The following is a 276,000-nucleotide window of genomic DNA, read 5'->3' on the forward strand; positions in this document are numbered from 1 at the left end:
CAGCGACTCAAACGCTTCTCCCTCCAAAAGGAAAAGGGAGAAATTCTAAGAGGTTGTTGATATTGTCTTTCTTTGAATTAATAAATTTTTAAATCAGAGGAATCTTTATCATTCTTTGAGCTGGAAAATAGGGTACATTCTGAACAAGTAGAATCTTCACGTTTTAGAATCAGAAAGCACCACAGATATCATCTAGTTCAACTTCCTTACTTCACAGAAGAGGAAACAGGTCTTGAAAGTGGCAGCGACTTGTCAAGGTCCCTGAAGACCGCACCACAGTCTAGTCTTGTCTTTCCATTACCATCAGGAAACTTAATTAGCTAGCCGCTAGCCAGTGTTATTCAATTTTACCCTTACTGATTGTACAGTACTTTCCCAGGCATGATGTCAATTGGTTCTCTTAACCCTGTGAAATAGGAAGGCCATATGTTAGGCCGAAGGATGAAGGATAGTGTTTTCAGAAGTAGTACCCAGAAAGGAATGGAGGGAAGAAGACTGCAAATCTGCAAAACATGTGACATTAAGGACCAGAATTAAAGTAGAGCTCAAATGCCACATAGAAACAAATGGGCATCTGTTACATACTATAAAGGGTAATTGAATTTGTGAAAGTTGGATATTAATTGGCAGGGTAAAACGTGGGTACTTTTAGTTGGGCAGATTGTACTTCAAAGGCAAGTTGACTCATTCCTCTAAGCCTTAGTTTCTTGATGAGTAAATACAATAGAACTCTTATGAAGATTAAATGAAATCACATCTATAAAGCATCTAGCACTATGTGTAGAACAGGAAAGGGTGCAAGGAGGTTTTTGAGCCTGGTCTACAAAAAAATGTTATCATTGCTAGAAATGTAAAAAAAAAAAAAATCAAGCAATTATATAGGCTATGTGAGATAGTGCTGTATTTGAGATGAATGCAGAATAGCTTTACTTATCACCACTAAGCAAATGACCTCCAAATTAGAGCTCAAGGTTAATTTCTCAGCATGTCTAGACATTTCCATTTGGCCCAGAGAATGGATGAAAGCTTCAAGGGCAGTGAATGGGGTAAGCCTGAGCACCAAGGATTGGACCTTAACAAATGTGCAAGTGTGCTGGGCAGCAGAAGGAAGAGGAGCCAGGAAAGAATGATCTTTGAAGCAAGCCAGCCATAACTGAGTGTGGGTATTATCAACCATAAAACTACTAACCTTTATGGACTCTCACACTGTGCTGAGTGATTTGCTTGCCGTCCACACAATTCAATGAGGCAGGTGGCAGCATCACTTTCCTTACTTCACAGGTGAGAACACGGAGCGCTGCAGCATGATCAGAGCTGGTGCTCTGAACTGAGGGGAGCAGAGGATCTCAAGGAGTAAGGGGCGATGAACAGGGCCACATGCTGCAGAGATGGCCAGAACAAACTCTGAAGGAGGGTAATTTGATTTTTACAATTTATAAGCCACTGGTCATGGAGAGTGGGTTTTCAGAAGAGGACTGGGCACGTAAACCAGGTTGCAGGGAATTGAAGAGATAGTGTTGGGAAAGGAATGGGAGCCCAATTGTGGGCCAGTTACCCCAAAGGAAGGCATGAAGTAGGTTGGTAATCAAGGGATCATCAGAAACTAGTGGCTTCTTCCTCCAGTTATGGAAGCAGAGGGAAAGACCTGGTAGACAAAGAAAGATGGAGGACTGTGGAATATGGAAACAGACAATGAAGAGAGTAAGATCCTGGAGTCAGGACAGGATAGGATCAAGAATACACGCATGAGTATTCATTTTCAGAAGGAAGAAGACCAAACTTGAGTCATGTTCTATTACCTTGTAACTCTTTCTTAGCGCACTTTTGCATTCAAAGAAATATCCGTTCAGCATCCAAACTTTAGATAGCAATTTAAAACTTTGCTATGTGTCACAAAGATATCAAAGGAATTGTTTTCTCAGTGTTAATTTTTGTTTCTTGTAAATGGCAGTTACTCCAAGGTTTTTGTTGTGTTCCTCTTCTACGCCAAATCCCTTCTGTTTATTCTGTAAATCTATATAGCTTCCTAGACTCTTTCCGATGACTGCTTCTCACATTATTCAGATTCCCTATAAGGAAAGAGAGAGCAGGAATTGACCTATCAAGCAAGAAGTCTCTCACTACCTCCTGCTACCTCTTCAAGTCCAAGAAGAGAGTGGAAGACTGAGAACATTTATGAACGTATATCCTTGTCACAAGCAATTCCTCTGAGGCAGAAGGAAAGGATGAAAAAAATATATATACTGAGTCAAAGATATGTGATAGCCATCCCAAAGTGAAATTCTTTTATTTGAAGTCCCATCAGATAGAGGTGCTTCTGGGAGACAAGAGCTGTCTCACCAAATATGAAAATTCAACAATCTGTCTTCAAACAAGCAGCAATTATTGACCCCAGAGTGTTGAATTTTAGGTCTCAAGCTGGGATTTTTATGGAGTAAAGATTTGGGTGGGTGAACCTTTATGCAGCATTTTCCTCTGTGCTTGGATCGTTAGAACCATGACATGAGCCATGTCTGCAGAAAGTGAGGCTGTTTACTGCAACAGTTAAAAGAATGGGCTTTGGATTCAGACAGACCCGGTTTGAATCTTAGTTCTGCCACTGTGCAGCTTTGAGCCAGTAAATTCACTTCTCTGAATTTTAGTTTCCTCATCTATAAAACAGGGATAATAATACTATTTCAAAGGGAGTTTGTAAATATTCCCTGAGCTGACATACTAAAGTGCTTAGCACAGTGTTCAGCACCCTGTGGGCACTCAATAAACAGTTATCATTACTGTAAATAGGAAAAGAGAATTCTCGATTAGCAGGTCAGTCAGGTGGAGAGACATCCCTGAACTATCCTGCAAATTCATTAGCCACCCAGTAATAAGAAGCTATGTGCCTGTGTGGTGGGGCAGGGGTTGTGGAGACAGAGTCTGTCTATGTACTTGCAAGCCATTTAGCATGCAAATATCCAAGCTCATTTTTCTGGAAAGCAGTGTACTCTACTTGTAAGCCTTTGCTTACTCTTTCAGATGATGGCCGAGCCAAAAAGAGATATTTGCAATGCAGGCTAGACTGAGACAAATGCATCTGTCAGCAGATGTTTCATCAAGATCTGATTTAGCCTCATTAAAATCTGTATTGACTTAGCCTAAGGAAGCTGATACAATAGAAATAACGTGCTCTAGCATTATGTCGGTGCCTGGAGAGTGGTTTGAATTCTGGAAGCTCTTGGATGATGGGAGATAGATTTATACGTGATCTTTAGCTGCTGCTTTTTAAACATTTTTCTAATTGTATTATTTTTCCGATCTTTCTGCAAAGAACATCTATTACTTTTCTAATAGTAAAAATTTTAAAGTTATAAAAGAAATACATCTCCCCTCTTGCTAACACACCGGTGTAAGAGGATAGGTTGAAAGGAGAATCAGGCCACTGTATTCAAGATGATTTGGAGAGGAGACGACCTGGGGGCAAGCATCTGTGTGTAAGATGGTAAAACTTTGGGTCTCTCTCAAATGTGTTCTTTTTTATCTTCGTCTTCCTGCTCACGGCAAAAAAAAACAAAAAACAAAATCTATCATTGAAGGATAGAGATATCTGATGCTGTGGAGAAGATGGACGGTGGGGGCTGGGTTAAAGCTGTTGCTTTAGGAGACAGACCTGATTTTATAACAGCTAAGGACCTCCAGTGAGTCTTTTGATGAGGGGACCTGGGATAAGCCCTTGAGGCCTGCCTTAAACTAAGAACCCCCAGTGAGTGTTTTGCCGAGTAGATCTAGGAGAAGCCCCTGAGGTTTTGTCTAAAAACAGTTGGTATCCACATCTGCTGTGCACTCCACCCTCTTTATAATGATACAAATATTCCTCCCCTTTCACCCTAGGCTTTGTAGGATACATTTGTGATGGTTAATTCTATGTGTCAACTTGACTGGGCTGTGGGATGCCCAGATAGCTGGTAAAGCGTTCTTTCTGGATGTGTCTGCAAGGTGTTTCTGGAAGAGGTCAGTATTTGAATCAGAGACAGAGTAAAGAAGATCATCCTCACCAATTTAAATGGGCATCATCCAACCTGTTGAGGGCCTGAATAGAACAAAAAGAAGGAGGAAAGACAAATTTATTTGCCTTCTCTGTTTCAGCTAGGGCATCCATCTTCTGCCCTCAGACATCGATATTTCTGGTTCTCAGGCCTTTGGGTTTAGACTGGAACTACACCATCAGCATTCCTGGGCCTCTAGCTCACAGATGGCAGATCACAGGACTTCTCAGCCTTCATAATCACGTGAGCCAATATCTCATAATAATCTCTCTCCCTATGTATATATATACATACATACATATAACTATATTCATCCTATTGGTTCTGTTTCTCTGGAGAACCTTGACTAATACACTATTTAACCATTACTCAACAAGTCTTTTGAGGTAAACAGCCAACTATTTGCTTCTTCTTATAAAACTAGAATATTTCTAAAATAGAGATCTCAAAAGAGGAAAATAAAAATCATCTCTGGTATTCGTATGGTGACTGACAAATAATAATGTACAATTGAAATTTCACAGTGTTGTAAACTAATATGACCTCAGTAAGAAATAAAAATCATCTACGATCCTACTACCCAGAAAGCACCAACATATTGGCATATTTATTCTTAGATTCTTCTATATATTCAAACACACAGACACTCCATATATCACTCTATATATTTATTTTGCCAAATTACTCTTAGAATGTACGTGCTCTTAGATCAACTTCTTTTTACTCTTAATGTATAGTGAAAATTTTCTCACATCTTTAAATATATTCCTACAATATAATTTTTACATCCAACCATGTGGGCTCGATAGATTGTCACTGGATGACTTCTAAATGCCTAGCACTGAGGGAGATGGTACAAGAGTCCTGGTTCTGTCACTTACAAGCTCTTTACTCTTAGCTAAGTTACTGAACCTCTCTAAGCCTCAATTTCTAGATCTCTAAAATAGTAATGATAATAATTTCTACTTTAATACTTATGTGATGATTAAATAAGACATACATTTAAGGTATGGTTCCTGGCATATAGTAAACATTCAGTCAATAATAAATATCATTGTTATCATTATTAATAATGTTGCCAAGCTTGTCTTGACCACACTTTCCAATGACATCTGTTGTCCTGACCCTGCGTGGCTGTTCCATTTCCCAGCAGGAATTCCCATATTCTTTTCTCTTCTCAGGGGTCATATAGTTCCGGGGCAAGTTAGTGACCATGTTGGTCTAGAAAGAACCAGCCTGGTCTTCACTTACATCAGTTAGGACACATAAATGTAGCTTTACATTTGATCATAGCCACATACACTCTATTCCCTACCATCTCATCCAAACCTAAGGAAACCCTTCAATCCAAAATAACTTTCAGGGAGAGACTATTTTAACAACAGGCTATGTATATGAAAATGAAAAATAATTTTGAAAACAGCTTATTGTTTGAAAATTGCTTCATAAAACTGTTAACTTTCCTCACCATTTGGGGAAAGAGAAAGGATATCTTTAGAAGCACTGGCACTTTAAGGAAAAAATAATCTTCAGTTAAGTGGAAAAATAATCAAGATGTAAATGAAATACACATTTTAAACTGAAGTATGTGAAAATATGCACACAGCTGAGAAATAGAGTAGAAAAACTGCACATAGAGATTGATAATGTATTCTCTCTGGATGACTTTTTAAAAACAGATCTGTTTTCCAATTTTTAAAAAAATAAGCAAGTATTACTTTATTGCTTCAAATGAAATGTAACACATTTTTTTCAGCAATACATTTTATTGTTTTATCACTCATTATGGCCCTATAATAGTAAGATTATATTTTTTTTAATTGAGGTCATAATAGTTTACAACATTGTGAAATTTCAGTTGTACATTATTATTTAATAAATATGTTTTAAAAAGAAACAGAATAAGTATTGGAATTTAGAGCATGTGGAATTTCTCTCTTCTTTTAAAATTGCACAGTAAACCAGATGATGACCTCTAAGGTCCCTTCCCACTCTAGCAGTCTAAATTAAAAGGGCATGTGAGGGCTGGTCCCATGGCTTAGTGGTTAAGTTCAGTGTGCTCTGCTTTGGCGGCTGGGGATTGGTTCCTAGGTGCAGACCTACACCACTCGTCAGCAGCCATGCTATGACGGCAACTCACACAAAATAGAAGAAGATTGGCAATCTTCCATGGCTAATCTTCCTCAAGCAAAAAAAAAAGGGAGAGTATGATTTGATAATTAATTAACTTGAAATGTAGAGTTGGAATATAATCAAAGTAGCCAGTCTTAGAGGGAAGATGATACAATATGTACAATCTATCTTGGAAAAATGTTATAAAAGTATTTTTTACTATCAGGAGAATGTAAAAAATACGCATAGCATTTTTACATAAAAAAGTCAACATTAAATTGTGAACTATTTGAGAGAAAATTCTTCAAGCATAACATCTTTTTTGTATGATTCTCAGCAATAAAAATGTATGCTAACCAAGAAATACTAAAACTCATGTCATTATCCAACAATCAGTGAACTAAAATGCATCTTGCAAGAACTGTAAAACATTATCCTAGGAAGCATTACTGTGGAGAAAGTGATCAACTTGCAGCTAGGGATCCAACATCCTCAGAAACTGCATTATCTGGGGATTTTACCTCAGATCCAGGATCTCTGGGTGATACAGATCCCACTTGTTTTTCTTTAAGACTGGACCCAGAAGAGATCTTACACATGGCTTCAGTGGATGAGAAAGCAGAAGATTTACTTAGCATCTAAAAGATTAAATGAATCACCAAAAATAAAGGATAAGAAATGGATATGTACAAGCATTATCAGGTGATAAGTCATCACTTCTTTAGTGTCTCAGTCAGGACTGATAGGTGTGAGTGAAAGAAACAAAGTAGAAAATATTGGTCAAAGCTCACTAACTCTGCATGGGTCCAAGAATCAGCTTTGGAGACAATGCAGGGCTGATGCTGCAAATAATACTGCAGAACTGATCTGTTGAAGACACCACTGGCACCATTGTTAGGTTGAATCATTGTAATTAACACCTCCAATTTCATCAACACTAGCCACTGTGTTAGGAGACAGTTCTCCTTTGGTGTCTTTCATTTCTGCATGTCTTGCAAGCAGAGGCACTGATTGCCTTTGTTCCAGATGATCTTTCAAGGATGTTTGCATAGCAGAAGTCTTGAAAGGGAGAGACAGTGTTCCCTCCAGAGCAAAGGGCAGGCACGCTTACTGCCCATTATAAAAGATCCAGATTCCTCTCCTGTAACACAACCACTGAGTGTTCAGGAATCTATCCAGGTCCATCTGCATTGCTCCCATGAGAATTAGGATCAAGGAAACTAGCATACATGCTGATATTCATGCAGCTTGATGTGCTGTGAGTAATAGAGTCCTTTGTCTTTCACCGAAGGGTTTAGTTTCTTCTACCAGCATCCATGAAACAATGGCAGGTGAACTTGTTAGCTTGCAAGTAGGGCAAAATCTTAGAACCTCACAGTTTTGCAACTTGCTGCTAGAATTGCTCCCGTTGATGTCTTTGGAAACTGGAGGTAGTCATTAGAACGGACATGGCAGTTTCAGCTTTTTCTCTTCTGAGCATCCAATTCTAAACTCAGGTGGCAAGTGCTTCTAATTGGTGGACCCTAAGTCATGTGCCCATGTCTGAGGTGAAAAGGAGCCTGGGAAATTCAATATTTGTTTTTCTACAGTTTCCATAGTAGGAAAGTCTCCAAACATAGCTTATTCAGGACCACAGCCAAAAGCATAGACAAATGTCTATACATCAGTAGTCATTCTATATTTTTCAAGTTGACACCTTATAGGAATTTTTAGGACTCTCTCAAAGGTTAGATTCAAACAAAGAAGTTTATAATATCCCCCAGGGAAAGACTTTAAATTCTATGGCTCTTAGCAGAGATGTTTGTGGCACTTGGCAAAAAATACAGCAGATGGCACTCTAAGTGGTAATTATGCTTCTGCTTTCTTTGAACTGCATTGGATGAGTTTTGTTTTGTTTTGTTTTGTTTTGTTTTTGTGGTCTATTGATAGGACTGCAAGTCAGGGCACGCCAGAATCCTTCCAGGAAAAGAGGGATATGGCTGGATTCAAGCTTTCCTATCATATTTCTCAAGTAAGATGATTTCCTATGGGCCATGGATGATTCAGAGCTGAGATGTTCACGTGCTACAAGTTTCCAAGGCCTGCTGTAACCATGGATGGGACTCAGCCACCACCACCTGGGATAACAAGGAAAAGGGCAAGACCGAAGACAGGATGATTCTCTAAAAGGATGATGAGTTGGCGGGAGAGGAAAGCAGCACTGTGGGGAGAGCGTTCTAAAAAATCATATTTGTTGGGGAACTAATTGCAAGCTTAAGTCCATTCATCCCACAGAAGACTTAACCTCTGTGTGTGTGTCTTTTATTTTTAATTTAAAGGTAGCATACATATGGGAATGTGTGCTGATCGTAAGCTCAATTAATTATCCTAAAGTTAATAAACCTGTGAAATCATAACCTGGATCATGAAATAGAACATTGCCAATACCCCAGAAACTCTCTCAAGTGTCCTCCCAATTTCTATGTCCTTCTCTTCCCCAAACGTAACCACTACTCTGATTCTAACATCATATATAATTTGCTCTTTTGAACTTTATAAAAATGGAATTATAAGAATATATTCTTTTGTATCTGACTTTGCTCAACATTATGTTTATGCGATTTATCCATATTTTTGCATGTAATATTCAATTTTATTGCTATGTAGTATTCCATTATATTACTATACCAAATTTTATTTTTCTATTCCACAGTTGATAGAATCTGAGTCGAGTCCAACTTTTATCTATTGCCAATAATGCTGCTTGAACATTTTTGTATGTCTTTGGTATGTACATTTTGGTTAAGTATATAGTTAAGAACAGAATTTCTTGATCATAGGATATTCATGTGTAGAATTTCAGTAGAGAATTCCAGACAATTTTCCAGAGTGATTGTAGCCGTTTACACTCCAACATGCACTGGGGTTAAATTTTGAGGGACATGAAGCCTCTGAAGATGTATAGAATCTTCCATCTTAGATCATCAAACTTCTTTGTGTGGTTAACTGAGTTTGTAGGATGAATGTGTGTATAGGAAGTTCTCATATTTCTTAGCACCAGCAAAGTCACTGCCTTCTTTATCAGATAGTTCTTTCCTTCTCCCAGGATTGATTTCTTCCTGAGTCATTGCCAAGTGAGTCCCCTAAGGGTCAGAACTATAAACCAAGAATTAATATTTGATTCAAACAAGGTTCAAAAGCTCACGGAGAACTCAACTCACTTACTTGGCCATGCCATAAATTTCCCTAGAGAATGGTTTTTCATATTTCTCTCTTTTTTAGTTTCTGAGACACCCATTGAAATATGGGTGATGACAGTTGGAAAATAGCATTTTTTATTATCTTCTTGGACATACAAAATAGCGACAGGTACATATGGAAATTTTTGCTACTGTTTCTTTTGTTCTATTTAATATTTTAAACGTAACATATGAAAAACATTGAATTTTATATGTTTAATATTTTTTGTGTTGAAATGGTTACTTTAAAATTTTTCTTTATAAAATACATCCAAATAAAATAAGACAAGCAAAGTAAATTAAAAATTCCTTTGGTACATTTCAAAGTAGACTAAACTGGAATAATACAACGGAATAATATTATCCATAATAGTTAATATTTGTTGAGTTCTTATACTGTGTTGCTGTTTATATACATAATGTTTTATTTAACCCCATAACAACCCTCTGAGATGTGAACTATTAAGGTTTCCATTTTATAGGTGAGGAAATAGAGGCCTAGTATATAAATTCCATGAGGCCAGAGATGTTGTCAGTCTTGTTTGCTACTGTATTCTGAGCATTTAAAATAGTGCCTTGCCCATAGTAGGTTCTCAGTACATATTTCTTGACTGAATTAATAAGTGAAAGTAAATTTCAAAGGTTTTACAGCAGGTAGATCCATGTCTGAGTCTAGAGCATGTGCTCTTTTGCACTACTAAAAAGAGAGACGTTCTGTTCAGTCCTTACACTAACTATGTCATTGATGAAGCTCCACAAACAGTAAGATACAAAAAGTGCTGTTGAAACCGGAGATGAATGGAGATCGGAAGGAGATGAGAGTCATCAAAAGAAGAGTCCAAATGTGTTCCTGGATCTCTCAATAGCTGGTGCTTTGATGCAAATTGTTATCACCAGTAACTCAAACAAGCATATCTGACCCAGCATTTAATATCTTGGCTACACTATATAAATAACCCAGCTCTTGGCCTAAAGAATCAGAGAAGCAGGAGCTGGAAGGAACATTCAGGGTCAGTGAGTTACCCTATCCAAAGCTGGTGTCTTCTACATCAAGCCAGGCATAGCCTCCTCTGGAGTTCGGAGAGCTCATATTAAATGCATTTTGTCATCTTGGCTTCTCCCTCTTTTTTGAGGGAAAATAGCATCTGTGAAGAAACTATGAGTATATATACCACAGTCATATCCCTATGTTACATAGTTTGATTATGGGGGGGAAAGAGAGGACAGGGAAAAGTAGTCAGGGGAAGCAATCAGCTTGAAAAATGTGAATTTCCGGTGAAAACATAAAGAGATCAAGAGCTAGTAGCAAGGAATTGGAAATCAAACTGTATTAACTAGTATTCATATCAGTTACTAATTGTTGAGTGCTCGTTGTTTCCGTTGCCTATTGCAATATAACAAACCACTCCAAAATGTATTTAGTGGATTAAAAACACTTATCTCACGATTCTGAGGATTCCCTAGCTCTGCTGGGACGTGCTTTTGTCTCACATTGTGTTTGCTGGGATTACTCACGGGGCTGCCTTCAGCTGGAAGCTCCTGGGGCTGGAACATCCAAGGTAGTGTCACTCACATGTCTGGTGCCTCAGTTGGGTTGCTGAAGCCACTAGAGGTTGGGTGGGTTTCTCTCTCTCCCTGTGGCCCCTTGTCATTTGGTAGTCTAGCCTACGTTTCTTGACATGGCTTGATCCCAAAAGAAGGTTGAAAAGAAACTGGCAGGCCTCTTAAGGCCTAAGTGTAGAATTGGCACAGCATCCCTTGGGTCATGTTCTCTTGGTCAAAGCAAATCACAAGGTTACCCATGGTAACCCATGGTGATGGGAAGAGCAGTATGCATGCACAGGAATGGGAAGAATTAGTGGCTGTCTTTGTAGATGGTTTCCCACCTTCACTATAATCTAGGGACTTCAAATCATTAGTTCATTTAATTTTAATGGCTACTTTCTAATTCTCAGATGCAGAAACTAGAGCTCAGAGAATTTGTCCAAAGTCACCAGCCTTTTTGTAACAAAGGGAGGAGTAGAACTTCTGTGTCTCAGATTCCAAAGGCTATGTTCATTTCAATTATGCCATAGCATCTCTCGTTTTTGCAATATTTAGTTAGGACATAATTTAGATGTACATTTAAACAACTCTGAGTGCAAAGACTTTAGAAATAATCTTGTCCAGCCCCTTTATCTCACAGATGAGGAAAGTGAAGTAGGTTCAAATTCACAAAAGAAGTCAGAGTGGGGACTGGAAATTTGGTGACCTAACTTTTCATACCACAGTCCAAGCCAAGGTTCAAAACTGGCCTTAGGACTTGGAAGGCCCACAGAAGCACCTGCCAGGTGAGCTCACCCAAACAATCCAGCTGTGCTTGCAGGGCTGTGCCTGGAGCATTTCCTCATTCTCTCCTGAGTGTTAGGACCTGCTGACTGTTGGGCTCCTTGGGTGCACTCAGTCATCCAGGAGTCAGAGGTGAACCAATGAGTGTTTTCCACCTGTCCTACGTGGGCAGGAACTACAAGGAGAAGAGGAATTCTGAGGGGAGGGGCTTGGAAATTGTACAGGAAACCTGACACCAGCTCCTAGGTAATTCAAGTTTCTTGTTTGACCACTTGCAAATGATGCTGTTTTCCTCTGGGCTAGTGTCAGGAGGGCCTGCTCTGAGAGGAGAGTATTCTAAGAATCATGGATTTATCTTCTGTGCCATTTATTTGATTAGAGTTAATAGTGCCTGTGTTGTAATGCAGAAGGACAATAGGTGGTAGAGTTGGATTTTAAAAAGGTCAGGGAATCTAAGCTCACAATTAGCAATGTGGAGTTTCAGTGGTCTAGTGGTGTCTGGGGAACTGAAATGAACCAAGGTTTGGAAACCAAGAAACTATCATGGCAGCACAAAGTCTACTTGCCTTTAAGGAATAAAGCACAATAAGACCAAACACGCAATGGTCTCTTAGAGGTCGCAGGAGTGGCAGTAGTTCAGAGGAAGGATTTTGGCTATGCTCTGCCATTTTCTGACTGCTGAGTTTGAGCAGATAATTTTACCTTTCAGAGTCTTAGTTTCCTCATCAGGAAAAATGTGGATAATAAGAGTACTAACCTCATAGGGTTGTTGTAGAAGACCACTAAATGAGGCCGTGGGGATGAGGTTCTTGAGATGTCCACTGGATGGTAAGGACTTAATCAATGCTAGCCATTATTTTTTATTATTATCGTAAGGAATTACTGTGTGGATTAAGCCTGACACTATGAGTTAAGCACTTGGCAGAGAGCTCGGCACATGGTAAGTGATAAATAAATGAGAGCTGCTATCACTGATATCAAGGAAATTCTAGGTAGTCACTAAAAATGATACTGAAGACTATTTCATAACATAGTGAAGGGTGTCACTATGTACTTTTAAATAAAAGGCAAATGTAGGATGCAAAAATTGTGCAAAAAAATCTCATTTTTTGTAAATAAATAAATTATGTACATATCCACGGGAAGAAGATTAGAAGGCCATATACTCTAATGGTTAAAATGGTAGATTCCGAAGCTAAATATCCCAGGTTTTAACCCTCATATTACCATTTATTAGCTGTGTTTCCCTGGGCAAGGTACTTAATGTCTCTGTGCCTCAGCTTCCTCATCTGTTAAATCATAGGGTTGTTGACTGTATTAAAGGAGTTAATGCATGTAAAGGCACCATGGGCACTATCTGTGTGTTTAATAATGCTATGTGTGCGTGTATTGTGTGTGTGTGGCGGGATTCTTCGGAATTTGTTTCTTTCTATTTTTTGAATTTAAAAGTTGTTTATTTTAACAACTAGAAATCAAGGTTGAAATCAGTTGAAACAGTGTTTCTGAACCTTTATTTCATTGTCTCTCCCTAAGGAATCTTTGTAGACATTTTTTCCCTCATTCTCCCTCCTCCGTGAAATTTTAATATCACAGATATATTGTATATCTATTTATTTACTGTATTTACATCTGTGCTATATTCATAAGAATTGTAAGATTTTTTTCTCCCTCCAAGGAGCACTTTTGCCTCAGGGAAGGGGTTATATCACCCCCACTGAGAACTCATTAGTTAAAATTAGAGAAACAACCAAATACTGATGGTCAAGGAAGAAAGATTTAGTCTCTAGGAAATTTACTGGGTCAAAATCCTGGTACCAGCAATTCAGACACACGCACAAACCTGTTCCTATTTCATGGGTTATTTACCATAAGAGCTGTTTTAGGCTTTATGCCTGGAATAGAAATGAGCAGACAGCCCTAGCCCCAAAAAAATGCCCACTGAGAAATGAGTGTGGCTGTTGAGAGAGTAGAGTCATTAAATTAAGGTAAGGAGTATTATTCATTATACAGCTTCGTTAATTTCGTGTGAAGAATTTTGAGAATTTCAAACTCAAACACATTTATATATAAGTGCAAAACTGCATTTGAAGCCAGATAAAATGCTAGATTTGTCACTGTGGAACTCCAGGCTTCTGTACCGAAAAGATAAAAAATCACCATTTCTCTAAGTGGCCCTGGACACTCAGCTTAAGAATCATCTGGATCCCGCTCTTTAAATCATCTGCTTATTAAAGTGCAGGTTCCCAGGACTTCACCTAGAGATTCTGATGTGACTGTGGGGAATTTATATTTTAGCAATCTCCCAAAGTTTTAGTAGGCACAGTATATAATAATAAGGATGATGCTAATGACAATGAAAGCTAAAATGTATAGATTGGTTATTGTGTGCCAGACCCAAAGCATTCTGGTATATATCCCAAGGAAGGGGAAAACCCAGGGAATTTGATCAATATTGGATTTCATCAAAGTCTTAGAAAGCAAGGCTCAAACCACTTATAATTTGATTTAAAAAATAGAGATATGTGATGTTTCTTATACTCTGAATGTTGTGTAGAATTCCAATCTGTCACAGTTTCATTAGTCTTTTTAAACACTACATCACACAGCTGGTTCATAATTGTGGGAGTGAGAAAGGTAAGATGGGAAAGAAGAAGAGAGGCTTAGAACATGGAAAAAACTTCTGTAAGTTAGTACGCCAAATGTCTTCTGAAATGGTTGGCCATGAATGAAGTATGGGCTTATAGCTTTTTGAAGTCCTTTAGATGCTGCCATTCCAAATACTTTCAAAGCAATTTTAAAATGTCAGCATGATGGAATGTTTTATTTCAGGTCAGTGAATAGCTCTGTTCGCTTGTTTTGATGGATTTGTGATTAATAGAGAAAAAGGAGGAATGTTTTGATTTGATAGAGTGGCAGATGACACTGTGGCCTTGACACTGCCTTGTTCTATGACAAATGGTTGGTTGAAAAGATCTGGGCATTACCAAGAACTGGCAAAGCAGGTTAACTTCTAAAGAGGAAGGATCAGAATCTGGCCAACCAAAAGCTGACAGCTATGACAGCTTAATTAAACAAAACAGCCTAATTAAAAACCAAAAAAACAAAAAGAACCCCTTATTATAAAATAGAAAAAACAAAATCCCATAACAACTTAAGATTGTATTTCATAGGCTTGGAGACACCATGAACATTAAAGCCCCACCAGGGAATAGACATAAATCACCTCTTTTTAAAACCCTAAAAGGCACAAGGAGTACGAGAAAATCAGAGTTCAAAGTGTAAAGTAGGCAGTATCCTCCATCCTGGGTCAGCATAGTGAACTCAGACCCTAAAGAGTATAGTCTGTCTCATACTGTGAAACTGGTTTTACTGCAAAATTGAAAGAGACTTACAATTTAAGGCAGCCAGCAGATTCCTGAGTCCCTGGAGGGACAGTGGACAGTTTGCAGAAGTAGGTGATTCTATTCTGAAATAGTTATCCAATGTAGCAGGATTTGTTAGCAGTATAGTTACTTCCTAGTTTTCTTTTCTATTTTTACCAAAAAATAGAAGTAAATTTTCTTGTCTCAGACCTGCTAAAATTATCTAAAAACTTAGGAAACACAAATCACAGCATTCCAATGACTGTGGGACCCTGAGCATGATATTTACTCCGTGTTTCCATTAAAGCACATGATAATAACCAGTTCTGTGAATACATGGTAAAGGATGACAGAAATAGAACACACCAGGGAATTAAGCATTGCGTAAGTGCTAAACAATTAAATGACCTATCTTAAATTTAAACTTACAATCCCAATATACATATTTTTTATTTTAACGGCTGGTTGACCCCATTTCTTGCTCCATTACCATAAATTTCTTAACTACTGGAAAATTCAAAATTGATTTCAAATTTGACAAGACTTTTTAAGTCTTGGGAATAAAGACCCTATGTTAGTGCAAAAAATAATTATTATTTCAATTTGGCCTCTGAATCCTGGACTTAATTTTAAGTCAAGGAACAATATAGAAAGCATTTACAAGCAAGAGAATTATAGAAAGTGATGGCAGGGCTCCAAAGCAAAAAACTCAGAAACACAAACATTCTGATTGGCAAAAGTACTTACTTGATTCCATAGCAATTGTCAACATTAAAAGGTGCTAAAATGAAAAGAAAAAGTCCTTGTGTTATTTAAAGAAGAAGTAATCCCATCCAATCAAGGACTTTAATTGTATAGGCTTATTTCTTCTTTAAATAACACAAGGACTTTCTTTTTCATTTTAGTTTTTTTTTTAATTATTAAAATTTCAAATATACACAAAAGTAAAGAGTTCAGCGAACCCTATATACCATCATTCGGATTCAACAGTTATCAGGATCATGCCACATTTTGTTGATCTAGGAATTTAATTATTTTTAAGTGTGAAGATCCATGAGCCAAACAAATGTTGTTTCCCTTATTTTGTATGACTCTGCTAGGGCAAGAAAGGGAGACAAGAGAGAAAAGAGGTGCCGTGGGACCCTGACCTGTGTTGGGAAGGGTCAGCGATTCCACATGGGGAGCGATGATGGTCTTTGGCCCAGCAGCCATCTCTACTCAGTGCTTCCTTGCTCAAATGGATACTTGGGGCATCTGCTTCATAAATGGCTCTACAGGTTGTAGAGGAGGAAAAGAAAGACTTTAATAAGGTATCTAAACTCTCTCATTTCTTACATTGAGGACTACTGGTCTCAATATGCTAATGACTCTCAAAATCTTTATCTGGAGAACAATTCTTTCTCTAAAATTTCAGAACTATATAACAAACTTCCTTTTGGAGAGCTCCACTTAGATTGCTACAAGTGTGTCCCTTAAACGCACCTGTGTAAATTCAAACAGCTCATCTCTCTCCAACCCTTCCCTCATCTTTCTTCTCTTCCAATGTTTTGCATTTCCGTGAAAGGTTTCAAAATCTACCAAATTTCCCAAGCCAGAAACATGCATGCTGTCCATCGTCTGCCATTTCCCGTATATCTTAGATTGAGTAGTTCTATTATTTCTAGCTTCTAAACATCTCTAGAGTACTATATCAGTCAGGGTCCAGTTTGGAAAACCACACTAGTTATTTTAAAAATAAGAATTTCATGTAAGACATCAGTTAAGTGGCTATTAGAGGGCTGAACAGGCAAAGAGGGAACACTGAGGTAACAGAGAGAGGATTGCAGGAGCACCTTCCACCTCTTGAATTGGGGGAACAAAGAGCAGAGGTTGAAGTTATCAGAATTTAGGAGCTTGGGGAAATTCTTGGGACCCAGGCCTTGAGGAGGGGTCACTGTCTGGTTGCTACTACCACAGGAGCTCAGGGGAGGAGTTGCATCAAGTTGGGTTTGGGGAGGGACACAGTTGGTGCTGGTACTTCTGCAGGAAGAGATTAGGCTGGTGCAGGGAGGGTGAAAACAAGCTGGACCGATTGCTGTTTCTAGGATGAAGAGCTGTTGCTGATAGGATCAGCAAACACATAGGCATGAGCAGGTCTCTTTCTCTCTCCTTGGCCTTATAGTCTCCCTTGAATGTTCCCTATTGGGAGAACTAACAGGAGGCCAGTGGGGAAAAAAGAAATGTAGCGTTCAGAGTGCTAGTGCCAGCATTACAGAATGAAATATAGACAAGTGAGTTTGGCGCCAGGAGATAATACTGTCAAATGGCAAAAATAAAACAATTTAGTGATGGGTTTGATGTCCTTCATTCAAGGGAAAACAATCCAAACCTCAAAAGCAGTGGAATGATCTTCCTAAAGGATTTTGGGCAAGAGTGAGTTTTATAGAGCGTTAGAAGAGGCAACGTGGAAAGCGACCATGACTGGCCAGGAGATCCATGATTTCCTATGAGGATAGTAGGTCACTCAGGGAATGAGGAAAAAGTATTTGGCTCAAGTTGATTGCCTGAGGTTGCATATCTGAACTTATTTAGAACAAAGATATTGGTACAGATTCTTGGCAGTTGGGGATTGGCTGGGTGGATATATCATGTTTCTGATCAAGTACAGCATTTATAGGAACAGGAAAGTTCTCTAAGTTTCAGTTTGCTGAGGTGGCATCCCAGTCAGGAGCATCTCCATCTTAGGCCTAGAAATTTATTTCAACATAGCCTAATAATGCATAGTCAACAAAGCCTGTTATTTCCTAGAACCTTTTTCCCCCTGTTTTTGTATAATGAGAGACTCAGTTTGCCAGAGAGGGAATCTTAAACACTTCTTTAAAAAATTGTGTTTATCAGACCTCAGTATGATAGTATTTCACCATGAGGGGTACCAGAATATGCCACCCCAAAATATGCCCCTTTGGCAAATGGATTATTTTAAGCTAAAGGCCATTGAGAGCCAGCAGATGCAGGAAAAGCTCTAAAAACAGGGCACAAGTTTTCCTTTTGTAAAGGAAATTTATATCTATAAAAGGCATTTCTGTTTGTAGAAGACTATCATACCAACTCTTAGAGAAGGCCCTGACTTAAATCTGACTTAACAAACCTTGCTAAACAACCCTTGTTCACCATACTTTTCCTGGTCACCTTTCAATAACTAGCTTCCCTTCCCCCTCCCCAGAAACTCCAAACCCCTCTTCCTTTAGCCTAAGAGGATATATAATCCTAAATTCTAAACACCTCTAAACACATCCCTGAGTTTCTCCCATTGTATAGCAGATATACATGCTAACAAACTTGTGTTTGGTTTTCTCTTGTTGATCTGTCTTTTGTTACAGAGCCCCAGCCAAGAACCTGGAAGGGTAGAAGGAAAAAGACTTTTTCCTCCTCTACAGCCATATTCCATTCTAACGCTATAATTTATCAAGTCCTCTTCCTTCACTTAATTCTCCTGTCGGCCTAGAATAGGATTTTTCTGCTTTAGTACTATTCTGAGATGGATAATTCTTTTCTGTAAGAGGCTATCCTGGACACTGTAGGATGTTTAAGAGCATCTGGCTTCTACCTTCTAGATGCTAGTAGCATGCCCTCACTTCTAGTTGCAACAACCAAAAAGGTCTCCTGACATTGCCAAATGTTTTAAATTTTCAGTTAAACAACAATTTCAGTTAAACAGCATATAATTTTTTATCATAAGTATATCCCATGCAATATTTCAGAAATTTATCTAAAAGTCAAATTTAACTGAACATCTTGTATTTTTATTTCCTGAATCTGGCAGTCCTACCTGGGGGCAAAATCATCCCTGGGTGGATGTTCACTGGCCTAGAGTTAAATATAAGTGTTTTACCAGTTGCAATGAGTCAACTGTTTTTTAATTGGGTTGTTTTTAGAGTCGACCATACATTGAAAGAGTTCATCTTTCACAATTATGATGAGTATTGTGTCTTTAGAACCAGATTTGAGGTGAAGGGGAGCAGAATGCGCCACTCCAAAATGTGCATGGAATTATTGGCATGTGAATTATTTTGAGCTGAAGGCAATCAAGACCCAGCAGATTCAAGAAAAACTTTTAACTCTCCCTTAACTACCTAAAATAACTTAGATAGGGGGCCTGGCATATAAAGAGAGCTATTGCCAGAGATAACTTTTTATCTGAATGACCTATGTGTATGGCAAGTCAAATACCTAATTACCAAGAATCTGCTCTTCCGTCATCCTGTGAAGTATCTTCTTCCTCCTTGAGCTGAAGGCCCCTCTCCCATTCCTTAGCTCAGGACAGTACATAAGCCTCAACTGTCTGACTTTCCCTTGGGTCTCATATTTTTATGGGGCTCCTGCACATACAAAATTAAATTTTTCTCCTGTTTATCTGTCTTATGTCAATTTGATTGTTAGATCAGCCAAAGAACCTAGAAGAGAAGAATGGAAAATTTTTATGCCCCTACAGGTTTTGGTAACCTGTGAAAGGACCTGCACTGGCTGGACACTGCTCCCTCCAGGGCTGCTGCAGCTGGGAGATCCTGAGACCTCTGACAAGCATCAGCAGAAAGTAAGAATTCTTACCATATTCATCTCCCAGATCACTACCTGCAGGGTCCAGTGGAAGTGAGAGTCCTTTTTTCTTTTCTAAATTTAGATTAGCAGGAGAAAATATTTGTGTGAAATAGCTCCTTGGGTGTAGTGACTCTGGTAAAAATTGGTTATGAGTACTCTTGTTTTCTATTGATCCTGTTCTTCCCAGAGGTGGTCACTCAGCCTTCATCGTTTTGTTAGTGCTGGAAAAGTCCTATTCCAATAGCACCTGCTGGGGATCACAGACAACAAAGGTCTCCTGCTTTCTTAGGCTAACTTTGGGTGTGAACTTTCTGGATCTTATGAGGGCTGCATCTTTTATACTCTCCTTTGGGATGCTTCTTGTGTGCATAGTTAAGCTATAAAAAGGCTTATTGGTTTGAGTCGCTGTTGAGATTAATATAAGATTCTACTAGTCAATGGCCAGATGGTGGATCCTTTGAATTGGCTACATTTGAAAGAAAAAAATTTGAGAGGACTCTCATCCTAAACGATTGTTTTACTGGTACCTATGGAAAGACCAAATTAAAAAAAATAAAAAAAGAGGACAGAAAGGAGTATAATGGCTAGCCTTAGAGACCCCTTTAACAAGATAAAAGAGCAGAAATTAGACAGAAAAAAAATTAATGTTCACATCTGACATAAAACCCCCTTCTCAAAATCCAGCCCCATCTCTCTGTTTTAACTTCTCTTTCACAAGATTTACACAGAACACTTTGGCCTGATCTCTAGGCCCAGGGTATACAGGTTACTTCTGTAAACACTGAAAGTGAGGAAATGAATTTAGGAAAAGCACCTGGGACAGGTAACAGGACTCGATTTTCTGTTCTTACCATGCCTCCTTCTTTCCAGGGCTCTGTAATCAGGCTCTGCAAGCTTCAGGCCTTTCTATGCAATGTCTGTTGCAGATATATCCTGGACTGCCACTACAAAGGATTCACGTCTTATGAACAGCAGTAGATCTTTTACATTATAAAGGCCTTTTGCTTCTACTTTCAGAAGATCCTACCAAATTTAGAGAAGAGCTAGAAAGATCAGTAACCGTTCACGACCCCACTCACAGGGACCTTGATTAGCTACTAAGGGGTGTTCTTCCCACCCATAATTATACTGTAGTTAACAGACAAGCCAGACAGCTGCCTGAGGAAAAATCTCCCTCACAGAGGAAACAGATGACCAGAATTTTTTCCTAGGCCCTCCTAAAAAGGATCAACTGAAGGCTGATATTCATTGGCCGATAGAAGCAATAGGAGAAGTTTTTCCCTGAAGATGAATTGATCCAAGTTTGAATTGTGCCCTAAGAAAGAAGACCTTTTATTAAACACTGTCTACAAACCTTACAAAGGCATATTGAACTAAAATCTTTTGATTTCCTTCTTAGTTGGAAATCTTTTCCCTGATGTGGAAAAGCAAATTCAAGATAATGAGGTTGGATGAGTAGATCAACCTATGATTTGTTTAGGTTGCAACCCAATTCTTTGAGAACTTGAGAGCAACTCTCCTTATCTTACAGACCTTTACAAAACTATAAATGCAGCTCTGGAAACAGAGTCCACCTATTCCTTTTTTACCAATTCCCAAACCTCCCATATTTCACAAAAGACTTGTAAGTGTTGTGAAAATTCTGGCCTTTGGAAACCAAAGTTCTTCGTGGAGGAACCTGCATTCTTACACCGTGCCTTTGAGATGTAAATGTAACTCTTTTCTGTCAACTCATTAAAGTACAGATTTCAAGGAGGTAATTCTTATCAGAAGGATAACAAAAATGGGGAGAGGTCGGTTGAAACTTAGTTGAATGCTTCTCCACAAATATTAGTATGTTTTCTTATACCTAATTCATGGTGGTAACTTAAAAAACGGAAGTTATATACAGCATCTGTCTGTATGACATGTGTTTGCATCTACGTGTTGTAGAAGTGTGGTATATTCTACCTCCAAATGGTATTGCTAAATTAATTTGTAAAGAGATCTAATTAATTGGCTTAAAAACAAACAAGCACTATGTAAATTAGGTATGCTCTTAGAAATATAGAAACTTAACCAAAATATTTTTTAAGTTCATGTGATCTGGGACAATCTTCAGTAAATAAAAGCTAGTTGAAATTTGTTGATTTAACTAAACTAGACATGTCTTTAGAGTTATCAACACTGAGCATAATGCTGACATAACTTTTACTCTACCTGGGTTTATTAGTCAGATAAGTTCACGTTATCTCTGTTGCAAAATTTGTCAGCAAGAAAAGTAGTTTGAGATGGTGGCTGAATTTGTCTAACATCTTTGTCTAACGTCTCATGAGGTTTTCATGGGTGGTTTCATTGGGAGCAAGTGACTTAGATAGATGTAAGTGGGATAAGAGTTTTTAGGTGAATTTTTTCCCACAGTAATCATGTTTTATGGTATGTATACTTAGTTCCCCAAATCTCTTTGGCAACTTACACTCTTAGAGTTTTGCTAAGTTAAATGATATAAATTCACTGAATATCTAGATCATGTTTAAATAACAAAAGATACTGAAACATTAATTACTGAACATGAGTTTATTCAGTTTTGCTTTCCTTTTACAGAGGAACTAACGATATTTGGGACTCTTAGTAAAGATGTTTTGTGTCACACTGGAAAATTTACTAGGAGGAAGAATATGCTTCCAGAAATTATGAAATGCATTCATAAATTTGCTGCTAACAGAGATTTACGTCTTAATTTTCACCAGATATTAAAGTTTCTAAGGGTTAAAAATTTTAATTAACATATGTAATTAAAACTACTGGAAATAATAGGGGAAACAATTGTGTATGCAAGAAAAGTAAACTATGTTTTAGCTAAGGGAAGGCAGGACGTATGGAGATGTGTTTTTGTTAAGGGAAAAAAGCAAATAATTTTTACCTGGTTGTTTCAGAAAGGGAAAGAGAGAGAGAGAGAAAGAATGTTACCTTGTGTGGTCAAGTTGGCTAAAATTGAATGAATTTATCATGAATTTTTTTAAAAAAATAAGCTTTGATATCAATACTGCACTTATGCTTAAGTAAAACTAAAACAATCATCTTTAATATGATCAAAGTTTTCTTGAACTATTGGTCTGCTCTTGATAAGAGATTGTAAAAAAAAATTTTTCTTTCTTTATTTTTTAAGTAAACTGCCCAGAAACAAAGATTTTGTGACTTGTAAAAATAATTTCCTATGTTGTCTTTGTCAGGTATCTTGGTTTCTTAAGACAGCTAAGTCTTCTCTATTAAAAGAGTTAAGTTTTTCTTTTTTTATTTTTACAACTATTTAACTTTCTGTATTTGCCTGCAAAGTCTTTGTCAATGTCTTTAAATAGATAACTACATATTGTTATACAGTGACCAATGATCCTAATTGACCAAGTGTTTCTAAAACCTTTTGATATTTTTGACAAAACTTCCAAAAATCAAATTCTAAATGAATTCTTTGACCTCAACCTAACTTTGAGTTGTTCCAGATGTTCCAGAGGGCCTCTGGAACATTTCAAATGATTTGTTCTCTCTCCTTATAAAAAGGGAGATGTTAAACTAATTAGGCTTCTTTGATACATTAAATTACATGGGAAGCATTGCCAAATAAGTAATACTAAGCCTTCTTTATGTTATATTTGTATAGATATATAAGCGTTCCAGAAACTGTATGTAATTGCCGGAAATCTGATATGTCCTGGTATAATGTTATCGATCATAATTCTAGTTATTATCTTAAAATGTTGCATGTTATAAAAATAACCAAGTTTCCTTGTCAATTCCATTATAATGAACTCTCATCAGACCTTTAACTGTGGCCATTTTTAAGTCTTTGGCGTTTATGGAGAGTTATTGTTTTACTCTGATGCTTTTGCAAATATGTTTTCAGAGATTCATAGGAAAGACTCTGAGAAATACTCTAGAATATAGGTTTCTGATAACTTAAAGATCATACTGTTGAACTGGGTAAGAATTTGCAGAACTCTAACAGAGAAACTGATGGCTTCATAAAACAGCTAGTGAAAGATCAAGATCAACAAGAATCAATTTCGTGGGACCAAATGAAATGATGAGAATGATTATAATTTTTGTGACTTTTTGTTTGAAACTGTTGGTTCTTTTATGTTTTGTTTTTTCAGATTTAAGGAAACCTTCTCCTCTTTTCTCTTAAGCTATCAGCAATTTGGTAAGAGACAACTTTGTGAACAAAGATGATACACTTATCTTTTTCTCCCTTCCTGATCCCTTCAGGATTTGGAAACTCTTAGTGACTATTCTTATGTTCATGGCAATACAGTTATTTACATAAGTTCAATAAGAATCTGTTCTCCTTGTAACAGGAAAAAATTGGAAACGTTGGTTGTATTGCCAAGGCTTTGGCTGGAATGTCATATTTAAGAATGTGCATAGAATCAGATATGACCAGACAGCTTTAAGGAACTAAAGCTGACTTTATGGAGCCAATTAAGGCATCTTGGAAAAATTGGCCTGGTACCTTGCTTACAGGGTTCCCAGCAGCCTTACCAGGCAAATAAGGAAGGTCAGTTCCTGGCAGACTTGGGAAAATTTGGATATTTTGGGGACCTCAAAATGAGAGGAATTCACCCAAATCTATAGGTATTGCTGGCAAAATCTGATGATGAGACCTTGGCTTGGCTTCTTGGCCTCAAGAGGCTTTTAAAAGTCCAATCTGAGATTCTCTATAAAAAGTTCTAGCAAAGCAGATTTAAAAGAGCCTATATGATCAATCACTATTCTTGCTGTACTTATGTAAATAATTAGGCCAAATTTATTAAAACAAGGCTTACTTTGCAAACAAATTTGTCTTACTGTGGTTATCTTTGATAAAAATGGAGGTACTTATAAAGAGAAAAATTAAGTTTCAGTAATACACCTTTGTGGATACCAAATTCTAGTGGTGTTAATTGTTTTTGGGTTTTTGTTTTCTAACAGTAAACTGGACTAGATCTTGAATTCTTCTAGTTTCCTCCGATATTTGGCTACAACTCTTCAGACTAACATTTCCAGTTTTTCTCCCACTTGTCTGACTTGGAATCCTTGAGAATTAAAACTGTCCTTTTTCCGAAGTCATGCAAGCTAAAGCCCAATAACTTGATATAAACTTTAGAGAAATCACCACAACAGCTCATCTATAGACAATCTTTGTGCCTGTTGCTCTATGGGCCACACAGAAAGATCACTAGAGATATTCAAACTGCAAACCAGGAAAATCTGTCAGATTGCCACTGCCTGCCTTCACTACATCTGAAGATGTTTTAAGCCTGACATCCAGAAATCTTTGACTGGCTGCCCTCTAGACTCAGATTGGACCTAACTTTGGGAGAACAACCGCATCACTACCTCCTGAAATGAGACGCAACTGTTTAACTGAACTGATCTATTCTCAGGACTAAGAGATTTGTTCAATGAGATGGAACGATCTACCAACTCAACTTCTGGACTGTGAAACTTCTTAAGAAAGTTTCAAAGGTGAGACTGAAGGGGAGAAGAATATGCCGTCCCAAAATGTGCCACTTTGGCATGTGGATTACTTTGAGCTGAAGGCAATCAAGACCCAGCAGATTGGAAAAATTCTTTTATGTCTCCCTTAACTACCCAAAAAAAGAGAGCTGTTACCAGAGACAAATGTTATCTGAATGACCTATGTGTACAGCAGGGCAAACTTTTAATTACCACACATCTGTTTTTCTTATTATCCTTTGAATTATCCTCTTCCCCTTTGAAGCTCCAGATCCTTCTCCCATTTCTTAGCTCACGATAGCATATAAGCCTCAATTGTCCAACTTACCCTTGGATCTCATATTTTTATAGGGCTCCTTTATGAACAAAATTAAATTTGTTTCTCTCCTGTTAATCTGTCTTATGTCAATTTGACTGTTAGACTGGCCAAAGATCCTAGACGGGAAAATTATTTTTCCACCCCTATGTAGGGGAGGAAGAAAAATTTTCCCTTCTACCTTTCTAAGTTCTTGGCTGAGATACCCCTGTAACAAAAGACAGATTATTAAGAGAAAAATAAACAAAAGTTTAATAGCATGTATACGTCATGTTATCTCCTCATGAAATACTAAGGAAAACTGAGTAAACTCTCTAACTGACCAAGCCACCACCTTAAATAATGTCTTCTGTTAAAGATAAAAAAAAGATGTTGGGGGAGGGTCAGTTATGAGTGGTTACCAGGAAAAGCATGGTAAACAAATGTAAGGTTTGTTATGTAGATTTGTTTGTGCCTTCTTCATTGATAAGAATTTCTGAAGATTCAGAGTCATCTTCTCTTCCTGGTACAGAGAGGGAGACATATTTACAAATGAAAATTTCTTTTATAAATGTAAATATGCCTTACAAAATGGTAGATTCTACTCTGTTTTCGGAGATTCTCCTGTATGTTTTCAGTTTCTCAAAAGTAATCAACTCAAAATAATCTTTATGCCCAAGAGGCATATTTTAGGGTGGCATATTCTGCTACCCTTTAAGATGCAGTCAAGAGAGAGATACAGAACCCAATTAGATGAATTGTAGTCCTGACAGGAAATTAAAGAAACGTTTTGAGTTCAGTCAGGGAGGAAAGAACATGGAGAAGGAAGCTAGCAGCAACCTTAGCAGGTAGTGAGTGAAGAATTCTGTCCACACAAATATGTTAAAAGAGGTTACAAAAGAAACCAAAAGGAGTTACAAAAGAGTTGCATTATTGAGAGAAGTACCCAATGGAAATAAAAATGTTATGTCAGTGAGAACAACTCTTTTAAATGTCTTAAGAAACTAAAGAAATGCAAAATCAAACCAAGCCAAAGAGGAAGTCAGCTGCAATCTTAGTGGGTATTGTAGACTTCCTTCTCCAACAAAAGAGTTGCCAAATTCTTAAAACTCCTGGGAGGTTGGCCTCAAAGCCAAGTCCATATAAAGTATGTAATTCTTGTTATAACAATTATAAAAATAACTCATTATGTCCATCAGTGGAGTAAGAAGAGTTTCCCTGAATGCATGTAGGCTCAGGCCTTGGATCTTGGTGACTAGAGTTGACCACTAAAGAACCTTAACTGATTGAAACAATCACATCAATTTCTTTGTGATTATTGAATTGTTTCTTTCATAGGTGTGTGTGGGTGTTTTAATCTGGGAAAGTTAAAAAATTTGCTATGATTGTGTTAAGTTCAGAGAAAACGTGATTATTTGGTATTATATTTAGTATATAAAATGTTTACAATGTTTAAGAGATTTGGTATATTTGCATGTTTGACTAAATGGCCTGGTGATTTCTTTTAAAATGTATGATAATCGATTCTAGACTTAAGATTTTTAAATTGTATGTTATAAAATAATTTGGCTAAATTTGTAAATAGTATTAGAATATTTAAGATAATAATATTTATTATATTAGTATAATTTATTAGATTTACAAGACTATTTATTAGCTGTGAAAGTATTACTTAGGCTCAGAATTGAAGTGCTTAAAAAGGAAAATTAAGTATAGTAACGCTATAAGTGTAGTTTAAACCTTTTAAGATATTTTGATTAACTAGGATGTAAATACAATTGATTCTTCACAGTTTAGTTTTTTCAATTTGTGGCTCAAACTTTACTCAAAGATGTCCTTGAAAGTGATTTTGAACATGTTTATATATATAACAATATAGCTCATAATTGACCTTGTTATTATTTACTATGCTAATTAGTTTATATTAATCAAAAACGTCAAGCAATAATAAATAACTTATCTATACTTAAAGATAGCAAATAACCCCTCGTGACGGTTTTTAAGATTACCTTTCGTGAAGGTTGAGCCCTTTGGCAGAGATAATGGTTCTAACAAGGAAGTTTGTTGGTCTCTAGCCTTTCTCAATAGCCACTGAAAACCAGATTTTAATTAGGAAATTTCGTACACACAGTATCCTATTTTGAACCCTGAGTCTTTCTTGCCCGTTTGAGACCTTTCCTTTTGCCCTCAACTTTGCTTCCTTCTTTCTGCATGCTACCACTGGCAGAGCAGATATGACTCAGAAACCGGTTCCTCTGGGTTGTGACATTAGATGATGCACGAGTTGGGTCATTACACGGTAAACTAATGCCTTTGTTTCATTGGGTTGGGCTCTGTAGAAGGCAGCATTGCTGGAAAAGCTCTCACAAGTGTGGGAAGAAGGGGCTTGCCACTGGCCTGGGCTTCGAGTAAACTTTCTCTCAGTTGGGAAGGATTTGGATATTAATCAGAAATATCTCCAGAAGATTCAAGAAGCTGTAGAGGTGAAGTAAGTCTGTGAAAGACCAGCATGGGGATCCTTTACTCTGAGGTATGTAACCTTTCTGGAAGTAAGATTGCAAAGGTGTTAAGAGTTGTTCATGTTTCTCAAATGTAATTTCCTGTCCCTGGCAATATGTCTCCTTTTCTTCTGTTTAACTTTTTGTGTGATCATTAAGTCAAAACAAAGTCCTGCATGTTCACCTTTTTGCTATTTTTAATATTTTACAGCAAATTATTTTGCAATTCTAAAATGTTAGCTAGATGTAAGTAGAGAGTGATACATGCATTCCAAGACGTTCAGATGTTTGAGGAGGTAATTTGTATCTTTCAAAATCTAGTTTATAAAAATTGAATTAATAGAGTTGTCCTTTTCTGATGTCAAACATCCAGGGGAAAACTGAAATTGCACCCAATTGATTTTCTAAAGATACAAAAGATAGACTGATTTTTCATGGAACCGCGTGTACAGAGTAACACCTTTCAGCTTGGTATTTAAAAGAAAATTCACCTCCAGCAATTATTAATAAAGACTTTCTCTGTACAGAAGAGAGATAAAACAGAATATATTTTTGATATTTTGAGTTTTTTCTTTTTAATCTGATGGATACAAAAATGCTTTTTCTTGTGTTGAAAGTAACCTATTCAAATCAAGTAGATTTTTCATAACATTTCAAAAGATTACAAGCAAGTAATGTTTAAACAGGAGTACAATAAATGTAACGACGTTCGTGATTTCCTCCCTCTCCTCTGTAGCGTAATTAACCGGTTAGTCTGCATTTCATTGCAGACGCTCAACAGAACCTCCTTAAGTGCTTCTTCTAATATTAAAGGCAGATTCTCCTTGTTTGCAGTTATTTCTAAAGCCAGGTGTGTGTGTGTGTGTCCTTCTATAGTAAACGTCCTCTTTGATTAGTTTATAATTCTAGATGTGTCTTGCTCAGTAACTTTAGTCTGGTGAAGACCTCATGTATGTGAAAATGACAGCATATGTAATGTTCTAAAATGCTACTCTGGTATTTCTCAAACTTCAGATGACCTGAGTGTCAGGGAGAGGAAAGTGTTTAAAGAACAGTTTCAAGGGCGCCCACCCCTGGGAGTCTGTTTCACTCAATCTGTGGTTGGGTCCAGAGACCTACTTTTTAGGGGAGCATCCCAGGTGATTCTGATGTGGGTGATCAGTTTACTACTCTCGGGAGAGAAACACTGCTCTAGGCTAGTGCTTTTCAAATTTTAATGTGCATACAGATCACCCAAAGATCTTGCTCAAATGCAGATTATTATTCCGTCTCTGGGTGGCCTAAGATTATGCATTATAGCTCCCAGATGCTTATACTGTTGGTCTGTGGACCACGCTATGAGAAGCCAGGCTGTAGTCCAGGCCCTGGGAATAATTACAGCAAAAATGTCTACGCATAAGGAGCGCAAATTGTTTGCTGATTGGGTGTTGATTTGGCAAGTGGTTAACGCAAGGCAAAGCAAGGCAAGATATGTTGAGTGATTATAAATATCAATGAGAATATCCCCAGAACTGGAATAAATGTTTCAGTTTTCAGATATATTGAGGACAAAGCAACTTGGAATTTATGATGATGTTTAAAACAAATCACAAGAACCACACACATACAAACACATACACATACCCCTGAAAAACTCCTACCTTACCTAGAAGCTCATAGGTAACTACTCAAAGCTCGTAATTAATATTTAATTAAAGATAGTCTAAGGTAGTGTTGGAATAAATGTTGTTGCCATGCAACAACTGGACTTTTAAACAGGGCTGATTCATTTAAACTCTTATCGAACATTTTTTGCTCCTACTATTTACAGTAATAACAAATATTTAATTATGCTTGATATATATATACCAGGCTCTGTCTGAAGCACCTTATGTGTATTACCTCTTTTAATGCTCACAATAACCGTATAAGACAGTCGCTATTCTTGTTTTCAAATGAAAAAACTGAGGCAAAGATAGTTTAAGTTACTTGCCCAGAGTCAGGCAGCTATAAAGTACTTACTGGCTAGAGACCGGGGGCTGGGATATGAGACCTGTGTTTGTACATTCAGAGAAATTCTCCTTACGTCACCAGGGAATGGGCTAAGTTCTTTTTCTACTTGCTGTCTCAACAGGGGCATCATACTCCAAAAAGGAGCTGGTCTTAACCATGCTGCTATTCTCTAGTACTGTTCCCTGCTAGGATATAGCCTTGCCCTTTTCCCTTAGTGAAAAGAACGTGGTAAACTATATCCAAGTTCCAGTGAGGGACATTCTACCCCTACCCTGCGGAGAAGTGGTGTATCGTAAAGTAGTGCAAAAATTGGAAAGAAGGAAGATGTATAAGAACTTAACACAAAGAGCTCAGGAATTCAAGCTTACGGAATCTTCAGACTCTTCTGTAGACTGCTAATCCTGTCAGCTGTTGAAACAGACCCCAAGAGGAATTTCTTGAAAATCGTATTGTAATGATGTATCCCTTTAAACTTTGGGAAGGTCTAACAGTAAGGTTATCTCTGAGCAGATGGATACATACACACCAGACACACATCATGTATTTACACACACACAGACACACACATACATACTCCTTTTTTTTTTGAGGAAGATTAGCCCTGAGTTAACATCTGCTGCCAATCCTCCTCTTTTTTTGTTGAGGAAGACTGGCCCTGAGCTAACATCCATGCCCATCTTCCTCCACTTTATATGTGGGACGCCTGCCACAGCATGGCTTGCCAAGCGGTGCCATGTCCTCACCCGGGATCCGAACTGGGCTATCCCGGGCCACCGAAGCAGACCGTGTGCACTTAACTGCAGCGCCACCAGGCTGGCCCCCCACACACATACTCTTAATTAATCCTTTGGGAATGGATCTATTTTTCAGAGAGGCAGGTGTTACTAAAGAAAAAGAGTGTATGGTACAAAGAAGAGAGGGATCATTTTTAAATATACAGTGTCCAGAGAGAGCAATTTAATTGGAACAGGGCTTATTGGGAGGGCTGGTACAGCCGAAGAGAACTCAGGGGAAACAGGAATACAGTTGTAACTAATGGGAAAGCCATTGGAGTGGAAGTCAGGTAAACCTAGAATTTGGTCCTGATTGTGCCAGGAACTGTGTGTGACTTGTGGGAAATCATTTAACCTCTCTGGGTTACAGTTTCAATATCTATAAAACAAGAGAGCTGGCTGAGATCTTGTTCAGCCTTATATTGTGTCATTCCATGATACAGAAAAAGAAAAGGCATAGATAACTGAGTGAAAAAACATCTCCATCACAATCTTATGAGGTCTCTCTATTTTGTTTGTATATTGAACCCCTAGCTAATTTTTGGTATTTTATATGCAAAAAAGTCTCCCATCCTAATTGGCTTCTTATTTCTTTCCTTGTATGCTGTAAGTAATTTTTAAAATTATAACTTGATACTAAGTCATGTTTCAAAAAGAAAGTGATATCTTTAACGTATGAACAGAAACCAGGTCTGAAAATTTATAAATATTTATTTATTCATTCACCTATCCATTTATTTAGTCAATGAAATTTATGGATCACATGCTATATTCCAGGCACATGCCAGCTCTTGGTATATGGTGATAATTAAAAGAAAAGTGGTCCCTAACCTCTTGGAGCTAATAATATAAAAAATATACAAATGAAAAAAATTATAAACAGTGAAAAAAGAAATCAAGGAAACAACAGGATAAAGAAAGAGTATATAAGGGAGAAGACTAGGGGTGTATATATCTAATTAGATTTGACCTGAAAGGCTCCTCTTAGGTAGTGACATTTGAACTGAGCTCTGAGGCACAAGAATCTAGCCTTGGGATGCTTGGAGAAAGAGTGTTCCAGACAGAAGGAATGTATATATGGAGAATCTGAAGCATGAAAAATTGGGCCTATTGGAATAATTGACTGAGTGGAATGCGAAGGGTGTGCTAGTGAGAGCAGATCGCGTGGGTGCAGGTAATAAGACGGAGTATTGTCTATACAGGATTTAGAGACTGATAAAACTGACTAAATGTTGATTTGTTTTTATTATTACCATGCTGCAGCAGTTTTAAACAATGTCAGTTTAACATAGTCCTCGTCATCTTTGGGTATCCTTTGTTTGACAGAAAATCCTAGTGCCCAGGAGACAGTGAGAGTGACAAGAGCTGATGTTGGAGAGGATGTCCGGGCCAATCATACAGGTCTTGTAGGCCAGAATGAGAAACCTTGATTTTATTCTAAACGAAATAGAAAGCAATGAAAGGATTTTAAGAAGGGGAGTAATAGGATTCAGTTAATGTTTAAAAAGGTCACTCTGATAGGTGTGGGAGAATAAATTGGAGAGCTGAAGGAGAGGAAGCCAGGAGCCCAGAACACAGCTGGTGAAGTGCCAGGGAGAGATAACGGTGGTGGTATTAGACCCCGGGATGAATTAGAGATAAATTTTTAACTGAAAATCTTCCTGGTTTGGAAATGGGGGATGAAGGAGAGAAGGAAATTAAAGCTGACACCCAGAATTCTGCCTCAGACAAGCTAGTGGATGGTGGTGCTAAGAAGATGGGAACTTAGAGGGGGACAGAAGGATGGGCTAGATTCAGAGTTCTGTTTAAACAAATTACATTAGAGACACTTGTGAGACATCTAGGGGCGGGAGGTGGAAGTTGGGTACAAGAACGCAGCTCTGAGGAGAGGCTAGGGCAAGAAGTAACAATTTGGGAGTTGTCTGCATATGGAGGGTACCTTTAAAGCCATGGGAAAGGGTGAGTTTGGCTAGGGAGAGAATGTGGAGGGAGGGGGCGCACCAGGTCATTATAGGAAGGCATGGTTTTGCTAAAGAAGTAAGGAAATATTTTAGGGCAATCTTCTCTGAGCATCTCTGTCTGGAGTTTGTAACTTTCAATAAACACAAACATCTTTAGTCAAGCAGGAGATTTCTTTTTTTGACCCATCCTTCCTTTATTCTAGACATAAAATGTAGGGAGTTCCAACTTCCGTATATGAAGTTAGTTAATCAGTACAAAATGAAAGTGAGGAGAAACTTGAGTTTTGAGTCTTATAAAAGATACCCTGTATCCAGAAGTTTTGCTTTTTTGAGAGCCCAGAGCAGGAACATACAGTGATTAAGAAGCTGGTAAAGACCTGGGTTCAAATCTCAGCTCCACGAATGTCAAGGAGAAAGAGGGAGAGGAAAAATCCCCTAACAAACTTGTTTTCTAAGGAGAAGAAAAGTAATTTTATTTGAATATAAATTGTGTAAGATAAACTGAGACTTCATTTCATATATGTTTACATATGTATATTGCAATAACAAACCATTTTTGGCTAAATAAATTGAGAGTTTTCTTTTAATAAACTGAAGAAATTCCACATATTTTTTTAAAGAACAGTCTAGGAGATTATTTGAAATAAGAAGGCACAGAAGAGAGTCCTTATTTTATTTATTTATTTATTTATTTTTAAAGATTTTAGTTTTTTCCTTTTTCTCCCCAAAGCTCCCTGGTACATAGTTGTATATTCTTCGTTATGGGTCCTTCTAGTTGTGGCATGTGGGACGCTGCCTCAGCGTGGTTTGATGAGCAGTGCCATGTCCGTGCCCAGGATTCGAACCAACGAAACACTGGGCTGCCTGCAGCAGAGCGGACGAACTTAACCACTCGGCCACGGGACCAGCCCCGAGATTCCTTATTTTTAGCTATAAAGATTCCATAGACTTTAAGCAATAACTCTTTTAATTAAAAGTCTATGCTGTTTACTTATGTTGTATAACAGTTTTTAACACATAGCTCCCCTAATCTTAAAACTGTTAAGATTAGAATGCTTTTTTGGAAAACCTCTGAAAAAAGAGATGAGAGCAAGAAGTGTCTACTGTTTGGGAACCCAGAAAGTCAGACAACAAGATAGTTTGCATACTGACTAACTGGAAAGTCTTAAAACTGACTTTCTAAACTTAACATAGATCATGTCAAAACTCTGCAAAGCTTCCCATCAAACAGAATAAAATTCAGTCCTCACCATGGTCCAAAGTTCCTTGGTCCCCCTTAGCTCTCAAATTTCCTACCACTCTCCTCACAGCCACACCGACCTTCTTGCTATTCCTAGAATGCGCCAAACAAGCAATCATCTCAAGACCTGGACATTCGGTTCCCTTTGTTTAGAAGATTCTTCTCCCTGAAAGTTACCTGGCTCCCTCCATCACCAATCTCTTCTCAAATCTCACCTTCAAGAGATCTAAAAGAGTAGCCTTGTCGTTCCCTACATATTGTCTTATTTTGCTTTATTTTTCTTCAGAGCCCTTAGCACTTCCTGAAAACATATTAATTTCTATTTCTCATCTCTTCCATCTCCCTCACTAGGATGTCAGCTCTATGAGGTCAGTGACTTTATCTTGTCTGTTATTATATTCCCAGTGTCTGCAACATACCTGGAACCAAGTAGGTGCTTGAAAATATTTGTCAAATAAATGAATGAGAATTCAAGTTAGAAATAAGGTCAATTTTTCTGACTATAAGTTTGGTGAGACATAGAAAGATGCTGTCAATCTTAATTTAATGCTTTCTCTCCAAAGATTTTACATCTCAGCTAATTTCTTAATGCTCTAAGTAAACCCTTGGCTCATTGGCAGAGGAGGAGATGAAATGACTTCTCAAGACACTTCTGGTCCTTTGCAGTCCTGTGCCAGCCCATGCATCCGTCCATTGCCTGTCTTTAGGAAGCATACATTTTAAAGCTGCAGGAAGCTGCCAGGGTAGGCTTTGGCAAATAAAAAGATGTCATTGTCATGTTGGTTAAGCTTATCAACATCCACCTAACGCCACATTTGCACTGATGGCAAAGGAAAATACAATGACAGAGAAAAGAGGCAGTGGCCCACGCATTACTGTAGGGAAGCTGGGCTATACTTACGAGGTGAATTTTGTAGATGAGACTGAGTCCCTTCTGAAACCTCATGCCGCACGTATAGGCACAGAGAAATTTCACCTGGGAAACTCCAGGTACTGTTTAGGTAATCTGCAAGTGTAAGGAAATGCAGTGTTCCCAGGCCCATAGATACTGGATTATTTTGACCCTCAGGCAAATACTGCAAAGTGATTGAGAACTTAGCTGTGTCACACAGACTTGAATTCCAACTCTTACTCAGGCACTTACTAGTTGAAGCTACTTAACCACTCTGCTGAGCTTCCATTTTCTTGTCTGTAAAATGTAATAATAGTAATTAGGCCCTCCTTGATGGGTTGTAATGTGCAGTAAATGAAATAATGAGAGTAAAGGACCCAGCGTGATACTGCATATGTTAAACATTTACATTTAAGCATTTGTTTAATAGCTATTATTATTGATTTTTAATTTTTTTTTAAATTAGAGTGTTTCTATGTTCAGTGACCAGACTTTAGATTTTTTTCATCAGAACCCAGATTAAACATATTCTGCCCCCTCTTTTTCTGACTATATAAACCATAGAAATATCATGAGATTCCAATATTTCAGTGTTCAAGCTGCATTAGTTTCATACATAGAAGGAATTTAGTTTAACTCCTTTTTGTTCTAGGAAATAATCCTGCACATGAATCATGATTTACCTTTGGTCTTCTTAGTATAGTAATTTTTTTAAATTTCTAGTTTGTTAGATGAATCATCATTTATTTGGGGGGGTTCCCAGGTATTATGATTCCTAGTTTGCTGGATGCTGTAGAGGAAGGTATAATGACAGATTCCTTGTGCTAAATATCAGTTTAACAACCATGTACCTTACCTTGTAGAAAATAATATAGTAGGTTATGTGCGAGTTACAAGAATGTGCAAAATAAAATACTTGTTTTTCTCCAAGGAGCTTACCAGGGTCATAAGACCAGACATGAATATTTCTTCTTTAACTCAGTCCCCCTTGTGGGAAATTCTTGAATATAGGTGTCTTCTAATTTACAACAGCTCAACTTTCTTGCTTTTATCGTCAAATTTATTTTAAATAGACTTCATAGTAACAACCAAAACTTATTTTCCACCAAAATAATCTAACTAATCCCAGCACCAATGTCCACCTCCTTTTCTAGTTAATTGGTAGCACTAAAATAAAAAATTTGAAGGATGGAAAAATTCTTATTGTATTGATGCCTGATCAGACCACGTGACTCTTCAGGGTCAAGCAAACATTCCTGCAAAGGCATTGTTTCTCTCTACCATGTTTAAGATTAGGTATGATGAGGACTCAAAAGAAAAGAGAATTTTAATAATGTTTATGAATGATTTTGTGGCTTCACCAACAGTTGACCTCCGGCAGGCATCCAAGATCCTATTAGGGCCTAAAACAAGGTAGGATGGGTCTATAACCTAGCAACCTCAAGATTTCCCATTTCTGTATATGGGAACAAGAATTCTTTCCTATACGGAGTGTTTGAAAAGCAAGGAATTAGGGTTGACGATAGGAAATCAGTGAGTTGGCACTAGGTGAAGTGGATAGCAGGGCAAGAGAAAAAGGTTTTATCAAGAAGCTTTCCTTGAGAAAGGGAAATGAAGATGAGGGCAAGAAGCAGTAGCTTTAGAACCACACTAATTGGAAGCTGGCCTCTACCTGGGAAGTAGTGCTAAGTTCTGAGACAAAATCAGACAGTCATTATACATTTGGATGAAGAAGCAGAGAAAAGAAAAAAATCTTTTTCTTGGTATGTGTGTGACCCAAAACACAGTAAAAGCTATTTGCAAGTATATTATCAAAACTACAAATCAGAGCAAACCTATAAAATTTCCAGTAAGCTAGGATTGGCAAATGAAAATTAATAGCACTCCATCTATTATTAATACCTTATTGTCTGTCAAGTATCACTGATGTTTTCTTTATTCCTTGTCTTATTGTTTCATGTCTGTAAAATACTTATGATGGTTTCATAGGTTCACTCATACCCTGGTCCACTAACCTAAATTCTTCAAATATGAATTTTAGGGGATTTTAGTAATTTTATTAGTTCTGCTGAATCCTGGGGAGAGACTACTATGTCATATGATGGAGAATGTCACAACTGCTATGAGGCACCCATGTGAGTGCCTCCCAGGTTTTATTCACCTGTGTATCCTACAGCCTCTCACAATGTCTGGTGAATATTGGGAGCTCAAAGTCTCTTAAACTGAATTGAAGAAAATCATCAAGGACTACAGATTGATTTGTAGCTTTTGTGCATAGAGTTTATCATGACTTAGTGCACAGGGTTGCATGGGGACAGGAGAGTCCTTGTGGGTTATAACACTTGTTCTCAAGCCAAATAGACAAGAATGTGAATTCTATTTCTGTTTTGTACTAGTTATTAAGAGTTCTGAGCCTCAGTTTCCTCATCTGCCAGATGGGGTACTAGTACCTCCACTGTGAGGATTACATGAGATGTTGGTAAAGTGCTTAGCTGTGTAGCTGTCATAAAAGAAAAGTTCAGTATATAGTACCTATTTTGACTATTACATTTTTTACCGCATTTGTAATTTCTCTTCAAAACAGACTTCCACTTAGAGATTTAATGCAAAAATACCTGTATTGGTTGATTGAATGTTTGGAGACATTGGCTACTGAGAGTTCAAGTCTTGGGCCCTTCCCCATCCCACCCTTCTTGTAGGTTGGGAACGCTAGTGCAGAGAAGTCTTGGGAATATGATGTCAGTTCCTGTTCATAGTGTGCTGGCTGGAGCTGGCTGGAGCCAACTTGAATTGGTTTGTGAGAACTGATTTTGGCCAACTCCAAGTTCATTGACCTCTCTTTGGCAGTTTCAAATCAGCTGGGTGGAAGTAATTTCACCATTGAAATTGAAAAACACCACAAAGAAGATTTTTTTTCTTTTTTCCCCAGTTCCCTTTAGAGAGCCGATGTTACCCATTTAAGAGCACACGACTGCTTCCTCTGGGCTGTGCACTTAACCTCTTTGGTAGTCTGAGGTAGTAGGGAGATATCAGGGCTTCTGATTTGCTACATTTTAGCAGCTAGAACTCACTCTTCCTTCGCCATTTCTCTTCATCATTGGGGGCAAAAGTTTTCTTTCCATCTCCTGGTCTTCATCACTGTGACCTCAGAGCTTCTCAGGTCTGCAGTGTGGCAATGGTGCTTCTTTAGCTTCTTGGCAGTGATGACAATATCATATTCTCAAGCAGACCTTGGTGGAGAAAGACTAGAAAACATACGTAAATGTGTGTTCTTCCTTGATATTCCTGTCACTGTTACTATTCCTCATAATCCAGCCACTACTGGGAATTTCTTTCATGTTACGTAAAGGCTAAATGGGCCAAGATAACCTCAAAAAAAAAAAAAAAATCCTTGTGCCCTTTTTGTCTGAAAGAAAGAATTTGCTAAGAAATTTATAAATATAGTATGTGAAGAGATGAGTCATCAGAAAGAAAGGCTTGAGATTAATTGTAGAAATCAAATAAAACCTTTATTCTTGTACCCTCAGATTTCTTAATTTGAAGAGGAAGAAAAATACCCTTTCGTTTTCTGAGAAAACATTTCGTTAGTGCACAGAGCTCTTTACCTGAATCATTTTGCTTTAAAAACCACAACTCCTCCTCAGAAGTTGCTATGGAACATTTTAAATGGGTGGGGCTTCAGGATGGAGATGGTTAATAAGCAACTTATCAAGTCCTCTGAGCCTCAGGAGGAGTTCCACATGGTCTTTCCTTAGCCTGAGAATTAGGGCAGATCCGTTACACTTTAGGGGAAACGATACTGAAAAGTGGGGGTGGTGGGGGAACTTCGCTTTGAGAGACATTTATAGTGGTGCGAGCAGCTCAGACACTTTCATGTTATCAAAACAGTGCCAGGTATTTTTCTAGCTGGGATATCGATTCACTTGGAGGATTATATTGCTTAACATACGTATGCTAATATAATATTGTTAATATATATTAATAATATAATAATTGATATTATATTATTAAATAATATATAAAGAATATTTTAATCATCAACATGCTGGTGGTATCATGTGCTTAACAGACATTTCTTAAATTTTAGGGCCTGAGAAATTGAGATGAAAAATGAGACAGTTGTGGGTCTCTAGCACCAAGTTCTTGGCTCTTTTTAAAGCCAGACATGTGGGAGGACTTATGTGCACAAAAAGTTGTTCCTAATATGCCAAGTTTCTGGGTTTCAAATGCCCCTTAACAAATATGAGTGTAAGGGTTGCAATGTTTCATCATGGCTTTACTTTGGTTATGGGGCTTGTTTCTTTTATCTTTGTGGTTGTTCTCAACCCTCACTGTGCCTCAGAATCACCTGGGGAATTTTTTTTTTTGGTGAGGAAGATTCTCTCTGAGTTAACATCTGTTGCCAATCTTCCTCTTTTTTTTTTTTTTTTTTGCTTGAGGAAGATTAGCCCTGAGGAACATCTGTGCCAATCTTCTATTTTGTATGCGGGTCACTGCCACAGCATGGCTCGACGAGTGGTGTAGGTTGGCACCTGGGATCCAAACATGTGAACATGGGCCACCAAAGCAGAGCATGCTAGACTTAACTACTATGTTATGGGGCTGGCCCCAACATGGGGAAATTTTAAATAACACTAATGTCCTCACCCTACTCCCACAGGTTCTGATTCAGTTGGCTAGTTAGTAATGATACCAGGGTCTCTATTTCATTTTTTTATTTTTTATTGAGGTAACATTGACTTATAACATTATATAAATTTCATGTGTACATCATTATATTTTGACTTCTTAATAGGCTACATTGTGTTCACCATCAAAAGTCTAGTTGTGGGGCTGGCCCCGTGGCCGAGTGGTTGAGTTCGTATGCTCTGCTTCAGCAGCCCAGGGTTTCACCAGTTCAGATCCTGGGTGTGGACCTAGCACCAGCCATCAAGCCACACTGAGGCGGTGTCCCACACAGCAGAACTAGAAGGACCTACAAATAGAATATACAACTATGTACTAGGGGGCTTTGGGGAGAAGAAGGAAAAAAAAAGTCTAGTTGCCATCTATCACTGTACGTACATGCTCCTTTATCCCTTTCAGCCTCTCCCCACCCCCTTTCCCCTCTGGTAACCACTAATCTGTTCTCTATATCTGTGTGCTTGTTTATCTTCCATATATGAGTGAAATCTGTATGGTATCTGGCTTTCTCTGTCTGACTTGTTTCACTTTGCATAAGAACCTCAAGGTCCTTCCATGTTGTAAATGGCAAGATTTCATCTTTTTTGTGTCTGAGTAGTATTCCATTGTATATATTTACCAGTTCTTCTTTATCCATTCATCTATTGATGGGCACTTAGTTTGTTCCAAGTCTTGGCTATTGTGAATAATACTGCAATGAACATAAGGGTGCATATATCTTTTCAAATTAGTGCTTTTTGGATAACTGCTCAGAAGTAGAATAGCTGCATCATATGGTGGCTCTACTTTTAATTTTTCGAGGAACCTCCATACTGTTTTCCATAGTGGCTGCACCAGTTTGCATTCTTACTAGCAGTGTATGAGAGTTCCCTTTTCTCCACATCCTCTCCAATGCTTGCTATTTCTTGTCTTTTTACTGATGGCCATTCTGATGGACATGAGGTGGTATCTCGTGGTTTTAACCTGCATTTTCCTAATAATTAGTGATGTCGAACATCATTTTTATGTGCCATCTGTTTACTTTCTTTGGAAAAATATCTGTTTAGATCCTCTGCTGGGCCTGTATTTTCACAATGCCCTAATGCTTAACCAGGGTTGAGGATCACAGAGCTAAAATATTGACCTGGTTCTCATACAATATATTACTTTTCTAAACCTCCACCCCTTCCCTAACTTCACATCCCCAGCCAGGTCAGATGGATCAGTGTGTCAACCAACAAGTGATTTTTATCTATGTTCTAGGTGCTCACCTCTATGGAATTCTGACTTCTAGAAGGTTTCAATCTAGTTGGGAAGACTAGACTTAACCCACTAGGATAAGGCCAATGAGCAGCTTGAGATGCTGTATAGTTCTTGCTGTAGGTAGGAGAGGTCGTGGAGGTTTCTTGGAAGTGGATCATGAGCTGGGCCTTGAAGGATACATAGAAGGATACATGGAGGTGAATCATGAGCTGGGTCTTGAAGGCAGAAGGGAGGCAAGCAGGTAGCTCAGAGGTAGGAGTGAGACAATTGGCCTGAAAGAGAGGCAAGAGCATATAGAAGAAAAGTGGTTGGCCACAGCGAGGGGCTTTGAAAACTAGGCAAAAATCATGGATATTCACTCTCTAGGAAATGGGGAATGTAAGCCCAACTTCAGGAATGATAATTGCAATAAAAAATTAAATAAACAAAGTGGTGTGATAGAGAGTGCCTGGGATGGGGGACACACAGTCGCTTTAGACTGAGTGGTTAGGGAAGGTCTCTCTGAGGAGGTGACATGTGGGCTGATATATAATCCGGCCTACAAGAAAGCCAGATATACAGCTCATGAGTAAGTGCAAAGACCTGAGGGCAGAATTGAACATGGAATGCTCCAGAAATAGCTGCAATGTTGTGAACAAAGACAAGAATCATAGAGGAGATTGGAGAGAAAAGTTAGTTTATCAGTGGGCTCCATGAACCCCGTGCTGTAGGTTTTCAAGTTGTGCAGAGCACAACTCTAGGGAGCACCATTCACAGGTTAGTCTGCGGGAACTCCTGCACACTGTTGGCAAATATTCCTTCTCTTCAATCTCCTCCTCACTATCATCCTCTGCGTCTTCGCTGAAGTCTCATGGTGGTCTCTAGTTCAATCTATTTATTCCTTGTTTAACATTGTTATTTTATGACCATGGCTCAGTTCCTTACTTAAAGTCTTTGCTTGTATCTCTTTCTCCATCTTCTCACTTCTGTCCATCCACCATGCTCCAGGACCTGCTTCCACCTTCCTTGATTACTGATGTACAATTTCCCCTTTCTTTCTGTTCGCTGGTGTCAGCTTCAGTGACCTAATATCCACAAGCCTTCACTCTGCTTTCTTGACCTCTGTCTCTACTCCAAATCGGCCACCCAACATGACCACTTGTAACTTCTCACCCTGGTCAAAGTTCTGTCTGTAACATTTAGAATTTGGGCTCTGCCTCTTATCATAACTTCTTAACTGGTCACTTTTCCACTAGATCACAAGTTCTGACTCTGCTCTCATTCTTTTCTGTGTTTCTATCTGCTTGTCTCTCTGTTTCTTCCAGTCCATCAGTTTCCACCTAGTTTACATATGTTGTCCATTCAGTCTGAATCCCATGGTGAACTACTTGCCTCTCATGCCCCTTACCTGGCAGACACATTTCCTAACCTTTGCTCCTAACTTTTGCCCCTTTGACTTTCTCCATCCATCTCTGACAATAGGTTTGCTAAAGAAAGTCACAAACCTAAATTGTAGGCTCAGCCCACTGTAGCTTTTTTTTTAAGATTTTTTTTTTCCTTTTTCTACCCAAAGTCCCCCAGTACATAGTTGTACATTCTTCGTTGTGGGTCCGTCTAGCTGTGGCATATGGGACGCCACCCCAGAGTGGCCCGATGAGCAGTGCCATGTCCGCACCCAGATTCGAACCAACGAAACACTGGGCCGCCTGCAGCGGAGCGCGTGAACTTAACCACTTGGCCACGGGGCCAGCCCCTGCCCACTGTCGCTTTTTAATGTATTTCTATAACCTGATGCTTCAAGTGATTTCATATTTTTCTTTATCTCATGTAGCACTTTTTCATTATGACTGCCCCAAATCTTTCCCACCATGCTCAAATGCCTCTTCCACCCTTGTCTGAGTCTTGTCTCCTATGTCACTAGCCCATTCATCTATTTAAACATCACTGCTATCTATTGAACTATCTATGTCTATCTATTTATGATAAATACATATTGGTACAAAGCATGAAGATCAAACCTCAGACTTTCTGGCAAAAATTTCAGTCAACATAAAGTTCTCTGTATCCCAAATATCTGTCTTTCCTCCCTTGTTTTGGCCTTAGAGCCAGAATTGTAATTCTGTTTAGCAAGGCAAAGGCTTAAGACCCAAAAGGTCTTAAAGGCAAAGTCTTGTAGCTAGAAGACGTTTTGAAAGCTGTTTTTCAAATTGCCTGAGGTAATTAGAGCCAGAATGTATGCATTCTGTAGTCGTTACCCTTGATTTGATTCCTGGCACTGCTAGTTATGAGCTGTGTGACTTTGGACAGGTAAGACAACTCCCTCAGTTTCACCTGTACACCATTCGTATAATAATATTACTTACCTTATAGGGCTGTTGTGAGGGTTAAATGTACTAAAAGTACTAAAGAACTCAATAAAAGTTAGCTCATGTTATAATTTATTCATTCACTTATTTACTAATAAATATATCTTAAATTCTTATATGTGTCAGGCATATGCTGTATGCTGAAGATACAATGTTGTACAAGCACAGACACAATACCTGCTTTCATGTAGTTTGCAGTCTAGTTGGGGAGATAGCTGTCAATAACACTCATACCTTTATTTACTTAGATCAAGGGTGTGATAATGGAGTGGTAGAGGATGAAGTTGGAAAGACAGAATGTATGAAATTTGAAGAATCATGTGTGTCAGCTTGAGGACAATAGACTGATCCGATTGGTCACCACTGCAGGTTTTCAGCAGGGAAGGGACATGAAGCTGCTGTTTTTGGAGGATGGGTTGGGGGCTGGATGGGTGAGACAGCAAGTAAGGGCAGTTAATGGTTAGTTTTGCAATAGTCCTTGTGAAAGTGATGAAGATCTGATCTAGTACTTTGGCAGGGAGGATGAATAGAACGGTTCTGAGAGTATTTGGGATAGAATCATCATGATAATTTCCCAAGTTCTCGAAGTTCTCTACACTCAAAGTTCCTCCAAGTTCCAGAAACTTTAGAGGCCAACAAAATTCATAATAGCTCTTCCCTCAACCCAAATGGGCAGCCCCCTCTTCTTTCGCATTCCTAGTGGTCAACCAGCACTTTTCTATCCGACTTCCCTTCTGTCTGTCGTTAGTGCTTTTATGACCGTGAGCTGCCCCCTAGTGGAGATGAAAGTTTATAACAGCGTGGAATCTTTTCAACTCATGCAACAAACTGCTTAGATGTCTAACTGAGCCAGGCAGACATTTTACCTTTCAATCCCAGAAACTGTGTTTTTAGGATATAGGAAGCCCAGGAAAGATGGAAAGATAAGATCAGGTTAATACCATTTTAAGTAATATCGCTCAATAGAGATTGAGAAAGCACTTGAAGGCACTGGGCGACTCTGGCAGGAAAACTGTCCACGTTTTCCCTGCCTCCTTCTGCTTACCTCTCAGTAAAGATTTTGAGGAGCCCAAGCAGAAGGGGCTTTATTTGGTGTCCTGTGGGAATGTGGGCTCAGCGTTGTCAAATCTTTCATTTTTTGAAGAGAACCTGGAAAGCCAGATTATACATGAAATATTCCAGGTTTTTTAATGTTGTAATGTAAAATTTTAAGAAAAGAAAATTCTATAGCCACTTGTTTTCAAGTTCTGCACAGTAGATCATCAGGTCCCAAATGCCAGCCAGTTTTCACTGCTTTATGGTAAAATTTACAAAAAAGGACAATGAAACAGATTTTTCCATACAGCTAAATCTGTCTAATATAGAAGACTATTTATCTCCGCTGTGATTATATTTTTGTATATTTTGTTAAAAGATCTTTGTTTTGTACTTATATTTATGTTAAAATATCTTTTATGAAATGATTATATTGCTTCTCATGTATTTAATTGGCAAAATCATGGGCTGGTGACTTAACATTGTCTTATTGTATTTAGTTTTGTTTTACTTGTTATTTAAATCTAAGTGACTGGGCATCATTGCTAAGACAATGACAATTCACTGAAAGTTTTTGAGCACGATTTATGCTTAAAGAGCACTAACCCACAGCCCTCGCAGTTGATATAGAAGGTGTATTGGTTGGGGAGACTCAAGGTCCAGAAGTGTGGCAATCACAGAGTGCGAGGACCTAAAGGAATTTTGCTTCACACCTTTATTTTGTGACCGGAGGACACACTGAGGGGAAGAGGTTTGTCCACGGTCACTCTGGAGATAGGAGCAGAACCACGACTACAACCCAGTTTCCTGACACCAGATAAGTGTCCTTTCAATCACCCTGGTTGCTTCCGTGTCAACCGGATGGTACCCCAAGACACTACTGAGCCTGATTGGGGATAAACCCTGGTAAAGGGAAGGCTTCAGGGTAGTAGAAAGGGTGATTCATGTAATTGCACATTTCAGTTGCAAGTTGGAACCCCTGCATCATGCTCATTTCATCTTGGGGTACAGAAGTTTGCCTTTTATCTGCTGTTGAGTTGACTTTCCTTTAGGAGCTTTCCTTCACGAGTAGGTCTTTGGGTTTAAAAGTATCTTACTTTTAAAAGCTCACTTATTGTGATATTTGGTTGTGTTGGAACATGAGTTGATTAGCAAATGTACCTCTTGACTGTCTCACTGGTCAGTCCCAGATGCAGCAGGTGCTTGTGTACCCAAGTCTACACTCCATGAAAATTGTTTTCTTATTTGGGGGGGTGTGTGTGTGCGTCTTATATCCCCAACTGGTAAATAAATTTCATATAATTGTGAGTAATATATTTTATACTTTTTTTTCCCCTCTAGAAAATGTGGCTGGCATGCAGTAGAGGTTTCACTTTGTTACCAGATTAAAAAATGACTTGATAAGCAATAATAGTAACTTCCATAAATTGCACAGCATCTATGTGCCAGGTATCATTCCAAGAGCTTTTTGAACACTGTCTAATTAAAATGAGTCTAGAAATCTTCAGTGTTTCCTACCGTGTGCCCAGGGCTGTGTCATATGCTGGGGATATGGTGGTGAATTGAATGATGTATCCTCTATCCACATGAAGTGTGTAGCCTGAACTTGAATCCTCCCGGCAGTCACTGCTGCCTCGGTCCCTCCTGATTCATGCTAGCCTGAAACACATGATTATAAATAACTAAGAAAAGACTTACAGTTATGCCAGTTGCTGTGCATGAGTGTCAGAGTCAGGAAAGACTTAGATAAAATGAAAACTAAGTTATGATATGAAGGATGAGTTAGCAGTTAGCCAGATGAAGAGAGAGGGGAAAAGTGTTTTATGAAGAGGGAGCAGCAAGGGCAGAGGCCCAGATGGAAGAAATTAAACATGGGGCATTGAAAAAGGCAGAGAAATCCAGAAGGAGGGCAGAGGGGAAAAGTGGGCAAGATGAAGTCTGCTTAGGTCTTGCTGTTAAACTCCCATTGTGCTTTGCAAAGCTCCTTATAATGCTTTCTAAAATAAAAAGTGTCTAAAGGCATTTAGTTACATAATGTATTATTTGTATATCATTTGTCAAAAATAGGTCTTTTCCACTGTGCTGAGTTCCTTGAGTACAGGGGCCCATGCTCCTCTGTCTCATCACATGGTGCTGCCCTCTACTCCTCCAAAGTGCTGTTTTTTCTTTAGTAAAATCCTGCTTTCCTGACAGACACCATCTATCCATGAACACAACACAATTTCCATACCGAGTCGCATCTGCAATAGCATCACTCATTCACTCATTCCTCCATTCGATGAACATTTCTGTGTGCCAAGCAATTTAGGAAATCATAAGAGGTTCCTCATGGAATTATGCTTGTTCTAAACTTAAGGCTAGGCAGAACCGAGACCCAAAATCCTATCTACAAAGCAATATGTTGCAATTTGGAAACACTTGAATTTTAAGTTATTGGGTATAATGATGTTTTTCTTATCATGGTTTAATTGCACCTGTATTTCGAAATGTGCTCTTGTTTTCCTCTCCTCAGCCCATCTGCCAGGCGGCCTATCAGAATGACTTTGGTCAAGTGTGCCGGTGGGTGAGGGAGGACAGGAACTGTGTCAATGTTCAAGATGGCTTTAATGGAGACACTCCACTGATCTGCGCTTGCAGGCTAGGGCACCTGAGAATCGTTTCCTTCCTTTTAAGAAGAAATGCTGACGTCAGCCTCAAAAACCAGGTAAGGCCGAGACATGTGAGCAGAGAGAGTAATGGATCATGGTAATTCCTTTTTCCTCACACCAAGGGAAGTAGTGAATGTCATTTTCTTCTTGCCTGTAGCTCCGAATACCAACAATTTTTTATTTGTTTGTTTTGCCTTGCTTTAGAGAGACTGATACTGAGGACAGTTGATTAGGCTCAAAATGCAAAATCAAACATAGTTCAATCAGCAGGCATATTTTGCGGTGGATTACAGCCTTGTACTTCTGTAAAGGAAGAGAACGGTTCACTCATTTGACTGGATGCAGCTTCTTCTTTTTTTTCCTTCTCCTCCCCTCATGCTTTTCCTTGATCTACCCCTTCTCTCTCCCCAGTTTTCCTCCTCACTATTGCAGAAGTAATGGGAAAGATTGCCTGGGAAAAACTATTGACCCAGTGTTGCTATTTCATTAGTTAGACTTTTACCTACTATGTCAGCGTTCTGATCTCCAGAAGATCCTAGAGTTTTCTTATAGAATGAAAGAATTCCAGTGAGAAATTTGCCAAGGACAAATAAGCTCATGAACCAGAGGCTGCTCGGAGCCACACAGAAAGGCACAAAGAATGTACTGAAAGATGCGCTGTTCGCTGACTTAGAGCCTTCAGGATCAAGGAAGTGCAGAATATGTGTGTTATTGCTGTGACCGTCCTCTTAGAACCCCTTTGAACATCCAGTGTCTGCATCATAGTAAAGGCAACATTTAGAGTACACCGAGTAAATATAAAAAGGCATTATTTATAATAATTATAAAAGCCCTTTATCCACTCACATAAGTTCAGTGAGAATAAACAGCCTGTAGGGCCCACTCGCCCCTTCCAAGTCAGTTTAAAGACTGGCTCATTTAGAGTAATAACCTGTTAGCAGAAAATGGATCACTACTGGACTTTCTTGTTTGTGTTTACTGTTTTTTGTTTGGTTGGGTTTAAAAGCAAGTCATGCCTGTGCTGGATCTAGCGCACAGCTGAGGAACCAGGCGTATGAAGTTGGGGTGAGAGGAGTGGAGAAGACAGATGTCTATGGATTTATATCCTTTCTCAAGAGACTTGCATGTTAGGAAGCCGAGGGAGGGAGATGTCTGACAACACAGGGACGGGGCTGAGGAGACACCCTTATCTCTGTTTTGCAGAGACCAAGCTAGCTTGCTGGGATCCTCTGGTATCAGGAAAATCATGGAAAGGTCTTTATGGAGACTTTAGATTAATAGAGATTTTATCAGACGAAGTGTTTGGTTTGCATTTTCTATTTTTAAAATATTTTTAATTGTTTTATCTTTTTCATTTTTCCCAAATACTAATGTTGATACATTAATAATCTGAACCAGTGCTTTCTCATTTCTTGAAGCTATGACAATGAGCTATTTCCAGAAGGACTAAACAAAGGCCTTGAAAACAAACAAACAAAAAGCTCTGCTGGTGATTCAGATGCACGTGCCTAATGGAAGGCGTTGATTCTATGGAGAGCAAATTAATTACAACATAAAGATACTTTTTTGTTATTGGTCTGTCAAATTGATCCAGATTAAAAAAGAAAATCCAGCATTGATCAAGAAGGAAGTTTAAATCATTATCATTTCACTGGAGCACAATTTAGCAGCACGACATGAAAAGCATTAATGCCTTTTATAGCAGGAATTATATTTTTAGAAACTTATGCTAAGGACAAATTTATAAATGTTGACGAAGCTTTTTGGATGAAGATGTTCAAGGAGTATTATTTAGAAAAATGACAAGTTAAAAACTTGAAATGTCCAACAGGTAGGGCTTGGCTAAGTAAATTAGAATAGCTCCATTCAGTAGAAAGCTGTGCAGCCATTATACTCATAATGTATATACTCATTTAATATTTTAAATGAGTTTAAAAATATTAAATGGCAGGGAAAAATGCATGTATTCTAAATCTCACCTGAAAAAAAAGCAGATATGATTTTGCATATGCAGTATGAGCCCACATTTTAAAATTCCTCATATATGCATTTTATTTATTATTATTATTTTTTAATTTATTAATTTTTTTTTTCTGAGGAAGATTTGCCCTCAGCTAACATCTGTGCCAATCTTTCTCTATTTTGTATGTGGGTTGCCGCCACAGCATGGCTGACCAGCGTGTAGCTCCACACCTGGGATCCAAAACTGAGAACCCAGGCTGCTGAAGCAGAGCGCACAAATTTAACCATTACGCCATGGGGCTGGCGCCTACATGTATGAATTTTTAAAGACTGGAAGAAAATAAAGCAAAATGCCCACAATTAATTCTGGGCTGTTTGATAATGGGTGATTTAAAATTCTATCATTATATTCTTGTCTAGTTTTACAGAGAACGTAAAAATCTTGATATTAGGGAAAAATAAGTATTCTTATTTAAGAACAGTGCCTTCCCCAAGTGAAAATGAACCTCTCGTTTCTCTCTGGCCTTCCCTCTCTTCTCATTGATGTGGCTGGTTTTCTGATTGCCATAGCCTGTTTTGCATTGTACTTATTTGTGCATGTTTCTCTCTACCTTCATTTGAATATGAGGCCCTAAGGCTTCACATCCCCCACCATCCCTAGAAACTTAAGTCTATCATCTGATAAATATTCACATATTTGAAGAATTAAATTGAGTTATTTCCGTTCTTCTAGCACTGCCTGTATGCATGTGGGAACATAGAAAAATTGCCATGTGGTTAAGATTTTCCTATGAGGAAATCACAAAATGAATAATTGTATACCATAGATGATTAAGGGTTAACTATAGCTTTTCATACTGAATTCAGTCCTATATTTACAGTCCTATGTTACATTTATATATATATTTTTTATCAAAAATTAGAATGAGTGTGAGAATCCATCTTTTTTTTTTAAACCTTTTTTTTTTTTTTAATTTATTTTTATTTTTTCCTTTTTCTCCCCAAAGCGCCCCGGTACATAGTTGTATATTCTTCGTTGTGGGTCCTTCTAGTTGTGGTATGTGGGATGCTGCCTCAGCATGGTTTGATGAGTAGTGCCATGTCCGTGCCCAGGATTCGAACCAACGAAACACTGGGCCGCCTGCAGTGGAGTGCGTGAACTTAACCACTCGGCCACGGGGCCAGCCCCGAGAATCCATCTTTTGATGATTTGTAAAATGTACATTTCACCTGTTGTCTTTCTGTGGCCCTCCCCCCAGCTTTTTCTTTAGATAGTTTAACATTCTCGTCATAGAACCTGTGTTTATTAATCAGACATACTCCACAAAAAGAGGTGCATGGGTACCATAAAAATTAAAAGCACAAACTAGACTTTTTGTTATGGTAATCTGAAAATATGAAGCTTGAAATGAAATATTTTATTCATAAAGAGTTCTTTTCTTAATTTTTAGAAAGAGAGAACCTGCTTGCATTATGCTGTGAAGAAAAGATTTACCTTCTTTGATTATCTACTCATTATCCTCTTAATGCCTGTCCTGCTTATTGGGTATTTCCTCATGGTGAGTACAACACTTGTGAGTACAAAGGGTAAAGGAGTAGGAGATCAACAGCATGACTCATCAGGTTTTGCTAGACCAGAGAGATGTAAAGAAATAGGAACAAAATAAGCCCTTGGTTTGTATTCTATAAATATTTCCAACATTCATGCAATACTCTGAAGTCAAGCAAGAAGAAAGGTAGCAAAATAGGTCAATCAATGGTCAAATAATCTGTGCAGTGTTTATTTAGAAAAATAAATTAACCTTGATTATGAAGCATCTGAAGGAAACAAAAAAAAATCCTGAATATTTAAAAAAAATTCCCTTCCTTCTCTTTCTTTTCTCTTTTTTTGTAGGAGGAGTTTAAGTCTTTGTATATATTTTTCTGAGTTTCTGATTTTTAAGGAACCACCCCGGTTGTGAGTTAAAAAATAGATCCCAAGAGATTTGCATCCAGAAGTTGACAAACACAGAAGATCTTTATAGAGAATTTGAAGCCCACCTTTCACTTTGATAGATTTATTTATGCTTGAATGAATCTTTGGCATACAGTAATTTTCTTGAGTAAAGGAAGATGTAATTGGTGTAGGAATGCAGTCATATTATGAGTAAAAGATGACGCTTGAGTTTTTGTTTTGTTTTGTTTTTAAATAGAGTGACAGCTTTGTACTGACTCATTCACTTTTTTCCATCTGGTTCCCTGTGGCCGTTTCCACTTTTGAGAGATGATGTGTAATTTACTCCAGTGAAAGGACCAAGCTCCCTTCTCTTTTTAGACCATGGGGGTTAGTTATCTCTGTTAGCATAAGTTCCAGAACAAAGTTGGCCAGTTGGAACTTGGATTTATGGGAGAGAGAAAACTATAAATCACTGATAAATACATAATCCACATATATCTTTGGGAAGTTCTTGAAAAATTAATTATGTGTTTAATACCTAGCATTTGAGTATTTGTAGTTTTGGGGCAGGCGGGAGTTCAATCATTCATTTACAAATGTTTTTAGAGATTATGAAGAAAAAACTCACAACTGTGATTAACAAGACTCACTCAGAATTTCTTGACATTCACACAACCTTGCTTTCTAAGACAGTCCAATGTTTAAGAGCTAGAGGCCTAAGCAAAAATACTAATTATAATGAATAGCTTGGCTCTGATTCCACAGGTGTCCTATTTATTCATGTGGCTTGAGATTGTAAATTTGTGATACAAAAGGGATAAGTCATTGGAGAGGAAACTATAGGGGAAGGGACCAGAAAGGACTGTGTAGGAAGAGAAAGGCAGTTTAGACGTTGACATAGGAAGCACAAAGAGAGAAGACAACTGGGTGGAGCTTCCTAAATTATAAATGGGCTGAACTCCAGGACATGCCTACTTGAGCAGGGAGAGCTGTACTGCCTAAAGCAGTGGGATGCTGGGGGAGTGCTCAGGTTATCATGTTGTCAGAATCTCAGGGGACTAGGCAAGAAAAGTGGATTTCTGGGGAACCTAGTTAATTTCATTCATTTGTTCAGTCATTCAACACATACTTATTATGAACCTACGACATGCCAGACCCTGCGCTGGGCATTAGAGATACAATGAGGAACAAGCAATTGTAGTCCTTGTCCTCATGAGAGTTAGAGGGTGGATAAGAATAAGCCATTACTCAAATAACAAAACACATGTAAAATTACCATGAAGTGGGTGGTACAGAGAAGTGATTGGTGTTTTCAGAGCCCAGAAGAAAGGGATTTCACCTGGCCAGGTAGGTCAGGGAAGGCCCCCTGGAGGAAGAGAGCCTTGGGCTGAGATACTAAAGAAGAATTTACCAGGCAAAGAAGGGAGGGAGGAGGTTCTAGGCAGAAGGAACATTCAGTGCAACTATTCCGCGGCACCGGGGAGCCTGGTGGGAATGAAAGACTGACACAGGCAAGTGTGGCTAGAGCAAGGTGAGCCGGGAGGTGTGGAGTAAGAAGCCTAGGGCCATAGTGGAGGCCAAAACATAGGGGGCCTTGTAGACCATGTTGAAGAGCATGATTTGTCCTCAGAGCAGTGGAATGTTATTGAAGGCTTTTGAGCAGGAAGGGAAAGGCAGGTCGCTGGACCCCATCCTCAGTAGGATTTGGCAGGTCTGGATGGGGCCCTATAATTTGCATTTCTAAGTTCCCAGGTGCTGATGCTGCTATTCCAGGACCACACTTTGAGCTTACAGCTTTACCTAATTGATGCTGAAGGGAGGTGAGGGGGTGGGGAAAATTTTTAAAAAGATGCAGATGCATAGGAGTGTTGGAATTAAAATGAAGCCTCTTGATTAGAATAGTCCAGACATAAGATGAAGAAAATGTTTGTAAATAAACGTCTCTTGCACATGTTTGTAATAGGTATCAAAGACAAAGCAGAATGAGGCTCTTGTACGAATGCTACTTGATGCTGGAGTCGAAGTTAATGCTACAGACTGTGTAAGTTTGAATCCTTACTCATTTCGAAACAATACTCAAAACAGTAGGTAGTATGATTGTCATCTCTTACGTTGCCTGCTTTGTTTTCCTAGACACTTTTACATTTAGTTTTTTTTTCTTTCCTTTTTTATTTCACTGCCAGTTAAGTGAACTTGAGATTGTTTATATGCTGCCACTGAACTCATGGGAATAAAATTTTTATTGAATATAGAACATTTTTAAAAGAACTGCTCCACCATTGGTGAGAAGTTAAGGAAAACAGAGACTCTGGCAACAAAATTCCACCCTTAGTAGTTCAGAAACTACTGAGTCAGAATGCCTACATAAAAACCCAGGCTTGCTGCTTTTTAGCTCTGTGTCTTTTGGCAAGTTATAAATTTGTTCGACTCTTAGTTTCCTCTGTAAAATGAGGATATCGATAGCACTTACCTTACAGGGCTTATTCCTGAAAAACACTTAGAGTGCCTGACACATAGAAAGTACTGAATGAATATTAACAGCTGCCATTGAGGCCAAGATCCCAACCCATTGGTGAGAAAGTCTCGGTCTGTGCTCTAAGGAAAGAGAAGGACACAGGTCACAGAAAAATCAAAGTTATGGTGAGAGTGGTGATAACAGTAAGAGCGCATCAGCTGACTTCTTCCAGTTTATAAGACTAAGGTTATGCTTTCACCTTTTACCCTTGCACCCTTAAACTTATCTTCCTCCCTTAAATGATCATACGTTGGTCAAAAGTTTATTTGTATAGAGTTTTAATTGTTTATATTGATTGAATAAAATTTGGGGTTCCCAGTGCTTTATTGAAAAAGTAGGTAAGTAGAAATTTGACTTCAAAAAAACTAACATTCTTTTTGTGATCCCTAATTTATTTTATGTGTAGGCAACTCTGTGTGAGTGTGTGTGTGTGTGTATGTGTGTGTGAGAGAGAGAGTGAACACAAGAGAACAAGTTTATGAAATGTATGTTTTCCTTTTATTTCAAATCGAACTTTTGGATTAATTTGGATAGACTACTACTGTGCATCATTTCCTTAGATAACTTTGAAATGTACTAAGTAAGATGTTATTAAAAATTAACTAAAAGATTTGTTGAAGGTTTTTCTTGGTCTTTTCATTTAAATTCATAAGGTTTAAAACTTGTGCCTGTGACCAAAATTTCTCTAGGATATTTTTCTAGCTATGTTTATCTCTATTTATAGACAGAGATGCTCCATTCCTATAAACACACATGTTCACACACACACACAGACATACTTTCTCCACCAAACATATTTCGAAAGCTATATAAATATTAAAATTCATTTTCCAACTATAAGTAATGCAATGTATTATATTTTTAGGTAATTTGACTCTCTTTATTTCATATGGAAAAATTCAGGGCCAGATCTTCCACTTATCATGTCATCACTTAATAAAAATAAGTGATTGCAGTATCTCCTATGATCTTAGAAGAGTTCCTGGGGAATGAGATCCAGCATTAATTGTATTATCTTGATAATCAAAGATATTATTTCTTTACTTACCAAAACCATGGTTGTTTGCCTGTTTTTTTGGAAGGCAAAATATCGGGCACAAATGCCCCAGCTACTAATTTCTTTTGACCTGTAGCTAGTGTTTGAAATGAGTACTAACACAGTACATCCACTATTTTATAATAGATAAGGTAAGCTACAACAAACCAAGTATGGGAGACTTCTCTGTATGTCTCCATTGATCTGTAGGTGTGCTGTAACAACATAAGCACTGGCCACCTTCTTTAGATTGTGGAGATTTTGATCGAGAACCATAGAGGATGATATTTGCAAAAAGGCCCATGTGAAGTCTCTTTAAGAGAAAAGATGGTAACATGATCAAGGTAGTGATTGCCCAGAAATATAGAATTCTACAAAGAAACCTTGGGATAATTCATCATCAGCTTTTTATAAGTTGCATTTTTTTCATTTGGAACAGAAAATGAGAAAGGAAAGAAAGATATTAATGGGTTCTAGGACATTAATAATATATACATTGAGGCAGAAAAAGATTTTTTTTTTTTTTTTTTTTTTTGCTGAGGAAGATTCACCTTGAGCTAACATCCATTGCCAATCTTCCTCTTCTTTTTTCACTTTTTTATGTAGGCTGCCACACAGCATGGCCACTAACAGATGAGTGGTGTAGGTCTTTGCCTGGGATCCAAACCTGAGTTGCTATGGTGGAGAGCACCGAACTTCACCACTAGGCCACTGGGGCTGGCGCAGAAAAAGACTTTTTAGGTCCAAAAAATATAGTTTCACATAGATGGTTTGCAAACTGTTTTGCTTATTGTACACTACAAAATCTGAAAAGTTCTTGCTTAAGAACTACATGCTATGGTCTGTAAAGAGTCTACTTGATGAGTTGCAATGTTGATCCTTTGTGTTTCAGTATGGCTACACTGCATTACATTACGCCTGTGAAATGAAAAACCAGACTCTTATCCCTCTGCTCCTTGAAGCCCATGCAGACCCCATGATAAAGAACAAGGTGAGGCTCTGTGGACCATGGTCTGAGGTCCTTCCAGCCACATAATCTTTTACCTTCAGCTTTGTGTTGAAGTAAATTAATTGCCTCTCATGTTATAAACAGCGAGGTTAATCATCCTCATTTAAGGATTAAATTATCCTACTACTTTTGGAATTGAATAACATTTAAAGCCCTTGCCAAGCCTGAGAGTCCATAGGTCTAAACTGTTTACTAGACCCTTTGTGTTGACATCTGACTCTACTGGAAATAAATAACTATAATTTATTTTTCTTCTCAGCATGGTGAGAGTTCCCTGGATATTGCACGGCGATTAAAATTTTCCCAGATTGAATTAATGCTAAGGAAAGCATCATAATCCTTGTGAACTCAGATGGAGAAGCAGAAAAAGTTAAAGGACTGGATTCTATCTCCTTCTTGGCCTAATGGTCTGTGGGTCACTCAGCCTGGATGCCACCATTTTAAGGGGATAATGATGGTTGCCACGGGTAACATTTTTGCATAGCTTTGTGTTTGTGGTTTTTGCTCAGTGGAGCTCACCATGGCCATAATTAAAGCTGTTGGATTCTCCACTTCAGTCAAGAAAAGGTGATGTTTCAAACGCAATCTCTCCTGACGAAGAGGATCAGAGTTATCTGAGATAGTGTTCTTTCTTCTCATTTGTGTCCATCTTATAAACAGGCCGTCCTGTCTATATCATGCCCTGGGAGAAAATCTGTTCTTCTCAGTCCCTCTTAAGTCGTAACAGGAAGAACTGAAGTATGCACATTTGTATAGAATGGTGTGGGTATGTGAGTGGGTTCAGAGATTCATATGTAAATATTCCTTTAATGAAAAAACCTCAACAAAGCATTTATTACTCATCAGTGATGAGAGAGTGTTTACACCACGGAAATTGGCAAATGCCACAAATCAAGGCTTTTTTTTTCCGGAGATGTGATTTATCAGTACACTGCTAAACATTTTGGTATCAGTTTACAAATAAAAGCCGTCCTGATTTTGAACAAGACTATGTAACTATCAAGATGTTTGTTCAAAAATACCTTTATGATTCTTTTGTGAATACAAGGCAGCTACTAAACTTGTTAGTTCTGTTTATTTTTGTTGATAAAATTTAAAATATCATTGTAAATTATTTGGATAAAGGATTCTTTTACAAGTAATAGAGCTATATGATGAAGTCTATATGGATTATTCTTTGAGATAAGAGATTGAATATTAAAATATCTGTCTCAACTCCTTTGTCAATGAGACAGAGTAGAAATAAATGTATTTACAAAATGAGTGAATTTTGCAAAGCAAAACTGAATCGTGAATAGCTTTAGACATAAACTAAACCACATTACATGTCATAACAAATATAATCTAAGAGTGAAAGATTTACCATCTTTGAACAGAACAAACATCTAATACAAATCAAATCCAGAAATATTTATTGAACCATGTGTAAGACCTTAAGGCACATATTTTGTGAGGGAAGTAGTAGGGTGTAGATACAGATTCTAAAGCCCTTACATGTCTGTTAATAGAGGCTGGCCTGGTGGCATAGTGGTTAAGTTCGCACGCTCCACTTTGGTGGCCCAGGGTTCGCTGGTTCAGATCTTGGGTGAGAACCTACATAACACTCATCAAGCCGTGCTGTGGTGGCATCCCACATACAAAATAGAGGAAGATTGGCACAGATGTTAGCTCAGGGACAATCTTCCTCAAGCAAAAAGAGGAAGATTAGCAACAGATGTTAGCTCAGTGACAATCTTCTTCACCAAAAAAAAATAGTCTCAATAAATTATCTAAGATCCATTCACACTGAACTGAGTTACCAGGTGACTCTGGAGGATGAAAAAAAAACAAGTGTATTTCACACATCACTCTATCTTCTATACACACCAGTATACCTTCAATTTGGTTTCAGAGTTTTGAAAACTTGTACTATTACTCATGGAATGCATAACTATCATCTTTGAAACTGTGTGAAAATTATTTATAGAAATAAATCCATATTTGTGAATGAGTTGGGGTGATTGTCTAGTAGCAACTTTGTCAAGATCAAAGGACAACATACACAATGATTTATTTTATTATGCTCATGACATTATAAAATTTTCTTTCTAGCTTTCAGTTTTTGAAGGCAGAAAACTGGGCCAGATGTTTCTAGCTGTTAGGTTTCCTGGCAACAGCCTGTAAACTCTCAAACAAGCTTGAACTAGAATCGTGGAAATACACATACATGCTTTATGCATTTATTGGAAAACTCATAAAAATCCTACAAAAATATCTTCTCTGAGACTCAACTATAAAACTATGACACGTAGGCCAGTTCTGAAGATACTTAAAATATATTTCATCCATACTGAACATCGATTTTTTTTTTTTGGGTAAAGCAGCTCGACTTCTTGAGGAGGTATTGTCTCTATGGCAATAAGGTGAAAATGTCTAGCTTATTTTGGCAAAGTTAACAACAATTCAGAGATTCAAGACCTCTGTCCGAATTTGTCATTTTACTTTATTGCTCAAAAAACATGGCTTATAGAAAAAAAATAAATGTTTTAGGGAGGTTTACCTGAATGACAGAGAGAATGCCCAGATAATTTCTAGCTATCAGGTAAAACCTACCTTTGAAAACGATAGAATATATAATAGCACATTGAAACTTATGTTCACCCAATGCGTAGTTTAATTAACCGAAAAAAATTTAAACGTCAGTTTTAGTGCCAAATGCAGGAACTCTGAAGGAATGTCTACTCTATCTCTGTCCTCGCTTCTCCACCTCCCTTCTATTGATGTGGTCGGTTTCCAATTCTAAAAATCCTCAAAATCTCCCATTCCCGGGCCCCACCCCCATTTTCCATGAAGTTTCTCCTAAGACTTGTCAACGTCAGATGCCTCATAATCTGGCCCTGCACATCCCCTGGGAAAAGTTGGTCTCTTCATGCTTCATCAGTTGTATGATTTCATTGTACATACGATGAGCAGCATCCAAACCCCAGATGAAATCCGCATGAGCCCATTCAGGAATGTTCTTATGGTAAATGAGGTTGGTCACCTCGGAGAGCAGAGCTTTTGTGTCTTCTGGATTTGAAAGCCAGTCCTGACCCCCAGTCCACATTGCTGTAGGGACCGTCACGTCTCTAACTTCGTACCTTACAGGAGTTGGCTAGAAAAAAGAAACAGTTTTTAACTGTAGATAACATTTGGACTTCCACACTCATAATTTACACTTCAAATAAACATAGTAAATATGCCCTGTGTTGTGATGAAAGGTTCGTGGGCACTGGGTCATACAGAACTACATTAAGAGTTTCTCTTCCAGCCCCTACTTTAAAGTAAAAGTACTTAACCTCACAGAGCCTCAGTTTCTTCATTTGTGAAATATCTATAACTTAATAGGTTAAATGAGAAAATAGGTAAATTTCCTAGTACTTTAGGCATTAAATAATGTTAAATTCTTTTTCTTCCTGTTAATAAATACTTTACACATAAATTGCCTTTAGAAGACAATGTTCCTGTTCTTTCAAAGAATTTCACAAACCTTTCATGAGGCCAGAGTTACAGATACGCTACAGAGAAAGACAGGAGAATGAAATCTACTGAGAAGGCTTCTGGGTCTTCAGAGACCTCTTGTGTTAATAGAAAACCCTTAAGGCAGGCCAGCTTGACTGTGTCTCCAAAGACTTGAGAGAAATCAATGGCAATGGAATTTGGGTGGTCTGAACCAAGTGGAGGTAAAAATTGGATCCCTGCTCCAGTTCCCCATCACTCAAAGAAGGGTATCTAGGATTCTTAACTCTTGAGAACTTCCCTTATTCAAGCAGAACTGCTAGATCAGGCTGGCTGGCTGAGCCCTTGAGGTTAATCAGCATCCAGAACTTTCGAAATGTTGAGGCCCATTTTTTACTCAGAAAACCCACCCTGGAGCCGAGGTTCCAATCCCAGCAGTTCTTGTTTCTTTTTGTGGCTTTCCAAGAACTTGGAGTTATAGCCGCTGATACTATGATTCATATTAAGAAATGCATTTTTGGTCTTCATCCCTGTTTCTGGCCTCAGAGCTCCTAAAACCCTTGGAATTTCGGAAGTGATGAGAGCCATAAAGGTGTCTTTTGTTACATTAATGAGGTGACCTGGAACAGGATGAAGGCTAGTTGTCAGCAGAGCCAAGCATGTGTTTAGAGAGTTGGAATTCTCAGTCCCACTTTTGGACCTCCAGGGAGGGAGAGCTGCTGGAAATTGAGTTCAGTCATCAATGGGCAATGGTTTAATCAATCATGCCATAAAAACGCCAAAAAAGGCAGGGTTGAGAGAGCTCCCAGGTTGGTGAATAAGTGGAAATGCAGGGAGAACGGTGCCTCTGAAGAGGGCATGGGCTCAGTGCCCCTTCCCACATGCTTTGCCCTCTGCATCTCTTCTATCTGGCTGTTTCTGAGTTATATCCTTTTATAATAAACCAATAATATAGTAAGTAAAATGTTTCTCTGAGTTCTGTGAGCCGATATAACAAATTAATTGAACCGAGGGGAGAGTGCTTGGAACCTCTGATTTATAGTTGGTTGGTCAGAAGCACAGGTAACAACCTGGGATTGGGGTTGGCATCTGCATCAGAGGATGGTTTTGTGAGACTGAGCCCTTAACCTGTGGGATCTGATGCTATTTCTGGGTAAATAGGGTCAGACACCCAGCTGGTTGTCTGAGGATTGCTTGTTGGTGTGGGGAAACTCTCCCTCTACACACATTGGAATTTGGTGATCAGAACCACCTTTTGTAGCCTAACTTAGTATGAAAGGTTGGACTATTCTATGGAGCCAGTAATATTTGTTTCTCATCTTACGGGTGAAAAGACTGAACTAAACATTAGGTCTAGCTCTAAGGTTCTGTGATTCTATAACATCTTTTCATATGTGTGTTTTCTCTTCCTTTCCATGACCATTTCCTGGCGCCTACTCTGCATGCATCACTTTCTCTGGAATTCAGGACGTTAAATGTTGATAACTCTACCTTGGAACTGGAGTGCTTTCTCTAAAGATATATTTTAGGAAGCAGAGAAGAGCTGATAGCTGTGATTGAGACTTTGCTGTTCTGGAGCGCTGCGCAGTCTGTCCAGTTTCCTAGTCTTTTATATCTAGATCGATGTCTGGAAGCGGATGTCAATTTAATCCAAAGATTTGTCTGTGTCTACTCAGCTCCCTCCAGCTTTCTGTTTGTATGGTCAATATTTGTTGACATTCATGCACAAGCTAACTGATAATCTTCAGTCAAGATTTTATGCTCAGAAGAGTGTAATACCTACTTCCAGTTCTCCACAACTTTTATTTTTAATTTTATTCCATAGCATTGACTACACATTTTCTTGGGTAATGTAATAACATTTTTTTTTTCATATTTTTCACTTGCAAATTATAGATTCATTAAAAGTGTGACTAGGGAGAACTTATAAGGATTATCTAGTTCAATAATTTTTATTTTAAAGAAGAGGAAATCAAGGCCTGAAGAATCAAAGTAGCCTGTCCATGATCATACAAGCTTATAGTGTAGAGACAGGCAAGACGGACACCATAATCCTCACTGGCCATTTCATGCTCTTTTTACTGTACCAGGAAACAACCTCATCCCTGCCATCATCATTCATGGGTATTTTTTTTTTTTTTATCCTAAAAGGATCGTTCTAGTAGTCACCACAGACTACATTCTTCCCTTCACTAAATCTACCCCATCTTGTTCCTAAGAATCCCAGTGCCTTGTTCATGGAGGCAGCCCCATGAAAAAAGTTCTACTCCATTATATAAGCTTTTTTTGGTTTTATCCTAAAGGCCTCTTGGCTAAGCTTTGAACTTTCTCATTTTTGAACGGAGTCAAACCCGAACTGTTTTCTGCTTGAGTTCTCGTATTTTATTCCCATCTTTAGGATAAACTGCCACCATAACTTCCCACTCATGCATTTCAAAAGGATGTATTTTCAGCAGACTGTACTTGATTTTCCTACCTGATTGCCTTTCTCCAGATTTTTGGTCTCGCTCCCCCAGTCAAATGCCCGGAGTTCCCCAGAATTCAGTACCTAAAAGGAAACAAAAGTTTACATGGTATTCAAATGTATCACTGAGCAAGGGTGGGGAGAAGGGACCAAATCTGCAACTGTGAGGGAAGCAGAGAACAAAGGCTGAGGCAGCTCTTCCATTCCGCATTAAAGTGTAAAGGCAAGAATAAGGCCCTTTCAGAAAGAAAAATGTACTATACAAATACTTCACCACCACGTTACACAACTCCAGGAAGCGCATCCCCAAAGTAGTCTATGTGGATGGGTGCTCTGTATTACTCTGTAGGCTGCAATGGGAAAACAGTCCCTGGGAGTTGTGCAATGTGGTGATTCTGGTAAAGGTGACCAAAATGTAATCCAATTCAGAATCCTTCCTTGGTTTTGATTATAAAATTTCTCTCTCTCTCACACACCCACACACACACACATACACACACACTAAAATATAGCAATGACTTTAGAACAATTTGACTAGGCTCTAAATTGTTAGAAAACAGGATCAGTATTTATGATTTATATAGATCTCATCGCTATTCTTGACACTCTGCCTAAGAGCCTCCCCTTTATTTTTTACAAAGCCGTATTTTCAGTAGATGAGATTCTAAGGTTAGTTATGGTCTAGCTCTCTGTCCTTATAGCCGTGCTTAACTTCCACAGCCAACCGGGGTCACTCTATAGTGTTATCTCTATTGAGTACCATTAGGTTCAGTGCTTCTTCATATGAGAAGGAGTAACTAACTCACATTATCCTTGAATCAATTCGGAATGTTTTACCTCAGATCAACCGTACTTCCCCAGTTCATGTGGCTGGTGGTCAGGACTTTCCCTCCTGTGACGTGACTGCAGCTGTAGTCTGCAGCACAAAGGACTCTTGTGAAAACCTCTTTGGGGAATCAGGACCCACCATAGCATTTTTTTTACTACATGACTATGCTGCTGGAGGAGCCAAAAAGAATGCAGAAACATGATCTCCAGCCTCATCTTTGAAGCGGTTAAGATAGAGAAAGGTCTTATTTGGATCATCTGGATTCACACTTTTAAAGTCCACTAAAGATGTCCTTGGGCCAATCCTTTCCTCCCATCTCCTGACAAGTTTCAATGTTCTAGATCAAATTCACAGTTGAAATAGCATTGACACGATCACATTTCATCTTGGAATAAATGTGAAATAACTCCTGGACTGTCAAAAGGGCATCCTTTGGTTATTGCAGACAAAATGCGCAAAGACCCTTAGCGAAGACTACAAATTCAACATTCTTACCTGGCTCCAGTGTAGGATATTTTGCACAGATGTTCCAGCAGGAGTATGAGCAACATACACATTTGCTCGGCTCTGTAACAAAGCATGAGTGGTTTGTGGGACATGGAAAAACTCACGACATGTGCAACTTGTCAAGACCAAATCTGCAGGGTGTCAGACTAAGAAATGAAGACATCATTAAATTATCAGGAATTATCCATGAAACAGTAATATACACATGCACATAAATTAAAAAATGCCACTAAATGTATTCCTGGACACCTCTATTTTTCATCCAAGAATAACTTCTCGTTAAAGATATGACTTCTTCCTTTAAAAAACTTTATTAGAGTAATTAAGGGTGAGGGCTCTAGAATTGGCTTGTATTCAAATCCTAAGTCCGCCATTTCATTTTTAGGTGAATTTAGGAGAGTTATTTAGTCCACTAAATCTTAGGATACTAACCTATAAAGTGGGGATATTGGTGATACGTGTCTCATAAGGTGTTACAGGGAAAATCGTAGCCTGGCACACAATAAATGCTTATCAAATGGTAGCTATTTATCATATGACTAATAAAAAGAAAAAATCTTCAGAAATTAAATACATATTCTTCCAGCTGCTGGGAGTGGTGCTGGCAGATAGTCCTTTACTGTCAGGCCTCCTGAGGGGATTGTCCCAGGTGCAGAGAGCTGCCTTTCCCAGTGTTTCCCCCATTACTGCTGTCATCTGCACTGAACGACTGGTCGATGTGGGCCCTCTCTCTCTAACTTGAGGCAGCTCTTGAAGGGTTATCCCATCTTCACAAATTCCTGTAGGATCAACTGTGGCTCCCATGGAGATTGCATCACAGCTTGACTTTTTCATCTAGCAAAGCCTCTTTCCTTCCCTTCTCTAAGTGTTATCCTAAGGGTATAACCCCAAGACATTCTGCCTACTCATCTCCATCTCAGAGTATGCTTCCTGGTGAACCCACACCGTGGCACCCACTGACTGGCAGCTATGCCTAAGCCAAACCGAAACTCCCAGATGTCCTATCAAAAGACTTGAGCTACAAACCAGAAGGACCCAAGTAGAAAAAAACAGATGAATGATGTGTGGTAGTTCTCTGACTACTGGGTTCTAGTCACTTTCTTCATCTGTTACTTCATTGTAGCAAAGCTGCTTTTAACCTCTTCCATCTATAATCTGTGAAGTTAATATCTAGCAATGCCCTTATGTTAACCTTGCCTCAGCCCATGTTAAAGCATTTTCTGCATATTATTATGATTTGGAGAAAATGGAGTTACTAGGATTACATTTCTCTAAGTCTTCACTGGCATTAGCTCACTCTCAAGGAGTGAGACTAATAATTCCCAGCTTTGCTTTGGGAAACTGAGGATTTACTAGGCGCCCACTTACCATGTTCATATTGTTTGTGTTAAATCCTCCCAGAAGAAGTATGATATTGCCACAAATCTGATCAATAATCACCTGGCCACAAAGGTAAATAAAAACCTGTCTGAGAAATCTGGTCTGGTACAGAAATTCTTTCTTGCCGAACAAGCCCTGTAAAAATATGAAGTGAAATAGTAGTCATCACACTATAGAAAAAAAGAAGTGGCTTTAATTTAAAAGTGTACGTCTTAGCAAAATGAGCTAGGGGACTCTTCTACATAGACAAGGAATTATCTGAGGAGTCACATACCTTGATCATCATATCTGGCAGCAGCAAAAATTTGGCACCAGGGCCTTTTGAGTGTTTAACAGTGGCTATAGGTGCCAAAGCAAAATACATTTTGATTTTCCCAGCCAGTTCTGGCATAGTGGAAAATGCAATAAAGCCTGCAAGAGAAGAAATATGTCAATGTGAATACTGAATATCCTAGAACTCATAAAATGCTTATTTTGCTTTTATCAAGATATTTCAGTAATTGTGTGAGTTAATCCTAAGAAATTATAAGCTCCTTGAGAGGTGAAAAAAACCCAGCAGCAAAAACTCCTCTGTGTTCCCTTTGACACTTAAAATATTTGTTTTCCAGTAGTAGGTTTTCATTAAATTATTGAATTAAATGAATTACTTGAATTTATGAATTATTGAATAATATGGACTTGGAGAAAAATATATATATTGAGAGGTAACTCCATGGTAGACACTTTGCTGCGGACATTCACAGTTCTTACCTTATTTAATTTTCTGATTGTTGTGAGGTATTTTTAACAAATCTCTTCTTTACAGTGAGAGAAATTGAGAATTAGAGAAATTGCCTTGTTTACTCATAACAATGTTCTGTAACATAATGGGTATTGAGATAGCAGGGTTTTGCTGGTTTTCCTTGATCCCTAACTTTTCTGGAATCCAAATTGTAATGTAATCCAGTAGGCAAGTTGTCTAGTGAACTGGGTTCCAACTCCTGTTTTTGTCATAGACTAGGTAAGGGCCTCTGGTTAAATCAGATTCTGCTTCAGTTTCTATACTTATAAAATAGAGACAAATTCCTCAATTTACCACTGTATAGGGACAATCTTTGTGGAGCCTTTGGGAGAAAAGGACTGTCGTATAAAGCCAGGGCATAGTTATATGTTTGAAATACTGTGTGTCTATTTCAAAAAGTCTACACACCCTCTGATATTTGCAGGTTTGGGGAGAGAGGGGCTGTGTAGAAGAAAACTGGAATACGTGACTTCTGTCTGGTTCCCGGAAGGTGAGTAAGTATTAAGAAAGACTGATTCCTTCCCTGCTTTTCCTCCTTGTGATTAGGTTTGCCAGCCACATGCAGAGGCAGGCCCAACAGTGACCTGTTACTAGCTTTTGAACTCCAAGCTGTACCATCAGGAGGCCAGGGTTGAAGATACATTAAACAATATTCCAGCTTAATTCTGACCATGTGAGAACTCTCCTCAAATGTCAAGATCTGAGAACTCTAGATAACTTCTCCCAACCATATTTCTCTTTATGCAGACTAAGTTCAAGTTCTCCATAATAACAGCTCCCTGGTTGACTACTAGAAGAATCCTATGCTTTCGTGCCCCTTCATTTCTCTTGAAATAACGTTTAGCCTCATCATTAGCATTTTTGTCTTCATGTCAAGTTGAACAATTTGAGTGTAGAGCAAAAAACTTTTTTTAAAGGCCCCTGGATGTTAGAGTCATAGCAAGAGTAACATTCTAATTTTCTTTCTATGAAGTGCGTGGTGAGAGCCAGCATCACTTGAATCAGTTAATGTTATTGAAAAATACAGAAAGGAAAATGTAAAAGTCAGACTCTTCACTTATTAGAGAGCATTAATTAAAAATGAGCCAAATGAGGGGCCAGACCTGTGACATAGTGCTTAGGTTTGTGTGCTCCACTTTGGCAGCCTGGTGTTCACAGGTTTGGATCCTGGGGGTGGACTTAGCGCTGCTCCTCAAGGCATGCTGTGGCGGCATCCCACATAAAATAGAGGAAGATTGGCATGGATGTCAGCTCAGCGGCAATCTTCTTCAACCAAAAAGAGGAAGATTGGCAACAGATGTTAGCTCAGGGCCAATCTTCCTCACAAGAAAAAAAAAAAAAAGGAGCCAAATGAACTTGTGCCCATTGTTCCAACAGCCCTTGAGCCATTAGAACAGATTCACAGCTCAATTTTATTTTTGACACAACGTCATTGTGAGTAATGATCATAAATGATTTCTGGGAAAGTTCTATAGCAAAAGAGCCTCTGATAGCATGACAGTATCTGAGAAGCTGTAATGAAACACATCTTCTCCAATAGATACAGATAGTAACATGATTTATACAAATACGAGAGAAAGGGGAGAATTAAGCAAAAATAGCCCATCGTTCCTCTACACTTGCCCTACTTTGGTTAATCCTGTCTGGTAAACTACATGTACTATCTTCTTAATAAAAGTCAGTGGGCAGGGGCTGCAGGCCACATAGTTTAGTCTTTGCCAACCAGGTTTGCCATCAGCCTTAGACTCCTTCTTTAGGATGTGAGTGGTAGGAAAGATCTCAGTGATTTGACACATAAGAGACTTCCCTGGAAAACTTTGGACTTACATAAACATTGGATATTCCCCTCCAACTGTGGCTTTTTTTTTTTCTGCTGAGGAAGACTTGCCCTGAGCTAATATCCGGACCAATCTTCCTCTGTTTTTCAGTACGTGGGCTGCCAGCACAGCATGAGCACTAACAGAGCAGTGTAGGTCCACATGCAGGAAACGAACTTAGGCTGTTGAAGTAGTGTGTGTTGAACTTAACCACTAGACAACTGGGGCTGGCCCCAGTGGTGGCTTTTTTTGTTCATTGAAATTTCTCAGAGCAAGTACTTTATCCTCTCTTGGCTTGAGGACAGAGCCTAAACCTGAGGAATTTCAGGGAGAGGTAAAGTGGTCATTCCATTCCAGGAGATAAACAGATAGCAAAAGGTGAATTCATGGCTTGCTGATAATAGTTGATGATTTTTTTTTTTTTTTTGGTGAGGAAGATTGGCCCTGAGCTAACATCTGTTGCCAATCTTTCTCTTTTTGCTTGAGAAAGACTGTCACTGAGTTAAAATCTGTGCCAATCTTCCTCTACTTTCTGTGGGATGCCACCACAGCATGGCTTGATGAGCAGTGCTAGGTCTACACTTGGGATCCGAACCTGTAAACCCCAGGCCACTGAAGCGGAGTGCACAAACCTAACCACTACATCACCAGGCCATCCCCTATTTGATGATCTTTTTGAACTTTTGCAGAATCAAATCTCTTGGCAAATGAGTGTCAGTGGCCAATGTGACTGGATGGTCTGCTGAGGCCTCAGAAACCAAATGGCTTAAGACTCCATGATGTGTTGTTTAATTTAAGGAATGATAAGTATGAGTTAACTAAAAGCTAGCTGAGATTTTCCCACTATTGACCTAAATTCACAGTGCTTTGAGTATGACAATGGGTTTCATAGGTCATCTTTTTCTATTTTTTTGAAGGAATTTGACATAAGAATCTCTAACAACTGTAGAAATAGAGCTAAAATTCTTTTACAAGTAGAGGAATATGTGAATTTAATTTTTGTCCAACTTATAAACCTCGTTGTAGTGGTTATGCACTTTGAATACATAATATGGGCCCTGGCTTTGTGATCTACTCACTGCGTAGGCAACTGTGGTCAAGCTCTTTCACTAAACTGTAATTTATTCATCTGTAAAACAGGGATACAAATCTCCACTGCACATCCTTGTGGATACGCAGTAAAGGAATGGGGCAAAATGATGTGTATATAATGGCTGGGAGTTAGTTAGTGCTCATAAAAGGCAATTATTACTATTATAAAGTCTGAGGTGATATGAGGATGATATTAAACCACAGACAAGAGAGAAGGAAAAAGTCAAATTGTTCACAAAATTTCAAATTTCCATAATAGGGAGTATAAATCCTGTCCTGGTACCTAGACATGGCTGTCCTGTTCAAGAGTAAGTTTTACTTCCAGTAGGTGAGTGCTCGCCTGTCTCCACAGAAGCTCTCACCCTGGCCTTCAACTTTGAGTCTGGCTCAGGGCGAAGGCCAAGAGCTCTTCCCAGCCTCTTCTAGAGAGCTCCTCCTCATGGCACACACCGTGCCTCTGCTGATCTTCCCTCAGCCTAATCGAAGCCAAACACATTTTCCCTCTTGGCTTTGGTCTGAAATAGGGCCAGGATAGCCACGGTCTCCACTTCTATCTCCCCAAGTAGGCAATCTGAATCCTGCAGATGCCATGAGTTAAGATTTCTCACAAATTCATCAAAAGCAAAAGGAGACCAGCATATAATCCCACACATTGCCATTAGAAGGAAAAGAAAATCCCCCATCAGTTCTGTTTATAATATGATAACGAGGCTTACTCTTTATTGATTGCCTGTTACACGCCAGAGCCTGAATTCAGGGCCTCATTCGTTCAATGCACTTATTGAGTGCATACTGTGTGCCAGGAACTGCTCTTATGGCTATATCTTAGACAAAATACCTGCCTTCACAGATCTTATGTATATATGATCACACTGAACATTCCAAACACCTCTAACAATCCTAAAAGGGAGTTATTATCTCCCTTTTATAGATGAAGAAACTGAGATCAGAGAGGTTAAATGATTTACTCAAGGACATTTACTGACGAGGTGGTAGAGCCAGTATTTGAATCCACATCTGTTTGACTCCAAAGCCCTTGCTTTTTCTACCATACCGCAGGCTCCCCTCGATTTAGTCCCCATTTCCCGCAGCCCCTAGCGTCACTGAACAGGATGAGGCCATATCTGAGAGAAGTGAGAGATGACTGCGCCTAGGCACAGCTGTGCACCATAAGCTCACATTTCTTCTGAGTATACAAACCTGCTTTCCTTTGAACCTACCCATGGTGGTGCCCTGTGAATAGCCGACATAATAAATCTTTTCCTGGCCCGTTTTCTGCAAAATAAAGTTTATGACTGCAGGAAGGTCAAACCTAGCCATCTCATCATAACTACAAGGGGAAAAGACAAAATTATATGAAAAATTATAATCGAAAACAACGAAAGCAGCCCCCGGGGGTTACAAACAAGTCCTTGAGTCGTCAGCCCCCACAGCTTGCTTACTGCGCCCCTCACAACACTCAGAACAGACTAGTTCCAAACCTGTGATGCATGGGTGCCGCTGAGGTCATAGGCTGTTAACTAATTGCTGTTTTCTCCAGATGTTATCATAGAGTGATAATCATCTTCAATGAATATGTACTGAGTGCATGATCCACCTCCTAGTGGAGGTGTCCTGTTATTTTGTTAGCAGAACAGCACCAGACCATGCAGATTCATTTATGTGAAATATATTAAAGATGTTGCAGGGGCCCTTCTCTGAGAAATGGATAAAGAACAGGTTAAATGTCAATAGGAAATTTAAATAAAAACATTAAAAATCTTTTGTAAGAGTTTGAGAGATACGTTAGTCAAATTGACGGTCCCTAAGGCTTAATAGTTTCCCTTATATCTGGTCTTATCTCCTCCTGGGGGTACTAGTCCTTGTCATCATTCACAGAAGAGTTAGTCTCAGGATATCCATCTACAGTGAACTGGACCTATACATTCCTCTATGTCAGTCTCAATCACCTGACACCAACCACCATTCTCACTCCATTCTCCAGACCCAACCTTCTACTTGGGGAACCCAATCTTTCCCACTACTTCCCCAAAAGAATTACTGTTAATAAGACAGAGAATATCATGTTACATTATTGATGACCCAACCAAAGAAAATTATCCAAATACTAGAAGCCATAATTCTTTACCCAGTTCTTCCAAAGACATCCATGGCCACCTCCACTCTCAAGATTTTCATGTACCTGAAAGCCCAGAACTCATCTTGGTCTATGGAGAGGGTCTTGTGTTTCCGAGACCAGGTGTTTCCTCTGCTGTTCCCCAGCCACACGTCAAAACCAGCATCTGCTAGAATGAAGCCCAAGCTGTTGTTGGGCAGGTTGGAAATCCAGTTGCTAGCGTCTCCAAGCAAGCCATGCTGCAGTAACACCACAGGCTTGGGACCTACGACAGAGAATTTCAACTGTGGGAAGTGTTCTCCACCTTTCTTGTTTTCCTTGAATGTGTGAAGGCTTTCAAGTTAGACAAACCTGTGTTTAAATCTTGATTCAGCTGTTTGCTAGGTTGATTGTCTTGGCCAGTTACTTAACCTTTTTATGACTTGATTTCCTCATCAGAAAAATAGAACTTTTGTTATGCGTAAATAAAAGAGGGCCCGAGGGCAGATGGCACAATGCCTTGCACAGAGAAAGAATAAATACAGTTCAATTTCCATTGTTGTTTCTGTGTAGTTATTGTTACTACTAGGCTTGTCTCTGTACCTCAGAGGACTTTGGAAGTACCCCAGGAAGTGGTATAGTATAACGATTAAGATAATTATATATATGAGTGTCTATATGTATATAGACACTCATATATATTATGGTTTAATGATTATGGGTCCTTCATATCAAAAGGACCCATACGTCAGGTTGAAGGAGCTCCTACTGTTCAAATATGTGAAAATTTGAGCATCAAAATAAATGATGATAGTTATAAATTATACCCCACTGAATAAGTTAAGAATGCATGAGTCTGTACTGATATTAATAAATGAATAAGCAAATAATTAAGGGAGAAGAAAACGCTCTTAGTTATAGCACAATGCCAGTTAATAAAAAAATTGATGGCATTATAAAATCATCAATGTAGGGTAAAATTTGGGGTGAAAATTTGAAGAGATACAAGATATTTATATATCCCAGAAGCGTCTCCTCACAAATCATTTATTAGTTACAAAAGGAAAGATACTACCTTGACAGTAGAAGAACTTGACAGACACCACTTTAACGTAGTGATGAAAGCTAATGTCACCGAATGGAAGCGGACCCCTAACTTAGACCACTCACAAAAACTAACTCAAAATGGATTAAAGACTTATGTGTAAAACCTGAAACCATACACTTTCTAGAAGAAAATTTAGGGAAGAATTTCCTTGACGTTGGTTTTGGCAATGATTCTTTTGGATAAAACACAGAAAGCACAAGCAACAAAAGCAAAAATAAACAATTCGGACTACATCAAACTAGAAATCTTTTTCACAGCAAATGAAACCGTCAACAGAGTGAAAAGGAAACCTATGAAATGGGAGATAATCTTTGCAAACCTGGTAAGGAGTTAATATCCAAAATATATAAGGATCTCGTATAATGCAATAACAAAAAATTAATTAATCTGATTAAAAAATGGGCAAAGGATCTGAATAGACATTTTGCCAGAGAAGACATACAAAAGGCCAGGTACATGAAAAGGTTTTCAACTTCACTAATCATCAGGGAAATTCAAATCAAAACCACAATGAGGTATCACCTCTCACTTGTTAGAATGGCTTTTGTCCAAAAGAAGAGCTAACAAGTGTTGGTGAGAATATGGAGAAAAGGGAATACTTGCGCACTGTGGGTGGGAATATAAATTGGTACAGCCACCGTGGGAAACAATATGGAAGTTTCTCAAAATATTAAAAATGGAACTGACATATGATCCCGCAGTCCCACTTCTAGTTATATACCCAAAGGAAACAAAATGAGATCTCAAAGCAATATCTGCACTCTCACATTTTTGTAGCATTATAAGATATGGAAACAACCTACATGTCGACTGACAAGTAGATAAAGAAGATGTGGTGTATACATGTGTGTGTGTGTCTGTCGACTTCAGATAGACAGCCTTTCAGGTAGATAAGCAATTTCAGAAACTCAAATGTCTTCAACTCAGAATAATTCTTATGCCAAAGTGGCATATCTGAGGGGGAGTCATATCCTGATTCCTGTCACTGAGAAGGATATTCTCTTCTATAGTCACAATACATTTATCAAAATTAGGAAACTAACACTGATGGATACTAGTATCTAATCCATAGTCCACATTCAAATTTTGTCAATTGTGCCAAAGTCTTTTACAGCCTTTTTTTTTCTTGGTCAATAATCTAATCCAGGATCCTACACCACATTTAATTATGTCTCTTTGTCTCCTTCATAAATTGGAACGCTTCCTCGGGTTTTCTTTGTCTTTTTTGACTTTGACAGTCGAAAAGTTTTGGACAGTTATTTTATAGAATGTTCATCAGTTTGGTTTGTCTGGTGTTTCTTCATGATGTGATTCGGTTATACATTTTGGCAAAAATACCACAGAAGTGAGGTTGTGTCCTTCTCAGTGCACCATATGATGAGGTACAGATTGATGACTTGTTCCAATATTGGCGATATTAGCTTTTAAAATAATTTTTTCCCTCCAGCTTTATTGATGTATAATTGACAAATGAAATTGCACATATTTAAAGTATAGATGGTTTGATATATGTGTACATTGTGTGATGATTACCACAATCAGATTAATTAACACATCCATCACCTCACACAGTTACCTTTTTTTTGTGGTGAGAATGCTTAAGATCTATTCTCTTAGCAAATTTTAAGTATACGATACAATATTGTTAACCATAGTCCCCGTGCTATACACTAGATCTCTAGAATTAGTCATCTTACAGCTGAAGATGTACCATGTGACCAACCTCTCTCTATTTACCCCCCACCGCGGCCCCTGGTAGTCACCATTCTTCTCTCTGTTTCTGTTACTGCAACTGATTTTTTTTAGATTCCACACATAAATGTGATCATACAGTATATGTTTTTCTTGGTCTGCCTTATTTTGCTTAGCATAATATCCTCCAGCTTCATCCATCTTTTCACAAATGGCAGGATTTCCATCTTTCTTATGGCTGAATTATATTCCATTATATATATACATATAATATTCCTTTATATACCATTTTACACATATGTACACCACATTTTCCTTATCACTCATCAGTCGACAGACATGTATATCAATCCCTTATCTGCCTAAAAGCAGAGCCCCCAGAAGAACTCCATTGTCCTAAACCCCTCCCTAGGAGCAACTCTAATCTTCTCTTGGAGACAGAGGTTGCTGCTGCAACCAGACAGACATTGTCACAAACTATCATATCTCCCATTATCCTCCTAAGGGCCTAGTTATCTTTCTAAAAAAGTCATTTGCTTTTCTATAGTGTTCTTTCCCCTGTCCCTTTCCCCTACTAAGTTAGGTATATAGACCCCAAATTCTAACCACACTGTTGAGTTATCATCTCTGAGTGCTCCCACATGTATGTGGGATGCATATGCTAATAAACCTCTGCTCATTATTCTCTTGTTAATACGTCTTTTATTAGCCTAATTTCCAGGGCCCCAGTTGAGAACCTAAGATGAATAGGGGAAAAAGTTTTTTTCTCTCCAACATTAGGAAATACATATTGAAGAATTTAAGGATAAATGAGCATGATGTCTCAAACTTACTATCAGATTTTTTGAAAAAATAATATGATAAGCAGAGAGAGAGGGAGCGATAAAGTAAATGTGGGCAAAACGTAATTCACAACTGGTAGGTCAAGGTAAAGGCTATATGGCAGTTCCTTTTGCTAATATCAAAATAAAATTTATGAAAATATCAGTGGAGGTAAAGAAGCGTTAAGGGCTTTAGAAATTCTAACACGCTAAGTAAATTAAGGTAAATACATCATTTTTGTCATTAGCAACTAATGATGAAAGATCAAGAATATGCAGTGCCTTTAGAAGGAAAAACATCATGCTCTTGACCGGATTTGTGAGAATTAAATCAGATAATGAATGTACGTAATATCCACACCATAGTCCCTGGCTTAGAGTAAGCCTATCGTACAGCAGCTTTATTGTTCTTAGTACTATAACTTCCAAGGCAATGATTCTCTGAGCTTCAGTGTCCTCATTAGCAAAACAAGGATGCAATCACCCACCTCATGGGGTTTTGGGGGTTAGCTGAGATATTGTGCATCAGGCATTCAGTATGCTGTCTGACCTCTTATAAGATGCGAGCTCCTGTTATTCAGTGAACTGAGTTCATATGCAGTCTTCCTATAAGGCCTTTATACAGCAAACATCCTGCACCTGGGCAATCATCATGAATTCGATTTGCCACATTTATCCCTCTGAGGAGACAACATGAAGCCTGCTAGTACAGGACCAGGAGAAAGGAACTCAGAGTTACTTTAGGTTTTCCTTTATGTCTGGTCATTGAGTTCATCCTCTCAGCCCTCAAGGAGATGACCTCAACATGAGGTGACCAAACTGTGGTAGATCAATGCTGCCCTTTGGAATCCTTAGGACGTTTCCCGTGGTTGGGGCCAGCTTGGTCCTACTTCGCAGTGCAGTTTGTACTGTGGTACACCTAGTGAGAAGATAGGCTTATAGATGAGTTAGATCATTTCAAATATCTTCTAAGTCATGGATGTTCATTTAAATTATAGTCAGCAGGTGAGTGTGTAGGGGATACTCTTAGAAAAGCTGTCATTTCTGAGGAGGACCCACCTTATTCCCTCTTGATGTAAATATTTGAAGCTAACTGTGATTATTTGATGAAGTAAGATCTTAAAAAGTTTTTTGTCACAAGCTTATAGACATCTTTCAGGTGTTTTCAGCGTGAATTTCGTTGACTCTCTTTTTGAAGAGATGGTGAGAAATCTTTTTTTCTTTCAGCGCTGGTAGATTTCCTCCTTGAAAAGGCCAGTAGGAGCGCCAGGAACAACATTGGCCACTAGAGGGGGGTATTCTGCGTCAACTGGACCAAAAAGGCTGATAACCCTGAACGCCAAACTCCTGGGCAATGAGTGTACAGTCCAAATACACAGGATGTGAGAAAACAAACTCCAGCCATGAACAGGGGTTGCAAGTGACCCCTGAGCTTAGGAACTGCCACAGTCACCTGATTGCTTAGAAGAACTGTGCCCTGCTTACCCACTAGGATTTGTGGGGTTTAGTGAAATGTTTCTGTGTGTCTCCAGGCTATTCATTTATTTTCATAAAATTCATTCATCATTCCATATATATTTATTGGCAGCTACAAAGTGCTTGGCACTCTTTTAGGTACTGGTTATAGCCCTGAATAAAATAAAGTCCCTGCTCCCAGTGAGTTTACATTTTTGTTGGAGGAGACAGATAATAAATAAACAAGCATATGTCTGTCATAGCAGGGGATGTGGAGAGCCATAAAGAAAAGTGAGCAGGATAAGGGGCTTGACTTCAGTAGGTTGCTGTTTGAATAGGGTGGTCAGAGAAAGAATGTGATAGAGAGGCCCTGAAAGAAGAGCGGCAAACTGTGTAGATACCTGATGAGATAGGGTCCAGAGGGAGAACTCCAAGTTCAAAGGCACTGATGGGGGAGCACGCTGGACACAGAAAAGGCATAGCTCTGCAGGTGTAAACCCAGCTGGTTTTCAAAAACCTACACAAGCGTAAATTGGAATAAAACAGAACCCCAAAGCTTCTCTACACCAAAGACCAACAGCATTCATGGAGCATTTTTTGGTCTTAGTTAAGAACATGGCTACAGTGGCAGACAGTTCTTGATTTCAGTGCAGGTGCTGCAACATTTGAATGCAAGTTTAGCAAGTACTAGCATAGACTTCTGGGCAAGTTACTTAACCTCTGTGAGTGGCGGTTTCTAAGGATTATTGTGGAAGTTAAATGAGACTAATGCAAATAAATCACTTAACGTTGAACCTGGCATGTAGAAAGAACACAATAAGAAATTATGTTACCTTACTCGTGGCAAATAATGTAGTCATTGCTGTACACATAGAGCTGGAGTATTAAAAGGAATAGTGCCAAAAGCGTTGGAGGATGGGTACACTTTATTAGTGATGGTGAATTTTTTAAAAGCCAGCAATAGCTGAAAATCCCATATACAAACAAACAAACAAACAAACAAACATGAGATTGCATGAACTATGGAAACATGTACCAAGTATTAAAAATGTATGTATAGTGCCTGATTCTTAAAAAGACCTTAGTGAAAAGCTGGACAACATCTTAAATATTAAAGAGCTATTTGGATGGGGAATATAGAGTGGCGGGGGTGGGAGCCATACTGGAGTTTGCATTCTTCATGAGCAGGGGTTGATGTGGTCTGTTCAAAATATCATCAATGGATATTCTAGAATATCTATATAGGAGGAGTATAGGGAATGGGTTAAGTGTTAGAGGGATCAAGAAATGGATTTTTCTTGAAGGTCTTTTTTGAAAAGCAAACACTCCTGTTTATCTGAGATAATTGGGGGTGGGATGGTGGTGATGGGGATTATTGGGGAACTGCAGCCATCTTTTGGCCTGAACAGTGGGCCCCAGTCTGTACCAAGAACCCAGACTTTCTTCTGCACACTCAAATCACAAGGAAGTCTTTACTGTAGGGAAGACTGACATGTTGGGGTGACATGGGGTAAACCATACCTGTCTTTTTAGGCTTCACTAGGCCCTGAGGAATTCTGTTAACAGAAAGGATATACCCATCTTCTGTTGTGACTTCATACTCCTCACAGGGATAGCCTTGATGTTGGATGATTTCACTCTATGGAAAAAGCACAATTTCTTTTGAGTTCAATTCTGTATGGCTATATTCTCAATGCTCCAAAAGTAAATAGTAGATTCCTTGATGCTGGAAGACATACACAAGAAATTCCTTGCTTTTCCCCTCCTAATCATGTTATCTTAGAAAAATTAGCCAACTCTCTCTAGTTCCCATTTTCTTTATCTTTAATGTGGAGACGGGACTAAAATGTGATTCTCAAAGTGTGGGCCCTGGACCAAAAGCATCAGCATCACTTGAACACTTGTTAGAAATACAAATTATCAGTTTCTACCCAAACCTATTGAATAGGGAGCTCTGAGAATGGGACCCAGAAATTTGTGTTTGAACAAGCACGTTAGGAAATTCTGATGCACTCTAATGTTAGAGAATCATTGGACCAAAACCTGGGTGTGCATCAGAATCATCGGGGGCACTTAAACATACAGATTCCTGGGTCCACTTTGGGTTAAGGATCAGGTAATTCTAATATAGCCAATGGAACACTTGTCCCAGGACAGCTTTTGAGAATCCCTGGGCCATCCATTCCCAAAGGTTCTTTGCAACTCTAAAACCACAGACTCAAGAGCAGTAGTTCTTAATGTTTTTAGGTCAAGGACCCTCAGAGAATTTGAGGAGGACTATAAAAATGGATACACACAGGGGCACACAAATGCATTTTTGCATACAGTTCCAAGGGTTTCAGATTCTTTGTTGCCTATATATGGACCTCTGGTTAAGGACCCTACTCTACACAGTGGTTACATATAGAAACTCTTTGTAAAATATGACACTGCGTAGATCTCCTCAGTATCCTCGCTGTTCTCCCGCACTGTTGCCACCCAGAGAAGAAGGGAATTATTTCTATCAGCTGCTGCTTTAAAAGGAACAAGAGAGGAGAAAGCAAGTTGCCAAACACCCAAGTGTAGTATATGGGGAAAAGGGCATAGTGGGTAAGAGAAAGGCCCTGTGGTCCCACTGCTGGAGTTTTAATCCTGCTCTAACACTAATACATAAATCAGCTGTATGATCTTGGGAAATTTAGTTAAACCTGTCCCTATTCCTCAGTTTGCTCATCTGTAAGTTAGGTATACCAATGGTTGATACTCCATGGGATTATTGCAAAGAATGTAAAAGGATAATGAGCACAGAATACTAGCTAGATTACCTGGCACATAACAGGTGCTCAATGAGCATTAGCTACTCCAATAATTAAAAGTCAACCTAACCCACTCAAGTATCTCCTATTCATCTTCCAGACTTCAGATTAAGAAACTTTTCTTCAGAAAAACTCTCCTAAATTCTCTGCATTAGGTTCCCCTATTGTCTGTTTTCTTCTTTGATTTCACTGCTCTTGTAATGAGTAATTGAGTGTCTGTCTTCCCTGCTGGATTGTAAGCTCCATGAAGTCATGGCTTTTGATATTCTTAGATGTTTCTGCAACCTCAGTGCATGGCACAGTTTCAGGGGCCAAATGGATGCTCAATTAAAGCTCACAAATACATGAATGAAGCCACTTGTATAGTAAAATATACAGTAGATTATGTCCACATAAATCAGTATACAGGGCCAAACCCATTTAGACTCTGAACCATTTTTATTCTAATTCATTTAATTTATATAGGCAATTATATGAATTCCCTATTTTACTTTGCCTCTCCATTTATAACTGCTCACTGACAGAGTCCAATTCAATAGATTTTGGTCTTAGGGCTCCTGAAGCCCCAACAGTGTGTAGGTGCTGAGCATACTCAGTGGGAGAGGCCTAGGGAGATTGGCTCTGCCTACAGCTAAAGAGATTCCCTCCACCCAATAAGCCGGAGGAATTTGCGTGGGACCGCCTCAGGGCCAGAACTATGGCTCCTAGTGATCTACACTAATTTGTTAACTATCTGGATGAACCATCAAAAGACTATCATTGGAATGGCCGAAAGAAACCTACTATTTGGCATCATGTAGATTCAGAATATTTCTATAGCCTGTTAGAGTTTTAGAATCTATTCAAGGAAGCTTCTGTAAAAAGGGTCTTAAATCTTTATAAAGACATGTTAAATCTATGACAAATCCGTGCAACACGAACATCACACAGTGTCATCTTACTCATCTGGGGGGTAGCCTCTCCTCAGCTAGAAGTGTTTATTGCATAGTGGTTTCTATTATGAACTCTGTGTTTGGGCAGGTCTGCATTTAAATTGTAGCTCTATCACCTATCAGTGGTGTAGCCTAATTTAAGTTGCTTAACCTCTTTAATCTCAGTTCCTTGACTTGAAAAATGGGGATGATCGTATCTACTGCATAGGGCAATGAAGATGAAATGAAATTGTATCTCTGTGGCTTTCCTCACAATGTCTGCTATGGGATAAGTGTTACTATATGGAAGACACTATTAAAACTTAACTAAGAATTTGAAAGTAAGTAAAAAAATTTTTTCTGGGATGTGCAAAGAGAAGTTAAATCATTTATGAATTTTACTCACAGAAGGCCCTCTCTAGCATTCATTAGGATCTTTTATTGTCAGTCAAGGAGTCACCAGTCCAAAACAGGAAAAAAGAATAGACTAGAATGGTACAGGATGCTAGATGAGGGTCTCCTAATAGTAAGAAGAGAGGGCTAACACTTTTCCAATATGGGAGAAAGTAGAAAAAGAATACAAAGCACTCACAAAATGGAAATAATCAGTGGTCTGGGCTTGGCTCAAGATACTGAGAGGATTTCTCTGCTCATAGAATGAACCTAATAATTTTTTTAAAGAGTTAAATTGTGTTTGAAGCTCAAAGGGATTAAGTCATTTGCCCAAGTTTACTGAATTTGTTGGAGGAGAACCCAGGTCTACCAATACCCAGTTTAGCTTTGTTTCCAGTACAATATGCTAACTTACGACTATATTCTGCTAGCAAAAATCACCACCATATATAAGTATAATACACAATGCAGCTAATACACAGATGCAAACTTTAACATGTAAGGAACTTCATTTCCCCCAAAACATGGAAAATCCCAACTTACGATATTCATGAATGCTTCTGGATCCACATCTTTAGTTGGCATTCGTGCTGAATTCACATTTCTTTGAAACAAATACACCACCAGAATCAGAAGCCACATCTCCGCTCTGTGTGAAACAATCCACTCTCTTGACAAGATTTTTGACATGGTCCAACATCTGCATTTATTTTTTCCTGGTAATATAACAACTAATTCTAAAGTCAGAAGGATCTGTAGGTTTAACAACTCTTTCATATATTTTCCAGTTGTGAGTCCTTCCTCAGATACTGAAGCAAATTAAACAAGCTTGGTTGATAGGAATGAAAGAACACAAAGTAGGGTAGAAACACTGTCTAGGATGTCCCAACACCATCTGACTCCTCCACTCCCTCACACAACCCATAGTCACCAATCCATTAACTTGTAGGTGTGTCGAACTTTCTTTGATGCAACCTGGTGTTACGTGCATAGGCCACAGCCAGTAAAACCCCTGTTCTTTATCATCAGGTAATAAGGACCATAAGGAGCATCTTTTTCTTTTTTTTCCTAGTTTTTGTCTTTCTTTGATAGATAGGACGATATAGAATCTGCAGAAAACATTTATAAATTTCTACAGTCAGACCCTAGGGATTCAAGGATCACTGTCCTTTGGTTAAGTATCAATGTAGTGGTAAGTGTTTTTATTTAAAATGTCAAAAAATTTTAGACCATTTTGTATTTTTAGTGATGGGTGAGAATATTGGAAGAAAATGAATCTTCCTTGTTTAGGTTATTTCTATCTAGCTCAATTAAAAGACATGTAGAAAAGGTTTCATTTTGTGTTGTAATCACTAGCTAATTGTTGAGAGATTAATTAGATGAATGCCTGGTAATTAAATTGTCTGCAATAACTGAAATGAGTTGCAGCCTAATTATTTTTGTAAACTAAGTGTTCCAGTTCAATTGACTGTGTGACAATGTTAGCAATTTCTTAACCTATTGATATTTAAGCAGGCCAGGAGGATAGGCTTATTTTCGTTTTCAGTAAAGAATGTGTTAGAATTTAAGAACAAATATTATTTAAAGTAAAATGTTTCTTTACTTTTACATCAAGTCTTCAGAACTGAGCTAACTAACAGCAGCCGCACTGATATACAGACTTTTGGAATATGATTGGTGAAGGAGCCAAAGCTGGAACAGGAATGATGAGTCTGTGAGAATGTACCTGCCCACAGTCTCAGCCTCACCCATTCTGGGCTGGCTGCATGGGTATAAGGAAGCGAGCCTGCAGCTCTTATCTGAACTAATGTCAACCATTCCCACCATTGTTGAGCTGACGCATGCTAAGGAGGAGCAAATTGACCTACTTTAGAAGAGCAGAGGAAGCACTTGTCTCATGCTCTGCAGAGTCCCACATCCTAGGATCCATTGAACTCATTCTGAAGTTACGCAAAAATGAGATTTTAGAAAAGAACTTTAGTTCCCACTGTTGACTTTTTAAGATTTTAAGATGTTATATAGCCAGAAAAGAAAATATTATTCAGCTGTTGTGTGAAGACATGTTAAATGACTTACCTAGCTAGACAGTGGCAAGGCCAGAACTAAGATTCAGGTATTTTAATTCATTGTTTAGTATTATACCACATGGAAAAAGAAAATGTAACATTTCAATATCCTCTTCCCCATTCAAGAATAAAGCCTCACTAATATCAAAAGCAATTGCATGAGGGGCCAGCCCAGTGGTGTAGGGGTTATGTTTGCATGCTCCACTTTGCTGGCTCAGGGTTCATGGATTCAGATCCTGGATGCAGACCTACATGCCACTCATTAAAGCCATGCTGTGGTAGTATCCCACATACAAAACAGAGAAAGATTGGCACAGAGATTACCTCAGGGACAATCTTTCATACACACGCGCACACACACACACACACACACACTAAAGTAATTACATCAATCCCTGTGAATTGTCTCTTTAAAAAGTTCCCTCCTAGATTTAAAATTCAAAATAATTCTCAATGATTTCATTATAAATTTGAGAGCTATAATCTACTCACATTTGCTCCAAAATATTCAGGTAAGATCAACTCTCATGTTGGATTAATAGACTTGTGAATACTGTACAGACTTGTTAATGAAAGAACCGATGGCAATAACGTAACTGATTAGTTCAGAGAGAATCTTATGTTCTTGGTGCTAGGACTATCCTCTCTTCTTTTTTTCACCTTCTAGAAGCTTTGTCCTCCTTTGGTGCAAGCATAATGCAGAGAAAATAGAATTCGATTTGGCTCTGAAATTCTTGGGTAACTTCATAAGCTTACAGTTGTCACTTGGAAGCAGGAAAGTGACATCCTATGTCCAGCTCAAAGAGCTACATTTTGAACAAATGTTAAATAAGTACAGTTCTTCCTCACTGCAGAATTTTAACAATGCCCTTATTGCCGTAGCAACCCACAGCCCATGGAAAGCATCACACTATAAAGAGAGATGGGGGATTTGTGACCTCCAACTTAGAACTGTGTACCATAAGAGATTTATCTTTAGAGGTTTCTATCAAGGAAGTTTGTGACCCTTTAAAATGTGTCTTTTTGCTGTCTCGACACAGAAAGAAAGAGGATCTGAAATACTCTGATATCTTGAAACTAAGAAAATGGGTCTTCCTTAATGTGCACTATCTATAAATCATAATATCAAAATCCCATAAAAGCAACAGGTCAAGTAGGAGAAAGGTTAAGGAAAATCTTTCTAAGAAAAAAGATAGAGAATCAATACGCAGTTTTAACCATAGGTGTACCGTGTGTAAAAACTATAAAAATTGAAACAGTTAAACAAACAGGACAAAAACAAAACAAAACAGAACAACCAGTAACAAAAGAGTGGGGAAAAAAGCAAAACAAAAAAACCTCTGAAACTGGGAGAGATTTTCCTCTTTTCTGTGTGTGTTGTAGGTTGAAGGGCTCTCGAGTTAGTGCTGCTTTCCCCCAATGTTGAACTGAGTTTTATTAAAACAATTCTTGCAGATTTTATAAACGGAAGCCTTGAGTCCGGTGGGGGCTGTGCCATGAAATCTACCTGAAAGCCCAAGTCAATGCTCTTGTCAGAATCACTCTACAAGAAAATGACTAAAATTTTCATACTGAGTCAAACTCACAGCCTTCTTCTTCATCTCTCAACGTGAGTTATCTCACAGGAGACTCCAGGCCTTCAGGCAAATGGTGTTTTGGTTTGTCAGACATGCCTGAAAATTTATGATTCACATTTTGACACCTATCAATATCTCTCAGCTACGTTAATCAACATGTGATTGTTCTTTTTTTTTAAAGAAAAATATGAACTTTTATTTTAGAATAAAGTTATTAAATTCTAAAATAGGTTGTAGTTAAATTTAGAAATTTGGGGAAAATATTTTAAATATTATTGCCAAACAACATAACAGAATGTACTTAATGCTTATGCTTAAACAGAAGGAAAACTATAAAATTTTAAAATAAAAGTTGCACAACATTGAGGCTGGGATTATAGCCTCTCAGAACTGTTTTGGCAGCATTCCATAAGTTTTAGTACATCACGTTTCCATTTTCATTTATTTCAAGATATTCTTTGATTTCCCTTTTAGTTTCTTTTTTGAATGCATTGGTTGTTCAAGAGTGTATTGCGAAGAGTGTTTGTGAATTTTCCAACTTTCCTCCTGTGATTGATTTCTAGTTTCATACTATCATGGTCAGAAAAGATACTTGGTATGATTTCAATCTTCTTAAACTCAATAAGACTTGTTTTGTGACCCATCATATGCTCTATCCTAGAGAACGTTCCGTCTATACTTGAGAGCAATGTGTATTCCTCTGCTATTGGATGGAAAGTTCTGTATATGTCTCTTAGGTCCATTTGGTCTAACGCATGGTTCAAGTCCAACATTTCTGTGTTGATTTTCTGTCTAGATGATCTATCCATTGTTGAAAGTGGGATACTGAAGTCCCCTATTTTTGCTGTATTGTCTGTTTCTCCCTTCATATCTATTAGTATTTGCTTAATATATTTAGGTGCTCCAATGTTGGGTGCATATATATTTACAATTGTTATATCTTCTGGATGAATTGACCCCTTTACCATCGTATAATGACCTTCTTTGTCTCTTGTTACCATTTTTAGCTTAAAGTCTATTTTGTCTGATAGAAATACAGCTACTCTTGATCTCTTTTGGTTTCCACTTGCATGGAATATCTTTTCCCATCCCTTCACTTTGAGCCTAGGAGTGTCCTTAAACCTGAAGTAAGTCTCTTGGAAGCAGCATGTGATTGAGTCTTTTTTTAAATCCAGCCAGATACCCTATGTCTTTTGATTGCAGAATTCAATTTGTTTACATTTGGAGTAATTATCCATATGTAGGGACTTACTATTGCCATTTTGTTAATTGTTTTCTGCCTATTTTGTAGTTCCCTTGTTCTTTTCTTGCTTTCTTGAGACTTCCTTTGTGAATTTACAAACTTCTGTAGTGGTATGCTTTGATTCCCTTCTCTTTACCTCTTTTATTGCAGGTTTTTGCTTTGTGGTTACCACCAGGCTTACATAAAACACCTTATAGATATAACAGTCTGTTTTACACTGATGATAATTTAACTTTGATTGCATGTAACTCTACTCTTTTACTCACTCTCTGTTTATGTTTTTGATGTCACACTTTACATCTTTTTATATTGTGTATTCATTAATAAATTATTATAGCTATAGCTAAATTTAATACTTTCTTCCTTTAACCTTTATACTAGAGTGAAGTAGTTAACACACCACCGTATTACAGTATTAGAGTATTCTGAATCTGACTGTATACTTAGCCTTTACCAGTGTGCTGTATATTTTCATATGTTTTCACGTTATTAATTATCTCCATTTTGTTTCAGCTTAAAGAACTTCTTTCAGCATTTCTTGTAAGGCAAGTCTAATGATGATAAACTCCCTCAGTTTTTGTTTGTTAGAGAAAGTCTCTATCTCACCTTCATTTCTAAAGGAAAATTTTCTGGGGTAAAGTATTCTTGGTTGGCAATTTCTTTCTTTCAACACTTTGAATATATCATTCAATTATCTCCTGGACTGCAAAATCTCTTCTAAGATGTCCACTGATAGCCTTATGTGGGTTCTCCTATATGAGAGAGTTTTTTTTCTCATTCAACTTTTAAAATTCTCTGTTTGTCTTATAATGTGTCTTGGAGAAGATCATTTTGAGTTGAAATTTAGGAGTGTCCCATTAGCTTCATGAACTTGGATGTCCAAATCTCTCTCCAGATTTGGGAAAATCTCCACCATTATTTCTTTAAATAAGTTTTCTCCTCCTTTCTCCCTCTCTTCTCCTTCTGGACTCTAGTGATATGTCCATTGTTTGTATTAATTGTGTCCTATAAGTCTGATAGGCTTGGCTTCCTTTCCTCCTTTTCAATCTTTTTTGTTTTTTGCTCCTCTGATTGGATAGTTTTATTTGATCCATCTTCAAGCTCACTGATTCATTCTTTTGTTTGTTCGAGTCTGATGTTGAAACTCTCTATTGAATTCTTCAGTTTGGTCATTGCATTCTTTAGCTCTAAAATTTCAATTTGACTCATTTTTGTGTTTTCATCTTTTTGTTGAACTTCTTATTTTATTCTTGTATTGTTTTTCTGATACCATCAAATTGTTTATCTGTGTTCTCTTGTAGCTCTTGGAGTATCTTTAGAAAAATTATTTATAATTCTTCGTTGGGCAATTCCTGGATCTCCATTTCTTTGGGACCGGTTACTGGAGGTTTACCATGTTCCTTTGGTGGAGTCGTGTTTCCCTCATTCCTCTTGATACCCATAGCCTTTTGTAGGTGTCTGTTCATTTGAAGAAGCAATCACCTCTTCCAGACTTTATGGACTAATTTCAGTAAAGAAAGCTTTGCATCTGTGGATGGGGGCACATTGGAGCATGCTATGACCCCAGGTCTGGAGGTGCACAGCTCCAAGTGCAGGGATTCATGGCAGCACCAGGTCCAGAGGGGAGAGATGTCTCTGGCTTAAGCTGCTGGAGTCCAGAGCTTTGGCAATTATGTGGTCCTTGAGGAGTGCTGCAGGGGTTTGCGGTGGCTGTAGGGGCTTTTTAAGTCCTTCGTAGTGCCTCTAGGTCCAGAAGCTAAGGATCAGGATAGGCAACAGTGGAAGCTGGAGCCAGTGTTGTGCACACATTCAGCTGTGGGGGCTAGCTGCAGGTGCCTATGTAGTGACAGGGGCTGATTGTAGACACATCCATAGCAGTGGGGGCTAGGGCAGGCAGCAAGGGCCGGGCCCAACTGTGGGCACACTGGCAGCTGTGGGGGCTTTGGCTATCCTTGTGCTCTCCTGTGGCTGCCAAGTCTCCCCGTGGGTGTGTGCACCTCAGTGGTGGTTAGTGACTGGCGTCAGGCTGGTGGTGGGCAAGTACACAGCTGGAGGGACCTGCCCTACGTGTGTGCATGGCAGTGAGGGTCAGCCACAAGGATCTAATCTGGTGTCTTGCACCCATGCAGCTGCAGAGGCCTGGGCTGGCTGCTGATGTGACAAGCGGGGAGAGAGCGGGGATGACTCAGGTGGCTAGTGTTAGTGAACATGAATATCTGTGGAGTGAAAGCTGGTGAAACCTGCAGGGTGTCTGTGCTGGCTGTTGGTTTCTTCAAAGGTGAAAGCTGCTGGGTTTGTCTGCAGAGCAGGTCACTAGGAACTGACTATGGAGCTGTTCCTGGTAGCCCCTGCTCTTCTGTGTTCCCAGCTGTCTCTATATGTCTCAGCTTTGCCAACCTGGGTGGGGTGACACTGAAAGAGATCTTTCATGTGGTGCTCTGAAATGTTGGGGAAGCTCATCAGTTACCTTGCTCTTCCTTTGCAGCAAAGGGAATTCTTTCTAGCTGGGGAGTTCCCTATTGACACGGAGCAATGCTGGCCTGGGGGATGGGATGAAGCAGGCAAAGTGCACCTGTCTTCCTTTCCTTTTTGTGCGGTTATTCTCAGTGTCCTCATTTGTAACGTGTGAACAGTAATGGTACCATGCTCCTAGCACTTCTGTGAGGGTTAAGTGAGATACGAGTGCATTGCCTGGTGCAGAGCACTGAACACATGCCGGCAATTTTACTTCATGCAGGTCATGATGGTTATGCTACTGGACCATTGCTCCTCCACCATGGCCCTCTGCTGTCTGACCTCACATTTATAAGATAAACCAGAGTTTGTCCACAAACTAGTGAAACTATGAAACATCTGGTGTAGAGAGCAGTGATCATGTCCCCTGCAGACGGGTCCAAGTGTGAATCCTGACTCCATCACTTACTGGCCCTGTGATCTTAGAGCCTCAGTAAAATTAAGATACTATCAGGATAAATGGGAAAATGTATACAAATGGAATAAGCACATAGAGGGTGCTTAAAGAATAGTCATTCCTTTCTCTTTTTCTTTTTGTTCTTGAAGGATTCCATGATATGGACACAAGCTTGCCTGCTTAAGATTTCAGATTATTTCGAAACCAGGATTAATCACATCATAGTTTGTTAGAGCTCAAGTCAGACTCCTGAAATCGTTTGGTTCAACTTCCCTACTTTTATTTAAATATTATATAACATATAGAATACACATTGGTGGTGAAACTTCAAACACTGTGGAGTACATAGAAGGAGATGTACATCCTACTTTTCTTCCTGGAATTAATTTCTATTGGTAGTTTGATGTATATCCTTTGAGACACTGTTTGTTTGTTTTCATACACAGGTACTTATGCATATACAGACAAACATGTAACTTTATTTACATGAGTAAAAAAATTATTTACATAAAATATATGTGTATATTTACATATTTATATGCAGCTTTGAAACTTTCTGTAGCATAAAACGCCTTTCCATCTCAATATTTTAAATCTATCTCATTCTATTTAACTACTACATAAAGGCACATTGTACAAATCAAGATATGATGATGGACCAACCATTTCTTGTGGATGGCCTTTACTTGGTTTGCAATGTTTAGTTGTTACAAACAATACCATAGCAATTCCCCTTGTATATACATATTGTGTGCATATATGAGAGTATTTTTATAGGATAGATATATTGATGTGCAATACTGGATCAAAGGGTATACAGTCCATGTTTTCATTTAAGCTACTTCTAAAGTGCCACCAAAAGATTGAACCAATCTAGGTTCTCATAATACGGCGTGAGCACGATCGTTTCTCCACATCTTCTTTTGTTAGTTCTGTATTTCATACATCTTCCTAATTTTGCCAATCTGATTGGGATCAAGATGGTATCTCATTGTAATTTTAGTTTGCATTTCCCTGAGTTATAATGAAATTGAGAAATTTTTTATGTGTTTTTGGCTATTTGATTTTCTTTTATGAATTTCCTTTTCAAATTTTTATCCTGTTTTCTCTGAATTTTTTTAAACGATTTGTAAGGCTTTTTATGGATGTTGAGCTTCAGTTTGTTATGCATATTTTCTCTTTCTCTTTTTAAAATTTTGATTATAGTGTCTTTCTTTAGTTATTACTTCACCACACAGAAGTATTAAAATGCTACACAGTTAAGTCTCTTGAAGTTTTCACTTTTAGCTTCTGGGTTTTCTAAGTGTTTCTAGGCAGATTTTCTTTACACCAAGGTTGTAAAAGTATATTCTATATATTTTTTAAATACTTTTGCAACTTTTTTCATTTAGAACTGTAGACCATTTGAAATTTGTTTTCAGTTTGGGTAGGTCTTGAATCTAGATTATTTTTTTCTAAGTAGTTATCTAATTTTACCAGTATCACTTATTATGTAGTCTTTTCTGATTCCACTGCTATGAATGCTACGTTTACTCTTTCATCTAATATTACAAAGTCCTGAAGCCCCAGAGAGCTTACACGATTTTCCTAGAGCAATATTCTCAACAGGGAGAGATTTTGTTCCCCAGGGAACTTTCAGCAATGTCTGAAGACATTTGGTTGTCACCACCAGGGGAATGCTACTGACCTCTAGTTCTGGAGGTCAGGGATGCTGCTAAACATCCTACAATGCACAGGACAGCCCCCACAACAAAGAATTTCCCGACCCCAAGTGTTAGTGGTGAGATTCAGAAATCTTGGCCTAGAGTCATCCCAGTACATGAATATAGGCCTGATAAAAAATACGTCCTCCTCAGAAAACGTAGATGAACGTGTTTTTTAAATTGGTAGTTAATATTATTGGGCCTGGCCCAGTGGCGCAGCGGTTAAGTGGGCACATTCCGCTTTGGCGGCCTGGGGTTTGCCGGTTTGGATCCCGGTTGCAGACATGGTACTGCGTGGCAAGCTATGCTGTTGTGGCAGGTGTCCCACATATAAAGTAGAGGAAGATAGGCACGGATGTTAGCTCAGGGCCAGTCTTCCTCAGCAAAAAGAGGAGGATTGGCAGCAGATGTTAGCTCAGGGCTAATCTTCCTCTAAAAAAAAAGAAAAAAAAAATTATTGACTTTTTTGTATCTGTTGATAAATCCTTCAGAAGTTGTTTGCATATTGAGGTTGTCATCATGATTTAGTAGCTGTCTGTTTTCCAGGTGAGAACAAATGTGACCTTTTCTCATTGTAATTTCTGTGAGATGCTTCCTATTCTCCATGACTGAAATATTTTATTCTCACCAAATCTAGAACAGATTGTTTAATCCTCTGGACGACAAATGCACATACGAACTGTGTCTTCTTTTCAAAGCAGTGGCTTTAATTAGGCCTGGTAGGGCCAAAGTTTTCAAACCTGACTTTACCTCTCATATTCAAGAAAATCAGACCATGAATCATCTGATTGATGAAACTGATTCCTGTTCCCACCCTAGACCAATTAAAGCAGAGTCTTCAGGTTTTGGACCCGGGAATTTGTATTTTTACCAAGTGAATCAAATGATTCTGAGGATGAGCTGGGCTGGGGGCCCACTGCGTGCACACTCACAGACAGCTTGCCTGCAGGGAGAGGAGCTCTAACCCCTGTGAGGCAAATTGCTCCAGGTTGGCTCCTTCCTCAGAGAGGAGTTTAATCCCAGACAGTGAAATAAGAGGGGCTTTTAGGGTTAAAGCTTTCCTCGTATTCATCAGCATCAAAAATGTAGTAAAATGATGATTCATAATAACCATGACCTCTTGGAGGTTTAAAAACTTATGAGGAAACACAGGGGTTGAAGAAACACACACGCAGGTGACTCATTTCTATGACCGCTAATGATAGTTTGGGTTGGTTCAGTTTTCTTTCATCTCAAAGTGGACTTAAACATTAATTAAGTATCATAAACTTGGGTTGCATTTAACAAACGAATAAAACAAAGCCTAGAGAAGAAGACAACATGGACTTGGTCTGCATGATGCCAAATGAAAAACGCCATGAATCACCTACTGCCACCTATAAAGGTATTTCACAAATAGTCTGATAAGCTGGGCTTTCCATGGTTTATTTAGTTGTTTAGCATCCAGGGTCACTCGATCTCAGAGATAAAATAGGTATGAGAACAGCAGTGAAGGCCCTGAACTTACAAGATTTCTTCAATGATAACAAAATAATTTTCTTGAGTACACTTAGTAGTTAGGAGAAAAAACAAATGGTTCTCTTGAAGTCTTTAGATCTTGGCATTTGAAATATTTCAGCTTTTAATAGATTCATTATATTTGTTATATTTGTCATCAAAATGGTTTCTCAGAGAACATGTCAAAGAAGAAAGAAAATTTGAAGTGAATTGACAAAAAATGAATATATGTTTGCAAATCATGAAGGAAGATATTTGTGACGGAAGAATCAGTCAAAAAGAAAAAATCAGAGCACTAGCTAGACAGTTTCTCCCTGGTGGAGTGCATTTTGGTAAAAGAAATGGAAGAGCGGAAATCAGAGTGTCTTTGAGGTCCCTTCTAACCCTAAGGATTTGGTGACATCTGTATATAGTCAATCTGTCATCTAGGTGACATGAAACCTGGCTGGAAATGTGACATTGGGCCAAAGGAGGGATATTTCTTCACGTGCATAGTACACAAAAAGGAAGATTGGGGCATCAAAGTTGCCTCTGTCTCCAGATAGCCCTGGACTGCGTATCAGCTCTCGCCTCCTTCTGAAGCCCAGCTCCGGAATTCCTGGTTTCTGGAGCAGTGAGGCTGGGCTAGTGACTGCAGGCTTAAGGCAATGTGAGAATAGCATTGGAGAAAGGGAGGGCCTCAGAACGTTTAGATCCGTTGTAAACCAGCAGGTGAAGAAGTGTAAAGGTTGAACTTAAAGCTACCTAAGAATTGTGAGCAAATTTATGCAGACAAGTAAACCCAATAGCAATCAGAAATATGATTAAATTACCCAAGAAGCTAGTTAAGTCATTTAGAAGCTCCCTAAATCTATTTCTTTGTTTCCAAACATCTTCCTTCCCCTAATTATGAGAAATTTCTTTACTTCGTTTTGTCATAAGAACTGAAGTTCCACTAATAAAAAAAGAACTTGGTTAATGAGGCATTCAAGTCAAGTGGAAGGAGCACTGGAGCAGGAGTCAGGATCAGGAGTCCTTTGGTAGCAAGTTGTTTGACTGTAGGAAAGCCACTTCCCCATTCTAGGCCTTGGACTCTATAAAACTCGTTTAGAATCACATAAATAGTTTTCAAACAGTGGTTTGTGGAATCCTAGTTTCTGTAGAAGGGCTTCTTATTCAAAAACAACTATGACTTCAATTACTTTTCTGGAGCTTTCATTATATCAAAAAGCTAAACAATTAGACCCCTAATGTGTAAGTTGATACTGATAGAACCAGAGTACTGGTGCTTGTAATAATTTCTAATTCTCGGGGTCTCCAAAGCAGCTTCATCCTTATCACTTCATAACGAGTGAAGGTTATAAATTTGAATTTTATAGGATAAATTTATACTAGCCATTTGCTACTCATTTATTTTATCTATGTGGGAGCCTTGTATAGTATTTTTTGTTTGAAAATATTTTTTCCTTCTAAAAATGTTTTAAAATCACTGGGGAAGATGGTTTCTATTATCTCTCTCTCCTCTGACATTATATCTAAAAATTTCTTCTAAAAATTAGAAAATATCTACTTATGTTGTCACCCTTTGAGATTTTGGAAATTTTGATGTAGGCAGTAGAGAAACAGCTGGGGCTTATTTTAGTCCTGGAGCTTGAGGGGAGAGTCAGGCTGGGTGGATCCAAATTGAGGATCTAGGGTCAGACAGAGATAGCAGGAGTCACCTCAAATCCTTTGAAGGGAGAGAGGCACTACACCACAGGAGGGGTCACCCAAAGACACTAACATGGCAGACACTGGAATACCCCTGGCTGATGGGGTGCAGGAGTGCATGGCTGATTAACTCTGCTTTCATCCTGCCCTGATTTTTAAAGTGATCACGTTTATAGGAGTGCAATGGTTCCCCCTCATCCACGGTTTCACTTCCCTCGATTTCAGTTACCCTCAGCTATTAGTAGTCTGAAAATATTAAATTGAAAATTCAAGTAATAGACAATTCATAACCTTTAAATTGCACCCTGTTCTGAGTACCATGATGATGTCTTGTGCTGTCTCACTCTGTCCCACTCGGGACATGAATCATCCCTTTGTCCAGCATATCCACACTGTATACACTCCTCGCCTGTTAGTGACTTAGTAACCTTCTCATTGACTGTCGTGATATTGCAGTGCTTGTGTTCAAGTAACCCTTATTTTACTTAATAATGGCCCCAAAGCACAAGAGTTGTGAGGCTGGCAATTCAGATATGCCAAAGAGAAGCTGTAAACTGCTTCCTGTAAGTGACGAGGTAAAAGTTCTCGACTTAACAAGGAAAGAAAAAATCATATGCTGAGGTTGTTAAGATCTCTGGTAAGAACGAATCTTCTATCTGTGAAATTGTGAAAAGGGAAAAAGAAAGCTGTGCTAGTTTTGCTGTTGCACCTCAAATATGTATGTACAATATAGGAAAGGTGTAGTATATATAGGGTTCAGTAATATCTGTGGTTTCAGGTATCTGCTGGGGGTCTTGGAATGTATCCTCAGCAAATAAGGGGGTTCTACTGTATAACATACTGAGGCTGACAAAGATCTGGCAGATCAGCTAGTTTATTTTACAGATGAGGAAGCTCTGGCCCAGAAGAGGGAAACAACTTGTCTAAAAGGTTAAGATCATCTTCAGCATGATGGAGACTAAGGTAGGCAAAGGGCAGTGGGCATGAAGAGAAGAGAGGAAGCAGGATAAAGAGAAGCGCCTTCTAGAGCCTCACTGGCATTCAGGGGACATTCTCGCAACATCCGCTGTCATCCTTTAAAGTAATTAAATGGTAAATGTCTCTGTATTCAGAGGTTGCCTCCCCTTTCTATGCAATCTTTTTTGGAATTCTCTCCACTTCCAGAACACAGCATCTGGGCACCTACCTTGTCCTGTAACTAATGTTGACATATATCATTTCCTGAAGGTTCTCCCCAAGGGTTCCTGCCCTGAGATGTTTACTTGATAGTCTGTGATATGCTCGGTATAACTTTCCAAAAGGGAATATTCAGCCTATCCTTAATCACGTTAATAGAGACCAAACAAAATAGCTAAAAGCAAACAACAAACAAATCCATAAACTTTATAAACAATTTTAAAATGATGCCATTAAAGATACGGAAGAAGAAAATTCTTTTCCTTGCTCTTTCAACCTTGTAGTATACCTAATGAAGGATGGAACAATTGAGGATCATAAAGGACTCGAGCTGTCATTGGGTTCCTTTAAAATTTTTCCCAGGGCCATTAAGGGGGTAAGCATGCAGATGAGTAGTTTAGTTATGGAGGCTGGAAATACCAACAGAAGCCTCAAGCTACAGGACACCTGGAATGGAGTTCCACCTCCTGGAGCCAATAGAGAACCATGGAATCTGACAGACATGGGTTCAAATCCCAACTCTGCCCTTCACCAGCTGTGGGCTCTTGGACAATTTTCTGATTTTCCCTTTCCTTACCTATAAATTGATAATAACAATAGCACTTTCCATGCAGCACTGTTGTAAAGCCTGAGTGAAACATGTGTTTGAGGCACACAGCATAGTGCCCAGCACCTTGAAGCTACTTAATATGCTGTTGCCATTTATTGTTGTTGTTATTATTAGGGTCAATATCAATTTGCAGGCTTGAGGTGGAGGCTGAAAATAAAGATGTTTACTTGGAAATTTTCTACCTCATGATTCAGTGAAAACACATAAGGAGCTTGGAACAGGCGACCCCGACAACAGACCCCGCTGTTTAGCAGTTGGAGTTTGCAGGGTGCGGTTTAGGCAAAGCTGCCTGGCTTGGTGCTCAGCTGCTCTGGCTGCATGGGCTTTGTAGCGTGTGAGTAATTTGGAACTTCGCCCTCTGACAATCTGTCTAACAATTCTGCCAAAGCATAAATTTACTTTGAGGCCACACAACTTGATTGTTGTATTGATTAAATCATCAAATCTGTTGTTGGCTGAGTAGATACCATGAAACTTCTCTGAAATAGGCAAAGACTTAGAGAAGATCTTCCACCTTCTGCCATAATGAGGATTGTCCATCTGCTACACATTTCTGCAACCTGCAAACATCGACACTAGAAGAATTTATAAATTCATCAAAATACTCCTAGGAAAAAGTTTTCTTCCCTTTTTTTTCCCTTTTAAGAAGTTACTTGATTTCCAGAGCGTCTCCTTCTGTCCTCTTCTTCCTCCAATAGATGGTCGAGAGAAAGCCAAGCATATTCTCTTGCTTAACACATGAAATATGAAATAGATTCTTCTTCCTCTTTTGCAAATAATGTTACTACTTATTTCCTTCTTTTTTATTCACTCAAACTTGCAATTAATTCCTTTTAAAACTATTCCTTTTTTTCATTGTAAACTCTCTTATTGGGAAATTTAGTCATATGTATAAAAAAATTAAATATTCTGAATTCAGAAATTTATTTCTAGGAGCCATCATTTATAAGTAAAAAAATATTTACAAAGAACAAAGTGAAAAATTTGAAACACCACAAACAGCTATATGAGTGAAATGGTTATATAAATTCCAGTTCATCCTTACAACAGAACACTATTTAGTCATTACAAATATATTGTGTACATATATTATAGGTAAAGCAAAAGTGTTCATAACATGTTTTAACAGGGAAAATGAAGGCTACTAAATAGTATTTATTGAATATTTTTTAAGTTATAAATGGACATGTATAGGAATAGGACCAGAGAAAAATCTATCAAAATATTAACAAAGTGCAAAGAATTATTAGTTGTTTATTATTTTCTTTGTTAGATTCTCTTTATTTTTTAAAATGTCTATAATAAACAGATTTTATTTTTGCAATTACACAAAAACACAATAAGTCTTTTCATTAACTTAAGAAAATATTCCCAAGCTTATTTTAACCTAAGAGCAAGGCAATGCAATTTAGAAGCAGAAAGAACCATAGCTGTGACCTACCTGAGTGCAGAGCCCATTTGCTGAGGGAGGGCTGATTCAGGAATGATGTCTCCTCAGCTTGGATGCTACAGTTTAAAGGAAGGTTGAACTAGAGGAGGAAGCAGGACACTGACCACACAGAGCTTCCCCTATAATCAGCCATCATCTTAGCGACCAGCTTCACTGCCTCAGGTCTAAATTCTCCTGCAGTTGCTTTAATGGAAGGCTGCCATTTTCCCTGATGACCTAGTGGAGTTTATTAGGCAGAGTTTCCCTAAGTGTAGGGTATACCTCACTGAGGCTGTGGAAGATTTAGCTGATACATGGCCACAGTATTAAATAATAATGAATCACGTGGTGTGAGAGTTAGTCTCTGTATTAGTTTCCTATTGCCACTGTAACAAATTGCCACAAATTTGGCTTAAAATCAAGGTGCTGGTAGGACTGCATTCTTTCTGGAGACTCCAAGGGAGAATCTGTTTCCTTGCCTTTTCCAACTTCTAGAGGCTGCCTGCATTCCTTGGCTCCTAGCACATCCCTCTAACTTCTGGTTGTTCTGTTGTCATATTTCCTTTTTCTGACTTTGACCTTCTTGCCTTCCTCTTTAAGAACCTTGTGGTTACATTGGGCCCACCGAGATAACCCAGAATAAACTCCTCACCTCAAGTATCCTAACTTAATCACATCTGCAAAGTCTCTTTTGCCACATAAGTAACATATTCACAGGTTTCTGGGATAAGGACAGGGAGATCTTTGGGGGGCTGTTATTCATCCTACTGCAGACTCCCTGTCACAGTTCTATCAACCTTCTGAGTGGATCAAGGAGGAAGTCTAACTTTGACTCATGTCTTTGTTTCTAGGACTTGCTAATCTCCCTTTCAAATAAAGAGTGCACATTTAGTAAAAAGAAGGCAGTTCTCAAACTCAAGAGCTCTGACTAGTCATGGCATCTATCTATTTTAATTATCAATTATCTGCTTTTTATTGTTATTTTGTTTATGTCCACCTTCAAGCTTTGGCAGATACTCTTTCCTCCCATTTATAGTAGCTGTGGAAAGTTTCTTTTAAAAAGGTGTTTAAATTAAATAGGTGAGTTGGAATTGAGACTTTTAAATAAGCAATATTATAAGTGGCATGCAGATGTGGCAAACTTTGTGAATGAGGGACGTGAATGACAAAAGTTTGGGAAACTTTTCCTCAGTAGAACACCAACCCACTTAAAATTAGGGAAGAATCAAGATGTTTAGGGACGACTCTGCTGCTCCCTTATCTCTACGTGAGGCTTCCCTTGAGGGATGTGACACAGTTTCCTTTCTGTCTCTTTGACAGTTGGCTCTGTACATGGATAGAAGGTGGGTCAACAAGACAGGGAGAAAGACCTTCTTTCTCAGTCACAGAGAAGGCAAATCTCCGATGGAAAATCAGTGGGGTGTCATTTACTGGGCGTTGGCTACGTGCAAGTCTTCTTGCCGGCTTGCTGAGAGGTAAGGTAAGTTCCTGCACAGGTGTGATCTCTTTCTGGTAGATGATGACAAATCAGGGCAATATAAGGTGAGAAATGGCTAGGTCCCTAGGAAAAGGAATGATAAAATGCTACCGAGTTCCAACAGGGAGATAATCTTTTCAGCTTGTAGGTAGACAGGACTGGATGAGGATGGACGAGTGAGAATGGGGAGGATCAACGATCTCTTCGTGGTGAAGATAGTTTTTCTGCAGGGACCTCACCAGGAATTTCCCCAAGAAGCTTTTGGGATGGGGGCTTCATCATTGCCCACTCTTTAGGTTTTCCCTTGATGGTATTCTTAGTATTAGAAAGGTTTCTTGAGTACCAAGTGCTTGCCAGACTTGCTCAAAAACGTGCTGATACAAAATTAGAGTTTAATTTTCTCTCCGTTAAAATCGTAAAATGTCTTAGATTATTGGTCTTCTTTTAACAAAAGATTGTAAAACGTTTTTCTTTACCTTTCATGTAATCTGCTTAGGAAGCAAACATTCTATATCTTATCAAATATTTCCTGTACTTCACATTGTCTTTATCAGGTCTTTGATTACTTAGAAAAACTAAATCTTTTTAATGTTAAAAGAGCTAAGGTTTTTATTTTACAACTATGTAACTTTCTGTATTTGCCTTTGAAACCTTAAGTAACTGGAATACAAACACGTGTTGCACTAATGCTAAGAAAAAATCTATTTCAAGAAGCTACTTAGTATTAAACAATTTTTATGACATCTGAATTTTCCTAATTTTTCTATCATGGACATGTAATATTTCTATAATATGAATAGTATTATTTCATTATAACACAAACGTGCAGTTTCCACATGTCCTTGTGACAAGTCTTGCAGAGGATGTGGTTAGTAATTTTGCCTTTGTTCCACCCCAGTGCTGATTTTTTGGCTTCTGTTTTTGATGTTCAGAGCTTCTCCACCCCACACTGTTGACAGCATGCTTTGACAGAATCCAGGACCAGGTGTTCATTACCTTTAGCAGTTTCCAGAAATCTTTTCCTGGACTGAGGATGGGAGCGGTAGCAGGGTATGGAAGATATTATTTTATAAAGTGCTTATATTGATGAAGCTTATCAAGAGCACATCATATCCCAAGTAAATCAACTTTCTCAGCTGAATTGACTAGTTTGGTAAGGAAAGGAATTTGCACAGAAATTAAAATGGTAAACAAAGGTAGGAGGTACAGAAAAAAAAATTGGTTCTTTTATTTATACTTTACATTAAGATTTTTAATGATTGCACAATATTCTTCTTATTTTCATTTGAACTGGCTCTGTGGGAGATGTGATGATGCTGATGGAGGTTTTGATGGGACTAAAGTCCATCACACTTTGTCACTGGTTGGGGGAGGTATTTCATTATCAAGAAGACCAGCAGTCTACTTTCCCTCTACCCAAAGCACTTCTTAAATCACATTAGAACTCTAAAATGTAATGAGAACCACTTCAATGTTTTGTGATTTCTAAATTTCTCATCAAGGTATGCATGAAGGATTGTGAAGCAAAGTCAATGGAAACTTTCAAAGAAATTAACATTTCTCCATTGGGTAATATACACATTTGAGATGATATCAGCACAGAATTCGTCTTGGGTGGGACTAGCAATTAATTCAAATTAATGAATCTGAATTGAGTGTTTTCTGTTTTCAAGTCATCTTGCTAAGCACTGAAAAGGTAGAAGATAAAGCCCAAACTTGGAAACAACCCAGATGTCCTTCAGTGGGTAAATAGTTAAACTGTGGTGGATCCATTCCATAGGATACTATTCAGCAATAAGAAAGAACAAACTTCATACGGGTTAACAGTTTGGATGGATCTCAAGGGCATTATAATTAGTGAAGAAAGCCGGTATCAAAAGGTCCCATACTTCACGATTCCATTTATACAGTGTTATAGAGATGGAGGTCAGATCAGTGGTTGCCAGAGTTTAGGCTCAAAGAGTGCTGGGGAGTGGTGGAGATGGTTGCCGACTATAAATGAATAGCATGAGGGGAATTTTTGTGGTAATGGACAGCTCTGTATCTTAATTGTGGTGGTGGTTTTAGCCAAGTTCCTCATTAATGGAGTGCTAGATTCTATGCCTACTTGGAAGTAATCCTGATACTTCAGACAAAATAATGAAAAATGTTATAATTAACCTGACTAGCAATCTTCTGCTTTTCTCAATTTTTCCCCAGCTTTGAGATATAATTGACATATAACATTGTGTAAGTTTAAGGTGTACAATGTGATGATTTGCTACATGTATATATTGTGAAATGTTTACCAAAAATGAGGTTAACACATCTTTCAACTCATATAATCATTATTTGTTGTTGTTGTTATGGTGGGAACATTAAAGCTCTACTCTAGTAGCAATATTCAAGTACACAATACAGTATTGTTAACTACAATCACGTGCTGTACATTAAATCCCCAGAACTCATTCATCCTATAACTGAAAGTTTGTACCCTTTGATCAACGCCTCCCCATTTCCACCACCCTTCAGCCCTCGGCAATCACCATTCTGTTCTGTTTCTTTGTGTTTGACGTTTTTTGATTCCACACATAAGTGAGATAATACAATATTTACCCTTCTCTGTCTGACTTATTTCACGTAGCATAATGCCCTTAAGGTCCATCCACGTTATTGTTGCAAATAGCAGAATTTTCTTTTTTATGGCTGAATATTATTCCACTCCATTATATACCTCATTTTCTTTACATTCATCTGTCAATGGACACTTAGGTTGTTTTCACGTCTTCACTACTGTGAATAATGCTGTAATGAACATGAGAGTGCAGATATCTCTTCAAGATAGTGATTTCATTTCCTTTGGGCATATATCCAGAAGTGATATTGCTGGATCATATGGTAGTTCTGTCTACTCATCTCACTTTGATATTAGAGTCTGCAAAAAAAAATCATTTTCCCATCTCCTGCCTTAATTTTTCAAGTAATTTTGGCATAGGGTAATACAAATATGAACTTTGCCATGGTATCTCATTGTCATTTATATACCATTTGAGCACACTTATACAGGTATATGCTGCAGTGTGGGTTTTTGGATGTCAGATTTCCTGGGTTAAAATCATGACTCCTTCACTTGTGTAATCTTAGGCAAATTGGGCTTTTATGTCTCATTTTTCTCTGTACCTCAGTTTTCTCATCTGTAAATTAAGATGACCATAGTACTATCGCATAGCGTTATAAGATTTAAATGAAGTATTCATTCATGTAGAGCCCTCGGCAAAGAATCAGCCATTACTAAATATATTCACTACCATATGTTGAGCTAAAGTATAAAAAGTAGTGGTGTGGGTAAGATTGGAGCGCTCTTTTCTTCTGTACTTCTTAGCTTATTGATTTAAAACAAAAGACTAGAGTTTTTAAAAAATACTTTTTATTGAAATATACATAACAGAAAAAAATGCAAACATTATATATGTTAGCTTGACAATTTTTTTTTTATTGTGGTGAAAACACAATATAAGATCTATTCTCTTAACAGATTTTTAAATGCACAATACAATATTCTTATCTATAGACAATGTTGTACAGTAGATCTCTAGGCTTATTCATCTTGCGTAACTGTAAATTTATACCTATTGATTAGCAACTCCTCATTGCCCTCTACCCCCAGCTCCTGGCAATCACCATTCTAGTCTCAGCATCTATGAGTTTGATGATTTTAGATTTCTCATGTAAGTGGAATCATGCACTGTTTGTCCTTCTGTGACTGGCCTGTTTTGCTTAGCATAATGTCTTCAAGTTTTGTCCATGTTATTGAATATGGCAGAATTTCCTTCTTTTTGAAAGCCGAATAACGTTCCATTGTATGTATGTGTGTGTGTATCACATTTTTTTTTTTTATCCATTCATCTGTTGGTGGACATTTAGGTTGTTTCTAAATGTTGGCTATTGTGAATGGTGCAGTGAATCTGGGAGTGCCGATCTCTCTTTGAGATCCTGATTTCAGTTCTTTTGGATAAATATCCAGAAGTGAGATTGCTGGATGATATTGTAGTTCTATTTTTAATTTTTTGAGGAACTTCCATACTGCTTTCCATAGCAGCTGCACCATTTTGTATTCCCACTAACAGTGTACAAGGGTTCCAATTTCTCCACTTCCTTGTCAACACTTGTCTTTTGTTTTTGTGATGATAGCCGTCCTAACAGATACGAAGTGATACCTTATTGCAGTTTTGGTTTGCTTTTCCCTGATGATTAGTGATGTTGAGCTTCTTTTCATATATCGGTTAGCCATTTATATGTCTCCTTTGGAGAAATGTCTCTTCAAGACTTTAGCCCATTTTTAAATCAGGTTATTACGTTTTTTACCATTGAATTGTATGAATGTCTTATATGAAATTAACCCCTTCTCAGATATATGGTTTGCAAATATTTCTTCTCGTTCTGTAGCTTACTTTTTGATTCTGTTTATTTGCTGTATAGAAACTTTTTAGTTTGATGTAATTTCACTTCTCTAATTTTGCTTTTGTCCCTGTGTTTTTGGTGCCATATCCATGAAATCATTGCCAAGATCAATGTCATAAAGCTTGTCTCCTGTGTTTTCTTCTAGGAGTTTTACAGTTTCAAGTCTCATATTTAAGTTGTTTTGAGTTGATTTTTTGTGTATGGTATAAGATAGGTCCAATTTCATTATTTTGCATGTGGATATCCAGTTTTCCCAACACCGTTTTTTCAAGAGATTATACTTTCTCCATCGTGTATTCTTGGCACCCTTGTCAAGATCAGTTGATTTTACATGCACGGATTTATTTCTGATCTCTCTATTCTGTTCTGTTGGCTTACATGTCTGTGTTTATGCTAGTATTATGCTGTTTCAATTACTGTAGCTTTGAAATATATCTTGAATTCAGAAAGTTTGATCCCTGAAGCTTTACTCTTTACATTTGATTTCATTTGTACCTAAAGTTATTTTTTTGAATTATCTTTTCCAACAGTTAGTTGTAATAATTATATTATTACTACATAAATTTAAAAGAATCAAATAAATCACTCATGTTACTACTCTGATACATTATATTGTGTTTCAGTTTATATTTAATAAATGGATATAATTGTTTTTATATGTGTATATATTTAAAATCATGGAACTGTACCACTTTTATTTTGCTTGTCTTCACATAACACTATCTCATGGATATTTTTCTATATTCCTGCATGGCTTTCATAGTGATCACTGTCCCCCTTATTAAATATATGTTAAATTGATGAATGCTAGTTTTGGGAGAGAATGGCTCCGGGAGCCAGTAGCTTGTGGATGTGCCAGCACAACAGGGCACTATTACTGAGCTGGCTACAGATTGTCCAGGAATCAGTTCTTTTGGAGAACACTGTAGGAGGAGCACAGCCTGCATCAGGAGACTTGGTCAGATTTACAGATCTGCCCAGAAACCTTTTTTGGTCCCTTCCAGTCCATTCTCTACACAGCAGCTACAGTGATCTTTTCAAAATACAGTGATTGAGTTTCCTTTCGGTATATTCTTTCAGTGGCTTCTCATTGTTCTTAGGATGAAGAAAAAACTGTAACACTTAGACACTCCCTTGACTGGTCTCTGCTTCCATCTCTAGCTTAAACTCTCTGTGTTACCATTTTTCAGTGTTTTATAGACTATTAAAACACCTCAAAAAAATAAGCCTGTATCGAAGGCACCGCATGCCGACCAACCAGGCTTCCTTACGATTGCAAAATAACATTGATCTGTAGGGGCTGTACTATTGATTTCTGCTGCAGTGAGGATGATTTTATGCCTGTGGTCTATTATGGATCCAAGAACCCGTGTACTCTATAGCTGTGGGTAAGATTACCGGAAGAGATTGCTTGTCTGGAGGAATCTAAGGAGAATTTCCTAGATTTCTGATGTGAAATACTTAGAGAGGTAGGAATGTCTAATATATGCCCGGCATGCTCAAGAAGCTTTCTCAAAGAAGTTGCAGGTCTTCCTCCAAAATCCATACCCTCCCCAATGCCAGGGCAACCCATATAACTACAAAGATAAGAGAAGTTTCCAGACAGGACGTTAAAAGAATGTCAACTCTCCTTTGAAGTTTTAGACCTTGCCATACCCCATGCTATACACTAAAAACTGTAGCTTAATTAGATTTAAATGTAAAGTAAGATAACAACTTATTTACTTTTTGCCAATCTATCTCATTGTTCACAAAGAACTGAAGATAGTTCCATGCAATGATGCCTCTAAATATACACAGAAGACTAATTCAATTAGTTGAAAAAGAAAATCCATTATCTTCTCTCTGAACTTTCGTAGTCTGTCTGTTTTAAGATAATCTGTTTGGAACAGTTATTGAAACTAGTAGATTTGCTGCTACTGAAGTCATTCTTACTACAAAGTCATTAAATTTTTTAATATTAGGAATCCATTTTAGTAATTAATTTTGTTCTTTACCACTTTTATTCTGTTAACAAATTATGTTTGATCACCAGCTGTGTGCAGGCTGAGAATACGTGAGGCTCGAGAATATGGTCAGACATAGTAACCGCCCTCTGGCAGCTTCTCTACTGGGGCAGGGGTAAACCAAGTAAACAAGAAATGATGCTGGGGGATTTCTTAGAAAATAGAGTGCAAAATCTTTGAGAGTTTAAACTTAGAAATAATACATTTCTAATTATTCCATGTGTGAATTAGGAGAGTTCTCTTTATGGCAGCATTACAATAATGAGACTGTATTCACTATCTTCCAATGGAAGCTCCTAAACAGATTGCCACACACATTGAGGTGCAAAGGTTCTACCTTGCTGATTACACTATGTCTGAGACCAGAGGGTGACTGTCTTCAAGAACTACTTGGCATTTGCCTGGCATTCTCTGGAGTTATTGTCACCTTTTCCCGTATCTCTCATTTTGGAAAGGACACAGCCATAACTTTTCATTCTTTAACTCTTACAGGAGACATGGCATCATGAACATTGGACCTCATTTAGGGAGAAGAACAAAGTCTGTTTGAAATCATCTACTAGAGTACTTAACCTGTTTGTGGATATCATACGAAAATTGTTGTTATCAATGGTCACCGGCATGGTTTGGACATCAACAGACATTATTACTGGGTTTATCCATCTGCTCAGTTTCCAAGATGGTTGCATGTTTCTAACAGGAGACTGTCAAAGGTAGGATTTTTATGTCACCCAGCAAAGTTAAAAATAGTTTCATCCAAAATTAAAACTCTATCTACTCTTTGAACCATCAATTTTGGTTCAAGGATATTTATCCTGTAGTGTAACCGATATTTTATAAAGTCTAAAATAATATTTGTACAATATTCTTTACAGCACTGTGTATAATTACAAAAGCTCCTAATCTAGCTAAATGTCTGTTAATAAGATTTCCATGTAGGCTTTAATGACATTCTATGTGAGCTGATAGGGAGTCATCTCCAAGAAACATTAAGTGATCAAACTAAGATGTGGAAAAGTATGTATAGTATGGTACGTTTAGGTGAAAAAAGTAAATGAATATCTATGGATCTATTTGAAAATGCATGGCATAAACTGTAGAAAAATACACAAAAGCATCAATAACTGTTAGTGGTCTTTGAATGGGAAACTGTATGACCAGGAATTGAGGGAAGGAGGGAGATTTATTTCTTATTGTATTCTCTATTTTTATCTTTGGAATTTGTGCCTGTGTGCAGAAGAGATTATATTCCCCATTTCTGCACTCCTGCATAAGAGTGTTATATATCCTTATTCTTTTCCATGTGGTTTGTGGCCTCCCACTGTAGGTGAGGCACACCACCTCACCCCACTGTGATCAGGCTTGGTCACGTGATCTGCATTAGCCAAAGGCATGCTAGCAGATGTGAAACAAGCAGAAGGTTGAATATGCTGGTGTGAGTTAGCTGGCCCTCTCCTGCTCTTGGGATCCATCATATGGAGAACATAATCCTGATAGCTGCTAGCTCCAGAATAAAGAGACGTGGTGCAGATCTGGATGCAACCCACAGCTTTGAGCCAAGTTCACGTGATCTCCGTCTAAAGCAGAGCCACCCCAGCCAAACTGTGTACCTGTGAGCACGGAAAATAAATGTTTCCTGTTGTCAGCCACGGAGTTGTTCATGATTGTTGGTTTCACAGCATTGCTGTAGCAATAGCCGAATAAGACAAATCCCGCAGGAGCTCTCTTAACTGACCTCCACTTAACCAGATTCTTGTATTAACCAATGCCTTTCATCTCTGTGAGCATATTAACTAATGTCTATTGCCTAAATGTGTGTCACTAGTAGGCTAATCTAGTACAGCCACATCCTTCTACTCCTTCTAGTTGAACTGTATTGCTTACTAAGAGTTAGATATTTGCCCTCAGACCTATTTATGCCTGTTCTACTCATTATATCAGTTAAGTTATTTAATTATTTGGAGTTAATTGATTAAAGGTGACTGAAAATAGAATCTATTGCTTATATGAAAACTACATTATACTCTTTGGAAAAGCTCGATAGAAGTCACTAAAAACTGTGATGAAATTAGGTAGTCTAATCTTGGTAAATAAAAATTATAAAAATATAGAAGGATTTGCACTTAAAATTGCTTCCCAAGTGCTTTAAAATTCTCATCCCATTTTAAAGACACTAAAGCTAAAAGTTAAAAATGATGAATTATGGATTACTTATTGAAGAGTGACTATGTGGTATCCAGCATCCAAAAGACCTTGGTTCTACCTGCAAATACTAGTGAATTAATTTATATTTACTTGTTTTAAGTTAAAATAAACCATTGAAGGTATGTATGTATATCATTCATTATGGTTCCTTGAGGATCATAAACAGTTTTTCATTAATTATATCTTCATAGAAGGTACAGGACTTTTCAATGTTCACAGCATTCAGGAATACAGGAGCTGATACTAAAACTTCATGCTACTCTTGTAACTCTGCACTAAATCCTGGAATCAATGTCTGGCATCATTTAGAGACTGAAATAGAGCAAGACTTTGGATATTCCTAGTTCCCTCCTTTCTGCTTCTAAGTTAGGTTGTCTAGGAGTTGCTTTAAGTGTTACTTGGGTACAAATGCAGCAGTATAAATTCAACTTTGATAATGAAGACATAGTGGTTGATCAGTTTAGTTTATCTTTATAGCACAACAAAAGGGAATTATTTCTTATGTGTTATAACTTAAGACTGTTGTCCACTGTCAATATGCTCTAATGCACTATTATCAAAACATTTGTTAATTTAATGTTTTTTCAAAGAGAGTGGCCTATAGTGAATAATTTTAATAATTATTAATTCAGCTTATTCTAGTCATTCTCAATTTTGTCTTTCTTTTTTGGCTTGTAACAGTAAAATAAGCTCCTGGAATACTTAAATTTTATTAGTTTTCCATTCTTCTGTATTTTTTTTCACACTTGATGGGGGTCAGGGCTTATTTGATGCCTTGTTTATAGAAGGCCATAATGACTATTGACCTAATTATGATTTTAAGTAAGCCACAAGATCACAGCCACCCAAAATACATGCCCAAATGGCTACCTAGACAAGGTCTTTCTCTCTAGGCCAGCGCTCTTATGCTTATGTTCAATCCTTTGAAAAAGCAGATGAGGAGCAGGTATTGTTTGCATAAAGCCACTATAGACATGGGTGGAGATGTTGAGGGTTTGGTTCCAGATCACTGCAATAAAATGAATATCGCAATAAAGCAAGTTACACAATTTTTTGGTTTCCTAGTGCATTATAAAAGTTACGTTTATACTATACTGTAGTCTATTAAGTGTGCTATAGCATTGTGTCTAAAAAAAACCAATGTACATACCCTAATTAAATAACACTTTATTGCTAAATAATGCTAGCCATCATCTGAGTCTTCAGCGAGTTGCAACTTTTTTGCTGGCAGAGGGTCTTGTAAAAAACATGATATCTGCAAAGCCCAATAAAGTAAAGCACAATAAAATGAGACATGCTTGTATTTGAAATAGGAAAGAAAAAGCTCTCTTTTAATTCCTCTCCCAAGTGTAGTTTACGAGAAGAGCTTACTAGATTACCTTGGATGAAAAAGAGGACCTAGTGCTGACTGAGAGGAAGAGATTCTGAGATTTCAGATGTGTGCATTTTTTAGAGAAAGAGCAGTGTAGTTGAGATAATTCCTAGTTGGGATGCCATGATAGGGGATCACCTGACAAACAGCAACAGGGTAGAGGATGCAGGAGTAACCTCACTGCTGTTTAGTATTTTCCCCAAAGCCTCTTAAGAGCTTGGAAGCAATTTTTAACTGAAAAGTAGATTATTACAGGTGGGGATATGCCTTCATCAATTCTATGATTTTACTGTATACTCTTTGAGCAGCGTCAAGGCCCCAGATGAAATCAAAGTGGTTCCAATCTGGCAATAGTTCTAAGTAACGGAGATTCCTGATTTGGGGGAGTATCCTGGCCACATCCTGGAGAGTTACAAGGGCATCATGTCCACCAGCCCAAATAGCAGTTGGCACTTTCATGGCAGTCAAGTCATACAGTGGGGGACGACTCTATGGAAGAGAAAGAAAGAACATTCATGAAAAGAAGTTCTTTATAGCAATGACTAAATTCAAATAAGTAGAGAGACTGCTAAATGGGTATCTACTATGACCCATTCTGTTAGGTACTGAGGGAAATAGGAAGAAAGCATGCAATGGTTTCTATCTTCAAGGAGTTTGCAAGGAGCAAGGCAAGATAGCTAAACAAACATTTGCATACAAAGTAGGGTATGTTAAATGCCATAAAACACTCCCAAAATGCAATGGAAGTGAAGAAAGAAAAGAAATTATTTCCAACTGTGGGCTTCATATAAAGAGGAGTCATTTGAAATGCCTTGAGGTATTGTTGGATTTTGACAGACAGAGGTGAGGAAAGACTCCCTAGCAGGCAGGAAGAGTGTGTATGCCATGGTCAAGAATGACAAGCTCTCTAGTGCACCCAGAGAACAAAATATGTTAGAGAATACAGTAGGATATAAGATTGGAGACAGACAGTTGAGGTCTGAATGCCAGGCTAAGGTATTTGGACATCTTTCAAAAGTTTTGGGAACAAAGCAGGGTCAGCTCTGTCTTAGGATGACTGTGTGGTCATCAGTTTATGGAATGACTTGAGAAAGGGATAGGTTGGAAGTAGGTCTTGGAAAAATCTAGACAAGCAATATGGATGTCCACAGAAGGGGATAATTGAAGCAATGGGGATAGCTAAATTCTCCAAAACAGGGAGAGAGTTGTGAAGAATCTTGGAAGAATGCTGATAATTTGAGGGTGGTGGTAGGAAGAGAATAGTCAGTGTAGAAGACAAAAAGACCAATCAAAAGGAAGGAAAAAATCAGAGATCATTGTACTATGGAAGTCCAAGTTAGAGAAGTGAGTTAAAAAGAGACTGTGGTAGCTAACAAAATATATTTCTGAAGGTGAGAATAGGCAATTGAATTGGGCAATTAAAAGCCATAGTTATTTTAGATAGAGTAGCTATAACAGAAAGATGAAGACCAAAACTATATTTTCCAGGGTTCAGGAGTGAGTGGAAGAGGGGAAAAAGAGACACACAGCCCTTTTAAATATTAAAAAATGTTAATAAAAACTGACTGATAGGTCATGATTTGATAGAATTTGTGGATTGAGGGAAGATTTTTTTGTTTTTCATATGAGACAGGAGTTCATTTAAGATAATAAAAGGAGACAGAGGGCAGGTGAGATGAGAAGAGATAAGGTCAAAGGAACATGACCAGGTAAACTTGATAAATAAGAGGACTTTCATTTTCTGAGAGAGAAAGGAAGGAGAGAATCAAGAGGACAGAGAATTTTTAAGCTAGATAAGAGGGAAATTAAGATATTCCATTCATGCAATAAGTAAGTATTAAGGGACTAGTGAGTGTCAAGTATTCTTCCAGTCAGAAAACATGGGTGAACAAAACGGAAGAAATCTCTACCCTTAAAGTGATTACATAGGTTTGTTCCCTTATTATTGACAAAACACTGAGTGAGAATAGAGATTGTGCTGGGAACTTAAGGAGAGGGCAAACTGTTAAGACTAGAATGTAGTAAAAATTATCTTTAAATGATGTAAAATCACAAACAAACAACATAATTAGCCTCAAGCAGGGTAGGACCAGTGAACCATTGATAAATTCTAAGGACATTTACATGCTCACATACATAAGTCATCATTGTGTACACTTCAATCTTATAGTTTTATTTGTCTATTTATTATCCCTCAATAAAGCTGGGAAAAAAGGAACTTGACTATAATAGCCTTAAGTGTGTGTTTGAGTTTTTGGTTTCATTTTCTTGTAAAAGTAAACAATGTATAAATATAACAAGCTCATTAAAAATAACAGAAGAAGGAGGAGTGATATCAGCATCAGAGCAGAGTCAGCTCTCTCCTTGAACTCTCCCCTCTAAGATACAATCAAAAGGAGATTCATACACCAACAGAGAACATTCACACAACACAAAAGATGTCTGAGAGGCCCACACAGCCATACATCTGAAGGTGGTGGTGCTGGACCACCAGAGGAAGTAGAAGGTGGTAAGGGAGATTATTCTCTTTTGAATGGCATTGACTCCAGGACTGTGTGCAGCTCTGAGAGGAAAGGGGGAAGGCAGCAGCCCTTTGTGGGAACAACATTGCTCTCTGAGTTCCCTCACAGCCTGTGGGAAAGCCTCACACACAGAGGTGACTAAATTCTTATAGGAGTGACTTCGTCAAGCTAGCATCCCAAGAGAGCAGATAGTGAGGGCACAGGAGAATGTCCTTGGGATCACACAAGCAAAAGAAAGTACCCCACCCCCCACCTGGTGTTCCAGCTCTGCAATTGTCCAGACCATCCTACAGATAGAAACGCAGTCAATGATGGGGGGAACATGCAGGTAGGTGAAAACGCCCCTCCCCTGACTGGTGCTCCAGCTCTGTGATTGGTGAGACCACCACAAAGAGAGAAAAGTAGCCAGTGGCTGGGTGAACATGCAGGTGAGAGAAAGCATCCCTCCCCCTGCCCAGCACACCAGCTCTGCAATCAGCCAGAGCACTGCACAGACAGAAAAGGACTGAGTGGCTGGAGCCAAGAAGCTGTGGGTTCAGGTGGGCTCAGAATACACCAGGTTTGACCCCCATCCAGTGGCAGCACTTGGAAACTGTGACCAGATATTATGACTATGTGGAGGCAACAATCCATGCTATCAAGTAGTTTAAAAAAATATATTAAATCTCCAGACCAGAAAGAAAACAACAAACATCCAGCAAGCAACCCTGAAGGAACAGAAATTCATAACCTAAATGACAGAGCATTCAAAATAGCTATCATAAAAAAAATCTGAACAAGTTACAAGAAAATACAGAAAGCCAGTTCAATGACATCAGGAGCTTCTTCACAAACAAGATTGAAACTATAAAGAAGAACCAATCAGAAGTGCTGGAGATGAAAAACAAAATGGATGAGATAAAGAAAAATGTGGATTCCCTAAACAATAGAGCTGACATTATGGAGGACTGAATTGGCAATTTAGATGACAGAAATATAGAAATGATTCAGATGGAGGAGGAGAGAGAATTGAGACCAAAAAGCAATGAAGAAATTTTCCAAGAAACATCTGACTCAATTAGGAAATGCAATATAAGGATTTTAGATATTCCAGAGGGAGAATAGCAGGAGAATGGAGCACAAAGCTTGTTCAAATAATAGCAGAGAACATAACAAACCTGGGGAAGAGGCCAGAAATACAAGTGAAAGAAGCCAATAGATCTCCTAACTATATCAAGGTAAAAAGACCTTCTCCAAGGCATAAAGTATTAAAGCTGGCAAAAGTCAATGACCAAATATATATATATATATTAAGGGCAGCAAGGCAGAAGAAAATAACTTACAAAGGAACCCCTATGAGGCTTTCAGCAGATTTCTCAGCAGAAACCTTACAGCCTAGGAGAGAGTGGAATGATATATTAAAAAATCTGAAAGATGAAAACTTTCAGCCAAGAATATTCTATCCAGTGAAAATATCCTTCAGATACGAAGAGATATTAAAAGAAGAGAAATAAAAACTCCCAGGTGAAAAAAACTAAGGGAGTTCATTGCCATAGACTCCCCCACCCCCGAAGAAATACTCAAGAAGGCCCTCATACCTGAAGACAAAATAGGAAAGGGGCTGCAAAGCCCTGAGCAAGGAGTTAGATAGGTATGCAATAATTGGAAAATTTCAGTGCTCTCTCAGGACAGGGTAGTAAACATTTAGCTATAACATTAAAGATAAAGGGGAGGAAAACAGAAAGATAAATATAATCTCATCAATTTAATCACAAACATAACAAGATGGAATAAGATATGACAATAGTAACTTAGAAGGGGAAGAGGTGAGGGATGGAATGGGCTTAGTCTAAGGAAATAAGAGGCTATCAGAAAATGGACTATCTCATCTATGACATTTTTGTACAAACCCAATGGTAATCACTAAACAAATAATTAGAACTGAGGCACAAAGGATAAACAAGGAGAAAACGAAGAAAAGCATCATAGAAAAATACTTAACCAAATCGGTAGTACAAAATACACAGGACAAGAAACAAATGAAATGCAGGAGAACCAGAAAATGAGCGATAAGATGGCAGTCATTAAGCCCTCATATATCAATAATCACTCAATGTGAATGGATTGAATTCTCCAATCAAAAGACACAGGTGGAATGGATTAAAAAACAAGACTCAACAATATGCTGCCTCCAGGAAACACATCTCAGCTCCAAAGACAAACACAGGCTCAGAGTGAAGGTATGGAAGAAGATACTCCAAGTTAATGGCAAACAAAAGAAGGCAGGTCTTGCCGTACTTATATCAGAAAAAGTAGACTTCAAGATAAAACAGGTAAAGAGAGACACAGAGGGGCAGTATTTAATGATAAAAGAGACACTCCACCAAGAAAACGTAACACATAAACATTTATGCACCCAACACGGGAGCACCAAAGTACATAAAGCAACTATTAGCAAACCTAAAAGGAGATATTAACAACAACACAATAATAGTAGGGGACCTCAACACCCCACTTACATCTATGGATAGATCATCCAGAAAAAAAAGTCGACAAGGAAATAGTGGAATTAAATGAAAAATGAGACCAGATGGACTTTATAGATATTTATAGGACACTCCATCCAAAAACAGTAGAATACATATTATTCTCAAATGGGCATGGAAAATTTTCAAGGATAGACCACATATTGGGAAATGAGGCAAGCCTCAATAAATTTAAGAAGATTGAAATCCTATATGGCATCTTTTCTGAACATAACACTATGAAAATAGAAATCAAGTACAAGAAAAAAGCTGGGAAAGGGACAAACATGTGGAGACTAAACAACATGCTACTGAACAACCAATGGATTATTGAAGAAATTAAAAGAGAAATCAAAAAATATCTGGAGACAAATGAAAATGAAAACACAACTGACTACTCATACGGGATGTAGCAAAAGTGGTCTTAAGAGGGAAAGTTATAGCAATACAGGCACACGTTAAAAAACAAGAAAAATCTCAAATAAGCAATCTTAAACTATACCTATCAGAATTAGAAAAATAAACAACAAAGACCAAACTCAGCAGGAGGGAAATAATAAAAATTAGAGCAGAAATAAATGAAATTGAAACAAAAAAAGACAGTAGAAAGGATCAATGAAACAAAGACCTGGTTCTCTGAGGAGATAAACAAAATTGACAAACCCTTAGCCAGACTCACTAAGAACAAAAGAGAGAAGGCTCAAATAAATATGATTAGAAATGAAAGAGGAGAAATTACAATGGACACCACAGAAATACAAAAGATTATAAGAGAATGCAGTGAAAAACTCTATGCCAACAAATGGGACAATCTAGAAGAAATGAATAAATTCTTAGGCTCTTACAACTTCCCAAAACTGAATCAAGAAGAAATAGAGAAACTGAATAGACTAATCACAGCAAAGAGATTGAGACAGTAATCAAAAACATCCCCAAAAAAAAAAGTCCAGGACCAGACAGCTTCTCTGGAGAATTATACCAAACGTTCTAAGACAAGTTATTACCTATTCTTCTCAAGCTATTCCAAAAATTGAGGAAGATGGAACACTTCCTAACACATTCTGTGAGGCCAAAATCACCCTGATACCAAAGCTAGACAAGGACAACACAAAGAAGAAACATTACAGGCCAATATCATTGACGAACATAGATACAAAAATCCTCAACAAAATATTAGCAAACCCAATACAGTAATACATTAAAAAGATTATGTACCATGATCAAGCGAGATCACAACAGGGACACAGAGATGGTTCAACATCCACAAATCAATCAGTGTGATACACAACATTAACAAAATAAAGAACAAAAACCACATCATAATCTCAATAGACACAGAGAAATCTTTTGACAAGATCCAACATCCATTCATGATGAAAACTCAATAAAATGGGAATAGAAGGAAAGTATCTCCATTTAATAAAGGCCATATATGACAAACCCACAGCCAACATCTTACTCAATAGGGAAAAACTGAAAGCCATCCCTCTGAGAACAGGAACAAGGCAAGGGTGCTCACTCTCACCTCTCTTATTCGACATAGTACTGGAGGTTTTGGCCAGAGCAATTAGGCAAGACAGAAAAAATAAAAGGAATCCAAATAGGCAATGAAGAAGTGAAACTCTCTTTGTTTGCAGATGATGTGATTTTAGATATAGAAAACCCTAAAGAATCCACTGGAAAACTATTAGAAATAATCAACAACTACAGCAAAGTTGCAGTGTACCAAGTTGACATACAAAAATCAGTGGCATTTCTACACTTTAATAACAAACCACAGAAAGAGAACTGAAGAATACAACCCCATTTATTCTTCAAACAACGAAAAACCTAGGAATAAACAAATACCTAGGAATAAATTTAACCAAGGAGGTGAAAGACCCATACAAGGAAAACTGTAAGACATTACTAAAAGAAATCAATGTTGACGTAAAGAAATGGAAAGATATTTCATGGACATGGATTCGAAGAATAAACATAATTAAAATGTCCATACTATCTAAAGCAATCTACAGATTCAATACAACCCCAATCAGAACCCCAATGACATTCTTCATGGAAATAGAACAAAGAATCCTAAAATTCATATGGGGCAACAGGAGACCTTGAATAGCTAAAGCAATCCTGGGAAACATGAACAAAGCTGGAGGCATCACTATCCCTGACTTCAACAAATACTTCAAAGCTATAGTGATCAAATCAGCATGGTAATGGTACAAAAACAGGCACACAGATCAATAGTACAGAATTGAAAGCCCAGACATAAAACTACACATCTATGGACAGCTAATCTTTGAGAAAAGAGCCAAGATACAATGGAGAAAGGAAAGCCTCTTCAATAAATGGTGTTGGTAAAACTGGACAGCCACATGCAAAGGAATGAAAGTAGACCACTATCTGTCTCCATATACAAAAACAGACTCAAAATGGATCAAAGATTTGAAGGTAAGACCTGAAACCAAGAAACTTCTAGGAGAAAATATAGGCAGTACACTCTGACATCGGTCTTAAAAGGATTTTTTCGAATACCATGTCTACTCAGACAAGGGAAATAAAAGAAAAAACAAACAAGTGGGACTTCATTAGACTAAAAAGCTTCTGCAAAGCAAAGGAAACCAGGATCAAAATGAAAAGATAATCCACCAAATGGGGAAAATATTTGCAAATCATAGATCTGACAAGGGGTTAATTTCCATAATAGATAAAGAACTCACACAACTAAACTACAAAAAATCAAACAACCCAATCAAAAAGTGGGCAGAGGATATGAACAGACATTTTTTTCCAAAGAAGATATACAGATGTCCAATAGGCACGTGAAAAGATGTTCAACGTCACTAATCATCAGGGAAATGCAAATGAAAACTACACTAAGATATCACCTTCCACTCGTTAGAATGGCTGTAATCACCAAGACAAAAAAATAACAAATGTTGGTGAGGATGTGGAGAAAAGGAACCCTCATACACTGTTGGTAGGAATGAAACTGGTGTAGCCACTATGGAAAACAGTATGGAGATTTCTCAAAAAATTAAAAGAAGAAATAACATATGACCCAGCTATACCGCTATGGGGGATTTATCCCAAGAACTTGAAATCAACAATTCAAAGAGACTTGTGCACCCCTACGTTCACTGCAGCAGTGTTCACAATAACCAAGACATGCAAGTAAGTCAAGTGTCCATCGATGACTGGATAAAGAAGATGTGATATATATATATATATACAATGGAATACTACTCAGCCATAAAATAAGAGAAAATTGTCCCATTCACATCAACATGGATGAACCTTGAGGGTATTATGTTAAATGAAATAAGCCAAGCAGAGAAAGACAAACACCACGTGCTTTCACTCATGTGTCGAAGATAAACAAACACACAGACAAAGAGAACAGTTTAGTGGTTCCCCGGGGGAAGTTGTTGGGGGCTGGGGACAAGGGGTGAAGGGGCACATTTATATGGTGACTGACATATAATAATGTAAAACTGAAATTTCGCAATGTTATAAACTATTATGACTCAATAAAAAAAAAACATTAAAAAGGGAAGAAAATATAAGGGTGTAAAATCCAAAATGGGAGCCTCGCCTCCTTTATTCCTTCAGTATCTATCCACTTTATTCTTCCTTTCTTCCCCTCTCTGAAGGTAACCACTTTAACATTTGTTGTTTATTTTTTTTTCTGGCCCTTTTCTAAGTATTTGCAAATACATGCACTTGTGAATATACACAGTCTAAAGGGCAGGAGAAATGGAATGGAGATGAGCGTAGTGGAAATGTTCTAAATCTTGTATGTGGTGCGGTTACATGAATGAATGTATTTGTCAAACCTCGTTAAATTGGTCACATAAAATTAGGGAAATTTATTGTATGTAAGTTACACCTTAATTAAGATTATTTTAAAAATAATAAAAATACACATAGTCTAGCCCTTATAGCTGCCTTAAAGGCTAGTAGAATCTTTTCTCTCACAATTCCACCCATTATTGAGAAATTGACTGCTCGGATTGACAGTTTTGATGCTCAGAAACAACTTAGTTGATCCAAGTTTGCACTAATAAATAGCCTTAAATATGTCAGTCTGGGAAAGCACGGGAAAATTTTAATTTAGTATGCTTACTTATTTCTGAGAAGCCTAGCCCCTGACTTTGAGAAAAGAAATGGTGGCAACAGGATTGATTAAAAGTTCAGAAAGGCTAAATGAGTCTACAGATTTTGGTGTGTGAACTTAGATGAAAAAAGATGCCTTAAGAATCAATTCTCCATGGGCAGATAATACTCTTAACTTTCATCTTGGAATCCTAATTTTTTCTGTTGGTATCAAGAAGCGTCTATTCATTTTCTCTGTAAATTTTTTATAAAACAATTTTCGTTGTCATGCAGCCATTAAAAAGTATGTTTAAAAACACCTTGGGACCATTAGTTATGTCTTGTTATAACTGTAAATGAAAAAGCAAGATTAAAAGTTGTGTAAAAGCAGTATGATGCTCAGAAGATTGAAATAAATGCAACAAAATATTGATGTGTCTAGTTATCTCTGGGTAGAAGGATTACAAATTATTTAATTTCCATTGTATATGCTTCTTTTATTTCTCCATTTTTGGCTATGAATATAGATTAAAATTAGACTTTTTAGAAAAGCTCTATCCATCAGTGTGAATGCCACTAATTGCCAGGTAGGATTCTCTTCATTCTCAAATAATTTCTTATAATAATTTTTCAAATTCACCCCTCTCAGGTCATTCTGAGTAGCTCACCTGATTATAGTGATGCATGTTCTTGGCTTCACTTCCCCAATCATAAGCTCTGAATTCATCAGATTGGTAAAGCTGAAATGAATGTTGTTTAGAAAAAAGAACAGTCAGAGTAAGAATTATGATTGCTAATAGCAAATCTTAGAAAAACACTGTACCCTGGGAAGACAATAAGGCTTCTGGACCACCAGAAGGATGTAAATACATTTTTGCCACCATAAAAAGCAGGGTCATCTGAGAGGAAAGCAATGGTCTCCCTTGGTTGTAAGGAAGAGCTAATGGAAAACCCACACTCGTTAGAGGAAGTCACATCTCTCTTGGGAAGGCTCAGCTCTCTTGAGGGTTTCCCAGTTTGCCTCTTGTTTCAGCTCCGGGCCTATTTTACAAACTCTGATTTAAGATGGGATTCATTTATGTCACCCACCTGGTCTGCATCGTACCTTGTCCTTTCTCTTAAAATTCAGGGAAATCAAATCATGCTGGCTTCTAAGCTTCTTAGAGTAGGCCTGTTAACTCTGTCCTTTCATATATAACGAAAAGAAGCACTGGAAATGTTTTCCATGACAAAGATGCTACCTGTTTTATATGCAGGATATTCTGTACTGAGGATCCAGTGGGAGCATGTGACATGTACACATCCATTCGACTCTGAACGGAAACAAAACACATGTTACAGCAATAGTCATCCAATGAAATAAACTATACCTTTCAGAAGCAGAGAAAAATTTTGCTAAGAATTAGTAAACAAATACTGGGATGTTGAAAATGGCAGGACAGAATCATCTAGATTATCATAAATTCCTATCAGACACTTCCATGTGAATGAACCATGGGGTGACAAGTTGTATGGGCTGCTTGAGAGCAAACCTGCACCAGCTCTGAAGCTGTGGGATAATTTGCTTATCTTGAAGTAGAAGAAGCAACAATGGACATGATGGAGCAAAGCAACTAGGAAAGGTGCTAAGTGCAAGCGCTGGGGTGGTGAGTGCGTGTGCACGGATGTGCACTGTCACAGATCAAGAAATCAGAAAACCTGAATTTCAGGACCTAACTTTGTTAATTATAAGATTTGTGACTTGGGGAAAGTTATTTAACATCTCTGAGTTTCTGTTTTTTCATCTATTAAATGAACCTACTAAAAATCATACTACCAACTTGCTTAGCTTTTGTGAGGACAAAATAAAATATTGCAAGATAAAAGTTGAAAACCAATCACTTTCATATGCACTGTTCTTCAATCTTTGTAAACATTATAGAGATGAAAAATTATAGATATAGTAATACAATTCTATGTCTTGGAATATAAACAATACAATTCTATGTCTTGGCATATAATGAAACTAATCAAGAGAATTATTAATAATCTTTACTTTTGATTAAGGCTTTCAACAATGTTTCCTCATGGTCTTCAGTCTAATACAACTTATCCTCTTGAAGAACAGGGGTAGGATGGGCTGGTGGAGAAAAGCTTTTTGGGGACTAGCTTCACTGCAATAGTCTCTTTGGCTGCTATTTGGAATATGACAGAGACAACTATTCAATCACACTAGTCTACAAGTATAAACTCCTCCTTCTCCTCTTCTTCATCCTCTTGCTCAAATTCTCAATAAGAGGAAATAAAGAGTTGATAAAACAGGACTGCTGCTTCCTCATAGGAAAAGGATTCCACCTCCGTTCCATTCTGTCTTGTATTTTCCTTTTAAGGGATGAGTTTTATCTGAGGCCAAACTGAGGTCAAGAAGAGAAGGCACACATGAAATGAGTTAAATGCTTATATGTGCTTCTCATCCTTTCTAGGATTTTATTTTTTAATGTACTGTATTAACTGTAAATTCAAAATAACTGTAGTAAGTGGTGGCTAATTACGAACATGTGAAACTGCTATGCATTGTGGAATCTATTCTGCTAAATTTGACCAGGATGGAAGGATGAAGCTGCCTATTCCCTTTCCCAGTCCTTGCATTCATGGTCTATTGACCTAATCTTCTATGAACAGCAAATCTTCACCTTTAAGAGTTTAGAATACCGCATGAATTTATGCAGTGTCATTGATGCATCAAAATTAATCAAAGGAAAACTGGAATTTCTTAAAGCATCAAATGGTCCCATAATCAATATACATACCATATTCATATTTTTCTTGTTGGATCCAGCCCATAAGGACATAAATTCGCTACACAACATCCATAATATTTTATTGTTGCAAATTTTCGTAGAAGATATCTTCCCTATCTTATCTCCTAGAAGTAAACCTTTGGTACCAAAAAAACTCTGTAAAAATAAAAAATAATTATCTTTTTAAGAATTATTTTCTGAATCCTTGACATTCCCTTTATCTCAGGAATGAGGATTCTTGGGGATCTACTTGTATTTGTATTTGCTGTTTTGGCCAAGTAATTCAAGAAAAGTTACCACTTATAAATCCATCTCTACCATCAAACATAGTCTACAGGGAGATTGCAGTAAGGACCCACAACCCCAAATTCATTATGAAGCTCCCCAATGTTCTGTCCAATAATTGACTGCCAATATTTCTTATTAATTGGCAAGAAAGGTGGAACAGTTTCTCCGTAAGGTCAAATATTGCCTTGAATAGGAAGCAAAAGCAGAGTTTTCTCTATTATTCATGTGCACATCGTCTTTCTAGTAGTGTCTCAGATTAGCCAGCTCTTATGCTGAAAAGTAGAGAATGGTGTACTGAGGGGAGAGTGTCTCTGGACAGAAAAAAATTTATGATGTCATGGAAGGCAGCATGGTTAAAACTTCTAGGACTTGGGAAAATAAGTTTGGGTGGGGAATCTCTGGTAGGAGACCTGGAGCTTCTGGGGAAGACAGATGTTTTGAAATGGTGGGCAGGGTTGGGAAAGGGGCTTCAAGTGACAGGAAATTTGACAGTAGGAGATAGAAAAATGAGATAAGCCAGGACCAATGTTTTCCTCAGACCCGACCTGTGCAGGCAGAGCAATACATATGCAAAACTGGTATATTTTGAGATAGATGTGTCCATCTCTGAGTTTAACTTAACTAATTTGTCTGCTCATCTTTGCCCAAATGCAGAACACATCCAAAACTAACTGACATCAAACACCTTGAAATAAGACTATCAACCATGAAAAAGGGAAGTTACATCACTTGAATTTACAGTAAACAATACAATAAAACTAGAATCAAACTGATCACTAGGCCCTATAGAAATTCTTCCTGTGTTAGCTCACAAATATTTATTTCCATTCCCACCACTCCACACCAAACCAGGGCCTCATCTTGCATATGAATTACTGTGATACTCTAATCACAGTAGGTGACTGGGATCTCCTTGACTTCATTTTTGCCAAACTTCATTTTTTTTCTGCTTTATCTCCCCCAATCCCCCCTGGTACATAGTTGACTATCTCAGTTGCAGGTCCTTCTAGTTGTGGCTCATTATGGCCAAAATTCATTTTATCTTTCACCCCAAATTTAAAGGGCAGTCTTGGTAAAATACTATGTTCATTGTGGCAGTGACTTTTTTAGAGAAACACAAAGCAAAGAGAAAAAAAAATATCTTTTTATTGGATAAAATCCCCAACCCACAATTGGCAATCAAATTACTTTTCCAACCCTTGTAAAATAATCAATAAATATTTGAATGAATAATTGAGCTGTAAGACACCTGGATTTGGAATCTTAGCTTCAATACATTAGAACAAGCTCCCACATGGGAAGGGGTATATTATTCAGGCTTATCTAACATCAAAATCAGGGACGTCAGTGATCATATGTAACTTGAAAAATGTCTTCTATGTGGGCATTGTAATTTCATTGACCTTCCCAGTGGAACAAGAAAGCTTGTGAGTAGACCCTATACAGACACAGAGCTTAGCACAGCTAGAGATTCTGATATATACTCAACTCTGTGAATGACTGAGTGTAGAAATTGTATATGGGAACTGTAGACAATGTCGTACACACACACAGACAAACACACATGCAAACACATGGTCGCAGAATCTGGATTCTACAGATTTCATCTAAATTTCCTACTTTTACTTCACAATAAATTTTAAAATAATAAGGTTCTATGATCAAAAGTGAGATCCTCAGATACATTTTGGTGAAAGGAGGAGCCTACCTTGATTATGGAATTTGGAAGTAGAAAAAAACTGGTAAAAATGCTCGTGGGATATTTCAAAGAGACAACAGGACCCAAGGCAAAATTCATTTTGATTCTTTGTGCCAGTTCAGGCATGGTGGAAAAGGCTACAAACCCTGAGAGAACAGGAAACAAGACAATCTTGTGAAAATTAGAAACACTCATGCAATATTTCTACTAACAGAAGCGGGACTCTGCTGTCATTTTTATCCTTCTATTGCAATGATCTAGGGGATGAATTGGGAAACTCTTCTGAGTTATTCTGCAAAGATGGTCAGTCTTCAGTCCTCTCTACTCTCAAGTCTCCATTTTTCTCTTATTCTGGACAATTTAACTTGGTTGGGGAAAGTGAGGGATAAGCTACTGAATCAACTACTGCTCATTGAATTGTGGGCAACCTCACTTCTCAAGCACGGGTTAATGCTGGCAATGTTGTCATTTTACCCCCAACTCTGAGATGCCAGAATCAGTCAAAGAGCCTCTGGAAGTAAATAACTAGTTCACGGGAGGTGAGCCAATCAGTTCTTTCTGCAGTATCAACCAGTTATTCCACAATTTTTCTTTCTCATAATGGAAAGAGATTTCATTGCTCCCAGTGCTTCACTGGATGCTTACCAACCCTCTAGAATCTTCCCAAGAGGGAAGGAGCTTTCCCCTGGTCCATTGTGGTCTCAGTAAGGACCAGGTATCTCCATTTGCTCTAATTTTTCTGATCTTTTAGCAACAGCATTGCACCCATTTCTAGCCCTGTGAGGATGAGGGTGGAGATCAGTACCACATAGGAAAGGCTGTATGGTGTATCTGTGTGTTTGGGTTCCCTGAGGTACCTTCCTGGGCCCCCTCCACTGTGGGTATGTGTGTATGTGTGTGTGGGCGCTTAGGTGTGTGTAGCTTTAGTAGAGGGGTTTTTTTTTTTTTTCTGCTGAAATTCTTGTTGAAACATTGAAAGTGTCTTGGCCAGAAAAAGAACTGACTTTGTATTAACATAATACTCCCCCCAGAAGGTGTCTGGAAATGTGTGGAGATTAGTTTTTTAGTGATCATACTGACTAGGGAGCCCTGTTGTCATTTAGTGGGCTAGGGCCTTAATTGCTAGATGCCATACAAATATTGGGCCCTTTCCACATAAGAAAAATTTCTCTGCCCAAAATGCAAATAGTTGCTGACTGGAAAATTTCATGCCCTAGTGCAATACAGAGCACTGATGATCAAATTTTCTATGTTTTCTTTACAGATCGGATATAAGAGCATATCTAAGTCTTACTCACATTTCTTGACCTCGATCAAGTCATTCCTCCTCCTTACAGTTTCTCCACAGTGCCCAACCACCCCACTGGTGAAATCAAACTGACCTGGTTTGAATCTTCATTCTGTATCTTGCATGCTAAGACACCTTAAGCAATCCACTTAATTTCTTTAAACATCTGTTTTCTCATCCATGAGATGGAAATAATAATGGTAGGATTGTTCCAAAGCTTAGAGAGAGATATTGTGGGAAATGTCCTGAACACAGGGCCCTAAATATGATAAATACTCAATAAGTGTTAGCTATGATAGTATGATTGTTTACCTGTTAGTGGCAATTTTTGGGGGGAGTCTCTGCTTAGTTCTTTGACACTCTTTTAGAATATGGTCTCCGGTGCTCATTGCCTGTTCCCAACTTGTAAGCTGCCTATCAGTATAAGGCACTGATAAATACCTGTTTGCTGTTTATGATAGTGGTGATAATGAGACTACTGTAAGAATATTTAGTATCTCTTGTGCAGTTTCACCCAAACTAAAACATTGCATTTCACATAACTTAATTTTGTAAAAATTAGAAATTTTAGTGGAAGATCACTAACAAATTCACATTTTTAATAGTACGGATTTCTTAAAATTTTTATTTGGAGCTAGATCATTGATTTCTTTCCAAAAGATCTAGGAAATCATTGAAAAGTGTATTTTCAAAGAGCAGGGTCTTGGATTTTTACAATAAATTTCTCTATGTAGTGTTTACATTTAATTGCTATTCCATAAATATTAAATCATATGCTAACTAGATAAGACCAGTTTATATGTTAGAGAAAGCTCTTCTGTTTCAACTCAAAAAAAAGTGATCTTACCTTTTCAGTTTGTTCAAATATATATATATATATATATATATAAGGTCCTCCCTTTTATTTCTTTTTAAATCCCTTTGTAGGTTGTGAGGAAAGTATGATTGATGTATACTTAGCATTCTTCAGTGATGTTTCATGGCATTAAGCTTTACTTTTTTAGCTCAGAGGGGATCTAGAAACTTACTTTTTGGAAATACTTCTTTGGATTTGGGGAAACATGTTATTCCTGGGAAATTACATCACCATCACAAATGTACTGTTGTGACCAGAATTGAAGGAAAGATTTGCAGTACATACCGACAGTCTCTTGCATTCAGGTTCACAGCCACTTGGGGCACTAGAGTTATATGCCCAGCATGGGATAGAGAATTAAGGGAATTATAAATGACAGTTCCTCTGCCCCAATTTAAAGGTGAACTCTTGCAAGACTCTGACTCTTGTAAAGTGTTGACTCTTGTAAACATACCTATTGTAGTTCCAAGTGAATGTCCAATGAAATACAACTTCTCCTGACCAGTTTTACTTATGATGAAGTCTATTACTGCTGGGAGATCATATCTGGCCATTTCATCAAAACTGAAAAATAAAACAGGGGCTTATAAACACTTGCAATTAAATTTAAAACTCAAAGAATTTGCTCACTTATTTTTTATACATAGAATTCTCTGCTGTCCATTTATTTGGTGTATATTTCATTATTTATCCAATTACATGTAGGCTATTGTGACTTTTGTTTGCTGCCTTTATATGTGTTACTTTCTAGTAACAGGAATTATTTCAAGACTTGTGTATCCTACCTGAATTTCAGTCTTATCATTCCTCCTCTTCATTCCTTTCCCTTGTGTTTCTTTCACCGTCCTTTCCCCATGTAGTTTGCACACCTCTACTTCAGACTCCCTCAGGCTACTTCAAGACTATTAGGACCATTTAATACCCAGCTTTGGACACAGAACTGGTTATAAATCATGATTATACCATGTACTAGCTGAGTAACTTTAATTTATTTACATGCTCTGAGTTAAGTTTTCTTATCATGTGGAATGAACATGATAGTGCCTGGTATAAAGCAGGGCTTCTATAGGGGTTGGATGATATTAAAGGAATGACTCTGGCTGCTAGTAGGAGCTCAATCATATGTTGCTACTATTAATAGTTCTATCCATGTAGAGATGTAGTCAATATATACCAAAATCCTATAGTACCAGTTCAGCCAGCATTAATATAAGACAACAAAAAGGCCTACATAACATATAGTTGAGTAAGGGTACCCCATAAACTAGAGACCTGTTTATTAAAAGAACATATGAGGAGGGGAGTGACATCAGTATCATTGCAGAATGAGCTCTCCCCTTAAGCTCTCCCATCTAAGATACAATGAAAACGACATTCACTTTCCAAGAAAGGACACTACATAAAAGACATCTGAGAGACCCATGCAGCCATACGTGTGAAGATGGAGGTGCTAGAGCCCCCCTGAGGAAGTGGAACAAGGTAAGAGGAATCTTTTCTTCCTCCCAAAGGGCAGTGACCCAGGGACTTCACATGGTTCTGAGAGGAAAGGGAGAGGAGGCAGCCCTCGGTGGGAAAGCCGTCACTTTCCAAGGTCCCTCACAGCCCAAAGAAAAGCACCACAGAGATGCGACTAGCTATCATGGAGATGTCTTCATCAAACTAATACCCCAGGAGAGCAGATAGTGAGGGCAGAGGGAGAAGCCCCCAAGATAGTGCAGGAGAAAGAAAGTGCACAGCCCCTCCACCTGGCACCTCAGTTCAGCAGGCCTGTAAAAGCAGTGCCTGGGAGCTTAGCTGAAGATCATGGTGGGCTCAGAATATGCAGCTCTTGAGCCTCACCCAGTGGCAGCAGGAAGTGGCAATCAAATACTACTACTATGTGGAAGCACAAATACACACCATAAAGCAGTATTAAAAAATATATTAAATCTCCAGACCAGAAGGAAAATGACAAGTACCCAGAAATCAATCCTGAATGCACAGAAATCTATAATCTAAATGACAGAGAAGTCAAAATAGCTATTAAAAAAACTCAATGTGTTACAATAAAATGCAGATAGACAGTTCAATGAATTCAGGAACTTCTTCACAAAAGAGATTGAAACTATAAAGAAGAACCAACCAGAAATATTGGAGATGAAAAACACAGTGGGTGAGATAAAGAAGAATATGGATTCCCTGAACAATAGAGCTGATATTATTGAGGAACGTTTCAGCAATATTGAGGACAAAAATGTAGAAATGCTTTAGATGGAGGAAGAGAGAGAACTAAGACTAAAAAGAAATGAAGACATTTTCCAAGAAATATCCAAGTCAATTAGGAAATGCAGTATAAGGATTATATGTCTTCAAGAGGGAGAAGAGAAGGACAAGGGAGAAGAAAGCCTATTCAAAGAAACAATAGCTGAGAACTTCTCAAACCTGGGGAAGGAGCTAGAAATACAAGTGAAAGAAGCCAATAGGTAGCCTAACTATACCAATGTAAAAAGACCTACTGTGAGGCATATACTAGTGAAACTGGCAAAAGTCAACAACAAAGAAAAAATATTAAGGGCAGCAAGGCAAAAGAAAATAACTTACAAAGGAACCTCTATCAGGCTTTCAGGAGATTTCTCAGCAGAAACCTTATAGGCTAGGACAGAGTGGAATGATATATTCAAAACCTAAAATACAAAAACTTTCAGCCAAGAATACTTTATCCAGAGAAAATATACTTCAAATATGATGGAGAAATAAAAACCTTCCCAGATAAACAAAAGCTAAGGGAGGTCATCGCCTCAAGGCCACTGCCCCTCAAAGAAATCCTCAAGAAGGCCCTCTTACCCAAAAGAAAAAATAAACAGGTTACAAAACCCTGAGTAAGAAGATAAATAGGTAGACAAAATCAGAATATTGTAGTTATTCATCAGAACAGGTTAGCAAATACTTAATTATAACATTAAAGATAAAAGGACAAAAAACATCACAAATAAATATAATCATTTTAACCTCAAACTCATGACACAAGATGGAAAAATATGTGACAAAAACAACTTAGAAGGGGAAGGGGAAAGGGATGGAATCAGCTTACTCTAAGGAACAAGAGGTTATCAGAAAATAGACTATCTCATCTATGACATCTTTCATACAAACATCATGGTAACCACTAAACATATAATTAGAAGAGAGATACAAATAATAAGTAAGGAGAAAACTAAGAAAGCCAGAATAGAAAACTACCTAATTGAATTGGTAGTCCAAAATACATGAGTTGAGAAACAAAGGAAATGCAGAAGAACCAGAAAATGAGGAAGGAAATGGCAGCATTATGCCCTCATATATCAGTAATCACTCTAAATGTAAATGGAATGAATTCTCCAAACAAAAGACACAGAGAGATGGGATGGATTAAAAAACAAGACCCAACAATATACTGCCTCCAGGAAACACATCTCAGCTCCAATGACAAACACAGGCTCAGAGTGAAGGGATGGAAGACAATACTCCAAGCTAATGGCAAATAAAAGAAAGGAGGTGTTACTATACTTGGCATCAGACAAAGTAGACTTCAAGATAAAAATGGTAAAGAGGGACATAAAATGGCAGTATATAATAATAAAAGGGACTCTCCACCAAGAAAACATAACACTTATAAACACGTATGCACCCAACACAGGAGCACCAAAGTACATAAAGCAACTATTAATGCACCTCAAAGGAGATATTAACAACAACACAATAATAGTAGGGGACCTCAACACTCCACTTACATCAATGGATAGATCATCCAGACAGGAAACAGTGGAATTAAATGCAAAACCACACCAGATGGACTTAATAGATATATGTAGAACACTCCATACAAAACAGCAGAATATACATTCTTCTCAACTGCACATAGAATATTCTCAAGGATAGAACTATATGCCTCAATAAATTTAAGAATATTGAAATAACATCAAGCAACTTTTCTGACCATAATGCTATGAAACTAGAAATTAACTACAAGAAAAAAGCTGATAAAAGGACAAATATGTGGAGACTAAACAACATGTTAATGAACAACAATGCATCATTGAAGAAATTAAAAGAGAAATAAAAAAATATCTGGAGGCAAGTAAAAATGAAAACACAGCATATTGACTCATATGGGATGCAGCAAAAGTGGCCCTAAGAGGAAAATTCATTGCAATACTGGCTAACCTTAGCAAATAAGAAAAATCTCAAATAAGAAATCTCAAACCACACCTAACAAAATTAGAAAAAGAACAAACAAAGTCAAAAATCAGAAGAAGGAGGGAAATAATAAAAATCAGAGCAGAAATAAATGAATTTGAAACAAAAAGAGACAGTAGAAAGGATCAATGAAACAAAGAGCTGATTCTTTGAGAAGATAAACAAAATTGGCAAATCCTTAGCCAGACTCACAAGAAAAAAAGAGAGAAAGCTCAAATAAATAAAATTAGAAATGAAAGAGGAAAATTACAACAAATAATACAGAAATGCAAAAGATTATAATGGAATACTATGAAAAACTATATGCCAACAAATGGGACAATCTAGAAGAAATGGATAAATTCTTAGACTCTTATAACCTCCCAAAGCTGAATCAAAAAGAAATAGAGAATCTGAAAAGACCAATCACAAGTAAAGAGATTAAAACAGTAATCCAAAACATCCCAACAAATAAAAGTCCAGGACCAGACAGCTTCTCTGGAGAATTATACCAAACATTCAAAAAAGATTTATTCCCTATCCTTCCCAACTATTCCAGCAAATTGAGGAATGGAACACTTCCTAACACATTCTAAGAGGCCAAAATCACTGTGATACCAAAGCCAGACAAGGACAAAACAAAGAAGAAACATTACAGGCCAATATTGCTGATGAACATAGATGCAAAAATCCTCAACAAAATATTGGCAAACTGAATGCAGTAATACATTAAAAAGATCATACACCATGATCAAGTGGGATTTATACCAAGTGTTCAACATGTGCAAATCAATCAATGTAATACACAACATTAACAAAATAAAGAACAAAAACCACATCATAATCTCAATAGATGCAGAGAAAGCATTTGACAAGATCCAACATCCATTTACAATAAAAGCTCTCAATAAAATGAGGATAGAAGGAAAGTACCTCAACATGATAAAGGCCATATATGACAAACCCACAGCCAACATCATACTCAATGGGGAAAAACTGAAAGCCATCCCTCTGAGAACAGGAACAAGACAAGGGTACCACTCTTGCCACTCTTATTCAACATAATACTGGAAGTTTCGCTGAGCAATTAGGCAAGAAAAAGAAATAAAAGGAATCCAAATAGGCAATGAAGAAGTGAAACTCCCTGTTTGCAGATGACGTGATTTTAAATATAGAAAACCCTAAAGAATCCACTGGAAAACTATTAGAAATAATCAACAACTACAGGAAAGTTGCAGGGTACAAAATCAACTTACAAAAATCACTTGCATTTTCATGCTCTAATAACGAACCAACAAAAAGAGAACTCAAGAATACAATCCTATTTACAACTGCAACAAAAATAATAAAATATCTAGGAATAAATTTAACCAAGGAGGTAAAAGACCTATACAATGAAAACTATAAGACGTTACTGAAAGAAATCAATGAAGACCTAAAAAAATGCAAAGATATTTCATGTACATGGATTGGAAGAATAAACATAATTAAAATGTCCATACTATCTAAAGCAATCTACAGATTCAATACAACCCCAATCAGAACCCCAATGACATTCTTCATGGAAATAGAACAAAGAATCCTAAAATTCATATGGGGCAACAGGAGACCTTGAATAGCTAAAGCAATCCTGGGAAACATGAACAAAGCTGGAGGCATCACTATCCCTGACTTCAACATATACTTCAAAGCTATAGTGATCAAATCAGCATGGTACTGGTACAAAAACAGGCACGCAGATCAATAGTACAGAATTGAAAGCCCAGAAATAAAACCACACATCTTTGGACAGCTAATCTTTGACAAAGGTGCTGAGAACATACAAGGGAGAAACAAAAGTCTCTTCAATAAATGGTGTTGGTAAAACTGGACAGCCACATGCAAAAGAATGAAAGCACATAATTGTCTTTTGGCATACACAAAAATAAACTCAAAATGGATCCAAGTCTTGAAGGTAAGACCTGAAACAATAAAACTTCTGGAAGAAAATATAGGTAGTACACTCTTTGACATCAGTCTTAAAGGACATTTTCGAATACCATGTCTACTCAGACAAGGGAAACAAAAGAAAAAACAAACAAGTGGGACTTCATCAGACTAAGGAGCTTCTGCAAGACAAAGGAAACCAGGATCAAAATGGAAAGAGAGCCCATCAACTGAGTTGCAGTTTATGTGAAAATATTTGCAAAGCACATATCTGACAAAGGGTTAATCTCCATAATATATAAAGAACTCACACAAGTGAGCTACAAAAAAGCAAACTACTGGATCAAAAAGTAGGCAGAGGATATTTCTGCCCATTCACAGACATTTCTCCAAAGAAGATGTACAGATGGCCAACAGGCACACGAAAATATATTCAACATCACTAATCATCACGGAAATGCGAATCAAAACTACACTAAGATATCACCTTACATCTGTTAGAATAGCTATAATCACCAAGACAGAAAAGAACAAATGTTGGAGAGGATGTGGAGAAAAAGGAACCTTCATTCACTGCTGATAGGAATAAACCTGGTGCAGCCACTATGGAAAACAGTATGGAGATTTCTCAAAAAATTAAAAATAGAAATACCATATGACCCAGCTATCCCATTACTGGGGATTTATCCAAAGAACTTGAAATCAACGATTCAAAGAGACTTGTGCACCCCTACGTTCACTGCAGCAGTGTTCACAATACCCAAGACATGGAAGCAACCCAAGTGCCCATCAACTGATGATTGGATAAAGAAGATGTAGTGTACGTACACAATGGGACACTACTCAGCCATAAAAAAAGACTAAATCCTCCCATTCACAGCAACATGGGTGGACCTCGAGGGTACTATGTTAAGTGAAATAAGCCAGACAGAGAAAGACAAACACCTTATGATTTCACTCAGATGTGGAAGATAAACACACGGACAAAGAGAACAGTTCAGTGGTCACCAGGGGGAAGAGGGTTGGAGGATGGGCATAAGGGGTGAAGGAGTGCACTTATAAGATGATGTACAACTGAAATCTCACAAAGTTGTAAACTATCATCACCTCAGTAAAAAATAATAAGTAAAACTGTATTCAAGATGAAAAAAAAGAACATGCCAGGAAATCTCTAGACTGGTACTCCTAAGTATAAGACAATTGTTGTGATACCTTAAAGTAAACAAGCTTCAAGACCCCAGCCAAGGACCGATGACACAAAATATTTCCTGATGCCTGCCCCTGCCAAAGAGCTCTGACCCTAACAATCTAGTCTATTCTTCCTTTCCTCTCAACTTGTCAGTGGGTACTGAATATTTCTTGAATATGGTTCTGTTCTGGCAACAGGCTTGCAAACCTACAGGGAGCTTAGGCCTGAGGAAGGATGTCCATTGTGGGCATCAGTCAGTCTTCTGGTGATGGCTGAAAGCACATTCACTAAAAGAAGCAGTCAGCGTATCAAAAGATCCACTCCACAGCTCACTACCAAGCTTTTAAAGAGCTCACAGTAGAGGTTTTTTGCAAATGGCATTGTATACAGTCTCAGCCACAGTGCTCGAAGTAAAATACATGTAATAGCATCATTAGAATGAATATAAGCTTCATGAGAGCAGGGACTTAGTTCACTCTTGCATGCTCAGGACCTGGAACAGTGCATATAGTAGGCACTGTTATAGTAGGCATGCATTCGTCACAGGAATTTCCTGAGATATCCCTTGGGACATACTTATAATGTATAACATTGGATAGAATTATATGTTAAAATTTAACAAGATTTAACAAGATATATGTTAAAATGATATAATTTGCCTGTGGGAGAATCAGTTCAAATCAAAGCTTCTTGCTATTTCTCCCCTTTTAGAAGTTAGTAGCAACTACAAGGAGCTGTGTGACTCCAAGTATCATACATTATTATTAATATCACCCACACCATTATATTTAAAGAAATTGTCTCCAACTTTCCTCATGAATTCTCTTAGATACAGTTTACCTAAAGGCCCAGAATTCCTCTTCGGTCACTGAGAGTGTTTTGTGTCTTCTTGACCAAGTGTTCCCTCGACTGTTTCCCATCCATACATCATAACCTGCATCTGCTAGAAGGAACCCAAGGCTGCCATTGGCATAATTCTCAAGCCAGGAGGCACTGTCTGTAAACAGGGCATGCTGCATGCACACGACTGGCCGGGCACCTGGAGGGAGGGAGGAAGGGAGAGAGAAAGAGACGGAGAGAGAGAGCAAGAGAATAATTTCTGATAAATAGAGCATCTCAGGAACATGACAGAAACACACTCACACACACCACCGGGAAAAGCAAAAAGCAAAAACAGCATTCACTTTGCCCCCTGTCATTAGTGTAGAGCATTATAATTGCAGAAGTTTCTTGAGCATACACTTTCTATCTGATGTTTTGCTGACTGATTGACATGCGTGAGCTTATTAAATTCTTACAATAACTCTATGAAGTAGATACTGTTTTGAGGTTCCCCACTTTACAGAGGTGGACACCTAGCCTTAAGGTAGTTAAGTAACTTTCCTGAGGGGTCATCCAGCTACCAAGGTACACAGCCAGGACTCAAGCCCAGTCCTGTTTCATGATAAAGTGTGTGCTTGCAACTTTTCTGCTCTATGTATTCATATTTACATATCTCCTGGATTTGGCTTGCAAAGACACGGAAGTGATCATGTTCAACGGAATCCTATGCCTCTTCCAGGGAGGAAGAGGCGGTGAGTGTAAACAGATGATGAGCAGTTCCTCCCCAAGCTTCTTACCAAATCCCCAGCCTCTGTCTATTGGAGAGCATTTGAAAACTATAATAGTAAACTCAGCTCCACAGCCCTCTGCCAACTCTCAAATTCCCAAGGGAGAGAGTATTCAGGGAGCTCAGAAGAACCAGGGTGGAAGGGTCAGAAAAGACATTATAATTTAAAAGTTCAGAATTCAGGCTCTGGACTCAGGCTGCCTGGGTTTGATTTCTGGTTTTGTCACTTGCTATCTGTGTGACTTCATGCGTGTTACATAATCTGTTTTGCCTCAGTTTCGTCATCTGTAAAAAGATAACTACTAATAGTACTGACCTCCTAGGGTTGTTTGGAGGTTTAACTGATTTAAATTAATGTAAAGCTTTTAAAACAATACACCTAATAAATGTTTTTTTAATTCCAAATCTTCTCAAAATTCTCCCTCCTTAAGAAAAACCTTTCCTTTAAAATTATTATTTTATATTTCATAGCCTCTTCTTCCCCATGCTTGGTGATGCCAGATTTAGCAAAAAATGAAAACAAAGATTAACCAAAAGATGCAGGATGACCTGTTAAATTTGAATTTTAGATAAACAATGAATAATTGTTTCATATAAGTATATTCTAAAGTGGGACTTAACTGAAAAACTTACATGTTGTATATCTGAAATTCAGTCAGGTCATCTTATCCATGTCCCACTCCCATTTTTTCATGTTTCATTTCAAAACTCTAAATTACAGATTGCTTCCTTAGAGGAAGAAAATGTGGAACACCGTGATTTTAACTCCTTTTCAACGTGGATGGAGGGAGAGACAGAGCAGAATGAACATGGTAAAGGATTTGCCACCAAGCCTTTCCAGATGTTTTGTGTACTCCTCTCTCTGTCCTCAGAGGCTTTGCAGTTACATTTCCTCTTTTAAAGAGTGCAATTCCTCTGCTTTTGCAAGCTGCCTCGTCATTCTAGGATTCAGGTCTTCTTAACACCATGCTCTTTTATTCCACAAACTGTTTGTCCCTCAGGTCAAAGTATAGATGAATGTTAAAGTTTTCTTTCCTGGAGAAAGTTTTGGAAATGCCACTGCCATTTAATTTGATATTTTATCCTACAGAGCAAAGCCTATTGATTCTAGTAGGGGCAGGAAAAATTCTTTTGGGGTACTCCACAGCCAATTCATACAACCCAGCAAATCTCCTTGCAACCGTGAGTAAATCCACTTTCCCGAGATACAGCAATTTTCCACATGAGAGACGAGTAATGAGCTAAGGAGAGGTAGGCTCTGCCTTTGCAGGTACAAACTAACAGGCAAATCTGGTTGCAGCCAACAAGATCAGTCTTGCCCTTTGTATTTTTAGATTCTTGCCTGTCTTCAGAGAATTAGAAAAGAATGAGACTTCCTATTAACCATTTGAAGACTAATCTGAAATTGAAACCAATTTTGATAAATCAGTCACTCTTAGTGAATAGCCAGCAGTAATTTCAGTTACATGCAGTCTTCCTTCTCAGGAGAGACACATCTTATACCTGTGCTCTTAGTATCTCTTCGCCCATAGGGAATTCTGTTGACACTGAGTATGTACCCATCTTGAGTGGTGACTTCATACTCCTCACTGGGGTAGCCATTATAGGTGATGATTTCACTCTGCCCAGTGAAAATACAGGCATTAAGTAAACATCTTCTCTAAAGGTTATCAAAAAGAACTAGAACAAAGCATCTGGTATGTGCTTTTTGGGGTGAATTATCTGAAATCTGTAGCCCCAGGTAACTGTAAAATTAATTTACTACATAAAGTCTTGATAAAAAAATAAGTAGAATATTAGAAAATGTCTGCTATTGGCAAATTTGGGGGCATGGTGAGTGGAGATAATATTTAGCATTGATCCACTCTTCTGACAAAATTCTCTTCTCAAGTTAATTGTCTTTTGAGACCCCTCTTGGTTTGAAGATAATAAAACCATAGTCTGGTAGAGGGCAATCATATATATCATCCAGTTTGTGTAAGATATAAATTCTTAATATTCTTAAAAAACAAATTCAAAAGAAGTGGTTGTCTATAAAAAATACAATTCAGCTTTTCATTTCTAGAAAGTATTATTAATTCAGCCAAAAGAGCAGATCTACCTAGCTTGACTCTTGGGGAAATATTAAAAATCACCTAAGTTTTATCTGCTTTCTTATCAGAGATTTTCTGCTATAACAGGATGTTTAATAATCTCACAACCCAGTGAGATCCTCATAATCAGCTTTTTTGATGTTCTTTGGAATTTTCCATGACTTACAATATTCATCCACACTTCAGGATTCACTTCATTTTCCAAATTAAAGAATCCACCAGCATTTAACGTTCCATAAATCAAACAGGTTGTTGTTAAAAACAGCCACATCATGAGAATGCCTGACATAAAAGATTTAATAGTCAAAGCTTAATTTTATATATCACAGTTGATTAATGAAATGAAATTAGTGCCCTAATAAAAACTTGACTGATGCCCTTAAAAAGCTGAGAATGTGGAAAGGAGTCAATACAGGGAGCTGACTATGAGCACTATTAATCTATTTTTTCCCATAGAAACTGCCTTGACATAGTCTAGTTCTTAAAATGAAATTAATTTAATCTAGTATGGAAGCTCATTTTTTTGTCTTATTTTAACCAAAGTTTTAAAATTATTTTAAATCTTTGCTCACCTGTGAGTTGCCAAAATACCTAAACATTGAGAGGACAAGTTTCCATACCATGGCAAAAGCTAGAAGTAGAGTTTTCCTCTAATCTAGCCCAGCACCCCCCAAAACAAACAAGAACAGTGAACAATGAAGCTTCAACCAAATACGCAAGCTTTCGATCAGTGTTTAGTGATGTGGTTATTTCTCTTGTGGATACCCAAAGGCAAATTTAGCACATTTAAATATACAATCTCTCTTCTTTGCATGATTTAAAAGCACATCTCTTCTAAGACAGGCCAACGTCATCACAGTGTGGAGAGCTCATCACATGAGCGCTGCCATCCAGTGGCCTGAGTTTGAAGTCCAGACTCACCACAAAGATTTCTGACCTTGGACAAGTTATTTAGTAGCTTTGTCTCTTGGTTTCCGTTTTGGTAAAATAAAAATAATAGGTAGCTTACCTTATAGGGTTGTAGGGAGGATTAAGTGATATATAAAGCATGAGGTGCAGTGCAAGCTCTTTCACTATTTTTGTTAATCTATTGGCAAGAGAGTAATATCAGAGAACCTTTACCCTAACAAATTAGTGACTGACTTCTGAAACTCAGAATCTACCTTTAAGTTAAATAGCTTTCCATACATTTGCCAACTGGCCGAAAGATGATTTTATATCTATAAATGTTATATAATTTAAAAGGTTTTTGAAACTAGTAATAGCTAATATCTATTGAGTACTTAGCTTGTACAAGGCACTGTTCTAAATGATTCGTGTGTGTTATTTAAACCTCAGAGAAACTCCATGAGGTAGGTACTATTATCCTCATCTTATCAATGAAAAAAACAAGGACTTAGAGAGATTTCAGATCTGCCCAAGGCTACAGAGCCAACAGGTGACAGAGCTAGGACAGGAACGCAGACATTCTTACTGTGGAGCCCTATACCTGACTACCACTCCAAACCTGCTTCCAGTTTGTGATAAATCTTGATCTTACCTAGTTAGATGAGCTCCCTCTGCTCCTGAGGACTTCTTATCGATTAGGAACTTCTGGACTTTTGTGTGTGACATCAGGCTGAAGAATGAGATATGGTTGCAGTTAGACGCTAGAGAGAGGAGAGACAGGAGGCCTGTGGAAATGAGGAAACCAAGCACTGTGACACACACATAGGGCGTCTTCCTGATACAGCAAATGCCATGATGCACTTGCAGATTGGGAAATAGTGGTCTATACGATGTCAAATAACCAGTTTGACTGAACATTTCATGTTTCCACTGAGTATTTGTCACTGTTGGGAGAGTTCAGCAACATTTTCAAACTAGTGCATCAAATGGGGAAGTAGATCCTAATGGACAAAACCAGAGATAATAATATCTACCTTCTCAATCCCATAGCATTTCTGTGAGAATCAGATGAAACAATGTATGTGAAAGTATTGATGTCAACCATGTAGTATGTAGGAATGTGATTGATTGTAACTAAAATTGAGACAATGAGGCCATCCTGATTCTTCACTCCTTACAAATGCAGAGTGAAAGGAAGCACTCAGCTTCTTGAAATAAGTGGAGAGACTATGTACCACTCCATCTCATTCAGTTTTAGATGAAAGACTGAACTGTGCTTTGCCCTGATTGACAGTACAATGGTATAGGTGTGTGGACTTGCCTGGAATCTCTCACGGATGACTTTACAAATCTCTTCTAAAAGAACTTCAGTGGACTCTTTGGAGAGTTCTAGGAGGCATGATGCTATTATTATGAATGCTAATTTGTTGCCATGACTTCATGTGGAAATAGTGTGAATATAGTTAAACTTCTCAGGCCTTTACAGATTGTAGACTAGTGTAAATCTCTGAAGAGTTTCTACAACATTGCCTTCTCATCTTCCTTCTTCAACTTTGAAGATTATATAAGTAATCTAGAGAATTCTTCTAATTCTTTTGCTTATACAGATACTAAGCCATATCAAATAAATGAAGCCAAGCTTTTCCACAATGTTTTCATTGCTCTTCTTATATAAGCTTCCTATTTTAGTAAGTACCAATACATTGTAATGAATTAAAATGAAATACATTGAAACTTATCCCTTGGCCTTGTGAAATACAAAATGATAGCTCCTACTCTCTAGAAGCTAAAATTCCCCCCCCCCCTTTTTTTTCCATAAAACCAGATGATATTAGAGCTGGAAAGGGATCTTGGGCAAAATGTAGATTTAGGGGCAACCTTTCAGATGACTTGTGGTATTTGTGATATCCTGATCTAAAGATCATATCACAGTCTGAGCAAATTGTTTAATGCTGGCTACCCATTCAAATATCAAGATGGCTGAAAAAACATGGTTGAACATAGATTCTTGAACTTGGTGTCTATCTGTGAAAATGATTATTTTTCTTCCAATGTTCTAATTGAAAATATGTTTGCTATTACAATGTCCCATCATTTTGTTTGTTTGCTTCTTTCTCCCCAAAGAAGAGACTTTGTATTTTTCTTAACACATGACTTTGTATTCAAGGGGCCATATTCTTCCCTTGAAAACAACTCCAAGTGAAAAAGATTAGGCCATAACCAACAAAATAGAATTTTGGAAAGAACTAAGTAGAAACTTCACACGCTTGAGACAAATTTTGCCTTAGAGTAAAAGACTTTGCATGAACAGAAACACAGAATATGTCACTTGTTCAATTCATCTAGTCCATTATGCATGCTAAAGTTCAACTAGAACTCAATAAAGCCGTAAGTGGTGTGAGTGTGTGTGTGTGTGTGTGTATGTGTAAAATGATGGATTAGCACATTTTGGCTTTAGGAAAGACACTTTAAATTACAATTTAAAATTGTAGTTCTTTACCCATAAAGCAAGTTGTCAATGTTCGAGATATCTACAAAAAACAATGTTGTTTTTGAGATCACCTGTTAAAGCATAGCATGTTCTCCTTAGTGTTGGTGTCAATGAATCTCCATTTCAGCTCCACTGTACCACACATAACTTCAAACACAGTATGGCTGTGATAAAGAGGCAGAAGAGAGAAATGACAAGTAAAAATTTCTATCCATCATAAATGACTGAAATATTGAAAATCTTAAAAGGAAGCTGAAAATAAGCAAATTGAACATACACCCATCCCAATCCAAAATGCTCAAAGGAAAGATTACTTGCAGAGAACTTATTACCAAAAGTGCAGGCAGTTGCCCTTGATATCAGCATTCCAGAGTGGCAGGATTAGGACTGTATTGGTGGCAAATGTCAAAGCTTCGTGAGAATGAAGCCCAAGGGCCATACCATTGAATAGGTGGAAATTTATACCTTCCATTCCTCCAAGCAGATTTACCTGCCTAATTGCTTACTGACTGGGCAGAATTACGTATGGTATTCTCTACAGCTGATTTTGTATCTGAATTCCTGTAGAAAGTATAATCAAATGCAGATTCTTTTTTAAAAACACACACACAGAACAGTTAGACAGAATTTCAAGTTGGATCTAATTTTAGATATAATTTTATCAATTTGAGTAGGTAAATAAATGATTGGAATGTGCAAAGAGGTAACATTGGATGTTTTGATATATGCTCCTGTTTTCTTCCTGAGTGAATTTTCTATTGTGTTAAATTATTGTTAAACCACCTTCAAAACTCCCCAGCACCCCTGAAAATGGGTAGATGGTTTTTAGTATCACATTATCTTGATTTCATCCCTCTCCTAATCACCATCAACATCAAAAGTATTTTCAGAGTGAGTGAACAAATAAGCAAATGGATGAATCTAGAAGTCCAGAGAATGTTGCTTAGTTACTGAGGAATAATAATAATGTTATTATTAATAATACTAGCAAGTTCTTAATTATTTACTGAGTATTTACTTCATGTCAGATGTACTTTGATACACAGTCAGCTTGGCTATAAATTCTACTGATCTCTCCACTTAAGTATGTTTCAAGGCATTTTTCTTAATATTGTTTTATAGTACTTTTATTCAGAGAAAGTACATTCATAGGAAAATCAGCCTTGTTCTGTTTTTGTACTAAATTGGAATAAGTCCACCATTGTTCTAAATTACATCATACACTAATACAACAAAAAATTGCTATTCAGTGGCAGTTTTTCTGCTGTTGTGCCTCCAAATTATTCTTAAACTTGGTAGCCGCTATGGCACAATCTGATATCTTTCACACAATCCATATTCTCTCACTTCTCCAGACTTTTAAAAAAACTTGTAAATGCAGAATTATTCAAGTTTTTCTACAAATAATCAGATTTCTTAAGAGATAGTTACCTTACTCTTCTCTATACCAGTGCTGTACAACAGAAATGTAATGTGAACTACATATATAATTTAAATTTTCTTATAGTCACATTTTTTGAAAGTATAAAGGAACAGGTGAAATCAATTTTTGTATTTCATTTAAACCAATAGATCTAAAATATTGTTTCAAAATGTAACACATATTATTATTAATGAGAGACCTTCCATTCTTTTTTTTTCTGTAATATGTCTTTTAAACCTGATGACAGCACATCTCCATTAGGATTAATCACATTTCAAGTGCTTCTACAGTCATATGTGACTAGTTGCTGTGTATTGGAGAGAGCAGCTCTGTACTATTCATCTTGTGCTTGTTGTTTATTTTCTTTTTTTGAAACTTTTCTTCAACCAGATTCTTTATTTTTCTGTATAGTACTCCTCCCAAATACATAATTTTACATCATGTATTTGACCTGAATTGAACATCTGCCTACGAAACTTCCTACTATCTGAATCATTAAATATATCTTCTCAAGTGCTTGGCCTCTGCTCCCCAACTGAGCTTTGAGTCTTATTGTCCAGCAAAAAAGACATGCACACAAATATTTAGCTACAACCCCTTATCAAAAGCACAATATTTGCCATTATTCTCGAGGTCAGTAAATCTAGAAAGACAGTTTATTATTGACTTTATTCCAATAACACATGCCAAACAATTACTTAAACTTTTTTAAAAATGATTTAACATTTACTGATAGAGAAAATGTCACTAAAATGATTATGCCATCATTTAAAGCCACTTACAAGTTTGACAACTTCCTGGATCTAATTCTTCTGAGTTAGAAATCTCAGGTATGAAGATAAACAAAAGGCCTTTTCTTACAGAGGATAGTGACTTCTCAAAATTTGTGATTCTGCTAAATATAGAAGGGAGGAGTATTCTTTTGGGGGTTGGGTAATTTTACAGTGTTGCAGGGCAGGGCTTCATTGAGAGGAATTGCACTGGGTAAGGTTAAGCAGATGACTCCTGGCTTCTTCCTTAAAGTGTTCCAGTTATGGAAAGCCATTGAAACACATCTGTCAACAGATTTTGCAGATGAATATCAAGCAGATTGGCAGGCCTGGTTTTCTTTGCCAACCTTCTTTTGACTCAGAACTTGGCTAGCCTGTTTTACATACTGACCTACTGCTCTGTCCTGGCATTACCCGTTCTCTGTCCCTGTTGCTGGTTCAGCCACTCCCTCTCTGAAGCTCTGGTGACATAGATTTTGCTTTAGTCTCTCTGTTTACTTTAAATCTGTACTAAATTCTGGCCTTGCCCACTATATAGGGCCCCAAGAATTCTCTAACAAGCAGGAGCTTCCCTGATGAGAATAATCCATCCTGGGTTTCTTCATCTGTATCTTTAGGGAGATAACACAAGGAGGTATTCAGAGCTTGAGTTTGGATTTGGATAACTTTGGGCTCAAGACCCAGATTTGCTTCTAATTCTTAAATATTTATGCAGAGCTAGTATTTAAGTCTTCTGAACATCAGTGGTCTTCTTTAAAATAGGGCAAGCATAGCACCTGTATCACGGAGACGTGAGCAGGGATAAATAGCTTAGGCCAGATCTTTGATAAATGCGAAATAAGTTAATAAGTGTTAAACAATGTTAGTTATTTTTATTACTACCCTCATTGGGTTAAAATTCCCAATCATATTTTAAACTCAACATAAATCATAAGGGTAAGGACCATGTTTTCCTTGTTTCATCCTGTAACTCCAGCCTCTAACACATAAGAAGTGTAGGGTAAACTTTTAAAATTAATGACTTGTAACATTGAGGAGTTGTTCAGAAATTCCTTTTGCAGGGATTACAAAGACATTCTATCACTGAGGAGACCTCTGATTCTGCAAGTCCTGCACAAAGTATGCTTATGGTAGAACTGAAAAATGGTTCCACATTAAAGTTTTCTCCCCTCTAGAAGTTGCTAGTGTTCAGATTTCTGAACATGTAATACAAATTCAGACCAAAAATATTAAATTGATATGACTGTTAAAAGTGATGGTGATGTACCTTGAGACTCCTACTGAAAAGAAATTATAAATTAAAAAAGAATAGTTTCAGATAAAGTAATAAAAATAAGAAAATCCTACTTAACAAAATGCAATGTTGTGACTTAATTTTAATTAAATTCCATTCAGTTTAAGGCAACGAGTGTAAGCAAATTCTGTCAAAGAGAGTCAGAAAGATGTGTGGGAAGACTTAAGTATACAAACCTTATTTGAATGAAAGAGGTGCATCTGGTTAAGGGAGCAGAGGCAAACGTAACTGGAAAAGCAGGTGAAGTCAGATTATGGGAAACTGAAAGACAGAGGAGTTAGCATTTGATGGAACAAAATATAAAGCAGAAAGTCACTGTAAGTTCTGGTACAGTGGCATTTCATGGTGAAAACACCTTTTGAAGGAGTAATAGGGAAGATGGATCAGTGGAAAATCTCATAATTAAAAATATTAGGGAGAGGGGTGACATCAGCATCATGGCAGAGTGAACTCTTCCCTTGGCCTCTCCCCTATAAGATACACAGAAGAAGACATTCATACACCAACAGAGGACAGACACACATCACAAAAGACGTCTCAGAGACCCATGCAGCCATATGCCTGAAAGTCATAGTGGGGCTGGATCCTCTGGAGGAAGTGGAAGCTGATCCACAGGAGCTCTGTGGAGAGAGTTGGGCTGCAGCTGCAGGAAGTGCACAGATGAAAAGGGCTCACCATCCCTGCCCGGTACTCCAGCCCAGAATCATCTGGAGCGTGGTGCAGAGAGTGTGGCAGCACTGGAGGGGAAAGTGTACAGCAGAAGGAGGTGCCCCATCCCTGGCAGGCACTCCAGCCCCAGCATCACCCGGAGCACAGCCCACAGAGCTTGGTGGCAGCAGCAGGTAAAGTGTGCAGCCCCAGAATAGTCTGGAGCACGATGCGCAGACTGTGGCAGTGGTAGTGGGCAAAGTGTGCAGGTGAGGACAGGTCCCCTGTCCCTGTCTGGTACTGCAGCCCCACTATCACCCTGTGCATGAAGCAGTGAGCAAGGGAGCGGTGGCCACATAAAAGGAAAGTGCACAGTCCTGCAATCGCCCAGAGCTCTGTACAGAGAGACAAGCAGGGGTTGTGGGAAGCACTGGGTAGGAGAGTACCCCTCTCCCTGCCTGGGGTTCCAGATCTTCCATCGATCAATCACTTAGAGAGAATAGCAGTCAGTGGCTGGAGCTGGGGAGCCCCTGTTCATGCCAGGCCCAGAACAGCACCTGTTACCCACCCGGTGGGAGTATGTGGCAGCTGTGACCAGATAAGAGCACCATAAGGAAGCAAAAATCCACTCCATCAAGCAGTATGAGTAGGTATATTAAATCTCCAGACCAGAAGGAAAGTGACAAGTACCTGGAAACCAACCCTGAAGGCACACAAATCCATAACCTAAATGACAAAGAATTCAAAACAGCTATCATTAAAAAACTCAGTGAGTTACAAGACAACACAGAAAGACAAATTAAAGAATTCAGGAGCTTCTTCACAGAGGAGATCGAAACCGTAAAGAAGAACCAATCGGAATTGTTGGAGATGAAATCCACAATGGGTGAAATAAAGAAAAATCTGGATTCCCTAAACAACAGAGCTGACAATGTGGAGGACAGGATCAGCCAATAGAGTATAGTACTATAGAAATGCTTCAGAGGGAGAAGAGAGAACTAAGACTAAAAAGAAATGAAGAAGCTCTCAGAGAAATATCTAACTCAATCACAAAATGCAACATGAGGATTACAGGTATTCAAAGAGGGGGAAGAGAAGGACTATGGAGCAGAAAGCTTGTTCAAAGAAATAATAGCTGAGAATTTCCCAAACCTGGGGAGGAAGCTGCAAATCCATGTGAAAGAGGTCTCCAGATCTCCTAACTTTGTCAATGTAACAAGACCTACTCCAAGGCATGTAGTAGTGAAACTGGCAAAATTCAAGGACCAAGAAAATATACTAAGGGCAGCAAGGCAGAAGAAAATAACTTACAAAGGAACCCCTATCAGGCTTTCAGTAGATTTCTCAGCAGAAACCTTACAGGCTAGGAGAGAGTGGAATGATATACTCAAAATCCTGAAAGATAAAACCTTTCAGCCAAGAATACTCTATCCAGTGAAAATCTTCTTCAGATATTACAGAGAAAGAAAAACTTTCCCAGATAAACAAAAGCTAAGAGAGTTCATTGCCACAAGACCCTCCTATAAGAAATCCTCAGGAAGGCTCTCATACCTGAAAAAAAGAAAAAAATAGGAAAGGGGCTACAAAGCCCTGGGCAAGGAGATGACTAAGTAGGCAATAATCAGAAAATGGCAGCTCTCTATCAGATCAGGTTAGTAAACACCGAAATTTAACATCAACCATAAAGAAAAGGAAAACACCAAAATAAAAATGATCTCATCATTTTAATGACAAACTCATAACACAAGATGGAAAAAGATATTACAAAAATAACTTAGAAGGGGAAGAAGAAAGGGAAGGAATCAGTATAGTCTAAGGAAATAAGAGGTTATCAGAAAATGGACTACCTCAACTATGAGATTTTCTATACAAACCCAAGGGTAACCACTAAACAAGTAATTAGAATAGAGACATTTATGATAAACAAGGAGACAATGAAGAAAACCAACAGAGAAAACTACCTAATCAAATTAGTGGTCCAAAATACATGGGACGAGAAACAAAGGAAATGAAGAAGGACTGGGAAACTCATGGCAAGATGGCAGTATTAAGCTTTCATATATCAATAATCACTCTAAATGTAAATGGATTGAATTCTCCAAACAAAAGACACAGAGTGGCAGGATGGATTGAAGAACAAGACCCAACAAGATGCAGCCTCCAGGAAACACATCTCAGCTCCAAAGACAAACACAGGCTCAGAGTACAGGGGTGGAAGACAATACTCCAAGCTAATGGCAAATAAAAGAAAGCAGATATTGCCATACTTATATCAGACAAAGCAGACTTCAAGATAAAACTGGTAAAGAGAGACACAGAGGGGCATATATAATGCTAAAAGGGACTCTCCACCATGAAGACATAACTCTTATAAACATGTATGCACCCAACACAGGAGCACCAAAGTACATAAAGCAACTATTAGCAAACCTAAAAGGAGATATCAATGACAACATAGCATAGTAGGGGACCTCAACACCCCACTTACATCAATGAAAAGATCATCCAGACAAAAAGTCAACAAAGAGATAGCTGACTTAAACAAAAAACTAGACCAGGTGGAATTTATAGATATATATACAGCACTCAAACCAAAAAGAGAGGAATATACATTCTTCTCAAGCACACATGGAACATTCTCAAGGATAGACTATATATTTAGAAACAAGGCAACCTCAATAAATTTAAGAAGATTGAAATCATATCTAATATCTTTTCCAACCATAATGCCATAAAACTAGAAATCAACTACAAGAAACAAGCTGAAAAAGGAGCAAAAATGTGGAGACTAAACAACATGCTACTGAACAATAAATGGGTAGTCGAAGAAATAAAGGGAGAAATAAAAAAAATATTTGGAGACAAATGAGAACGACAACACACCACACCAACTCTTAAGGGATGCAGCAAAAGAGGTCCTAAGTGGGAAATTTATAGCAATACAGGCTGACATTAACAAACAAGAAAAGGGTCAAATCAACAATGTTAAACTACACCTAATAGAATGAGAAAAAGAAGAAAAAAGCCCAAACTCAGCAGAAGGAGGGAAATAATAAAAATTAGAGCAGAAATAAATGAAATTGAAACAAAAATGACTGTAAAAAGGATCAATGAAACAAGGAGCTGGTTCTTTGAGAGGATAAACAAAATTGACAAACACTTAGCCAGACTCACTAAGAAAGAAACACAGAAGCCTCAAATACATAAAATTACAAAGGAAAGAGGAGAAATTACAATGGATACCACAGAAATACAAAAGATTATAAGAGAATATTATGAAAAACTATGTGCCAACAAACTGGACAATCTGGAAGAAATGGATAAATTCTTAGATTCTTACAGCCTCTAAAAACTGATTCAAGAAGAAATAGAGAATCTGAATAGACCAATCACAAGTAAAGAGATTGAAACAGCAAATCAAAAACTTCTCCAAAAATGAAAGTCCAGGACCAGACAGCTTCTCTGGAAATTATACCAAACATTCAAAGACAATTTATTACCTATTCTTCTCAAACTATTCCAAAAACTGAGGAAGATGGAAATATTCCTAACACATTCTACAAGGCCACCATCACTCTGATCCCAAAGCCAGACAAGGACAATGCAAAGAAGGAAAATTACAGGCCTATATTGCTGATGAACATAGATGCAAAAATCCTCAATAAAATATTGGAAAACTACATCAAAATACAGCAATACATCAAAAAGATCATACACTGTGAACAAGTGTGATTCATACCAGGGACACGGGGATGGTTCAACATCCACAAATCAATCAATATGATACAGCATATTAACAAGGGGAGGAAGAAAAACCACACGATCATCTCCATAGATGAAGAGAAAGCATTTGACAAGATCCAACACCCATTCATGATAAAAACTCTCAATAAAATGGGTATAGAAGGAAAATACTTCAACATAATAAAGACCATATATGACAAACCCACTGCCAACATCATACTCAATGGAGAAAAACTAAAAGCCATCCCTCTGAGAACAGGAACAAGACAAGGGCGCTCACTTTCACCACTCTTATTCAACATAGTACTAGAGGTTTTGGCCAGAGCAATTAGGCAGGAAAAAGAAATAAAAGGAATCCAAAAAGGCACTGAAGAAGTGAAACTCTAGCTGTTTTCAGACAACATGATTTTATATATAGAAAACCCTGAAGAATCCATTGGAAGACTATTAGAAATAATCAACAACTACAGCAAAATTGCAGGATACAAAGTTAACTTACAAAAATCACTTGCATTTTCATGCTCTAATAACGAACTAATAGAACAAGAACTCAAGAATACAACCCCATTTACAATCACAATGAAAAGAATGAAATATCTAGGAATAAATTTCACCATGGAGGTGAAAGACCTATACAATGAAAACTATAAGACATTACTGAAAGAAACTGAGAATGACATAAAGAAACGGAAAGATATTCCATGTACGTGGACTGGAAGAATAAACATAGTTAAAACGTCCATACTACCTGAAGCAGTCTACAGATTCAACACAATCTCAAGCAGAATCCCAATGAGATTCTTCACAGAAATAGAACAAAGAATCTTAAAATTCACATGGGGCAACAAAAGACCCCCAAATAGCTAAAGCAATCCTAAGAAACAAGAACAAAGCTGGTGGCATCACAATCCCTGACTTCAAAACATATTCCAAAGCTATAGTAATCAAAACAGCATGGTACTGGTACAAAAACAGGAATGTAGATCAATGGAACAGAGCTGAAAGCCCAGAAATAAAACCACACATCTACAGACAGCTAATCTTTGACAAAGGAGCCAGGAACATACAATGGAGAAAGGAAAGCCTCTTCAACAAATGGTGTTGGGAAAACTGGACAGCCACATGCAAAAGAATGAAAGTAGACCATTATCTTTCTCCATACACAAAAAGACTCAAAATGGATCCAAGTCTTGAAGGTAAGACCTGAAACCATAAAATTTCTGGAAGAAAATATAGGCAGTACACTCTTTGACATCTGCCTTTAAAGGATCTTTACAAATATGATGTCCACTCAGACAAGGGAAACAAAAGAAAAAAGAAACAACTGGGACTTCATCAGATTAAGGAGCTTCTGAAATGCAAAGGGAACCAAGATCAAAATGAAAAGAACAACCTACCAACTGGGAGAAAATATTTGCAAGTCATATATCTGATAAAGCTTTAATCTCCATCGTATTTAAAGAACTAACACAACTGAACTACGAAAAAATAAACAACCCAATCAAAAAGTGGGCAGAGGATATGAACAGACATTTTTCCAAAGAAGAAATACAGATAGCCAATAGGCACATGAAAAGATGCTCCACATCACTAATCATCAGGGAGATGCGAATCAAAACTACACTTAGACATCCTCTTATGTCTGTTAGAATGGCAATAATCACCAAGACAAAAAACAATAAATGTTAGAGAGGTTGTGAAGAAAAGGGAACCCTCATCCACTGCTGGTGGGAATGCAAACTGGTGCAGCCACTTTGGAAAACAGTATGGAGATTTCTCAAAAAATTAAAAACAGAATTACCATATGTTCCAGCTAAACCACTACTGGGTAATTATCCAAAGAACTTGAAATCAGCAATTCAAAGAGACTTATGCACCCCTATGTTCATCGCAGAATTATTCACAATAACCAACACATGGAAGCAACCCAAGTGTCCAGTGACTGATGATTGAATAAAGAAGATGCTGTATATATATGCAATGGAATACTACTCAGCCACAAAAAAGACATAATCGTCCCATTTGCAGCCACATGGTTTGACCTTGAGGGCATCATGTTAAGCGAAATAAGCCAGACAAAGACAAACACCATACGATTTCACTCTTATGTGGAGTATAAACAAACTTATGGACAAAAAGAACAATTTAGTGGTTACTGGGGGTGGGGGTGGGGATGGGTGGGAACAAGTGTTACAGGGGCACTTTTATATGGTGTTTGATAAATCTTAATGTACAACTGAAATTTCACAGTGTTATAAACTACTTAGACCACAATAAAAAATTTACAAAAAAAGATATTAAGGAAAAAGCAGTAAAGCTTTTGCAGAAAGAAAATGAGTAGCAAAAATACTACATTGGATCAGCATTCTGGAAATATAGTTCTAATCTTATTTTACTCACTAACTCAAACACCTTGGGCAAGTCACTTTAACTCTGACTCTGCTTACTCATATCAACTGTTGGTGAGGAAGGAGTAATCGGAACACTTATACACTGTTGGTAGGAATATGAAATTGTGCAGCTGCTATGGAAAGCAGTACAGAGTTTACTCAAAAAATTAAAAATACAACTACCATATAATCCAGCAATCCCACTTCTGGGCACATATCCAAAAGAAATGAAATCAAGATCTTGAAAAGATACATGCACTCCTAGTTTCAGCCAACATTATTTACAATAGCCAAGATATGGAAGGAACCTAAAAGGTTCATTGAGGGACAAATAGATAAAAAAAATGTGGTGTATACATACGGTGGCATACTAATCAGCCTTAAAAAAGAAAGACATTTTGTCATATGCAACAACACAGATGAACCTGAAGGACATTATGCTAAGTGAAATAAGCCAGTCATGGAAGGACAAATACTGCATAATTCTACTTATATGAAGTATCTAAAGTGGTCAAACTCATAGAAGGAGAGAGTAGAATGGTGGTTACCAGACTCCGGGGAAAAGGAAATGGGGAGTTGTCCAACAGATATGAAGTTTCAGTCATGCAAAAAGAAAAAGTTCTAGAGATCTTTTGTGCAGCATAGTGCGTATAGTTAACAATATTGTACTATACAGTCAAAAACGCATTAAGAAGGTAGATCTCATGTTGTGTCCTTACCACAATAAAAAAAATGAAGGTAAAATAGACTTTTTCAGACAAACACTGAAAGCATTAATCACTAGCAGATCGGCAAAACAAGAAATGTTCAAGGAATTTCATCAGGCCAAGGGAAATAAGAGAAAAGGAAATGAGAAACAGGGCCTCTCAAGCTTCTAACCAGAGACAAAATAATAATAATGATAATAATAATAATAATAACATTACTATTAACAGTAATAGTAGTTTACTACTGCTGATAAATTACCACAAACTTAGCAGTTTAAAACAATATATATTTTATTATCTCATTGTTTCTGCGGGTCAGTAGTCTGGGCATGCCATAGCTAGGTCCTCTGCTCAGGGTCTCACCAGGCTGCAATCCAGGTGTTGGCCAAGCTGCTTTCTCCTCTGGAGGCTGTACCAGGGAAGAATGGGATTCCAAGCTCATTCAGGTTTTAGGCAGAATTCATTTCCTTGTATGACGGAGCCCTGGTTTTTTGCAGGTTGTCAGCTACAAGCCATCTGCAGATCCTAAAAGTCACACACAGTTCCTTCCCAGGTGGGCTTCCTTAACATATCTGTTTACTTCATCAAGACAACAAGGAGAATCTCTTGCTGCAGACTGCTAAGATGGATTCTTATATAATAGAATCTAATCAGGAAGTGATATCCCATCACCTTTGCCAATTCTGTTAGCTAGAAGAACATCTCAGGTATTCAAGGTGAGAGGATTGCACAAATGTTTGGACACTAGGAGGTGAAAATGATTAGAGGCTCACCTTCAGTTCTATACCCCACGTTATTATCATGAAAATCTGCTTGCTTAGAGAAAGGAAAGTACATTTAATTTTGCAGACATTCCTCCATCAATCTAATTAGGTCTTGGTAAATTTCCTGGGGCGCATCCTGTCCAAGGTAGAAATCCAAATGGTTGTAGTGAGGAATCAACTTGTAATAAATAAGCTTGGTAATTTTAGGGAGTAAATTCTCAACATCCTTGGGATCAGCCACAAGGTCCTGTCCACCACTCCACACCGCTGTTGGAACTTCCATCTTAGTAACATTGTATAAGGGAGGTGTAAGCTAAATACAATTAAAGAGATAGAGAAAAAAAGAGATTTCACAGAAAGTCACGTTATAGAAATAACATTAACAATCAGATCTTAAGCAAGTTCTTCAAATGCTAGAAATGTATAATTAGGATACATTTAATGATATATAAACATTAAAATGTTAAAAATACTTGAAGGTACTTTTGTGCAATAACATGAATTGTGAACAAAAAAGAGAAAACCATTATATTTCTGACTTGTACTTTTGGGAAAATAGGAAAGGACCCTCAAGGAAGAAGGCTCTTATCTCTCAGGGGACCATCTTTCTGGTATCACTCGGCCTGGGAGTATTGAATAGGATAAACATAAATACCCTTCTCATATGCAGAAATCTGGGCTCAGGGGAATTGTGGACACTTGAGTAGACTCTGCAGGGAGCATTGAGACCAATGCATGAAAACAGGCATTTGAAAAAGGGTGTTTAAAAGGAACCAGCCTGTTGTAAAGAAGTAGAGTGGTACTAATCTCCTGGCAAAATTTCCCTCCCCCTTCATTTTGGTAACACAACCTTTCTTGTGCTGATTCAGCAAATCCCAATTCCCCAGTTCCAGAGTGGTGCAGGGTGACCAGGCCTGGACGATTTGTCCTTCACTCTTATGGCCTCAGTGATTGTGTGAGAGATGGGTACATGGCGAAAACCGGGCCAGAGTTCTCTCTGGAAATTTTTGCCAGAGTTATTGAGGAAACATTGGCTTTTTCTTTGGATTTTCAGTTAAAAGAGCTATATGAGCTAAGTGTATTCAGTTCACCATCTTACAACTGTCTTGGAAATAGCCTAAGGATGGGAACTGCATATGCGAGCAGAATTGAGAGAGTGAGAGTGTGCGGGAGAGACCCCTTATGACAAGTTCCTGGCTCTTGTGAGTCTACCACTACACTTTTCAGCTCAGTAAAGCAGTATATATTTTTAACCTAAAATAGAATTGGTTTCTGTTACTTGCAACTAAAAGAGTCTTGATTGTTACCATATTCCATGGACTGAATTGTGATTCCCCTAAATTCATATGTGGAAACCATATCCCCCAATGTGGTTGCATTTGGAGATAAGGCTTTTATGAGGTAATTAAGGTTAAATGAGGTGGTAAGGGTTGGGTCCTAATCCAGTAGGATTGGTGGCTTTATAAGAAGGGGGAGGGGGAGAGAGAAATCTCTCTCTCCAAGTGCACGCACACAGAGGAAAGGCTATGTGAGTACAAAGAGAGAAGGCAGCTATCTGCAAGCCAGGAAGAGAGCCCTCACCAGAACCCAACCACACTGGGATCCTGATCTCAGACTTCTAGCTTCCAGAACCATGAGAAATAAATTTTTGTTGTTTAAACCACTCAGTCTATGGTATTTTTTTACGGCAGCCCAAGCAGATTAATACACCATAGGTAATTTGGGCAGCAAGATTAGGAAGGAAAGGTTAACAGGGACAGAGATGTAGATCATTAGGAAACAGTAACCTTGGCCAGGGAGAGATTTCTTAGAGGACTAGAAATGGCCTGTGGGAGACCCCTGACTTGATGACTGTCCACCTTCAGTTCTCTTAGCAGGGTGACATTCAGGCAGAGCACACAGGTATAGTCATTCCAGATGTTACTGTCAGTTGATAGATTGGTGCCTAGGTCTTTGCATTGCTAAATATCTTAAGCATGTCACCCCTACCCTATAATACTGAGAAGCCTGTGTGGGGACCTGGAATTGGCCACCCCAAGATATGTCTCTTTGGCATCAGGATTATTTGAGGCTGATTGCTTTTGATAAACTGGGACAGGGAAGGAGGCTCTGAGGAATGGAACTTGCCCTTTGTTAGGACACCTTTACATTTGTAAGGTAAATCTCTATCTGTAAAAGGTGCCTCCCTCTCTGTACCAGGAAGAAGAAAGGAGATGACCTTCTCTCCAAAAACTCTTAATCAATACCAAAGGCAAGGACTTAAATCTGCATTTTATTGTGCTTGTCTGGTAACCTCCTGTAACTGACTTCCCTCCCTCTCCCAATGTTGGCATTTCTTAAGGATTAAGCATCTTTCCTTAGGCTAGGAACTGATTGCTGTGCTCACCTGTGACCGCCCAGCTCCAGACAATTGACTTGCCTCCTGCTACACCCACCGAGATAGCAGACCATTATCTGCTGTGTCCATCAAGCGCTGTGTGAGACAGGGCAATCTTGTGACTATTGTGGGAGGGACATTTCAATCATATGTGAAACACCCTGTTTGGGGGTATATAACCACTATGTGCACCCTACTTCTTCGGTGCCCTTTTTTCCTTCAGGAAGAAAGACTGCGGGCCATGGTTCCTCATAAAGCTTTGTTTGATTTTCTCTTGCTATTCTGTCTCATGTGAATTTAATTCGTTCTCCGGCCAGACGAACCCCCATTTGGGAAGAGGAAATGTCTTCCTCCCCTACACCTTGAATCTGGGCTTAAGAGCCAGTGGTAAATGAGAATGTGTGGCTATGAGAAGGTAAGACGAAGCACAGAGAAGGAAATGAAGGCAGATCAGCACTGGCCAGTAGTGCATGCCAGAGGAAGATGGGCTCAGGACAGCCTGGAGCAGGGTGCTACTGATGAAAGAAGAAGTAAGCTTTCCTGACTCTCTAGTTTTCTCAGTAGAATAATACAAAGCATAAATATTTAAATGCAAAGACAGAGAGAGATAAAGAATAAAAAAACAATGCAACACAGAAGCAGCAATAAATATTAGAAAGCTTTAAGGCACAAAGTGGGTCTGAGAAGTCCCCCAAATCAGAATACCTCTACTGCAATGATTTAATACCCTGCTCAGCAGGAAAGGGGAGCCTACAAGACACCACAGCAATATCAAGATCAGGATCCAAATGACATATGACAGCTTTTTGGCACGATTTTTTCTCACTTTCTTAGTAATAAAGGATTGGTAATTACACCTGTCTAATTTATGGTGTTATTACATATAGCTGTGACTAAGGTTATTGCTGTGTATATAGTTCACTCTCAGTTTGCTTTGGGTTTTCCTTTTTTTCTCCAAAGCCCCAAGCAACAGGTTCATAATTGAACCTGAATCACCATGTATTTTGACAGAATCTGCAAGCACAATGATAAAGCTAATGCTTGTGACTCAACTGTCATCCAAGTAGGTATCTGAGTCTTACAGGGTAAGGTCATCATCTAAAAACTTTTTTATAAAGCAACTGTATACCATTGCTGGGACAAGGAATTGGTTAATTACGAGAATAACTAGTACTTTGACATAGCGTGTGAGTCTGTGCATGTGGGCAGCCACACATACACACACACATATAGCTATAGCAATTTAGGAGAGAAATCAGATTTTTCATGCCAGTTGATGTTATGTATTTTCACTATTGTAGTTATCAGGGTAGCATTAAAATTTTCTTTTTAAAAAATTTCCAAATTTTCACATCCTTATTTGAAAAAACCCCTGTATCTCTGATGACCACTCATTTAATCAGAGCTCAGTCTACAAGTAAGAAGCCAAAATCATAATTGGATTTCCTTATATACCAGATAAAAATAATAACAACAACAACATGTACTTCCCTTTAATATAGATTTTTGCTTCAAAAGTTTTCGTAGATAATGTCAAGAATCCTGTCGACACAACATTCTTTGGCAGATAGCACTGCTTTTGCTTAAAGGTGATATTTCTGTCTGTATATCTTTAATGATCCATGTATCATTTTTTTAAGATGTGTAACAAATGACATCCCAAATAACTATTAGGACATTGTTAGTTGATTTTATGGATAAGAAGTCAGAGAATATGCTCTATAAACAAAGATTATGTATCTTTAGTTCTCTCTTTAAAATAGTGCTGTAAGTGCCAAGAGTTTCTATTTTTTGAGAAAGAATAAGTGTAGTAGAAGAATGGACTTAAGATCCAAGAACTCCTGGGTCATATTCTGGTTCTTCACTAGTTAGATAATTTTGACAATTTACCTAAACTCTCTGCACCTCTGGAAAAATGGAGATAATAATATTTACCATGCAAGGTCATTGTGAAGATCAAAAATAATGATACGACACATGGTAAGAACCCAATATGTAGCATCTAATCTACATAATATATCTGGCAGAGGGAATGGGGCCTAGTACGTGCTTAATGAGTGGACACTACTTTTATTAGTTCATTTCCAGTATGCAACTGATGATACCACTATTGTTGTACCTGGTGGAAATGCATTATGTTCTGATCATGGTTTCCCCAATCAAACGCTTGGAACTGACCAGAATTAACAGCCTATAATAAAATAAAAACAATAAACACTAAGAATTAAGATGATATAAGAAAACAACGTACATTTAAAGACAGTAAACCAAAATTTACAAAAAAAAGAATAGACATTACATTCTACTTTTTAGGCACATGAACTAAAATTCAATAAAGATTAGCAAGTCAAATGATAAAAACGATAAAAATTGATACTAATCCACAGAACTGACTACCTTTTACATCCTTTTATACTTTTCCAATGACAATCCTTAGATAATGATGCCTTTATATGTGACAATGTCATACAAAGAAATTTTTAAAAGATGCTGAACTGAATGATTCTTGAATAGCTTAGCTTCAGGAATTTTTATAATCATTTAAATAAAGCACTACCTATAAATCTCCTACATTAAAAAAGACACCTATTATTATTAAACAACTTTACATATTATTATCCTTGTCAGATGGTGTAGGATGTTATGACTACATTCGCTATTCTGAAACACTTTTGTTACTATTAGAAGGAATATTCTGGGTGGCCTGGTGGCACAGAGGTTAAGTGCGCATGTTCCGCTTCTCAGCGGCCCGGGGTTCACCGGTTGGAATCCCAGGTGGGGACACTGCACCATTTGGCAAGCCATACTGTAATAGGTGTCCCACGTATAAAGTAGAGGAAGATAGACATGGATGTTAGCTCAGGACCAGTCTTTCTCAGCAAAAAGAGGAGGATTGGCGCTGGTTAGCTCAGGGCTGATCTTCCTCAAAGAAAAAAAAAAAAAGAAGGAATGTTCACTCACAGAACGCCCTCAGTGCTTTCTGTGTGAGGTGCAGCGCTGCTGTCTGTCTCCCGTCCGCAGGGCCAAGCAGCCTGTCATGTTGTCAGTAATGTGGCCGCAGGCTGAGACACCATGCAGACCCGTTTTTGCATTTTAGTTTTTAGACTTCACATACTAGAATAGAGACAGTCATACACCTTTGGGTTCCTTTTTCTGTTATTTGCCAGCCGTGTTGGATAAAGGAGACAGATAATTTTCACATTTACCTCAAGCACTTCATTAAATTTTTCTCAGACTACTCCATGGGCTTTTTCTTAACTTGAATCTCAGATATTTTTTTTCGTGTTAATTTAATAGCGTTTTAGTTTAAAATTATTCTGATCGTGGTTTGTATTTACAGAGGGAGTAGTCACTTGCTGCTATTGAGTTTCTGCAGGTTTTCAGCAATGGGAAGCAACAGAGTGTACCAGTTAGGAACTTGAGTTCTAGAATCAAACAGAGCTGGTTTGAATCCAGGCCTACTGGATTATTGCATCTGTGATCCAGGGCAAGATATTTATCTTCTCTAAATCTTTTTCATCTGTGAAATAGGAATGACAGTAACATTCTTCTCACAGGGTTGTGAAGATTAAGTAAGGTAAGGCATAAAAATCATGTAGCACCTAAGAACGCTCAACAAATTGCCCTTTTTGCTAATATTACTACCATCATCATCATCATCATCATCCTTGCCTTAGCTGTCTACATAATTTATGAATAAACGTTTTATCTCCCTCTCCTTACTTATGTCTATCCCGAAGAGGACTTTCTGTCAAAAGAGAAGAGTTCTCTTTGAGAGGAGTCAGTTGTGAGATGTGTAAGGGATTGGCTATGACATTTGTAGAATGAGGTATCAATGCCTTTGTTGAAAGATTGTTATGAGAATTAGGTGAGACTGAATGAAATCATGTATGGGAACAGCAAGAAGGACACAGTGTGAGTGCTCAATAAACGTGAAATTGAAGTTGTATTACCTGGAAGGCCATGCCCACCTGAGGCTATCTCCTCAGCAGTAGGAGGCCCTGTGTCCTGAACATCTTTCTTCCCATAGGAACTTGCAGGCTTATCTCCTGTCGGTAGAACTCTTCAGATAATTTGAGAAATCCTCAACTAAAATTTCAGGCTATCTATAGCAGTGATTCTCAACTTTAAAGCATTGAACAAATTTATTCGGTCGTAGGTTAAAATGCAAATTCCTAGAGCTCTCAGATACGTTAAAACTTTGGGAAGATCTTTTCTCTCTCTGTCTTTCTCTGTCTCTTTCTCTTCACACACACACACACACACACACACACACACTCATCCTTAACTCAGAAAGCTATACCAGTTGAATCTGACTTATCTCTGAGCTTGCCAAACGTTGAGTAATATAGTAGCAAAAGAACCCCACAAACTTATACAGAAGGTAAAAACAGAAACCATTAACCCATTTTAATCCCTCCCTAATGTTTAATTTGCTGAATAAAGCACTCTGAAATGGCCCATATGCCAACTGAAGGATGAACAGATCTGGAGTAGCCTGTATCATGTTATATAAACTTCCATTAGAGCGACAATTTCCCAAAAGAGGACATACAAGCTTTCCCTAGAAAAAGCAGTTTGGAGGAATCTCAGGATCAGAGTTCAGTCATCATATCTGGGAACCAAGACCAAACATCAGATACTGAGGATATGGAAAATAAAAGGAAGTAAAGGAAATCAAAATACGTTGATGATGATTGCAGAAACATCAACTGACAGTGGCAAGTGCCTGCAAAACCCTGCAGTGAGCTCTCTGGGGGCGCTCCTCCGGGATCCTGCAGAGATACGTGTGCATCATCTCAGGAATAGGAAGCCATACCTGGGCCCAGTGCAGCATATTCTGAACAGACGTTCCCGCAGGGCTCTGTGCCAAATAAACATCCAAGCGACTCTGAAAAGTAAACAGATTATTTGTCACCTGCAGGCTAACCATATAATCACATCACAAGTAAATCTGAATATTTTCTTTCTTTCCTTTTTTGTTTTTAGGAATAAACATGTAGCATACCATGAAGACACATTAACCAAACAAGCCCATCTTAAGAGCTTTCTTCTTCCTTAGCTCTATTCTTCTGTCCTGGGCAGTGCCATCATAAAGCCCACAGAAGGCATCCTGCTGGTCACAGACAGAGGTAATACACCTTTCTTTCCAGCCTCACCTCAGACAGGTCCAAGAGTGTAGGAGGTCAAGGGGTAAAAGCCCCAGTGACTGTCTCCTTCACCCTGTGTTAAGTCCAAAGGACATTCTGAGAAAGTTGTTCATCATAAGACACTGGGAACAGATCTGAATGTTTCCTTTTGCTTTCTGATTTTAAAAATGTGGTAAATGTTCTACTGGGCTCTTTGAAAATTTTGGGGGCATAATCAGTCCAGTACTTTAACAGCCATTAACACTTAGATTTCTTCTGGATAAAAAAACCTTGGGGCCGGCCCGGTGGTGCAGTGGTTAAGTGCGCACGTTTGCTTTGGCGGCCGGGGATTTGCCAGTTTGGATCCTCGGAGAGGACATGGCACCGTTTGTCAAGCCATGCTGTGGTAGGTATCCCACATATAAAGTAGAGGAAGATGGGCATGGATGTTAGCTCAGGGCCAGTCTTCCTCAGCAAAAAGAGGAGGATTGGCAGTAGTTAGCTCAGGACTAATCTTCCTCAAAAAAAAAAAAAAAAAACCCTTGATGTTTTCCTATTTTCAATTGCATTTTCTTTTAGTATACAAAGAGTTATTTTTTCTACCAAAGCGGGCATCAGAAATATCTTGGAGCTTTTAAAAAAAATGCAACTAGTTACAAGCTACCAAAACCTATGAATCAATACCAAAATCTCTAGAGTTGAGTTCTAGACATGTGTTTTTGAAGTTCCATAAATGCTACTATGCATCCTTTGTTATGCTCCACTAAAATAAACGTCCTTGCAGGCACTGTAACATTCCACAGTCCAGTCTCCAACAGAGAGGAAAAAGGCAATCTGACCACACAAATGTACAGTGAAGGTCCCCAATGAAAGTTCAAGGGTGTCATTTGGTGGACGCTTTCTTTAGAAAATTCTTTGGCCATGTCAAGAGGGTGCTTTTGAAATTATTGAGTTTGCTTAAAGGTCTTTTTACTTAGCTTTGCCTCTGCCTATGTGATATGCTTCCATCTAAGTGGCAGGCAAGCATAGTTTCCCCAGTAAATTGAGAAAGTGAGAAATGAATGTGAAAAGGCAGCGACTAAGGTTTGCTTTGTATAAACACACTTTTATAAATCTTGTTTAAAAACAAGGAAAGCGTTAATCAATGCTTTCCACTGACAGAGGGAGACAGGGCTCTGGGAAGCAGGCTGTGAGACAGTCAAAGATCATTTTCAGCTCTGTCCCACCTCTGTTTTCAAACATATCTTCTCTCTTGCTGAGGAGTAAACAGTAGCTTTCTCTCTTTCCCCATCCCACTTTTCTGGTCAGCTAATGGTAACCAAGAAAGAAAAGGATCTCAGTCAAGTTGGAAAGGATTTGACAAGAACTCCAACACTTATCCCTTGAATGGTGAATATGTGGCTATCATTGAAGAGCCATCCCTTTACCCCTTTGGATTACAAAACTAGGTAGTTCACAAAATGACTATTGTCAAATTACCTATGGAAGTGGAAAATTGATTCAAAAAATACAATCTGGGCTCACTCTCTGAAATTCTACTCAGTAAGTTTGAGATAGGGCTCAGGCACAGCAAGATAAATTTCAAAACCATAGCCTTAATCGAAGTGAAGGACTTTTCAATGGTGGCACTTTGGCCAACAGCAAGTGTTGGTGAGAATTTTCAGTGGCCAAACCTCCTTCTCAAATCTTCCTGCTAAAGCAAGTGGACTCTCAGCCTTGGTTGGAAGCCATGAATAGATGATTATGTTCCAGGAGACAAAAAGGAGACCTTGGCAGGTGGTTTCCATGCAATTCAGAACAAACTCTCCTCATCTCTGTGTAAAAACCAATTGCTTTTCTGGATCTGTCTTCTTACACATACCATGTTTAAGTTTTTCCGATCAAATCCACTCAAAGTAAATAGGAAGTTGCTGCAAATATGATGAAATAGCTTCCGGTTGCACACCTTGGTGGCAATGAAGTGGTCAAAAAATGTCTGAGAATAGAACATCTTGTCACCAAATAACACCTGCAAGATCAATTTAAGACACCATCAAATTTCATGGATGTCAATGTCAAGAGTGGAGACTGAGTGATAATTTAGACAAGGACTGGACAGAAGGTGACATCTGATCAGTGCTAGCCCCAAGTGAAGCAAGACACATGTCAAATTTTGTTTTTGTGGTTCTCCCAACCCACATTTGTGGTCTTCCCAACTCACCTTTTGATGCCTTTTCCCAAGATCCTTTACTAGGGGTGTTTTTCAGAATGTCCCCTGAGAAACCAGTGCCCACAGGAAACTGGTGAGGCTTTGGAGTCAGGCATACCTTGGTTTGATTCCGGACTCCATCTCATATACTTTAAGAGTGTATTTAATTTCTATTATCCTGAATTTTCTTGACTACAAAATGGAAAATTAACATCTACTAAGCAGGACTGTTGTGACGATAACAGGTCATGTTTAAAAGATGCCTAGTGTAGTTTCTGGGGCCAGCCCTACGGCATAGCAGTTAAGTTCAGAGTGCTCTGCTTTGGTGGCCTGTGTTCACAGGTTCAGATCCCAGGTGCAAACCTATACCACTTGTCAACCATGTTGTGGCACTGACCCACACATAAAGTGGAGGAAGTTTGGCACAGATGTTAGCCCAGGGCTAATCTTCCTCAAGCAAAAAAAAGAGGAAAATTGGCAACAGATGTTAGCTCAGGGCTAATATTCCTCTGCAAAAAAAAATTAAAAAAATAAAAGGGGGCCAGCTTAGTGGCATAGCAGTTAAGTTTGCATGCTCAGCTTTGGCGGCCTGGGGATTGGTGGTTTGGATCCCAGGTGCAGACTTACACACTGTTTATCAAGCCATGCTGTGGCAGGCATCCCACATATAAAGTAGAGGAGGATGGGCATGGATGTTAGCTCAGGGCCAATCTTCCTCGGCAAAAAGAGGAGGATTAGAGGCGGATGTTAGTTCAGGAATAACCTTCCTCAAAAATAGGTAAATAAAATTAAAAATTAAAAGCCATGTAATATAGTTTCTAGAACCTAGCAAACTTTCACAAAACAATAACTATTATTATAATTAGTGACTGATACAGACTTGATGAGCCATTTCTTCCAGAATCTTTTTTTTAAAGAGCTTATTAGTATTATTACTGGTTGTTTTTGAAGATTGGCTCTTAGCCAACATCTGTCGCCAACCTTCCTCTTTTTTTTTCTTCTCCCCAAAGCCCCAGTGCATAGCTATATATCTTAGTTGTAGGTCATTCTAGTTCTTCTATGTGGGATGCTGCCATAGCATGGCTTGATTAGTGGTGGGTAGGTCCATGCCCAGGATCTGAACTGGTAAACCCTGGCTCCTGAAGTGGAGCATGAGAACTTAACCACTTGGCCATGGGGCCAGCTGCCTTCCAGAATCTTTCAATGAACTTTTTGTGGAGGCAAAAGCCTAACTCAAAGAAGTACATTTCTACTAGTGAAATTTCAGGCAATGTTGCTAGTGAGTGGAACTTATCTTTTGAACTTTAGGAACCCTTCAATTATAACATAAAATTCATATGTAATCCCTGTGCATATAAGTCCCTTCTTGCCTTCATTTCACAATAACTAGTTTTATAGTCTTAGGATAATAAACTAGATATAAAGGCGAAAAGATGTTTATTAATTCTTAAAACTTTTGGAAACACCCATTTACAGTAGAAAACTGGCATATCTTTCCTCTGGAATCCTTTATTAACTGGCAATTACAACGAAAGAACAATAACAAGTAGAGTTTATTCTTATTGCATGGATGTACTACAAGATTTTATACCATCTTTGGTAAACTAGATCCAGTAAATTCCTACTAGGTATAAACTATTGAACTCTGAGTTTGAAAAATGGTTACCCGATATGGTCAAAGGTAATCTTCGTTTAATGGAATATTTAATATTCCATGGAAATATTTGATATTCCATGGAATATTAATGGAATATAAGATATACCATGACTTCATGTACTCCTTCATGCCAGACAGAGGGACAGAAGAAGGGATGGAAGGAAGGAGGGAGAGAGAGGCTAAAATATGTTAAACTAGTTCAAATCATACTTCTTTAGATCTGGAAAACAATAATTAACCCTTGAAAACATTATCTAATTCATTCTGGCCTCTTATTCATTTTATCAGAATCACTAGGACACTTGGACGATATATTAGATAACTTATTTTATCCATTTATCAAATTGTAACTCTTCCTGCATCACTGTCTATATGATAATTTAGTAATAGCAGCAGGAGACATATAGAATGAGCTTATCTTTTAAAAGAATGTTGACATCTATCGTATGTTCTTGAATGTGATAACCTAAATAGATGGCCACATTAAAAATAGTTAAAAAAATAGTCAAAGCAGAAGGTAGGACCTGATTTTAATCAGTGAACATTTCTATTTTTCATTTACCAGTATCTTCGTCATCCACACTTGACAGAAAATCCATGTGAAAGGAAGTTCATAGGATAATCAACCATGAAAATATGATATGAAGAAGAGGTTATACCTACCATAAGAGGCCCTTGTTCTTTGTTCTGATAATTGCTTTCAGAAATATAGGGTGAATTAGCATGGCAGTCTCTGATTTCACTTCACCTCTATATCCATGCATGAGTGACTCAGCAAAACTACCACACATTTACCCAAGGATAAATAATTGCTCTTTTACCCTAACTTAAAAGACAGGATAGTAATGCAGGCCAGCCAGTCATCCAGCACCTGCTTGCAGAGTTGCAAACATGTTGACTTGTAGATAATTCCAAGTTGGTTCTGGAAGGAGCATGTTTGTCACATAACAGTGTGGAGATAGGCTGCCTCTATTAGCTCTTTTGGTACCTTTGTGAGAATCAGAAAAGGTACCCGCTCTTCTGAGCACATGGCTCCATGCCAGGGCTCATGGCTTGCTGGATTCAGCTCTCAAAAGCCTGGTGTGCTGGGCACCATTGTGCATGGCTGCATGAGGATCCAGGACTGACTTCTTTAGGTTGGCATTGAAAAGGTGGGGAAATGACAACATAAGAAAGGACTGACTATGGATGGCCTGGTGAGATCTGGGTTCAAATTCTGGCTCTGCTACCCATTAGTTGGGTGATTTGGGACAGGCTGTTTAGCCTCTCAGAGCCTAAGGTCCTTCTTTTAAGAAATGGAGACAATAATAAGAATTCTTATTATTGTAGATAGCATGTAAAAAGCAAAGGGTCAAGGCAAGTGGTAGGTCAGAAAAAAGTGAGACAAGAACACAAAGGCATAAATGCCCAGGGGCAAACAAGGAATGGGAAGGGAGGAAAGGATGAATAGACAGGAGATCTGAAATAACAAGTGCTGTGGCTTTGAATCTAAAACAAACTCAATTAATAATACTAGATAATATTTATTGAGCACCTGCTATAAGCTAGGTACGATGCTTAAACATGTATTATTTCAGTGAATTTCCCAAAGAACTTGACAAATTCTACCTGGGTTGTTTATTTATTTACGACTTTACTGAGGAATAATTGACACCATAAGACATGTATCAAATTGTAACTCTTCCTGTGTAACTGTCTATATGATAATTGAACAATAGCAGCAGGATACATATAGAGTGAACTTATCTTTTAAAAGAATGTTGTCATCTATTCTATGTTCTCGAGTGTGATAACCTAAATAGATTGCCACATTAACAAATAATTAAACTAGAAGATAGGACTTGATTTTAATTGGTGAACATTTTTATTTTTCTATGAACTTCTATGAAGTTCATTTTTTAAAATTAGATTCCATATGTAAGTGATTCAGTACAATATCTTTCGCTGTCTGTCTTATTTCATTTGGCTTTATGTCTTCCAGTTTCACCCAATTTGTCGCAAATGGCAGTATTTCCTTCTTTTTTTTTTTTGGCTTTTTTATATTCTTTTTAATTTTTCTGTTATAATTTATATAGGAACCTCTCTAGTGTTTTCCCATAAGGACTGTACTGATTTACATTTCTACCCAAAGTGTATAAGGCTTTCCTTTCTCCACATCCTGGCCAACATTTGTTATTTCTTGTCTTTTTGATAATAGCCATTTTGACAGGTGTGAGGTGATATCTTATTGTGGTTTTGATTTGTATTTCCCTGATGATTAGTGATGTTGAGTACCTTTCGTGTACATGTTGGCCATCTATATGTCTTCTTTGGAAAAATGTGTATTCTGGTCCTTTACCCATTTTTTAGTCGGATTACTTGCATTTTTGCTTGAGCTGTGAGTTCTTCATATATTTTGGATATTAACCCCTTATCAAATATGTGGTTTGTAAATATTTTCTCCCATTCTGCAGATTGCCTTTTCAATATGTTGATTGTTTCCATTGCTGTGTAGAAGCTTTTTAGTTAGTCCCACTTGTTTATTTTTGGTTTTATTGCCTGTGCTTTTGGTGTCTTATACAAAAAATTATTGGCAAGGCCAACGTCTAGGAGCTTTTCTCCTTTGTTTTCTTCTAGGAATTTTAAAGTTTCAAGTCTTACATTTAAGTCTTTAATCCACTTCAGCTTAATTTTTGTGAGTGGTGTAGCATAGGAGTCCAGTTTCATTCTTTTGCATGCGGCTATTCAGTTATCCCAACACAATTTATTGGAGACTGTCCTTTCTCCACTGTTTGTTCATAGTGCCCCTGTCAAAGATTAGTTGACCATAAGCATGCATTTGTTTCTGGGGTCTCAATTCTGTTCCACAGGTCTATGTGACTGTTTTCATGCTGGTACCATACTGTTTTGATTACTATAGCTTTGTAATATAGTTTGAGATCAGGAAGTGTGATGCCTCAAACTTTATTCTTGTTTCTCAGGATTGGTTTTCCTATTCAGTGTCTTTTTGGTTCTATACAAATTTTAGAATAGATTTTGCTATTTCTATGAAAATTACATTGGAATTTTGATAGGGATTGCTTTGAATCTGCAGATCATTTGGGCGGTATGGACATTTTAGTATAATATTAATTCTTCCAATCTATGAACATGGGATATCTTTTTGTGTCTTTTTCAATTTCTTTCATTAATGTCTTATAGTTCTCAGTGTACAGGTCTTTCACCTTGGTTACTAATTTCAGTAAATTGTGTTTCATTGGCCTCTTTAGGGTGTTTTTTAGATAAGATCATGTCATCTACAAACAGACATAATTTTACATCTTCCTTTCTGACTTGGATGCCTTTTCTTTCTTTTCCTTGCCTAACTAATCTGGCTAGGACTTCTAGTACTTTGTTGAATACAAGTGGTGAGAGTGGGTATCTTTGTCTTGTTTCTGATCTTAGAGGAAAGGCTTTTAACTTTGCATAATTTTAGCTATGGGTTTGTCATATATAGCCTTTATTGTATAGAGGTACATTCCTGCTATATCTAATTTTTTGAGAGTTTTTATCATGAAAAGAAGTTTAGCTTTGTCAAATGGCTTTTCTGCATGTGTTGAGATGATCATGTAATTTTCATCCTTCATTCTATTAAGGTAGTATATCACCCTTATTGATTTGTGTATGTTGAACCATCTTTGCATCCCAGAGATAGATCCCAGTTGATCATGGTGTATGATCCTTTTAATGGACTGTTGAATTCAGTTTACTAGTATTTTCTTGAGGACATTTGCATCTATGTTCATCAGGGATATTGGCCTGTGATTTTCTTTTCTTGTGGTGTCTTTTTCTGATTTTAGTATCAGGATAATGCTGGCTTTGTAAAATGCGTTTGGAAGTGTTCCTTTTTCTTCAGTTTGTTGGAAGAGTTTGAGGAGGATTTGTATTAATTCTTTTTCAAATCTTTTTTAGAATTCACTAGTGAAGCCATCTGGTCCTGGGCTTTCATTTGTTGAGAGATTTTTGATTACTGATTTAATCTCTTTGCTCATTGTTAGTCTATTCAGATTTTCCCTCACTTCATAATTCAGTATTGGTAAATTGTATGTTTCTAGGAATTTACCCATTTCTCATAAATCATCTAATGCGTTCATATATAATTGTTCACGGGAGTCCCATGATGCTTATATTTCTACAGTATCAATTTTAATGTCTCCTCTTATTTTTATAATTTTATTTATTTGAGCCATCTCTCTTTTTTTATTAGTTACTTTAGCTAAAGGTTTGTCAGTTTTGTTTATCTTTTAAAAAAAACAACTCTCAGTTTCATTGATTGTTTCCATTGTCCTTCTAGTCTATTTAATTCATTTCCGCTCTTATCATTATTATCTCCCTCCTTCTGCTAACGTTGGGCTTAGTTTGTTCTTTTTGTAGTTCTTTGAGGTGTAAGATTAGGTTGTTTATTTGATATCTTTCCTTTTCCTTTTTTTTTTTGAGGAAGATTAGCCCTGAGATAACAGTTGCCACCAATCCTCCTCTCTTTGCTAACCCTGCAAACAAAGATAAATATGCATCCTTCATTATGTGCCACTAAAATAAACACGCCCATATTCTTCTACTTTATATGTGGGACGTCTGCCACAGCATGGTTTGACAAGTGGTGTGTAGGTCTGCACCCAGGATCTGAGCCAGCAAACCCCAGGCCACTGAAGCAGAACGTGTGAACTTAACTGCTGCACCACTGGGTTGGCCCCTTCTTTTTCTTGATGCAGGCATCTGTTTCCATAAATTTCCCTCTTATAACGCTTCCCACAATTTTAGTATGTTGTGTTTCCATTTTTGTTTGTCTGAAGATATTTTTTGATTTCTTCTTTGATCCATTAGATATTCAGAAGTATAGTGTTTAATTTACACATATTTGTAAATATTCCAGCTTTTCTTTTGTTATTGATTTCTTGTTTCATACCGTTGTGTTCAGAAAAGATACTTGGTATGATTTACTCTTCTTAAACTTTTTAAGACTTTTTTTGTGACCTAACATATGACGTCTCCTGAAAAATATTCCATGTGTGCTTCAGAAGAATGTGTATACTGTTGCAACTGGATGTGATGTTTGCATGTGTCTGTTAGGTCCATTAGTCTAAAGTTTAGTTCAAATCTATTATTTCCTTATTGATTTTCTCTCTGGATGATCTAGCCATTGTTGAAAGTTGGGTATTGAAGTCTCCTACAATTATTGCAGGGCTGTCTGTTTCTCTCTTCAGAACTGTTGTTTAATATATTTAGGTGCTCTAATATTGGGTGAACATATATTTACAATTGTTGTATCCTTTTGATGAATTGATCCCTTTATCACTATACAATAATCTTGTTTGTCTCTTGTTACCATTTTTGACTTAAAGTTTATGTTGTCTGATGTAAGTATAGCTACCCATGCTCTCTTGGTTTGTATTTGTTTGGAATACACTTTTCCATCCCTTCACTTTGAGTCTATGTGTATCCTTGAAGTTGATTGAGCCTTGTCTAGGCAGCATATGGTTGTCTTGTTTTTTAATTCATTCAATCACTATATCATTTAATTGGAGAATTTAAACCATTTACATTTAGAGTAATTATTGATAAGCAAGGACTTACTATTGCTGTTTTGTTGTTTTCTGATTGTTTTGTCATTCCTTTGTTACTTTCTTCCTCTTTTGCTGTCTATCTTTGTGAATTAATGATTTTTTTGTAGTGCTATGCTTTGGTACTTTTCTCTTTATCATTTTTGTAACTATTATAGGTTTTTGCTTCGTGATTACCATGAGGCTTTTATAATACATCTTATAGTTGTAACAGTCTATTGTAAACTGAAAACAACTTAACTACAATTGCATAAAAATGTTCTGTACATTTACTTGTCCCTCCTCATATTTTATGTTGATGTCACAATTTACATCTTTTTATGTTATGTATCCATTAACAGAATTTTGTAGCTATACTTATTTTTAACACTTTTATTTTTTGACGTACACACTAGAGTTCAAAAGTGGTTTACACACTGCCATTGGAGTATTAGAGTATTTTGAATTTGACTATATATTTGCCCTTACCAGTGAATTTTTTATTTTCATAAATTTTCGTGTTACTAATTAGAATACTTTTGTTTCTGCTTTAAGAACTCCCTGTAGCATGTCTTGTAAAGCAGGTCTAGTGATGAAAACTTTCCTCAGCTTTTGTTTGTCTGGGAAAGTATTATCTTTCCTTTATTTCTGAAGGACAACTTTGCTGAGTAAAGTATTCTTAGTTGGCAGTATTTTTCTTTGAGCGCTTTAAATATATCATGGTCTTCTCTCCTGGCCTGCAAGGTCTCTGCTGAGAAATCTGCTGATAGCCTTATTGGAGTTCCCTTATATATAATGAGTCTTTTTCTTCTTGCTACTTTCAATATTCTGTTTATCTTAGTTTTGTGTGTGTGTGTGTGGAAGATTGGTCCTGAGCTAACACCTGTGTCGATCTTCCTCTATTTTGTGTGGGATGCTGCCACAGCATGGCTTGATGAGCAGTGCTAGGTCTGTGCCCAGGATCAGAACCTGCGAACTCTCGGTTGCCAAAGCAGAGTGCGTGAACTTAACCTCTACAGCACTGGGCTGGCCTCATATATCTTTGGATTTTGAGAGTTTGATTTTAATGTGTCTTGGAGAAGATCTCTTTGAACTGAATCTTTTGGGGTTTTCTGAGCTTCACATACATGGATGATCATATCTACCTAGATTTGGGAAATTGTCAGTCATTATTTCTTTAAAAAAGCTTTCTTCTCCTTTCTCTCTCTTCTTTCTGGGACTCCTATAATGGAAAAATTGCTTTGTTTGTGGTGTCCTACAATTCATGTAGGCTTTCTTCACTCTTTTTCATGCTTATTTCTTTTTTCTCCTTTGATAGTATAATATCAAGAGATCTGTTTTCATGTTCACAGATTATTTCTTCTTCATTGAGGCTGATGTTGAAGCTCTCTTATTCTATTTTTTATTTCATTCATTTCATTCTTTAGCAGTAGAATTTGCTTGGTTCTTTTTTTATGATCGTTATCTCTTTGTTGAACTTCTCAAAATTTTTATGCATCATTCTCCTGGGTTTGCTGAGTTGTCTGTGTTTTATCTGCTTAGCTTTCCTAAAATAATTATTTTGAATTCTTTTTCAGGTAACTCACAAATCTCCATTCCTTTGTGTTCAGTTCCTAGAAAATTATTGTGTTCCTTTGGTGGTGTCATGTTTCCTTGCTTTTTTGTGTTTCTAATGGCTTTGTGTTGATGTCTGCACATTTAAGGGAGCAGTCACCTCTTCCAGCCTTTTCAGACTGGCTTTAGTGGGGAAACACTTTCACCTGAAGGTGGCTGTAATGGCACCAGCTTGTAGGGTGAAGTGCCTTGATTCCAGGGAGGGCTCAGCATCATAGCCTCTGTGATGGAGCATCATAGCTCCAACAGCTGAGGTCAACAGTGATGAGGACTACAGGGGTCTTCACTGGCCAAGACTGTGGAGGTCCTGCAGGTGGTAGTGGTGTCTAAAATTATTATATTCCTTAGTGGCAAAGGCTGTTGATATCCTCCTGCTCTTTTTTGCCCCTGAAGAGAAGCTCCAGCTGAGTGTATCCTTCTTGGTGCCAGGTCTGGTGCACTGACACTCAGCAGTAGCAGAGCCAGGGTCTTGAGTTCAGAACTACCATAGCATCTGGGTTGGGGCATAGGTGCACTTGCTGTGGCAATGGTTCTAGTGTTTGAGATTCAGACATAAGCAGATCTTCTATGGAACTGGAGTTTGGGTCTTTGGTGCTTGCTTCAGTGACTTGAGCTAGGGGGAGAGACAGGGGGACTCAGCAGCAGCACAGACCCAGGCTTGACAGGTGCAGTTGTGGCTTGGGCCCAAGGGATGCAGCAGCATGCCCTGGGAATGGCAGGTCACAGTCCCAACTCTTGCCCCAGGGGGCAGAAGCAGAGTAGCAGCAGCTTGGCCCTAGTGATGCTGGATCAAAGCCCTAAACTCAGGACCCAGGGACCAGAGCACAGATAGCAACTCTGTGGCTGGTAATAGGGGGTCAAAGCCATGACTTGGGACCCATGGGATGGGGAGCTGAGTAGTGGCAGCTTTGGTTCCATAGATGGCAAGACATTGTGATACTCTAATCCCAGATTGTAGGGCACAGCAACAACTGGGGCAACTGGGAACAGGTCTCACCTCAGTAACAGCTCCAGCCCTCAGGAGGAGATTAGCAGCATGGACTCAAGCAGCTCTGTCAGCTGGGTTCAGCATTGGTGAAGACAGTGGGGAACCTTGGTAGCAAAAGCCAAAAATGTCCATGGTAGTAATGAGCCTTGCAGGTATTCTGCTCTCCTTTTGCACATGTGATAACATCCATCTGAGAGTATCCCTCTTGGTGCTGAGCTCCTCTAGACTGGGGGATGCGGTGATACAAGTAAAATGCTTCCTATGCTTGTCTATGCAGCCATCCTTGGTTTTTGAGCTCTGCAGGGTTTTTGCTGCTTCTTTGTTATAGTCCAAAGGTTTTTCAGAGCTATTTCTGTCAGTTCTTAGTTGTTTATTTATTGTTTTTGTTGTTTTTATCAAGGAGACAAGTGTTGGGACCTCCTAGCCTGCCATCTTGCTGACATCAGAACTTCAAATTCTATTGATTTTATAAATGTGAAAACAGTCTGAGAACGGTTAAATAACTTGCTCAAGGTCACAAAGGGCATGAAGCAGAGACAGAATGTGAACTTGATTCTGTCTGACTCATGTTCTTATGTCAGTGCCTTATGTGAATTGAATTGAATTGAATTGAAAGAACAATAGAAAAGAACTGATAATATCAATAAAAAGAATTCTCTAATCAGAGATAGTAAAAGGATCATCTCAGCCCAGGAGCTCTTTAGTGAAAGGAAGTCATTCCTTGACTTGCCTGAGAACATTTGGCTAACAGGAGAGGAGAAGAGAAAGTCCCACCCTCTCAAAGTTTATACCATGGCTATAAAGCTGTCTATCATTTCATTGTCAAACTCTGTAGATATATCTTCTTTTGCACAACTCTGGCTCAGTTTCCCAACATCTATCAGCTGAAGTGTAACAATAACCCCATAACCATTCACCTCATCTTTAGCCCCTCTTGATGTCTTTTACTCCGATCTACTTCCATTTGGTCCCAGGAGAACCTTTCCAAAAAAGAGCATAATGTGTCATTCCTTTGTGCAAATACTTTCCAAGGTTACCCATTACCTATAGAATAAATTCCAAATATATTAACTTGGCATTCAATGTTGTCCAAATCTACTCCTACGTTTCCAATATTTATTTCTCATATTCATCTTCACAAATTTAAAGCCCTAATAAAGTCATTTACACGAGGTTTCCCATGGCTTGAACTTTGCAACTGAAACGTAGCTCGCATTTCCCTCTTGGTTTAGAAAGACTTTCTGCAACACCCTATATATATTGAAATCTTGTCCTTAAGCCCAAACTCAAATGCCATTTCATTCAAGAGGTCTTCTGTGATTCCAACAATTAGAAACATTTTCACTTTTCTCTAAATTTGTCTAGCAATTTCTTTGCTCTATCATCATGATGCTGCTGGAATTTCTATCAAGAATTAGAGGGTCATATGTGGTAAGCTCCTTGATCGGAGTTAAAGCCCATTTAGGGCAATAGCTCCAAAAATGCAAAGGCGATCAGTCCTTTTCTCTGCTTCACATTCTTCAATGGCTTCCTGTCGCCAACAGAACAAAATCTAAATTTCTTAACATGACTTACCTTCTTTCTATTAACTGTCCCCTACTCTTTCCTTCATTGAGTCTCCTACCACTCTCTTATGCACTCTGATTTTCAGTCATACCAAAAAGCTGAAAGGTATCTTTATAGACATAGCTATTTCCTGATGCTATGCTCTTGAAATAGTAGCTCCTAGATATCTCTTCACAGAATTGAATTGAACTGTACTATACCACAGGCATGTCAAGACATACGGAAGGTTGAAGCAGAGCTGTGCAAATTGAGGAAAAGAGAAAGATCCCACCATCTCAAAATATCTCTTAACTGTGTGGGAATGCTGAAATAATTTAGCAAGAAGTCTCGTGTTTATCCAATATTGCAGGATGAGGCTGGACTGAAATTTCTGTGGTACAAGAGGCCCAAGTACTAAGAGGGAAATATGAGGATTTTTCATGTTGTTCTGATAGCTTTCCTGCTACTGTCTTTCTGGGTTCTGTAGGTATGAAATTGAATTGCCATGTGCTAATTTCCTTATCTCTCACCAGCCAGAATCCCTGGCTTTTATAAAAATTGTTTCACTTTCATATGCTTTCTCTGAAATCACTGAACAGTATGATCACCTTAGTCAGCCGTGGGAGAAGCCCATATTAATATGCACCAAGAAAACACACCAACCCACATAGACCAATTCTCCTTGACTGAGTTAATGATCAGCTTAGTTAGCTGTCAGCTAGAAGAAAGAATCTGAGGTCTAGGATATGCCTAGGTTTTGAGGACTTGATAGACCAGGAGCAACTGAGCAAAGTTGGACTTTTAGTAATGGGGGAAAGTGTGTTCTATGAAAATCAGGACAACAATAACGGTAACTGACACTTATTAAAGGTGTACACTGTGCAAGACCTGCCTCTAGGGGATTTACATGTATGAACTCACTTAATCCTCACAGCAGCCTTATGAATGGGGACTATTTAATCCCCACTTTATAGATGAAGAAAATGATTCCTAGAATACTTAAGGTCTTGACTTAATTCACTCATCTAGCTAGGATTCAAAGCCAGGCCATGGGCACCATGCTGTGATCTCAACTATTACATTATAGTGCCCCTGAAAAGCTAGGGGGCCTCAGAGAAAATTTTAACTTACTAGATTAAACAAATCAATCAATCAAATTAGCTCTTGCTTTATCTTTGATTGAAGAATGACATAGTAGAGAAGCCTCTAGATATGGGTGAAGACAATAGAGTAGAATGACATCAGAGTGAGCTCTCTGAACCCTGTTGGTAAAATTGTACATTATCAGTAAACACACATGACTCCCTTGAGCATCTGCTACATTTTTATAAGTTTGTAAAATGTCATTTGCCTCAGATTCTCTTCTCTTGAAATGAGTGGAAATAGAACTAGTTTTAGTTATTGCAGATTTAAAATTGAAGAAGTCACATACCTTGACTGCCTTTCTGGAAAGAGTTGCTAATTTTTTCATAGGACTTTGGGTATATTTCACTGTGATGACTGGAGCCAATGCAAAAAATATCTTAATTTTCTTAGCCAGCTCTGGATTTGTAGAGAATGCTATGAAAGCTAAAAGGGAAGAAGGTACTAGTTCATAGATTTAAAACAACCCTTAATTCATTTTAAATTATAATAAAAGTAGTTATATTAAAAACAAAAAAACTCAGCATGAGTACCATTCTCAGGGAAAGATTTTCTAAATTTTTCAAGGATGGAATCAGCTAATTCAGAATAAAGTAAGTTTCCTGTCACCGAAGAGTACAAGTCTACCTATAGAGAATGTTACAGAAAAGGTTCAAAACCCATTGTGGGACATATCTGGGTAAACTCCAAGGGCCATTCTAACTTGACCATAGTCTTTGGTATCAGACAAAACTGGGCTATAATCTTGGCTTTCCATTCACTGGCTGTGCAAAAACTTGGGAATGTTACCACCCCTACATGAGTTCAGTTTTCTCAATCTGTAAATTTGGAAAATAGAATCTATGTAGGATGATTCTTTTGAAGGTTAAGTTATATATAGATCTTCCTTGAGTTACAACAAGGTTACAACCCAATACACCCACCGTAAGTTGAAAATATTCTAAGTCAAAAATGCATTTAATACACCTAATCTACTGAACATCATAGCTTAGCCTAGCCTATCTTACACATGCTCAGAGCATTAGCCTACAGTTGGGCAAAATCATCCAACACAAAGCCTATTTTATAATAAAGTGTCGGATATCTCATGTAATTTACTGAATACTGTATTGAAAGTGAAAAACGGAATAGTTGTATGCGTGCAGAATCATTGTAGGTGTATCAATTGCTCACCCTCATGATCATGTGGCTGACTGGGAGCTGTAGCTCACTGCCACTGCCAAGCATCATGAGAGAGTATCATACTGCATATCACTAGCTGCGGAAAAGGTCAAAATTCAAAATTCAAAGTATGGGTTCTGCTGAACGTATATCGCTTTCACACCGTGGTAAAGTTGAAAAATTGTAAGTTGAACCATTGTAAGTCAAAGACTGTCTGTGTATATAGTTCTTAAGGTGTTATTTGGTGTTATCACAATTGGAAAGGATTTTTAAATTCAGACATTTGTAAAATATGGATGATAACGCTCTCAAATGTTTGTATTTTCCACTGAGAGAATGCATGTATGATGCATACTATAGTACAGGCATATAGAGACTTACACCGGAAATCTGATTAGAATTAAGACACAGAAAAGAGACTGGTGGATATGCTATTGATATTGTGGAAGTGTCTAGCTGAATGGAGAGCAGCGCAGGGAGTGAAGTGCTCCATGGCACTGCCAACATGGCCCCATCCACATCTAGCCTACTCCAGCACCTACTGGGAACTAAACGTCACACTGACGGTGGCATATAATCACTGAGGTTTGTAATTCTCTGCTTTCTTTTTGCTGTCCTTAACTAGACTGTGAGCCTTTTAAGGGAAAGATGCATACTATATTTATCTCTGATTCTTTAGCATCTAACCAGGTGTCTGACACAAATGACTAAATAAATAATTATCTCTCCTTCAGGCTTATCCATCAGTCTCCAAATTCAGACCTGGGGAAAAAGTCCCTCTTGTCATCCTCACTTAATTTCCCAACTCAAGTTCCTAAGCTAGAGACTTCACAGAGGGAAGAAATCCTGACCCTTTTCATGAATATGCAAGAAAATATGCTGACTCTCTCAGATCACACTTGCCCCAAACACACCAATGGTGGTGCCTTGAGAGTGGCCCACATAGTAGAGTTGCTCCTGTCCAGTTTTCTCTACAATAAAATTGATTGTGGCTGGAAGGTCATATTTAGCCATCTCATCCAAACTGCCAAAGAAAAACAACAAAATTGGAGAAAACATCTCATTGTTAGACTTGAAATATTTAAACATATTCATTGCAGATATAAATACTTAGATTTTGTTAAATATAAGACTAGAATAAATATATGATATTATGCATCTGTGCAACATTCAAGGATGTCACCTTGGTTGCAAGAGTAACATTGTTAACAAACTGGAATCAGAAAAATCTGACTTGCAAAAGCCTGTAGAGGTTTTTCACCTAATTCTGTACCAAATTCCCTTGAAAAGAAAAATCACTTGGACCACTTATTTAAAACACAAATAAAACAAACAGATTTGCAGACCTCCGCCCAGACAGACTGAATCAGAATTTCCAGGGAAGGGGCCTGGTAATGTGCATCTTTAGCAGTCACCTCAGGTGCTTCTTTCCTGTGTGTAGTTGGGAAGATACTCACCTAGGGAATCATCATGTTATTTGCAATAGTGCAATGACACAACTGCACTGGGATGTGGAATTAAGAAATGCCAAATGGCTTCCAGGAAAGAGGCCAAGGAACAAATGGTATTACTGACCTTCAAGGCACAGTTCTTAGCTCTGGTACAAGTGCAGGGATCTGTCCCTGTGACCAATCTGGCCTGACTTCTAGAGCAGACAGTGTCCCCAAGGGCTGCTGCTGGCAACTCTACTCATTAGCCATCCTTTGTATTCAGACTTTCTCCTTACTTCCCCAGGACCTCACTCCAGGAAAGTGTTCAGCACCTCCAGCCTATGGAGGGCAGAGTTCCTTCATTACTCAGTGAATAAACATCTGAGTGTCATCTATGCACCAGGACTAGGCTCAATGTTGGTTTATTACGAATGTCTTGTTCTCAGGTTTTCAACCAGAACCTTGTTTCTGGTTCCATTTCTTGATCAGTTTCATTTTTCCTCTGTAGTAAGGGTACTATATAAATTTCCTTTAGAATCCATATTGACAAAGTGACAGTCCTGGAATTAACCTTTCTAAAGTTGACTTTTGTATTTTGATTTTATTTTTGCATATATATTTTGCATATATACACACAGATACCAGCAAGTGGAATTTTTAAAAGAAATAACAATGCGACAATAAGGGCATCTTTTGAGCTTATGAAGAAAGCCCGGATAGAAGAAAAATGTTTATTTCTGTCTTGTGGATTCCATTGGATGCATTTGGACAGAAAGGGAAAAATTAAAGGGTGTTCATCCACATAAATAAGCAAAGCACACACTTTATTTATTAGTAGGTATCTCCTTACCTGAAGGCCCAGAATTCTGGTGATTTGGGTGAAAATTTCAAGTGTTTTCTGGACCAAGTATTTCCCCGGCTGTTCCCCATCCACACATCATAACCGTTATCTGCCAGGAGGAAAGCTAAGCTGTTGTTCGGCAGGTTGGAAATCCAGTTACTAGCAGATGCAATTAAGCCGTGTTGCAAATACACAACAGGCTTTGGAGCTGCAAAACACAGGCAAGAATTTTGTGTCTGGCTTTCCTTAGTGTATACAAGAAAATTCTCTTTCCTGACTTCCTGTGGTATAGAAGAGAGCTTAAGAGATGAAATTTGGAACCAGGCAAACCTGGGTTCTAGTCCCTTCTGAACTACTTACTTGGGCAAGTTGTTTATCTTCCATATGTCCTGTTTATCTCTTTGTAAAATTTGGATTATATATAATGTGTTGTTCTGTAGGTGCTGCAGTCAGATTTGCTGGTTCAAAATCTATTCTGCTATGTACTAACCCCTTTGTGCCTAATTTAACTTATGTGTACAATAAGGAATATTAACAAATGCTATCTTATAGTCTAGTGGTAAGAATTAAATTAGAATTAAAATACATGAAAGACTTTCCATAATAAATATTGCTCTATTATTACTGTTCATATTAATAACATTTTATTTCTCAAGAATCATCTCATTATAAAACTACGCTTTTCTCAAAATAATAATGAAAACAATAAAAACGTCATTTGTTGAATGTTTACTGAATGCCAGGCACTATGCTACATTTTACACACACTACTTCATTTAATTTGCATGGTCAGAAAGCAAAATGGGAGGTTTTAAGGGAAATGTTCTACAGTGTAAAATTGTTAATTTGATATAAAAATCCTATTTGTAAAGTAGACTTGGAACAATTTGACTAAGAAAGAGAAAAAAAAGAAGAAAGTAGGAAAATGGTGTTGAATACACAGAGGAGAGAGAGAAATGACCAGGGCTTTCCTGTCTTTTATAAGTGGTTTGTGATGCTGTGTGGGCACCTGAGGGCTGTCCCTCAGGTCACTTTTGTGGCTAGATCAGCTTCCTGAGATTGGGTGGGCTGGACCTCACTCTTAGAGAGCCTTCAGCCATCTGGAATCAAGCAACTAAAAGTCTATGTCCATTTATGTACCTTTTGAGAAAATTTTGGCTGAATTACTGCCAAAGCCCCTCTCTTATCTGAGCCCTCAGGCAGCTTATCATTGTGGAGACAGCTTTCATCTCACGTATTTTGGCAACTACCTGGCAGAAATGATAAGATAAAAGTTTGAGGAAACAAAGTTCTCAAGAGTATTTAAAAGGAAGAGAGTTCTTTTGGAGAAAGTTGATTCTGCTGAAGATCAAGGCTGCCCCAAGGAGAAAAGCCCAAGGCATCCTACCCTACATACTGACCTATATCATCCCCCTCTGGGAAGCATATCCGATCTGATTCTTATCTAAAGCGTTAGGACCGCCCAATAACCAGACCCGACCTACACTGATACCATTTTAGTGACTTTTTAAACATAATCTCTCCTTTGTCTTGTAAAGAGATAACTCACATACCTATGCCTCAGCCTATGTTTGCAGCTCTTCCTACCCATACGTCCTGTCCCCATGCCTCCAGCTCTTACTGCCCATGGGTCCTGTCCCCATTCTACTCCATGCTATTCTCTGAATAAAAGAGCACTACTGCCAGACCTTGAGAGTCCAAGAAATCTTTCCTTTGAAAGATCTTTCCTTTGAAATCTTTCCTTTCCTCGGCTCCATGAGCCTGCATTAGTTCTATAAAAGCAAAAACACTGTTTCATCTCCCTCTCTTTTTAAAATTCTAGATTTCCTCTTTAAGCAGTTAACATTTCTGGTATTGAGAAGTTTTGTTATACAACATTCCAAAGAATAAAAAGAGCTAAGAAATGAGACAAAAAAGCAAACAATTCTTGCCAAGTGGATGTGTAATCATAGGACCAGGAACAGAATTTGTTATCCCAAAATATACCTCTTTGGTATAAGAATTATTTTAAGCCAATTATTTTTAGGAAACAGAAGACACGGGGAAAAGCTCTGAAAACCTAGTAGAAGTTACCCATTTCTAAGGGAAATGTCCATTTATAAGAAAAGCCTCCATTTGTAAGGGTGCCTTCATCTCTGTGCCAGGAAGGAGAGGATGACTAAATTTCTGGAAACTGTTATCAAAAGAGAAGGCAATGACTTAAATCTACATAACAACTTTACCCTGTTTACTGTGCTGACCTCATCTTAACAACAGAATGTTAAAGCTACTTTTCAAGGGTAGTGAACCAGCCAGGAGTCTGCCCAGAAGAGAACATTTTGATCTGCCAATCAAAACTCATCCTGTGGGTGCTTCCGAAGCCTGATCCCTTAAACCTTACCCCATAACCCAGTTCAGGGAGACAGAGTTGAGAGCCTGTCCTTCTGTCTCCTTACCAGTTGATTGTGTGATAAACTTTCTTTCCTCAAAGACTGCTGTACCACAGTATCGGCTTCGGTGTACATGAGGGGAGAGTTCCCTTGCAGGGTAACAGATCCCTCTAAAGATATCAAGCTGTATTGTAGGGAGCTAGAAATGGATCTTTACTTAAGTTTAAGTATAGAATTAATAAGGTCAGATTTACTTAAAAAAATAAAATACCACTGACTTGAGTGGAGAATTAATTATAGGTGAAATAACTGAAAGTTATTGTAGTAGCTGAAACAAAAGATGATGATGATGTCCAAGCCTGGACTTGAGCAATAGTGAAGCTGAGAACTTTTCAGATGAGAGAGAAATTTAGAAGGCAAAATTGATAGATTTTGGTGATTGGCTGGATATAAGAAATGAGGGAGAAGAAAGTATCAAAAACAACTCCTATGTTTCTGGTTTTTAAGCCTGGAAAGTGGTATCTCTAGAGTAGGCCAAGTTTTCTTTTGTTTCCTTGTTTGTTTGGAAGGAGGACAAAGAGATTGAGAGAAGAAAAGACTAAATAGTGTATATGAAAATCCTTTAAAAACTCCAAGTGTTATACACATGCAATGGAGTAGTAGAGGTGGAGGTGATGAGTTTCCTCCTCTCAGGGAAGAGATTAGGATCTATTTCGGAAAAAAAGCTGCCCTACGGTGATCATCAACACATGTGGGGAGCTCTGCGTTAGTCTTTTTCCCTTCATTACAAAATAAATCCTACCTGTTCTCCTTGGACATCCTCTTCCACGAGGAATCCTATAAATTCCGAGGACATAATCATCTTTTGTCACAACATCATATTCCTCACAAGGATAACCCCAGTAGGAAATAATCTGGCTCTGAGAGTAGGAAAATAAAATATATGCCTTCATGATGTTATCTCTTGATTTTTATACATACATTGCAATACAGTACTTGATGTTACAATCTCCTGTTCATCTATGTGCTGTGACAGAATACAGCAGGAAAATCGGGATAATTTGAGGTGGGTTTTAGAAGGAGGATGCAAGTAGAGGCATGGGTAAGGCAAAGTGGGGTGACCATACATCGTGGTTTGCTTGGCTTGGTATTATTAATGCACTCTAGTTCACTCTCAGAATGTTTGACAAAACATTGTATGATCATCTCATAAGGGAAATCCCAGGGGATTTTGCAGTACCCTGTGGCTAGTAATAAGTGAGCTGTTACCAACTTTAGACCTGACTAGAGAGGAAAGGAAGTGGTTACCAGACCCAGAATGAGAAAATCAAGTAGAGAGAGCCACCTTGAGAGGAGCTGTGACCTTTAGCAGAAGGAGACAGCCTGCCTGCATAAGGTGACCTCATGGAGGGAGCCAGGGCAGTAAATCATCTGATCTCGCTCTCCTGCCTCCCTCAGGTCTCCTGCTCAAGATTTCCATTAACTGAACTGAACTGAAAATGGAAGGTCAAGGGGGCCTGTTGATGCAGTTCTCACAGGTCAGCCTGTTGGGCAGAGAGAAAGGTGTAAAGACTAGAGAGTGGATCTAGAGGGGTGAACAGAAGATATCCCATCCACAGATACACAAGTAAGAGAAGAACTAGTGTTTATTGATCATCTTCTGCATGGAGCACGGTTTATATCCTCTGTTTTATTAATCCTTAAAATAGGCCTTTGAGATACAATTGTACCCATTTTGCAGTTAACAGAACTAAATTTCAGGAAGATTAATAATCTGTTCCAGATTGTACACTAGGAAGAGATAGAGACAAAATTTAAGCCAAAGCATGTTTAGCTCCAAAGCATATGCCCTTGCTTCAGGATTATGCATCTGTCCATGCCAGGCACACAAGTTGTGTCTGTATACTATGGGGCTATATACAACAGTGGTTGTGAGTCCACACCCTAGAGACAACTGTAGGTCTTCAATTCCAACTCTTCCTCTTATTAACTACGTAACTTTGGATAAGTTACTTAATCCTTCTCTGCCTCATTCCCCTCCACTGTAAAATAAAGATGATAATAGTATCTCTTCACAGATTTACTGTGAGAATTATACTTAAAGTATCTAGAATAGTGCCTGGCTCACAGGAAGTACTCTATAAATGTTTATTGTTCTTATTATCATTATAGAATAATTAAAAGCCAGAAAGCACCAAGACCAGGAAGGAAGAAAATGTGTGTGAATATGGGAGGAGGAGGAAAATGTGGATTTGAGGACATACATTCATGGACTGTGAGTTCAACAGTGTGGTAGGTGGTTAGGGGTACTTACAGGACACTTTGGAGAGAGGAACAAGAAGAGACACTAAGTAAAAAACTTTGACAGTCACACTCTTAATGTTCTAATACAAACTTGGGTATGGGTGAAGACGTCAATGGTACACAACACATATGGGAATATCGAGTATCCCATTGGAATGAAGCCCATGGTGGACATTTGTTGTTTGTTTTTGGTTTTGTTTTGTTTTTTTCTTTGCTTAGCACTATTCCGTTCCACTCTATTCCATTCCATTCTATTCCATTCCTCTTCTGGTATGAATTCCTGCATGTCAAAACACTTTTGGTTATAAGCAACTGAAACCAGTTCTGACTTACTAAACTAAAAAGGTACACTGATATAAGGTCAAAGAAACTGCTCTAGAAAAAGCCTCAGGAAGAACTCAGGGATACTCCATAGAGATCATCAGTATGAACTCATGAAACTTCTCTTCAGCAAACCACCATCAGATGGCAGCTCAGACTATCAGGAGAGCGAATATTACTGCCCCAACTTGGGTCAGGGCTTTCAACTCTTAGAGTAGCTAGCCATGTCAAGGAACAGAGGAAGTAGCACAGACCTAGTCAATTTAGAATTTTTGAAAACTACACAGGCACACCAATTATAATGAAAATGGTGTTAAATTAACAATCCCTTATCTTAATTTTTTTCCTTAATGAATGACTTACAATATTCATATTAGCTTCAGGATTTGTGATGCTTCCTTTCCTGTGACAACCAAATATAGATCCAAGGAGAAGCATCCAGCTTGCTGCTGCTAAAAGCTGCCACATTTGGGGTCTGCCTGGAAAAGGAAATATTAATATACTTGTCATCAAAGAAAACTCTAAAAGCGAAATTTTGTGTAATCTTATAACACTACCACGGGAGGGAGTAGAAACATGCCTCTAGGTTGTGCTTGAATAAGTAATATACTTAATTATTCAAGACATCCCATGAAAAATCTGAAATGGTGACTTGTTAGTAAGAAAAGAAAGAAAGGAAGAAAAAAAGAAGGAAGGAAGGGAAGAGGAAAGAAAGGAAGAAAGCAATATCAATTAAATCTCCAATAGATAATCTACGGGCCCGTGGCAGAGTGGTTAAGTTTGTGGGCTCCACTTCAGCAGCCCAAGATTTCGCCAGTTTGGATCCTGGGCGCAGACCCAGGACCATTCATCAAGCCATGCTGAGGCAGTGTCCCACACAGCAGAACTAAAGGACCTACAACTAGAATATACAAGTATGCACTGGGGGGCTTTGAAAAGAAGAAAAAAACATAGGAAGACTGGAAACATATGTTGGCTCAGGGCCAACCTTTAAAAACAAAGAAAAGAAAAATAATATATATGTATCATGCATGAAATTATTCTTTATTGTACATCATAATATAGTGAAATTTCCCAAAATAAGAGATTGTTTAATTATAGGTGGAGTAAATTATAGGTGAGGAAGAATGGAATTATTCAGCCACCAAGTGTTATGAATGTGATATGTGAAATTCCTGTAATATAATATTAAGGGAAAATAATATAAATTGTGCATATATTTTGAGCTCAGTGGTAAACATTATAAAGAGAAAGAAAGACTAAGCACCAAATTTTAATTATGGTTATATCTACATGGTGAATATTTGGGTGACTATTATCTCATTTTTAAAGGATTTTCCATATTTTTAAAATTTTCTATATTTAGTATTACTTGATCATAAGAAAGAAGCTACTTTTCGAACAGAAAATTGTGAAAATTATTGGGAAAAAAATGATGCATATGCCTCATTTGGATTTGAAATCATGTAAGTTTAAAAACAAACGACAAACAAATGAATGACAACTACCAAAATGACAGAGGGAGACGTTTTGCAGGAGACCTTCCTTTTCTACCACTTTTACGTAATGAAGATCTGCAAATTATGTTTAAAACACGCTGTACCTGCTAATCTGTTCTGTTTTCTTTAGGTTGAGATAAAGACAAAATTTAAGCCAAAATAAGTGGAGCTGCAAAGCATATACCCGTCCCACAGAGTCACGCATTTGCTCGCCAGGCCTGCAGACGTGTGTGTCTATTATGGGCTGTGTAAAGCAGAGACATCACTTCTCTCCTCTCTGTGTTTTCAACACCACTTCTCCCACTTCCTTCTTTTTCTTTTCTCTTTCTTAGTCAAATTGTTGCATTTCTACATGGTAAATATTCTAGATTAATATTATATCAAATTAATATATAGAAGAGATGTGTCACCCTGCAGGAAATGGAAGGATTTTTCAGAAGAAGACTTCACTATTCAGTTATAGAAAATTCCTTGAATTCCTCTTTTGGATTTGTCAAAGTCATAGTCTCTGCTGATTATATGTATTAATATACTATAATTAATATGATTAATAATATCTGAATTATGTAGTAAATATGTAATTTTATATTAAATTTATACATAACTACTATTGATTAGTATAAAGCTTAATTCTGGTGAATAACTATGGTAGTGATAATAATAACGCCACTGACAGCAATAATTATTGTTACAGTGACAACCACGCATTGAGCACTTATGTGCCAAATAATGTGGCAGACACACATTATCACATTTTATTCTCAAAACAATCCCCTGAGATAAGAAATATTATCCTCATTTTATTTCAGATGAAACTGGGTCTTAAAGAGGTCAGATCATTTGCTTGAGATGAAACAGACAGTGATGGAGCCAGAATCTGAATTCAGGTTGCCTGACTTTCAAGGAAATGCTCCTAAGCACTATGCTCTTAACCACTCAGTCCATTCAGAACAGACTTACCAAGGCCCTCTGGCTTCTGGGTGCCTGATTAGTGTTACACATATCCCATAGATGGCAGGCATCATAATCACCATAGAAAGCCATGAAGACTTTTAGAACCCAACCCAGCAAAACTGAAGAAGGAGTGTGATCAGGGATCTGCATTTTAAACCATCATTCCCGGTAGCTGATATGTATTCCAGATTGTGAAAAACAGCTGGACACACCGGATTCCTTGAGAAACCGTTTCATTCTCATTTCTGTCTGAGACCTAGCATGGAAGTTCCTATAAATGTTTGTCAAATAAATAGACGCGTGAAAGAGAGAATGAGTACATCATTTAATCTTAAAGACTGCCACTGTCACTCGCTATTTTCTATTGATGGGGTTCAGGGCAGGCTGCCCCAAGATGCGCCACTCTTGTATGTGGACTATTTTGAGCTGAAGACAATAAAGACAATATTGAAGACAATAAAGGCTCAGACTCAGCAAGAACATTCAACCTTTCTCCTCTAACTGCCTAAAAGAAATTTAAAATAAAGGTCTGTCCCCAGGACGGGCCATCACCACAGATAAATTTGGGTTCTGGTAGACTGGGAGGATCCTTGCTAAGCCCACTCCTGTCAAAGTTCTATTTACCAAACATTTGCATTTCCATTTCCATGTAGGTTGCCTTCCTCCCCTTTGAAGACCCAAATCACTACCCCAAACGTCCTCCTTGTCTGTAGCTGAAGATACCGAAACAGGGAGCCTTGAGAGTTGGTGGAGTAGCTCAGTTTGCCTGAGCCTCTCCCATGTATACATGTTATAAAGCTTTGTTTAATTTTTTCCTGTTATTCTGTCTCATGTGAATTTAATTTGTTTTCTGGCCAGAAGGACCCAGAGCAGGTAGAGGAAATGTCTTCCTTCCCTACAGTATCATATCTTTCTTGCCTGGTTTCATTTCATCCTGCTTCATTGGTCCTCTCTGGCAGTAAGCTTGGAAAGTTGATTATGTCCTTAACTCAGCACTGGGAAGGTAGTAGGGCAATTTTTAAAAATTAGTCTTTTCTCTGAGGCATTTACAATGTATATGTTCTGGTTTCTGCTAAGTGATTGGCATTTGACTCCTCTGAGTTGCGATCACTGGGAAGTGAACCTTGGGACCCTGTGTTAGAGCAGATCCAGCTATCTTCTGAAATGGGCAAGCGGGAGAGCCTGTGGGGCTTGTAATGGTGCAGGGAGGAGGGCTAGATGGCTAGCACTGTGTGCTGTTCATAGGAAAAGCTGGAATCTAGTCCCAAGGATGGCACAAGAGTGTACTAGCCCTGACGAGTTGTGTTTTGTAGCCATGACATAGAGCCCATTCAGCAGCCTCTGTTTCATTCCTCTGTGTAATGGGTCTGGGTGTGGAGGGTGACACACCCAGACAAGAGGAGTCTCTGTGTTCCATTTTATAAGGAGTGGCAGGTCCTAACCAAACAGCCTTTCTTCAGGCACCTCTCACCAGGGCTGTGCCTACTTATGCTTTCCAGGGCTGTGTTTACTTGCTCTGCCCTATCTGGGGCTCACAATATTAACTATAATTGTTGAAGTCTGCCTGATTCAAGCACCTCTTCTTAATGGTACTCCAACTGTCCTCTTGTTTCTTTGACCTGTTTCTATGCTAGCTCCGTGGTGAATGTGTCCCACATTGACATCCTGCTGGTTCACACTAATGCACATAAAGATGTTAGACTAAGAAGAGAGAAGACATTATAAATTCCAGGGGATTCTCAGTCTTTGAAAGTGAGACCTTTAGTTTCAAATACCAAGACTAAATCAATATAGATTTCATTTATTATAGATTTTTGTATATATAATCAGCATTTCACCCTGCTTTATTACAAAACATGGCTCCCATAAGGTGCTATTTGTAAAAAGAGCTCATGGGAAAATATGTTACAATATAAAAGTATATGTATTTTTTAGACCATATATATAAAAGGGTTTATAAATGATTTGCTTCAAGAGTAGTAGACCATGTTATATACATATATACAAATATAATAAGTACATATAAATGCTAAAGACGTGACTTGCTTGCAAAGTCTTAACTTACAATATCATAATTAAGCTAAGTATACTACTGTAATCAAGACTCTGTTTAACTTTTGTTTAATCTACTTTTCTGAGTCTTATTTGCTCTTAGAACTTTAGTGTTTGAATAAATACCAATTAAACATACTATGAATTAAATTTTTTAAGGAACACACTTGGGAAATGATGCTTTTATATTTTTATTTATTTTTCTATTCACTGTACCAAAAAAAAAATCTGTGTAATGAAGGGAAGGCTAAAATGACAGAAGTAGCCAAAAAATGAGAACCTAATCTTAGAAGAGTTTTCTGCAGACAGATGCCTTCCATGACTGTGGTGAGAGCTGCTACAGACTTAACCAAATTTAGTTGTAAAAAGGTAATACTAGGGAGCCATCCCTGTGGCTGAATGGTTAAGTCCACGCGCTCTGCTTCGGTGGCAAGAGGTTAGGTCAGTTTGAATCCTGGGCGCGGACATGGCACTGCTTGTCAGGCTGTGCTGAGGCAGTGTCCCACATGCCACAACTAGGAGGACTGACAAATAGAATATGCAACTATGTACTGGGGGGATTTGGGGAGAAAAAGCAGAAAAAAAAGAAGATTGACAACAGTTGTTAGCTCAGGTGCCAATCTAAAGAAAACAATAATAATAATACCAGGAATGTGACCATTTGTAAGAATCTCCTCCATTGTTCAAAAATCTCCTTTCTCTCAGGATTACTTTCTGTCTTTGCCCCTAGATACTCCAGCCAGGGAGAAATATGAGATTTTCAAAATAATATTGCTGCATTTTTCTGTTTCTTATTGGGCTTAAATATTTTACATCAAATCCATGTGAATTGTATAGACAACTCTCATAAGTAATGCATTTTACACCAACGGGTACACTGATGATGAAATCAAGGATACTGTCAATGAAAATAATCCATAACCAATCTATAAATGAAAATTTGGGTGAATTTATTCTGAGCTGAAATGTGAGGACCATGGCCCAGGGCCTTTTTTCCCAAAGGAAGAAAGGGCACCAAAGAAGTGGAGTGTACAGAGTGGTTATATACCCCCAAAGAAGATGTTTCACATATGATTGAAATGTCCCTTTTACAATAGTCAAGAAACTGCTTTGTCGGCACAGCAATTGATGGACACAGAAGGTAGGTCTGTGTCTTGGTGGACACAGCAGGGTGGCAGGTCTGTTGTCTCGAGCTGTGTGGTCACAGGTGAGCACAGCAATCAGTTCCTCGACTAAGGAAAGATGCTTATCTTTAAGGAAATGCCAATGTAGGGGGGAAGTTGCACCTTTATCTTAAGGGCATTTGTTCTTGCCTTAGTAAATGTTTAAAGCAGATATACAATGCTTGCTCAACGGCCACGTCAGGCCCTTTTGGAAAAACAAAGGCAGGCTGAAGTAGGTTTACACCAAATGGCTCCCTCATATACTCCCATATATCCTATTGATTGCCATTTCTATTTGTCAATACCAATTTCTTGACAAAAGAATATCAGAAATAGTAGAGACCTTCCTTTCACTTTCTTATTGCCCCATCATAGTTACTACCCGGCTTATTAAGCAGACATTTATTAACAGCAGTTATTTAACAAGGGCTTATGTCAATACTTGGACAGGATTCTCAAAGAATCCACACCCCAATTCTTAACTCTGATGTAGAAATGGAAGTGAGAATTGTCCAGAATATGCAGATACAAAGATCCCACAGGTAGTTCTCAGAAAGCTTTGGTTCTGAAAACATATAAAGGCCAATTTCTACTTATGGCTCTCTGATGAATCTCAGTCTTCTCAATGGTGAGATAAAGGTAATGAAGAGTTCCTGAGTGATTTGCAAAAAATTTTGAATTGAAGTTCTAGCTCTGTCCTTTAGAGGATATGGTGACCATGAGAATGCATCTCTCAGATCTCCAATTACAGGGAGCAGAACTGGGCATCAGCCACAGCTCCTGTGCTCCGAAATCTGTCACTGTGTCCCCACTGAAGCAATACATTGTAGGCACTCCATAAGTGCTATCCATCATTGTTATTATTATTAGCTGTGTGACTTTTGTTAGCCAACTTAAGCTCCCTGAAACTTAGTTTCACAATCTGTACCATGGGGATAATAACACTTACCTTGTGGGGTTAGCTTAAGGTGATAAATAATGATAAATTATAAATAAGATGATAAATAATGTCTATAAAACATCTAACAATGCTTAGTACTCCATTAATGGTAGCTCTTGTTATAAGATATCTTCTATAATTCAGTGATTGTCTCAGATGTATAGGTCTTGGTTGTCATACTAATCCATAAGCTTCTTAAAGGCAAGAACAACTTTTTATACTCTGCGTGTATTTACAGCTTGCACATGTTTCATGTCTCTAACCTTGTTTATGCCAGATATGGTACAATTCTTTGAACAGAGTGGTGAATAAATGACAGGTTGTTTTGCAACAGTATCTCTTCTCAAACAGAAACTGATAAGAGCAGTTAAGAATTTCTGTTTGCCTACACCATGTACCAAGAATTCTCATTTTTACTATGTAAAGTATCTTACCTATAAATTTTATGCTATGAATTTAGCATCTATATGCTTAATCATCATAATTATTATTTTTTTCACAGACAGAAAATGGCAGTTTAGGATTTGAATAACATCTATTTCACTCCATATTCTTTTCACTAAAACTTATTTTCTCTTATAAAACTATTCTACAATGAAATTTTCTCAAAGTATTAATAGATGTTAGGAATTTGGGCACAGTGTAACTCAGTAGAAGATCAGAGCAGAAGAGAAATTTTGTCTTAACAGTTTAACTATAAAATTCTTATCAGTACAAAATCGAAAATGAGATATGGCCTGGAAATAAGAAACCATCCTGTGTATGCAGGTTGCTTGGCAACCAAATAAAATGCACAAGACAAAGCTGGTGTGAACATGCACAATAAAATGTAAATAAAATGTGTGACATTCTCACATCCCAAGAGAGATGTGGCAATTGGGATGAAAGTCACATATATATATGTACATATATGCCAAGTACAATATTAGTAAGAGACATGAAATCATTTCTTCCCTGTCATCAGTGACGGCATACTCTTTTGTTTCATCTTTTATTGACTAAGGAGCTCAGAAGGATAAAAAAAGAAATGTAGGAAAAGAGTGAGTGGGAGGAAGAGAGCAATCATATCTTAGACAATTATTTGAATAAAAGCATAGAAGATCCAAATTTATAACGAATCAATGTTATTTATTGATTGTAACCAATAGGTACCACACACCTCTGTGGCATGGCATAGGCGAATGCAGCATCATAAGGATAAATATATAGTTCAATGGAATACAATAATTAGTCCACAAATAGACACACAAATAGCCTATTGATTTTAGACAAGGCATCCAAAGTAATTCAATGACAAAGAGTCATATTTTCAAAAACAGTGCTAGAATCATGCATAGAAAAAAAAAAAAACAATTTCAACCTCTAATTCACAAAAGATAAATCATTGGTCTAAAGATAAAAGTTAAAACCGTAAAAGTTAGAAGAAAATTTTTGTGACCTTGGGCTACACAAAGATATCTTGAACATCAAAAACATAAAAGAAAAGAATGACAAATTGGATTTTATCAAAATTAAAATCTTGTACTGCTGAAAAGATATCATGAAAAAATTTAAAAGTCAAGCCAGAGACTTAGAGAGAATATTTGTAAAACAAGTATCTCACAAAGAAATGTTATCCAGAATATACAAGGATCTCTTACAGTTCAATAAGAAGTCAAATAGCTGGTAATAAAATGGACAAAAGCTTTGAACAAACACTTTACAAAAGAAAATAAACAAATGACTAATAAGCACATAAAAAGGTGCTCCATATCTTTAGTCATCAGGGAAATGCAAATTAAAGCAAGAATGAAATACCTCTTCACACTCACCATAAAAGCTAGAATTAAAAAGACCAATTGTTGGCAAGGAAGTTGAACAACTGAAATGCTCATGCATTGCTGGTGGAAGTGTAAAATGGTAAACACCAAATAAAACAATTAGGCTTCATCTTATAGAGTCTTATAGAGTTAAACATACAACATACAATGACCACATGATGAAAACATATGCCTACAAAAAGATTTGTAAACAAATATTCATAGCATCTTTATTCATAATAAACTTCAATTGGATATAACCCAAATGTCTGTCAATTATAGACTGGATGAACAGATAGTGGCATATCCATCCAATGAAATACTATTCAGCAATAAAAAGGAACAAATTACTGATACACATAACCACATGGATAAACCTCAAAAATGTTATTCTGAGCAAAAGAAAGAAGTCATACACAGCAGAGTATGTGTAGTATGATTATATTTATCTGAAATCTTAGACAAAATATACCAATATATAGTGATAGAAATCAGATCAAGGGTGAGCGGGGGCTAGGAATAGGGCAATGACAAAGTGACATAAAGGAACTTTCTAGGATGATGAAAATGTTTAACATCAAGGTTGATCTTATGGTTGTTACATGGGTTTACTTATTTCTCAAAACTCTTGACTTGCATACTTATAATGGGTATTTACATTACAACACACAAGTTATATTTCAAAAACGTTATTGAAAACAAAAGAAGAGGCAACTACAGTGGCCCAATATCCTTACCATGTTATTTCCATCTATTCCCTTTCTCGGACTTCAGAAGTCCTGGGGAATTGTTAAACATAATAGAATTTTCAGCTTTATCTTTCAGAGATTTTGATTATAAAGTAAAGTATAATACTCGTCAGGGAATGGAATTGGCCACCCCAAGTTTTGTCTCTTTGGCATGAACATTATTTTAAGCTGATTACTTTTAATAACTGCAGACACGAGAGAAACTCTGAAGAGTAGAAGTTATCCTTTGTTAAGATACATTTACATTTATAAAGTAAATCTCCATCTGTAAAGGTGTCTCCCTCTCTGTGCCAGGAAGAAGGGGGGATGACCTTATCTCTAGAAAGTCTTATCAATGCAGAAGGCAAGGACTTAAATCTGCATAATAATCTTATTCTTGTTTACTGTGCTTTTCTGGCAAACTACCATAACTGACTCTCCCCACCCCCAACATCCTCCTTTGTCTTTAGCTGGGGATGGTATTTAAGGTGAGAGCTTCTGCCATTTTGGAGAGTTACTTAGTTTTTCTGGGTCTCTCCAATGTATGCATGTTATAAAGCCTTGTTTAATTTTCTCCTATTATTTTGTCTCATGTGAATTTAATTCATAGACCAACCTGAAAGACCTAAAGTTGGTAGAGGAAATGTCTTCCTCCCTAACAGACTCAAGACCTGCATTTTTAAACAGTACCCCAGATAGTACTTGACATGAGTGGTGGATCATTCCTTGCATCATTTCATTTCGTTTAGTGACTATCAGCATGACTACATTTCATGGATTTTTCAATAATTTAATATAAAAAGTTACAAACTGAAAATTTTATTCAAAAGAAGTTGGTTATCTTTCCAGCTTCCTCATTCCTGGACCTCTGGAAAAAATTGGGATAAATTTTATTCAGGAGAAAGAGGCATTACTGACCATTGTAGTGCACCATCTGGAAGGTTTTCTCTCTCTCTCTTCCTCCTGCTCTCTCTTCACTCCCTTCCTCTTCCTTTTTTTTCCTTTTCTTCCTCTCTCCCTTTCTCCTTCCTTCCCTCTGTAGCAGGAAGAATCACATGAGCATTTTGGTTTTAAAGGGCTTCTAAATAGGACTATTTTCTCTGAGGCAAATACACAGAATAGTAAGTGGAAACAGCACAGAAAAATCAGCATTAGATAACCACAAAGGCTGTAATTAGGCTGAACAGGTGCTGTGTGTTATTGAGAAGAGGAAAACAAACTCTGGCTCAAATGACTCACAGTGTGAAGCCTAGAATAATCAAAACACACTGACTAGAATAATCAGGATATGACTGCTATAAAGAATATCTGAGGAAGTGGTACTGTTTTATAATAAATATCTGTTCATCATTTATGAGAATGTAGGCCATTAACATAAGGTACATGGTACGGCCACAATATGGATTTGCTGAATAAATGTGAGATGGTGGGTAGGTAAATAAAACTTACTTGCTTTGTTACTTTGGGGGAATAGAATTGGCCACCCCAAGATATGTCTCTTTGGCATGAGAATTATTTTGGACATGTTACTTTTAAAAACTTCAGACATGAGAGAAACTGAGAAGTAAAATTGACTTATGCTTTGTTAAGAGATATTTACATTTGTAAAGGAAATCTCCACCTGTAAAGGTGTCTCCCTCTCTGTACCAGGAAGAAGAGGGGATGACCTTATCTCTAGAAACTCTTGTCAATGCAGAAGGCAAGGACTTAAATCTGCATAATAATATTACTCTTGTTTACTGTGCTTTTCTGGTAATCTCCCATCACTGACTCCCCCAACCCCCAACATCCTCCTTTGCCTTTAGCTTAGGGTGGTATTTAAGGTGAGAGCTTCCGCCATTTGGTGAGTTGCCCAGTTTACCTGAGCCTCTCTCATGTATATATGTTATACATCTTTGTTTAATTTTGTCCTATTATTCTGTTCTGGGAATTTAATTTGTTGTCCAGCCAGAAGGACGCAGAGTGGGTAGAGGAAATGTCTTCCTCTCCTACATTACCAAACATTTATTGTTGTTGTCATTGCTGGTTTTAACTCTTTTTAGCTAAAAATATTACTAAAATTTACTGTACATTTCTTATTTATTTAAAAAGTGGCAAAAAATATGATTTTACCTGAAAGAGTTCAAGGTAATCATTACATTCACCAACAATTTTACTGAGCAGTAATACCTCAGTTGTTCTTGCAGAGTGCTATTGGAGTACTCTCCTTCCTGATAAATTGTTCTTAATCTTATGGGTGGATAATTTGGTCTCCAAGATTATTATAAAAATATGGAAATTAATCAAATGATCAAACAAAAGATGATCAGTTTTGAAATGGGAGATATATTTGATGAAACTCAACACCTCTTCCTCACAAAAAATTCTCGGCAAAATAGAAATGGAAATAGAAATCCTCAATCAGTTGAAGGACTTGTATGAAAAATTCCCCAGTTATAATTATAATCAATGGTAAAATATTACTTTCACCTTAAGAGAGAGACTAGAGCAAGGATATCTGCTCTTATCACTTCTAGTCAACATGGTAGTGCAGGTGCTATTAAGTAAAATAAAGAAAAAAGAAAAAACAAACCAACACAAAACAAAAATGCATAAAGGTGGGAAAATAAGAGTGAAACTGAATTTATTTGCAGATAGTATGATGGTGCATTTAGAAAATCCTAAGTAATTTGCACATAAATTACTAGGTCTAATAAGTGAACTCAGAAAAGTATCAGGATACGAAGCTAGTATTTAAAAAAAACAATTGTTTACATTACGCTGATGAAAATGCTTAGAAAACAATATTTTAAAAATATGAGTTAAGTAGTATAAAAAAGAAAAACAATAAGAAATAAATTGCACAAAAGACCAGAAAGATTGTTACACTGAAAATGACAAAACATAAAGAAATCAAAATAAACGGAGAGATGTACCTTATTTAGACATAAAAGACTCAATATTGTCCAGCTATTACTTCTCAAATTGAAGCATGGGTTGATTACATTCCAGTGAAAATCTCAGCAGGCTTTTAAATAAAAACTGACAAGTGGATTTTAAAATTTATATAGAAATATAAAGACTATAATAGCCTAAACTATCTTGAAAAACAATAATAAAGTTTGAGAGCTTACATTACATGATTTTAAGGTTTATTATAAAGCTACTGTAATTAAGACAGTGTGGTACTAGCAAAAGGATTGAAAAAGACCCACGAGAAGAGTGAAGTACAGAAATAGACCAAATTTTATGTAATCTAGTAATTTTTGACATAGGCTCAAATGCAGTTCAATGAGAAAAGGAAAATCTTTTCAACAACCATTTCTGCTGGAAAAATTGGATATCAATTTTGAAAAGAAATAATCTTGATAATGTTTCCCAAACCAGAGACAAAAATATATTGAGATATATTACAAACCTAAAAGTGAAAACTAAATTATAAAGCTCTTAGAAGAAAACAGAAGATAATATCTTTAAAAATCTGGTATAGACAACTAATTTTAAATGAAAAACTATCATAAACAAGACTTTATTAAAATAAAAAACTTCTAGTCATCAAAAAACAATTAAGAAAGAAAAAAGGCAATTCACAGACAAAATGAAAATATTTCAATAGATATCTGATCAAGTACTCATATCTAGGATATATCAAGAAACAAATAATAATAAGACATACAGTTAAATTAAAAATGGTCAAAATACTTAGACATATCACAAAAGAGGATACATGAAGGGCCAATAAACACATGAAAAGATGCTCAATATTGTTAGTCATCAGAAAAATGCAAATTAAAACCCTCATGAGCTACTACCGCATACCCACTAAACTGGCCAACATTAAAAAGACCAAAACCAGAGGCTGGCCCCGTGGCCGAGTGGTTAAGTTCGCGCGCTCCGCTGCAGGCGGCCCAGTGTTTCGTTGGTTCGAATCCTGGGCGCGGACATGGCACTGCTCATCAGACCACGCTGAGGCAGCATCCCACATGCCACAACTAGAAGGACCCACAACGAAGAATACACAACTATGTACCGGGGGGCTTTGGGGAGAAAAAGGAAAAAATAAAATCTTTAAAAAAAAAAAAAAAAAAGACCAAAACCACCAAATGTTGGAGAGGATGAGGAGCAGGTGAATCTCGCATACATTGCTGGTGGGAGTTTATAATATTATGACTGTCAAAACCGGCAGTTTCTTACAACCCTGTGAGACTCCAATTCCACTTTTAGATAGTTTCTCAAAATAAAAGAAAATATAGATCTACATAAAGACTTGCTTGCAAGACTGTTTATTGAAGATTTACTTACAATAGCAAATTATTGGAAATAACCCAAATGTCCATCAAGAGTAGAATGGGTACACAATCATGTTATAGATGTGCAAAGGAACTCACTGACACATGCAACAACATAGACAAATCTCACAAACATTGTGCTGAGTCAACAAAACCAGACACAAAAGAATGCTTAACCTATAATTCCGTTTCTATGAAGATCAAGAAGAGGTAAAATGAATCTGTTGGCATAGAAATCACAATAGCGTTTGCCTGGCAATAGGGTTGACTGGAAAAGTAAAGAGGAAGCTTCTAGGGTGATGGTGGACTGTGTATCTTGACTGGGATGATTGTCAAGTCTCATCAAATTATACACTTAAGATCTGTGCGGATTTACTGAATGATTATAACTCAATTAAAAAGAAACTGGAGACTATGTTGCAAAGCAGGTGTCCTCAGTGATTGCTAGGTCTAGCATAAATTAGTGCAAACTATTTGGTAAACAGTATTGCTATATTTACCAGGAGTTTTTTAAGACCATTTGTATCTTATGTCCTAGAAGTGCCACCCAGTAAATTTATACTAAAAGGATACACTCTCAATTTCAAGGTAGGGAGGATGTTTTTGTACAGAATCGCTTTCATGCTTGTTATTTGCAATAAATAACAATTAAAAACATATTTTCAATTATAAAAGGATGCTTAAGTAAACTATAATATGATAATTAAATATATTAGATAATTAATGAAATATTTTAGATAAACCCACTAAAACATTAAGGAAGATTACACAATAACATGAAGATACACTTGTTATGTCAAATTGGGAATAACTGTTTCAAGGAAGAATTGTATATCCCAGTAGTCTTCATATTAGGGTATGCAATGACTTTCCAAGAAATATACAGGCATATAGTTTGTAAAAAATCATATGCTAGATCTTTGACTACCACATATACTCTTTCCTAAGACTAATATGACCTGAGAATTTCTAGCTTCAAGCAGGTTTTCCTTTTCTAACTCTATTTTACAAGGGAAAGGTCTCTCTCTTCTCCTGAATCTTACTATGGTGGATTGTCCTAGGCTGTAAAAATGTCTGAGGCTCCCAACAAAGAAACACTTGATAATATTGGCATTGGTACTAGGAAAGGTATTATTAATAAAGTAACAATCCTTTTCTAGGGGCAATCAACCTGTGCAAATTGGTTAGTTTCTAATTCTTTGCTTTCAAAAAATTGAACAAAGATCTACATGAGTAGTTAGGAGGTAGACCATTAAGAATAATTTTTGTGGATGCATCATTATGTGACTTGTGACCCAGAGCTTCAGAAAGAGTTCAAAATTGAATGACATTATGTAAACATGGTTTTTCAGCACTTGTATCTGTTGAATAAATGGAAAAAAACTGATGTTGAATTTTGTCTCGTATGTCAAAAATAATAATCATCCCTAGGTGTATGAATTAAAAGGCAAAATTCTATTCATGTCATTAAGAGATTCATTGCCAATAAAATTTGATTTTAATTCTTAATAATTGTTCATTAAACTTTTTTTTTTTTTTAAAGATTTTATTTTTTCCTTTTTCTCCCCAAAGCCCCCCGGTACATAGTTGTGTATTCTTCGTTGTGGGTTCTTCTAGTTGTGGCATGTGGGACGCTGCCTCAGCGTGGTCTGATGAGCAGTGCCATGTCCGCGCCCAGGATTCGAACTAACGAAACACTGGGCCGCCTGCAGCGGAACGCACAAACTTAACCACTCGGCCACGGGGCCAGCCCCTAAACTTTTAATATATTTATGATCCTTTGACCAACTGTATAATAATGAAAAGTACAATACAAATCATTAATTAAATTGAAGGAAATGCAACCTTATGGGCACAAGAAATGAAAACAATTTAAATTTCAATATAGTATCTCCACTTTTTAGTTGCAGAGAAGAATGAATTGATCAACAAAAGACTTTTTAGGCATGCAAATACATTATGTTTGGATATATTTTTATGGAAATATATAAAACACCTGTATAAAAAGTGAAATAGAAATATGAATCCAAGGAAAAAACAAAAGATATAAAATTTCAGTCCATTAAATGAGATTTTTTTTTCTCAATGAACGCTGTTAGGTATCAAATTGCTATTCTATTGGGTATATTTAAAAAATTGTGTAACAATTTCATTTTAAACTATCAATATTTACAACGTGCCTTAAAACACATCCCTTGCAACTATTTAAAATTATGATAAAATTTTTATATATCAGCCTAAAAATTTGTATTTATGGAGTTTTGCAAAATTTGTTTGGGACTATAGAAGCAAAAACGGTATTTAATCAACTTACAGATATAATTACAATTTTATTTTAAAAATATCTCAGACAAATAAACAAAAAAAGTATGATCTTCAAAAAGACTGGAAGGATTACCCCAAAATGGTAATGATTATATTTCAATACTAGGAGTAAAAATGTTCCCTCTTCTGCTAATTTACTTATTGCTTATATATTTTGTCAAAGATTTTATTAGTTTGAATTCCTCTTATAATAAAAATAAACGAGACATTTAGAACTAATTAGGTGTAAATTTAAATTCAAAGATCTCTGAATAAAGGCCCTGGGAGTTTTCTTATGGGACAAAGTCCACAGGTTTTAGTATTTCCACCTTGTAATAACCATTTCAGCAGTTCCCGTACTTTTTTTTTTTTTTTTAAAGATTTTATTATTTCCTTTTTCTCCCCAAAGCCCCCTGGTACATAGTTGTATATTCTTCGCTGTGGGTTCTTCTAGTTGTGGCATGTGGGACGCTGCCTCAGCGTGGTCTGATGAGCAGTGCCATGTCCGCGCCCAGGATTCGAACCAACGAAACACTGGGCCGCCGGCAGCGGAGTGCGCGAACTTAACCACTCGGCCACGGGGCCAGCCCCAGCAGTTCCCGTACTTTTATTTATTATGAGATCTTTGGCAGTGATACAAATGACAGGGTTTGCTAGAAGACCGTTGTCTGTCAATTAAAACATTTTGGTATCTGCCACAATTTCCCGTTTTACCTGACATGTTCAATCTAAAACCTACTGGGATGTTTACAGAAATTTAGATTTTGTCTTGTCCTTACCTCAGCATCCTTCACAAACTCTGATATTCTTATCTATTACCAAAGAATAGTGACTCACAAGGTTACACCACTGTCGGAAGCAAAGTTAATCAGAATCAAGCCCTAACCTGGTTCCTTATCTGAATTCCTCCAGCCCGGAAAGACTTTAAAGAGACACGAAGAGCAAGGAGACTGTTAACAAGTGAATGGAAGGAAGTTATTTGTTGCTGTCAGGGTCTTTGTCAAGTCATTCTCTACTCCTAGTGACCTTGTGTACAGCAGAGCAGAACTCTGTCCAGTGTTTTTGTGCCATCCTCTCTCCTTCTGGGGCTACATCAGGCAATGCTGATCTGGTATTCATAGGGTGTTCATGGTCAATTTTTTTCAGAAGGGTTGTCCTAGTCTGTTTTAGTCTGGAAGCTCCTCTGAAACCTGTCCACTATGGGTGATCCTGCTTGCATTTGAAATACTGATGGAATAGCTTTCAGCATCACAGCAAATGCAGCTGCCACAGTGTGACAATTGACAGACAGGTGGTGAGAGCCCCGTATCTTGTATCTTAATGACTGGATCACCACCATGCTTGCAAAGAAATCATTACACAATAGGATATGCAGGCCTACAAATTTCAGATTTGAGGATTAAGCACCCTTGTGCAAAAGGAGGAAGGACTAGTTAGCTTTGACAAGATCTTCAAATAGGATTGAGAGGCCCATAGCTCTGTGCTCCAAGCCAGGAGGCAGCAGAAGAGAAAAGAGTTTTAGGATGAATGGGGAATAAAATGCTCAAGAGAAAAGAAAAATATATAGTAAACATCTAAAAGGCACTAGATTTTCACACCTCTTCTACAATATTAAGGAAAAAGCTCTTGAACTCTGAAAGATTGTTGCTTCAAAATTTTAAAAATAAAATAAGATAGATAACAAAAGAGAAGCTGTGAGAGAAATAATGCAGGTCTGCAATTATGAGGTTGGAGGAGCCTGTTACTCTTAAATAAAATCACATTAAAATGAACCACCTTTTCACTCCTCACCCAGGAAGGATATTCATTACAACGCAGCAGAAAAGGAGAATGGCATGTTCTTCACAAAGTATTAGAAGGGTGTTCACAATTTCTGTAAGCAAGAATGTCACTTGGGATAGTAACTCCTGCCAGCCACTTTGCCCGCATTTTCCTGAAGATGACCATGCTTTCAGGAAAGAATATTCATGCTCAAGGCCATTGAAATGAGACAATAAAGGGCTTTTTGGAAATGCTAAGCCATTTTGAAAACATTATCCAAACTTCTAAGTGCACAACCCAAAAGAAAGTTCTCTTAAATCCATAAAAGTATCTGTCACTTGCCTTTCCCAGGCGTAGATTTATGATACCTTCTCTCCATGAGATACAAATATAGGATAGCGATGTCTGCTGTCTAAATGCTGCAGCTGTCTAAAAGGGAAACCTCATCACAACATGCCTGGAAAACTCTGCATTATATCTTCTCCATCTGAAGTGGTCAAATTAAACTCGTTATTTCTTGCTTAACCTAATAGAATCAAAACATAATGCTCCTCACCAACATTAAAGTCCTGTACCTCCAAATATTTCCCACGTCTCACTGAAATACCAAGACCTGGGCTCTGAAAATAGAACAGTAGTCATTACCCAGTCTCTGTAGTCTCTAGAGGTCTGTCTTTCAGTCCCGGGAGCTTCAGATTGATTCCAGTTCCTTCCAGAGGCAGCTGTCAGTGGAACTCGCTCTGTTTGAAACAGCCCAGGAGATGTTGCAACCAGAAATTTCTCAACTGGAGGCAGATTAATCTTGATTTCAAGTATGACAGATGCTGCTCATGCAAACTTGTTGAGTGAGTTCTTAGCCAGTGACGAACAAAAGAATGTTAATGGACTAAAATCCCCTGCTCCTGGCAAGCCAGTCCCCGAGTTTTGTGCCTCAAGTGTTAGATTAATTGGAAGCTTCTCAGCAGAACACATACTCTCTATTCAGAAAATAATTTTCACTCAAGGACGTATGCAATGACCGAGTCATACAAGCATCTCTATAAAATACCTAATCCTCCTGGTCATCCAACTACAACATCTATAATGCCATTTATTCCCAATTACTGCTTTTGACTGTCAAGTCAAGAGATTGACTTGACAAAGACACTAGCAACAACAGTTTCCTTCCATTCACTTGTTAATAGTCTCCTTGCTCTTCCAGATTCACTGGAGTCTTTCACTCCGTGGGTGGAGGAATTCAGAAAACAGAGAACCAATTTATATCTTGATTCTGATTAACTTTGCTACTGACAGTTGTGTAACCTTGTGAGTCACTATTCTTTTGTAAGAGATAAGAATATCAGAATGAGAAAGTGTCTCATTCAAGATCTCCAGGTAGGTAAAGGTAAAAAACCGCAGGCTTTTCCCTTCTCTCTAACCAGTCTCTTTCCTACTCCCTAAGCAGCTCTTGTGTCTGCACTGGGTCCTTTGCTGTGAGATAACCTGTAAGGAATTTTAGAACTGCATCGACTTCTATTTTCTATTTTCATAATTATGAGGGTTGTCGACGAAAATAATCCATATCCAATCTATAAGTGAAAATTTGGGTGAGTTTATTCTGAGCTTAAATCTGAGGATTATAACCCGGGAGAGTCTTTCCACAAAGGAACAGAGCACTCCAAAGAGTTGGGAGGGTATACAGGGTCGTTATATACCCTCAAAGAGGATGTTTCACATATGATTGGAATGTCCCTTTTACAATAGTCACGAGACTACTCTGTCGGCACAGCGATTGATGGAAATAGCAGGTAGGTCTTCTGTCTCGGTGAACACAGCAGGGTGGCAGTCTCTTGTCTCCAGCTGCGTGGTCACAGGTGAGCTGGGAGGTGAGTGCAGCAATCAGTTCCTAGCCTAAGGAAAAATGCTAATGTGGGGGGAAGTTGCATCTTTATCACAAGGGCCTTTGTTCTGGTCATAGGAAATGTCTAAGCAGATATGCAATGGGCGCTCAATAGCCAGTCAGGCCCTTTTGGAGGAAAAAAAGAAGTCAGGCCGAATTAGGTTTATACCAAATGGCTTCCTCATATACTCCAATATATCCTATTGCTTGCCATTTTTATTTGTCAGGGTGCAGATCTAATTCGGCTAAACTAAACCAGCCGAACTTCTAAAGTGTTTCCAAAACTAACGTTTTGTGTGCTTAAAAGTCATCTGAAGAGGAGGAAGAGAATTCCTGAATTAGTTCCTGATTTTTCATCATTGTTTCAGGCCTGCCTACATCCACTCAGAGGATAGAAGATGACCGCAAACACACTTGTGTTAGAACTTGCAATTCAGTCAGGCAGCCAGAACTTTGTGGCATGAGGCTGTTTTAAGTAACTTCAAGTTTCTTTGGGTCTTGTCAATTTGTAATTAGATTGGGGTCAATTTGATTCAAAATTGTAGTTGGAATTGGTTTTGCTTCAGTTGTTATAATAGTTTAAGTAGTTTAATTAAAATTTCATAGAGATTTATTTTCTTTATTAGAAAAGTTTCATATCCCTATGTTTTTAACAGGCAATTCCACCTACGAAGTCATACATTCTACTAGCATGCCATTTTGTGTCTCTGAAAGAAAATAAAAACCAACTGGAAGATAGTTCATGTATTGGCAAGATATAAATAACTGGAATCTAATCTATGGTAGAAAATCAGATATTCTTGGGCTAAAGAAATGGAAAAGTAGAGTTTTCAAGTATAGCATAATTGATACTGAACAATTTTACCAAAAAATTTTCTGCAGTGCATTCTTCACCCAAAGGAAATCCAAATCATTGTAGTTTGGAAACTCTTATAGTGAATGACTTATTCATCCATATAGTGGCCCTCTACTCTTTTGTTTATTCTTATCTTATTTAACTTTAACCCTTGTCCCTGATCCCCATTCCCACACATTCAACCTCCATTTTATTCTAAAATATCATTATAACATATAACCGTAAGGTATATGTATATAGTCTATAAGATATTTTTATGGTATTTTACAGTAAATTCCATTCTGTTTCCTACTTTTCTTACTTTTCACTTTGTTTGTGAGCAGGATGGGCTATGGACCATGTAAGGGCCAGTGCAAAATGAAAATATAGGTACCTTGTTAAAAAGTTATGAAGAATTTCAAGATGCTGATGGTAGAGTAGTAAACAAAGTGTGAGGCCCTTCTAAGCACAGGGCCTGTGCTGTTGCACATGTCACACATCTATCAAGTCAGCCCCGCTTGTGAGAACACTGCATGTTCCAGCATGTACATGTGGTTTGTTTAGTCTTACTGTCACTTAGAATTCCACATTACCCACCTTTTAAATATTCTGTCCCCCAGTGATAGATAATTTCATTTTCTCAAATTCTCTGCTGTTATAAACAACATTTACAGTCCCGGTTATGGGTGTGAGAATTACTTTGAGACATATTCTAGGAATGAGATCTTTTGGTCAAAGATCACACAGTTGTTCAATATTATGATATGCTGCCAGATTGTTCTAGACTAGGCTGTGTGCTCCCATCAATAGTGCCAAGGGTACCCATTTCTCTACATTTAGTTTGCTAGTTGTGATGTTGCAAATATCTCTGTCAGTCTGTCATTTTTCTATTCATCTCATCTATGATTTAACTCATTGGACAGAAATCCATCTCTGTTTACATATTTACTTTTACATAAATATTTGTGCTTTTGGGATCTTCTTTAACTTGTATCGCAACCCCTTCATCAGGAAATAGCAAGGCAAAGCTTCTTTCCCTTCCCCTGTCTTTCTACTGTGTTGGCTTTAGGGCCCTCAGAGGGGTCAGGACCCATCCCTCTCTTTTCCTTCTCCTGCCTTATCACACTGGAGGTGTTGATGGTCTTCCAGGAACACATGTCTCCTTCTTTCATCTAGATTTCTAAGTCCTCCAGGGTATTAGGGCAGAGCAAGGGGAAAGAACAGAGTAATCCCAGCTTGACTCATGCTGTAGGCAGATAGTGATACTGGCAGCCAATGTATTTACCCAGCTGCTTTTGTCCTAGTGTTAGGAAAGTCTTAAAGGGAATGCAACATTTACAGTGGAGTGGAGCTGGTCCTCAGTCTGAACAGATTTAAAAATCTATGCCTTTGGAGGATTTTTAGGACAATGAAAATACTCTATATGATACTAAACTGTACTCTGTATGAGACAGGTCATTATACAGTTGTCAAAACCCATAGAGTGTACAACACCACGAATAAACTCTAATACAAACTACGGATTTTGGGTGATTATGCTGTATCAGTGTAGGCTCATCAATTATAACAAATGTTCCACATTGGTGCAGGATGCTGATAATTGGGGAAGCTCTGCATATGTGGGAGCAGGTGGTATATGAGAAATTTCTGTATCTTCTGCTCAATTTTGCTTAAGACTTAAAAAAAAATCTATTCCTTTAAGTCTGAACCAGGAATTTGGCTCTGTTTCTTCAAGGAGGTTAAATTCCCTGATGTCTGCATAATGACTTCTGTTGTTTTGATTTATTGCTTTGGTGTACCATCCCCTGAGGTTTGCATTTTTATGGACCTGTTGGTAGGGACCTAGGCTGTCTGTGAGGTTTAAGATCTTGATTTTAGGGGATGTAATCCTCCAATGGTGTGCATTGAAGATCTTTTGTATGTGCCTGTGTGTATGTGCACCTGATATCTTGAATGACTGGAATATACTGGAGATTATGAGTCATGGGGAAACAAGGCCCATGGACAAGACAAACACCAAAACTTACTCCCTCTGATAGTGACTGTAGTAATTCATTGAAGTGTGGATATTCCTAGGTAGAGGGTGTTACATTTGAAAAGACTGAAGATGATCTGAATGTTTTGTTGAATCTAAGATGTCCTCATTTGTAAAATGTACCACTCATTATATTACGTACTCCTAAGAAAGAAAACAATGCCAACTATATTTGTAAGGTATCATCAATTGTAAAGAGCTTTGAAAATGTACAAAGATGAATTTTTTCTTTTTTGAGGAAGATTAGCTCTGAGCTAAGATCCACAGCCAATCCTCCTCCTTTTGCTAAGGAAGATTGGCCCTGAGCTAACATCTGTGCCCATCTTCCTCTATCTTATATGTGGGACGCCTGCCACAGCATGGCTTGATAAGTGGTGCATAAGTGCCTGCCCGGGATACAAACCTGCAAACTCCAGGGTGCTGAAATGGAGCACGCAAACTTTACCACTACACCACCAGGCTGGCCCCAAAGATGCATTTTGAAATCAATGAAATATAATTTATTATAATGCAGGAACGATAAAATCTTTGTAAATATTTGCTTTATGATTCAGATCTATCTATGGGTTAAAATACTTGCGTGCTTTGGCACGTCGTGAAGCGAAATCATCTAGGATTCTTCAAGCCTCAAAGATCTGTTTTTCAAACCATGTAGGGGCTTTAAGAGGCCACACCTATTGGGAAAAGGTCCTGAGGCTGGTAACCTGTTAACTCTAACATCACCTAATTAGTCATCACCTAACTCCTGTTCAGTAGATATTATAACGTCCATTTTGTAGATGAGGAAACTAAAATTCAAAGAGGTTATAATATGCTTGGAGAACTAGCAGATGGAGGATAAATAACGTGACATTTAACCACTCATCAAGACGTTTAATTCATAGAGCACCAAATGACCGAATTGTCCTGTTTTATAGATATTTGATATTTTTCTATAGATCTCATAGTCCAAATGACCATCTGTAGACAAACTCTGTACCTTTTGAAATATAGAAATGCAGTTAATAATTCAGTCCAAATGAGGTTTTTAAGTCAGTGTTTACCTATGTTTACGTTATTATCCAATAAGCTATATAAACAGACAGGATACAAATCTGTCAGTTCTATAAAATGGAAGGAGGCGAAAAAAAAAAAAATTCCTCCTCCACTCAAAATATTTTCTCTACAGACTGGTTGTCCATGGTTCCTGTCTTTATAGACACCTTGGAAATTCACACATATATATTTTGTGTGTGTGTGTGTGTGTGAGGAAGATTGGCCCTGAGCTAACATCTGCTGCCAATCTTTCTCTTTTTGCTTCAGGAAGATTATCTCTGAGCTAACATCTGTGCCAATCTTCCTCTATTTTATATGGGATCCTGCCACACTGTGGCTTGACAAGCAGTGCTAGGTCCAAGCCTGGGATCTGAACCTGCGTACCCTGGGCTACCGAAGTAGAGCGTGTGAACTTAACCACTAAGCCCCTGGGCCAGCCCCAGGAAATTCATGTTTTTAAAGAAAGAAAGATCATGAAAAAGCAGAAGAATTAACATACATATTCAAAAGCAAATTCTTTGAGTAAAAGTAATTATATAAAATAGAGAAAAAGCAATATTTAAGATTTAGAATATGAAAAGAAATACGATTCTTTGTACAGAGAGAATTTAAAAACAAATTTAAGGGAATGATCTAAGATATTGTGTCAGCATTTCTTAAAGTGTATATCTTAGAACAATAGTCCTACAAAAGGATGAGTTAAACAACAAAGTGTCCCAGGTCAAAAAATTTAGAAACCCTTAATGTTGTACTCAGAGATTCATGATGCACATTAGCTTTATAGATGCTTCTGGATGAAATGGAAAATTTTATTGTGAAAAATAAATGATCAACATTTACTTTAGAGGCAATAGAAAGCCCAAATAGATCTTAGAAGAAATTTAAAAGGCAGTAAAAGATCTCTTTGTGAAAAAAGGCTTCACCCTTAAAGGAGTTATAGATGATAGTTCTCTCAAATCATTAAAGAACAGACGATTCTTATGCTACCCAAACCATTACAGAGCATCAAGAAGGAGAGTTTTTCTAATGTATCTGATGGGTTAGAATAACCTTTGTTATAAAAAATGTCAAAAAAGTTAAAGGCAACTACAGACCATACTTACTTACAATTTGTGATACATCAGCGCAAAATAAAACATGAGCAAATATAATCCACCAGGTAGGGTTCTTTCCAGCTATGCAAAGGTAGAATAATACAGTGAAATCTTTCAATACAAAAATGTGTTTTATTGTCAAGACTTTAGGAAACAATAAAGGCTTGTTTAAGTCTATGAACCAAGGATTATTTCCTAAATGGCATTAGAACAATTGACTAAATATTTGGAACAAAATAAAGCTAGATATTTGCATCATTCCAAACACCAAAAGAATTTCCATGTGAATTAAGAATTTGGATGTAAAACACAACAATATAAAACCACAAGGAAATGTAGGTAAATATTTTTATAATATTTGAGTGGGAAGGGATTCCTAAATATGATACCAAAGGCAGAAATCATGACAATAAATCATTAGTAGACTAAACTACATAGCATTTCAATAGTTCTACACTCTTAAAAGCACCATAAAAAACCTTTGAAAGCAATGAATTAGAAAAATATTTGCAATCTATATACAGTTAAAGAGTTAATAAACTTTATATATAAGAAGTACTTAGGAATCAACAATAAAAGACAGCGCTCCATTTGAAAAATGAGAAAAGTCCAGGTATGAAAAATCACAGAGGTTAAACACAAATAGAAACCATATGTATGAACGAATGTTCAAATTCATTAGTTATTGTAGAAGGGCAAAACAAAACATTAAGAAATCACCTTTTTTCCTATAAAATTAGCCAGTATAAAGCATAATGTTAATGCCCAATGGGTATCAGTGGTCTTGGCATAGCAAGTGGCTGAGGTCTAGGAGGCAAGTGAGGGTGGGAGAGCCTAAGGAGGCACATACGCCATATCTGATAGGATGGCTAAAGGTTACATGTGCACTACGGGCTAGGGAGGGGACTGGATGATCACTCATCTCAGTTCCTTCCAGCCCTGACTTCTAAGGCTATTTGAAGCTATTACACTGAACAAGCAAGGTGTAACTAGAGCAGCCTCATTTATGCTTGTTACTGCTTTTATAAATCTGCCATGTGGGACTAATTATTCTTCTGTCTGCATGAAAACTCAGAAAAACCCCATGACTTCTCCAAGGAGTAATCACATTTCAATCTTGATTTAAAATTAAAATTTCTCCACCTTCCACACTTGGGCCTGTGTCAAACCAGCCTCAGATCAGAAGCCTGCATTAGAAAAAGGAATACGTTGGCTCACACTCTCTCCACCTAGTGCTTCTACCCTTCCTCTCCTAGGTTTCTAACCATGGCTTCTATTCCTACCAGTGCTCTCCAGACTTGACTGTATCTAAAACTGACTCTCAAGAGATGACGTCAACAAGATGGCAGAGTGAGTAGTCTTCTTTGTCTCTCCCCCTTCAAATCTACAACTAATTGGACATTCATCGGTTAACAAAGGATATCCATATAGCATCTCAGGATGCCTGAGAGACCCATGCTGCTATACATCGGAAGGTGGATGGACTTCCCCCCTGGGGAGGTGGAGATAGGTGAAAACTCTCTAACCCCCAACCCCCGGACAGCCTAGTACATGCAAGCAGCTTTCTTCCAGCGGACTCCCCCGTAGCATCTCCACGCACCAAGGGCAGGAGTATGGGCACACTGGCGGAGCGATGGTGGAAACGGGTGACTACAGCCCTACCTAAGCTCCCTGCAAATACACCTAAGCCCATGGGGAAACTCCAGGGTCCTGCACCAGTGGCAGGGAAAGCCTCTGCTTGCCATTATTGGAGAGGCCCCACCCAGCATTCAGAACTCCGGGAGGCTCCTGAAGAGGAGGATCCCAGGCAGAGCAGCAGCCCACCAGCTGCCGCCGGACTCATGGACTCCGGCTGTCTCCCAGATGGGAAAAGGGCCTCCCAGAGATCCTGTGGGAGTGGTCTGGGGCTGGGTGGAGTTCCAGTGGCCCGGCTCCATGGCCCAGGGGGAAACCCCAGGGTCCCGCACTGGTGGCAGGGAAAGCCACTACTTGCCATTAGCAGAGAGGCCCCACCCAGCATTCAGAACGCTGGGAGGCTCCCAAAGAGGAGGATCCCGGGCATGGCAGCAGCCTGTCAGCTGCTGCCAGACTCACGGACTCTGGCTGTGTCCCAGAGGGGGCAAGGGGCACCCAGAGATCCCGTGGGAGTGGTTGGAGGCTGGGTGGAGCTCCAGCAGCCTGGCTCTCCGGCCCAGGGGGAAACTCTACAGTCCCACAGCAGCCTCAGTGAAAGCCTCTGCACAGCACTAGTGGAGAGGCCCCGACTGGCAATCACAAGGCTGGAAGGCCCTGGGGCAAAAGTAGCACAGCTAGGTGAGCTAACCACAGACTGTAGAAGATACCCATAGCTCTGCTGTCACCTATAGTGGACAAGTGAGATTTTGTGGGCTCTGATATTGACTGGGCTGCGAATGTAGGTGATCCTACTCCCAGCCACAGGGAAAGCCCATAACACCACTGCAGACCCCAAGGAGGGAGCACATCTAGGTGGTCTGCAACAGTAGGCACCAGCAGCCTGAAGCCCCCTTGTGATTGCTCCCACAGTTGACAACGGACCCCACAGGACCACTGTGACTATGAGGAGGGGCCCAGGTCCAGTCAGCAACAGCTGACAGGGTTCCTGGTCGGTGCAGTCTAAACAGCTGCTCTCCCCACACACCAGTAGAAGCAAGTGGAAGCAGTAACTAAACTCTATCTCTATGCGGAGGGACAAATACACACCATCAAGCACTATGAAAAAATATATTAAATCTCCAGAACAGAAGGAAAATGACAAGTACCCAGAAAACAATCCCAAAGGCAATGAAATCTATAACCTAAATGATGATGAATTCAACACAGCCATTATTTTAAAACTCAGCGAGTTAAAAGAGAATACAGATAAACAACTCAACGAGTTCAGGAGCTATGTCAAAAAAGAGCTGGATACTGTAAAGAAGAACCGATCAGAAATACTGGAGATGAAGAACACAATGGAGGAGATTAAGAAAAATCTGGACTCTCTGAACAGTAGGGTTGATAATATGGAGGACAGAATTAACAATTTGGAGGATAGGAATATGGAAATGCTGCAGACAGAGTAGGAGAGAGAACCAAGACTAAAAAGAAATTCAGAAACTCTCTGAGAATTATCCAACTCAATTAGGAGATGCAACATAAGGATTATAGGTATACCAGAGGGAGAAGAGAAGGAGAAAGGGGCAGAAAGCCTGTTCAAAGAAATAATGGCTGAGAATTTTCCAAACCTGGGGAGAGAGATGGAACTCCATGTGACAGAAGCCAATAGATCTCCAAACTTTATCAATGTAAGAAGACCAACCCCAAGGCATATAGTAGTGAAGCTAGCAAAAGTCAATGACAAAGAGAAAATACTAAGGGCAGCCAGGCAGAAGAAAATAACCTACAAGGGAACCCCCATAGGGCTATCAGCAGATTTCTCAGTAGATACCTTACAGGCTAGAAGAGAGTGGAATGATATATTCAAAACTCTGAAGGACAAAAACCTGCATCCAAGAATACTCTACCCAGTGAAAATATCCTTCAAATATGATGGAGAAATAAGAACTTTCCCAGATAAACGAAAGTTAAGGGAGTTCATTGCCACAAGACCTCCTCTTCAAGAAATGCTCAGGAAGACCCTCATACCTGAAAAATAAAACTGACTCTCTTGTGGGGTTCTTTGGAGAATCCCATCTGTAGCTCCACAGACAAGGCACATGCATCTCTATTCCAGAGGCTCACTTACTCCTGCAGCTCTGAGTTATCTGTTGACACCTCCAGCTTCTTTCTGCCCATGTTTGTTTGGTCTTCCAGGCAGTCCTCCTGGACAAGATCAAAGACAAGCATATGGTGCCTGTCTCTCCTTGGCCCATATTTAGCCCACCTCTTCTTTCTTAGCTTAAAAAGCAGCCAGTCAGGGTATCTATAGATCTTTAGCTTTCCAGGTAGAGTCAAATACTAGTCTGCTGTTTCCCAAAGTGCAGGGTATGTACTTCACCCTTGCCAAGTCACCCTGTTGAAGTTCTTTCCTTAGGTATGAACTGAGGGGCAGGCACTTATATCTTTGCTCCCTGGAGGAGGGACAATGCATGGGGAGAGGAAGAGTTGAGATTCACAGCACAGTAATAGATTCCTCCAAACATTCCCCCCTGAAATCCACAATTCCTGACCTTTTTAGATCCTTGATATGTACATTGGAGGTGAGTGAGAGGATGGGTCTGCCAGTTGACCCATGAACTGGACCCAGGTAATCAGAAGCTCCTCACCCCCTCCCTTGTCCTTGGAATGTGCATTCTGCTTGTCTTCTCCACACTAGAAGCTGCCACAAGGACACAGCTTTGAGACAGCAAACTTTTGTTGAGACCATCTGGACAGCATACATCAGCATACATGACTAAACTGAGGTAAGGATTCTGTATAAACTTTTAAGGTTCTGGCGGGCAGGTGCGGAGATCTACTTTTCTTGCCACGACCTAAGACAAGCCTTGTGAGTAAGTTCTGTTGCTCATTAGACCTGCCACCTACCAACCTGGAGTGGTCTGCCTGTTTCTTCGGTCTCTCCCTGACCTCCAATATGGAGGGCAGTTTAGGAACCAACAAAGTATGGGAATCTAAGAGGTGAAACATTTCCTCCTGCTTTTATTCTAAGTTTTGCACCAGAGTCTAGTTCTTCGTTTGGAGTATTGATTCTATTACATTGGGCCTCAACAGAAATTGCCTTTTTAACTGCCCCAAGAACTATTACAAATCTGAGAACTTATTTAGCTCAGCAAATTTTAGCTCAGCAAAATCCATTTTGGACTTCTCACCTTCAGAACTGTAAGATGATAAATTTTTGTTGTGTTGTCACTAAGTTTGTAGTGTCCAGCATAGGAAACTAACATGTTATCCACTTGCTTGTGTGTTTCTCCCACGAGATTCTGAGCTCCTTAATGGTAGGGATAGTTTTTAATTCAAGACTAATAAAGTATAAGCAAGAATGTATAAGATATTAAAGTTTGTCCAATTTGAGATTATTAAAGAGGTTAAATATGTATCTGATGCATTAACAATCATTTCAAGTTTTTGAAATACCAGTAATAAAGCTGTGTTTATCACTTCTCTTTCAAGAATCGTTTGCATGTAAATTTTACTTCAAAAGAGAAAAGAGGGGGCCGGCTCTGTGGCACAGTGGTTAAGTGCACAGGTTCTCTTCTCGGTGGCCCCAGGTTCACTGGTTAGGATCCCGGTTACGGACATGGCAACACTTGGCAAGCCATGCTGTGGTAGGCATCCCATATAGAAAGTAGAAGAAGAAGGGCATGGATGTTAGCTCAGGGCCAGTTTTACTCAGCAAAAAGAGGAGGATTGGCAGTAGTTAGCTCAGGGCTAATCTTCCTCAAAACAAAAAAAAAAGAGAAAAAAGGATTGTTTCCAAATTCAATTGATAGTTATACTAAACTTTCACTTATTTTCCTCTGTCTTTCTTCAGATACCTCATAAATTCCTTCATAAAATCATGAGATTTTAGGTCATATGGAATCCTTACAGGTTATGTATTTCTATTTCTTCATTCAAAGGAAGATTTCACTTTTAAGAAGTTAGGATTAACTGAAGGTTTGTGGCAGAGCTAAGGATAGAACTGGTTTCCTGTCCAGCATTAATTTTACTAAATTACTATCTTCCTTAACTGAAAATCACAAGGAACATTACATGTATATATGTACTGTCGTCGCAATCCAATGTACACATCAGGATAGATGCGGAGAGAGCTGATGGCCACTCTGAGTTTATTATAACCAGTGTTTCAATATATACATAGCTTACATCTGTTAAACATACACAGGTGTTCTGGATGAAGTAATTAGCGAATGCCAAGAATTCTTAGTGATTTCTCAAGGAGCCCTCCCTAGGCCCCTGTTTTGATATTATCATGTTTTTGCTGTGCTCATATATTTTTATCTCGGAGCAGGCAAGGCCTCCTAGGCAACAGCCCCTCTTGCTCCCGATATCCATATCGTGTCTCCCTCTGTGCCCCCAGGTGACCATGCCTGGCTTAGGTTGCCTCCCCCTGGAGGTCTTACCCTTCATTGGCTGACTGGCCTTCTCACCTCTGGGTCACAGTTTGTTGGCAAGCCTTTTCCAGTGATTATTAACCATTCCTGCATCAGGGGTGGCTACATGTACATGTACATATAACTGCCTGTGTGCACACAAATACACATACATTATTCACAGAATATTCACAGATTCTAAAGATTATGAGAGAATATATCTTTGAGGGACTATTTCTTTGCCCAGCCAACAACAAGCACAGGTAAATGAAATAGAATTGATTCTCTCTTCTTCTCATGTTGGATCTGGATTTAGAGTGTCACAATTTGTTATATTTTATAACTCACCTATGTTGCATGTATTTTGTATATATCAAATATTACATGACAACAATATTTTAAAAAGGGATTTACTCATTTAGAGACATATTTTAGTGGCAGAAGTTCAAAATGCAAAGAAATAAGTTTAACAGTGCAAAAAGTCACTTTTTTTTTGGTTCAGGTAAGTGCTATGGTTGCTCAATGGAAAGGAATCCATTAAAAACACTGGGTCCATTTGATAATGAAAAACCACTCTTTGAGGCACAGAATCATCTAGTGAATACTGGAGATCCATTAACTGTATTATTTAAATTTAGGCATCTTCATGACTAAGGTTTTCATTTGAAAAGCAATTATGGAGTTGGAGCTTCAAGAACTTCTCTCTCAATAGACATGCTGGATGTCAATCATGGAAACCAAGTGCTCTGAAAAGAGTGTTCTGAACACAGTAGTGAGCTCACAGCTCTGGGCTTCTGAGGTTATGTGTAGATTAGTCTGCACAAAGGTGACATGCAAGGGCAGCAAGAATAACCAGTTCTTTCCTTCTCTCCTCCTCCTGTATTTGTGGCAAATAGAATGGGGAACGCCGTTTTATCCAGACATTGGTTGGCAAAGAATTATGCCCATGAAACAGTGCTTCCTTCTGCTCCAGTATTTAAAACATTTCTAAAAGATACCCTCACCCCAAATTTTGCCTTAGACTTATTCACTGAATAGATATTTCCTGAACTCCTACTACATATTTGGTGTTTTCCCAGGTGGTGGAGTGTCCAATCATGAACAGATAAAAATCCTTACCCTTGTTGAACTGACATTCTAGACATAGGCAGTGGGCACATGGCTAATTTTCAACATCAATTTAACTCAGCATAAGGCTTTACCAGACAAGTAAATAAAAGCACAAGTACTGTAGACCTAAATGATACCAAAACGCTACTAGAACTTGGTTGAGACTTTGAGTAGCAAGGCTAGGGTGGAAGCAATGAGGTTTGGAAAAATGCCTAGATTTGCATTTTGACTCTGTGGCATTAGCAAGCCCCTCTGGCATTTGTTTGTTTGTTTGCTTGATTTAAATAATGAGGACAATTATGATGATATAGCTACCATTTATTAAGCATCAACTATCAGCCAGGCACTGAGCTAAGTTTCTGATTTGTATATGTATATATTTTTTGTTTTTACTTTTTTTGTTGAGGAAGATTGGCCATGAGCTAACATCTGTTGCCTATCTTCCTCTTTTTTTTCTCCCCAAAGCCCCAGCACATAGTTGTATATCCTATCATAGGTCATTATAGTTCTTCTATGTGGGATGCTGCCACAGCCTGGCTTGATGAGTGGTGTGTATGTCTGTGCCCAGGATCTGAACTGGTGAACCCCAGGCCACCAAAGCGCAACACTAGAACTTAGCTACAGGGCGATGCAGCCAGCCCCTGACTTGTATATTTTGATCCCCAGCATAATTCTGCAAAGTATGAATGATTGCTCTCATTTACAGATGAAAAAAACTGTGCTTAGAGAGGTTAAGTAATTTATTTAAAGACACTCACTTAGGCAGGGTGGGACCTGTGCTCCTGCTCTTTGCTCAGCAGGCTCTCATTTGTAAAATGAGGACAAAAAGTACGTGCAAATGAGATGATGCATGCAATGTGCCTAGGATTGTGCTTGACGTTTAGTAGGTGTTAAATAAATGTCAGTCCCTTCTCCTCTTTAGGAAGGGCGTGGATTAGATGTTTACCTATGGTCAGAAAAGATGATATCATCGTGAGTTGACAAGAATTGAGAGAAGAGGCACTGTGGGAAGCTACTGTTCTTAAATCCCATATTTTTCCTTCCTACTAGATCCACTCCATTTGCCCAGAAGTTATTGTGATTGGTGGACATATTTCCTCACTATCCTGTTCCCATGGGACCTGATGAGAATAGTCACCAAAAGGAGCCCAATCCCACAGGCTCCCCCTCTCCTACCTAGTCCTCCAGTAAGGCAACTGCTGATACCTCCTCCACCCAATCTGCATTTCTTTTCTTTTTCTTCAATTATTTTATTGAGATCATATTCATTTATAACATTGTGTAGTTTCAGGTGTGCATTATTGCATATCAGTTTTTGTATAGACTGCATCGTGCTCACCATCAATCGTCTAAATTTTATCTGTCACCATACATAGGGTGCCCTTTTACCCCTTTTGCACACCCTCATCCCCCTCCTTTCTGGTAACCACTAAAATGTTCTCTTTATCCATGTGTTTGTTTATCTTTCACATATGAGTGAAATCATATGGTGTTTGTCTTTCTCTGTCTGGCTTATTTTGCTTAATGTCATCCATCCATGTTGTTGTAAATGGGATGATTTTGTCTTCTTTTATGGCTGAGTCCAATCTGCATTTTTTAATTCTCTCCCATTGTCAAAACCCTTTTTTTTTTTTTGTCTGACTAGCAGCACCACCACCGTCAGGGTTTCTGCCACCTCCCTTGATGATTATCTGCAGCTGTGTGGAGGAGAGGAGAGGTGAGGCTCCATAGGGCAGAGTCTGAGCATGTGTGTTTGTATTTGTTGGGTGTTATCATAACTGACAATGCTCCTATGGTCCAAGGAGCACCAGCATCCTTGGAATCTTGTTAAAAATGCAATTTCCTTGGGTCCCACTCCAGACGCACTGAATCAGCATCTCTAGAATTGGGTCTCTGTGTTTTACCAAGTTCTCCTGGAGACTGTGATATAGACTGAAGGCTGAGAAGCTGCGCTGTAAAGCATCATTTTCATAGGAAAATATGTTGCAAGTTCCAAATGAACAATTTAGAAATTAGCATTCAGGGACAACCCATTATTAAGTGTAGGCACTACTGGCTTTATGAAAATGAGAAGAGACAACCCCCTTTATTTTAGGTAGACGACTATTGACGTCGTCTCCAAGGAGCAGATCAGATAATAAAGCCTCTCTCTCTGCCTCTCCAAACCTCAAGACTGATTTATCTGTATGTCCCTGGTCATTATAAAGTTTCCATGTTCCCTTGATTTGTGAGGACAGAAAAAGCTACAGATGTGCAGAAATGCTCGAGTTTGACTGCTTTTTTCAGAACTTAGGTTTATTCCTGCCTCAACACTCTACCTCAGCAATCACACTTTCACTTACATGATGCCTATATTCAGAAGGACAGGCTGTTAATTAGGTTAATGAAAATACACATTCTTATTTCTTTTGTTTCGCTGTTTACAGCTTAGCTCAGTTAACCTGACTATCAAGTGCTACTTCCTACCCAAACTTGACTGACCAAAGACCGAGTTCAGGTTTTCAGGTCTTTGTGTTTCTAAAGCATTTAGCATGGTTTTCTTCGTATATTAGGTTCACTGCTGTTTGATTAATAGAGGAAATTTTCCTTTCCTCTTCAAGGAAATGTTTGATTTTTATTTTAGAAAACAAATAGCTTGCTGTGGGTCTTGTGATGCCACAGCAAGAACGAATCAGGTTTTGAGATGATAGAAATCCTATCCAAAATTGACACTGAGGGGAGGACAAATAAATTTCCCTCTACCTTCTAGGTTCTTGGCTGAGACACCTCTGTAATAACAGGCAGATTAACAGGAGAAAAACAAACAGAAGTTTAATAACATGTATACTTCCTGTGTACATGGGAGAAGCCCAGGAAAACAGAGTAACTCCCTGAAATGGCTCAAGCCACCATCTTAAATTCTGTCTCCAGCTAAAGACAAAAGAAGTGTTGGAGGGTGGGCAGTTATGGGAGGTGACCAGGAAAAGTATAGTAAACGGGGTAAGGTTTTCATGCAGATTTCAGTTGTCTTCTCCATTGATAAGTGTTTCTCGAGATTTAGAGCCATCCTTCCCTTCCTGGTACGGAGAGGATGATACTCTTACAAACAGAGAGTTTACTTATAAACGTAAATGTCTCCCACAAAAAGGGAACTTCCACTCAGTTTTCAGAGTTTTTTCTGTATCTGCTGTTCCCTCACAATAATCAGACGAAAACATTTTTTATTCCAATTTTAGGCATATTTTGGGGTGACAAACTCTGCTCCCCTTCAATACTATTAGTCATGAATTGGAATCTGGATTCAGACCCAGCTGGAAAGCTTATGTTCTACTATTCTGCCTTGCAATAAAGAAAAAAAGGATAAGGAATAAACAGTGGGGAAAAAAATCTTCTCGTCAGCTCATGTGTATGTCTTCTATATAAACTAACCTAGACACTAAGATCAATAAGTATTTTAAACTATTTTAATGGTCAAGAACGTTTTATTAAGAGCTCAAATTTTTGGCTGTGGAGTTGGGGTTTCTTATTTTTAACTGTCTCAATCCCTTCAGGCTGAGAGTGCTGTTGTCTAAAGTAAGTGCTCAATGATCAGCCTAAATGAATTCCCTAAGTGTGCTGTGTATTGAGGTCAGCTTTCAAATATAGGAGGAGCTATATCTTGCACCATTTGCAGATAGGGTCCAGGAGACACTTTTGAATGAGGACATTTATCATAATAATTTGGGAACACATACAAGTAACTTTGTGCTGGTGTTTTTCTGCAAAAGAAGTGGCAGGTATCACACTTCTAAGCAACCACCTTACTACTTCCTTGATGATCCGAACTCCTCTGGATGGATTTGTCTTTCTGATTCCACCAAGCTGTTTATTCATAGGTTATAATAGAGATTCCAGAAAGATTTTTTAATTGTTAATGAAGATATTTAGCTCATTTGGAGGTGGTGTAAATGAAATCAAATCCTGACACAGACAAAAGAGTAACCAAACAAGTTCAGGAAGAAAAACGGCCCCATCAGATACTAATTAATCTTGAAGGCATACCATGGTATTTCGATAGCAGGGTGTAAATTCAGGGAATGGCAACATCTTCTTAAATACGTGAGGATGTTACTAATGCTACAAGTCTGTCATATCATGTTGGAGAAAGATTTTTTTCAAGAGAAACAGAAATAAACTTGATTCTGATTTAGGAATTAAGCTCTCTGTTAGTTAAATCAAAAGCTAGAAATTGTGAGAGGCTCCTTATGTTGAACTCGATTAGGAGAGATGGAATCATAAAATTAAGGCTTAGATATTCCGGCTCTAATGGGAGGTTGAGAATGGGAGCCCTAACATATCGATGTTATATGGGAGGAAATGATGGGGGGAAGGGACTGGGGAGTGGAATTTTATTAGGAATATAGTACTTGCATAGATTGAGGTTAATGTGGCCATTTTGGGAAAAAAGATAAACATTAAAAACTAAAATGGGGATATAAATTGCATAGATGATATGGTCTTAGAGGAAATGAATTGCACTTGGCAAAAAAAGCATCAATATAAAGTATTCTCGAGTTTGGACTACATTATTGGGATTGGGGAATATCATTGCAGGGCAACAAAATTTGCCACCCCAAAAATGCCACTTCAGCATGCAGCCTATTTTGAGCTGAAAGCAATCAAGACCTAGCTGACTCAAGAAAAAAACCCCAGCAAACTATTATCTCTTCCTTAAGTATCTGAAGAATTTAAATAGGGAGCCTGGCCCAGAAAGAGAGCTATTACCAAGAGATAACTTTTTATTTGAATGACCTACCTGGATGGCAGGACAAATGTCTAATCACCAAACTTCTGCTCTTTTTCTTATCCTGTGAATTACCCTCCTTCAGTTTTGAAACCCCAGGCCCCTATCCCATTCCTTAACTCAGAATTGCATATAAGCCTCCACTGCCCAACTTGTCCTTGGTTCTCATTGTCTTTGTGGGGCCCTTGTACATGTCTAATAAAATTGGTTTTTCTCCTGTTAATCAGCTTCATGTCAATATGATATTCAGACAAGCCAGAAAAACCTAGAAGCGTGGAGAAAAAAGTTTTTTCTTCTACATCATCAATAAATAAGCAGAAAGGAAATAAGAAAAGAAGAAGGAAGAACTGGTATTGATGGTTGTGGTAGGGTATAGATGAAACAAAATTGGCCATATACTAATAACTATTCACCTGGAAGACAGGTATTTTAGGGCTATACTATTTTCTCAATTTTTGTGTCTAATAATTTCAAAAATAAAAGTTTTAAAAAGAAATTAATAAGATGATGAAGTAAATCAAACTCAGGGAATTATAAATTGTATATTAAGTTTTTTAATATGTTTTGGAATGATTAAGCGAATCCCAAGTGTGTTTGCTATTTATATGTGATTTTAAGAGAATCTGGCACATTAAAGAAGTCATCAGATTAGCCACATGGAGAAAAATAATTAATTATTAAATTATTTGTTAAAAAATTAGTAAGGCCATTAATTAAAGAGGCACATAGTTATCAGCTTCAATATAGTCATGCACGGTATAACGACATTTTCGTGGATGACAGACCACTTTTATGATCGTGATCCTATAAGATTAGTACCATACAGCCCAGATGTGTAGTGGGCTGTACCCTCCAGGTTTGTATAAGTAAGCTTTGTGATCACACAACGACAAAATTGCCTGGGGGCATATTTCTCAGAGTGTATCCCCATCGTTAAGAGTTTCACGACTGTGATTGAACAAGAGCTCCTATGTGTCTGCCTGTGCCATGCAGTAGAGAAGACATAATGAGAAGCAACATAGGTTCCCTGAATTTACCAAGTTTACAAGTCTAGAAGCAGTGATAAAAACACATCACATATACCTTCTGTATGAAACAAAGAGGTAAGAGTGGTAACAAAGCTAAAAGTGTACGAGGTAGCATGAGATCACGTGAAAGATTTATTTCTCTGAGGACTCGATTTGTTGGTGTGGAATATTGGACAAACTTCTGTTATGGAGTTAGGAAGACCTGAGTTCAAATCCTGGTTCCACTATTTGCCATGAGATTTTGCACACATTATTTATCCTCAGCACCCTTACTTTGCAAAATTGGCATATTACCAATCTTGTAGTATTTTTGTGGGAATTATGAAGACATATATAAAGTACTTAGCAGAATGCTGATTTTCCATACCTTTTGTTTGTGAACTTCTCTAAGACTTAAGTCCTTTTTTATTTTTTACATAAATTTTCCAAAGTTTTCAACACAGAGTCTTAACATTCTAAGTAAAATGAGCACAAGCACCACCTGTTGATTAAATAGAGTAAATGCCCTGCCTGGATTAAGAGGAAAAACACAAGCAAATCACCAAATCTACCCTCTAGTGGCAAATTTGGGTAACTGCATAGTTCCCATACAATTTCTTTGTTAAAATAGATTGTGAATATGAAAATATTATTTAAAATAACAGTAAGTATTTTTCTCGTAAGGATAAGCTGCAGCTCCCTGTTTGGCCACTCATGGAATTAGTTTCACAGACCAGTTAAATTTTAGGTCTACGAAAACAAAACACTGCTAGGTTTGCCACAATTTGGATACAGCCACAAAGCTTATTTCCATATTGAAGGCATAGATTTCTAAGCCTGTGTGTCATCTGAAATATCTAATACTATTAGGTCATTCAAAGCTCAATTTTGACTTCACAATCTTTTAATAGTGGAAGTAACCAAGAGTATGTTATAGCAGATAGAAAATTATCAGCACTCATTAAACAGTGCACAAATCTATGCTTCAACCAGGGCACCTTGCGGCTATAGACTGTTATCTCATTAATATCAACATTAGGCACAAGGTTATCATTAAGATTATCAAGAGAAGATAGAAGTAGAATTTTTTTCTTTACTATTTCAGCTGTCTCCTTTGTTTCATATCTGTATAGACTGAAGTTGGTAGCTAAGGTTTGTCTGGAATGGACGTATAAATGTCACTAAACTGAATCACATTATAAGATATGATAATTGTCTCTAAGAGATATCTTATTTACGAGATTTAATGAAATAAAAGACCATAATAGGTATAAGTAATTTAGAATTGTGAGTTTCTCAAATACATAGCAACAGAGGTTGGATTGGTGGTCGTTAGAGGGGAAGGGGGGAGTGAGGAGGGCAAAAGGGGTGATTAGACACACGTATGTGGTGATGGATTGTAATTAGTCTTTGGGTGGCGAACATGATGTAATCTACACAGAATTCAAAATATATTGTGATATATACCTGAAATGTATATAATGTTATAAACCAATGTTACGACAATAAAAACTAAAACAAAACCAAAACAAACAAAAAGAATTGTGAGTTTCTGATTATAAAGCATAGCCCAACGAAAGTAAATCGACAACAGCTCAAAGAAATATTGCCTTTTTAGCAGACTTAAAACAGTGATTTCCAAAGTAGCGATTCCTAACCAAGAGTATCAGGACACGTGGGAACTTATTTGAAATGCAAATTCTTAGACTCACCCCAGACCTACTGAATCAAGAACATTGAGGATTAGTCCTGGCAATTTGTGTTTGAACAAGTCTTTTAGGTGACTCTGATGCATGCCACAGGTTGATGTTGGGAGACTATTCTATAGGATATTTCTGTACTTCTCAGATCAGTTTTTGTTCCATATTATCTTTTCAAGGATGTTTGCGTGGCAAACAGCTTTGGAAGACAGAGATAGTGTCTCTTTCCTGGATAGAGGGCAGGTTTGTCCCTGATTGGTAGAATAAAGAAAATGTCTCTCTCTGGAGCAGAGAGTGGACAGATTTGCTAGCAGCTCTGTTTATAAATTGAGGGTTTCCTAAGCTTGGGGCTCCTCACTGTGACATAGACTTACTGTATGTGTGACGTCCACCTGGGTCCACTTTCACATCCTCCCTGTGGAAGTTGGGGAACAAGGGGGATGTGAAGGCCATGAAGTGTGCTGCGCTGTGACTAATAGAGTCCTTTGTCTCTGACCTGGGAGTTTCCTGTGTTTTCGGCATCCGGGAAATTGTGGCAGGCTAGCTTGCTGGCTTGAAAGACTACGCACACCTATGAAAGTTTAGAGCTACTGCACCAGAACACTCAAATAAATTGGATCTCTCTCACTTTAGTCAGTTCTCTGCACAGGTATCACTTCTAAAGGGGGCCTTTTCTGATCACCCTGTTTAATATAATGCATTGTGACATTCCTTCTCCCCTAGCTGCTATATTTCTATTATCAGTGATTATTACTACTTGATATTGCAATACATATCTGTTTATACTTTATTATCAATCTTCACTGCTAAAATGCAAGCTCTATGAGGCAAGGGGTTTGTCTTTTGTTCCTGCACCTAGAACAGTGTCTAGCTTTGCAAATATTTCTTAAATATAAATATTTGTTAAATGAATATCAACATAATATGCTCTACATAATTTAAGCTTATTAAATGAATACAAATATTTTTCACAAGTAGTGCAGATTTAATAGACCCAGAAGCTTTTAAAACAATTTTGACCTAATTGATCAATTTTGGCCTGTTTTGGTAAATTTAGCCACATTTCACATCACTACTTTGATGTGCAAATATAAAATAACTCTGGGATATAATTTCCCATACCTTGCCACCTCTTCTTTGGTTTGAACCTGCCTTAGAGCTGAACCATTTGCAGATCTTCTAACTTTTTATCTCCTTAGTTGATCTGACATATTTTGAATTCAAGCAGCCTTTAGAATCCTGAAGAATAGTAAATATATGCTATGAGATGCTTCAAAATGAAGATGTGAAACACAGAATCCTCAGTTCACTGGAATGCAAATTTTGAAGCTCTCGGAAAGGATATGTTAGTGCTTAGACAATAAACATTGTTTGGCAGAATATGTATTCAAGGAAAAGTAATTTTTTTTTTACTATGTGTCTGTGTACACACATTCTTAACAAGTAGTGTACGTGTGTGTATAAATATATGTATAATTTTACATGTATAATAGTATATTATGTATAGAACATATATTATACACTTACAAAATATATAATATGTAGTTCTAAATATGTGTATTTACACTTAAATACACTTATACACACACATGAGCATATATTTTTCAGTGTTCCATAACCTAATCTAACATATTTAAGATAAGGAGATAAGGATTCACAAACAGAGCCAGCTGATTCCCTGTAAATATTCTTACATCAAACCTGTGCACTAAGTAGGTGCTGATCTTGCTACAATGACATAAATTAAACAATATAGTAGTAAGCTGGGTAATCTGGTGCTACTGAGTCTACTGGCTTACATGAATTGTGTTCACTTCAACAAAGAGCAGCGGATTGTTGGAACTTGTAGAGAGACCTTGAATCGAGGAACTTTAAAAAAGCATAAACATATCTATCAAATGTTGAACTTACAGAAATGACAGGTTAAGAAGCCCTGGTTTGGAAAGCCAGCTGGATGTTATGATAACTGAGATGGGAAACCCCAGGTTCTCATGAGCAGGAAAACAAATCAATACAGGAAGAAGAGAGAAATTTTCAGATGCTTTTCGGTCTTGGAGATAACCGTGAAATAATTACACAAGAGGGTTAAAATTCAGAGAAATATAATTCATTAATTGCCAAAAGTTACAATATTAAAATGAAACAATTAGATGGAGGTCAGCTGGTTCCTCAGGTTGGGTCTAACTTGGCACCATAATTGTATATAAACTTTGATTTTCTGTTTTTGTTAATATGACTCTACTAGTTTACTTAAAGATAATCAGGATTTGAGCTACTGATTTGTCAAGAAAGACCAGATAATCTTGAATATCAGTGCTTTACATATACAGAGAAATTATCTGCTATTTAGTAGATCAGACACTTACAGTAGCTGCTCTACCAACTTCCCCTGGTAGGTTAGTCTACCCTGAAGCTAAGTTACTGTAAAAAGACTGGTATATGAGAGCAAAGAAAAATGATCTTAATAGATAGTGCCTTGGAGTTATAAAAATAATGATGGGTAATATTGATTGAATGCTACCATGGATCATGCACTAATTATATTAAAATATCTGGCATAGAGAAGACACTCAACAGATGTTTGTTCAATAAATGAATGCAAAAATCCTCACAACAACTCTATGAAGTAGATAGTCACTATTTCCACCGGAGGAAATCGAAGCTTAGGAAGATAACAACTCTCCCCTTATGATAAATCATTGATCTAGAACTCGAACCCAAGTCTCTCTGACTTTCTAATTCATGTTTACAACAATTTTGTTACACCACTTTCTTGAAAACATATATATTCTTCTCTACCTTCAAACTGACGAGAATACACTTGGTTTTAGGTTCCCATATATCCATACTCACTGTAGACTTTATTATGATATCACCTTGATATGATGCCTTAAATTGTTTTACTTGAATTTTAAAATAAAATTGTTTATTTTACCTATAATTTAATATCCTTGGTGAGGCTTTGGGCTCTGCTATTGTCAGCAACCTATCTGAAAACTACTTATTAGGGTGAGTTATTTAAGGAGATAGTTCATCTCATCTTTATTTTTATTTGTTTTTCTGAGTGCTACTTTCAAAAGAAAATTCTACAGTGGCATGGTACTTATATGCCTTAAATGCTTTTCCCTGTTTGGTTTAGATTATATATGGCTTTAACAATCTAATCTCTTTGAGTAAGGCTAGGGTGATGACCAACTGAGACATGCCAGAGCAGATGAGGTTTGTGTCTGGAAGCTCAAATCTCTTCCTGTACCTTCACATATCTTCCTTTCTTTATTTTTCTCTTGCCTCCATTCCTTCTTTCTCATTCTAATATTTATCCAGCTACTTCTCACTTTTTTCCTCTCACACTTGCAAAGAAAGCTTATATTCAACTGGCATTTTTATTTCACCAGAGATCTGTGTCAAGCTCAGGAACTCACACTCATATTAGGCTGAGTAATGCTTCATAAAATCCTCAGCATCCTCCCCCTCCCCATATTCTCCCTCAGATAACTCTATAAATATTTAAATTGGCAATATACCAGAGGTATTTATGTCAGCTTTGTGCAGCAAAAAGAGAAGAGTACTTGGACTAGGTTATGTGGATTCCAGCCCTGACAGTGCCAATTGTATGACCTTTATCAAGGTACTCAATCACTATGAACTTTAATATCCTCACTGGGAAAATGCTGAGATTAGACTAGGTAATTGCTTAGATCTCTTTGAATTTTAAAATATCATGATTTAAAAAATATAAGTGATATTATTTCTAGTGGGTTTTAGAATGCAACACAGTTGTTTGTTCATATATATTAGCCTTTGTGTGAGTTATGCCCAGAAACATAGATACCTACCCACAACTCAGAAATAAGTTAGGGAGAATTTCAGAGGGAAATGTGGGCAACAAAACGATGGTGCAAGTTAAGAGGCATATTTGAGGCACAATGAAAAGATGTTTTGATTGGAAGGAAGGCTACTAGTTAAAGTAGTTGGAGAAGAGATAGCACAGACAAATAACTCTAGATTTATGAGAATTTTGGATGGCTGTTGATGAATTTGAACTTAAGAGGTTGAAGAAAGGAAGAGTCTCAGGAATTAGTTTGGAAAGTTAAGCATAGAGACTAGGGAAGGGATACCATTTAAGATGCCACTGCGAAAGTTCAAACATTATGTTTTCATAGCTATCATGGTGAAGGAGAAGAAGAGCTGATATTTTAAAAAAAATTGACAGAAAAATGATTACGAACTCCAGATGCATTTTATCTTAAAAACATATTACCTCACTCTCTTCATTGAAAAAGCCTAAAAACAGTGGTCAATCCAATAACAATGGTCACCCTCACTAGTAGAATATGATCTTGTATTACCAACCTAAAAGAAGCCAGGACTTCTTAGAGAAATTATTGATTCCAGAGCAGGGCAACAAACATACAGGATGACAGGTTTCATCCAAAGGACTGTGAAGCCAATTTACAGAGGCTCTCGACAAGCAAGAGAGGGGCTAACTTTAGTATCGGCAAGAATAAAGACTGTATTGAATTAAAACACACTAAATATACATAGAAACATGAATTTATTATGATACTAAAATAAGAAAAATTAATTTTGGAAATTAGTTAAGGGAAAAAATTGTGTACTTTGCGTAGCCAAATAGTATATGAAAAAAATTTCTCTTATGGAAGTGTCCTGGCTAATAAATTAAGAAGAAATGGTTAAATTAGAATATCACCATTCTCTATCCCTAAGAACTATCAGATTTGGGTACTGAAAAGAAATGACCACCGACATCCTAAAAAGAGGGACAGCTAGGCATTACAATCCGTATTACACAAGAATACAACATGGCCAACGAAGTAATTTTTCCAACAAAATATTAATCTGATCAAGGTTATATTTACAAGAGTAGTTCTCAGTGGTGAGGATGGACAATTTCGCCCTTAAGGTGATATTTGGCAATGTCTGGGGACAGTTTTGGTTGTCACAATTTGAGGTGTGTGTATACGGCTGGCATCTGGTGGATAGAGGCCAGAGATGCAGCTAAATATCTTTCAATAACCAGGACAATAAAAAATTATCTGGCCCAGAACATCAGTAGTGTTGAGGTTAAGAAATCCTGATTTATGGGAACTTTGAAGGGAAGAGGAATATGTTAAGTCATACTACTAGAATATACTCAGTAAAATGTCAATGATATGAACCTACAAGTGAAAAGACCCAGTTTCTTCAACAATAATAACAAAAAAATTCAAGGAATAAGAAGAAAGGGCAGAGGTAACCTATAGACTTAAAGACACAAGAGACAGATCAACCAATAAAACGTGAAGACCTGGGGCTGGCCCGCTGGCGCAGCGGTTAAGTTCACACATTCCGCTTTGGTGGCCCGGGGTTTGCCAGGTCGGATCCCGGGTGCAGGCATGGCACTGCTTGGCACACCATGCTGTGGCAGGTGTCTCACATACAAAGTAGAGGAAGATGGGCAAGGATGTTAGCTCAGGGCCAGCCTTCCTCAGCAAAAAGTGGAGGATTGGCAGTAGATGTTAGCTCAGGGCTAATCTCCCCCCCCCCCAAAAAAAGAAAACAGTGAAGACCTTATTTGGATTCCGATTCAAACAAACTGTAAAAGTTTTGACGTTTAAGAGACAGTTGGAAATTTTAATGCTAACTGGACATTTAATATTAAGGAAGTTTTAGATGTGATAATGGTATTATGTTAAGAAAAGAGATCTTATCTTCTAGAAATGCATCCTGAAATCCTCATGGATGAAGTATGTGATGTCTCAAATTTGGTTCAAATTAATATGAGAGCAAGGAGTAGCTAGAGAGATAAATCCTTGAAGATCAGCTGATATGTTGACAGCTCAGATTTAAGAATGAGAGATGTTAGCAGAGCTGTTGTGGGACCAAATGTATTTACTTGTGTTCAAAGACCAAAACCAAAGCTGTGCACGTTTGTTAAAGAAAGGCAGTTAGCTGGAAAAGCACAGGAGACTGTAAGAATATACTGATTGCTCTTTTCTTGAGAAGGCAGAGTTGAAACATCTGACTCCTTAGCCGGCTTCATCACTGTGAATATTTGTCACTAGTCATTGAGATTCTCATGTCAGTTTATTAAAGGCTGCACACAAAGTTCACTGAATGTTGAAATGAAGGCTCTGAAATGATCTTTTTCCAGCAATTTCTTGTTTCCACCTTAAAAATAAAGGCGAGTGGGTTAAAATAAATAGGAAACTTTATGATTTCTAGCAAAGATTGAAGAACATGACGATATAATAAAAATCATTAACAGAGTTTTTGTGACTACACGCTATGTTCTATATACTATGCGGGTACAAGATACTCTTTATCTCATTTATATTTCACACATTAAACTCTACCACAGCACAATAAATAAGATCTGAAAAGCTTAATCACATAAAATATGAGGTCACAGTATTACAGGGTTAATAGAATTTCTCAGGGGAGGCTGTGCTTACTGGAAGCTTTGGAAGGTGGGAGGAGTCATTTTTTGTGGGGGAGGCACCAACTGGTGGCAGTTGCATATTCTGACTTAACTATCAGTGGGAATGTTTCTGGATTCTGTTTTTGCCAGGGTGGTGGCAGTGATTATAAAAATCTTTTGGTTAGTTGGTACATGGTTTTGGGTCGAGGTCTAGGGACACAGGGGTAAAACAGCAGTGGAGATGGACAGCACACCTTTTATCTCTCAACTTCCTGAACCAGGGTTGCCTATTGCTTCCTAACCTACCCTTGCTGTCCTCTCCCTAGGAAGTCAAAGCAAGCTGCCTTCAATTCAGTTTATAGTCAAATTTGCCATATCTTGGAGCTAAATCTGCAAAAGGGCAATTGATAAGTCCACTGTACAGATGGAGAGACTGAGCTTCAGCAACAATAGAGAATAGAATGTAATTTTCTCAATCTCAAGCATGCATAAGAGGTGTCAATATTCAATGCCGGGACAGTCTTTTGGCAACACTCACAATTCGTGGCTCATTATCTATGTTCAGTTTTGAAGATAAACAATGGGAAGATCAGAAGAGAAGTTTTACCTCTCCAGGAATGTGTTCTTTCAAGTGTTTCTAGATACATTTTTAAGTGAAAATGAAATTTTTAAAAATTCTTTTAAATTTAAAATGACAAGTGAGAAGTTTGTTGATGCTAATATACTTCTAAAGTCAAAACTACAGAAAGAAGCACTGCATCTCAAACATTACAGGAAACTGTGTGAGAGAAGAAAGCATTTTGGAAAAATAAACGGATAATTCTTTAAATCCAGAAATATTTTGTATCTTCTTTCATCATAGAAGCAATTTCATTATAAATTTCTTGAGGGGCATCCATTGCCCAGATAAAGTCCAAGTGATTGTAAGGAGGAATTTTCTTGTGGTAGGTGAGATTAGAGAGTTTTGGAAGCAAGAGGTCAACGTCTTGAGGGTCAGCCAACCAGTCATTGCCACCGCTCCACACTGCAATTGGCACTGTCATGTCTGTCAAATTGTAGTTGGGAGGTATAGTTGGGAGGTGTGAGAGAAAGAACCACAGTTTTCATAGGTAATTTCACTTTAAACCCTAATACTTACTCATTGGGTAGATTATATAATATCAACTGACCTAGATGCTTTTTTATTGAGATATAATTGACATATATAATATTATATTAATTTCAGGTGTATGACATAATGATTTGATACATGTATATATTGCAAAATGATCCCACAATAAATCTAGTTAACATCCATCACCATACATAGTTACAAAGTTTTTTTCTTGTGATGAGAACATTTAAGACCTACTCTTTTGGCAAATTTCAAATATACAATACGGTATTATTAACTGTAGTCACCATGCTGTACATTACATCCTCAGGACATATTTATTTTATAACTGGACATTTGTACTTTTTGACCATGTTCATTCATTTTTCCACCCCCAACCCCCTATCTGGCAACCACCAATATGTTCTCTGTATCTTTGAGCTTGGTTGATTTTGTTTGTTTGCTTATCCGTTCGGTTTTTTTAGATTCCACATAAAAGTGAGACCATACAGTATATATCCTTCTCTGTCTGACTTATTTAACTTAGCATAATGCCCTCAAGTTTCATCCATGATGTCGCAAATTACATGGCCAAGTTTTGTAAGTAAATTCTGAGCAATGATTGCTCAGAGGAAGTCACCTTTATCCACGGAGCAAAGTGGATGCAATATATTTTAGACCAGTGTTTCTTAAACTCTAACAGGCCTGTTAATCACCTGGGGATCTTACTAAAATGAAGATTCTTATTCAGTACATCTGGCATGAGACCCTAGATTCTGCATTCTCAGGTGATGCTGATGCCACTGGTCCTAGACCATGCTTTTCATAGCAAGGCTTTAGACAACAAATCTTACAAATTGAAAACTTAGATTTCAACTCAAACTGAAGGAAGTGGATTTGATTAGATTCTAAGTAGATTGTTTCTACTCAAACACTCTAAAGTGAGGAGGTCTTTAGATCTCTTCAAAATGCCCTGAGTCACTTATTTTGGCTTTGTATTGACTTCTCAGTATGGTCAGCTGATAGGTCAGTTCATTTAGGGAGTTATATTTGTCGAATACTTACTTGATTATACTAGTACAGGTTTAAATTCTGAGAAAATCTATCATCAGCCTCATTTCCTATTTCTAAAAAATTGCCATTCACACATAGATTTTAGAGGTTCATAGAATAAGACGAGGGAATAAGAAAATCACTGCCAATTTTCTCACTGTCCACGGAGAATTTTTCAGTTTTTTAGATCATATTCTCAAGAATACTAATCCAATATACTAAGATTTTCTCTGTTCTCACCTTACATAATAGCCAATTTGCCTTAGGAAAATATTTTATCATATGCAATTTTTCATTGTATCTTAATACCTTATTATAGTCCCTTGTATATTGGAGAAAAGGGAAAAGTGTGGAGAATATCTATAAGAATAAACCTACTTCCTTTACTTATATTCCATTATTCAAAGAGTTTCCTAGATGTGAGCTTCTCTTAAATTAGTATCTCAAATTAAATTAAATCATCTTAAGTTAGTGTCGTTGTCTCAGTTAGTAGAAGACCATCGTGAGCTGTTATTGACTTGGTTGGAGGGAGGGTGGACTTAGTATTTGGTATTCCAGGTCCTCCAAGATAGAGTCCTCTGATTCCTGGTATTAGAACCCAATAGAAAGATAGATTCAAAGCAAATCCGAGTTTTGGGGTTTTGAGGAGGAGGTGGCTGGAAAAAAGTGTTTTCAACAAATGTTTGATCTAATGGTATTCTGAAAACTCCTTAAAAACGTCAACGAAGTAAAATAAAGGAGGGGAGATCTTCTCTACAGATAGGATGTTGTGGTGAAGAGATATAAATCCCTTCTAAATACTGAGTCATGGAGGCGGATAAAAATTAGTAGGCTTGTCCAGCTACCATTTGGGTAGGGTAAGGAGGAATGTGAGAGGATTACAAAAAAATGGAGGATACGTCCCTCATTCAAATTCAGTCAGTGATTATCTGATGCTTACCCTGAACTAAGGGCTTATGGATATTATCCCATTAAATATTGCCAATAACTCCTAAATGTGGGTGGAGAATTGAAGACATTATTGTTTGAACTCATAGTGACCCCAGACAGGATGGACTTAAAAGCCTGGGTTCTTTGTGCTAACATATTGATGTTATATGGGAGGAAATGATGGGGGGAAGAGACTGGGGAGTGGAATTTTTTTTAGGAATATAGTACTTGCATAGATTAAGTTTAATGTGGCCATTTTGGGAAAAGAGATAAACATTAAAAACTAAACTGGGGATATAAATTGGATAGACCTTATGGTCTTAGAGAAAACAAATTGCACTTGGCAAAAAAGGAATCAATATAAAGTATTCTCAAGGGTGGATTATATTATTGTGATTGAGGAATATCATTGTGTGGGAACAAAATTTGCCACCCCAAAATGTTCCACTTTGGCATGGAGACTGTTTTGAGCTGAAGGCAATCAAGACTCAGAAGACTTAAGGGAAAAAAAAAACCAAAAAAAACTTTTTTCTTTTTTTTAACGATCTAAAAGGGGGTCCTGGACCAGAAAGAGAATTATTACCAAGAGATAACTTTTGATAGATAGGGTGCCTGGCCCAGAAAGAGAGTCATTGCCAAAACATAACTTTTTATCTGAATGACCTACCTGTACGGCAGGACAAACATCTAATTAGCAAACATCTGCTCTTTTTATTGTCCTGTGAATTACCCTCCATCCCTTTGAAGCCACAGGCCCCTATCCCATTCCTTAACTCAGAATAGCATATAAGTCTCAACTACCCAACTTGTCTTTGGTTCTCATTTCTTTGTGGGGGCCTTGTACATACATAATTAAATTGGTTTTTCTCTGGTTAATCAGCCTCGTGTCAATATGATAATCAGACCAGCCAGAAGAACCTATGAGTGTGGAGGAAAACATTATCTCCCCTGCATCTTCAGTAAATATATAGCAAGAAACAAATGAGAAAACAGAAAGGAAGTACTGGTGTAGACAGAGTCTTAAGATACCTATAAACTAAATACAATGTATGGGAGCATTTATATTGTGACTTGGACAAACCAATAGTAAAAAGCACATTTATGAAACAATTGTGCAAATATCAACATTATCTAGATATTTGATAATATTAAGGAATTTTTGATTTTCTTGTTTTTTAGGCAAGATATTTATATTGTGGTTATGTTTTTAAATTTTCTTATGTTTTAAAGCTATATAATAAAATACTTATAGATGAAATGATATGATGTCTGAAAGTTTATTTAAAGCAATCTATTGCTGGTTGTGGTAGGATATTGATGAAACAAAATTCTTCATATACTAATAATTATTTAGGCTGGAAGATATTTTGGGGCTATACTATTTTGTCCATTTTTGTGTTTAAAAACTTCAAAAATAAAAGTTTTAAAAAGAAATAACTAATAAGATGATGAAGTAAAACAAACTCAGGGAATTATAAGTTTTATATTAATTTTATGAATACATTTGTAATGATTAAGTCAACCCCAAGTCTGTTTGCTATTTTTATGTGACTTTAAGAGAATCTGGCACATTAAAAAAATGGACAGCATTAGCCACATAGAAAACAAATTAATTGTTAAATTATTTGTTAATAAGAAATTAATGAAGTCATTAAGTATAGAGGCACATAATAAAAGTTTCAATACAGTCTTGCACCACATAACACGGTTTTGGTGGATGACGGACCACGTTTATGATGGTGGCTCCAAAAGATTGGTACCACACAGCCTAGGTGAGCAGCAAGCTATACCAGCTAGATTTGTGTAAGTACATTCTACGATGTTCACACAACGACAAAATTGTCTAGTGACACATTTCACAGAACTTATTCCCATTGTTAAGCATAGCAAGACTGTAATTAAATAAGAGCTCTTACATGTCTGGCTGTACCAGGCAGCAGAGAGGATATAATGAGAAGCAATCTGGGCTCCCTGAATTTACAGTTTATAAATCTAGAAGTAGTGATAAAAAGTAGTGTACAAAGCAAAGAAGTAAGAGTGATAACAAAAGTAAAAATGCTCTAGGTAGCATGAGATCATATGAAAGGTTTATTTCCATTAGGACTTGATTTGTTGATGTGGAATATTGGACAAACTTAAGTTTTAGAATTAGGAAGACCTGAGTTCAAATCCGGTTCCACTATTTGCCATGAGATTTTTGCATACATAATTTATCTCTAGCATCCTTACTTTGTAAAACTGGTATAATATCACCAATTTTGTAGTATTATTGTGGGAATTGTGAAGACATCTATAAAGTACTTAAGAGAGTGCTGATTTTCCCTATCTTTCATTTGTGAACTTCTGTAAGACTTAATTCGTTTTTTTTGCTTTTAGGTGAATTTCCCAGAATTTTTAACACAGGGATTTAACATTCAAAGTAAAAGGAACACAAGTACTGTCTGTTGGTTGAAGGAGTAAATGCCCTGGATCAAGAGGAAAAAAACACAAGCAAATCTCCAAATCTACCCTCTAGTGGCAAAATTGAGTAACTGCATAGTTCCTATAAAATCTCCTTGTGAAAATAGATTATGAATATGAAACATTATTTTAAATAACGATAAATGTTTTTCTCATAAGAATAAGATGTATGTCCCTCTTTAGCTACTTACAGAATTAATTTCATAGAACAGTTACGTTTTAGATCTGTAAAAACAAGGAACTGCTGGATTTGCAGCCATTCTGATACAGGCACAAAGCATATTTCTGTATTAATGGCATAGATTTCTGAACCTGTGTGTAATTGGAAATATCTAATACTGTTAACTCATTTAAAGCTCAATTTTGACTTCAAAATCTTTTAACAGCTGAAGTAACCAAGAGTATGTTATAATAGATGGAAAACTATCAACACTCTTTACACGATGCCGCATTTATGCTTCAATCACTGCACCTTGTAGCTGTAGACTGGGCTATCATTAATATCAACAATAGCACAAGATTACCATTAATATTATCAATGTAATACCATAAGCAGGATTTCTTTCTTTACTATTTCAGCTGTCTCCTTTGTTTCATATCTGGATAAACTGAAGTTGGTAATAGCTAAGGTTTGTCTGGAATGGAAGCATAAAAGTCACCAAGCTGAATCACATTACAAGATATGAGAATTGTCTCTAATAAGAGATATATTACTAGACTTAATGAAATAAAAGATCACAATAGCTATAGGTAATTTTAGAATTGTGAGTTTACGGTTGTAAAGCATAGCCCAATGAACGCAAATCAACAACAGCTGAAAGAAATGTGATCTTTTTAGTAGACTTGAAACAGTCATTTCCAAAGTAGGGATTCCTGGCCAGCAGTACTAGTACACCCCAGAACTTAATAGAAATGTAAATTCTTAGATTCACCCAAGACCAACTGAATCAGGAACATGGGCTATTAGCCCTGGCAATTTGTGTTTGAACAAGTCTTCCAGGTGATTCTGATGCATGCCACAGGTTGATATCGGGAGACTATTCTCCAGTATATTTCTGCACTTCTCAGGTCAGTTTTTTTTCCATATTATCTTTTCAAGGATGTTTGCATGGCAAATAGTCTTGGGAGACAGAGATAGCGTCTCTTTCCAGGATAGAGGGCAGGTTTGCTCCTGACCAGTATAATAAAGAAAATGTCTCTCTCCGGGGCAGAGATTGGACAGATTTGCTAGCAGTTCTGTTTATAAACTGAGGGTTTCCTAAGCTTGGGGTTCTTCACTGTGACAGACTCACTGTATGTGCAATGTCTGCCTGGGTCTCCTTTCACATCCTCCCTATGGAACTTGGGGAACAAGGGGGATGTGAAGGCCATGAGGTGTGCTGTGCTGTGAGTAATAGAGTCCTTTGTCACTGACCTAGGAGTTTCCTGTCTTCCCAGCATCCAAGAAATTGTGGCAGGCTACCTTGCTGGTTTGCAAGACTGCGCACATCTATGATAGTTGAGAGCTACTGGACCAGAACATTCAAACAAATTGGATCTTTCTCTCTTTAGTCAGTTCTCTGCTCAGGTATTGCTTCCCAAAGAGGCCTTTTCTGATCACTCTGTTTAACATAATGTATTGTGTCATTCCTTCTCCCCTAGCTGCTGTAATTTTATTATCAGCGATTATTATTACCAGATATCAAAATATGTAACTGGGTATTTTTTTGAGGAAGATTGGCCCTGAGCTAACATCTGTTGCCAATATTCCTTTTATTTTTTCTCCCCAAAGTACAAGTACATGCGTGTATATCCTGGTTGTAGGTCATTCTAGTTCTTCTATGCGGGTTGCTGCCATAGCATGGCTTGATGAGCAGTGTGCAGGTCCAGGCCCAGGATCCGAACCCGCGAACCCTGGGCTGCTGAAGCAGAGCGCATGAACTTAACCACTCAGCCATGGGGCCGACCCCAGAATATAGCTGTTTATATTTTGTTATCAGTCTTCACCACTAAAATGCAAGCTCTATGAAGGCAAGGGGTTTGTCTTTTGTTTCTGTACCTAGAACAGTGTCTAGTTTGATAAATCTCTCTTAAATATAAATATCTGTTAAATGAATATCAATATAGTATATTCTATATAATTTAAGCTTATTAAGTGAATATAAATATTTTTCACAAGCAGATGATTAAAATTGTTTGGCAGAATGTTTTCTCATGGAAAAGTAATTCTTTTTCTGACTTTGTATTTGTGTTTGTGTGCAAACATTCTCAGTGAGCAGTATACGTATGTGTATAAATATACATATAATTTTATATGTATATTATACATAGTATATTATATATAAAATATATATTTATACAGGTATCAAATATAAAACACATATTTGTAAATACATGTATTTATACTTATAGACATTTATACACACACACAATGGGTATATATATTTCAACGTGTCATAACCTGATCTAACATATTTAAGATGAAGAAATAAGGACTCACAAACAGAGCCACCCGGTTCCCTATAAATATTCTTACATCAAACCTCTGCACTTAGTAGGTACTGACCTTGCTACAGTGACACAAATTGAGCAATATAATAGTAAGCTAGGTAAACTCGCGCTACTAAGTCTACTGGCATACAGGAATTGTGTTCAAAAAAGAGCAGTGGATTGTTGGGACTTGTGAGACCTTGAGTCGAGGAAGTTTAAAAATGCATAAATGCTTCTATTAAATATTGAGCTCACAGATAAGGCAAGCTAAGAAGCCCTGGTTTGGAGAGCCAACAGGATGTTATGATAGATGAGATGAGAACCTGGGAAGAATGAGCAGGCAAACCAAATGAATACAGGAAGAAGAGAGAAATTTTCAGATGCTTTTCAGTCTTGGAAATAACCTTGAAATAATTACATAAGAGGGTTAAAATTCAGAGAAATAGAATTTATCAAGTGCTAAAATGTATAATATTAAAATGAAATGATTAGGTGGAGGCCAGCTGGTTCCTTAGATCGGGTCTAAATTGGCGCCACAATGGTGTGTAAACTTTGACTTTCTGTTTTTGTTAATATACTTTATTACTTTACTTAAAGATAATCAGGCTTTGAGGAACTGGTCTATACTAACCAAAATCACAAGAAAGATCTGATAAGCCTGAATATCAGGGCTTTATGTGTGCAGAGAAATAATCTGCCACTTGGTAGATCAGATCCAACATTGGTTGCTCTACAAACTTCCCACTTAGTAGGTTAATCTATCTTGAAGCTAAGTTACTATAAAAACACTGTCTAGTATTTAAGAGCAAAGAAAAATGATCTTAATAGATAGTCTTGGAGCTATAAAAATAATAATGGGTAATATTGATTAAGTACTACCATGGATCATGCACTAATTATAATAGAATGTCTGGCATAGAGAAAACATTCAATAGATATTTGTTCAATAAGTGAATGCGGAGATACTCACAACAACCCTGAGATAGATACTCTTATTATTTCCAGTGGAGGAAACTGAGGCTCAGGGAGAAAACAACTTTCTCCATGTGATAAATCATTGATCTAGAACTTGAATCCAGGTCACTCTGACTTCTCACTTCATGTTTATAACAGTGTTGTTATAGTGCTTTCTTGAAAACATGTTTATTCTTCTCTACCTTTAAATTGACAAGAATACACTTAGTTGTAGTTTCCTGTATATCCATACTTACTGTAGTCCTTATTATGACATCACCTTGCTATGATGCCTTGAATTGTTTTACAGTTCGTTTTAGCTATACTTTAATATCCTTGATGAGGTTTTGGACTCACTGCTGTTATCAGCAGTCCATCTGAAAACTACTTATTACGGTGAGTTACTTAGCAGATAGTTCATCTCATCTGTATTTTTATTTGTTTTCCTGAGTGTTACTTTCAAAAGAAAATTCTAGAGTGGCATCTTACTTGTATGCCTTAAATGCTTTTCCCTGTTTGGCTTAGATTATATATGGCCTTTACAATTTGATCTCTGAGTAGGGTTAGGACGAAGACCAATTGAGACACAGCAAAGCAGATAAGGTTTGCATCTGGAAACTCAAATCCTTTCCTGTACCTTCAAATATCTTCATTTCTTTCCTTTTTTTTTTTTTTTGCCTCTGCTCCTTACTTCTCATTCTAATGTCTCACTTCTTTCCTTTCATGCTTGTAGAGAAAGTTCACATTCAACTGGCATTTTTCTTTCCCCAGTTCGGTGTAAAGCCCAGGAACTCATACTCAGCACTACCCTGAGTAAAGCTTCATAGAATCCTCAGCATCCCACCTCTCAGTTTCTTCCTCAGATAACTCTAGATATACTTAATTTGGCAATATAATAGACCTATTTATGTCAGCTTTGTTAGCAAAAAGAGAAGAGTACTTGGACTAGGTTATATGGATTCCAGCCCTGACAGTGCCAATTGTATGACCTTAACAAGGTACTCAATCTCCATGAACTTTAATGTCTTCACTGTGAAAATGATGGGATTAGACTAGGTAATAGCTCAGTTCATTTTAATTTTAAAATATCATGATTTAAAAAATTTGATATTATATCCAGTATGTCTTAGATTTAGATGTTTGTTCATATATATTAGTATTTGTGTGAGTTATGCCCAGAAACAGATACGTGCTCGCAACTCCAAAATAAGTTAGGAAGAATTTCAGAGGGGAATGTGAGTGACAAGATGATGGTGCAAGTTAAGAGGTATGTTTGAGGCACAATGAAGAGATACTTTGATTGGAAGGAAGGCTACTAGTTAAAGTAGTTGGAGAAGAGAGAATAGACAAGTGACTCTAGATTTATGAGGATTTTGCATGGCAGGTTGAAGAATTCAAACTTAAGAGGTTGGAGAATGGAGAGGATCTTAGGAATTAGCTTCAAATATTGAGCATCGAGGCCAGAGAAAGGGAGAACATTTAAGATGCTACTGCGAAGTGCAAGCATTAGGTGTTCATAGCTATCATGGTGGAGAAGAAGGTGAAGAGCTCATATTTTATTAAAAATTGACAGAAAAATGAACAAGAACTCCAGAAGGTGTTTTGTCTTAAAAAATTGCCTTACTCTCTTCATTGAAAAAGTCTAAAAGCAAGGACCAACCCAGTAACAATGTCACCTTCACTAGTCGAGTATGTATCACCACTCTAAAAGGAGCCAGGACTTCTTAGAGAAATTATGAATTCTAGAGCAGGGACTGCAAACATACAAGGTGACAGATTTGGTCAAAACGACTTTGGAGCCAATTTATGGAGGCTCTCACAAGCAATGGAAAGGATAATTTTAATATCAATAAGAATAAAAATTGCTTTGAATTGAAACATATCAAATGTCCATATAAACATGAATTTATTATGATACCAAAAGGGGGAAAATCAATTGTGGAAAATGGTTAAGGGAAAGAATTGTGCATTTTACATAGTCAAATAGTATATGAAGAAAATTTTCTCTTATAGAAGTACCCAGCTAATAAATGAAGAAAAAATGATTAAATTAGAATGTCACCATTCTCTACCTCTAATGAACCATGAGATTTGGGTACTGAAAAGAAAAGACCACTGACATCCTAAAAAGAGAGACAGCTAGGCATTATGATTCTCATTACACAAGAACACAACATGGTCTATGAAGCAGTTTTTCCAAAAAAAATTAATCTGATCAAGGTTATAATCTACGAGAGTGGTTCTCAGTAGGGAGGGTGGGCAATTTTGCCCCTAAGGTGATATTTGGCAATGTCTGGAGACTTTTTCAGTTGTCACAACTTGGGATTTGTATGTTTTACTGGTATCTGGTGGGTAGAGGCCAGAGATGCTGCTAAATATCCTATAATTCCCAGGACAATAAAAAATTATCTGGCCAAAACATCAATAGTGTTGAGGTTAAAAAATCCTCATTTATGGGAAATACGAAGGAGAGAGGAACATGTTAAGTCATACTGCTGAAATATAATCAGCAAAATCTCAATAATATGAAACTACAAGAAGAAAGACATAGTTTCTTCAACAACAATAACAAAAACTTTCCCAGAATAAAAAGAAAGGGAAAGTAACCTATACACCCAAAGAGACAAGAGATAGATCAATCAATGAAAAGTGAAGACCTTATGTGGATTTTGATTCAAACTGTTAAAAAAAATGACATTTAAGAAAAAACTGAGAATTTGAACACTGACTGGATAGTTAATTATATTAAAGAAATTTTGTATGTATTAATGGTATTGTTATTTTAAAAACATAACTTACCTTCTTTTTTTTTTTTTAAAGATTTTATTTTTTTCCTTTTTCTCCCCAAAGCCCCCCAGTACACAGTTGTATATTTCTCGTTGTGGGTTCTTCTAGTTGTGGCATGTGGGACGCTGCCTCAGCGTGGTTTGATGAGCAGTGCCATGTCCGCGCCCAGGATTCGAACCAACGAAACACTGGGCCGCCTGCAGCAGAGCGCGCGAACTTAACCACTCGGCCACGGGGCCAGCCCCCATAACTTACCTTCTTGAAATACTCATAGATGAAGTACGTGGTGTCTCAAATTTGTTTCAAATTAACATGGAAGGAAGGAAGTAGCCAGAGAAATAAATCCTCGAAGATCAGCTGATATGTTGATAGTTCAGATTTAAAATGAAAGACATTAGCAAAGCTGCTGTGGAAGCAAATATGTTTATTTGTGTTCAAGACCAAAACCAAAGCTGTGCACGTTTGTTAAAGAAAGGCAGTTAGCTTGAAAAGCACAGGAGACTGTAAGAATATACTGATTGTTCGGCTCTGGAGAAGGCAGAGTTGATGGAACAGCTGACTCCTTAGCTGGTTTCATCACCATGAATATTTGTCACTAGTCACTGAGATTCTCATGTCAGTTTATTAAAGCCTGCCCACAAAGTTCATTGAAATATTTAAATAAAGTCTCCTATATGACTTTTTTCAACAGTTTATTGTTTCTACTTTAAAAATAAAGGGCGGGTAAAATAAATAAACTTCAGGCTTTCTAGAAAAGATTGAGGAACATGACAATATAATAAAAATCATAAACAGATGTTTTAAGAATAGTCACTATGTTCTATATACCATGTGGGTACAAGATACTCTTTACCTCATTTATGTTTCCTACACGTAACCCTACCATAGCATGATAAGTGAGATCCAAAAAGCTTAATTGCATGAAATATGAGGTTACAGTAACATAGGGTTAATAGAATTTCGCAGGGGAGGCTGTGCTTTCTGGAAATTTTGGAAGTTTGAAGAAGTCATCTTTTTGGGAGGAGGCACCAACTGGTAGCAGTCATATATTCTGACTTAAATATCAGTGTAAATGTTTCTGGATGCTGTCGTTGTCAGGGTGGTGGGAGTGATTTAAAAAGTCTTTTGGTTAGTCGTGTGCATTTTGTGCTCGAGGTCCAGGGGTAAAGGGGGAGAATCGCAGTAGGAATGGAAAGCACACCCTTTACCTCCCAACTTCCTGAACCAGGGTTGCCTGTTGCTTCCTAACATACCTTTGCTGTCCTCTCCCTAGGAAGTCAAAGTGAGCTGTCTTCAATTCAGTTTATAGCCCAATTTGCCATATCATGGAGTTAAATGCAAAAGAGCAAGTGATATCCCCACTGTACAGATGGAGAGATGGAGCTTCAGCAAGAATAGACAATAGAAAGCAATTTACTCAATCTCAAGCAAGCAAAAGAGGTGTTAATATTCAATACTGGGACTGTCTTTTGGCAACACTCGTGATTCATGGGTCATAATCTTTGTTGAGTTTAGAAGATAAACAGTGGGAAGATTGGAAGAGAAGTTTCATCTCTCCAGGAATGTGGTCTTTCAAGTGTTTCTACATACATTTTTAAGTGAAAATCAAATTTTTAAAAATTCTTTTAAATTCAAAATGACAAACGAGAAGTTTGTTGTTGATGCTAATATACTTCTAAAGTCAAAACTACAGAAAGAAGCACTGCATCTCAAACATTACAGGAAACTGTGTGAGAGAAGAAAGCATTTTGGAAAAATAAATGGATAATTCTTTAAATCCAGAATTATTTTTTATCTTCTTTCATCATAGAAATAATTTCATTGTAAACTTCTTGAGGGGCATCCGTTGCCCAGATAAAGTCCAAGTGATTGTAAGAAGGAATCTTCTTGTGGTAGGTGAGATTAGAGAGTTTTGGAAGCAAGAGGTCAACATCTTGAGGGTCAGCCAACCGGTCATTGCCACCGCTCCAGACTGCAAGTGGCACTCTCATGTCTGTCAAATTATAGTTGGGAGGTGTAGGCTAAAACACAAGAGAGAGAGAACCTCAGCTTTCATAGGTAACTGCACTTTAAACCTCAAAACTTATTCCCTAGGTAGATTATATAACACTAACTGACCTAGATTATTTTCATTGAGATATAATTGACATATAACACTATGTTGGTTTCAGGTGTACAACATAATGATTTGTTATATGTTTATATTGAAAGAATGATCACCACAATGTCTAGTTAGCATTCATCACTATAAATAGTTACAAAATATTTTTCTGTTGATGAGAACTTTTAAGATCCACTCTCATGGCAACTTTCAAATATATAATACAGTACTGTTAACTATAGTCACCACGCTGTCCATTACATCCTCAGGACTTATTTGTTTTCTACCTGGAAGTTCACACCTTTTGACCACCCTCACCCATTTTGTCCACACTCCACCCCTTGCCCCTGGCAACCACCAATATGTTTTCTGTTTCTATGAGCTTGGTGGGTTTTCTCTCATTTCTTTGTTTATTTTTAGATTCCACATATAAGTGAGACCATACAGTATTTGTCTTTCTTTGTCGGACTTATTTCACTTAGCATAATGCACTCTGGATCCATCCATGTTGTCACAAATGGCATGACCTAGTTTCATAAGTAAGTCCTAAACAGTGATTGCTCAGAGAAAGTCACCTCTATCCACAGAGCAAAGTGGATGCAATACGTTTTAGATCAGTGTTTCTTAGACTCAAGAGGGCCTGTGAATCACCTGGAGATCTTGCCAAGACCACTATTCTGATTTAGTACTTTTGAGGGAAGAGCCTAGATTCTGCTTTCCCACGTGATATTGATGCTGCTGGTCCTACACCATGCTTTGAATAGGAAGGCTGGAGATAACAATTTTGACAAATTAAAAACTTAGATTTTAACTCAAACTAGAGGAAGTGGATTTGATTGGATTCTAAGTTTAATAGATTGTTTCTACCCAAACACTCTAAAGTACGATCTCCTCAAAATTTCCTGAGTCTTTTATTTTGGCTTTGTATTGACTTTGCAGCATGGTTAATCAATAGGTCAGTCAGTTCACTTAAGGAGCTGTGTTTGTTGAATACTTACTTTGTTTTACTAAATATTGGTTCAAATTCTGAGAACAGCTATCGTCAGCCTCATTTCCTATTTCTAGAAAATTACCATTCGCACATAGATTTTTAAGGAGGTTTATATAGCAAGATAAGGGAATAAGAGAATCACTGCTAATTTTCCCACGGTCCATGGAGAATTTTGTTAGTTTTTTTAGGTCATATTGTCAAGAACAATAATCCAATATGCTAAAACTTTCTCTATTCTCACCTTAGGTAATAGCCAACTTGCCATAGCAAAATATTTTATTGTATGCAATTTCCCATAGTATTTTAATACTTTATTATAGTCCTTTATATACTGGAGAAAAAGGAAAAGTGTGGAGAATATCCATAATCCTAAACCTACTTTCCTGTACTTATTTTCCATGTTCAAAGAGTTTCCTAGATGCTAGCTTCTGGATCTTAATTTAGTGTCACTGCCTCAGTTAGTAGAAGACCACCGTGGGCTGTTATTGGCTTCGTTGGAGGGAGGGTGGACTTGGGATTTGGTATTGCAGGTCCTCCAAGATGGAGTCCTCTGATTACTGATATTAGAGCCCAGTAGAAAGGTAGATTCAAAGAGACTCTGTGTTTTATGGTTTGAGGAGGTGTAGGTTGGGGAAAATAATTTTTTCAACAAATGTTTAATCTGATGTTGTTCTGAAAACCTCTTTAAAGAAATCAAAGATGTAAATATGGGGGAATATATTCTCTACAGATAGGATATTGTGGTGAAGAGGATATAAAACCCTTCTAAATATTGAGTCATGGGAGCAGATGCAAATTAATAGGTTTTTCAGCTACTACTTGGGTGGAAAAATTTGGGGTGGGGCAAAGAGGAATGGGAGAGGATTAAAAAAAAAAGGCAGGGTACCTCCCTTGCTCAAATTTAGCTAGCGATAATCTGTGGGTTTACCCTGAGATAAGGCCTTATAGACATTATCTCATTAAATATTTTTAATAACTCCTGGAATCTGAGTGGTCAGATGAAGAAATTATTGTCTGAACTCATATCGATCCCAGATAGGATGGACTCCAAAGCCTGGGTTCTTTGTGCTACAACAAGAAGGAGGAGTGCTCTATACATCTGTCTAGGCTACAAGGCCCCTTTCTGCTGAAACGTATTTCCAACTTTGGTCGGCAAGCACACCATCCTCCTCTTATATCTGGGAATGTGGTAGAATCACTTCTCTGGTTGTCCACAAGGAAAAGGCTATCGTTTAAGAAGACCAGAGATTCTAGCTCTATCTCATGAACAGAGTTAGAATTGTTGGTTTATTATATATTAAGTGCAGTTTAGAAAGAACAGTATGCTGGGAGTCTGGGATCCAGAGCAGGTCTGTCCAATGTGGTAAGGGGTGATAAATTCTACACAGTTTCTCTAGTGGTGTAGTAGTGGTGTGGTACTTTGAGGGCAGTTTCAATGAGCACAGACACCGCAGCATGAGTGCACAGTGGGAGAATGGGGGACTGGGGTGATGTCTGACATGATGAAGGGATTCCGAGGAAATACTCATCTACTTTATAATTTCCTTAAGGCTAGGTCTGGGCACGAACATTCCTTTGGAAAATATATGCACAGTTACAGTAATTTCATCTTCAACTTTTTATATCTTTGCCTTTCAAAATGTGAATAATTTCAACTTTAAGAAGCTTACCTGATTATAGTGCATCATGTTCTGAACTGGGCTTCCCCAGTCAAAACCTTGGAATTTTCCAGACTTAGCAGCCTAATGTAGAGAAATTAAGAACACAAGGAAATAAAAACTCTCCTTACTGTATGAAAAATAAAATTCAAACATTTTCAAGTAGTTTATTTTCAATTTAAACAATGATTAAAAATCATTTTTTCTCCTTCCAAAAATAAAGCCTATTAATCATCCAGGGCAAGGTATTTATGCAAGTTTAAATGCAGCTTTACTTGAAATAACTGTTCATGCATTCCAAGTCGTAAAAATCATTCATTTCTTTGCTACCTAAAGTGCCAGTTTTCATAAGATTTTCATTCACATGGATTGACAGTTATTTTCAGCTTGTAGTCACATGCCAGAAAAAATTCTCTGCCAGGAACATTGGACAGAATATTTTAAGAATGAGCTCTACATAAAGTGGAAGAGTTAAGGCCCACAAAATAAATTTTAACAGCATTTTGAGGAATGATGCCTGGGTCCAGTGGAGGATGTTTTGAACTGAAGTTCCTGCTGGATTATGTGATAGATACACATCCAAGCGACTCTAGAAAGCAAACATGTGTCTACACACATACTTACACATATGTTCAGTTTCTCAAAAACAGTGAATATTTAAGTTTTTCTGATCTGGGTCACTTGTTCAAGGGAAGCATTTACTGGAAGGATATGAGCAACAAAGTTGTACATCGCTTCCAAGCTTGCAAAGTACAACTGCATGGGCTAATTTGTTTAATTTGTAGCCACTTGAGGAGAGTTTATCATTGCCATTTTATCAAAATGGGAATTTGGGCCCAAAGAAGTTTAGATAAATGTCCAATGTTACACAGATAGTAACGGGGGGGACCAGAGACTTTAATCTAGGTCTCTGGGTTCAAATTCTCAGCTTTTTACTCTTCTCTACCCAGTGCCAGAGGGCAGTGGATGAAATTTTATATATAGTATATTTACCAACTGTAGTGCTATCCTGCCGTCTTATCAGGACCCTAATCCACCTCGATCAGACCCCAGACAACAAACTGAAACCCCTTTCTCAGGTTGTATAGACTTGTTCATAGTGGGTCTTAATGACACTGTATAGAGGGTCTTGGATAGAGCCAAACAAATTGAACATCTTCATAGGGGACTGAAGTGTCTCTCCACATAATTATCATGCAGAACATGAAATATCTAATTTCCTTTTGTCTGCTTTTTATTATTATTTTTCTTATAAAGCTCTTATTGATGGGATACAGTAATCTGTACTGTCTTTGCTTAATGTGATAAAGATCGACTGCTCTGTCATACTCCACATATGGAATGACAAACATTCCCAGAACCATGGATATAAACTCCTTTCCAAGAGAGAAAAAGGAGGTTCTTATTTACCACTCAAAATGGAGAGTAAGGAAAGTTCCTTTGCTCATATATATTTTAAAATATCCACAGGAATGATCACTAGCACTGAGAAAGAGAACTGACTGTTCTTGATTTCCATGAGGTCTGGAGCCATATCTGTCTTTTTCACTGCTGTGTTCCCAGTGGTTATAACACTTAGTAGTGCCTTCATAAACATTGTTTACTGAGTAACCTATAGGTAGCATTATACCTTCTTATCAGTGATCTTGATTTTCTTAGTAGTTCAAGGGTATATAACTAAAGTGAAAATTTGGATGAGGGTAGTTGTCACTGTATAGCAGTATTAGTAGAAAAACATATACTATGAACTACATGCTTTGTACTATGTTCTATATGCTTTACATATATTGGCTCATTTAATCTTCGCAATATCCTATTTTGTAGATAAGGACATTAACACAGAGGGGTTTAAGTCAGTTCCAAGGATAGGATTTGAATTTAGGCTCTGAATCTGAATCCATATTCCTAAGTATTTTATGATGCCACATTTTGTCATATACATTTTAAAACCCCAACTCAATGCAAAGCAGGTGTAATAGCAGAAAAGAGTGTGGACAAGATCTTACATAAATAGTTACTCTGAAATAAGTTTTATAAAATTTATAGGAATGACTATCAGCATTAGAAAATTTATCAGAATGTTTATTCAGTGCCTAGCCATTTTTTTCCTACTGAGGAACCTTCCAAAATACATGGTTCAAGTTCTCATCTCACAGAATTTAAATGTCACTCCAATTATTTAGGTGGTCAGAAGTGAGTAATAATTGTCATTTTTGTGTACATATTTTTTACTTTAAGAGGCAATTGGTTGATGGAAGGGATCTGGACGGGACAAAGATGGGAGCAATGATTTGTGATTTCTTTGGGGCTTATCTGCATATCCTGGAGACAATTTTGAAGCTACTCCTAGTTCCTATAAAGTACCGTTTCTAAGTGATTACAGGAGAATGAATCAAAAATTTTGCTCAAAATATCCAGAATAGAAATTTCAATGCATACAAACAATGTTCAAGTTCTTATAGTTGAATCCACAAAAGATAAATAAGGCATTGGTGCAGAGGAGATTCAACATCTCATGGGAGCACACTTTAGTAGCAAGAAATTCATCAAAAAAGTTGTGTGGGGAGAATATTGTGTTACCAAATATAATCTGAAAAATAAAGTCATCATTAGAGGCTTTCTAAAAATAAAGTTGCAGAAAACACTCAATTTATCTAACCTGTTTGTACAGGTGTGATTAGGCTGATGATATTTTCATATTTCTATACGTTGTTTTAGGAATTTCAAATACTTTGTCTCATTTAATTCCCACGATGAAGTTGTGGAATGGACAGGGCAGATAGCAATGTTGGGTATTGATTGTTGCACTGAGAACTGTGTTGGCTGCTGATAAGAAGTATAAGACACAAAAAGTTACAGTCTAGTTGAGATAATAAGAATTAAGGAACAAAATTGTGAAACAACATGGCAGAAAGTCATAATAAAGTGCCAAGATACATGATTTCAGGAATAAATTGTGAAAAGATCAGAAGGGGAAATGGAGACTCTGAGCCATATTTTCGGCAAAGCCTTTAGAAAGTCAATGAAGCTATGTAGTTTAATAGTTGAAAGGATTTGCCCCAGCTCTTCTTGAGGAAGGTAGACATTTTGTTATCTCCATTTTATACACGAGAAAATGTGAGACTAATAAATAGTCAGGGTCTTGGTCTAATTGCAACTGGATTATAGCTAGAAGCCTGACTCAAGCTTATGATTTGAAGTTTAATAATTTTTTTCTCTTTTTTTATCCATTCTATGCATTGCCTATCAGAAAATCTGAAGACAAGAAGGAAATCAGTTCTGAATCAAAGCAGACAGTAAATATACTCAGGGTCATCACAAAATTTTACATGTTGAATAAAAACTTTGCAAATATAGTTTGACTGTAGATAAAGTTTCCTAGAATTTAGACACGTTAATTCAGAGTGAAAAGAAATTAATAGTACAAAACCATAGAAGGAAATAGCATGATTATCTTTTATAGCCTGAGGCTAAACTGTTCTAAAAGAAGCTGTGTAAGTGTTGTGTGTGTGTAAGTGTTGGTTTCCAGGGATGTGAAAAGTCAGTGATTAAGCATTGGAAAAAGTAATGATTATTAATTTGCTACCATGGATACTTACTGTACAAGACACTTAATATTTATAGTTTAGTGAAATCTATGCTCCTGCTCCATGAAATCCCCGTTTAAAGAAGAAGGAGCTCTTAGGAAAAGGCTTGGAAAAGCAAGAATTTTTGATGAGGCGTCTCAAAGTCATTATCCCACTCGACCATTCCTTTTCTCTTTTTCCTATTCTCTTCCCTTCACTTTCCTTCCTATCCTTCCTCTTCCCAGTTTTCTTGGCCCAGGTAGTTTAGGTTTCATATTTGACTATTCTATTTTGTTTTATTTCCTCTTCCCTGCTCCAGGGGTGGAATCACAGCCTTGACATAGCTGTGTGAAGTGCTCAGTAAATAAAGCATCTACAAAGGAGCAAAAACACTCCCAGGCATTGCTAACACACAGGAAGTAACCTAGAACAAAGAAATAAGTGGGGCTCTTACAGGCTGTAATGGGGATTCAAATATGATCAGTGTTACTCAAGAAATAACATAAATATGCACACTTCCATTTTGCGATATAATCATTGTCCACCAGGTGTTTTTCTTCTATTTCCATCACTTTGAAATCCATGGGCAATTTGATATCTTAGATTGAGTTAAAGAGAATCACATACCTTGAAGAGGAATAGAGGAATAAGTGTAAGCTTGTTTAACAGGCTTTTCATATACTTCACAGTGGCAACTGGAGCTAATGCATAAAAGGCTTTGATTCTTTTAGCCAGCTTAGGATTGGTGCAAAAGGTGATAAAACCTGAAACAGAACAACACGGAACCGGATGTGGGTCTGTGTGTGTGTGTGTGAGTATGCATGTACACATGCACACGTGTCTGTGTTTTACAAATGTGACATTATTTTGGGCTCTCTAAGAGTACCATCCAGACAACCTGAGAGGCTGACAACCTCTGCATGTTCAAAGTGATTAGATTTTAGTAAAGCTGTTTTATTTTCATAGATTCTTTATGGGGACCTGAGGCTGGAACTTTAAAAATGCCACAATAAACTCTTGTATCTGACTTTAGAAAATAGGCCTCCTTTCGGATAATCATATGGTGACAAAAAAGAGTTATTTATACTACATGTAGGTTTTGAGGATTCAAATTCATCTCCTCACAATGAAATAATTATTATTTAATATAAGAAGGGTATACAATTGGAAAGGTTAAAAGCACAAGTTTGAAATCTGACCAAATGAGATTTGAGTCCTGGCTCTGTGGTTCACTAGTTTTGTGACTTTGGACAAGTCACTTAAACTCTAAGAGCCTCAATTTCCTCACCTGAAGTATTGGGATAAAATGAGTCCTTCATTAGGCTCTTTAGGAACTAAGGAAAGTTAGTCATATAAAGTACTTACCAGGGCACTTGGCACATAGTAAATGCTTGACAAATGAGTAGCCAAGATAATTCAAACATCTACCTGCAGTAAGTCTACTCAGACCCTATCTGTTTAAATGTTTTTATGAATAGTAGCATATTAGTACACTGGAAGTAATCAAATAGTTATTACATTAACTAAATAAGTTAATTTAAATAGGGTAATTTGATTTAACAACTTAAATAAGTTAAGTACAATCAAACTACATAGGACAATCTCTTCCCTTCTGTTAGTAATGACATATCAAGGAGACTCAAGAAAGGCTCACAAAAAAAAAACCTATCAGATTTAGACAACTACCTCACTTATATAATGTAAAGCCTGATTCTGTTTGAGCAAGAATGGTTTTTCCAGAAGCACTGTGCTTATTAAGGGATTTTTTATCTGGTTGCTCAACTCAGCAGATTACAGCCAGCAGATCACCCAGAGTAAGTAAGAATCACACAAGAGGAGCCTGTGTGGGTATCAACAGGTCCACGCGCTATCAGGATAGGTGGCTTCCTTGAATAAACTTGCTTCCTCCTATTAAATTTAATCCTATTTTAGGTGTAATTCTAACAAGGATACTTATCTAACTTCTCAGCGTACAGAATTTGGAAGATGTAAATTCGAAGGCAGAAACAACTTCAGAATTTTATGGGTATGGTGACAGGAATGACAAATTGTCCGCTAGCGAGAAAGAAGAATGGAAATGTTAAAAACTCAATGAACTCAAAAAAGTGGTAGGTTAGAGTTATTTGGTGTGAGGACCAGCAGTTCTACTCACTTCAATAAATCCTAAGGAAATTGTTTCATTGCATTTCAATGCAATAATTTTATACTACTAGATAACTGAGAAAAACGTTAAACTATGTTCAATAGGTGCTAATTAAAAAGTCAGGGGAGTGTGCCATAAGTTGATGCAGATTTCCATTCAAAATGGTTAAAATTTTCTATAGTTTTGGAAATTAAAGGAGTAAATTTTAGTAATCTAGAAAATTTTCTGCTTTTTAACAAAGGATTTTGAGTCAATTGTTGACCATGTCTTATTTTTGCTATGCTGCACTGCCCAGATCCCCCTTCAAGCTGGAGGCATTTATTCAACCCCAGCTGAAGGGAAGGTTGTGGCTGATGACTCCTAGCTATGAGGCCTCTCTGATTTTGCTTTTGCTCAAGAGAGCCCAAGGTTATACCCTCTTCCTGGGGCAGTCTACATTTAAGTGCGTAAAAAGGCTCAGCCACCCAGCCCCACTCAAAAAGACTCTGAAGAGCCATCTCATAGAGTTGGCTGAGGCCTTTTGGGAATTGCATCAAAGTACAACTTCTCCCTCTGCCTAGTCCTGCCTTTTTACCCTTTCCCCTAAGAGTACGTTCCTACAAAACATCCTGATTGCTAATCTTCATCTTCTTGGGAAACTGACACAATGATAAGAACATTCGGAAGCTCTACCTCACTGACTTTTTTCTCTGTCTAAGATTCTATAAGTGAGATCCGTGCTTTAGGATGAACAAGCAGGAGGAAGACTCCCACCACTAGTTTCATGCACTTCCCTGTATATGTGCCCATAGACGGAGATTCTGATTGCTTACAATTGTAGTAAGAAGTATGATCAGCAGCTGAGAGTGAGGATTGGCATTAAAAACATATTATTATTTCTCCCATATGTTCCCTATTTTCCCCTTCTGAGTCCACCCTATTTCTGCCCTTTATAGCTTTCTCTTATTCTCTCTTGAGCTTACTGGATTATGCTTTCATGCCAATCTCTCCATCAAAGTTGCTATTATTAAGGTCCCCTGTAACTTTTAGGCCACCAAATCCAATAGTCAGTTCTCAGACTTCATTTTAGGTGATTTGTCAGTAGCCTGTTCCACCGCTGACCACATTCTTCTTAGAACACCTTTCTTCACTTGACCTCTAGGACATGCGATACTCCTGGCTTCCCTTAGGCCACCGTAACCATTATTTCCCAGTTTCTTTATCTGATTCCTCGTCATCTTCTAAGTTAAGAGAGGCCTAGGGCTTAGTCCTTGGACTCCTCTTTTCTGTCTGAACTCACTCCTTTGGTTATTGCATCCTGTCTTATGTACTGAGGACTCACAATTTGAATTTTCAGCCCAATCTACCCCCATAACTTCAGATTTCTATCTATAATTGACTTCTTGACCCTTCTATTTGAATCTCCAATAGGCACTTTTAGCACAAAGCAGGTCCAAAACTGAGCTCCTGTCCTCCCTCCCACACTGGCTCTTCTCACAGTCTTTCCCATCTTGGTTAACGGCATATCCATTACTCCAGGTGCTCAGGCCACAAATATTGGCATCATACTTGACCCCTGTCTTCCTCTTGCACACCTTGTCCAATACGGAAGTAAATCTTCTTGGTTCCACCTCCAAAATATATCTTAAAAATACATCTAGAACCTAACCACGTATTGTTACCTCCACCTCTACCTCCGAGTAAAAGCTGAAATCCCTACAACTGCCAAAAAGTCCTGGACAGTCTGTCCTCCTCAACCCCTTTCCTGATCTTATCTCTGGCTCTTTTCCTCTCTCTCATTTAATTCATCTACACAATGAATGGCCTCATGCTATTCCTTGAACATGCTAGATGTTCTCTAGCCTCAGATGCTTTGCAGTTGTTTTTCCCTCATCCTGGAACATCAGGCTTCCAGGTATGCACATGGCTCGCTCCCTGACCTTGTTCATGTCTTTACTTAGGGTGTTTGGTGGTGTTCTCCATCTAAAATTGCTGTGTACTTGTCTCATGCTCCCCAATATCCCTCCCTGATTTATTATTCTCTCCAGAGCATTACCATTGTCTAACATAGTCTATATTTTATTTTTTAATGTTTTTTATTTTCTCTGCCTCCTCCCACTAGAGTATAAGTAGTTGGAAGACAGGGATTTTGATCTATTTTATTTATTGCTGTATTCTTCAGACACATTGTAGGTGCCCCATCAATGTGGTTGAGTGAATGGATTAAATTTTCCAGAGTCCATTGGTGTAATGTTTTGGAGTATGGGCTTGGGGGTCAGAGTGCCTGATCTGGTATCTGAGCCACACTATTTGTAATAGTTATGTTACCTCACACAAATTATTTACTCCCTGCTGGGTTTCTCCACATATACAACAGAAATAATAATTGTCCCTATACTGTTGGGTTGCTGTAGGCATTATATTATGTAATGAGTGGAGAGCAATTATCATGATGACCAGCATGCCGACATAACATCTGGAAAGGGGTCTATATAAACTAAGCCACTTTCCTTGACTCCTTTTACCTACTAATGGAGGTACCCTGAGAATGGCCAACATAGTGTAGCTTCTCTTGTCCAGTTTTCTTTAAAATGAAGTTGATTGTAGATGGGAGGTCATATTTAGCCATTTCATCAAAGCTACAAGAAAAAAAATAACTGAATACCTTTCTTTGCTATGATTTCTAAAAGTCAAACATATTTGTAGCTAAGGCTCCCTTTGAGAAATGAAAAACTAGATTCTGTAAGCATTGCTGTATGTAGACCATTAGTGAGTGTCAGGTGCTCTTTGGGATGGCTTCTTATAAACAACTGACATCATTTCTGAGGCACAGCATTACAGTGGTAATTTAAACCAAACAAGATAGTATCTGTAGCTGGAGACTATTTCTATCCCTGAAACTGAATATCAGATTAATAATCATTTGTATGCAGTGTTCCACTGCCATTTAAGAACCCATATCCCTCTCTATTTTAATCTTCACAAGTCAGCCAGAATGATTTTTTGAAAACGAAAATAGGATTATGCCATTCCCTCTGTTGAAAACTTCTCAGTGGCTTCTCCTTAGATTTAGAATGAGCTCAAAAGGCCCTCACTATCTGGCAATCAGCAGCCTCTCTAGTCTCCTCTCTTGTCACTCTCCCTTTTCCTCACTACACTGGGGACACATGGGCTTCTTCTCAGTTCTGAACCCTCAGAGCAATTTTGTGCTTCAGCAACATCAGACAAATCCTCTTCCGTTCTCCACTTCCATTAGGAATTTCCAGGAATAGGCACAAGAGGGCCAGTGATAGAAAATCTTTGATAATCTCTTCGTGGTGTCTGAATTATTCCTCCCCCCAACACTTTGATATTATTGATGACGCAAGTTCCTGCTCTTAAACCTCTAACTGGGCCTTAACATGGTCTTGAATCCATATGGATATGCCTTTCAGAATCTGCTAGGGGCAGTGAATTTCATTGCTTCAGTCATTTTGTTCATTCTATTTGTAAAAGCATGTTCAGGGAATCTCCTATAAATGGGTACTGAGATCACAGAAAGTTTGGAGGAAAAGCTATCCTGGGAATGAGGGATGTGGAAGAATCCAAGAAAGGATTAGAATAAAAATGTTTTCCTTCTCTTACTACTTAGAGTGTAATACATTAAAATGGGACTGGATTGAGATACCCACGCAAGAATCCCTGTGATTTTTAAACTCAATGTTTATTTCTAATTGCCCATTTTTCATTGCCCCTTTTCTTTACCTGAAAGCCCAGAATTCAACTGAATCTGGTGAATAGTATATATTTCTCCTGGCCCAGGTATTTCCTCTGCTGTTCCCCAGCCACACATCATAATCAGCATCTGCCAGAAGGAAGCCCAGGCTATTGTTGGGCAGGTTGGAAATCCAGTTTGAGGCTGATCCTAGCAAACCATGCTGCAAAAACACAACAGGTCTCTGGCCTAAAGAAGAAAATTGTTTAAAACCTTTACAAATTCATTCTTTGTTCTAGGAAAAATGTGAAGATAGAAACAAGCTTTCACATAACTAGATTTGAATACATTTGCTTGATTGGGTTGAATATTTTGAACATATTATCTTATTGTGGTGATGGTGTCTCAGATGACAAAATTTATCAAGTTGTACACTTTAAATCTGCGCAGTTTATTATATGCCAATGATACTTCAAAACGTTATTGACAAAATTATATTCTAAGGAAATACAGCATGACGTTAATTTAAATGGCCAAGTTATGGTTGGTCTTGCTTAATTCTACTTCTTTTGTACTTCACAATTTTTGTACACTGAGGAAAAGATAAATTGTTAATAGCACTAGTAAAAAAGTAACCTTCAGCTGTTGAGGAAATGAGCATCTAATTGCCTCCCCATTCTCCCCTCTGTAACACACAACCTGGCTGATTCCTCCTGATCCTCTAGGACTGAGAGCAAGCTTTCCCTGACTTCTTCTACCTGGGTTAAGCACCTTTGTCAGGACTTCCAGTTTAATATCCTGTGCACAGTTCCAGCATTATTATTATATCACACATTGTTATCGTCCTCTGTTTATTTATTCATCTTATTGATTTGATGGTGATCTCCTTGAATGTTTGAGATACGGCTTCATTATTGCTGCATTCCCAGAATAAGCAAGACTCATTAAGTCCTTAGGAAGAAACGGAAGGAGGAACAAGGGGAGGGAAAAAACAAGGAGGAGATGAAGAGAGAAAAAGAGAGAGAAGGCAAGAGGAAAAAGAGCGAAGGGAAAGAGGGAAAGAGAAAAGGGGAGAATGGAAGGAGGGGAAGAGGTTATACCTCTATTCTCTGAATTTTTCTTCCCATAAGGAATTCTGTTGGTCCCAAGCATATACCCATCTTCAGTCACAACTTCATATTCTTCCCTTGGGTGTGCCCAATGCCGATCATCTGACTCTGACGATACATGAAAAACCAAAACTTTAAGTTTTAGTTGACATTTTAAATGTCTAGTAATTAGATATTGTTAACGATTTTTAATTTGTCATGTAAAAGCTTAAACGCCCTATTATTCTAAATCATGGCAATATCTCTTAGTTTAATAGGTTTTTCCCCCTGGTAACTTACAATATTCATAGTCACTTCAGGGCTTTCAGAGTTTAATTTTCCACGGAAGCCATGTGTAGTTCCAAGTGCGGATATCAAACTTGCTACTGTTAATAACAACCACATTTTGGTCCCGCCTGAAACAGAATAACCCGTGCCATGGTTAACCCAGTACACTTTCATAATACTCTTATTTTGTGCTTATTTTACCTTCATGCAAAGTAGAGATGTGCTTAGGTTTGATTATATTCTGTTGGGCGTTAATCTGGGACCTGTGAATGTTAGCACAGGCATTTGAAGGTCTAACATGTTTTCACTCTTATTCCTTTTATTTAAGAACATTTCCCATTTGGTCTTCAAGTCATAGTGAGTGAAGCTTAATTGAAAAAAAAAGTCTTCTAATTGTCTAGGATAACATCACATTCTTATCACCCCTCGTGTTTAACACTTTTGCTAACTCTCTGTTAGAGTTCAAAGTGGGATGGTGGTGGCATTGTGTAGTCATTTGACTCTTCTTGATTCAATCTCGATATAATGTGCATTTAAACCTATCTTTGTATCTTTAATATTCTTTGTAATAGTTACTTCATAAATATTCATCAATTTGACGTAATTACATGGATGTAAAAGCTACCACCGGGGCCGGGCTGGTGGCGCAGCGGTTATGTTCACATGTTCTGCCTCGGCAGCCCCTGGGTCCGCTGGTTCAGATCCTTGTGTGGACCTATGCACTGCTTGTCAAGCCATGTTGTGGCAGGTGTCCCACATATAAAGTAGAGGAAGATAGGCACGAATGTTAGCCCAGGGCCTGTCTTCCCCAACAAAAAAGAGGAGAATTAGCAGCAGGTGTTAGCTCAGGGCTAATCTTCTTCTTCAAAAAAAAAGCTACCACCATTTTCTCAAAATGCTACAACTAGCATAATGTCTGAATATAATTTCAGGAAAATTATTGTGTATTAAATTTTTGCTGAGATGTTACCTAATTAAAATTGCTTAGGTAGGCCTCAGTAAATGGAAATTGAAAGTGTATTGGATGGTACAATATCTTTTTAAAAAAATATTTAACAACAAAAAGGAAAATTAATATCATGATTTGAAAAAGATTCTAGCAATTTTTAAAATCAACCCACGCATATGTTGTAGGTAAGAAGTAGCAGCCCACTTCTTAGGTAATGTAATGATAATTTCAAGTAGACTGAATTAGTGCTAATGTATAAATGATTAATATTTCATATAATTAACAAAATTGTTAGGCTTTTATAATCTATTTTTTAAAAAGTTGAGAAAATATATTAACCATAAATTATCTGGAACTCTTATGACAAAAGATTAATTTCCTTAATATCCAATTAGCTTTTATAAATCAGTAAAAAAAAAAAAAAGACCAACAAATCCATAGAAATGGATATAATACATGAAAGAGCTTTTCATAGAAAGAAAAGTAGTCTAAAACCTTTAGATTTTACAACATTTACAAATATTCTGAATTGAATTTTGAATTAATGAAATGTAAATTAAAACTATACTGCTCTAACAGATTCCACCTATCAAAGTTTGATAATTTATAGTGATGGCAAAGTTGAATGAAATAGTCACGTAAATGCTATTTGTAGGTATATGAATTTTTACAAGGCCTTTCGAGAGGAACGTGGCAGTATTTATGAAAATTTAAAATACATATTCCTTCCATTCCACGTTTAGAAGTTTAACCTCAAATATAATCATAATTGTGTCACAAAATGTATGTACAAATATTTTCATTACATTTTTTTATAACATTACATTGTTTATAACAGGAAGGATCGGGAATGACTTAAATGCCCATCAATAGAGAAAATAATTGTATAACTTATTATGCAACCCTATGATGGAATGCCATGCAAATTGCTTACAAGAAAAAAGTGAGCTAGATTTGTATGTGCTTACATGAAAAGTTATCTGAGATGGATTGTAAAAGCAAGGCACAGAACAAAGTGCTTTTGGTACATAGTAAAGTATATATAGTACCCTTTGTGAAAATAAATTGTATCATCTAAAAATAAAACACCAAAATTGTTAGGTTTTTGGTAGTTGTAAAGCAACTGGTCTAATAGTTGGGCCACTTATATGCATAGTATTAGATTTATCTTAATATTTTTTATAAGATAAAATCCATTTATCTTAAAAATAAATTTTTAACTAAACTCCGTCTTTACAATGATATTTTAGGAGGGAACAAACAATACATAAAGACCAACCAGCAGTGTTTTAACATTCAAACCAGAAGGCTTTGAACAAATATTTCAGGAATCCATAATTTTATACCATCTATTACCTCCATTAAGTAACTTGCCGTTGTAAAGTGAGGGCACTTAACCTATGGTTTGAGTTATAAGACATCCTAATAACCCAGTAATATACACGGGCTCAAAGATGTTCAGAGGCAGAATAAATGTCCTCAAAATGCCTGATGGCAAGTGCTAGGACAAAGTATTAGCTAATACTTACAGAGGGCTCACTGTGTTCTGGGTAGTGTGTTTAGCATGTCATATGTGCAAGTGACTTACCTTCCCTAAGATGGTCTCCCCTTCTATAAAATAGGGCCAGGTATATTGCTTGTCCCAAAGTTATTATGAGAATTCATTAAGATAGTGAAAGTAAAGTTCTTAACAACATGTTAGTCATCGAGTAAACACTGGATAAATACATTTATTATTACTATTATCTCATTTAATTCTCATGATAACTCTACGAAGTAGGTAGCATGATATTCCTCATTTTACAGGTAAGCAAGCCAAGGCTAAAAAAGACCTTTCCCAATAAGTATGTAGAAAGCAACTGAGCTCATATCTGAGACTAAGTAGTCTTTTTCCAAAGATGATGCTCTTCTCCACTGTAATTCTTCTTTAGGATGACCCTAGGCCAGCATCTATAAGGAACTACTTGGCACATCCCCAGAGAGATTCACATAATTTAGTCCAAACTTGTCTTGAGGGATTTACAATTTGAAGAAGTACATTAGTAGGCTGTGAAACCTAACAACAATATTAATAATGGTTAGTTCAACAGCAGTTGATTTGGATGAAGTGAAATTATTCAATATAGAGTATCAATACAGCCAGCTCACACGATGCTAGAGGACTGGTCTACTGCTTCTCAAAATGGAGAGTAAGAGAGATGAGGCTTTCACGTTAGACATTCATTACAAAATACTAAATTAATAAACAAATTTGCCATCCAATAATTAAGAATTTCATGTATGGGTAAAAAAGAAAAGAAAAACAAATCAAATCCTAGAAGAATAAACTTTGATTCAAACATACACATTTATATGGATGAACATGCAACGAATATCTGGGCCTTTAACAAATGCAACAGTTAGGTTAAAGAAAAAAATGAATCTAATAGTTCAAATGTTAATTTCGCTCAGAAGTTATGCTTATAGTCTCCTCAGAAACAGTTAGGATTATGTTTCTCTAGGGGTTTAGTATTTGGTTAATGTGGCGTTTGCTTCTTGTATACAAAACCTTCAACAATGGCCAGAATTACTCATCCAATGGGATCAAATTCCCATAAAGTCTTAATATCTGGACATCATCCGATTGTAAAAGGACAAACTTAAAAATCAAATACTGCATTCAGTTTCACATAGTATTGAATTCACACTTTAAACTTTTAACAATTATCAATATTGAACAAAGGAGTTTTGATGATTAAAAATGATTTAGGAAACATTATGAAAGATTCTTGATAGCTTAAACACACAAAAGCAGTTGAACTAAAAGCATAATACAAATGATTGTGTAGTATGGCTCAGATAAAGAGGCCTAAGATGACAAAAGGCCTCCTCTTGATTTTTGAAAACACAGTGCATAAACTATTCTGACTGGATGGCTAGATAAGTTCCTGCAAATGAATGTAGTCAGCAAGGATTAGCATTTAGTCTTTGACCAGGGTCTCTAAGCCAGCAGATAATGGTCTAGCTAATATAGAAAACCCAGCCCTGCCCTTTAAAAACATATGGGTGGTGTCATTTTCTTTATATATAAATGATTTGTGCAATCCAAAAATTTATATTTAATAAAATACAGTTGATCCTTTACAACCACCATAAGCATCTGTAGTTCATAGTGAAAGAAAAAGAGAATCATATTTTAACTTGTTAAAATAGTTTGCAATTCATTTTTAGGAATGATTATTTTTTTATTGGTACTCAAATACCTGGCAGAAATAGTGAAGAAATAATAACTGTTGAAGAGAGCAAAATGGCAAACTATAAATCGACAACTTTCCACAAAACATGGTAATACAAGTAAGAGAAGTTGCACTGTTTGAATAAACTAGGACAAAATTCAGGGTATATCAAATACCTATTGATATATCAAATACCAATTTCCAAATACCAATACAAATACCAAATATCAAAAACCAAATATTTCTATGTTATTAATACCTCACTTTCACTCAACGATAGTTGATTTTTATCGAAAATAGCAATTTTTAAAGGATAAGATAGTGACATGTTCTAATAAGGATCAATATGGAAGGAGAAGGTTTTACTAGCTATTCTAACACAATTTGAATTTACTTCACTAGCAGATGGGAAGCAGATTAACCATATTTCTTCATGTCATCATTTGTATGTGTTTAAACAGGAGAATGCAGGAGTGTTCCTTTGGCCTTTTACTGTCATTGAAGAGCATTTGGAGTCAGAGTCTGGACATATATAAATCCTAGTAGTCTTCGAAAGAAGTCTATGATTCTTATTATGATAATGCAGCCAAACAGCTGAACATGCTCCAGCCTTTTTATAAATATCTTAAATTCTGATTATCTAGGAGTAGTTGTGATAGTCATATAAATTAGTAAAGGGGACAGTTTTCAGTGTCCAACATATACTAAGGTCCGTAAGGAAACATGATGCTTTCTCTACTTATAACACTCTCCCTAACCTCCCTAACTCTCCTCCTGTCCTTTACCCTTATTAACTCTTCTTCCTCTTTAGGTCTCAGCTTAACCATTACTTCCCCAAGGAACACCACCCTGGCACTGTTCTTCATCTCTCCATATTGGGGTGGAGACATTTTGTCTATGTTACCATGGAACCCTATAGTTATAGAACTTGTTGATTGATAGGCTTTTTGTTAGGTCACTTCACTTGGAAACAACACACACACACACACGTAAATTCCTTAATGGCAGGGACTCCAATTTGTTCAATCACTCTTCTATCCTCAGTGCCTATCACTTGCCTTGAACAAAGTACATGATCAATAAGTATTTTATGTAAAATGATTAAAGAAAAAAAATAATTGCAAAATCACCCAGCATATTTATGCATAGGCATACCATATATACACTTTGCTACAGTAAACTACCTGATGGAGATAAAATAATTATAGCAATTAATTTAATGGAAGTATAACACAGAGGAGAATGTTTAAATATACAAGAGAAAACAAGATATGTATTAGACTATTACTATCTCATTTCAGATGCTGCTGATGAGGAATTTTTTGTAACAACAATAGAAAACAATTTATAAGCTGCTGAAAGAAAAGATGTAATTTAAGAGTTGTACAAATTGTTTCAGGAAAACCACCTTGACCCCATGATCTTTGGGGTAGACATTAACAAGTACCATTGGTGCAATTGATGCTTAAGACTTCAATTAGGACAAACGAAAACATAAATCTGGTGTGGAAACCATCTTTGAATCAGGCCATAATGCTGAGACAAGAAGTCAATGGCAGAAGGAATGGTTGTACCTATAGAACCATAAGTTGTGTGATTCTAAGCAAATCACTTACTCACTTGGCCTTAGTTTATGTAATAAATTATATAATAATAACAATATCTGCCCAACTACCTGGTAAGTTTATCGCATAAATACCCTGATTTCCTTTTGTTGCTTGGTATCTTTTCCTAAAGACTCAAGATTCACTTCAAATGTTGCCTCCATGGTGAGGAATTCTCTGAATCTCCCTGCAGAGTTAATAGGCTCTTCCCCTAGTTGTGCTAGGTCTTTGTCTGTACCCCTGTGCTAGCACTTTCCTTATTTTAAATATAAGCTGCATTCCTATTTAGAAAACAGGAATGTATGATGTGGAAGATGAATTAAATAATGGATAGATACATGAATAGAGATCAAAGCGGATAATACAAGAGCAAGCGCTTTGGAAGAGTTAGAGAGCTGGAGAAGTAAATACGAGATAGTGTTTTCAATAGTTTTGTGTGTTGTTCTTACTAAAGAAGCATAACAAGATGCACAAGGTTATGCCAGTCTGCCCACAGGCAGACGCTATCCCATATATAATGTGGAAATTTCTTCATCTTTGTTTTTGGACAGAGGGAAGAAGATCAGAATCTAAATGCACGGGCTTTAGGGTCAAACGGACGAAGCTCAAATTCTTGCATTGTTACCTGTCGCCTGGATGAATTATTAGTTTCAGCATCTACTTTCCTCATGTGTAAAAACAGGAAAATAGTGCCTACCTCTTCGATGATTTTTATAAAAATTAAGGTAGATAATTTATAAAATGTACGTAGCATCAGGAATGACAGAGTTACTTAGTAACTGTCACTTTTTACTTTCATAATGAATAATTTGACTAATTGCATAAGGACTCATTCATCTATTGATCACATATTTATTTTGTCTATTATATGCTTGAAACTGTCTCAGAAGGTAGAAATGCAATCTCAAAAAAGGCAACTAAGGAGCTGGCCCCATGGTGTAGTGGTTAAGTTTGGCACTCTCTGCTTTGGCAGCCCTGGCTTGCAGATTTGGATCCCCGGCTTGGACCTACACCACTCATCAACCATGCCTGGCAGTGACCCACATATAAAGTGGAGGAAGGTTGGCATAGATGTTAGCTCAGGCCTAAAGTTCCTCAGAGGGAAAAAAAAAAGAAAAACAACCAGGTTCCTGCCCTCTAGGAGCATATACTTTAAGGCACAGAGAGAGACAATAAAGAAATAGATAAAAGTCTACATAGATTGTGAAAAGTGCTGTGAAGACATAATGGCTATATGAAACAGCGTAACCACACTACTTAGGATGGGGCAGACAGGGAAGATTTCTCTGAGGAGGAAGCTAAGACCTGAATGACTAGAAGGAACCAGCTTGTAAAGAGCCAGTGAAAAAGCATCTCAGGCAGAAGTAAGAGCAAGCTCAATTACCATGAAGTGGAAAAGGACTTGTCATGTTCAAGGAGCAGAAAAGAGGACAGTGTGGCTGGAGCACGATGGGCAAGCATGAGAGTGGGATAAGCTGATGTTGGAAAAGCAGACAGGACCAGAGCATTTTGCCGCGGTCAGTCCATGACAAGGAACTTTGATTTCACTTTAAGAGTTGAAGGGTTTTAAGCAGGGAATGACTTAACTTTAGGGCCAAGAAATGACCATATCTGTAAGAAAATGGGGGAAAAAAGGGCAAAAATGAGAACAGGAACACCAGTTAGGAGCTTTTGTGATACTCCACTTGAAGGGGGTTGAAGCCTTTGATCAGAATGGTAGTAGAGAAGATAAGAGGAACTAATTCAAGATATATTCTGGATGCTAGTCTGGCAGAATTTGCAAAGACATTTGATTCAGCAGGGGTCAGGGTGAAGGTAAAACAGAAAACAGGAAGGACTCACAGATTTTTGCAATAACTAGCTGGGTAGATGGTGATACCAATTACACAGACAGAGAAGTCTAAGGGAAAACAGATGGGGTTTGAAGGTAGGAAGTCGAGAAATCCGTTTTTGATGTATTTGATACCAGACGAAAATTAATGGTAGGTAGGTTTTCATATGAGTCTGGAGTTCAAGAAAATCACCTACATTGGAGATATAAATGTGGGCGTGATTAGTACACAGATGGTATCTAAACCTTGGGATAGGATGAGATCATCTAGAGAAATATCTGTCAATTTTGGCTACATTTGAATCACCTGGAGAACGTTTAAATATAGGTGGCAATTCTCCAGCACCAATCAATTGAATCAGAAGCCCTAGGGTGATAACCAGATGTCAGTATTAAAAAAAAAGAAAAACCTTCATGTGAATTCTGATGCATTCATGAGCACTGAAAACCAGTGACTGAGGGAAAGATTGTAGATAAAGAAGAGAAAACGGTCCCAGACTGAGCTCTGAGGCAGTACAATACTTAGACACTTAAGATTTCTAGCAAAGGGAACTGACAAAGAAGAGCCAGGTAACCTGAAAACAGACAAATGTGGTCCCCTCAAGAGAGGAGAGTGCTTCGATAAAGTGTGGCTAACTGGCTTCAGTGCTACTAAGAGGTCAAGTATGATGAGGACAGATGCAGTGTTTTTAAATTTACTTTCTATTAAAGCATAATATACATACAGTAAAATGTGCACATCTTAAGTACACATTTTGATTTTTTGTGTACATGTACACACTGGAGTAACTGCCATACATGTCAAGATATGGAATGTTTCCAGCATCCCATAAGGATCTCTGGTGCTCCTTCCCAGTTCATATCTCCCTCACCCCCAGGAGATGACTGATTTTCTGACTTATACAGCTATGACTTATACAGTTAATTTTGCCCATTTTTTAAATGGAACTCTACAGTACGTATTCTTCGTGTCTGGCTTCTTTTGCAGAACTTTATTTATGTGAGCTTCATCCATGTTATTTCATCTAACAATAGCTTGTACTTGTTGTAGCTCAATGCTTTTCAATTGTATGAATTTACTACAATTCATCCAGTCTCCTGTATTTAGATTTATGGGTTGTTTCTAGTTTATCAGCACTTGTGAATAAGGCTGCTATACCCATTCCATACATGTCTTTTGATGGACATATGTTTACAATTCCATTGTGTAGATTCCTAGGGATAGAATTGCTGTGTCATTAGGATACATATGCATTTAACTTTATTAGATCCTGCCACACACTTTTCCAAAGAGTTGCACCAGTTTACACCTCCTCCGGCAATAAATGAGAATTCCAGTTTTTCTATATATTCACTAAGACCTAGTACTGTCATTCTTTTTATTTTTAAGCATTCTGGTAGGTGTGAAGTGATATTTCATTGCAGGTTTAATTTGGCCTTCCTTGACAAATAATGAAAGACATTTTCATAAACTTATTCGACATTGATATATCCTCTTTGTGAAGTTCCCGTTCGAATCTTTTGGTCAATTTTATTGAATTCTCTCCTTTTATTGTTCATTGGCAGGAATTCTCTCTGTAGTTTGGATATCAGCCATTTGTTAGATGCACGGGTTGTGAGTATTTTCTCCTTGTTTCTTGGTGGCTTGCCTTTACAGTCTCTTAATGGTATCTCTTGATGAAAAGAACATTAACTTCAATGAAATCCAATTTCTCAATTATTTTATGGTGCTTTTTGTGTCAAAAGTGAAATATCTGCCTACATGTAGGTCATGAAATTATGTTTTCCTCTAGAAACGGTATTTTGCTACATTTTGTCTTAACGTTTCTATTCCGTGTCAGTTTAATTTTTATATTTGGGGAGAGGAAGGGTCAAGGTTAATTTTTTCTATGCAGATTCTTAATTGCTGCAGCAAACTTCCCCCCACTGAATTGCGGTGTCACCTTTATCATTAATCAGATGTGGGCCTGTTTTTGGACTCTATTCTATTTCATTGATTACCCATATTCTAAAAAGTGGCCGTAGTCTTCCCTCATATTTTGAGACATTTTTCTTTTATGTGTGACATGATGGGAGAGGTGAGGGAAGTATGTGGTTCATGATTGCTTAACACTTTCATGAATTATTTATCGGATCAAAAAGTGTAAGTTCTACCACTCTAATTTAACATTTAAATAGAATGCAACAGTATGAGAAAGTATCTGCTCTCTAAACACCTTTCCTCTCACAAATATTTCAAAGTCTCACAATGAATGTAGTATAATTCTTGGCCTCCTGCCACATTCATTGCCAACCTTCACAATTTATAGTTCAGATTTTTCCAGTTCAAAAGAGCATTCAACTTAGTAACTGAAGATTCAGCATACACATCGTAGCTCAATGCTGAATCAGGCAGTAAGTCTAAGGCCACTGGTCTGCTTTGAACCACTCAACGTATATGAAAAGAACTGAGCAAGAATCAGAGAGGGGGCCTTTCCTTGTTAAGGTAGGCCAAGCTTATGTACACTGCACAGCCGTCGTCTGGTTCATAATCACTTTAGCTGGCAAGCACACTTGAAGCTAAGGAAAGCTGTGGCCCCTCTCCCCAGCAATGCATTATATACATACATACACAAAACATTACCTATAATTTTTGAGGGCTTGTGCAGACTAGCTGAATTCCTACATTGCGAATACGTGTTCCAGCTGAACCATCGTCTCTTAGGAGTCAGACTATTTATAATGTAATTTGTTATGTTTCCCTTTCTGTTTTTTCTTATTTGACAATGAGGAGGAATATTTCCATAGATGTGCAAATTCAAAATACTAGGATCATTTTTGATAAACTTACCTACTCTTGAAATTCAATCTGTCCCCAAGTCCTACTATTTCTGTATTTGGCACACCTCCTTTTTGCTGTTCATTGATTTCCATTCCTAATTTCATCATCCTATTCTAGGCTTTTATTACATCCAACTTAGGATTTTTGCTGTCACTCTTACCTTATATTTTACACTCTAGTCTTCCATTAGTCAAAGCTTCACCAAACTGCTACCCAATTTGAATCCTAAAGTGTAAGGCACATGATATCACCTATTGGCTTGAAAACTTGCATTGACTCCCACTGTCCCAAGAATGGAGTTGAAATGGGAAGAATGTATTTCATTTGATGAATAGGCATTTTTTAGAGACTCTTCTCTGTTTCAGGCAATGGAGTATTCCTAAAATTCCCAGCCACGCTTGATGTCTCTTTTCCTTATGACCTCCTATTTTATTTTATTGAGAATAAAACTCATTTTGGCCCATATATCTCTGCTGTTTTGTATTGTTTCTTAATGACTTCAGAGCATTCCCTATTAGTTCAAGAAGATGAAATTCATTAGGACACAAATTTATATCACTATAGAACATGGTGTAGGGCTTTTCACTAAACAGGTGTAGTATTTTAAATATTAAACAAATTAGCTTATTTCTAGCATCATTTCAGAAATACATGAGATGACTTTTGGTGCTTAGGATATGAGTTTATTTGATTGTCTAACATAACATTCTAAAGTTTCTTTATCCCTAGAGGGTGGTTACATTGTCATTAAAACTCCTCTTAGAAACCTAGAATGGCCCTTATCACTCTGAATAGTTGACACTGACATTATAAGGGACACATGGTTCATAACTTGGGACCCATGTAAATGTGTATGTATTTATGCCTGTGCATTTCTTTTGATGTTATTTACATGTTTGTTTATTGAGGTGTCATTGGTTTATAACATTATGCAAATTTCAGGTATACATCATGATATTTCAATTTCTGTGTAGCTTACGTCACGTTCACCACTGAAAGACTAATTCCCATTCATCACTGTACACATGTGACCCTTTATTCCTTTTGCCCTCCCTCCTCCCCATTTCCCCTCTGGTAACCGCCAACCCTATGTCTATATCTATGTGCTTCTTATTGTATGTCTGTGCATTTCTAAAGTGAGTAGCTTCATGTCTTCCACTGGATTCTCAAATTTATTCTTAACCCATAAAAATGTTAGAAATCATTAAGATTGGATCATGACTTACAATCCTTCGTATAACAGTTACAAAGTTCTCAATAAATGCATGTTAAATGAGACTGAATGGCAGTGAAAAGCAGAGGGAAAAATATTCACAATGATAGAAGGATTCTCTACAGCTAAAAAATGTGATCCAAAAGGTTATTTTACATGCATTATAAATTCAATGTCAGCACTTAAAAATAATGTTATGGGTAATAAATGTAGTAATGAATATTTCTGTAACTCTATTTAATAGAACTAAAACATTGCAGTAAAACTTAAGGAATGTTGTGAAAGAACATGAAAAATGAATAATAGTATTAAGAAAAAACAATTCCATTGTCAATAAAACCCAGAGCTTTACATCTAGAAAAGTTTTCTTTTTTTGTTTGTTTATAAATTGGCACCTGAGCTAACAACTGTTGCCAATCTTCTTTATTTCTTTTTCCTTCTTCTCCCCAAGGCACTCCCAGTACATAGTTGTATATTGTAGTTGTAGGTCCTTCTGGCTGTACCATGTGGCACTCCACCTCAGCATGGCCTGATGAGTGGTGCTATGTCTGTGCCTGGGATCTGTACCAGTGAAACCCTGGGCTGCCAAAGCAGAGCATGCAAACTTAACCACTTCACCCTGGGGCCAGCCCTTAAGAAGGTTTTCTTTATTGTATCAATTACTTCATAGTAAATGTCCTGAAGTGCTCCATGTACCCAGATCAAACCCGATTGATTGTGTAGGAGGCAAAGACAGAAGGTGAAGTAGGTTATGAATTTGATAAATTGCTGGCATCCTTAGGGTCAGATGGTAAGAGCATTTCCCAACCACAGTGCAACCGAGATTTTCCTGTCAGTCACATGGAACTGTGGAATAGTAGGCTAAGAGAATACAAGGAAAGAAAAGAGTTTTCAACAAATAATCGAGCTTACAAGCAACATTAGGTCAATGTAAAACCATGATTTACTAGAAGACAATGTGAATTTTATTTATGTTTTTACTATTATTAATGAAATTGAGTTGGCTTTAAAATGTATAGCTTCTAGAAAAAAGACCACATACCAGACTAGCCTACTATACTTGGCAAGCTTTGGTGCCCTTCTACACACAGACTGAGATTAAGGGAGAGACAATATTTTTATTCCTAATCTTTAAGGCAATAGTAAAATAGATTATTGAAAAGCAAACCAGATTTGCTTTGTTGACTCTTTCAAAGAAACTAAGATAGGTGTATTGTAGAATTTCTAGATATGGACCAGTCTGGTTGCTGACTATTCTCCTAATCTGGCCAATTGGTCTTGAATTGATCCTTTAGGTCTAGAGATAAGGGTGTTGATCTCACCCTAAGAGTCAACAAGTCCCAGCCCTAATCCTGCTGAGGTCTGTCCCTTCTCCTCCTCCCCTCCCACCCCTACTTGGGTAAAACAAGTTTAGAATGATCCTTAACACAATAGAGACAAGTAGAGAGTTGAGGAGGGAAATCAGTGAGGTTTAGCCCAAGAGACAGAGTGGGATTGGGATAGAATTAGGGAAAACTATTTTGGAGAGAGAATTCTCCAGATGTTCTGACTAAGAATTTAAAGGTGGAATATGCTGCCTCAATCAATATCTGAGTAGATGGCAGAAGTGTGAGAACAAAGTTGTCTTTGGCTGTGTCATATGATGCCCAGAGTAAGTCAAACATTAAAAAATATTAAGATTCCCATTAGCTTTAGACACTACTTTGTATGTTATGTGTGCTTGCACTTGCACTATGACGTGTAATGATTTTAAATCTTTTTTTGTTTATTTTTTTTATCATGGTAACATTGGTTAGTAACACTATATAAATTTCATGGGTACATCATTATATTTCAATTTCTGTGTAGACTACATCATGTTCACTATGCAATGACAAATTACCATCTGTCACTGTATACATGTGTTCTTTTACTCCTTTCACCCTCTCCCCTCTCCACTTCCCCTCTGGCAACCATCTATCTAATCTCTAAATCTAAGTTTACATTTATTGTTGTTGTCATGTTTGTCTTCCACATATGAGTGAAATTGTATGGCATCTAGCTTTCTCCTTCTGACTTAGTTTGCTTAGCATAATACCCTGAAGGTCTATCCATGTCATCACAGATGGCAAGATTTCATCTTTTTTTATGGCTGAGTAGTATTCCATTGTATATATATATACTGCATCTTCTTTCTCTAGTCATCCATTGATGGGTACTTAGGTTGTTTCCAAGCCTTGGCTATTGTGAATAATGCTGCAATTAACATCAGGATGCAAATATCATTTCAAATGAGCATTTTCATATTCTTTGGATAAATACTCAGAAGTGAAGGGCTGGGTCATATGGTAGCTCTATTCTTAATTTTTTGAGGCGTCTCTATACTGTTTACCATAGTGGCTGCATCAGTTTGCACTCCCACCAGGACTATGAAATTTCCCTTTTTGCCACATCCTCTCCAACATTTGTTATTTCTCGTCTTAATTATAGCCATTCTGACGGGTAAGAAGTGATATCTCACTGTAGTTTAGATTTGCATTTCCCTAATAATTGGTGATGTTGAACATCTTTTCATGTGCCTGTTGGCCATCTGTATATCATCTTTGGAAAAATGCCTGTTCATATTCTCTGCCAACTTTTTGATTTGGTTGTTTGTTTTTTCATTGTTGAGTCATATGAGTTCTTTATATATTTTGGAAATTAACCCCTGGTCATATATATGATTTGCAAATATTTTCTCCCAGTTAATGGGTTGTCTCTTAGTTTTGTTGATGGTTTTCTTTGTTATGCAGAAGCTTTTTAATCTGATGTAGTCCCATTTGTTAATTTTTTCTTTTGTTTCCCTTGCCTGAGTAGACATGGTATTCAAAAGGATACTGCCAAGACTCATGTCAAAGAGTGTTCTGCCTATGTTTTCTTCTAGGAGTTTTATGGTTTCAGGTCTTACATCCAAGTATTTAATACATTTTGAGTTAATTTTTGTGTATGGTACAAGATAATGGTCTGCTTTCATTCTTCTGGTTGTGCCTGTCCAGTGTTCCCAACACCGTTTATTGAAGATGATTTCCTTTCTCCATTGTATGTTCTTGGCTCCTTTGTGGAAAATTAGCTGTCCATAGATGTGTGGGTTTATTTCTGAGGTGTCATTTCTGTTCCCTTGGTGTATGTTTCTGTTTTTGTGCCACTACCATGTTGTTCTGATTACTATAGCTTTGTAATATATTTTGAAACCAAGGAGTGTGATACCTCCAGCTTTGGTCTTTTTTCTCAGGATTGCTCTGTCTATTTGAGGTCTTTAGTTTTCCACAAATTTTAGGATTCTTTGTTCTATTTATGTGAAAAATGTCATTGGTACTTTCATGAGGATTGCAATGCATCCATACATTGCTTTACTTCCTGAGCACAGAATATATTTCCATTTCTTTGTCTTCTTCAATTTCCTTCAGTAATAGTTTATAGTTTTCAATGTACAAGTCATTCACCTCTTTGGTTGAATTCATTCTTAAGTATTTTATTCTTTTTGTTGTGATCGCAACTGGGATTATATTCTTGATTTCTCTTTCTGCTATTTCATTGTTAGTGTGTAGAAAGGCAACTTATTTTTGTATGTTGATTTTGTATGCTGCGACTTTACTGTATTCACTTACTCTTTATAATAGCTTTTTGGTGGATTCTTTAGGGTTTTCTATACATAAAATCTGCATTAGTGACAGTTTTAATTCTTCCTTTCCAATTTGGATTCCTTTTATTTCTTTTTCTTGCCTGATGCCCTGGGTAGGACTTCCAATGTTATATTAAATGAGTGGTGAAAGTGGGCATTGTTGTCTTGTTCCTTTTCTTAGAGGGATAGCTTTCAGTTCTTCACCATTGGGTATGATATTAGCTGTGAGTTTGTCATATATGACCTTTATTATGTTGAGATACATTCCTTCTATATCCAGTTTATTCAGAGGTTTTATCATAAATGGATGCTGTATCTTGTCAAATGCTTTCGCTGCATCTTTTGAGATGATCAGGTAATTTTTGCTGTTCATTTTGTTGTGGTGCTATATCATATTGATTGATATGCAGATGTTAAACCAACCTTGCATCCTTGGAAAAAATCCCACTTGATCATGTTATATGATCCTTTTAATGTATTGTTGTATTCGACTTGCTGGTATTTTGTTGAGGATTTTTCTGTCTATGTTTAACAGTGATATTGGCCTGTGATTTTCTTTTTTTGTGTTGTCGTTATCTGATTTTGGTGTCAGAGTAATGTTGGCCTTGTAGAATGGGTTAGGAAGCAGCCCCTCCTGTTCAACATTTTGTAAAATTTGAGAAAGATAGGTATTAAGTCTTCTTTGAATGTTTGGTGGAAATCACTGAGGAAGCTTTCTGGTCCTGGACTTTTATTTCTTGGGAGATCTTTGATTACTGTTTCAATCTCCTTACTAGTGATCAGTTTATTCCAATACTCTATTTCTTTCTGATTCAGTTTTAGAAGGTTGAATGATTTTAAGAATGTATACATTTCTTCTAGATTATAAAATCTGTTGGTGTGTAGATTTTCATAATATTCTCTTGAAATGCTTTGTATTTCTGTGGTTTCTGTCGTAATTTCTCCTCTTTTTTTCTGATTTTATTTATTTGAACTTTCTCTCTTTTTTACTAGTGAGTCTGACTAAAAGTTTGTCAATTTTGTTTATCTTTTCAAAGAACCAGCTGTTAGTTTCATTGCTTTTTTTGTCCTTTTGTCTCTATTTCATTTCTGCTCTGATTTTGATTATTTCCTTCCTTCTACTGATTGTGGACTTCATTTGTTCTTCTTTTTCTAGTTCTTTTAGGTGTTTTGCTAGATTGTTTAAATGAGATTTTTTCTTATTTCTTGAAGAAGGCCTGCATTGCCATAAACTTTGTTCTTAGTACCACTTTTGCTGTATCCCATAAATTTTGATATGTTGTATTTTCATTTTCATTTGTCTCCAGATATCTTTTGATTTCTCCTTTGATCCGTTCATTGACCTAATAGTTGTTCACTAGTATTATGTTTAATTTCCACTTACTTCTGGCTTTTCCTGTTTTCTTCTTGTATTGATTTCTAGTTTCATACTGCTGTGGTCAGAAAAGATGCTTGGTATTATTTCAATCTTCTTAAATTTATTGAGACTTGTTTTGTGACCTAATGTGTGATCTATCCTGGAGAATGTCCCATGTGCATTTGAAAAGAATGTGTATTCTGCAGTTTTTGGTTGAAATGTTCTATGTATATCTACTAAGTCCTTCTGGACTAATGTGTTATTTAAGGCAAAAATTTCCTTACTGATGTTTTTTGATGATCTATCCGTTTATTTAAGTGGAGGGTTACAGTCCTCTACTATTATTGGGTTACTGCCAATTTCTCCTTTTCTGTCTGTTAATAATTGCTTTGTATTTTTAGGCGCGCTTATATAGGGCACATAAATATTGACCAATATTGTCCTCGTGTTGGATTATTCCCTTTATCATTATACAATGGCTTGTCTCTTATTGTAGCTTTTGTTTTAAAGTTAATTTGTTGCATATATATATATTGTTATCCCAGCTTTATTTTTGTTTGCATTTGCTTGGAGTTTCCATCCCTTCACTTTCAGTTTGTGAATATCTTTAGGTCTGAAGTGTGTCTCTTGTATACTGCATATGTGTGGGTCTTGTTATTTTATCCATTCAGGGACTTTATGTCTTTTTATTAGAGCATTTAGTCCATTCACAATTAAAGTAATATTGATAAGTATATATTTATTGCCATTTTGTTATTTTTTCTTGATGTTTTTTAGTGCTCTTTTCTTTTCTTCTTCTGTTGCTCTCCTCCCTTGTGATTTGATGGCTTTTTTTAGTGTTATGTTTGGGTTCCTGTCTCTTAATTTTTTCTGAAATTTATTATAGGCTTTTCGTTGGTTATCACCATGAGGTTCATATATAATAACCTATGTAAATAGAAATCTATATTTAGTGATAGCTTCTTAAGTTTGACCTCATACTAAAAGCTCTCTCAATTTTATCTTTTTGATATCATATTTTACCTATTTTATTTTGTGTATCCCTTCAACTCTTATCATGGAAATAGAAAATTTTAGTACTTTTGTATTTTGGCCTTCATACTAGCTTTATGGGTGGTTGATCCACTACATTTACTGTATATATACCTTTACAAGTGATATTTTTTCTCTCATAATTTTCTTATTCCTATTTGTGGTCTTTTCTTTTCCACTTAAATAAGTCACTTTTACACTTCTTTTAAGGCCAATTTAGTGGTGATCAACTCCTTTAGTTTTTGCTTGTCTGGGAAACTCTATCCCTCCTTCCATTCTGAATTATAATCTTGCTGGGTAGAGTATTCTTGACTGTAGGTTTTTTCCTTTAAGCATTTTCAACATATCATGTCACTCCCTTCTAGCCTGTAAGTTTTCTGTTGGGAAGTCATCTGCTAGCCTTAGGGAGTTTCCTTTGTATGTAATTTTTTGCTCTTCTCTTTCAGCTTTTCAGATTCTCTCTTTAATTCTTGGCATTTTAATTATAATATGTCTTGGTGCAGGCCTCTTTGGGTGTGTCTTGTTTCATACTCTCTCTGCTTTCAGTACCTGGATATCTATTTCCTTCCCTAGGTTAGGGAAGTTTTCTGCTATTATTTCTTCAAATAAGTTCTCTACCCCTTTTTCTCTCTTTGTTTTCTTTCTAGGACACCTATAATGTGGAAGTTAGTACTCTTGATGTTATCCCAGAGGTCCCTTAGAACGTCCTCATTCTTTTTAACTCTCTTTTATTTTTTCTCTCTGGCTTGGGTGATTTCCTCTACTCTTTCATCCAGATTGCTGATCCATTCTTCGTGTCATCTACTCTGCTGCTGATATCCTTTAATGAATTTTTCGTTTCTGTTATTGTATTCTTCAGTTCTGATGGATTCTTTTTTATATTTTCCAATTCTTTGTTTAATTTTTCACTGTGTTCTTCTATTCTTCTCCCAAGATCAGTGAGCATCTTTATGATTATTAATTTGTACTCATTATCATGTAGATTGTTTATCTCTGCTTCATTTAGTTGTTTTTCTGAGGATTTTTCATGTTCCCTTATTTGGAAAATATTCCACTTGTCTCCTCACTTTGACTACTTCTTTGTGCTTATATCTATCTTTTAGGTAGATCAGCTATGTCACCTGTTCCTGGAAATGTGGTCTTATGTAAGAGATGCCTTATAGGGCCCCACAACATGTTCCTCTATCATCACCCATGCCAAATTCTATAGGAGTGTTCCCTGTGTGGGCTGCATCTGCCCTTCTGTTGTGGTCATTATTGCTATGAGTGCCTGGGTAGGCCAGGCTAGACTCTAGGTTGACTGGTTGTAAAGCTCAGCTGTGTGCAGCTTCTAAGGTCACTTTATTGGGTGTCACAAGCCCCAACACTGTTGGCTGTGAGGTCTAATGGCACACTACTACTTCTATTTTGCTCTTAAGCCAGTCAGACACACAGTGTGGCTGGTTGCCAGGCTCAGGGGCTCACAATTCCTGCAGGTCTCTGGTGCAGCTCCCTGCAGTGTGTGGCTGTTGTCAGCTCTCTTTAGCATAGGGCAGGCCTCCTGCCAGCTGTGTTGCCCTGCACTACACAACTGCCTCTAAAGGACTGATGGGTGGAGCCAGCAACAGGCTGGGCTGTGCACTATCCTTTCAGGCATTGGAAGGTGGGGAAGATGACCCACATGGCTGTTTGTGATGACCAGTGGCACAAGTCTTTTGCAGGCCCATACAACCCATTTCCCATGGGATGGCACAACCCCCACAGTTGCAGGATCACAGAGGTCCCACATGCCCCACTACATAGACCCACAATTAAGATGCAGGATTTCTGGTGGGTAGGGCTTGTCCCTGGGGAAGGCTGCCTGCCCTGGCTATGCTCGATTGCCTTGGGTGCTCTAGTGTGTGGGGCAGACCATTATGCTAACAGACTATAGGAAATAATCTAATGACAATTGCCAGCCTCTGTGTCAGCAAGACTAAATTAGGTCATAATAATGGCTGCTGCCAGTGTCTCAGTCCCTGGAGGGGTGGGCCCGGCTGCCTCCTGCCTCTCCAAGATGTCCTTAAGCTTAGTAAGTGAGTCTCTTTTACCAATGGACTATACACTTTTATATCTAGTGTTTCTGTGCTGGTTTCCAGATTGGGTGAATCTGTGATGGGCTCCTTAAGACTCGGTTTTTCTTTCTCTGAAATTCTATGGTTTTCCTGGGCTTATTCCTTGTTTGTTTTAAAAGCCAGTGAAGCCAGGTATTATGGGATCTCATCTCGATTGTGCTGAATCTATGGACTGGGATGCTTTATATGGAGCTCAGATCTCCCCCACCCCCATCTACAGCAAAGCTCTGGACTTTTCAGATCACTTTTGGCCCTAAAGTGTGGCAGCTGGGGTGTGATTTATTCCTCAGCAGGGCTGTATTTCTGTCTCTTCCACCCTTGTCAGTGTTGTCTCTTGTTGTAGGAGTTCTTTTTATCCAGTCCCCAGAACTCTCTCAGAGGAAATTGTTCCATGGGTAGTTGTAGGTTTGTTGTATCCAGGGGAGGAGGTGAGTTCAGGATCCTTCTATGCTGCCATCTTCCAAACTCTCCTCTATTATGTGTAATCTTTAGAGCTAATCTATGAGATAGTCAGTGGGTATCACCTTCAATTTACAAATGAGAAAAACAGTTCAGGAAGTTTCATTTGGTTAAGGAAACACAGTTGGAGATTGGAGGGGCTAGGACCAGAGCTTCAGCTTATATGTATAGTTCACTTTCTGGGCTACCCTGGGGATCCTTGGAAACCCATCAAAAGTATTAGTTTTCTGGGGCTGCCATTACAAAGTACCACAGACTGGGTGGCTTAAACAGTGGAAATTTATTTTCTCACAATTCTGGAGGATAGAAGTTTGACCTCAATGTGTTGGCAGGATTGGTTTCTTCCGAGGTCTGTCTCCTTGGCTTGTACATATCTATCTCCTCCCTGTGCCATCACATCATCTTCCCTCTCTACTTGTCTGTGTACAAACTTCCTCTCCTTATAAGCACATCAGTCATATTGGATGAGAGCCCACATTAATAAACTCACTTAATTTAATTACCTCTTTGAACATTCTATATCCAAATACAATCACATTCTGAGGTCCCAGCAGTTAGGACTTCACCATCTAATATTAGGGGAACACAATTCTGCCTGTAACAGTCATCAGTCTAAAAATTATCATTTCATTCTCTTCATATTTATAGATTATATATTTTATAATTGAAATAAAATTTCTTGTGCCTGAAACATTTTTCTGATATGAATATTATTAAAGAGCAAACGTGAATATTTTATAACTTCAATTACAAAATATTTAGTCATTTCAAACTTTACACTTTTTTTTAAGTTGTTTTCCTGATGGTGGGCAGAAATATGTGAGAGAGAGGGTCTCAGGACATTTGTTCCATTGAAGTCATCTTTGTTAAGAAATTTTTGACAACATTACCTTTGAAAACTAGGCATCAGGGATAATTTCATAATAAACCTAGTAGATATAAATAGTTTGCTTTCTAGTTATAATTCCTGATAAATTTTCCGAGGTAAAGCAAATGAGAGTTTAATCTCCATACCCTTCTTATAATCTTACTTCTTATTATAACCTAATGTAATGAGAGATTCTCAACTTTCTCTTCTATATTTACTGAAAATAATCACACTCCAGTAAAACTTAGGTGTCCTCTGAGGACATCAGAAAACTCCACACTTACTTCTCATGTAGACAAATATTCTTAAGAAAGAGAAAGGCCAGTCACATCAAAAACAATTGCAAAATTAATCATGCTATAGACTTGGAATGCTATGTAAATGAATAAAAAATCAAGCTAATACAATGTATTTAATTCAAGCATATTTTATTTTATAATAAAATAAATATTATTATTGTCAGTTAAAGCTAAATTGATTACATAATCAAATTATATAGTAGCCCATTAGTCTAATTTTGCCACTGTATAATGACCTGGTTTGGTATCTTGGTATAGTAACATCTGGATATCTCTATCAAGATATTATGTCTGCAAAATTTTTAAGTTAATAGCTAATTCTAGGTTTATTTTATTTGGCTAAAAGTTAAAAACTTAAAATATATTTTATTTACAAGTGTGTATATCTTTTAGATATAGGTTTAAATAATTTAATAGGTATAGATATGAATACTTAATTGTGAAAAACAGAGATGTGGATCAAAGCAAGTAAGCCCACTTTCACCACCACTATTCAACATACTGGAAGTCCCTTGGTGATGCAATACAGAAAGCCAAAAAATAAATAAGTAAATAAATAAAGGGTCTATATGTCAAAAAAGAAGATACTAAATTGGCTCTATTTTCAGATGATTGCCATCACTAAAAATCCCAAAGAACCTACCCACAAAAGCTGTTAGAACTTATATGTTGGTTTAATAAGATGACAGGATATCAATTGTATTTCTATATATCAGCAATAAGGAAAGAGAAATATTTTTAAGTGCATTTACGATAACACTAGAGAGCAAGAAGGCTTAACTGTAAGTTTTAAAAAAATAGCTGAATATCTGTATGCTAGACGCTAAAAGGAAAAAAATGCAAGAATTGGAGAAGAAATAGATATCTAGAAACTCCAAACAGTGGCAACTCTTTGAGTAACTTGGTAGAATTCAAATTTCATGAATACAAAGAAAGAAAAGATGTGGCTGATTTACTTTTTCCCAAGAGTAGAAATTAAATTTTAAGCCTAACAGGTACTTTCTGTTTGCAGCTCTAGGGGTGCTCTTCTCTTGTACCCATCCCATGACCTGGAAATCCTTGACTAGATCAGCTCTGTAAATCACACTTTTTTGTCCCCTATCCCTGTCTTCCCCAGACATATCATCTAACCATTCTAGTCTGCAGCTCCCTTGCCCAATCCCTAGCCTTCAATACAGAAATAACTAGTGACAGTCCCCATCACTGTAGGATGTGCAACAATAGAGGAACAAATACAGCTAGGGATCTGGTGGGGTATAAGAAAGAGTCTGGACAGAAAGGCGTTGGAGATAAAGAAACAGAAGCAGAATCAACATCCTATGTCTCTCTTTGAGAGCTTCATTCCTTTCTATACATTTCTGCCATCCTCAAACAATTCTAAGGAACAAACAAAACTAAGGAGTTCACAGCCTTAGAAGAGACAGTCCAGTAAGCAAATGTAATGCATTATATCATATGAGTTTTATCATTCTGATTTGGGAAAAGCCATCAGTATAAAATAAATGAGTTGTTTGTTGTGTTTTCTTATATTGGATTGCTCAAGGAAAGGCAGTGTTTCAAGTAAATTCATGTCTCCCTCACAAGCTTTAGAATTATTCTAGAAATATAAGATATGCACAGTAAATGCTACTTCAATGAATATATTTGTGAGCCCCTATCTAACTCTAAAGTGACTTGTGAGATATTTGCTTTGTCACATATTCCAGTCTCTGATTAGAATAACAGACTGAGAATAAAATAAAGAGAACTTGGGTAACAAAATATAGAATTAAATAAAGGTCATAGTTTCTACAGACCTGACAAAAGGTATGTCATCATAGAACAGAAAAAGACGTGTTACTTGTAAAGGGTGAAAACCAGTTTGCCTGACTCAAAAAAGGGCCATTGCTCCTTTTACTGTCTGTTCAGCTGCCTCTTTCTGACTGACTTGAGATTGCTTGAAAATTATACGTTCTTCATTTTCTGCCTATGTATTCATTTCACTCACATGTAAAATCTACAAGATTTTTAAAGTTTTTTGCTCTAAATCACAATGATAGAGTGCAAAGTCCATAATTTTTAGCATAAAATTTTAAATAATTTAACTATTTCACGTTTTTGATGTTTGTGGAAAGAAATATTATTTATACAAAACCCAATTAAATATTATTTACCTTATGAAATTTCCAGAGATGTCCTTTATACCTGCGTTGAGATCTCACTCTTCAATGAATAAGAAATCCTCTATAGTTACCAATTTTGAGAGCAAAGGCCACTGTGGAGGAGAGAACTGATATGTCTGAGATAATGGACAATGGAGGGAAGGAAGCAGGAGCCTCTGATTTGACGTTATGAAGCCCATAAAGATCTGAATTGTCTTATCCAAGAATCCCTAAATACCAGTAGAGAGGAGCACAGACTATAATTAGTCTCCATAACTTGACATTTTCACTTCTGATTGCACAAGAAACGGGTAAATGACCATTGACAGAGAGAGGAGAGCTATAAAAGGCTCATGACAAATCTGTTAACTGGCCATTCATGATTCTAGAGTTTAGCTCCAAATGACTATTTCCTGAAAACCTCTCTCACAGTTACAATCTTAGCCAAAGAGTTTAAAAGGTAATACTTGTCCTTCAGATTTCTCCATGCGTCCTTCTCACCCCGATAAGCCCCTTATCTCGGGGTACCCATGCTGACCCTCACTTGTCCTGCCCTTCACCATAGCGTTTTGCCAAGTCTCAGGCAAGGTAAATACCATCTCCCTTTTCCTTCCAACCCAAGTAAATGTCCTTTTTGTCTTCCCTTATCAGCTGTAGGCCCCTATCTAGTAGGTGAGAATGTGAACTGAGTTCATGCATTTAATCATTCTGAATGTTCAATGTGTTCTCTGCTAACAGATTTAATTTACCCTTAAGGTAAAAGTGCATGATTCAGACGCTGCCTTCAAGTCTTCAATCCAATGCCACCATCTCAATGAAACTTTAACCTGAACATCCTATTAAAAATTCTAACACAAGGGGCTGGCCCCGTGGCCAAGTGGTTAAGTTCACGC

The 276,000-nt window shown here is 37.6% G+C and overlaps 5 protein-coding genes and 1 long non-coding RNA gene across 18 annotated transcripts; 2 read left to right on the forward strand and 4 right to left on the reverse strand.

Annotated features, from left to right (window-relative positions):
* Positions 1 to 27,555: 27,555 nt before the first annotated feature.
* On the forward strand, positions 27,556 to 57,144 carry ANKRD22 (ankyrin repeat domain 22). The gene is made up of 6 exons (XM_001501479.6): positions 27,556 to 27,917; positions 46,561 to 46,752; positions 50,110 to 50,217; positions 52,558 to 52,635; positions 55,038 to 55,136; positions 55,414 to 57,144. The coding sequence occupies exons 1-6, from the start codon at positions 27,897 to 27,899 to the stop codon at positions 55,489 to 55,491; spliced, it is 576 nt and encodes a 191-aa protein (XP_001501529.2). The 5' UTR covers positions 27,556 to 27,896; the 3' UTR covers positions 55,492 to 57,144.
* Positions 57,145 to 57,194: 50 nt separating this feature from the next.
* On the reverse strand, positions 57,195 to 94,817 carry LIPM (lipase family member M). 3 transcript variants are annotated; one of them, XM_014733408.3, is made up of 10 exons: positions 94,685 to 94,817; positions 79,315 to 79,420; positions 76,194 to 76,311; positions 69,684 to 69,882; positions 68,722 to 68,831; positions 64,086 to 64,222; positions 63,800 to 63,946; positions 62,420 to 62,491; positions 61,108 to 61,179; positions 57,195 to 58,287 (listed from the first exon to the last, which is right to left on the reverse strand). In XM_014733408.3, exons 1-10 carry the CDS (start codon positions 94,699 to 94,701, stop codon positions 58,018 to 58,020), a joined length of 1,248 nt encoding a protein of 415 aa, XP_014588894.1. In that variant the 5' UTR covers positions 94,702 to 94,817; the 3' UTR covers positions 57,195 to 58,017. The 3 variants fall into 3 exon arrangements, with proteins under 3 accessions (XP_014588894.1, XP_070080824.1, XP_001501533.2); XM_070224723.1 differs by having other exon boundaries at positions 79,315 to 79,375; positions 94,685 to 94,764; XM_001501483.4 differs by lacking the exon at positions 94,685 to 94,817 and having other exon boundaries at positions 79,315 to 79,683.
* LOC138915941 (uncharacterized) lies at positions 65,017 to 104,922 on the forward strand. Its single transcript, XR_011422455.1, has 2 exons — positions 65,017 to 65,082; positions 103,088 to 104,922. It is a non-coding gene; the product is annotated as an uncharacterized lncRNA (long non-coding RNA).
* Positions 104,923 to 105,491: 569 nt separating this feature from the next.
* LIPN (lipase family member N) lies at positions 105,492 to 148,200 on the reverse strand. 5 transcript variants are annotated; one of them, XR_011422451.1, is made up of 13 exons: positions 147,928 to 148,200; positions 140,252 to 140,336; positions 136,660 to 136,752; positions 134,750 to 134,882; positions 133,376 to 133,491; positions 132,620 to 132,737; positions 130,348 to 130,546; positions 122,653 to 122,762; positions 120,064 to 120,200; positions 118,077 to 118,223; positions 116,377 to 116,600; positions 115,956 to 116,027; positions 105,953 to 106,661 (listed from the first exon to the last, which is right to left on the reverse strand). XR_011422451.1 is itself a non-coding variant. In XM_001501491.5 (11 exons), exons 3-11 carry the CDS (start codon positions 133,481 to 133,483, stop codon positions 106,422 to 106,424), a joined length of 1,203 nt encoding a protein of 400 aa, XP_001501541.2. In that variant the 5' UTR covers positions 133,484 to 133,491; positions 134,750 to 134,882; positions 136,660 to 136,794; the 3' UTR covers positions 105,492 to 106,421. The 5 variants fall into 5 exon arrangements, 2 of the variants coding, with proteins under 2 accessions (XP_001501541.2, XP_070080834.1); XR_011422452.1 differs by lacking the exon at positions 147,928 to 148,200 and having other exon boundaries at positions 134,750 to 134,827; XM_001501491.5 differs by lacking the exons at positions 140,252 to 140,336; positions 147,928 to 148,200 and having other exon boundaries at positions 105,492 to 106,661; positions 116,529 to 116,600; positions 136,660 to 136,794.
* Positions 147,831 to 197,208, reverse strand: LOC100062243 (lipase member K). 6 transcript variants are annotated; one of them, XM_070224682.1, is made up of 12 exons: positions 197,067 to 197,199; positions 189,007 to 189,124; positions 179,317 to 179,432; positions 178,724 to 178,912; positions 177,131 to 177,248; positions 173,969 to 174,167; positions 172,603 to 172,712; positions 170,817 to 170,953; positions 157,696 to 157,842; positions 155,525 to 155,596; positions 152,825 to 152,896; positions 147,831 to 148,641 (listed from the first exon to the last, which is right to left on the reverse strand). In XM_070224682.1, the coding sequence occupies exons 2-12, from the start codon at positions 189,020 to 189,022 to the stop codon at positions 148,402 to 148,404; spliced, it is 1,416 nt and encodes a 471-aa protein (XP_070080783.1). In that variant the 5' UTR covers positions 189,023 to 189,124; positions 197,067 to 197,199; the 3' UTR covers positions 147,831 to 148,401. The 6 variants fall into 6 exon arrangements, with proteins under 6 accessions (XP_070080783.1, XP_070080785.1, XP_070080787.1 ...); XM_070224694.1 differs by lacking the exon at positions 147,831 to 148,641 and adding an exon at positions 150,709 to 150,801; XM_070224684.1 differs by lacking the exon at positions 189,007 to 189,124 and having other exon boundaries at positions 197,067 to 197,204.
* A 40,653-nt stretch (positions 197,209 to 237,861) lies between these two features.
* On the reverse strand, positions 237,862 to 251,702 carry LOC100071675 (gastric triacylglycerol lipase-like). Of its 2 annotated transcripts, none has more exons than XM_001917609.3 (9): positions 251,598 to 251,702; positions 251,310 to 251,424; positions 250,260 to 250,359; positions 249,045 to 249,154; positions 245,021 to 245,157; positions 243,271 to 243,417; positions 241,345 to 241,416; positions 240,840 to 240,911; positions 237,862 to 238,098 (listed from the first exon to the last, which is right to left on the reverse strand). In XM_001917609.3, the coding sequence occupies exons 1-9, from the start codon at positions 251,700 to 251,702 to the stop codon at positions 237,862 to 237,864; spliced, it is 1,095 nt and encodes a 364-aa protein (XP_001917644.3). The 2 variants fall into 2 exon arrangements, with proteins under 2 accessions (XP_001917644.3, XP_005602438.2); XM_005602381.2 differs by having other exon boundaries at positions 250,260 to 250,458.
* Positions 251,703 to 276,000: the final 24,298 nt, after the last annotated feature.

This window comes from Equus caballus, chromosome 1, assembly GCF_041296265.1.
Source record: "Equus caballus isolate H_3958 breed thoroughbred chromosome 1, TB-T2T, whole genome shotgun sequence".
Lineage (NCBI taxonomy): Eukaryota > Metazoa > Chordata > Mammalia > Perissodactyla > Equidae > Equus > Equus caballus.

Excerpts from the sequence above, each read along its gene's own strand:
- ANKRD22 (XM_001501479.6), top strand. The coding sequence starts at position 27,897 with ATGGGGATCCTTTACTCTGAG. Across the intron at positions 27,918-46,560 it reads TGGGGATCCTTTACTCTGAG|CCCATCTGCCAGGCGGCCTA; the intron begins GTATGTAACCTT and ends TCCTCTCCTCAG. Across the intron at positions 52,636-55,037 it reads AAGTTAATGCTACAGACTGT|TATGGCTACACTGCATTACA; the intron begins GTAAGTTTGAAT and ends TTTGTGTTTCAG.
- LIPM (XM_001501483.4), bottom strand. The coding sequence starts at position 79,548 with ATGAAAGAGTTGTTAAACCTACAGATCCTTCTGACTTTAGAATTAGTT. Across the intron at positions 63,947-64,085 it reads TGCCAGATATGATGATCAAG|GGCTTGTTCGGCAAGAAAGA; the intron begins GTATGTGACTCC and ends ATATTTTTACAG. Across the intron at positions 58,288-61,107 it reads ATCTGGAGAAAGGCAATCAG|CCAACTCCTGTAAGGTACGA; the intron begins GTAGGAAAATCA and ends TCTTTTTTCTAG.
- LIPN (XM_001501491.5), bottom strand. The coding sequence starts at position 133,483 with ATGATGTGGCTGTTTTTAACAACAACCTGTTTGATTTATGGAACGTTA. Across the intron at positions 132,738-133,375 it reads CTGAAGTGTGGATGAATATT|AGTGAAATCATCACCTATAA; the intron begins GTAAGTCATGGA and ends TTCACTGGGCAG. Across the intron at positions 116,028-116,528 it reads ATATCCTGCATATAAAACAG|CTTTACCAATCTGATGAATT; the intron begins GTAGCATCTTTG and ends CATTCATTTCAG.
- LOC100062243 (XM_070224682.1), bottom strand. Across the intron at positions 177,249-178,723 it reads ACGTCTTCACCCATACCCAA|AGCCAGATTATTTCCTACTG; the intron begins GTTTGTATTAGA and ends TCCTACTCTCAG. Across the intron at positions 174,168-177,130 it reads AGGATGTCCAAGGAGAACAG|CTCCAAAGCCTGTTGTGTAT; the intron begins GTAGGATTTATT and ends TGTGTTTTGCAG.
- LOC100071675 (XM_005602381.2), bottom strand. The coding sequence starts at position 251,702 with ATGTGGTTGTTATTAACAGTAGCAAGTTTGATATCCGCACTTGGAACT. Across the intron at positions 251,425-251,597 it reads CTGAAGTGACTATGAATATT|TCAGATGATCGGCATTGGGC; the intron begins GTAAGTTACCAG and ends GTATCGTCAGAG. Across the intron at positions 243,418-245,020 it reads TTCCTCTATTCCTCTTCAAG|ATTATATTTGGTAACACAAT; the intron begins GTATGTGATTCT and ends TTTATTTTTCAG.